Consider the following 288,358-nt stretch of genomic DNA (forward strand, 5'->3'; position numbering starts at 1 on the left):
AAACCAATCACAAGCCACATCTAACTTCAAGGAGGTAAAAAGGTTTGCTGACTAACCTCATGTGCTCAGGAGAACCACAACTATTGATAAATTGCACTATTATCTTCAACAGCTTTGAAGTCAGAGACACTTGTTTCAAGGCCAGCTCTGCCTAAGCTTCTATAGTCACAAAGTGAGAAGATTGATCTTCTGAGATTTGAGGATATGATGCCAAAGACTGTATAAAACTCCTAGTCAGTTGCTCTATCAATGGTACAGTTGGTAGGCATAACTTGCTTGAATATTTAAATGCACGCTATGTGTTAAAATGAACTTTGAGTGTTGAGCTTGTCCCCACACACCAAACACAAGTCTTTGAAAATTTGTTCTTTCCATTTTTAGTTTATATTATTGCAAAATGTGATTGGAAATAAATATAAATGAACACATGATCAATTCCACTTTGTGTATCTATAAAGGTTTCCCTGGGCATCACAGCTTATTTTGTTTTTGAAGACCTTGTGAATCTTGCTTGTAATTTGATGTCCTTCAAATTCTTCTTTAAAAGAAGGTCTCCTTTTTGATTGCTTGTTAGAGTTTGTTGGTGTTTCAATGGGTGGTTGCTTATTTTTGGATCCAACAGATTTAGATCTTCTGATTACTGATCTGGATCTAAATATATGATACATGCAAGTTTAATGATTTATTGCATGGCCACATCTGCATATCTTAAACCTGAATGCTATTAACCCATAATTCACTTAGGCTGGGTAATGTCCACAAGGCTCCTCCCCGCAACACTTCATCTCAGAGCTTCCTCAGGGCCTTTGTCCTCCAACATCACTAGCACTCTGCCAGGCTTCCAAATGTCATTTTGACTGTAGACAGATGCCAATTTCAATTATGCAATGTTTTTTAAACTAAGATACAGATTGGAAATGCTCAGTGAATTCAAGTAATTACACATTATTACCTTGAGTGAGGTAATGCATTACAAGCTGTAATGTAATTAATGTTAACTTAGTGGCTTCTATAAGCATGCCTGATATACACCAACAAGCTTAATTACTTCAAGCAGCTAAATCTGGCTCGATATTAGGACATCTGATTTCATTTAGAATAATTTAATTTAGTAAAAAATCATCTTTTATGTTCTTATTTCAAAAGATATAAAATTAATTTAAATTTTAAATGTATTATAAATAAATTGTTCATTGATAATATACCTTTGAGTGAATTTTTAACTAACATAAAATTAATTTGGGATATTCATCTTTATGAAGGTACAAATGTTAACATATGCATTTAAATTAAAAAAAAAGAAAAGATAGAGATCAGTACCTAAATTTAAGCAGCAGTCCGTGCTAGTCAGGAGAACATTCTCACTGTGGAGGCAGCAACTGAGAAACTCACAGCAGCTTTGACACCCAAATGATGTTATATGCTAACTTCTAGTTATTGTACATGAACAGTCTCTTAAAGTTAATAATAAAAGTAGAATTTCTGAAGTTAAAAATGTGGAGGAAACCCCCCTCTATAACCCTATAACTCTAAAGACTGTGATATATTATCATTCAAATATTTGTATATTGAGCATTTACAGTGGAAGAGAAGTGATTGGGTCCTGCAGAGGGGGCATCTGGGTTATTACTGGGGTGCCAATTAATGCATCTTAGTTGAGGTAGTAAGTACATAAATTTTTAAAGTTAAAGTGCTATGAAAACGTAGTCCAAATTTGTGTGTGGTGTGCATAAAAATAATAGAGGTATTCCCTATTTATCTGCAAACATTTAAGTCATGCTGCTGGTAAACACCATAAACAAGAGTTTTTATTATCTTTCTCTACTTCACACCAGAATTAAAGGCCCTCTTAATCCTCATGCTTAGAGTTGACTCTACCACTTAATTCAATGGTTCTTTTTTTTTTTCAAATTAATGTAGAAAACACCCCAAAAAAATAAAGAATAAATAATAGCAGCAATTTTACTAGTAGTTATTATACAAGTTCTTCCAAAGGGGAAAAAAAGCAACAAATTCAAAGAAATGTGTCAACAAAAATCAGCTTTAGACAATAGAATCTGACCTATGGATAAAATTTTAAATGAAGTTAAAGTATATTTTGAATAAAACAAAAAATACCAAAGAGTGTGAGTTTCAAATGTATCAACAATTTCCATAACAAGGATGAGCTGAGAAAATGTCATGTTTTACAGCAAAAATCATCAGCAGAAGTCCAGATGTGAGACATTTCTTGGGAGTTGGGTGTGGAGAGGCAGCATCTGCAGTCCTAGGGACTGACTGCAGCAGGCGCTCCCACTGCCCCAGGCTGGGGCAGACACCTCAGGGACTACCCCAGCTGAAGGGGTTCCTGCCCAAGGCCACACCCCTTCCCGGGGTGCTGCACATCCAGCACTGTCTGATGAAGGAGTACCGAGGTGCAGCCATTGCCACTCAAAGCTGGACCACGCCGATAGGGCGCTTTTAGCTCCAGACATCCCTGGGTCAGCAGAGGGTCTGCTCACTGGGTGATGCTCCAGTTCTAACTCTCTCCAGAGAGACAGTGTTCTTCCTCCCCTCCTCTCTTCCACACACTCAGCTCTGTTTCAAAATCTCATTCTCAGAGCAGCTGATGTATCACATTTTATAAATGCAGTTTAACTGAAAAGAAATCATGGCATATGAAATCTGACTTCCTAAGAATGATCTTTTCTTTTTCCACTAGACCTAAGATTGCTATACATATTCATATATGATTTTCTGTTAAAACAAAACAAAACAAAAAAAACCTATGGATCACAGACATAGAGGAATTGGAATGAAAACTGTAAAATCTGTGGTATCTGGGCTGCCTTTGAAGAAGCTAAGCCAGGATTCTGATGGCAGGAATCACACCAGCCAGAAAGAACAAAAGCCGGGTTTGTTTTCAGACTGTGTAAGAATGGCAGAATTAGACATGAACTGTGAAAATAAAATAAATGTAAAATGTAGACACATATTCTGTTTTTTGCACTTTTCTCAAAAGATGGCAGAGTCCTTAGCATCTTCTAATTTCTTCAATAAACTATTTTGAAATCTGCCTAAGATCACAGAATTTTGTGATGTGCTAAAATGCTTATGATATTCAGCTTTTAAGATTTCAATTAGCAAGTGCAAATTAGCATCTAAAATGAGGGAAAGGTCCCAGAGAGGTTGTAGGAAAAGCAAGGAAGATACAAAGTTGAGGGGTCTAAGATAGAAAGAGAGTGACTTCAAAGCAGCAAAGAGGCGAGTGGAGGGGCAGGAGGTGGGAGCGCAGTGGGCCAGGGGAGGAAATGATCTCTTCTCAACAGAGGAAGCAAAGTGATGTGCAAAACTGCTCCTTCAGAGGGCTTGTTTTTCTTGCCCTTGCTTTCAAACAAGATTCTGAAAATGTTTGCTGCTTAAATGATTTAATTAAGTTTTATTTATTTTCACCTTACAATCAAATCTGAAGAGTGAAATTCAGATAAGCTACTAGTAGCTTTCTGTTTTCAACTGTTAATAATTCTGGACAACAACGTACATTGACTTTCTTCTCAGTTTCCTTCCTGTCCTGCATTAAATTGTATATATCACAACACAAAAGTTTAGAGTTTGAGAAAGTTGTTTACAACTCAGTGCATTTTTATGATGATAAAAATTTCAGAAAGATCCCCTAAGAAATTGTTATCCTTTATGAATGAATAACTCAAAGATTTTAATTAAAAAATCCTTCACAGATCCCATATGCACCCAATAAGGCTAAAGTCATATAATTGGCTACCTAAGCTGTAGGCAGCTGGAGACAGTTCTCCAATTCCTTACAGGAAGGGAGCCAGAACAGACAGCAGGAAGAAAATATGTCATTGAGAACATCGCTGGAGCATCACCTTTAGTGAAAGGAAGCAATGGAATTCTCAAAGGGCAAAGGCGGGCAGATGGTCCTGAGAATCTCTTGGACAAGGTTATTTTTATTAGGCATAGCTTATGATGGGAAGCAAATGCACTAGGAACAAATTACCTGGTGCAGACGGATGTGGGTGTTAGTTTCCTAAGGTGAGAATCAAATTCACAAACCTAACATTTAATCAGAACTGTTGTTTCTAACTTGCAAGTCAAGCTCTATTGCTTCAAGGGAATACACTGTATGATTTCCAATCAAAAGCTAATGAGGAATAGAAAGGACAGAATGGCAGGAACAGCACTGAGACAAACCTGCTTTTCTCCAGATATCCTGGGGGGGAAAAATCCTCACCCCCAGGATATTTAAGAAAAGAAGAGAAGTGCAGATCTTCCACCCTGCTTACATGATGTAATCATAGTTCCATCACTGATAACACAGCTTAAAAATTGTACACAGATTCACAAAATGTGATGGACATTGAGGTGGTTTCCATACTAACATTGAAGGGAATCATATGCTGTGGACTCAGCTTTACTGCAGGAAATAATTTGGCTGTGAAACATAGGATGAGTTGGTTTTCACCATTTTCATCAGGGCTTAAGTTGTTGCCGGTTTTCATAACGCAGTGACTAAAAACATTGTATCTGCAATTGCCACATTGTTAAGAACATTTACAATTATTTCAAGAATTAAAATTATACTTTTCAAAACTGTATCTAGGAGGGCTTTATAAAGCAGTGTGTCTGTGTGAGTACGTGTTGGTGTATGTAGATATGTGTGGTGGATAAAATAGCCTGTCATGTTTGCCTTGAGTTAATAAAACAAAGATGTGCCCTGATGCAGTTTCACGGCACATGAGCTGTCATAGCCTGAAACCAGCACATTCCGTAACTAAATTCTCAATGAAACTTAATACAACTTTTCTCACGTTAAGGATGATTTCTGTTTCTCCCTTACAATGTAAATGACTTATCACATAAATGAATTCTGCTTTCAATTATTATAAAGCACGGTACAATCATGTAGTATGATGTCAGCGTATGATGTCTTACGTGGTCATATTAGTCATCAATCCTCATTTTCTGTTGAATGTTGCCCAAGTTCCTTAGCAGCCTATAATGGCCCTCAATGTCACAGGGGATGTGTGTGTGTGTGAGACTACAACTCTCATCAGATGCTTCTGGAAAAGTATGGGCAGTGCTGGAGAGGAGGTGCGTTTGACCTGTTGCAAGGACTAGGACTTGCTACTGAGATTTAATCGATGAGGACCAGTGATGTCAAACATCCTCCTCCAAAACTGTCATGAACAGCAGAGAGCTGCCCAGTATGCCGGTAGCACCTCTGCTGAGGGGCCCGTCATCACAGTCTGACTCGCTGTGTCTCTGTGAGCTTCGATCTGCCATGCCCGCTCACAGGCTCCACACCCTGGGCACACTGGATGTGCCGTTTGCTTTAATATGGGCCTTGGTGTGCTGTCTCCCCTTCCCGAAGGGCCCTTCTCTTCTTCCCTTCCCTGTCATCAGGAAGCCGGACTACTGACTCAGTTTTCCAACTTCAACTCACTTGCTGTTTCCTTAGCAAAATGTTCCATAACTTTCTCATGTTTCATGAAGTCATATCTTGTTTTATTGTGCTTTGTTTATTACAATGCACAGATATTCTTTTCTGTCTTTCTTTATACAAATTGAATTTTTGTGGCAACCCTGCATTAAGCAAGCCTATAGGTACCATTTTTCCAAAAGCATTTTCTCACTTTGTGTCTCTGCGTTCCATTTTGGTAAGTTTCACCATATTTAAAACTTTTCCATCATTATTATATTTTTATGGTGATTTGTGATCAGTGATCTTTGACATTACTACTGTGCTTGTTTGGGGCCACCGTAAACCACATCCATGTAAGATGATGAACTTAATAAATGCCGTGTGTGCTCTGAGCGCTGCCCCCCCCCTGCTGTCCCCCCACCTCTGTCCCTCTCCTCGGGCCTCCCTATTCCCTGAGACACAAAGATATTGAAATTAGACTGATTAATAACCCTATTACTGATTTGAATTGTGATGAAATACTTACTTTTGAGTAATCATAAAAAAATTTAATATTTCTGAATTTCAGTTTACAAAATCTATACAATTTATAAAATATTTCAAGAATGAAGCAAACACATATCTAGTGAGTGTGCTATGAAGATCAAAAGGGGTTACATAATGCCTTAGACAATTTCAGGATAATGGGGGTCTCAATGACTAGATCATATGACAGCTGCACCCATCACTCTTAGCATGCCTTTATTCTGTCTGGACTTTTCTCCTAAAGTTTAAATTTCTCAAACCTTTAAATCTTGCAAGAACTTAAAGTTCTTAAATTTTGCTGTATTCAAAAATATATACAACTTGTTTACTATGTTTCATATGTTATGTTTTGATTTTTGCCATATGATAGATCAGTTTTTTATTCTATTTCATTAACAAGTTTTGATTTAGACCATGTGAACACTATGTTCAAATGTCTTTTGACAATTTAGCATGAATAGAAGGTATAAATCAAAATTCAATCAAAAGCAGCATCTTGCTTTTTCATTGCCTTTTGTTGGTGTGACTTATAGTTTCCTCTGGCTTTTTTGGCTTTCTCCCAAGTTAATAGTTCTTCAACTCTTAGATACTTGATATCTTGTGTTGCCATTAATTACCTCAAAGTTAACAGCTAACACATCTCTCAGTAATTATCTTGAGTTTAACTCTGTCTACACAGCAATGAATCAAAGTCATGAAAACAGGGGATGGTACTTTTTAAATCAAAGCATTTAAATATATATACATACAGCTAAAAGTTTCAGACTTAGGAAATTCTTTTCATTCTGACAATTTTCTCTTTGAAGTTAATGTCTTTTAAACGCACTATCTGGTGAAATGTTACTTGATGAAAAGTATTAACTAAGTATGACTCTTTAAGGTTATTTTGCAAAAGAAAAATTCCTATCTTGACTAAAAGTTTATTTGATTTTTATTGTTTTTCTGAAATGCCGCTATGTGTTTATCTCTCAGTATCGATACGCTGTGTCTTGTATTAACACATTTTTAATAAAAGAGGAACTATAAATTTGGTATTTGAGTGATACATCAGGTGATTAACTGGATCAGTTAACTTCTTGGCTCTACAAGAAAAATTGCTTAATGACTGACTCAAAACCATTGGGGGTTAAAACTATGTTGTTGACACTACATGAAAATGTTAAGTTCTATAGCTTTGAGCCCAAACTTTTATTTCCACAAAATCATGGGTATAGGAATCATAAATCTTATTGATGTTGGAAGTTAATTGGGAGATTTTGATGAGAAAATTTTTGTCTAAATATATCATAAAATTATACTAACAAATAGTTTGGGCCTTTAAACAATCAAAAGATAGGTTAACTTGTTAAAAATTGTCTTTTAAAAATACATTTCACAGAATATGGGTAGAATAAGGAGATGAATTTAAAGATTCCAGAGATGGACAAATATAAAAGAGTGACATGGTATTTCTATTTGAAGGTAAAGATTTGAAAATGATAGTTTTTCAGTTTATTGCTTTCCTTAAAATTATATCTTAACATATCACTCATATTATCAACTCATAATTTTATAATTTTAATCTGTTGAAAGCATGACTTTGCTGTTGGATAAACTTTTTTTTATTAAAACTAACTTTAAGTGAATCTTGAACCCCTGACCAGAAGGAAACCATTAAAAGTAAAAAGCATTAAAATCTTAGCAAGTTAAAAAATAAACTTAACAGACAAGTTGAATTTTATAGTATGATAAAAATGAATGATTCAATTACATTTATGATATTTTCTCTCTCCTCTTTATGCACTTATGAGGAACTTCAGTTTTGATAGATGGCTATTATTGCACATCCATAATAAATTTAAACTATTGGCTAGTGGAAAGAAGCCTTAGATATTTTTCATGTGGTTAATATGTAGGATTAGTAAAAGTGATTATTTTCATCTAGTCCAAAGGGTTATGAGGATATTCAACACAGTGGACAGGGGGAAACAGACCCTTGGGTTCTTAGATTAGGAGAAGCCAAATAAGCTTGAACACAAATAATTATCAAAACATTGACAATGAAAATCTACCCCACTTTTAAATTACTCAGTTGTCAGGTACTAGTTTCATTTTCAATTGCTAAAGCAGAATCTATGCTTGAGGTCCTTGGTCAGCTTAATAGAGAGATAAGTGACATGCACAACCTATTTGCATGTTAAAAGTAAGAGCAAGATAAAGCTTAGGTGTAGACAGGCAACAAGCCAGGGAAAATAGGGAAGGGAGAGACAGTGGAATCCATTATTGAGAAAAAGGAGGAGATACAGATAGATAGATAGATAGGTAGGTAGATAGATAGATAGATAGATAGATAGATAGATAGATAGATAGATAGATGTATATATTTCACACAGGATACATATATCAGGCCTGCTTCTGGCATCTCAGCATACATGTAATCAAATAGTTTATATACTTTAATATCTTATAGTTTGTTACTTTGCTATGAATTAAGGAGATTGGGAAACACAATCGAATAGGCTCTACAGCTGAACATTTTAGAATTGCAAATAATAATAATTATGCTACAATATTGATCTTGGCTAAAGGAGAAACTCCTAACATAAGAGACCTAAGATCGACTGCCTATCACAATATTTTCCCCAGTAGGCAGAAAAGCATAGAGGATATGTTCCTTATAGCATGAAAATATTTTCTTTATTGCATGTAAAGTGTTAATACTGGAAGCAGTCAGATATTATATGTTTCTTAAATTACGTCCTTCAAATCTTACTATGATGCTACTAAGTAAATGAGAGTATTTTCCTTTTTATAGACAACAAGAAAAAGAAAAGAATTAGAAATACTCAGTAAATTGCTCAAAGTCAGGTAGATTTTTGCATTTGACAGGGGTTACATTCCAGCCCCTCTCCAAACTGCCCATTCTACCAAGCTGACAGCCTTCTGTTCTCTTCTTGAGAGTAGTTGTGGCAAAATAAATCCCAGCTGTGTATGTTCTTTTTATACAATCTCTCTTCTTTTGGAGGAGGAAAAATAAAATATATCAATTAAATCAACTTTAAACTAAATGACTTGCTTCCGAGACCCATCAAAATCAAAAGGAGTGGTGGAACTATGACTCAGTACAGAGCACATGTCTAGGATGTGCGAGGTCCTGGGTTCAAGCCCCAGTACCTCCATTAAAAGAATAGAATAAAATCAAAAGTAGATATTGCATTTCAAATGTATAAAGCCAAAATTTGCTGTAGAAAGAGTTATTCAGGATAAACTTTAAAAGTAGGATCTGAAATTAATTAAAAGGCTATATGAAGAATGTATTGAAGAACAGTGCCTCTGGTGTACAATGGGAATGTGTGTCTAAAGAAAAGGGCTCGAATACCAATTTTCACTGATATGCATAGAATTAGTGGCTGTCAAATAAAGTTGCATTCATTAAATTTCAGATCCAGACATAGGAACTTTAACAATTGAACCATCCTTTGATGAGTATTTTTAAAGTCTATGATTACTACTGTTATTGTTATTTATTCCCTGTAGCTTACATTAATTACTAAAAATGACTTCTGGTCCTATGGATAAGAGGAAAAAGTTTTAGAAACTGATTTCAGGATTAACTTCAGATTTCATCATTAAACTTAGACTTATATTTAATATTCTTAATAGTAAGGAACATAAGTATTCTTGTATGAATATTTAGAAATAATTCCAAACAGGAATTCATATCAGCATGAAGTCATAAATAACTTTATTATAGGCAAATTAAAAAAAAAATGTTCTTAAACTTGAGAATTTTTTCAGAATTGAGAATTCTGAAAGCTTACAGAATTCAAATCTGGTAATCTAAATAAACAGGCCTGAGTTGGGACTGAGGAATCTGACCATCATTAGTAAGGTATGGATACTTAGATACATAGTAGGCCCCCAGTGTTTCATAACACACTCTGAGGAACAACTGAGATGGCAGGTCCAATTGTTACAAAGTCCCAAATTGTTCTGCTCACCACAAAACAGTCCAGTAAATTGGGAGACTAGGTGTCGGGGCAAGGAATAATAACTATTTGGAAAGTGGGCAGACTGAGAAGATGGCAGACTAAAAATGTCCTGGAGAACCATCTTCCCCAAGGCAGAATTCAGGCTCCTTTTATACTAAAAAAGGGCTGGGGGTGTGGTTGGTTGTTGCAAACTTCTTGGTGTCAGAATTCTTTGTTCTGCAGCCTTCCATGTGGGTCAGGTCATGTTGTCCCTGTAAACTTCCAACAACATGTTATTTTCTATTCTGCAACTTTTTAATCTTTATATGAAGGGGAAAATGTTACACTCTTAAATAGTGCAGCCTTGGCAATGGGCTGTCCTGTCTATTTCAGGCTCTAGGCAACATTCTTTTACAAAAGGGGCAGAACCAGGATGAGTCAGCTCTGGACACAGAGCACAGGGCTAGAGCTAAAGGCACAGGTCTAAAATGGATTCAGCTTTGTTCTCCCCTATTTCATCATAAACGGGGAATTCTAACAAGTGGGCAAGTTATACATTTAAGAAGACAACACATGTTTTCATTTTAAGAAAATAAAAAGATGAATACCTGCTTCAATTATACTTTAATTATAATCATTAAGAAAAATCAAAGTATCACTGTGTATATAGACACTCCCGGTCATCCAGCCATTCATTCAATTAATATTCACTAAGTTCAGTTCCTGTCATGTGTGTCCCAGGCTCTGGTAACAGGGATACATGGGGAACAAGAGATTTAGGGTCCCTGTGTCAGCAGAGCTGTCAGTCCTATGAGAAAGATTGCCATCTGATTGCCAAAAAGCAAGCAAAAATAAAATAATTAACAATTCTTATTGGGTTTCTAATGAAAAGAATGTAGATTTTCTATTACAAAAGAGAAGTATTTGAGGGTGAATTGTGTCACATAACAGAAAAAATCTCAGTGAGGCATTTCTGAGGAAATTATGGTGAGTTCTCCAAGCAAGCAAATTTAACAGCTTCCTCTGTGATGTCTGTGTTGGTCTTGCCAGGCTGTTCCTGGCTGTAACTGAGCAGGAGTCAGGAACTCATATTCCTGGATGTCTTTGCAAAGTTCAAGTCATTTCTTTGGGTCTCAGGGCACATCTCTTGACAAACAAGAGAATTTTAACTTATAGCTCATTTTATACATAATAGTTTGTACCTCTTTCTTTCTTTTGTTATTAAAATATAGTTGATTCACAATGTTGTGTTAGTGTCAGGTGTACAGCAAAGTGATTCAGTTACACATATATATATTATTTTTTAGATTACTTTCCATTATCAATACTGAATATAGTTCCCTCTGCTATACAGTATGACCTTGCTGTTTATCAATTTTATATATGGTAGTGTGTATACGTTAATCCCAAACTCCTAATTTATCCTCCCCATGCCTTTCCCCTTTGGTAACCATAAGTTTGTTTTCTATGTCTATGACACTATTTCTGGTTTGTAAATAAATTCACTTGTATCATTTTCTTAGATTTCACATATAAGCAATATCATGATATTTGCATTTGTCTGTCTGAATTACTTCTTTTAATATAATAATCTTGAGGTCCATCCATGTTGCTGGAAATGGCATTATTTTATTATTTTTTCTGGCAGGGTAGTACTCCATGTATATATACAATGCATCTTCTTTATCCAATCATCTGTTAATAGACATTGAAGCTGCTTCTGTATTTTGATGTTCTGTTATTGAGTCATATACACTGTATATATATTCTGGAAATTAAGCCTTTGTCAGTTGCATCATTTGCAAATATTTTCTCCCATTCCATAGGTTGTCCTTTTGTTTTGCTTATGGTTTCCTTTGCTGTGCAAAAGTTTATAAGTTTAGTTAGGTCTCATTTGTTTATTTTGGCTTTTATTTCTATTGCCTGGGTAGACTGCCCTAGAAGAACATTGCTAAGATTTATGTCAGAGAATGGTTTACCTATGTTTTCTTCTAGGAGATGTATAGTGTCTTTTCTTATGTTTAAGTCTTTAAGCCATTTTAAGTTTACTTTTGTGTATGGTGTGAAGACGTGTTCTAACTTCATTGATATACATGCTGCTGTCCTGTTTTCCCAACACCACTAGCTGAAGAGACTGTCTTTACTCCATTCTATATTCTTACCTCGTTTGTCAAAAATTAATTGACTGTAAGTCTGTGGGTTTATTTCTGGGCTCTCTTTCTGTTCCATTGATCCATATGTCTTTAACCATCTAACCACAGAATACCTTACTGTCTTAATTACTATAGGTTTATAATGTATATAACTCTCAATATCTGATAAACTCTCCCTTCTTATTTGATACAACATTGTCTTGGCTATTCTTGTCTCTGCCTTTGAGTACCAAATTTATCAGTTTTTAGTAGAAATTGATTACATTTGCAGATTGATTGTGGGGAGAAATGATTTTTATAAGATACTATTATATCCATCTCTATTTCTACATTTATGTAAATCCTGGATTTGCTGTGTAAAGATGATTTTATTATTATCACTACAGATGTTCTGCAAATTTCTTTACATATTGTTTAAAATGCATTGAAATGTATCTGTTTTTATGTTGACATTTTATTCAGCAAACTTGATGAAGGCTTTCTTCTAAAAGACTGTCCTTTTCTATGTGGATTTACTGTATGGTACAGGGCTCCCCACTATTTGCAGTGGAACTCTGCTGTGTCACAAATAGGTTACAATTGTGGCAAGATCTTGATCTGAATCTTTGAGCAATTTCTGTGTATCTCCTTAGATGAAAAATGCTGGCAAGGACTGCATTGACAATCATAACTTCATTTGTTCTTTTCTTTTATTTTATTTTCTTGTTTTTTCCCTCATCACACTGTTATGGTGGAGCCCCTCAGCACAACATTGAATAGATGCTGTCATTGCATCTTCCTTCTCTTGCTATGGGTTTTTAAAGAAAATGTTTATAATGTGTTCATTAAAAATGATGTGTGCTGTTGGTTGTTAGTAAATAACCACTACCAGATTTAGAAATCTCCCTTTCATTCCTAATGTTCTGGCATTTTATACTCAGAGTTTGTGGAATTATATTAAATATCTTTTTCCTGCATTGACTAGTTGATCCTGTGATTTTGTTTCATGACTTTGCTAATGTGACCGATTACATCAATAATTTTCTTTGCTGCTAGATTCTTCTTGTATTCTTACCCATAATGGATTTTTAAATAAAATGCTATATTCAGTGTGAAATATTTTAATCTTTTTAATTATAGATAATTGTAGATTCATATGCAAGTGTAAGAAATACTAGATAGTGATCTCATGTACCATTTATTCAATTTTCCAGTTGTCATGAATTTAATCCATCCTTCCCTTTGTACTTTTCAGCCATTCTGTCAGTCACTATAAACATGTTTACATAATGATTTACTTAAAGTTTTCCTGATTTTTAGCCTATAATAAGGGATGTCTCCTTTTAAATAATATATGTCATATAAAGCAAAACTCAATCAGGGAAGCAGTAATTTTCCTGAAAATAGAACTGAAATGTGAAGCATTACAATCCTTGACTTATGAAAATAACTTTCAGTCTCATTAAACCTTTACTCTCATAAATAAATAAGGTTATATAGATATTTTCATTTACTGTTGCATAAATGTAACATGGTATTGTACAGGCAACATTAAAAATTTTGATACTTTTTTTAAATTACTCTAAAAGCTAACCAGTTAATGAAATACATTCATATAAGAATTTCTCTTTGAATTTTTCCCTTAAATCAGTGAGAAAATCTCAGCTATTTAAGCATATTTAAACATAAATTTAACAAATTAAACATAAAATTTAGGGATGTTACGTTCAGATACAACGTTAATTTTTTCACTTATTCATTACTCAAACTGACCCAGCAACAATGCGAAGTATAAACCTTGCAGAATATTAGCCTTTTAGCCCCCAAGGCCAAATGCATAATAAATATTAAACATGCTGCAGAGGATAGAGGTAATTGAATAATAAAATTACAGAAAACAAAGAGAAGATTTTGATTGGAATAAGATCAGTAGGTCTTCACAGAGGAGGAAGAATATAAATAAAGCCTTAAAATATTGATACGATTTTCACATTAAGGGCACATTTCAGATGCTGTCAGGAGTAACACATGTCAATGGTTTTTGTAGTACGTTTAGAGGAGGGAGGAAGACAGGGAGAGATTCAGGGCTTCATCATGTAGCCTCTCAAAAGTGATACAATTTAAAGACAGCTTGCTTCTTTATGTAAAATTTATGCACATTTTAGAAAACACCCATTATAAATTTTTTTGTTTTATTGTGTTTTGTTTTTAAATATTGGCCTTTCCATCTGTAACATATTATGCTTCCCACCATCTGTGCATAAATGGTTCATGTCCTTAACAAAGTCCACGATGTTTAGGAAAGCTTGGCTCCCAAGCACCCTTACCACTTAATCCTCCACGTTACTCCCCAGCCAGTTGGCCCTGTTTTATTTTCAGTGAAGTGCTGTTCGCTCAAAAGGGCAGATTTATGATGAGATCAGCTGGCTTTACCTTGAAAGCCTGATTTTCAAGAGGATGTGTGAGTAAAACAGTGGGAGGCGGAGGTCTGTGATATCGCTGGCTAAATGACTGAAATGATTTGAAGAGGAGGCGTGACTCAGATTTCAGGTCTCATTGTTGATTGAAAACAAAACATGTCATTTCAAATCATTAATTATTCCCCCTGGGCCAAAACAAGGATTAAACGTGAAGGAAACAGCGCCCACCTGCGCCAGGCAGTCCCTCTGGCTGTCCAACCGAGAGGCGCCGTGGAGCCCCGGGCCTGGGGGGCTTGCTCCCCGGCGGGGGGACCCCCAGCGGCCGGGCGGGCGGCACGGAGCCCCCGAGGCAGGGGCGGCAGCGGCTCATAAAGCAGCCGCCGCCGGGTGACGCGGTGACCACTGCGGCAGGCTCAGGCGCCAGGGGGTCCCCGGCCTCAGTCAGTCCCCCCGGATCCGCTCTCCGGAACTCCCCATCTTCTCTGGCGGATCTGAGATCACTGAGGCGACCTCGTGCCCTCTCGTCTGTTCCCGTCCCTCCCCTGCCCCCATCCTCGCCCGGGGCCGCGGCCACCCGCCTCCCACGATGGCTCTTAAGAGAATCCAATTTGAATTGAATGACCTGGCACGGGAGCCCCCAGGACAGTGTTCAGCAGGTCCCGTTGGAGGTGATACGGTCCATTGGCAAGCTACAACAATGGGGCCAAACGACTGTCCTGATCAGGGTGGAGTATTTTTCTTGACAACTCATTTCCCAACAGGTTACCCCTTCAAACTACCTAAGGGTGCATTTACAACAAGAATTTATCATCCAAATATTAACAGAAACGGCAATATTTGTCCTGATATTCTACAGTGATAGTGGTCTCCAGCACTATTCCAAAAGTACTCTTGTCCATCTGTTCTCTGCTGTGTGACCCCAGTCCAGATGATCCTTTAGTGCCTGAGACTGCTCAGACGATCTACAAAACAGAGAGAAAAATACAGCAGAATAGCTCGGGAATGGACTCAGAAGTATGTGATGTAATTAAAGAAATTATTGGATAACCTCTACAAATAAAAATAGGGGAACTCTGAAAGAGAAAGTCCTTTTGATTTCCATCTGACAGCGTTCTCTGTGCCACACCTCACCTTCCCCCGTGCACGTGTTTACCTGATACAGCAGTGCTGCATGTTGCACATACTTGGAACAACAAACTAGAACTCCTGTACTTCTGTACCAACATTGCCTCCCAGCAGAGAAGTGTGTGTGTGACAAGCCGGTTCTCCAGGCATAACCTCGGTGTGAGATTAAAAGCTTTCCTTATTGACTTCAATTTGGATAACAGCAAGGTGAGGGGTGGTGGGTATGGTGTGTGCTTGAAAGGGGAAGAAAAGCTCCACTGACCTGTAGGAGGTGGTTTTTTAAGTGGAATCCTATTAAACTCAAAACAGTTTTGAAAACCAGGGAGAACACAAAGCTGTTTCTGTATTTATTTTATTCTAAGGACTTATGTCTTAGATGAAAGTTATGACCAACCAGATTAAGCTCTACCCACATCCTGTGTTTTAAGGTCTAAGTTTAACTGGTCAACATTTAAATGGATTGGAGCTATGAGTATATGAAGTGTGATGGGCTTTGATCCCAGCTCTTTTACATCTCCCCACCCTCCATCCTTCAGCCCCTTTTTATCTCTTCCATAGTCTTTGGTTTGTATGTGGTTTCTCAGTTAATACATAGCTAAAAGCTCTTATTTTTCTTATGTTTTTAACTGCTTAGGTCTATCTGGATGTAAGGGTGAAAATTCACTTGATGGAAATACTTGCATATATTTAAAGACCCATTTGCTCCTCTGGAGCTTTTACGTTCAAGAATGATTAATCTGTGTAATAAACTGATTACTACAGTCATTACATATATAAAAAAAAGTAAATGAAACATGTTGAAGAGACAAATCCAGATCTATTTAAAGTAGAAAGTAAATGTATATTCAAATTTTAAAAGTCATTATGAAGTTCCCTCTGGTACTAGTTTTTATTAGAAAATATCATTATAAAGTCATCATCTCATTAACAACTCCTGAAATATTTCTATTTTCTTGCCTTTGGGAAATGTAATAAATACATCCCTAAGGGCTTGTAGGCTGATCCAAAGTTTTAGATGTTTCATAGTCTCTGATTCTAACTGGATATTATTAATTTTATCTCTAACATAATGTTTGGACATGTTTTAATTATTTCTGGGATTTTTCCAACCTCAAACATTCTCTAAGTCACATTTTCACAGCTCTAAAAAGAGTGCAAATGAAGAAAATGCCCAAATATTAATCTCCAGACATATTTTCTCTAAACTTTCATATCTCATGTCCAACTTGATGTGTTTCCCAGAATTCCCATCAGCATTTCAATTCAACATGTCCCAAATCAAACACCTATATTCCTTACCACCCATCTCCCCTCCCCTTATTCTGTCTATTCTTCTCCTTGGTCAAGGCAAAAAAACTTGCATTTATCCTTGACTTCTCTCTTCTCTTGCATCTAAACTGAATCCCTCAGAAAATCCTGTTGCCCCTACCAACAAAACAGAATTAAAATCTGCTGCTCACTACTTCCATCACTACCATCTCAGTGTCATTTCATCATCTTTAGCATCTTTAGCTAGTTTACTGGACATGGTCTCCAAATTAATCACTCCACCTTTGCCTTTTCCTCCAATAGCAGCAAGAGTGATTCTGTTTAAATGCGAATCAGATCATGTCACTCTGCTAAAACCTTCCACTTAGTGGCTGCCTAGATCACCACAATAGGAGCCCTTAAAATGCCTGATGAGGACCTGCATGGTCTTGTCTCCTTCCATCTCCGACCTCATCTCCTGTCTCACTATTCCCTCTCTTACTCTTTCGCAGCCTTACTGCCACCTTGCTGAACTGTGCAATTAGACACTTCCCGACCACATTATTTAATAATAAACCCTATGTCCCCACTCAAGCACTCTCCATCCTCTTTTTTGCTTTTTTCCCCTCACTGTCACCAATTAACTTGCTATATATCATAATAATTAATAATAATAATAATAATAATAAATAATAATAATAATAATAATAATAATAAATGTGTATGTACTTGTTATGTTCTTCCAGCAGAATGAAAACCCATGGAAGGGACAATTTTGATCTGCTTTGTTAATTATTCTAGCTCCAGTACCTAGAAGAGCCCCTGGCACATAATAACGTCCTGTTTACCATACCAGTAATCAACTTTGGGGAAAAAAGCTATTTATGGAATTGCTATTTCAATACTGTTTTATGAAAAGCTTAATATCTACTCTGGAAATACCACAATATTCCTTTAATGTTCCTTATAAACCTGAGTAATGTTTAGCCTATCTGCTTAGTTTCATAAAGCTGAAGATTTTAATTAAGTGGATTTGAAGCTTGCTGTTATTGTTGGGTGTTTTCTTGTTTCCCAGAAGGAATCTGGTGAGGGATTTTTCTTTATTATATTCCATATTTTTAAAAATACAATAAAAACAATTTACCAGAGACATTGGCTTGATACTGTTAAGTGTAAATCTTGTGAGAGATTTATATTTGAACTTTGAAAATTTAGACAAGTTTATAAAATGATGAAGAAGTTAATTTCATTTTGTACTTGTTTCTTCATGCATTTAATTGGAAATTTTTAAAGTTAGGCATTATTACTAAAATTACTAGTTCAAATTTTCAAAGCTAACTCTGACTTCATACTTCATTTCCTTTATACCTTTAATGGTCATTTGGATATAATCTTAACTCTACATTACCTAATAACATTTATTTCTCAATTAGCAAGTGATCAGGAACAAAATTGGATCAAAATTTCTTTCAACATATAAAGATACTTCCACCAATAATACATTACTTTCATATTTAATGAACAAATAGATAAGATAAATACAATATTTTCAAAATAGATGACAACAAAATATGCTCAGAAGAGAAACACTGTAACCACCATTACATTAATATATTCTTAATTTTGTCCCAATTATTATATGCATCTTAGGTGACTTCCTAGGATACAGCAGTATCACCCAAGTAGAAAACTTGAATAGAAGAGAAGTGCTTTTAGCACGCGGTCCGGAGGAATGCCAGCAATGAAAGTGCACACGAAGTAAGAGGCACTGAGACACCAATCTGAAGGCACTGATGGGAGCAATAGAAGAGGTAAGACAGTGACGTTAGGAAGTCAAGATGAAGGAGCGTTCAAAAACTATCCTATGGGGAGTGACCTCAGAGAGCTGGCAGAGTGGGAATTCCCAACTCTTTTCCCCCAATAGCAATGCTGATTTAGAAAGAGCACATGGGTGAAAATAGCTTTATGAGACCTCCACATCCAAGTCAGTAAGTTGTAGCATGGCAATGAGCACAGAGCTAGTGGCAGCCAGGTGAAACAGGCAAGAACGCAACTTCACTTCACCCCCAGAAGTCCCTCCCCCAAGCAGGTACAGTTCAGCACCAAGAGGGCTCAGCTTGACCCATGGTTTCTCCCTCAGGAGAAAGAGAGTGGAGCCTGCACCCAACACCCTTGGCCTTTCAGCCCACTGGCCACAGGGAAAGTGGTGGCAGCTTACTACGGCCAGTGCAGCTGTGCACAAATGGAAGAAGGCACACAGCCCAGGACGGAGAGAGAGAAGGGGGATGTGCACATCCATGAAAAAGACTGAGACTCTCTAGCTGGCTGCTGGTGAGGCCCTTTCCCTGTGAAAGCCAGTGTGTAAAGGCTAGGGGAGGCATCTGTTTCTACAAGTATGCAGACACAAATGGAAAACTGCGAGAAACATGGAGAATAAAGAAATATGACCCAACCAGAAAACAAATCTCTAGCGACCAAGACTAAAGAAATGGAGATTTATGAATTTCCCAAAAAAGAGTTCAAAATAATCATCTTCAAGAAGCCACATCTTAAAGATTATTTTATGAGTTACAAAATAACACATATACACAACAAAACAAAATCAGGAAAATGGTAATTAAAATGTGAATATCAAGAAAGAGAAAGAAGGTATTAAAAAAGAAAAAAGAAGGAAGGAAAAAGAAAGAGAGTGAGAGAAAGAACAGAAGTAAATACATATTGGAGCTGAAGAATACAACTAAAAATTCAATAGAGAGCTTCAGAATCAGATTTGATCAAAGCAAAGAAGGAATTGGTGAACTTCAACACAAGTAATTTGAAATAATTCATTCAGAGAAGCAAAAAGAAAAAAAAAGGAATGAAAGAGTAAAGGAAGCTGAAGATGAGACACCTCAAAGGAACAACACACAGAGTGTGGGAGTCCCATAAGAGGCAAAAAGAGAAAGTTGCAGAAAGTTTAAAAAAGTAGTGCCTCAACACTTCCCAGATCTTGGGAAGGAGGTAGATACCAGACTCATGAAGTTCAAAGTAGCCCATAAATGAAACAGAAGGTGTCTATGCTGAGACATGGTAACCAAATTGTCAAAAGTTAAAGACAGAGTGAATTTTGAAATCACCCAGAGAAAAATCACCCACCATGTAGGAGGAAGTCCTCTTAGGGTGATCAGTGCATTTCTTAGCAGAAAGCTTGCAGGCCAGGAGAGAGAGAAATAGTATATTCAAAGTACTGGGGGAAAAATTATGAAACAAAAATGCTATACCTGGCAAAGCTGTACACCAAAAATAAAAGAGAATAAAATACCTTTTTTAGATGAATAAAAGCGGAGGGAGTTCATTACCACTAGAACTGCTTTAAAGAAATACTAAAGGGAGTGCTTAAAGTTGATAAACAGCAAAAAGAAAGCATAGTATGATATCATAAAATTCACTGATAAAGGTAAATATACAGACAAGTACAGAATATTGTAACATTAGTGTGTAGACTCCTTTTAATTTTAGTATAAAAGTTAAAAGATAAAGGGTATATAGATTGTTATAATTATAAGATCCTTATGTAAGCCTCATGGTAATCACAAAGAAAAAAACGTAAAAAAGCATATAAACTGAACTCCTTAATCAAATTAATAAAGAGGCTGGATGGAAAATAATATAACAAATAACAAAAGAGAGCAGGACTGGCATTACTTACATCAGGCAAAATAGAATGTATGTCAGAATCTATCAGAAGAGACAGAGAAGGACATTGTAAAATGAAAGAAGATTCAGTCCAGGACAATTGACATTAGAGTACCTAGAAACACAAGGCAAACATCGATAGAGCTGAAGGGAGAAATTAACACCAATATAATAATAGTAAAAGACATCAATAACCCGCTCTCAATAATGAACAGAACATCTAGATAGAAAATTAATAATGAAACAGTGCACTCAAATAATGCTATGTATACCAAATGGACCTATCAGACATATATAGCGCATCCCACCCCAAAACAATAGAATACATATTCTTCTCAAAAACAAACAGAACTTTCTCCAGGAAAGATCACATGTTAGGTCACAAACATTTTAAAAGATTGAAATCTTGCTATTGTAAATATATTTTCTGACCACAGAGAAATGAAACTAGAAATCTACAACAGGAGGAAAACTGGGAAATTCACAAATATGTGGACATTAAGCATCATGATCCTTACCAAACAATGGAGCCAAGAAAAGTTCAAAAGGGAAATCAGAAAATGTCAGCATAAATGAAAATGAAAATGCAACATACCAAAACTTATGGGATTCATCAGAGGCATTACTCAGAGGGAAGATTATATTGATAAACACCTACATCAAAAATGAAGCAAGACCTCAAATAAACCACCTAAGTTTACACCTTATTGAATTAGAAGAATAACCTAAGCCAAAAATTAAGAAAGGAAATAATAAAACTTAGAGCAAAACTAAACAAAGCATAGAAAGGTATTTCAAAAAATCAAAATAAGAGGTGGTTTTCTGAAAAATAAACAAAATTGACAGATGTAAGTTAGACTAAGGAAAAATAGAGAAGACTCAAATAAATAAAAGCAGACTACAACTGATATCACAGAAATAAAAAGGGATCAAAAGAGAATAAACAAGTATATGCCAAGAACTTACATAGCCTTAAAGTAATGGATTAATTCCTAGAAATATACAACCTACAAAGACTGAATACTGAAGAAATATAAATTTTAAACAGACTAATTACTGATACAGAGATTTAATCAGTAATCAAAAGCCTCCAAAAACAGAAAGTCCCAGGACCACATGTCTTCACTGGTTAATTCTAGCAAGCATTTAAAAACAGAATTACTGCCACTCCTTCTCAAACTCCTGCAGTAAACTGAAGGAGAAAGAATAATTCCAGACTATTTTACCAGGTCAGGGTTACCCACATACCAAAGCCAGGCAAAGGTATTGCAAGAGAAGAATGTTATAGGTCAATATCCCTGATGAACATACATGCAAAACTTCTCAACAAAATACTAGCCATCAAAGTCAACAGGCTCATACACCATAATCAAGTGGACTTTGTCTCCCCGAATGTAGGCATGGTTCAGCAAGCCCAGTCAGTAATGTGTGACACACCACATTAACAGAATAAGAGATAAAACCATCATGATTTTCTCAATAGATGCAGAGAAAAGCATTTGCCAAAATTCAACTCTCTTTTATGATAAGAACACTTAACAAACTAGGGATACAAGGCATGTGCCTCAATGTGGTAAAGGAAATAGAAGACAAGCCCGAAGCTAACATCAGACTCAATGAAGAAAAATTAAAGACTGTCTCATGATCAAAAACAAGTTACAGATGCTCCCTCTCACCACTTCTGTGCAACAATGTGCTGGAAATTCTAGCCAAAGCAATTAGAAAAAGAAGAAATAGAATTCCAAATTGGAAAAGGAGTAAATATATACCTGTTTGCAGACAAAATGGTCTTGTATGAAGAAAACCATAAGGCCCCATAAAAAAGTGTTAGAACTAATAAACAAATTCAATAAAATTGTAAGATTTGAAATCAATATGCAAAAATTGTTTGCTATACACGCAGTGAACTATCTGAGAAGGAAATTAAAGAAATAATCCTGTTTACACTAACATCAAAGTCAATAAAATACTTGGGATTAGACTTACCCAAGGAGGTGAGAGATTTGTACCATGAAAACTGCAACATGTCGAAGAAAGAAACAAAAGAAGACAGAAATAAATAGAAATATATATTCATATATTGGAAGACTCAGTGTGTTAAAATGTTCATAATACCCAAAGCAATCTGCAGATTCAGTGCTATTCCCATCAAATTCATAATGATATTTTTTACATGAAGACAGTCAAAAATGCTTACAGAACTAGAAAAAATCCTTAACAGCTGAAGAAATATTAAGAAAGAACAAAGTTGGAGACATCATATTTCCTGATTTCTAAATATATTACAAAACTACAGTAATCAAAACTATATTACTGGTTTAAAGATAGCCATATGAATCAATGGAACAAAACAGACTGACAATAAACCTACGTTTATATAATCAACTGATCTTCAACAAGGGAGAAAGAACACACAAGGGGGGGAGCATAGTCCCTTCAACAAAGGGTGGTGGGAAAACTGAATATCCACATTCAGAGAATGAAACTGAGCCCTTATCTTACACTGTAAGTAAAAATCATCTTAAAATAGATTTAAGACTTAAATGCAAGACCTGAAATTATAAACCTCCTAGAACAAAACATAGAGGAGAAATTTTTGACACTGGCCTTGGCAAATATTCCCAGCATATGACACCAAAAGCACAGGAAACACACCCCCAAATACACAAGTGAAACTGTATCAAACTAAAAGCTTCTGCACAAAGAATCAATAAAATGAAAAGACAACCTAAGAGAATGGGAGAATCTACTTGCCAAACTTACATTCGATAAGGTGTTTATATCCAAAATATATAAGAAACTCCTACAACTCAATAGCAAAAACCAAACAACCCAGTTAAAAATGAGCAAAATCTTGAATAGGCATTTTTCCAAAGAGGACATACACATGGCCAACGGGTGTAAGAAAATGCGCTCAGCATCACCAACCATCAGGGAAATGCAGATGAAGACAGTGAGACAGCCCTTCATACTCGTTAGGGTGGCTGTTATCAAAAGAACAGAAGAAAAGTGTTGGAGAGGCTGTGGAGAAACTGGAAACCTTGTACACTGTTGATGAGAATGTAGAATGGCCCGGCTGTTATGGAAAACACTATGATCCTCAAAATATTAAAAACAGAATTACTATATGACCCAGCAATCGCACTTCTCGGTATATAGCCTAAATAATTGGAGCCAGGAGCCCCAAAAGGATATTTTCATTCCCATGTTCGTTGCATAATTATTTGCAATAGCCAAGATATGAAAGCAACCTAAATGCCCATTCACAGATGAATGGATACAGAAAATGTGGTATATACTTTCATCGGAATATTGCTCAGCCTTTGAAAAGAAGGGAACCCTGCCATGTACAGCAACCAGGATGAACCTGGAGGACATTACACTGAGTAAAATGAGCCAGTTATGGAATCACAGGTAATGTATGATTCCACACATATTAGACACCTAATGTAGTCAAATTTGTAGAAGCAGAGTGTAAAATGGTGGTGTCCAAAGGCTGGAGGGAGATGAAAATGGGTTTTGTTTTTTTTTTTTAAGACCATAAAATTTCAATTATGCAAGGGGATGAAGTTCTAGGGATCTGTTGTAAAACATAGTGCTTGTATTTAATAATATTGTAGTGTATATGTAAAATTTTGTTCAGACAGGACAGCTCATGTTTTAAGTGTTCACAATTGAAAAAAAAAAAAAGTAGAGAACAATCCACACTTTAATTGCTGCTCTGCTGGCAGGTCCATTAACAAAAACAAACAAACAAAAAGTCTTCACTGGATGCTGCAGTATGATGACTGTTAGTGATCTTGTCCGTCGTTGGGATGGTGGAAAGGAAGTCCAGATCTGAGGTAGTGGAGTTAGAAAATTCATGAAGTTTGACCCTGAACAGTGAAAGTCAAGGCAGTAAGTTGAGAAGGTGCAAGAGAAAAGTAGTACGAGCAGGACATGCAGATGGGTCCCTGGGTCTGACACACACTGTTTACCATTCAGAGCCGTGCAAAGTTAAACAAAGGACTCCACTTCCTCGCTTCATTTTCCTAATTGATACCGGGGGTGACACTGCTGCCTGATGCACTGAAGGGTCAGTGCGGCTGTCCACGTAAGTCTGGTAGACCCCTGCCTGGCATGGCAAACACAAAATGCTACTATACAATACTAGCTTACATTGTCACATAGTCATTAAAAAATGACCTTTCTATGCTTATCAAGTGTTATTTTCTTCATGTATTTTTCAGGATATTTTCATCAACTGCAAATTGGTTTTACTTATTTTCTGGAAACTCATTCTATGTAAGAAAGAATTCTTTACTCCCTCAGTATTTCTCACAAAGACACAAATGCTCTCTTGGATTTGGCTTCCCTTATTGTCTATTCAAGTGCCCACATTGTCTTTCTAGGTTGTGAACTGGGAGGTTGTTTATACCAAAGTAGATTAACTAGTGGAGGACTGAGTCTGTGGCCAGAGAAGTGAGCATCCTAGAAAGTACATTTTATTACCTGATACTTTTTTTTTACAGATACTGGACCCACTATGGTGGAGGTCAGATTTCAGTATTTAGCTTTCTCTCTGACTATGCACAGCTTCATCCCCCAGGCAGCTGAAAAAAATCCATGTAACCCTGCCTCACTGATATTTTGCTTTTAACTTTGTAAATCCAGTGTTAGAATCCCAAAGGCCATCTGGCCGGGCAGTCTGCTTTCCAATGTGTTAAGTTCCAGTGGCTGTTCAACTGGAATCTCAAACAGTGTGCTCTGCTCATGCACCTTGCACTGGCCCCAGGGAATTTCTCTTCCAATTAACAGTTGCCAGAAGTCTGTGCAGAACATCCTTTATTTATAGCCCATAATTCCATCTTGCTGCCTCCAGAGGGGAATTTATTAGCAATGCGTTCAGGTGTCTCTGATGCATTTGACAGGTTTGGATATCTTGAGAGCAATTTGATCCAACTCACATTATATTTAAGAGAATTCTTCGGTGATCCTGGGTTCTCAAGAATGAAGCAGGGTTTTCTGTATTTTCTAGAGCTGTCTTCGTGTTATTGAAGACCTGGGGGCATGGGTGAAGTTTAAGGCAAAGGAGAATTTGGTGTCCGTGGGGTAGCCAGTTCACGAGTTCGTCTCCTAACAGTTAAAGAGGGAAGACACTGAGGAAGGGGCATGGATTTGCATACAGTCCAGGTCCACCTGCGACCTTGGGTACCAACCTAACCTCACTGTTTCTGAAGTGCGCCTAACGACAGTTACTACTTCACACAACAGATGTGAGATTTAAATGAGTATAAGTTTCTATGTACAAGTTTCTAGCTGTGGCTGACACATAATAAACACTATAGGAGTGATTGATTTAATTAAAATATAATAGCTACTATCTATTAAGTCAATATGTTTATTTAACCACTCTAGTTGTATGTTCATTTAAAATGTATACACATATATGATTTTTCACATGTTGATATGTAATTGTCCCAACCAAATTTTTTTTGAAAAGACTGTCCTTTGTGCATTTAATTGACTTTTCCACTATTGTGGAAAATCAGTTGACTATAAATAATAATATATAAATATTATATGTATAAATAATAATATACAAATAATGCTATAATATAAATACAAAACTTTGTCTATATCACTGATTATTTCCATAGTTGAATTTAGAATAAATTTTTAGACATGAAATTATTGGATCACATGTATCAATATTTTTAAGATTCTTGACATATGTACACTAAGAAATTTCCTTTAAGACTTGGCAAGCAAATTTATAATCTTACTATTGATATATGAAAGAGGTCATTATAAACCACCCTTACCTATAGAGGTTAATATCATTACAAACATTATGATAAATTTGCTAACCTGGGTATAATTTCTTCACTTCCTTGGACTTTCCACTCGCCTCTCCTCTGGAGAATTTGTCCCTGGCTCCTCACTCCTTTCTCTGGCTTCACTCTCCTTTCTTTCTCCTATGCATCATCCTCCTTTACCCGGGGAGTGGGGAGGGGTGGGTGGGTGGGAACCTTGTCTCAGCTGACCACTGTGATTACCTTCGCTATTGCCTTGGCTCACGCTGACATCTATTCAACCAGAAGAAACTTCCTACAAGTAGCTCATTAAGCAGGATATTTTCCCATGGAAAATTTTGTTTCTAAGTAGAATCTGCAGGAAGCTATAAATACAAAATAAAATTTTGACTCCTGTGAGACAGTCAGGTATGAACTTAGTAAGTAAGGAGACGTAGACTCAGAGTTTTTACCAATTCCAGTAGCTGCTGCTGCTAACTCTACTTTAGTGCTCCTGCCAGCATTTTAATCACTTTGCTCTATTACACAGTGTTTGGGTTTCTCACACGAACTATTGTTAATCTACATGTGCTCCATCTGTTGACTTATGTAGATATTTAACCTGAAGTCCAGGAGACTTCATTCATTTTTTTCTTATATTTCATCCTGTTGGTTTTAGTTTAATAATCTGAACAGTATGTCAAGTTTCTTAATCCTGGGATTAATTTATTGTCAATCACTTTGTCCCTTTGTGTTCAAAAATAATTTCAGATTATTAAGTCTCTCTATCTTCTGGGAATTGGAATTGCTAGTAAAGAAAAACAGGACTCATTCAATGCATTGCTTTTATGGAGATATCTGAATTTAGACATGTCCCTCAGCAATCATTTGTCTTGCTGCTAGGCCAATATATACATCTGTATTAGGAAAATCTTATTTACCTTTACCCTTTCTTCTGGGAGGCCTATAGTAAACTTCTATAATTAAACTGATTTTGCTTGTCTGTTTACTACATTTTTGAGATGTAATTGACTATAAAATTATATTAGTTTCATGTGCACAACATAAAGATTTGATATATGTATATATTGTAAGTTAATCATCACAAAAAGTTTGGTAAAACTACTTTCTATTTCTTTATAGTAATACTCACTAAAAAAAAAAACAAAAACCCTGAAAATTGGATTTCAATTCTCAGTTTAATGGACTTCTATATAATTTGAAAATAGTGAATACCCTAGACTTTGGGGGGTAGGTAAGGAGACCTAACCATACATTTAGCAGAAAAATATAATATTCGGTGTACAGAGAGAGAGGGAAATGGAAAAACTATAATTGCCTTCCATGGAAATCACCCCTTTACCAGGTAAATGGTAAGAAAACCTAGATTCTCCATGGAGAGTAAATGAAAAAAAAATGTTCAGCATCACTAATCATTGGGAAAATGTAAATCAAAACCACAGCTAGACATCACCTCACACGTGTCAGGATGGCTATCAGTTAGGGGAAAAAAGGTGAAAAGTGGAGGTGACAGCAGGCCAGTCCCCTCAGCTAACTGTGCCTTCACTAGTGTGGCGTAGAAGAATTGATCTGCTCTGTCTAACAGGCACTGTATCACATTATCTGTGACCCAGAGTAGGACAGTCTCATTTTTGCCTTGTTATTTTGACAGTTAAAGATAAGAATGTAATTTATTTAACTACTGATTTACTTCCATATAGAATAACCACTAAATACAAAGTCACTGCTGCATTTTACCTAGGAATTAGACAAGGAAATAAAATTTTGTTTTAGTGCAAGGAGGGAAAAGCTAAATGAGTAACAATGATAATAACAATAAAGTGAAATAGAATTTCTGCTTAATTTATTAAGAAATTTCTGTACTACAATCTCTAGTTTGTATGCACTTGAGTCTGATGAGTGAATTCAGCCATAAAAATATCTTACTTATACCTCTGCCATTAGTATCCTAGAAGGAAAAATGTATTGTCATAAAGCCTCAAGTTCTCCAATTCCTACTGAGATGACCATCCATACCCATAAACAGACTTTGGTGAAGACTGAAAGAGAATTAAAATCATAGTCCTTAGCCATGAACTTGCCCATCACACCCAGCATTTTATGAAAAGTAAAAAGCCAGCATTTTATCAAAGAGGCTCCTGACCTCACTTCATTGTTCAAATTTCTAATGGAAGAAGGAAAGATAGAAGAAAAAGCAAACCAGATTTGATTTAAACCCATTAGTCATTGTTTTTGCCTCTAAAACACAGACTGGTAGCAAAGTTACTAGTTATAAAGCAGAAATATTTTCTATGACAACTGTAGAAAAACAAAAAGACTTAAATTACCTACTCAGTCTCTTTGTTCTCATGGTTCTGCTGATTTTTGGCATTCCTTAACATACAAGCAAATCACTGCCATTGTTTTAATGTGCTCCCAAAAGACAAAGAAAACAAATATTTATCTATAAAGGACACAGTTTTGAACCAGAAACCATGTATCAAAAATGTACTTGTTTTACTTAGGTATGTTTACTAAGTATATTTAAAATTAACCATATAACTTGTCCTCAGTGATTACAGAGAATACACATAGGGCAAAATTAGTTTGAAATTCAAGGTTTTTGAAATGTCACTTTTCCAGTCATTATTTATTATTCATATACAAAATAATGTTTTCCTACCCTTTTTAATTGAAGTATAGCCAGTTTACAATGCTGTGCCAATTTCTGGTGTACAGCATAATGTTTCAGTCATACATAAACATATGTATATTCCTTTCCATATTCTTTTTTATTATAGGCTACTGCAAGATATTGAATCTAGTTCCATGTGCTATACAGTAGAAACTTGTTTATCAGTTGTGTGAGGATTTCCTTGTATTTCTGGTTGTAAGAAATATTCTACCAAAGTTCAGTAGGAATTTTGGGAGATTTGTTCAACAGGTAGATGTCATTTTACTGTATTTGTGGGAGAAGATGAGGTCCTCATCCTTCTACCCCACCATCTTGGCAATCTGCTGCCCTTATGAAGGAATATGTAACCACAGTAGTCAACATTAACTTTGTAATCAAATATATATTTATATAACCAAAGGCTTTGCAGCTGATCAAGACAATTGGTCAAAAATAACCTTTGTAACTGACATGCACATTTAGTTACATTAGTCATTCAATTGCCATTGGTTATAAATGTTTAGAATAAGACTCTTAGCATATACAGACACCAAAGAAGAAAAACAGTCTATGACTTTCTGGTTTACCTTCCTGACTTGAATTACACTTAAGCAGAAAATGTAGGGGAATAGTTTCTATGCATTGAAAGTTGAAAAGTCAGAGAAAGTATCCTTGCCCCTTATTGATAATTGCTTCTAGGTCTGAGGGTATTTGAAGGCATAATATTTCTGCAATATTCACAGATGTTACCTGTTACCTATACACATCTAAATTAATATATAACACATCACCTGAATACCAGAGTAATTGAATATTTCTGTAGTAGAAACAAAATTCCAAAGCATTTATAAAATTAAGCTATATTCTCTAATGCTTCTCCTCTAAAGAATGTAATTGTGTACTGATTCATAAAAGAATGGATTTGATGAAATATAAAACAGAGACTTTTCATTAAACATAGAAAACATATTTTTTGAACACAAGAGGATGGATGTATTTATTTAATATTGTATATTAAAAGCAGGTTTTGGTGACCCAGAAAGAAGGTGGAAAAGGATGTGGTAAGGGAAGTGCTGGTTCTGAAAGCACAAGGTGAAGAAAACAGGAAATGTATTTATTTTCTAGGAAAGTGTTTTTGTGGAAAGTAAAGCTGGAATAAAGAAAAAAATGAGATAATTAACAGACTGTGAGAAAAGTCTTCAGAGCAAGATTAGATGAGAAAATGGGAAAGGGAAAATAGAAATTAAGTCAGTCGCTGGGGGGCATAATGAGAGGAGAGCAATTGACTGTCAATTTCCTGGCAATTTATGAGAGGAATGGTGCCCCCCAGCCAGGAAAGAGGTGAACAGGATTTCATATATAGGAGGGGGAAAAAACACCCCCCAAAAACCTCTGCAGTCTCTGTCTGAGTTAGTAGGGCAGGAGGCTGTCTGGACACAAGTTTCATCAATTCATTACACTTTAGGGATATAGGAGGAAGGGAGCCCTGAGGAATCTGGGCTGAAATTTGACAAAGGGAGAACTGAAGACAAGAAGTACAGGAACGCAAAAGAAAATATTCAAACCACACAGGAAATTGAGAACACAGTGAGATTTGTTTATTTATTCAACAAGCAAAATCAAAGTAATTCTAAGGATTAAAATAAGCCCTAAAGAATGCCAGTATAAAGTGGAGAAATTTTAAAAACCGAGACAAAGAGATTAAAAAGCACGCATAAGTTTCTAAGGAAGTACTGTGGAAGCGCGGAAGCGCGCCCTCTAATGGTAGGGGTTGTGGTTGGGGGCAGGAAAACCTATTACATGGTTTAGCTGGGGCTGGATGAGTTAGGTGACTACAAGGAGGGAAGTCTCTTTCAAAGAGAATAGCAGAAGTTGGTGCTATATAATGTGTGGTCCAGCATCTGCAGCATCAGCATCACCTGGGAACTAACTGGAAATGAAAACTCTCAATTTGAGGTGATGAATGCAGCCCCACTGACACCCAAACTTGGGAGATGAGGTCCAGCAATCTGTTTTAACAAGTCCTCCGGTAAGCCTGAGATTGGCTCGCATTAGATTACCAATGACACAAGCGAAAATTTAGAAACAAGGAGGAGCATCTTCCTATCACATATAATAGAAGTTATTTTTTAAACCAGTTTTTTTTTTTAATTTTAATTTTGGGAGTGCTTGAATTTCACGTATTTTTAAATTTCACTTAGTGTTATGAATACAGACTTCTCATAACATAAGACTCCACAAAACTGGAACATAGATCAAGAAATAAAGTATCACCAGCATCCCAGAAGCTCTTTCCATACCCCTTCCGGGAATTTTCCCCGATCCTCTACTCCCAAAGATGAAGACTCTCCAGTATTTTATAATTTAGCTTTCTTTTTCTTCATTTGATCTTCATATGAATGGAATTTTCCAGTATGCTTTCTACTCTGCCTAGCCTTCTTTATTCATGTTTTGCTTGTGAGAGTTCAGCTTTAGCTAAATGCGTCACTGTGTGCTTTTCAGTTGTATAAACATATCAAAACTATATAGCTAATGTAATGATGTTGGACATCATCTAGACAATTTCTAGTTTGTGACTTTCATGAATAATTCTACTATAAGCTTTCTTGCACCTGTATCTTGTTTCTCCTTTGTAAATGTATATATATGTATATATGCATATATATATATCAATTACATATATATATATCAGTGGAGTTTGTGGTCATGGTTTATGTATTTGTTAAATATTAGTAATTAATAACACATTGTTTGCAAAAGGGTTGTGCTAACTTACGCTCCTGTGAGCATGTATGAAACTTCCCTTTTCTGTACAAATTAGCATCACTCAGCACATCACCCATTTTTATTACAGCCACTCTGGCAACTACATAGTAGAATTCTATTTTGGTTTAATTTTTATTTCTATATTTATTAATAATAGTGAATGCTTTGAATCTTTATTGGGCATTTGATATCTTTTTTGTGAAGAATCTAACTTTTTTGTTCATTGTTTATTGCGTTGTTTTATGTATATATATAAAACGCTTTAAAGAGTTTTTATAATATGTATAGCACAATATATAAATATGCATACATATAATTTAAATATTTTATTCATCTGTAGGAGTTCCTAAAATACTCTATTCATTAATTATCAGTGTTAAAATTATTTTGTCCCATTCTCTCTCTTAGTTTCCAGTCTCTCAGTGGCATATTTGAATAAATACATGTTCTTATTCTTCACGAGAATTTAATGATTTGTGTAATATCTACGAAATCTTACTTCCTAAAATTTTTATTGTTTTACCCATCACATGTAAATATCCAATCTGATTGTACTGATAATTTTTGTAAGATATGAGTTACGGGGATAGTGTCTGAACAATTTCATTTCATTGTCCCTCAGATTTATACACTTTTATTTCTATTAGTGTGACATTATATTCATATGTTTTCTAAAATTTTCAACCTCAGGATAGACCTAACTTGGTTGTGTTTTAGTACTACTTTTCAATGTCAGTGAGATTTAATTTCTCATATTTCACTTAAGCTTCCTCCATCCTTAGGCATAGGACTGAAGTTAAAAGTTATGCTCAGTAAGGTGTTTGCCATCAAGTTCCAAATAGCTTTGTGAGATGAAATTGGAAGATTTACATTTTTCCTCTGTCTAGAAATGTGCTGTCCAGGACAGAACCACTAGCCATTTATGGCTATAAGTGCAAAGAACACACTTTCCCACATCAGTTTTCAAAGGCCCAGTATAAAAAAATATAAAATATGGCATTAATAATATCATATATTAATGATTATTGAAGTAATTGTGTTTGGGAATGATTGGAGGTAGGTTAAGTGTATTATTAAAATTAACTTCATTTGCCTAATTTTTTTAAATGTAACTACTAGAAAATTTCAAATTTTATTTGATATTTTATTTCTTTGAACAAGGCTGTTGTGGAACATAATGAATCCAATTTTACACTTTTGACAAAATTTAATGATTCAGAAAAATTAGGCTCAGTGTCCGAGTAGTTCTCCAATTTTCTTTACAGATTATGTTTTATGTCATTGGTATAGTCAGCCATTCTGTGTTCCTCTGTATTAATTTTGGGCATGCTTTTTCCATTTTCAGTTTTTCCTGGTATTGAACTATTAATTATTATGTTATACTTCATTCTCCTTTTAATACATGTAATCAAATATATGTATATAAATGACCATTTTAATATTCTGAATGTCAAGTAGATCTATTCTTTCACTATTTGATAAGAATTACGGAAAGATTGACTTTAATATTTCTTTTCAAAAAAACATCTTGTTTTACTCTATCAGTCCCTGAATTGCAGATTTCTATTTATTCTCCTCCTACGTGTCTCTGCTCCAGAGAATGATGTTTCCTCTACTTTTCAACCCTTCCTTTGAAATTCTGGCCCTTTTCACATGTATGATCTCATTTCTTTGTCTTCTCACTTTCACTGAGAAGTGACCAAGCTTGTCTGGTATTTGGGTGTTGACGTGCTTTCAGCCAGAGACTGAGCAGATTCCTGTTCAAATCTGTAAGGATTTGATTAAACATGAAAACAAAATTAGATTTATAGAGGCTTTGCTTTCTACCTAATTGGAGATACACTGAATGTGACCTTGAGGTAGAAACTTCTAATATTAGTGGCAGATCTTCTGTCCTTGTCTTTTTGTTGACACCAATTTGTTGTTGCTAAAAAGTAGTTTTCTAATTGGAAATGTAGTTTTTCTACCAGAAAAACTTGCATTTATTCAATGAAAACTTACCTGATGGGTGTACTTAGTCTCAGGCAGCCTAAGCTAAAGTCGCACCCTGGAATATGTGATCGACATCCTTCTTTTCAATATGCTCCCAAAGTCTGATTTGGATTCCCCTGCACCCACCTTGTACCCTAACTGAGTGCTCCAGACACCATCTTGATTTCCGCTTCCTGCTGCTCTGAATTGAGAACTGTGAGTGGTTTTACTTTAGGGACCGTATCCACTTGCTTTGAGGTAACATTTTTTTTCTTTCATGACTCACACATCTTTAGGTACATCTTGAATGCAGCCTTATGTTTTGTGCTTCTAGCAGACAGTCCTCAGAGCATCTGGGGAATGATATGGGAATGGGTGTATTTCTTGAACTATCCTCCCTGTGCCTCATTTTCCCCCCTGTAATGGACATCTCAGTCAATTCAGGCTGCTGTAACAGAACTAGCATAGCCCAGGCGGCTGGTAAACAACAGGAGCTTACTCCTCACGGTTTGGCACACTGGGAGTGTAAGATCAGGGTGGGCACACGGTCAGGTGTGGGTGAAGGCTTGCAGGTTGCAGGCTGCCAGCTTCCCATGAAGCCCTCACAAGGCAGACAGCAGAGAGGAGGGCTCTCAGGACTTTCTAAGGCATGAATCCCACTCATGAGGGCTCCATTCCCATGAGCTCCTCTAATCCTAATTACCTTCCACAGGCCCTGCCTCCTACTGTCATCACATTAGGGTAGGGTTTCAACATATGAATTTGAGACACAAACATTCAGTCTATAATAATGGGTATAATCATTAGAGCAGGCAGATAGCTAGATCTGAGCAGAGAAAAGGGGCACAGGCCAAATGGCAGGAATTGGGCAAAAAGGAGGGGCACTGGGGCCAAAAGCAGGAAACCACACATCGTATAAACAACAGGGGTCTCTGCGCAGAGAAAGAAAAGCAGGAACCTCTGGGCTGATAAGCAGCCACACATTTTGGGATGACAAGTGGCCTGGAGGCCAACAAGGAAAGGTGGGAAAAGTAGGAATCTCCAGTGTCCGAGTGTAACCTTTTGCTAATTATACCCTCATTACAATAAAATTAGCCTTGCAGATTAGATGTACCCACCATGAACCAATACCATGACACTTCTGATCCAGACTAAATAAGGACAAAAATCCCCCCTCCCTTCAGGAAGGTGGAGTTGGGGTGAAAATCAGAGAATAGGACCCCAAACCCTTACATCCCCAATGAACACCCTACCCATTCATTTCTACAGCCTGTGTAACCAACTTGCCAAAGAAATGCAGGGCAGCTGCTCACCTGCCCCTGCCTGCTCCCCCCTTACAGTGAACCATCCACCCCTCAATAAAGCCCCACTTTACTTTCTTAGTGAGAGTCACATGTTAGGAAGTTAACAAAGCTGATATGTTTAACTGCTAAAATGTCATGCCATGCATAGATGAAACTGAATTAATAACATAAGAATAAGGGTACTTAAATGGTATTTGCTAAGGTATGCATAAAATGAGTAGCTTAGTATTTAATTTATCTTAAATACCTAAATATCAATATTTCACATGACGACTTTTAACATAGGTGAATACTAAATATTTGCATCAAATACCCTTTCTTATTTTGAAGCAATTCTTCATCTTGACAAATTCTTCAAACATGAGTCAACAAGTTGGCTGTCTTTCTTTAATTTTCTCATGTTTTTTGCTTATTACACTTTTCTACTCCTTGAGCAGAGCTCCTAGCAACCTTTTCTTACTTTCTTTTCCCACAGGAGTAAAAGGCAAATTGGTCTCCTATGTGATGATGTCTCTGTGTGCTCTATCCTTAGAGTATAATAGCTTTATTCTCACATGAAAGTAGACTGAAATGAATTTTTATGGATAAAATATTCAACTAACCGCTATGCATTATTTTACACCAAATTGCTTTAGACAATTTTGACACTTCATTAGAGCACTGACCTAAAGAACTTACTAAAATCATAATGAAATATTGCATTCTAAAATGATCTTCTCTTTACTGTCACTTTTTAGTGGATATATGCACCTTCTTAGGAGAGCAGAGATAGTTTCCTTTGTAGAAGCCCCATTAAGATTGCCATTAAAGTAAAATTTACTTAGGTGATTGAATAGAATTTCTGCTTAATAGTTTAAATTATTTGGACCATGTGTCTTATGTACGCATGGCTGTATGCATATTTTAATGTTTAGAAGATGAAAAGATGCATCACTACTTTTGCATTTACCCTCTAATTCTTTTTATGCTGAATAGATTTTTAATGCCCTATATTTTGACATAAAGGGGTTTATTTTCACATGGTAAATCATTCAAACATTTTAATATATTGAAGAGGTAGAAAGAGAGCCTACATATTCTGGGCCGTACCAGTCCATGCCCGCAAATGATCACACTTTGTTTTTATTCTTAATATTTCTCCCTGATATTTCCAATTTTTCCAATCTTTTATTTGTTTGCAGATAGACCATAGTCTATTTTATTTACTATCTTGCCAAAAGCAGTAAATAGCAGCTGAAACATTCTACTACATTTGTGCTCTTTTGCTATAGGTGTTGAGAAAGCTTGCATTTCAGTTTCTCTCCAGTTACATCAGGTGATACTTTATAACGTGAATCGGCAGCTTTTCACCCTTTCACATTTCCTTGGTGCCCACCACTCAGGAAGCCAATACCACATGTTTTAACTTCTCATTATGGCAGAACCTCAACTTTGGCAGAGTTTTCAGTAGTTGCCATTGTAGGCTAGATTTACATTCACCTGACACTTCACATTTTAACTCAATGTTTTCCTTACACAGAAGTCATTGGAAGCTTGGTGCCTCTGTAGGGCAGATCTTTCCCAAGTAGTGACTCAGAGAGCTAGACTGCTGGAATACGGGAGGGGCGCCAACTACAACGTGTGGCTTCCAAGTGGCCAGTGAACTAAAGATGAGGAGAGATGGAAGGATGTGTATCCACACACAAAGGCTTTGACTTGGGCTGAACACACAGAATTTCTCCTAGGATCTCATTGGCAAGAACATGCCCAGCTTATAAAGATGGCTTAGAAGTTCATGTCACTTTTGGAATAACAGATGAGCTTTACTGTCTCCACCACACTGTTCCAAAAATTCTGGCTGTCATTAGTGAGGTGTCAGCTGGGGATCTGACCGATTGCTGACTCCTTCCTCGCTGTTCAGTGGATCGTTACTGTGACTTTGGCTCTGTGCCACGTCCCCTGCTACTCTGCACCAAGTCTGTACAAAAGTTTCTTTTAAACTTCCTACAGCAAAGCTAAGTCCATAAGAACTCAGAGTCTCTCAAGGGCATTATAAGTGGGAAAAAAAGTCAATTTCAGAAAGCCACACGTTACTTGTATAACATTACAGAAATGACAAAACTGTAGAGATGGAGAACAAATTAATGGTTGCCAGTGGCTACAAAGTTGTAAGAGAACTAGGGATGAGTGAGACTGTAAAGGGGTAACATAAAGGAAATCTTTGTGGTGATGGAATATTTCTCTACCGTGTCAGAGGTAGTGTTACCTGAATCTACACATGTGACAGAATGACACAGAGCTTTATCCACACATTGTGCTGATGCTGGTTTCCTAGTTTGACAGTGTATCATGGTTCTATGGGATGTATCCACACCCAGGACTTCTCAGTACTATCTTTGCAACTGTATGTGAATTACTTCAAAATAAATACTTGTAAAATGAGCATTTCATTGCTCACTAATTTTCCCTGTTGATTATTTTGGAAGCTGCCATGATAGATATGCACAGAGGTATATTTATACATTGAGAAATTTGTTTATTTGTTTGTACAAGATGCCAAAGTAATTATTTATTTATTTATTTACTTATTTATTTATGTGTTTGGTTTTTTTTTTAAACACATGACGTTGTATCCTGGAGTGGGAGTATTGGACTTGTTACCCCAAAAGGGGAAGATCTCTGTTCTTGTCTCACCTGAAAGAGAAGAATTCAGACAGTAGAAAAAAAGTGTTGTGTAGTTAAATATTTTAAAGATTTTATTAGCATAGGGAAAGTGCACCTCCAAGAATGGGAGGCAGGCTGATCAAAGGGCAGAAAGCAATGGCCTCTGTTTGAATCTTCTGTCTTATACCCTCACTTACAGATGGTCTCTTGATTGATTGATGGCTTTGCCCATGGAGTGCTTAGTCATATTTGCACCCCTTTTTAAAAACTATATTTTTATTGAAGTATACAATGTTGTGTCAATTTCTGGTGTACAGCACAATACTTTACTCATATAGGAACATACATATATTTTCATATTCTTTTTCTACTGTAAGCTACTACAAGATATTGAATATAGTTCCTTGTACTATACAGTAGAAACTTGTTTTTTAATCTATTTTACATATAGTAGTTAGTATCTGCAAATCTCAAACTCCCAAATTATCCCTTCCCACCCCTCCTTTCCTGGTAACTATAAGTTTGTTTTCTATGTCTGTGAGTTTGTTTTATAAATAAATTTGTTTGTCTTTATTTTTTCTTTTTTAGATTCCACATATGAGTGATATTGTATGGTATTTTTCTTTCTCTTTCTGGCTTAGTTCACTTAGAATGACGATCTCCATGTCCATCTATGTTGCTGCAAGTGATCATCTTTTATTACTTTTTATGGCTGAGTAGTATTCCATTGTATAAATATATAACAGCTTCTTTATCCAGCCATCTGTTGATGGACATTTAAGTTGTTTCCATGTCTTGGCTATTGTAAATAGTGCTGCTATGAACATTGGGGTGCATGTATCTTTTTGAATTAAGTTTCCCTCTGGATATATGCCCAGGAGTAAGATTGCTGGATCATATGGTAAGTCTATTTTTAGTCTTTTGAGGAATTTCCATACTGTTTTCCATAATGGCTGCATCAAACTACATTCCCACTAGCAGTGTAGGAGGGTCCCCTTTTCACCATGCCTCCCCAGCATTTATTGTTGGTGGACGTTTGGATGATGACCATTCTGACTGGGTCTGAGATGGTATCTCATAGTTTTGATTTGCATTTCTCTGATAATTAGCAATATTAAGCATTTTTTCATGTGCCTATTGGCCATTTGTACGTCTTCATTGGAGAATTGCTTGTTTCGGTCTTAGGGGGTTGTTAAAGTCTCCTACTGTGATTATATTCCCATTAAGTTCTCTCTCTATGTCTGTTAGTATTTGTTTTATGTATCATGGTGCTACTTTGTTGGGTGCATATAAGTTAATGAGTGTAATATCCTCATCTTGTATTGCTCCTTTCATCATTATACAATACCCTTCTTTATCTCTCTTTATGGCTTTTGTTTTAAAGTCTATTTTGTCTGATATGAGTACTGCTACTCTCCATTTGAATGAAAGATCTTTCCCTCCTCTCACTTTCAATCTATGTGTGTGCTTCACTCTAAAGTGGGTCTCTTGTAGGCAGCATATTGTAGGCTCTTGTTGGGTTATTCAAGCTGCCACTCTGTGTCTTTGTATTGGAGCATTTAGTCCATTGACATTTATGGTGATGCTAGATGTGTGTTTACTGCCATTTTGAACTTTGTTTTGCAGTTACTTGGTATTTCTTCTTTATTTCTTTCTTTTCCTTTTTATTTTCCTTTTTGTGATTTGATAACTTTCTTTTGTATTAGCTTGGTTTATTTTGGCATTTGTGACTGTTGTATGCTTTTGATTTGTGGCTACACTTACTATAGTTTGCTTTAGACTGATATCATGTAGGCTCAAGCACATCATAAAAAAAGAAGAAAAATAAAGGAGAAAAAGAGAGAGAAAAATCTATATTTTATTGCTCTCTTCTCCCACCATTTTATGATTTTTTATATTCTTTATTTTCTCATCTTCATGTTTATTCTCTTGCAACTCATTGTAGTTATCACATTTCCAATTATGGTTTTCTCATTTCTGTAGCTTCCTATTTCTTTTCTACTTAAAGCAGATCTTTCAATATTGCTTTTAATATATGGGTTTAGTATTGCTGAATTATTTTAGCTTTTGCTTGTCTGTGAAATTCTTTATCTCTCATCTACTCTAAAGGATAGTCTTGCCAGATAGAATATCCTAAGTTGCAGCTTTTTCTCATTAAGGACTTTGAATATATCTTGTCACTCCCTTCTAGCCAGCAGTGTTTGTGTAGAGAAATCGGCTGAAAGCCTTATGGAGGTTGCCTTGTAACTCACTCTTTGTTTTTCTCTTACTGCCTTTAGAATCCTTTCTTTCTACTTAATTATAATATGTCTTGGTGTATGTCTGTTTGGGTTCTTCTTGTTTGGGAATCTCTGTGCCTCCTGTACTTGGATATCTGTTTCCTTCTATACGTTTGGAAAGTTTTCAGTCATGATTTCTTAAAATATGTTTTCAATCTACTTTTCTCTTTCTTCTTCTTCTGGGACCCCTGTTGTGCATAGATTGGCATGCTTTATATTACCCCATAGGTCCCTTATGTTGCTTTCACTGGTTCTTATTTGCTTTTCTGTCTGCTGTTCTGATTGATTGACTTCTGCTGTCCTGTCTTCTAAGTCACATATTCATTCCTCTGCCTTGTCTAGTCTGCTTTTGACAGCTTTTATCTTGGCTCTTATCTCAGACATTGGGTTTTCTGTTTTTAATTGGTCCTTCTTTATAGTTTCAATTTCCTTTTTAAAGTATTCTCTGTCTCTATTGATAGTCTCTTAGTTCCTTCAGTGCATTGATCATTCCCTTTTTGAAGTCATGTTCTAGTAGACTATTGAGGTCTATTTCATTAATTGTTTTTTCATGGGATTTCTCTTGTTCTTTTAATTGGGAGTGGTTCCTCTGCTTCTTCATTTTAGTTATAGTTCCCTGGCTCTATGGATTTAGGAACACCTATTATCTACTGTGGTCTTGAAGGGCTATTTTATTTTTGCTTGTTTATTTTTATTTAAAGTGGGAGTGCTCCTGTGTAGACTCTGTGCATCTAATAGTTTGTTTGCCATGGCTGTGCTTAGTGTGGACAGTTGCCATGCCTTTCTTCCATGAGTGTTGGCTGTTCTCCTTTTGATTGGAGCTGTGGTTAGGGGTGTGGTGTTCAGTGCCTGCCTTGGTTGTTGTTGAGCTGGACCTCCTTTTTTGTTCTGTAGTTGTCACAGCCTTGTCAGGCCCAAGTCTGCTCCCTAGAATATCAGCTTCTATACCCATTTGTGAGCTGTGCTGTGTGGTGGGCAGGGTGGGAGCACTGCAGCTGGGAAGAGGAGTAGGCAGGAGATGCCCACTTGGCAGTTATCTGTCACTTGGTATGAGGGCTGACAAAATGCTCTTTATTGACACTTACTTTGTCTCCACCTTAGCTGCAGGAATGTCAACCACTAGCTCTGCTGTCCCCCAGGTTCGGAGCCCCAGTAACCACAAGTCCAGATCTGCCAATATGAGGAGCTAGGAACCACTGTAGCTAGAATGCAGTCGCATGCCTGGGTCTGCGGCGTGCCAGGGTTTCAGTGCCGACTCCAGCCCCACCCTCCCACACAGTAGGGCCCACCAGCCTGTTGTGAATGCGTGTACCTGCCCATGCCATGGGTCAGGGCTCCGTTCACTGCATGCTCACCCCAGCGGCGTGGGTCCACAAAAGGTCCAGAGAGAGCAAACCTGCCCTCTCTGCCTGGGACTGTAAACAAACCTCCATCCTGCCTGTGCCACTGGTTGCGGGGCCACTGGGTATGGATTCAGCTTCAGCCCTGCCTCCCCACAGCAGTGATGGCTATGACCAAGCCCGACTTCTCTTCTCATGAGGATGCAGTAACAATGGAGCGAAGCAGGGAAAGCTGCCGTGGCATGGCTGCATCGTGTCCCTCCCCTCATTCACACCAGAGGTGGTGCTTTTTTATGAGGGTCCCAGGCTGTTCTGATCCACACACACCCCCAGCCAGAAGTCACCACCCTCCAGTCCCCCGAGGCTGCCTCTGTGCACTGGGTCCCAGCCCTCTGCCTGGGCTGCTCGCCGATCTCCTGAAGCCAGTACTGGCTTGTCCCTGCTAGCTTGCATCTAGGGCTGGGGGTCACAGGGACCCTCTGCATTAGTTCCCCATTGTTCTCTCTGCCACTCAGTTGCCACTTTCTCCTCTGAACCTCGGAAGCCCCGCTTCTGTCCCCACTGACCACCTGGCTATAGAGAGGGCATCCCAGGGTGAGGGCACCTTTCTTCCTGTGCCAGTCAGTCCCTGCAAGACTGGTCCTGCACCGAGTTTTTTCTTTTATTTCTTACCAGATTTTCTGAGAATCCTCTTGTATTTTGAAATGAGAGACACTCTGCCAGAGTTCATTAGTTGTTCTGTGTGATTCAGTGAGCTTGTAGATGTAATTCTTGGTGTATTTGTGGGGGATGGCAAGCTGGGGGGTCTCTCTACTCTGCCATCTTGGCTCCTCCCCCTGTTCATCCCCTTTTGCACATATCCCTACCCATGATGCACACAGAAAGGCCTGGGGTGCGGGTGGTGCCTAAGCCACAATGCTAATTATATTACGGTCAGCACTGGGTCACATCAGGTTATGTCCTTGTCACTATCATGCAGTTGTGGCTGTCAGGTTCTAAGCGGTTTCCTGCTGACACTCATTTAGAGGAAGCAAATCCCCTTTATGCTGAAGGCAGGCACATCACCATTTTCTGGACCCTCCTCCCTCTCCTCCACCTTATCTGCCTGGTGAACCTGCTTATCTAATCACCTAATACATCCAAGTCACTAAATAAGCAAGCAAATAAATAAACAACAAGGACAAAAATCCATGGGTTGGGAGGAGTGTGGCTCATTGTTTAGAGTTGCTATGATATATTATCTAAAATATCTGGAGAGGAGAGACCATCCTCTCTCCTCCACCTCATCTACCTGGTGCCCCTCTTTATCTAACTGTCTAAAAGACTAATGCTAGCAATCAAGTGATTTTTGAGTCTTAATCTCTTTTTTAAAGAACAAATCTAGTGGGTGTATGTTGTGGTGAATTATAATAGGATTAAGTGGAATGCACACTTTTTTATTATTAACCTGCCATTAATCAACCAACTGTCTGGCATGTTGCAAGTTGCTTTACCGCTAGCAAAATGAGTTTTTCATTTAAAAAAATTCAAACATAAAACTAGATAATAATGATGTTTTATACATCTCAGGTTTATCTTAAGGATTTTATCAGATATTATGAATGTAAGTGCCATGGAAACTGCAAGCATTACATTCATATGAAGTCGTATCATTCAAATAATTCTTCCCATGATGCTAACTAACCTTTATGTCTTAAATATAATTAAATTTTATTTCCTATAATTATTTAATATAATATGTTAGTATATCACAACATTGAGAAATACATATTCATTGTTCTTTGTGTGATCAGAATAATTATCCAGGTACTAATACACTGAAGTTAGGTGCTGAGTCATTTTAATATAACAATGTCAATACTGTGATCATTCAACATTTTATGTTGCCTTTATATTTTAGAATCTGGCACACAATTCAAACTTCAAATCCATTAATAGCATATATTCTAAGTTTTTCTTTTCTTTTCTTTTCTTTGGCTTATATATTCTTGCTAAGTAACAATAGTTGGAGTTTTGTATAAAGCTTTTTTTTCCAATAAACATGTTGTATACGTGTTGGCCTTAGGTTATAGAGTGATTGGTTGACAAGGTATATGAACTTGAAATATACATATATATGTTTTTAATTTCTGTAGATAATTTCTGGAGGCCAGGTATGCCATTTTTAGCAGGAAGTCGAACATGTCCCTGTTCAGCTGTCCCCAGCATGTGTGAATTGTCTAATCAGGCCAACAAGGAGTAAAGGAGTATGTTCCATTTTGAAGCCCGGGACTTAACAGGTAAGGCGAGGATTTTCAGGCCAGTCCTGCAGGTACCTTTCATTGCCACTAGGGGGTGCCCAAAGCAACATGCTGACCCATAGGTGACAAATGCCTCTCAACTTTGCAATGAAACACAGATTGATCCTGCTCTTATGAAAGCTGCAGTGGGGCTACCAGACTTAGGCCTTAAGGTCACTACTTTATTTGTTCTAGTCACACAATCTTAGGGTGGGGATTAGTGGAAGGGACGTGACTTTCCTGGAGTACAAGGTATCCACTCTCACATTGCAATCAGTGCCAAGAATGCATACGTTCAACTCTGCTGTTGTTAGACAATCTGTCAACAAGAGAACTTGGCCACAAAGCTAGTCTCAACAAGTCTGAAAGAATTAGAGTCATATGATACATTCTCTCCAACCCTAATAGAATTAAATTAGAAATTCATGACAGAAAAATTTTAAGAAATCTCCAAATATTTGGAGATTAAACAAATTTCTAAGATAACCTGAGTCAAAGAAGAATCACAGTGGAATACACATACCCATAGCATATTAAAACTTATGAAATTTAGCTAAAACAGTGCTTCCAGGGAAGTTTATGGTTTTAAATTTCCACATTAAGAAATAAAAATGTCCTAAAGCAATAGCCTAAGCTTCTACCTTGAATGACTAGAAAAAGAAGAGCAAACTGAACCCAAAAACACAAAAGAAAGGATTAATGGCAAAATCATTGAAACTGGCAAGAGAAATTGATAAAAACAAACACTGGCTTTTGATAAAAACAAAACTGACATAGTTTTAGTTGGACTGACCAAGAAGTAAAGGGAAGACATGAATTGACAAAAGAAGAATTTGAAAAAATTGTAACCATGTTATGATATAACACAATGTTATATGTCAATTATATCTCAGTAAAAAAGTTGAAAAGTGAAATCAACCCAAATGTTTACCAACTTGTGAATGAATAAATAAAATATTGTATAGTTTTGAATTGATTCTTTGGCAGTAAAGAGTAACAAGGTAGTGATACAATATGAAAAATCCTCAAAAACCTTATTCTAAGGAAAAGAAGCCAATCACAAAATATAGGACGTTGTTATCATTCTATTTGTATGAATTGCCCAGAAACAGCGATCTCTAGAGACAGAAAGATGAATGGTCGCATGGGGGTGGAGCCAGGGACAAGAAGGGACAAAATAAGAGCTCTTCTTTGGTAATGGAGATGTGCTAACACCGGTGCTGAGGGTCCAATAGCTCCATTTGCAAAAATTATTGGATTCTAGATTAGCAATGGGTGAGTTCTATGATATGTAAATTACACCAGGATAAATGTGTTAGAAAAGATTTCATGAACTCTAGAGCATTTTTCTGTACTAAGTTGGCTACACGCCTATGATCATATTTATTTTCTCTGTGTGTGTCATCTTTTAAGGCCCAATCTGTGAGAAGTCAATGGAACTCTGTGTTTCTCAGTCTTGTTGGGAAGAGGGAATTAGTCAAAATGAGAGCTTACACTGAGGAATGCCCAGAAGGCTTTCTTGATCAAAATCGTGAAACTGATGTCAATGAGTGTTCACTGATGCCATGTTAGAATGATACTGACTGCACTCCTATTCCAAAGGTAAGTGTGAATCTATCATACAAGGGAGCTATTTGAAATTATTTTTTACCATTACCAACCTGTCTGAAAAATACAAGTAATTAAAATTCTAATTAACATATTATAATTTCTTAATTCAGAAAAATCAGAAAAGCTACTTAACTTGTTTATTTTCATTTTTTTGTATTTTAAATAGAAACCATAAATTCAAAAACACTCTTCAATTTCATTTTTTTGTTCTTCTGCCAGAATTCTCCCATGTGAACAATGTAATCGTCTAAATTTTCATTTTTAGTTATTTAAAATAATTTTTCTTTATTATTTCATTATTTACTGTTACATTTTAACTTTTAAATTTAATAGTCAAAGAAGTAAGACTAGGATATCATTTAATAATTCCTACAAATGAATATCTTTCCTTTTAATAAGATTGATACTTGAATTTATAAGAATTCATATTCATATTTTAATGACTTCCTTACATGTCTGGTGCTTGATGCTGGCAGTCAACCAGGTCCAACTCTTGGCCGGAACCCTAAGTATAACTTCTCCATGTGGCTTGGTCTTCCTCACAGCATGGTGGCTGGGTTCCAATAGCAAACCTCCCAAGACAATCAGAGGTCTTTTAAACTTAGCCTTGAAAGTCACAGAACATCCTTTCCCCAGAGTCACAGCTTGCTTCCACACAAGGAGGGAAGTGCGGTCCTCAACTCTCACTTAGGGGAGTGTTGAAATACTATAGTAGAAATAGGTTGTGACATGGGAAATGATGTTGGGATATTTTGGAAAATAGAACCTTCCACATTGTTACACTGAGAAATTCTAGTGCCTGCTCATGTAAATAGTTTTCTCCCCTCCCCATGAAAGAATCCATTCATTATATTAGAAATACCTGATCATTTTTGTTAAAAAATTACCTTTTAATCTTTTCTAGGATATCATATGCATGTGTTCACCAATATTGACAGGCAAGCTTTGTAAGCGACTTCAAACACCACATGAGTCATTTCCTTGCAAGACTGATGCCCACAAGTATAAAATATGACAAAGAGGATCATTGCAGGTAGGATTACTTAATTTCCTATTTCTAAACAAAAATATATGAATTTTAAAGCCATGTGGGCTGAAATAAAACAATGTTCTATTTCAAGCTTAAATTTTATTTAATGGCTTACAATATGTTATTTCCAGTTAAAGTAGAAAAACGTGAATGTGTTTTTATGGGATATTTAAACATTGTGGTATTGGTTTTAAATAAATACTTGAGAAATTCTCAGACAGAATTTGAACATACAGTTATAAAACATATATTTTGCTTTATAATGGATTTTTGTAGGATAACTGAATAATATTTGAAGGTTTAGAAAGAAGAGGTGATGTAAGTATCCACTGTATTATTTCTACTGCACACATACAACATTAATATTATATTTTGAAAGTGTAGAGTAATTATCTCTTTCTGCAATTCACAGATCTCAGCTGGTAGTTTTCATTTAGGAACTTTAGGCAAAGTTTTAGGAAGCATTGCCTTATTTAAATAAAAACTTGCTAAAAATTACCCACTTTTTTTAACATTTTTTTATTGATTTATAATCATTTTACAATGTTGTGTCAAATTCCACTGTTCAGCACAATTTTTCAGTTATTCATGGACATATACACACTCATTGTCACATGTTTTTCTCTGTGAGTTATCATAACATTTTGTGTATATTTCCCTGTGCTATACAATGTAGTCTATTCTACAATTTTGAAATCCCAGTCTATCCCTTCCCACCCTCCACCCCCCTGGTAACCACAAGTCTGTATTCTCTGTCTGTGAGTCTATTTCTGTCCTTTATTTATGCTTTGTTTTTGTTTGTTTGTTTTTGTTTTTGTTTTTTAGATTCCACACATGAGTGATCTCATATGGTATTTTTCTTTCTCTTTCTGGCTTACTTCACTTAGAATGACATTCTCCAGGAGCATCCATGTTGCTGCAAATGGCATTATGTTGTTGGTTTTTATGGCTGAGTAGTATTCCATTGTATAAATATACCACATCTTCCTTATCCAGTCACCTGTTGATGGACATTTAGGCTGTTTCCATGTTTCGGCTATTGTAAATAGTGCTGCTATGAACATTGGGGTGAAAATTACCCACTTTTAAATGACAGAAGTGACATAGTTACCTGGGCCTGTAATTTTAGACCATTTTAAATAGCTTTGTAGATACTGTCTCACACTGTTAAGAAGTACAATTTGTACTCTTACTCTTGCTTGACTTTTATCCAGCTGCTTAAAGTAAGTTCTGTTGGGCATTAATGAAAGGCAGTAAACAGCCTCAAAATTTTAGAATATTCATAAAAAAAGAAAATTAAAAGCTCTGGTACAGGAAAGCCTTAAAATACACTGAAATGAAGCTTTCATCTACATCACAGATGTACAGTGGACAGTACTTTCAACAATTTCAAAGGAATCTAAGCACACATTTACAAAAAAAAAATAAAATCAGTTTTTAAAATTTGACATTTTCAAAAGAGAAGGAAGAGAAACCTCATCATTTCAATACCTTAGAAATTAGTGAATGCATGCAAGCTTATATTCACTTACCAATAAATCCATCCTTTTAAAGATATTGACTTTTTAATTATAATTTCTGGTCCTAAGCCTTATAGTGCTAAAATATTTGTGAATCTACTTACAAAAGTAATGTACTTTTAAAAATATAGATAGCATTATATAAATGAGGTAAATGTACCTTTATATATAAAATTCATTCTTTGTCAAATATGATAATTTTATTGGCCCTTATTAGCATGATTCTGGTTCTCTAGAAGGCTTTGTTTTAAATTTTATCATCAAAGGGAAAATGAGATAGCTAGAGTATTACTGTCATGCCTCAGTTTATTTTTCTATCATTAATAAACTTAAAATTATGGAATTTGATCTTGAATGCTTTATAAAGCATGTTTTTGATAGGATGAATGTTATAAGGATACAAGTTAGGTTTCTCTAGGATAAATACATCAAATAAGTAACAAGTTGTAACAACTTTGAAATTAATGAACAACTCATGAAATTAATATGAGCCAGTACATATGTGTTCTAATTGTTGAAATTGCCCATGTTCTTTAAGAATTTACATTAAGCACAACATACATTTTGCTCATTTGAATCTATATAATTAAAAACATTGTCTCATCCTTTGGCTAAATTAGACTACTTGTTAATAGAGCTTGACAGGAGATATTAGGAAATATTAGGGAAGTGACAGGAGAGTAAAAACTAAACTGCTTTAATGAGTCAGAAATAACACAGTCCAATTCAAATGAAGGGAGAAAATCCAAGCTCAGAAATCAGTAAGAATGTGGTGAAATTTGAAGCACAAAAACAATATTCCAGCACCCAGATTCTCATCCCTCCCACAACTCACCACGGATAGTTAAAAAATTTGCTAACTTTGACTCAGATGAAGTGACGACTATGTCGTCAATATAAACTAATAAAGCATGAAGTTAAAACAGTGACAAAATGCAGTCTGAAAGGCTATTTTTCTTTTCTCAAAGGAAATTAAGAGAATCACTGAAAATAAGAAAAATAAAAGCCCTTTGATTTAAATGCATTTAGCAAAAAAATATCTGTGCATTGTTATCTTAAAATGCATATTTTTCTAAAAGTGATTCTCACACTAACTGCACCAGAGTTTAGCTATGTTACACTCTCCTGAGGAGCTGTTTAAAACAAATATAGTTGTCCCTTGCCCCTAGAGTTCCTAATTCAATATGACCCAGTGAGGACTGCAAATGTGTATTTCTACCAAATTCTTGAGATGCTGCACTGAACTCAAACAGCACCAATGAGGAAGATCCTCCTTTATCTTCTCCCCTGCTATATCCACACACCTCAACCCAAGCATTTACTCTTCTATTCTGAATCTGGGGTGGGGGGGAGTGTGGAGTTGGGGAAGAAGTAAAGATGAAGAGAGGAAAATAGAAAGGTAATGATGGTATCAGTTTCTGTACTTGCACAGATGGACTGGATTTGCATTCCTATGATTAGATGAGAGAGGAAATAAAAGTGCTTGCTTGAGAAAGACACCAAGACATTAGCAATAAGAATTCAACTGGCATCTCCTGACCACAGGGAACACAGTGTTAGACAGGAGTTCATTTTCACCTGTGCCTACAAACTGGGAGCAGGGAGGGCACACGTGCAACCTGATGGGAAAGGAAAAGGGATAATTGATATCTTGGAGTCATCAGGCAATTGGAATAGAAAGTCAGTGATTCTCTGAAATTACTGAAGGATGTGTTAGTTGGGAGTGCTAATAATTTGAAAATAAAATGGAGTTTATGAGCTATAGTAATTGCAGAAAATGAAAGAAATAACATAAGAATACTTGAAGAGTCTCGTAGCAGTGAAACCCTCTTCTACAGCAGTAGAGAAAAGCCAAGTGTAACAGGTGGAATGCCCAGCCCTCAAGAGACTTACATTCTAGTCAGCAGGTGCTGCTTTGAGGAACCATTCCATCCTTTCCCTAGACTGTATATTGTTGTATGACCCCAAGGGAAGACACAAGGACACCAGTGAGGAAGGTGCTATGACATACATCCTAGAGGTGGTGGTGACTGAAACTGCCCCCAGGAAGACACATGATGGTGATAACTAAGGGCCAGATTTGGAATATATTTCTAAAGGGAAGAGTCAATATTTTGCTAAAGGACTGGATGTGAATCAAGAGATAAAAAGAAGTCGAGGATAATGCTAAGCTTTCTTTTTTGCTCCATTGAAATGTTGAAATATATTTCTCTAAAATGAGAAAATGTGTGTAGAAAGCAGCATGCCTGGGAAAGGTGGAAATCAAGAAATCAGTGTGGGCATGTTTGCTGCAATAGCTAATAGAGCTAAGTGGGAGCCCTGAGAGAGACGTTCAGATGCGTAAGTTTCCATTCTAGAGCAAAGGTCTCAGCTTCATATACGTGTTTGAATTCCAGCAACAAAGACATGGCATTTAAAGCAGGAAACTGGATGGGTTACCTTGAAGGGGGCTTGGACAGGGAAGTGGGAGGTCTGCAGATGAGACCCTGGGCACTCTTCTATTTGAGGAAATTAAAGGACAGGAAAATAAAACTAAGAAATGTCAGTCAGTGAGTCAAGGCTAGAAAAATCATCACAGGAAATAGGAAATATTTTAAGACTATTAAGACAGTGCTATATTCTCTCAAACAATGTGGCTAGATATAATTAGAGGAAATGAGAACTGATCTTTGCAATTGGAAATTGGAAATAAGGACTCCCTTGAAAAGAGCAGTCAGACAGAATGGTGGGGAAAATATTGGGTAGACCCATTTCACAGGTGAATGGAGGGAAAGAAATGGACTTTTCCTATAAAGGGTAGTAGGAATATGGAGCAATGGAATGACAGCTGAAGGACGTTCAAAATTGGTCATCTTTAAACAAGAGGAGAGATGGGCTGAGGTGCGGCACACAAACAGAGGAGCAGGCTTAGGCAGGACAGCGGACACTACATCAATTACAATGGAGACAAAGCAGGATTTTGTACTGATTTAGGTGTTTTGAATATGTGGGGTTGAATCATTTGGAAAATGTCTTCTGATTGTTCTATTTCTCAAGCAAAATAAGAAGTCATGTGAAATGAAAAGGTGTGAAGTCATTATCCACATGAGTAGGAGGAAAATGGAGCATTACTGATACGCAGCAATAATGGACTCCTTGAAGTTAGTGCTCATGGATTAAGAATGAGTTCAGTCTACAGAACAGTGCAGTGTCCTCAGATATGGGAAGTTATTCACGTGTTCACATGAAACAGCTTGGGTGTTTAATTCAACTAAAATTGGGTCTTGATCGGGCTACAGTAATGGAGAGAAGAGGGCAGGGGATTTTCAGGCATATGCAAGAAGTGAGTATAGAATTGGGCCACATAATCTAATTCAATACATAAGGGTACAGGGAGAGACTACAAGACATTTGAGAGTTGGTAGGAGCAATGGATTATGGGGTTGAAGAGTTGTTTTCAGAGCACGAGAAGGAGTGAGCTAAAAAGGAGAATAAGGCCCTTGATGGAGCATGAGATCCTTGACATTAAGATGATGGCAGGAATATCACATGCGATGGTTTGGGAGCATGGAGAAACCTGCAGTGGGAGTAGGCTGGAGGTAGGATGAAGACTGAGATCTTTGATCTGAGATGGTCTCCTCCTCTGAGAAGCTAGGGATCTAACTGGGTCAACTCTGCAGATATTGAAATAACTGAGACTGGGATTGTATCAGAGGAAAGTGTGATCAGCCAGTAGTCAAATACTGAAGAATTAGAATGAGAAGAATGCCCAGGAGGGTTAGCTGTTAAGGACAGCACAGGAGGAGACAGGGAAGGTACCATCTTCAAATAACTGCGATGTTTAAGGAGGAGGATGGAACAAGATTGGGAGGTTTCTGTGGTGAATGGTGATCAGGGGTTCAGGCTGGTGGCCTCGAAGATAGATCAGAGTGGGGCAGTTGCGAGAATCGGCATTAAGTCAGGGGTGTGTGGGCTGCTCAGGTGCTCAGGGAGCTCAACAGACAGCCCGGAAGCTCCTCCAGAGGTAGTGCTGAGGCTCTGGCTCAGCCCTCTGAGGAGCGCTGGGCAGTGGCCAGAGGGGCATCATGAACTGGCAGGCAGATTCTGAGCTCTTGGCTGCACACCAGAGAGGGAAGGGCCTGGACCACTAGACCACATGAGGGCTTGGAGACACTGCTGGTACTGCCATCACACACAAACACATACACACACACACAGAGCACAGAGACACACACCTGCCTATTTTAATATTTACTGAATGTAATGCCTCTAATATTTTCTATATGTAAAGATGATCACATTCTGAATATTTGGAATGAAATGAGGAAACATAAATCAGGAAATCGATGTTAATGAAACTACTCAGTGTCTTTCTCTTACATCAGTTTGTTTTTTTCTTCCAGCCTGAAACTCAATCATTTAAACAAATATTTACTGAGAGTTACCTTTGTAAAATATGCCAGAAACTCGATATTGGAAAAATAAGCACTATGCTTTAAAAAAAAAAAAAAAAGAAAAGCAGAATTTTTGTTCTATATACAGATTTTTGCTTTCTGAACATTTTATTTTCACCCCTCAAATTCAAAGACATTTCCTGGAATAATGATGTTCTATTTTATTCTCTTCATTTATTGTTTTGTTTTGTTTTGTTGGGGTTTTTTTTCCTGTTTCCTACTCACAGAGTCGCAATTATAGCTTGCCCAACTTATGTGTCAATTCAATGTATTAACATATTTTTTTCCTCAAGTCAGTTTCAGCATTTCATTAGTCTGAGTGATGTCTCACCATGTCAGCCCTGGAGAGAGTTAGCATTTTCAGTTTCTGTCACATAATCAAGCATGCATCGTGACTTTGTAATAGAATGTTGGACCACAGAAATGTATAGGTAGACAGATTTCCTTTCAACATATAATAAAGTTACATTTTTACATTAATTTTGGGGGAAAAAAACAATCATTCTTTTGGATGAGGAGTTTGCTAATAATGGAATGTTTCCACTTGGTTGCTCACTAGTTCTTAACCAACAGGAAAACTCAATCTCTTGGGGTTAATTATCTCAAAAGCTTAGTGGCTACATTTTTCTTTCCTTGAAATCAGTAGCTGTATGTGTAAGTCCAACTTTCCCTTTCAAATAAATCATTCTGCAATTTAACTGAGAAAAAAAGTTTGTTAAAGTTTAAGCACAATATTAATATTTCAGATTATGGTTTGAAACTCTGTTACAATTGAAAGTATCTGGGACACCAGTGACATTTTACCATCACGAGTAGCTTCTGCCACCATGAATATAATTTTATATTTCCCGGGGACTGGTATAGAGGTCACCCTGACACCTGGCCCCCTAGTGGTTCATTTTGAAAATACATGTATAATTCTTTCTTCCATTAGTCCTGGACCTACTCATTTCTCTGTAAATAATAAATAATAAAACACCACGACAGAAGTTAGTACAGAGCTATGTATGTAAGGCTTGAATTAGCACCATGCAACCTCTACATCTTCCAGGGGACACCTGATCAAATGAACCTTAGTGCCAGTCTGCTCTGCACAGCCTCCAACACTACAATATCCAATATCCTAACCACTGTTCCCTCAGGACCTCATTTTGTCAGCAGCAAATTTTCCAATGCCACATTCTTTTTGCATTTTTTCCTTTCTTTTTCTGACTGAAACCTGAGGACCTGTAGTCCTCCTGGGTGGCTCTATTCATTTGTTGCTGTATCTACACCATTTGTCCTCTTCCCCCTCAAAAGCCTGTCCATGTTCATCAATGGCTATACCGTGGACCATTCGCCCTCATACTCTTTCTTTCTCCCAAGGCTCCTTTCAAGCATCTCCTCTCCTCTTAGTTCCTGCCCATCCCCAGGCTTGTGTCCCTTTCTCTAACACTGTTGTCAGCATTCTTCATGATATCAGTACCTATCTTGCAAATCCACCCATCTTGTTTGCTAAAATCCTTTGACAATTATTTTATGATATTTTCCCCTCTTCCTCCTGGTCTTGGTCCATTTCCCCTGGTCATGTCTTTTAATCCATCATGACCTGTAATTACATGCCCTGTAACACCTTGATTTAAATGTTTCCACTCTCTGATCATCACTTCATGTACTTCAAGCTCACTCAATCACATACCCTAATATTGAAATTATGTCATGTTTTCCTACCACCAACAGGTACCTCTAGTTACCTGGTTGAAATTCCTCTTCTCTGCTCATCACCCTCAGCATACCTGTATATTCAGTTTCAAATACTGTATCTCCCTTGTTTCATGTTCTGTTGACCTGAAAACACCAAACCAGTTTAATTCTCCTTCCAAACAGGTAAACTGGTGTCCATTTCCATACAAACCTGATGTGGCATCTCAGACTTCATATATTATGAAGAAAAGGTTGATTTTTGCTTTTTTTTTTTTTTTTGGTAGGGGAGGTAATTAGATTTATTTATTTATTTTTTATTTTTAGAGGAGGTACTCAGGATTGAACCCAGGACCTTGTGTATGTTAAGCGTTCAGTCTTCCACTTGAATAATACCCTCCCCTGTGGTTGACTTTTAATCCCAGGATTAAACTTGCTTTTCTGCCAGTGTTCTTTATTTGATCCATCATTTCTTTCATTTGTCTTTCAGCCTGCTTCTGGTATATCAGTAAATCTTTTAAGTTCCCCATAAATATATATCATGTGTATGAGCACTTTTATTCATTTATTTACTTTTTCTATTTACTATTTACATTTATTCACTTATTTATACAAAAATGACCCTCTTGTTAAAACTACCAAAATTTCTCATCTGGAAATCTCGTTAGCCTCCCACGTTCCCTCCCTGCTTTGACTCCCCATTCAACTGTATGTAGGATGGTGAGTGAATGTCTCATTGAGAAAGCGAGTGTCTGGGCGGTGGTTTGAGTGAGGCAAAGGGACACGCCGCTATCTCGAGCGCTCACAGCAGAGGGAGCGCCCAATGCCAAGTCCCTGTCTATTCAGATCCTACTCGTGAGGCTGGTGTGGCAGGTCAGGGGAAGACAAGGGGAAGCAGTGCGGACGGGCAGGAAACTGGAGCGGCGGGCAGATGCTGACCGCGAATGCCACTTTAAGGTCCTTGATTTTACCCTACGGTGAATAGGAAGCACAGTAGGGCTGCTGGCAAACGGGTGACTTATTTTGCTTATACTTTAAAGTGGTGCTTTTGCTGCCATGCTGGAGAACAACTGTAGAGAAGGACAGATAAGTGGGAAGAGCTCAGTTAAGAGCTAATGCATTGATCTGGGCAGGAGAGGATAGCGATTAGAAGCAGGATGGGAGAGGGGACGTGTAAGAAGTGGCTAGATTATGGATAGACTTTTTAGATGGACTTGATAGGATATTCCCTTATACTGGTTTGAGTTTAAAAGAGTATAAAACTCTATAGTTTTTAGCTGAGCAATTAAAAGGCAGAATTGCCATCATTTGAATGGTGAGAGCTACAGATAAAGCAGAATTGAAATGTTTTTTTTTTCCTTATCATCTCTTTTGTACACAAGAGAATGTTTTTGTTTTAAAATCATGTTACTCTCTTGCCACTCTCCCTCAGTGGGTTCCCATAACATTTAAATAAAATCTAAAGTACTTTAAATGCATATCATGCTGGCTGTATTTTGTCTCTGCCTTTCCCTCCACCATTACCTTCTTCTACAGTGCCTCTGAGTACTCGGTTTCTGCCACTTTGATCCACAAGAAGTTTCTTGAATACCTTAAGTATCTGCTTCAAATCCCTGTATTTGTTGATTTTCTATCTATGACACATTTTAATCAGAAATTATGGTGCTCAATGTTCATTTCATTTAGGATTTTACTCAAATACCATCTCCTCAAAGACGTCTTTCTTGTTAAGTTTAATAAACATTCCTAAAACAGCTCTTCTCCACTACTCTCTCTGCTTTAACCTGTACTGATTTTTTTAATTTTATAGCCCTTATCACAGTCTATCATTATATTTTATGCATTTATGATTTTCTGTGCCACAGTCTAAGCACACAGTAAGCCAGAGAAATGGCTGTTTTATTATTTCTAATACTGACTTTCTGTCTCCTAGGATTGAAGTGTATCATGCTCATTTGAATGGCCAAAATCCAGAGACTTGGTCTGATAACTTAATTTTAAGGTTTGAAGAACCTATGAAATATGATGCATCATGTCTTGAGATCTGGATAGTGACTCAGTTGTCCAGTTTATGCCAAAAAGATAAACTGATGAAATGAGTGATCTGTTGTTATACACTTGTCTGTGCCCATAAGAGTCTCAGACTGAGAATCCAGCAATATTACAAATCTTCTATTTTAAGAATGGTTTTACTTACTTCAAAGGCTTTTTCTAAGAAATGGAACATGACAGTGTTGAAATTGATACAAGTAACTCTGCATTAGAATCTTCATTTATACATGATGAATCCAAATATGACAAAAGTAAACACAATGCTCTATTTGAGACAGAAATTACAGCTTACTTATAATAGAATGGTTCAGCCCCCCTGCCCCAAAATATACCAAGAACCTCCTCCAAGTCCTCAAACAAGTGATAAGAGTATTTCAACATTACAGAATCAGAGAAAACAATTTTGAGTTAATTTACAACTATCTACTTTCAATTTCCAGGAATAGTATTGGGTTTCAAAGAGCTATTTCAGCAGCTGGAAACTTTTAAGCAAATATATACTAAGTATCTATAAGGGACACTGTTCTTGATGCATACTGTCTTTTAAGCTAGCTTGTTAAAAAAATAATATTTAATTTTCAAGTTCCTTTGTTTAGTTCTATGTTTTATTGTTACTTCATTATTTAATGCACTGCTTCAATAATTTTCTACCATTCACTTACAATGGCATTATACACTGTTTTATTTTATAAAATTTATGATTTCCTAGATATATTGAAAAAATGTCTATTCTAACAACTTGTATTTGAAATATATTAAATATTTACATTCACTGATTTTTTATTTTATTTTATGAGTTCTCTACACTTAAAAAATAAACAGCTGCAGTTAATGCCAGCATCTCTGTATTACTGAAGGATTTACCACAATGCCAGTGATGCCATTTTGCTCTGGGATTGCTGACATTATTCTGCTCCGCTGGATGCTGTGTCCCCTCATAGCCTGACACTTCTCTTTAAAATGAGTAGCAGGTATTCCATTGGTAATTGAAGAAAGTTTGGGGAACTCTGTCCAAGAAAGAGAGTAAAGCCAATTTTCCAATAAGTATTGGCCTAACTGACAAAATGCAGCCCAATAATGGAGATGTTTTTAAGGCAGTTATAGGAAATCATCTTGAGAAACAAACACAGGGGGAGAGGATAAAGTTGTTTTCTTTCTTTTCTCCTAGCTTTTCCACTGAGATATTTTATTTCCATTATCTTTCTTTTCTTTCTTTATGTGTATCTTTGCAATTCCTCTCTGCTTTTCCATATATTATCTCCCTTTTTACCACTGAAAATGATACCTTTAACCTTTTCATCATAATCATTTATATCCCACTTACCCTCCAGTCTCCTGAAAATATTTTCTGTTTCCTAATACTTTTGAAGGGTAAAAACCCACAAAGGGACCAGCAAGACCTCCAAGGCAGGGCCATTGCCTTCCCGCTTTTGTGCTTCTGTAAATCTGCTTGCTTCTAGGAAAATGAAACTTACCCCTAAAATTCCATTGGTTCTCAAAAGTTTGCTCCTGATTGGTCCATTTCTAACACTTAATTTGCATATGGTGCAAACTTAATCAAAACCTAAAACCCTATAAAAGCCTGTGTAAACCTACAAACGGGGTCCAGAGCTTGGAGTGTTAACTCCTTTGGGTCTGCAGGTGAAATAAACCCGAGTACTCCAACCATCAGAGTGTCACTTGTCTCTCAACAGGATTCAGGTTTCTGCAACATTTTCATGTTGATTATAAAATAATAGTTTGTATAAAATATAACTATCCATTGGATAGTCTAGGAAAATAATGATCTGAAATGGGTTTCTCACTTCTCTCCTCATATTTAAAGCAACTGCCTTCTTTGACCAAAATGGTCGGTGGAAACCTTGTGTGACTAAAATGAGTTAGGTCTTAGCCTCTCTCAACAAAGCAATTCTGCAGACTTTTCTGACTTCGTCAGCTAGGTAAGCATTTGTAAGTTAGTATAAGGAACACTGGGACAATAGACAGAAGAGAGTGGCTACTTTATCAGCACACTTTGACTACTGAAGGTGGGTCAGAATCAGTCTACTTAGGTATTCTCCATCTCCTTTACCAAAAAGAATCAACTCAGTTTTGAATTTAAGGATGGAAGGGATAAAAATGCTTTAGAATAAAATGGATACAATTTGAAGGGATTAGAGTCTCTGGAGAAAAGAGAGAACAACCTAGATAACTATAGTTAAAATATGGAAAGAGGTTCAAAAGGAGAACAAAGACATTTTGTGTACACAGCAAGACTGCAGCTACAAACTATACTTTTCAATTAAACAGCTAATTTTAAAAATTCAAAAGGAAATAGTGACTCAAGTTACAGCAATCTAGAATGTTTCAGTGGAAGAACTATTTTAAAGTGGAGTTAAAAATAAAGAGACGGGGATGCTGTATATGTGACTCTTACTATAAATTTCTGCTAGACTGGTGGTAATTTGCCCATGAAGTTGTCCTTGGCAAACTTTAGGGGGAAAGCAACTACCAGAGCATCCTGTCCACTTTCATTTGCTTTATGTTTCTCTTTAAATATACCTGATTTTTATTTTCTGTCATCTCCCACTAAGAGATAAACCACATGAGGGAAAGGAATTTGTTCATCAAAATATGCACCTACCTGGAAGAATAACTACCTACAGTAGGAGCTCAAGAGTTATTTGTTGAAGAATTTAGTGGATAAATTAGGCAATGACATGATGAATAAAGCTGAGTATCAGGAAGAATAGATCGAGCTGGTCTAACACGTGAATGATAGTGGCTCTAGAAAGAGTAAAAAGAACACATGAAGGAGAAGCAATAATTAATCAAATTATAGACAATTTCTCTGAGCTGGAGAAAAGTATAGTTTGTAGCTAGGTGGCAGGCAGTAATAAAGCAACACAGAGTCCCAGCTTAGAAAGATGAAGGGAAATTGAAGTTACCTCACAGCTTCTATTGTTTCTCAATAGCTTTTGTACAGGAAATGTATAGGTGTCTTAACAGTTGTTCCAAGACAAAAATAAAAACACTCAGGAAGTGGTGCTTATGTCACTGTCACTTGTCCATGCAGGTGTAAACTGATTGTTCTGTGATGAGTAGTACTTTGTGAGTCCACACTTTTCCTACTGATTAATTATTAATCAGTTAGTCCTAGTCTTGTCATAGGGAGAAATTTAAGAGGGATGTAAGTCATGAATATATTCAAAAACTTCTCTCACACTTAAAATTTGACTTGATTTTATATCATACCATTATAAGAGCAAGAATGGAAGAAGTTATAAGCATATATTTTATTATTTCTCTTGCTTTTTTTCAGTAGAATTTTTATACCAAGTGACAAAGTGAATTAAAACAGCTCTATAAGAAGTGACAGCTTAATTTCTCTAAATTAGTGTGATTTCTGTGAATGGTTGAAATGCTTATATTTGTAAGAAACAAATATAAACACTTGAAATGCCTCAGAGAAAGTAAAAGTGCCAATATGTCTTCATTAATAATGACACAGAAAAATGAATAGGAAAAAAATCACCCTTGGAGAAATTGTTACAATTTACATATTTCCTCTTAAAAATTTAAAAGAAATCACTGGTGAAACTATTTTTAAAAGTGTGGTGATTGACATGAATCTCATTTGTGTTGTACTTTAGATCAAGACAGTGGCTTTCTCTCCAGATGTTCATGAACAGGAGTTAAGGCCATAATATCTGTGATCAGGAGCATCAGAAGTAGATACCACATAAACTGAAGGCATCACTTTCCTGAGCAGTTTCTGGGAATCCAGTGTATGGTTGGTTGAATAATGGCACCCTGAAATATGTGCATGTCCCAATCCCAAGAACCTATGAATGTTATCTTTTATGAAAAAGAAACTTTGTAGATACAGCTAAGACAAGGTTCTTGATAGGAGGGGAGTATCCTAGATTATCCAGATGGGCTTGATTTAATCACATGAATCCTTATATGGGGGCCCCAGAAGGAGACAGGGACACAGAAAGTGATGTGGTGGCAGGCGGAGATTGGATTGATGTTCTCTGAAGATGCAGGGAGAGTCCACTGGCCAAGGGATGTGGGTACCCACAAGATACCAGAAAGGCACTAAAACAAGTCTCCCCTCAGAGCCCTCCTAAAATCTTGACTTGATCCCAGCAGGATGGACTTCAGATGTCTCATCTCCAGAAATATAAAACAATAAATATTTTACACTACTAAGGTTATAGTAATTTATTACAGCAGCAACGGGAAATAAATATACAGAAATTTCAAGGTTTATTTTTAGCACAAAAATAAATTTACTAGCTGAAAATGATTAGAAAAGCTCTAATGAACAACAGACACTCAAAGTTTAGATTCACTGATACTGTCTCCCTGTCACCAGGAGGGACTGTTTCCTTAGACTGAGAGTCAAAGGGAGAGAGAAGAGAGAGCTGTAGCTATCTGAGCATATTTGTATATGTTTCAAATATATTAAGTATATTTCCCACCTCCTGTCCCCAGCTCTTCATAATTTCTTCTGGCCTAAATCAGGGATTGAGCAGAAAAGGGAATCAAAATTGCTGGCAGATGGGTGGCTGCTATAAGAATATTGTACGTATTCAAAGAATAAGTGTGACAGTTTTTTGCTGGCTGCTGCCATTATAATTTTAATAGGTTTACTATGAACATGTCCGGGTCAGTTTCTAATTATTCTTGCATCTGTTACGAGAAGAGAGAAAGGAATTTTCTTCACTAATTCTTTGTCAATAACCAAACTTCCTCAGCCTGGTTGTCACCTGAGAGCTAACTCTGTTTAATCTTTCTAGCTGTCATTCACAAAGTTAGGATGTCTTTTTGCAAGCAATATTTCTCAACTCACAAAAATTCCTTCCTACAATATGTTGATGACTGGAACTCTTAAAATGAGGTGCAAAGTTAAATGACATAATTTTACCCAAACGGTGTGATATCACCTCATTAAATTTTCATACAAAGAAAAGTAAAATTACTCATTCCATTTGATCAGTGAATATAGAAATCAGGAAACATAAATTTCAGTTTAAAAAATTATGTGCTTGTCTTATGTCACAACATTCTAATAAGTCAATTACTTACTTTTAATACACATTTTCTGTAATTTCAGTAATGGTGACAGAAACTCAGTGGTGTCATTCTGGGTGAATGAACTAAATTTTAAATGACCACAACTGACCCAGAACAACTCATTGTCCTTGAGTTTCCTCATTAAGACTACTGATGTAAAAGGTAGATATAATGAAAATCCTGAGTGAAAAATAAAGTTACCTAAAATCACTCCCAAAGAGAAGGATGCCTTGGTGAAATTTATTATTTTTAATTTGGTTCAATTTAGTCTCTTTTATGAGGGCCAAGTGTTAAAATATGTATTAAACTCATGTTCATCAATGAAGTGGGCTATTATCAACTCATGCCAAATTATCTTATTTTTAGAGCTTTATTTATTTTGCAGTTCAGTGCTATTAATCTAGCATAGCTAAACTTGTTTTCTACTTAATGACTAATCAAATGCATCGATTGATTTCTTTAAATATTTCTTATGTAATAAAATATTCTGATCAATGTTCTAAACTTTAAAAAAAATGATTTGTAAATAATATCATTTAACCTAATTTCTAAGGCTAGAAAATTTGCTTTGGAAAGACTGCTTCAATATGTCTAACTTGACTTGAAATAAAATAAGTAAAAAACATTTAGTTGATTATTATATTTTGAGCCAAATTCTGAGGAAAATCATATTCTACTACAATGGTTATTTATTAGAAAGAATACTCAACAGTTTCAGCAGTTTATATAGGGAAAACCAGTGTTCATAGGATATTATAAGAAATTATTTAAAAACTAGACTTATGAAGTATGTTTAAGAAAAAATATTCAATAGTTGATTTGGGGAAACAGGTGGAACATTTAAGTTTCTGGATGTAAAGGCTGAACCAGTGTGGAAAAGATTGATTATACAAAAATATTGCTGTTTTTTTAGGGAAACTATTCAGTTGGATATACACTTTGCAGATAGAAAATATATTTAACAAATACTACATTTAAATATTTAGATAATAGCAAAATGCAACCACAGATGACTTTAAATAATATAACAAAATGCTAAAAGATAATACTTGATTTGTATTAAAACAGATGAATGATTAAACATTAAGTTTTTAACTACTTAAAAATCAAAAGGGATACAAAATGGATATTTGAGTCCCTCTTAGCTTGCTAATGATGTACGTTTCCTGGGATGGCAACCTTACCAGAAATGTCTGGTTGTGCTGTGAAAAACAGTGCCAGTGAGAAAATTGAAAAGCCTGTGGAAACAAATGATATATTGCTAAAGGAGTTGAGGTATTGTTCCTTCTTCAGAAAAGGTGGAATTTAACCATAGCAAAAAAAAAAAAAAAAAAGTATACAGTATGTTACCTTGAAAAGTAAAACTGAAGTTGTTTAATTAATCAATTAATTAATTGTTTTATTTAATGTTATACCACTGTCATAAGAAGTTTACACTGGAACTTTTAATAAGGAAAAAAAGGAAAGAGTTTCAAGGTTACTGTAAATGGTAAAAGTAATCATTTCTCCTTAAGACTGTCAAATATATTTCTGAAATTGAATGATATTTGGCATTCAGGACATAAAATATATGAGACAATCACTGGGCTTTAGTATCATGGCAAAGGCACTTTTAAGCTGCCAGCTGAAAGCTGATTTAGAAGGAAAGACAGTCAAACTTATTTCATAGTTTTTTGAGACTGTTTGAAATTGATTGATTGATTCACTTTTGAAAATAGAAGAATGACTTCACTCTGAAGATTTTCCATGCCTTTTCTAATTTTCTTCATTTAATTTAAAACAATGATAAGAGTTTAATAACAGACACTATATTTAAGAGATTTAGAAACAAATGTTCTTCAGAGGGAATAAATTGCCTTGGGCAATATTGTACTTTATTCATACTCATTTATAATACTGACATGGAGTACTTTTAACATGATTTATATACTTCAAAGCAGGAAGGATTGCATTGAATCTGTAGGTTTCCTTGGGTAGCAGGGTCATTTTAACAGTATTGACTCTTCCAATCCCAGAACATGGAATATCTCCCTGTCTGATTGTGTTGTCTTCAATTTCTCTGTCAATGCCTTACAGCTTTCCAAGTACAGGTCTTTCGCCTGCTTCAGTCGGTTTATTCCTAGGTATTTTATTCTTTTCTGTGTGATGGTAAATGAGATTGTTTCTTTAATTTCTTTTTCTGCTATTTTGTTGTCAGTTGAGTTTATGTCCTGCAACTTAATTGAGTTGGATTATTATTTCTAAGGTTTTTTATGGTGACATTTTTAGGATTTTCCACAGAAAAGATCATGTCATCTACAAACAGTTTTACCTCTTTTCCAATTTGGATGGCTCTAATTTTTTGCGTGTGTGCCTAATTGCTCTGGCTAGAACTTCCAGTAGTACACTGAATAAGGGTTCTGAGAGTGGGCACCCTTGTCTTGCTTCTGATCTTAGAGAAAAGCTTTCAACCTTCCACCACTGTATAGTCATCATATATGGCCCTTATTATGCTGAGATACATTTTTTCTATACCCAATTTTACAAATATCTTTTTGATGGACTGATTCTTTCATTATCATGTAATGCTTCTTTGTCTCTTAACTATCTTTTGCTTAAAGTCTGTTTTGTTTGATATAAGTGTAGCTACCCTTGCTTTCTTTACATTAACATTTGCTTGAAACATTTATTTCCATTCCTGCACTCAGTCTGTGTGCGTCCTAAATCTAAGTGGAGTCACTCGTAGGCAGCCTATCATTGGATGTTTTCTAATATTTTTCTGTGTGAATTCATCAGTGCTTTTTTTAAAAATCGCTAAATTTCTTTAAACTAAGTAGTATAAGATATCTTACAAATAAATAAAATGCCCATGATTCTTTTGTAGTAACTCAAGAATGAATGAAAATGAAATGGTAATGCAAGAGGGAGTGTGACAAAAACAGTAAAATTTCAGATTTGTAAAATGTTATGCTTTAAATTTTTAGTGATAATATATCTTTGTGTCAGTTAATTAACACTTGAACCAATAATGCTTCAATTGCAGAATAAATAAGCAACAAAAAATAAATAAAACAATTTGTTACCTGAGTATATAGGTTTATATCTTGGCCTTGTGAGACCTGAGGTGTATGCACTTTTTTAAAAATGTCATAATTGTTGTTTTCTTATCTGAAAGGGCTTACACTATCAAGGCTGTTGAAAATTCACAAGAAATAAATGAGATAATGCTTTTGAACTCATTTGAACATTGGTAAATTTTATTTATATGGCAAAATTTTCTCTTTCTCTCTCTCTCTCACACACACACAAATTTAAAGAGAGAGAGAGAGAGATGTGCTATCCTTGTTCTTAGTGTGTTCATTATGTAAAGAAAAAAACATTTCTATATATTTAACACTGTTTCTAAACCCTATTATAAATATTTAAAATGAACATAAATAGAATCTTCATGGAGTACAGATGTAGAAATGACAGATATAAGCCCTGATATGGGGATACAATTTCTTTGAAAGAACTAAGTTTGACACCTAATACAGCAAAGAAAGCAGAATATCTAAAAGAAATCATTATCTTGCCTAAGTATAGCTGTTGAAATAAATCAACATCTACAGCTTTTATATCCTCTTCATACTATCAATCAAGGTTGCTTCAGTTTATAAAAATGAAAAGCCTTAAGAAAGCATCATCAAACACTTCTGGCACATGATATGTTAAATCAGCTGGTTAGGGCTGTAAGATTGCTATGAATATGTATTTTGTGTCAATCACATAAAAGTCACAAGGCTTCAGTATTGCAAAATGTGTCTTTACTGCTGTAACCTGGACTGACATGATACAGGAAATAGATTGATTTTCTTTTTATGGACAATTTTCTTGATTCTCTTGTTTCTTTTTACTGTCAGTGTGAAACAACTTTATCATTGTCTGAATTTCACTGTTTGCTCACCAAAATGATGCTCTCACAAGCTTACTGAGGTTCAAAGTCAGTTCTTAAAGAAAAATGAACATACATACAGAACAGAAACAGACTCATAGACATAGAATACAAACTTGTGGTTGCCAAGGGGGAGGGGGGTGGGAAGGGACATACTGGGAGTTCAAAATTTTATTTTTAACATACACCAGTTAATTAGTTCATTGTTGACAGTAAGATAGATGTTTACGTTCGATTAAAAAACAAAACATGTACAGTATGTCTATCTAGCTCACCTAATTTTAAATTTCACAACTACACAGGTACTCTTTCCCTCCCACGCCACCAAGAAGCAAACAATACAAAAGTATAGCTAATAGGAAGTGTAATTTTAAAATAGTTTTAAAACATAGTCCAAAACTGCTTCTGCACTCCTCCTTCCCCCGTTGGAGAATACTGTCAATGATGTAAAGTACAGAAAGGGAACACATGGGATATGAAATTGACCAGTGCAATTTTTAGCAAGTTTCAAAACAAATTTCAGTGGTTTAAGAAAACATCAATAACTGCCTAAAATATATTATTTTTAACTGTGCTAAGGTATAAAATTTCATAAATCTAAAATCAGTGTAAATGTAACAATTAGCTGAAATATAAACTAGAAAACGCAGGCTTCCAATGTACAATAAATATATTAATAATCAGTAACTTTTTATAGTTTATATTCAACTTCCAAAACTGACTAAATGTGGTTAAAGTATCTGCCATTAACATAATCTAATCTCAAAATATATCCATACTCTCTCTTATGTACCATATTAGAGGGAAAAAAGCATGTTTAAATAAAAAATGAAATCCACAAAATGAAAACTATCAAATTAAAACACACCACTTCATTACTACAGTTTCAAGAGCCTATAGGTAGGTACTAAGCACAACTCTAAAAGATATGGCCCCCTTCACAAGCACATTCGATTTCAAATAGCAAGGACAGTAATTAAAATTTTAATACTAAAATGTCACTCTTTAAATAATCCATGCTTTACTAGTTAGTTCTGACCTCAAATATACCAACATACTTCCCCAACACTAAAAGCATTAAAGCTCTTACCCTGACATCTGTACATAATAAAAAAGGAATTAAAAGACACAATTTTTCATTAAAATGAATGTAAATGGTATTACCTTGAAAGTATCAAACACAATATACCCTGAAGCCTTTCATTTTAGCGCCTACAGAATTGAAACTTCGTTTTATTATGCGAGGATTGCATGAAATATAAGACACTATTCTACAATCTCGTTTCAACAATGATTAGGAAAATGAAAGATCATAGGTACTCAGACTTTTAAGTAACAAAACTTAGCCTTTTAAACTTCACAAACTTTTAATGGTCAAATTCCTAAAACCTCAGTGTTAATACTTAATATCTGTACTCATAGGAAACCAAAATTGTATCCAGTATGAGGCAGCAGTTGAACAGCTAATCTAAGATGGGACTTTTTCTTCAATCAGCTTCCACCTTGTTCTGCGCTTTTATTTTGCACCACAGTTTTTCACTCAAATAGAGAAAGACAAGACTCACTCAGGTAGGAGGGGTCCGGTCCTCCTCCACCCGCTTCAAGGCGAGTCGGGGGATGGGATCTGCTGCATCCAGGACCCCACGCGAGCCATCGGGCACCCAGGGGAACGCGGCCTCCACCGGGGCTCCTCTCCTGGCCCCCGCGGGACCCCGCACCGCCCGCCGCCCCCGCCCAGCCAGGCCCCCGAGCGCGCGCGGCCGACGAGCGGGCACGGCCACCGCCCCGCCGGCCGCCGGGACCCTGCCTGCTCCCTGCTCCCCGCTGCGCTCCGCGGAGGAGCCCGGCGGCCGACAGGCGGCGCTGCGGCCCCTCCCACACAGCCGCCCGGCCGCCGGCCGCAGACGGAGGCGCAGCGCAGGTCAGGGCGGGAGAGCAGGCGGCCGGGCCGGGGGCCGGCTGTGGAGACGGCCACCTGCTCCCGAAGCTCGACGCCCCGCCCGCCTTCAGCAGTTCTTAAAGTGAAAGCCTGATGGCAATAAATTCTGTCAGCTTTTTTTTTTTTTACTTTTTAAAACGCATTTAATATTCTTGTAAGTGGCTAGTCCTTAAAGTTTTGGCAACACCTGACCCCCTCCCAGCCCCTGCCTCCATGTTTTTCCTTTTTTAAAAAAATTACTATGCTGTACAGCATAGTACAGCATAGTAATTCATCATTTTTACAGACTGTACTCTATTCAAAGCTATAATAAATAAATGGCTATACTTTCCTCTGCTGTGCAATGTCACCTTGTTAGATGTCTGTTTTATACATTGTAGTGAGTGTCTTTTAATGGTGTACCCCTAATTTGCCTCCCACCCTTCCCTCTCCCCACTGGTAACCACTAGTTTGTTTTCTACATCTGTGAGTCTGTTTCTGTTTTGCATATACACTCATTTGTATTATTTTTCACATCCCACAGATAAATGATATCACACAGTACTTGTCTTTCTCGGTCTGACTTATTTCTCTAAGCATGCTATTCTCTAGGCCCACCCACATTGCTGCAAATGGCAGAGTTTCATTCTTTTATAGGACTAAGTAATATTACTTTATGTATATATTTACATGTACATACACCACGTCTTCTCTATCAATTCAGGTGTTGATACGGAGTTGTGTTGCTTCCATGTCTTGGCTATTATAAATAGTGTTGCTATAAACATTGGGGTGCACGTGTCTTTTCAAATTGGAGTTTTTGATTTTTCAGATACAAACACAGGAATCAAATTGCTGGATCGTATGATAGCTGTAGTTTTAGTTTTGTGAGAAACCCCTATACTGTTTTTCATAGTGGCTACGCCAATTTACATTCCCACCAAAAGGATAGAAGGGTTCAAAAGCTATACTTCGAAAGTCTTTATTTTGCATTCACTTTAAAACATTACTATGTAGATAATTCTGGTTGACATTTTTCCTTCAGCTCTGCAGAGATGTTATTGTACTTTCTCCTAGTTTTTATAATTTCTAGCAATGTTTGCTTCCAATCCTAATTTTTGTTGCTCTATATGTAGTGTTTCATTTTTTCACTAATTGCCTACAAGTTTTTCTCTTTATACTTGGTTTTTATTGCTTGTCTGTGAGGTACATGGCCATATTTCTCTTCTGTTTGTTCTGCTTGGGGTTCAGTGAGCTTTTGATCTGACATTTGTTTGCCTTTCATTACTTTTAGAAAATTCCTGGCCATTTTCCCTTCAAATATGTTTTCCCCTTTCTTCTTTACTTCTTCTATTTTGATTTTTCCACTTACCTACAATAAACCTTTAGACACTGTCCTGTGGGATGTTCTCAGCTATTGAATGCTCAGTTGTCATTTTTTTCTGTTTGTCTTTGATTTCCATGTGGTTAACTGGTATTGCTCTATCTCAGGTTCTCTGATTCTTTCCACCAATTTGCCCACGTCTTTTTTAGTTCATTCCATTAAAATAATTCTTAACCACTGATACTGTGCTTTACTTTTATAGGATTTTCATTTAGCTCTAAAAGTAGTTGCCATTTCATTTCTTATATGTTCATGTGTGTTCTTCACCTTCCCACTAGATCCTTCAACATAGTAATAATAGCGATTTTAAATCCCTGCCCTGTCTGATTGTTCCAACATTTGGTCTATCTCTGATTTTGGTTCTGTTCCTCATCTTATCTCATTATGATTCATAGTTTTAACATGTTCTGTTTCTGTTTTTCTGCTTGACTCCATTTTTATTGTATGCTTGGCATTGTAAAAAAGTAGATACTGAGATAATAATTTATGTTTGAAAATTTTCAGTTAGAATGTGGGGGGCATTGATCCAATGCAGCTGTACCCCACCTGGCTGGGCTCTGTTGTTGCTGCAGCTACATCAAGCAGACAGAAAGCTTCCCATTCCTCCATTGGAACTCCGCCATGGCATTGCTCTGAGTGGCAGGTCTGAGGATTTCCTGAGTATTCCTGTTCCACCCTCAACTGTTAGCAGACCTGCTGACCTGTCTTACAGACAGTCTCTCTCTGTGCCCTTGACCTATTTCAATGGTAGACTGCTGCTTTTGTTACTTAATGCAAAGCTTTGTTGAGTGCCTATGGGGTCCTAGGTTCTCCAGGTCTTCCTGCTGCCCCTCAAACCTTGGGAAGTCTGGTCAGCCTGTCCAGCCAAGGATGTCACACCTCTCCTTCCTGACATCATTTGACTTATGAGCACTTGATGGGGGCCAGTGGGACATTTTCTATGAGTATGTGTGGATTCCTCTTATGTCAAGGTTTCTCAAGATTCTAGCCATCACTCAGTCTTCAAGAAATTCATTAACATTTTATTTAATTTATTCTAAAAATTCTAATAATTTACTAATTGTCAACAAGTTTATATTGCTTCTCAAAGGCGATTTGGACCCTTTGGAATTCAGTTTATATTCCTACCTTGTGACATAACCCGTGGTGGATTTTTAAAAGCATGATTTTATACATTATTTGGTCCTTGTTTTTCAGATAGTGACAATATTTTCTTGAGGCATTTTGGATTCTTAGCAATTTGGAACACAGATCTCATTTCTTTTGACTAGTCAGTCTAGCTTTACCAGTTTCACAAAGTACTAGCATTTTGGATGCTTTGATCCCATTACTGTATATTGGTTTTCTGTTTCATTAAGTATGCTTTCATTTTTATTTTGGTTTATTCTACTTTGTCTGTATTTGTATCACGTGTAGAGATTGATATTTAGCTTATTTTTAACTTTAATTCTTTACTAGCATGTGGCTCTGGGGACATGAATTTCATTGAAATTAGTGATTTGGCTGCATCCTGAAAGTTTGATGTATGGTATTATCAGTATTGTTCATTTTAAAATATTTTATAATTTTCAGAATAAAATTTTCTTTGACCTATAGGTTATATATATAATATATATATATATATTATATATATATATATACAAATTTCTAGTTATATTTTTATCATCATTTTTAAACATTGTATTATGATGAATCCATACACTTGGCTTGACTTTAATTCTTGAAGTTGAAAAAATGTTTTCTACAGTGTTTGATCAGTTATCAGATGAAACCCCAGTCTTGGCCAACATCCTGCTCACAGCATTGTGAGTGACATTGAAGCTAAAGGCCTGGCTCAACAATGTTCCAATTCTTGACCCATAGAAATTCTGAGATAATGAATGTTTGTTGCTTTAGCTGCAAGTTTTGTGATAGCTTCTTATCTAGCAATATATAACTAATTAAGTGGGCTTTTAAAAAACATAGCTTCTCAAGTTCCAGTCCTATGTGATTCTTTAAGTTTGGGATGTTAACCAGAATATGTGGAGGTTTTTTTTAACTCTCTGTGTAACTCTTTTATTACAATCTATCTGGATTGTGAATCACTGCTGTAGGTTGTACCCCTCCCTTCCCCCAAAACTTTTACATTGTTAGCAGAATATTCTTACTAAAACTCACAAATGACTATGCTTTTTGTGTTTTAATCTTCTCAATGACTACACATCACTAATAAAATAAACTTCTGACTAACCAGCAGAGAGCACAACACCCTTAACTCTCTGGCTGCTATGTATGCCCCATATACTCTACTAGTCACCCCACAAAAGGTGTCGTAAACAATATGCAGCTGGTCCTCCTTGTAGACTCTTTCCTGTCTCCACGCATTTGCAACACTTGTTTCAACTTAGAATTTTCATTCTCTAGCCCAGCTCCCATCAAACTGCAAACTGCCCATCTACAAAATATAAATAAAAATGTGCCTCCTCTATGAATCACATAACTATTTTGAGACCTATCACCTTGTGACATAATTAATTTTTATAATTTGTCTCTTGAGCAGTAGATTGTGGACCTTTGCATGGCATAGACCCAATTTCATCAATCTTTGTTTACAGCAGTATTGTTAAAAATTAGACATCTGTCATACACAAAGAGCAAACTCATGCCACAAGATTGTTATTCAATGAAATGTAGAATAAATTTTTAAAAAATGTGTTCAGCCCTAGTAGTTCATAAAGTGCTATACACACCATCATGTTATTGCCCTTTTTCTTAATATATATATTTTCCTAGTTCAATATTTTATATATGAAATAATATGGTTGATTTTCATTATTGCTTTCAAGTTTTATATTGTATCATTGTTTTCAAATGCCCACCAGTGAGTAACCAGCAATCTAGTAAAGGTTCTTAGGAGATCTGCGAGACCCCAAGAGGGGCATAACTCTTAGGATTAAAGTTAGTGCCTAGTACAATTTTGAAAGTTGTAGCATAGACAAACAAGATTATACTGTATAGCACAGGGAAATATACACAAAACGTTATGGTAGCTCACAGAGAAAAAAATGTGACAATGAGCGTGCATATGTCCATGTATGACTGAAAAATTGTGCTGAACACTGGAATTTGACACAACATTGTAAAATGATTATAACTCAATAAAGAATGTTTAAAAAAAAAAGTTAGTGCAAAATAAGGCATTGTCAACCCCTACCCCCAGGTCCTGCCCCCAGCGCCCGCCCTGTGGCCGGTTCCGGATCCGCTTTGCTGATCATTACGGGCGCGACGGTCCGAACCGAGCCAGCTCCGCGGCAGGGCAGCCAGCGGAGCGGTGACAGCCGGGTCCTGCGTGTCCAGCCGGGCAGCCGCTGCTCCTCACAGCGCCCCGCCTCTGCCTGGGGTTTGCCGAGACAGAGCAAGAGGCTGTGTTTATGGTCAGTAAAAACATTCTGCTGCCCAGGGGAAAGGGTTGGTGGGGAGGAAGATACGCCGGTTCTAAATGTTGTTTGCTCTGTAGGCTGCGTTATTTTGAGTCTTTTAGAGGGATGGTCCCTGGGTGACCCAACTTGAAGAGTTTTCTTAAACTCGCAGGTGGAGGGGACATTTAGTGCAGTTAGTGGATTGTGAGAACAGTGGCAGCCCTGCACCCCCCAGCTGACGTTAAAGTTTGCTAAAAGCATGTAATTTCTTGATTACTCGGGTTGTGAAGATGCCTTTTATTTCCCGTGTATTCCAGGACCAGCTGCATCATTTGTAAAGTGCTTTATTTTAGGTTAGCTTTTTGACTTCCCCGTAGTGTACTTAAAGACCTCAAAGTGTGTTTAAAAGCTTTGGATTGAAATTTTCTCCTGAATGCTTTGGATGCTTATAGACTAATTTGATAATTTAGAAAGTATCCGCATATTCCATGTCATGATTGTTGCCTTTCTTTTCTTTGTCCCTTTGACGTCTGACTGCAGAGCCACGCTTAGCTTTGTCCTGTCTTCTGTTTGGTCTGGATGATGCTTTGTAGGTAGACTTCTGCTTTACACTCGTGGTGTTCATTTCCCAGAGAAACGTTTCAAGTTAGGAGCTTCTAGTAGGCGTTTAGTTTAAACTATTGTAGCTGCAGACCCTCTATAGGGCCTTTTCTTTAACGTTTGTATGTATGTTCTACATATGGCTTCTAACAAATCACTTCTCTGTCCGTTTTCACTTTTTGTTAGACACCGATTTCTATGAGGTGGTAAAATAAGAAAAGCCACTTGAGACAGTTTAAACTACTGATAAGTAGTGGTATGTATGACAGCCTTTGTTTTTCAAACGTGAAACAGTAAGAATAGAAACTGGTGTAGCTTGATGATTGAAGAAAAAAGTTAAGTTTACTTTTTATATTCGTGGGCTAAGACCCTTGTTAAACAAAAATTTTCTAAATTCAGAACTCTAGAGTCATCTTAAAAGTATCATTTTGCATTAAACATTGGTTAAAAGGCTACTTAGTTTCTGATGTTTGTTTTAAGCAGAACTTTTTCAAAAAGATTAAGAACTCTTCCATTTTAAAATTAGTGGTTAAGACTGTAGCTTTTGGGTACATGGAGATACTTGTAATTTTATTTAACATATAATATTTTTATCTACAAGTCAGAGCTATTTATGGTCCAGTTGGTAAGGAGTTTATATGAGGGTGATGTGCACAATAGAACACATTCAGGTTCTCATACGAGAGGATGGATATGTTTGTGTCCATAAGGAGACACTGTAGTGGATTTTTAGGTACTGAATCCTTTTTCAATCATTCCCCCAACCAAATTGTCAGTCTCTATATTGCATTAGTTTTTCTTGCACTTAATGTGAGGAGGGGGAAGCTGGAAAGGAGAATTAATGTGTTTAGAGTCATAAAACTTAAACTTCCCTAGTGCCTCCATTTCTAGCACGTGCCCCAGCCTGTGCTGTGTTTGTAGGAAGACATCATGAACTTTCTAGAGTTCAGTAAGTGTCTATATAGGCATGTGTTCATGTATATATAAGTGCTTTTCTTTGTTATCTGTAACCACATTAGAAATGTATTGGAGCTGTCATGATTGCATGTAGCCCAATGAACTTTTATGTATGAGTATTACTTTTTAAAAAATATGTTGACAAGTTATTGTCTTTTCTTTTTCTTCTTAAAAAAAATTAATTGGTGTGTATGAGGGGTCAAAAGGTATTTTAACTGTAGCAGTAAATTTAGTCCCATAATGTTTTGGTTTAATGAAACCATACTTTAAATGAACTTTAGATTATTGCATGATTTTTGCATTGAAAAATCTGGTATAAATGCTTTGCTCCACACATTATATAGAAATACATTTTCTGGAATTTTGGCCAAAAGTTATAAAAGTTTCCAAGCTTAAGCTGTTTCACTTCTACCAGCAAGTAAGGGTCTGTGACATTAATAAGAGAAAGAATTTTTTTGTCTTTAGCTTTAAGGGGCTCGGACTCTTCAGCTTTTTAATTTGAGATTGATAATCCAGTTAGCGGTCTCATTTTAAGAAGGCCCATTTCATCCCCTACATTAACAGTACCTTCCCTATGTGCAGGGCCTCTCTGAGTAGCAGGGTTTGAGGGAAGTGGGCGTGAAATCACCTCTCAGTTTTCTGATCTCCTTTTTATAACTTGTTTAAAGTCTTCCAGGGTGTTTATTATGTGGTATCTTTTAAATTATCCTGCAGACTTGCAGGCTGGGGCAGTCAGGGTGAGGGACACTTCTGTGATGTCTGCTGTGTATCTGGTACTGTGTTCAAAGTGTCACTTTTCAACAATTATGAGAGAGTTCCATTTGAAGAAGCAGGCTTGAAGAAATAATTTTTTTATCATCATGCACCTGCTAAGTGGTGAACTACACATTCAGACCCAAACTGGTTTGATCTCAAAGACTGAGCTTTTTATTCATTGACCCTCATATCTCTTTGAAAGCAGTTTTCATGTTTTAGCCTAAAGGTGGCCTCTGGACTGACCACCTTAGAGATGTGTTTTGTTGATTTGCAGTGTCTTTGAATTTCAACTAGTGATCAGCATTGAAAAATGGAAATTTCTCAATGAGGCTTATGGATTTCTGGATTTTTAGGGATGACTTGAAAATCCAGTCACTGCTAGGCTGTGTTCCCACCTTCTGGGGCAGAGTGGTGGGGCAGTATCTGCTGTTTGTAGATCGGGGTGTGTGTGCAGTCAGCGTGGCCCCCTCACCCTGGCTGGTGACGTGCGTGGCCTGTGGCACTGATGTTCTGTTACCTGCCTCAGTCCTCATAGGTGTGTCATTCACATCTCTGCCCCAGCTTCCCCTTGCATGGATGACTCCAACCTTCAAAAACAAAATGTTTTTTGGACTGTGACCACTTATCCAACTTCTAATATATTAGAATTAATTTTTTCTAATTAATTAATTTTTTCAGAAGTCCTAAAAATTTGTTAATAAAACCTGTGGTATACATAATAGTTTTTATCCAGTGTTAGCTTATTAGGTATTTTTTAAATCTTTGTTTTTATAATAGTAACAATTTGAAAGTTCTAAAGAATGATGGTTATAATTTTTCCACATCTCTTCATCTCAGTGAGCAAATAAATAAACCACTACTTTTTTACTGGGATGAGACTCACAAAAAAGAAATTGATTGAAGATCATATAAATAACTTTTTTCTTTTAAGAATGGGTTATAGAGATATTGCCTCCCACTAGTCAGAATGAGCACCATTAAAAGTCCATGAATGATAAACACTGGGGAGGGTGTGGAGAACAGGAAGCCTCCTGCACTGCTGGTGGGAATGTAGTTTGGTGCAGCCACTATGGAAAAACAGTATGGAGATTCCTTAAAAAACTAAAAATAGGCTTATCATGTGATCCAGGAGTCCCACTCCTGGACATGTATCCAGAGAGAACTCTTAACTCGAAAGATACATGTGCCCCAGTGTTCATAGCAGCACAATTTACAATAGTCAAGACATGGAAACAACCTAAATGTCCATGGACAGACGACTGGATGACGAAGTTGTGGTACACACACACACACACACACACACACACACACATACACACACAATGGAATACTAGTCAGCCATAAAAAAGAATAAAATAATACCATTTGCAGCACCATGAATGGACCTGGAGATCATCCATTCCAAGTGAAGTAAGCCAGAAAGAGAGAAAAATACCATATGATATCATTTATTTGTTGAATCTAAAAAAGAAAAAGACAGAAGTGAACTTATTTCCAAAACAGAGACAGACTCACAGACATAGAAAACAAACTTATGGTTACCAGGTGGGAAGGGACAAACTGGAGTTTGAGATTTGCAGATACTAAGTCCTTTATATAGAACAGATAAACAACAGTTCTCTACTGTATAGTGCAGGGAACTAGATTCAGTATCTTGTGTGGCCTATAATGGAAAAGAATATAAAAAGGTATGTGTGATCCAGATTTATTTAAAATAAATTAATACTAAAAAAAAAAAGTAATGTATGTGTATATATGTATGACTGAGGTATAACTTGGTACACTAGAAATTGACACAACATTGTAAACTGACTGAATGTCAATTTAAAAAGAATGGGTTATAAATATAAACTCTGCTTTCAAAATGAAGACAATGAAATGGAATAATAAATTCAACAATAAGCACTTTTCTAACATTGTTGGTAGATGACGCATTTGGCAAAGAGAAGATTGCTGTGTAAAAATCTCTGGGACCAGACTTAAATTTTTCGCTGTTTTTGATGGAAGTTTTTCTGAAATGTATTACATATTTATTGTGTCCCTAAAGTGGACTGAGTTTAATCTTTTCTTAAATGGTTGAAGTTTAGTATAAGAACAACTTATTGTTTTGAGCTCTCTTGTAGTTTCTGTTTTTTATTTTTGCAGAAACAACTGAATGGGCATTCTAAATTTACACTAGACGATGGTGTTTCTTATTCTTGTATCTAGTTTTAATACTATTTCCAACTTTTTATTTAAATTTCCTGGTTTTCTTGCAAACCTTGAGGATGTCACCTTCTGACTGTTTCTAATATATTTTCTGTGGGGAAAGTAATCATCCTTGACATTTGCCTGTAAAGTGGAAAAAATAAGTTCTGAATCTTCTGTGCAGCAAGATACATGAGCTTTAGTCATTTTTTTTTTAATACATGTTTTGGCTGTGTAGAGTTTAGTGTTGAGATTGCCTGTTACTTTGTAAACAACTGGGATGATGTATTAGTTAAAGTGAGGCAAAGTAGGATGGAAAGAAGAAACTGATGAATAACCAGAAAGACACAGCAAATAAAATGCACATTCCTTAGGCTTCGGGTAGGTCATTTCTGAGATTTGAATCATGAGTACTCTGGCTCTAAATTAATACACTAGGTTATTGATATTAAACATAGCCTAAAGTGTCTGATTGTAATATGCTCTCCAGAAATGTAAATTATCAGTGAAGAAAAAGTACTTTCTGTATTTAAAGGAAAGATTAAGCAGGAGGTAGATGACAGGGGCTCTGGATGCTGTGTTTTGCTGTTAGTTTGTAGTAAGTCGCTGCTGTGTATTACATTGCAGGTTTGGTGACTATGATTCACATGAAGTGAAGTTTCTTGTTCATCTTTGAATTTTACTACATTCTAATGGTCGGGAAAATTTTGCCAAAGTTAGAGATATATTTTTAGGGTGGCCTAGCTTCAGATGCAGTCTATATGGGGTATCAAAAAATGGAGTTTGTTTACATGGAAAGATTTGGGGGCAGGGCAAGGGCAGTCACTGGCTATAACTGCTAACACAAAGTTTAATGAGAGGCCTATGTTGCCACTAGTTGCAGGAAACAAATTGTAGGTATGAAAGGCTGCGAACAGAGAAACACATGGTGTCTTCAAGTCCGAGCCCCAAGTCGCAGGGCGCTCACTCCGGGCTGCAGGACTTGATTTGTGATTTGTGTTTTCACATGAGCAATTCTGTGACATGCTTGGGCAAACAGCCCCCGGGTTTTTTTAAAGAAGGATGTGATTTATTGAGTGATTGTTACTAATTCTTCTAGCAACTCTGAAGTCTGCTTGTTCTGAATGAAACCCCAGCAGGGCTAGCCCTCACGTAGTTGAGCTGCCCGGCTGCACAGCAGCGGGAGGAAGCCGTGCTCAGGGCAGATGGGAAGAGCGGGGCGGCCCCGCGAGTCAGATCCCCGGGAGGCGGTGACCCTGCCGCCCGGCAGCGCGCAGGCCTCGGCTCGGTGCTCGGTGCTCGTGGGGCCAGTCCTGTCCTGGCCGGGCTGCGGCAACAGCAGCGCTGAGACCAGTTCTCAGGGAATGCGGGTTCCTTTTGCTGTTGGGTGAATTCATCCCGAAGCTACTGCAGTTCCAACTCAACAGAGTGCGAACATGCACAGGGAGAGCTCTGCTGTTCAGTCCCCAGACTTTCTGGTGTGTCTGTGACTCTAGGAGTCATGATGCCACAGCCTGGAGGGGGAAGAGAAGTGAAAAACATAGTTTGTCGGAGTAGACAGAAATATCAAGACCTAAAACTGAGCTCCAATTATGTGTTTAGTTGCAGTTGAAATGAGAATTTATTCAGCAGGAAGGACATCAGCCAGCTGGGGAGAGCGTTCTGAGGCAGCAGGGAACGGCATGCAGTCTAGTGAGGGGCGTGCAGGTTTACCTGCCTGGAATGCGGAATCCAAGGCAGGAAATAAGGGGAGATGCTAACAGGACCATGGTAACTGCGACTCTGATTATTCACGTAACAGGCCACGATAACTGTGAGGCAGAGTATTTGGAATTTTGGTTGGTTGAGCAGTTGGGATATAATACAGTAGGAAATAAATTAGCTGCTTGATGAACTGGATGATTGAGTCCTGGATTAGGGTAGTGATTGTTGAAATAAGAGTAGAACAAGACATTACATGGAAGAAAAATTGGTAAAACTTGGCAAATGTTTGATGTGAAAGTATCAAAATTTCTTGAGGGCTCACTCTCTGGGTTGAATTTGGACCACAGATGCTGTTGTATTGGAAAGAGTCTGATTTTATAAAACTTTAAGGAACTCAGGCTTTGAAGTTGAAAATGTCTAAAATTCTGAATTCAGATAGGAGGTTATAGGTTGGGGTTTGTGTCAAAGTCTGATTTTATCCTACTTGCAAGCTAATACTTTTGTTGGGGGTTGGTTAAAAGTTTGCATGGCCCTTTAGTAACCTGTGCCTAGTCTTTTGGGAAGCTTTGGTCCAGATAGTTGGGAGGTAGAAGTTTGGTGAATTTGGAGAGGAGGGGAGAAATTAGATGTAAAGATACATTATCAATTATATTTCTGCTTTACAGGTATATATTTACTCTCCTTAAGCTGGAATTAGACTCTTCAGATCAAGAATATGCTTGATACCATTGATTATATGTGAATTGTAAAATTCCTGTTTCAGAGACAAGGTGGAGGAAAGTGTGATCTCTGCATTGGAGGCAAATGTATATGTATGATTTGTGGAGCAGAATTACCTTTTCATTTATCTTTTCTTGCATTGATGATGGCAAAGGATACACACATACACATCTTTGAACTTTGAAGTTTGGATTTAGTTTTCAAAAGAACACAGATAGAATCTTATACTTAGGAATTGAGTGGGATAGTTATACACTGCTTCTTTTCCTAAGAATTAAGTAGGTTAAGTTTGTAAAAATGGTGAAGGAACTGTAAAGTGCTTTGCAAATATTGTTAAAATTATGTTGTTTCCAGACCTAGTTTCTTTTGGAATCCATCTGTTAGAAAATATGGATAAATAAATGTATTTTTAGAAGTTGAAATACTGGAACATCGTTACCAAACATCATCTAATAGAATTGAAAAATTCCGAATTCCTTCTCAAATACAATTTTATCACTTTTTAATATTCATCTTTCACTCTTTTAAAATGTCTGTTGTTATGAGTTTACATCATAGTATTTATGCAGTTTTGTATCCTTCAAGAAATCAACCTGTATTAAAAAAATGTACACGCAGAGCAGAGCCCACAGCACTTGTAGGTGGCAGAGAGGTGGTTCAGTTGTCGCAGCTGGAGGGGTGCTCCCAGCACCCAGTGCCTAGAGGCCAGCGATGCTGGTAAACAGCTTACATACTTAGGACAGCCCCTGGCAACAATGAATTATCTGCCCCAAAGGTTTGCAGGGCTGAGATTGAGAAACCCCGCCCTAGCAGAGATTTGTCATTGTTGTCACTGTCTTCTTTGTCTTTTTTGCATTGTTGTTATTTCCCACAGCTTGCTGTCTTCATTGACTACTCAAGTTGCATAAACTTCCTGTATTCTTACCCTGTGAAGCCTCCCTTTTCCAGCACTCAGGCACTGCCGTCAGAACAAGTGGCGTCTGCTTTCCAGGGTTGCCTGTGCTTCTCTTCATCTCTGAGCTTGTGTTTGGGAAGAATATCTGATTCTGTTAATTTATAGCAGTGATGGAATGATGGCCCATGGGGATTACCTCAAAACCAGACCAAACCAGTTGCTTGTTAACCCAGAAGAGCCCTGGATTAGAAGGGTTTTAGTTTCTGTGGGGGAAGATTTTTAAGGCACTTAAGCAGCAACTTATTCTGCAAATCTATCCTCACAATTAGTTCTACTCAGCTTGAACTTTTCACAATTTATTTTCTTCAAAATTTTAACTCAGAAGTCCTAAAAAATCTTCATATCTTTCTCATAACTCCATCCCTCTCTCCCCTTATTTTCATCTGTAACATTTTTGGCAGAATTGTTTTATTTACACATCTAGATTTCCTGGAAAGAGACAGAGGCAGATGGTTTGAGGTGCAATATGGGAGAAAGGTGAGGTCATGAGGGTAGGTTTAGGATATACTTTAGGATGTGGGATAGACAGATATCAACATTGGGGGAGCGACTAGAGCCATTGTGTGTGTGTGTGTGTGTTTGTGTGTGTGTGTGTGTGTGTATGTGAGGGTGTGTATGTAAGATGGTTGAAAGTTACAGTCCTTTATGTGGGTCACTAATTTAATACATTCAGTATTAAATCGATGTTTTATGTCCTTTGTGATTGATTTAGTTTATAATTTATAGTTTATTATTTCACTGTGAGCCAGCTAGCTGTATTACTTTTAATTCTTAGAGACTAGCTTGTCTGAAAAAGTGGGTGGGTTGGAATATGCGTATAACTGTAGACACACTCTCCTATCTTGAACTTTCACTTCTAGCTCTTAGGTGTAGATATTTGTAGAAAATAATTTGACTAGTTTCTAATGAAGAAATAGATAATGTAGCTAGGTTTGAAGTCACATTGTACAAGTTGCTACTCCAAGACTGCAGCAGTAAAGGCACTTAAGTATGTTGCTGAAACAAGACAAGACTGTTCCTCAAAATCTGCCTTTGTCCTACAAGAGAACAGCTTTGTCAATGGAATTTAGTTCTTTAAGATCAGAGTGAATATATAAATGTTAGAAGCCTTGGTCAGCACAGTGTGATGCCTAAGGCATGGTTGATGACTCAAGTTCCTTAGGAAGAAAATATAATTTTATTTTGGGGAAAATGCTCTTGTTATCTGGTTTTTAAATTACACAAGTGAAAAGGCTGGTACAGAACACCTCGATTACAAGTGATTTTCCTGAGGAACGGGAATGTGCCAGGCCTAGATTATTCATACACATCGTCTCATATATTGCAATTGAGTTTTTCTGTAAACACGAAGATCTGTGATGTCAAAAGATTTTTGCAGATTTTCTTCCTCTATTCATAAGATTGTCTGATCAACGTTCTTTCATATAAAAGGAAAAGGATTCACTTTGTTTCTTATGTAATATTGCTCTCCCACACAAAGATGGCACTGAGCCACCGTCAGTGAGCTGTGCGGATGGTCTCTTCTCCTCTGATGTCAATGACATGTTCATTCTATGTTTTTTGCCCTGTTACATTTAATTTAGATCAGAACAGAAGATCGTAGGCTTTAGATTTAGGAGTTAGGAAGGAAGCTTTTGTTTGCAGGCATTCCTGGGAAGCAAGATGCTGTCTCCTGATGGAACATGAGAAATAACCCTAAGGGCTGGCACTTAGGGCATACTTACTGTATACCAGGTTTCTGGATGGATTTGATACACCAAATGCCCAGGTTAGGGTGTATCAACTCACATTCCACAACATCTCTATAAGGCTCTGTTATTCTCATTTTACAAATGAGGGAACAGGATCAGGGAGGGTAAGCTATCCAAGTCAGAAAAGGCCTTTAGCTATTAATTGGGGAAGCCAGGATTTGAATGTCTTCAGTCTGGCTCCAGAATTCATGCTCTTAAAAACTTAACTGCCTCTAAGAAACATATGCTTTAAAAAGTATAATGAGTTTGTTAGATTCTGCCTCTGTATGAAGCTTGGATCATTTTACAATCAGAGCATAATTGAGGCTCTTTGTGCTTAGAGTATTTGAGCCATTTGGCTTTTGGTCGGTCAAGTTCTTTGCAAGGTTTTTGGTTGTTTTTGTTTTTGATGTTAGGAAGTATCTGCAATTAAGCGAGGGTAAGCAGCTTACAGAAACATTTTATGCACAATACCATTTCAGTTTTGTCAGAGATAAATTTATATATGTATTCATTTTTTAAAGGCTGAGGACAGGTAATAAATCTCTGGATGGTGAGATATAGGTTCTATCTTTTACAAAATTATCTATTAGAAAAGTAATCACTTATGTAATTTTGTGATCAAGTACTCACAAAAGACATCAAGGGGAAAAAAAAAACATTTTTTAATGGCAGAGTACCTTTAGTAAATACCAGTATCCTGGTGTCTTTCAAAAAAGTTACAGGAAATAAAATGCTTTTCTCAAATTATAAAAAAGAATAGACCTGCTAAGCTCTCCAGTGGCAAGGAGACCAAGTTCTATTTTTTCTGCTTAGAGTCTGCTTGCCATTTTCCTCTTATTCCTGTGTGTGTGTAGGTAAGTGAGTTTTTTGGTATAGCTTTACTTCCCCCCTCCAATTTTTCTTTTAACTGTGAAAATTAGTTATCTGTTTTCTCCATATCACAGGTACAATCTAATTATTCTTCTACCAGTTTTACACATAGGCATTTGCTTGATATACTATGTTTGTTTTTCTCCTAACATTTTATCTTAAAAAGTTTTATATTTTCTAAAAGGTTGGTAGTATATATAGTCCAATGAACATCTGTATACTTTTTACCTAAGTTTACTAATGGTTATCTTTTGCCATGTTTGTTTTCTCTCTCTTAATATATATTTTTTTTTGTTCTGAACTCCTAATTTCATACCCTTAAATACCTCAGTTTGCATCTTACAAGTTTAAGGGCATTGTCCTTACATAACCAAGAAGGTTGTTTTCTCTTTTTAAGTATGGGGATGTTCAAACTTCCCATGGAGCTTGTAGGTACTAGGCACCGTGTGAATTTATTTTATGCAGATTTCTGGTGATTACAACTAAGGCCTGGAAAGTAAAATGCTTTTTATGTATAGATAATGTCATAGTAGAGAAAAGAGACATTGCCAAATAACTACCCTACAGGATGGAGCGTTTTATATGAGAACGATGGCACAATAAGGCAATAGCCTAGAGTTTGTCACAGCACTATGACCTCTTAGGACAAAGATATTAGTAAGGATGAGCCTGGCTCAAGAAGATGCTAAAGTAGAGGACAGACAAACAAACAAAACCCAGTACTAGTCCAAGTGGAAAGGTATCTGGCACATAGATAAACTTCAGTTATCTAGAAAGTTTCCTCAGTGGAACCTGTCATTTTCCTTTGATGTCAGATCACTACCGTCTTACTGTACTCTCGGTTAAATGTATTTTGTCTTCATCATTGTCAGGAAACAGATTTGTTTTCTCCATTGTTAAGGACTTTACACAATTAGAGCATCCTCAGTGAGTGTTACATGCTTAAGCAGAAGGGAGAAAAGGAGTTAAAGGTCGGCATCCTTTGAGTCCTTCCTGGTCTGTTCCCTGTGGTTCCTGTTGCCCGGCTTGGGTAATATATCCGAGTGATAAAAGCAGCTCCAGGTCTGTATTCAGGGACTACAATAGAATATTCATTTTTTTCATTGTTCATTGTTTTATTATTTTTATTCCTAGATTTGTAGGTTTGTTTCCCCATTGAGTATTTTTTTATTCCCTATTAATTAAAAAAAATTACTTAGGCTGAGTGGGTTAGAATTTTCTCTATAAAAACTTAATTGCTTTTTCTCAACTACTATGTCTTCCTATGGAAAAAAATATTTTTTTAAACACTTAGCAGTTGTCATTCCCTGCAAAATTAGACTAAAGGGAAATGTAGAATGTATTCATGGTTATCTGATTCTATCCAATAAAAGTTGTAAAATTGACTATGTTATTAACATGAAACCTTATTAAAAAAAAACCCTTTTCATTTTGGGGCAACTTTAGAATCACAGAATGTTAGTGCTAGAAGGAAGTTTTGTACTCTTGGTTGGGTTACTTAACCTCTCTGTGCCTCATCTTAAGATTAATTGTACTTGTCTTATATGGTTGGTTTGAGGTTTAAATGAGTTAGTATATTCATTGATTAATTAAGCTGTAATTTACTGAATTCTTACCTGCTAGGAACTGTATGCTATTTTAAGCACATTAATTCATTTAATCCATGTAACAATACTATTAGGTACAGATACTGCCATTTCACTTATTTTACAGACAGGGAAAGTGAGGCACAAAGAGGGAGGTAACTTGTCCAAGATCACTCAGCTAGTAAGTGGCAGAGCTAGGATTCTAACCCATGCAGTTTAGTTCTACTTATAAATAAAAGTTAGTGCTTGCTAAACTGTTGAAATATGAAGTAAGACATTGACCATGTACTTCCATGGTTATGGCAAAACTTAGTTGCAACAGCAGTATGACAGTTACAATGCTGTCCAGAAAGTCATGCAAAACGGTGCTGCAAGTTGCATGGGTGATTGCAGAGACCGATATCTGAAATGTGCTCATAGCATCAGTGGAAGATTTTTTAAAACCTTATCTAGTGAATAGATCTATAATAATTTTATTTTTAACAAATTGCACTTTGCAAATGCTAGACCTATTAGACATTCTGATACTTCTTGGATGAGTATCATAGGATCACATTTCCTGATAATAGATGCATGGCTCTCTTATCAGCAAGGTATAGGCTGCTTTTTTTAAATAAATATAAATGAAAACAGATATTTCCATGGACCAGTAAGTGGATTCCTTAATTCTTATGGCAGACATTTACTGAGCCCCTATTTTCTTTCTTACTCTGTCCTAGGTAATGAGGGTACATCACAGAACAAATCTAAGTCCATGTTCTTATGGAACTTACATTCAAGTGGTGGAGGGATGTGTCAATAAATGATAGTGTGAAGGAAGGCAAAGCAGGGCTAGAAGGAGTGTGATTGGGACATAGGCTTTCAGACAGGATGATCAGAGACAGCTTGTGAAGAAATTGAGTAGATGTCTGAATGAAGTGTGGCAGCCAGCGCTGCTCTGGGGGAGGACAGTCCAGGCAGAGGGACAGGTGTTGAGGCTCATGTGGCTGCAGAGTAAGGGGAGAGTGGCAGAAGGTTAAGGTGAGACAGATACGGGAGTGGAGTGGGGGAAATGCAGCCTCCTGTAAGGATCGTGTCAGCCTTGTATGCCATGGCTAGGACTTTGAGCAGCTGGGAAACCTTTGGAAGGTTTTGAGCAGAAGACTGACACGATATGCCTTCACTTCAACATTGTTCCTCTGGAGGCTGTGTGAAAAGGAGACTGCAGTGGGGCGAGAGCGGAGGCCAGTTATTTGTCATGAGCTTTGACTGTCTAGAACCTTTTAAATCTTGCTTTCTTTGGTACATTTTCAGCCTTAAGAATTTCATCTCCCTAATTTGGACGCCTCAGCCTTTCATTTGCAACTAGGACACAGACATGTACACTAGTCTTCTTAAGTAGCTGCTCAAATCAGGAGCATCGCTGGAGACCTGGCTTCTGACTGAGCAGGTGCGTATGCTTGCTGAAGTCTTACCAACACTGTGCATCTTTCGGACAGTTGTGACAGATTTCCCCCTAGTCATTTAAAGCTTGTGTTTGTGATACAAAAGGGGCATTGGAGAGGCAGGGCTCTCCACTAGGGTTGATGTTTTTCACAAGATATTTTGGGGGTAATTATGGTACACACTCCTGCTTCTGGGAATACCTGGATAGTCTTGAGGAAGATAAAGGTGGGGAGGGTGCCAGTACTGTTGTCAAGTAATACAGTAATACTTCAAGTAAAAGAATATTGTTTGGGAAGTATGGGAATTGAATGAGATCATAATGGAGAATGCTTTATCGTTTATGGAAAAGTCTATAGATTCTGGGCCAGGTTTCCTTTGTAGGATTTGCACGCTGATTTGCAAGAAACACAAAATCTTGTATTCATATTTGTGTCTGGTGTTCCTTTGCTTGGCTCATGATTTCTCTTGGTTCGTGCTTGTTCTTATAGAAGCAATGATGTTGTCAGCGTTTATTAGGGCATATATTTTCATAGGTTGATGGAACCTGGGAGAGTCTAGCAAGTAACAGGGATCAGGAATAGGGTACCTGATTAGGAACTGGAGTAGACAAGTAGGCAACTTGGAACTAGGGCATCATATCTGTATCAAAGGGGAGATAAGATACAAATATGAGTAGATCAGAGGCCAAGGTCTGTTCAGACATGGTTGAGGAGAGGAGTGAATATTTAAGTGCATCAGTGAGATTTGGTGTTAGAGCTGCATCTGTCCCTACTTTTTGAGCTTTTGACTGGTTGCTAAGGTATAGGAACAAATCTCAGTTAAGTAGGTGCAGACTCCACATGTGGGAGCAGGCAATTCTGTGGCATCTGATGGAGCCAAGTAGTGCAGAAGTTGGAGACTGGCATGGACCCCTGTAGGGGAAACTGTGCCAATTTCAATCACTAGCTGTGGAAATCAAATATATACATTTGGTGTATAAGTAGTACATTCTTCTGTATTATTTTGTTACATGTTTTTCCACATCTTTGAGGTAGATGTCAATTTAGATTTTAAACTGGTTTAAAGGTCCCTATTATATGCTATATTTAGATAATTTTTTTCTTTTTTTTTTTTTTTAGTCGTAGCAAAAATGTGAACCAGTAACTTACCTTGTAATAAAATTATTCTATAAAGTTATGGAGATTGAAAGCAACGTTGTCTCCTTGGCACTGTCTCCTAATTGCTATGTGACCTTGGACTTCTTATAGATCTCAATTTAATTGTCTTTATTTTATTTATTTATTTATTTATTTATTTATTTATTTATTTATTTATTTATTACATGGAGGTACCAGGGATTGAACCCAGGACCTCATGCATGCTGAGCACACACTCTACCACTGAGATATACCCCAACTCAGTTTTCTTTAAAGCAGGCTAGTAGTTCTTACTTTATAGGTCAGTTGAGTGGATTACATGAAAACTGTAGCAAGTGCTCAATAAGTTTCAGCCATCATTACATCCAGTAATTGTTTCTAAACAAGAAGTTTATCTAGTCAGCCTATTTTTTGCACCTAGCGAGCTGTCTGTACATTTAAAGAATTGAATACATTTTTGAAATAAAGGAGACATATATAGTTTTGGCTTTTTAATTTTTCCATTTATAGATGTGAAATGTGAAGCTTAAAAAAAAACATTTGTTTTAAACACATCATTTTAGCCAGATTTTCATGTGAATTTTAAAATACTAGATTTCTAAAGTAGGAATGGGAGTAAACCTTAGTGTAATATTATGAATATATTACATGATGAAAAATAAAGATATTTGTATTAAAGTCAAGAGCAAAGTACAAATGCTGTCATTCACTGTTACTCTGCATGGCTTGATAGTCCTAGTTAGTGTAGTAAATTTATTTAAAAAGATAAAATTACAAATAAATGAATAAAAGATTTAAGTATGGAAACCAGAATCAAATATATATATACACATTCTTAGAAATTTTTATTGTAAAAATCAAGGGGCTTATGAATCCCCTCTAGAGGCACACGGATCTCAGGTTAGAACTCCTGTTATAGTGGGGGGAAAAGGTGGTTATAACCAGTCAGCACTAATGAAATTGAGTGCTTGAGTAAACTTTCTGTAGGTTTGGCATCTATTTTGCAAGCTCTGCTTTTTCAGCCCTGCCATTGTCATATGAAAAGAGTGATAGAAAATACATACATGAATGAATGTACAGCTCTGTTGAAAAAACAGATGGCCAACCTCGAGTTGGCCTTTGGGCGGTAGCTTGCCTACCCCTGTTTTATTTTATTTGGGAACTTTTTCTAATCAGTGTATTACTTGTGACATCAGGTAAGGCATATCTTGCTTAAATGGTAGCACCGGTGGTCACTAGCCTGATGAACATACTTAACGTTAGATGTGTAGATTAAAGCAAGCACGTAGAAAAAGAAGGCTCTCTCTGCTGGTGGAAGTCAGGGAACCTCCGTATACAGAGCAGTTGCAGAGCTTCTCAAACTTGAATATGTATGCAAATCACGGTGGGGATCAGGTGCATCGGGGTAAAGCCTCAGTCATTCTAGGGTCAGTAGGTGTGGGGTGAGCCCGAGATGCTGTATTGGAACAGTTCTCCTGGAGATACCCGTGCAGCTAGTCCCTGAAATACAGTTTGAACAGCAAGATACCGTGTGTGAGGAAAATGCAAAATGTTGTACACACAAAAAATTTGGTTGGTTAAGGACTGAAACATCTACAAACACATATTTCCAGTCTTGGGGGCAATGGTTAACAAAGGAACTTGTTTTTGGAACACGCAGTGAATAGCAGGCTCCCAGGTTTACTTTTAGCTTTTCATCCTAAATGTTGAGTCAGACCTACAGTATCGCTCAGAAGTTCTTCAACATGGTCTAGTAGCTCCTTTCTCAGCTGACATTGTGCCTTGATGTTTGGTCCCCCAGCTCTTCTGGTGCTTGTGACCACTGGCTGCCATTTAATCTTTTATTTCCCCAATGTCTTACTACTTACATCTGTCCTTTTAGCAAAATATTGTTATTTATGAATAATGAGTCATTATAGGATGCTTAATAGTTTCTCGGAGGTGAATACAATGCTGATTTTATTTATTTTCCTGAAGGAGGGCAAGTTGAAATGTTTTGAATTGTTTTTGGTTTTGATTCTGGACTTTATTTTTGGACAAAATTTATAATTTAGGGAAAAGGAAGAGAAAGGCCAAATACCCGTATGCCTACCATTTTGTTTCAACATTTTTCTTTAAAATTTTTAAACAATAGTTTTATTGGGGTATAATTTCTATACAATAAAATTCAACAATTTTTAGAGGTGTATGTAGTTGTATAACCACTACCATAGTAAAAATAATGTGGAACATTCACATCAGCCTTGTGCTCTTTGCAGCGAATTCAGAATACTTTCTGATTTCCATTTTGATTTCTTTTTTCACCCATGTGCTCATTAGAAGTGTGTTAAGTTCTTAATATTTGGGGATTTTTCCAAGTTTCTGCTGCTGATTTCGTTGCACTGTAGGAAGAAAACATGCTCTGTTATTTCAGCCTTTCACATTTTATGGTGACATGCTTTAAGACCTAGAATTGAGGTCTGTCTTGGTGCACACTCCATGTGCCTGTGAAAAGAATGTGTATTTTGTTGGGTGGAATGTTGTGTAAATGTTCATTGGGTCAAGTTGTTTGATAGTGTTCAATCCTTGTTTTTTGTCTACTTGTTCAGTGAGGACTGTTATGATTTCCAACTATAATTACAGATTTGTCTACTTGCATTTCTGTCAGCTTCTTCTTCATGTACTTTGAAGCTCTGTTATGTGATACACACTTAGGACTGTTACAGACTTTGGATGCGTTATCAAATGTCTGCTTTATCTCTCAGATTGTTTGGGGGGGGGTTGGTTGCTTTGAAATTCACTGTGATAACATGGCGGTCCCTCCGGGCTAATTTTGGGTTAGGGTTTGGATGGTGTAACTTTGCCAACCCTTTTACTGTGACTCATCTTTTTATGTGTGTTTAAAGTGTCTTTTAGACAGCATGTATTTACATTTTCTTTTTTGAAAAATAAAATTACTTTCTGTCATTTAATTAATATGTTTATATCATTTACTTTTAATGTAATTATTTATATGATTGAGTTTAAAATTACCATCCTATTTTTCTGTTAGTTCCTCTGTTCATAGTCTTTTTTTACTCCTCATTTCTTACATTCTTTGAGATTAATTTGCTTTAAAAATGATTGAATTTTATCTCTGCTCTTGGTTTATGTAATATACCTGTTTACTATATATTTTTAGAAGCTGTGCCTGGGTAAACAGAGTACATTTGTAAGTTACCAGTGTATACCTTCAAGTAAAATGCCCCTTGATGTGTGGTATGCTTCTGTTTCTCCTCCCCTCCATCACGCTGTGTTGTCATACATTTTAATTGTATGTGCATCATAAATGCCACATTATGTAGTGTTTTTTTAAGTACAGTCACTTAACTCTGAAAGAGATTTTAAAAATGAGAAAAGAAATTTTTAAATTTTCTCATATATTCATTATTTCTGGCACTATTCTTTGTGTCAGCACAGATTTCCAGCTGGATTATTCCTGCTGCCTGAAAAACTTTTAACATTTCCCCAGTGCAGGGCTACTGGTGATGAATTGTCAGCTTTGATGTCTGAAAAAGGGTTCATTTTACTTTTTTTTCTTTCATCTTCATTTGTGAAAGTTATTTTCACTGGGTATAGAATCTTAGGTTGAGATTTTTTTTCTCGTACTTTAAACATGTCGCTGAATACCTTGTGACTTGTATAGAGTCATGCTGTCATTGACACCTTTGTTCCTCTGTGTGTAATGTCTTTTTCTTTAGCTCCTTTGGTCCTAACCCACCCACAGCTGATTTTAAGGGTTTTTGTCCCTAGATTTCAGCCATTTGCCCATGACTTCCCTCTGAGTGGTTTTCTTTTATATTTATCCTGCTTAGGATTTGTTGAGTTTCTTGGATCTATAGACAGAATTTTATCTTTCACTTTTCCCCCATCATGTTTGTTTTCCTGTATGTTTTTATAATGTTCTTATAACATGTTTATAATAACTTTTAACTTGTTTGTATACTGATTCCATCATCTCTATAACTTGTTTCTAATGTCTGTTTTTTTTCCTCTAGTAATTGGAGAAAAAATAATTTCCTGATTCTTCACATGCATAGTAATTTCTGATTGGATGCAGATCATTATTGATTTTACTGTTTTTCTGTGTTTGACTTTGTCTCTCCTTTAAACACTGTCAGATTTTTTGAAGGGGTGTGAAATTAAACTACTTGGAATGAGTCAAATCCTTTGGAAGGTGGCCTTTAGACTGTGTTAGGGTAGGTCCAGAACAATCTTTAGTTTGTGGCTAATTTTACCCCATGAATAAGGTGATGGTTTTCTGAAGACTTTACCCAATGCTCCATGTATTACACGTCTGTCTTCTCTGGCTGGTGGGAATATGAACACTTCTGAGCTCTGTATAAGCTTTGACGAATCATCTGCTTACTTTCTTTGTGGTTTATTTTTCTGACCTGGGATAGTTGATTTGCTCACATGATCAGATTTGTGCTCAGCCAGACACGTAATGGAATCCCTCTTCAGGTCTCTGAGCTTTCTTTCTGTGTGGCTTCCTCTTGTTTCATACCCTGACCCACAAATCCTAAATGCCCACCCTCTCTGAACTCAGGTATCTGCCTCCTCAATTCAGTGGGAGCAGCAGCCTCTGTTTGGGTTCTTTCACCCTCACATGGACCTAGAAATTGCTCTTAGGTAGTATGTCGGGCCAGTTGTGGCTGTTAACCTCATTTGTTTTTCCTCCCATATATTTTTTCTAGTTTTCTAATTATTTATGGTGGTAGGTTAAAGTGAGTCCCTTTTCCTCCATTATAGCCAGAAGTGGAAAGTGATAGTAATTTGTGTCCTTTTTCATTTTTATCCTGTCATGAATCACTTCCATGAAAATTATGCATGGCACTTTACTGCTAAATTCTTCAAAATACATATCCAAACATTCAGATCCTTTTCCTACTGTATAACCACAAGTTTTCTGTATTGAAGAAAATTAACAGTTTGTCCAGGATTGTTTCCTTCTCAACTGGGTTGTCTTGTCTTTTTGTTTGTTTGTTTGTTTGTTTGTTTTGTTTTTTGCTCTCATGTGTTTGGACAATGTCATGTTCATGGTTATGTGGCTCTTCTCTGTCCTGTTGTTTTTTTCTGTGATATAATGTGGGTAGCTTCTTTTTTCCTTGTCTCTGAGTCCAATGTATTTTTTCCCTCAAGTCACAGCTTGAGGGGCTGATTATTTTGTGCTTTACCTACTTTTCTTGAGTTATGGGATCATGATTATATACAGCCAAAAATGGGCAGAAGGCCAAAACAAGCAATTCTTCAATGAACACATACAAATGACCAATAGGCACATGAAAAAATGCTCAATATCACTAATTATCAGAGAAATGCAAATCAAAACTACAATGAGGTATCACATCACACCAGCCAGAATGACCATCACTCAAAAGCCCACCAACAATAAATGCTGGAGAGGCTGTGGAGAAAAGGGAATCCTCCTACACTGCTGGTGGGAATGCAGGTTGGTGCAGCCACTGTGGAAAAGAGTATGGAGATTCCTCAAAAGACTAAAAATAGACTTACCATATGACCCAGCAGTCACACTCCTAGGCATATATCCAGAGGTAACCCTAATTCAAAAAGACACCTGCACCCCAGTGTTCATAGCAGCTTTATTTACATTCACCAAGACATGGAAACAGCCTAAATGTCCATCAACAGATGACTGGATATAGAAGTTGTGAAATATTTCTACAATGGAATACTACTCATCCATTAAAAATGATAAAATAATTTGCAGCAACATGGGTGGACCTGGAGAATGTCATTCTAGTGAAGTTAGCCAGAAAGAGAAAGAAAAATACCATATGATATCACTCATATGTAGATCTTAAAAAAAAACACACACACACAAATGAACTTATATATAAAATAGAAACAGACTCACAGACATGGAATACAGACTTGTGGTAGCCAGTGGAGAGGGAGGTGGGAGGGGAGAAACTGGGAGTTTGAGATTTGCAGATGGTGTATATAAAACAGATAAACAAGTTTATACTGTATGGCACAGGGAAATATATTCAATATCTGTTAGTAGCTTATGGTGAAAGAGAATATGAAAATGAACATATGTGTATGTTCATGTATGACTGAGGAATTGTGCTGTGCACCAGAAATTGACACAACATTGTAAATTGACTATACCAAAAGAAAGAAAGAAAGAAAGCAAGAAAGCAAGAAAGCAAGAAAGCAAGAAAGCAAGAAAGCAAGAAAGCAAGAAAGCAAGAAAGAAAGAAAGAAAGAAAGAAAGAAAGAAAGAAAAAGAAAAGAGAGACAGACAAAAAGGATTGAGAGAAAATCATGTAGAAGGTGGTCAGTGAAGATGCAACACACATAGACATCCCTGAGAATGAAAATCAAAGGAACAAGATGGAACAAATATTAAAAATAGTATCTCAAGAATTAACTTTGATGAAATGAAAAATGGAGTGTGTATATATATATATAAAAAGCCTACATCACATGCCTGGGAGAACTGACCCAAGGTGGCCAACACCAAGGAATATTGTAGTGAAAGTGTTGGATTTTAAAGGAGAAGGAAAGTCCCCTGGGTGTCTGAGCAGTGTGATCAAGGACAGAAAATCTGATCGCCAGCAGGGAAGGAAGTGCAAATTAAGGATTCTGTGCCATTTCAATCTTCCAAGAGTAAAGGCTGCAGGCAAGGACTCCAGGAAGATTGTTCCTGAGAAGCAGCTTCTGGGGTGGGGGTGTCCCCTTGGGGCACCCTCTGAGCAGAGGGCGTCTCTGTGGGGTCGGGGTGAGGGAGCCCTCCAGTGCTTCCTCAGGATCCTGCGGCTGTCCGGGATCGGAGGCCCCCAGGGGCCCCTCCTGCAGCCTGGCTTGGTCTGGGCCACAGTATCTTCCCTGGCCTTGGTCTTACATGATTCAGATGAAAACCACTGGTTGAGGCTTTGACCAAGGCCCATGCCGCCCAGTACAAGTAGAATATGGCTGTGGAGATTGTTTTAAACATCACATTAGAAAAGGAAAAAGAATTAGGGGACATTAATTTTAATCTGTTTTACTCAACCTACTATGCCCCCAAATTAACAGCTCAACATGCAATCATTATAAAAGCATATTGATGTGGGTATCTTAAATTCTTTGTTTTTACATTCGGTTTCTGAAATCTTGTGTGTCTCACGCACAGTGCACCTCAGTTCAGACCAGCCATGTTCCCGTTGCTGTATGTGACCGGTGGCTGCGTGGTGGCTAGTGCAGATCTGGGCGGGTTTGTGGACAGTCAGTGTGACAGCCTGGGAGGCTGGCTCTGAACGTGCTGGCCTCTCTGTGGTGAGGCTGTTCTTTGAAACACCCTCAGGTGCCTTAGGGACGCCGACTCAGGCCAACACCTGAGGACACACAGCCTGCCAGCAGAGGGCTGTGGACACATCCCAGTGCTCTCTGCCCCATGAGGGGGTTGGAGGCCAGCAGTGGACAGTGGGGAGGTGACCGCAGTGGAGAAAGGACAGTGGCCCTGGGGGTACAACTGTGGAAAGGAGGGCATTGAAGGAGCAGTGGAGAGGACGGGCTGACTCGGGGTGTGGGCAGCAAGCGTGTCCCCCGCCAGGCCCCCGTGTGCTCCTGGCCTGGCCCGCGGGCCCCGCGGCGCAGCCCCCCACCGCCCACCCCAAGCCCTGCCCACCGCGCCCCCCACCGCCGCCCGTGTGGGGGATGGCGGTCGCGGTGCCAGGCCCGGCTCTGCCCTCACACCCCTCCTCTGGTCCCGTGGGAGCTGGATGGCCTCCTGAAAATCAGCCGCGTGACCCACACGCTGCTGAGCAGGGGCCTGACCGGACACTCACCCTCCGCGTCCTCCGGGAGCCCGGCCCCGGCTTCCCTCCCGCCGGCCGCGCAGCGGCCCCGCCAGCCCGTGAGCGCGCAGCCGCCGCCGGGGGGGGGGGGGGGTGCTGGGCGCCCCGCCAGCGGGCATCTAGCCGGGTGGTCTCAGGGCCTCCACCCTGCCCCCCGACCCCCATCATTTCTCTCGTCCAGGGTGCTGAGGCCCTCCTGGTCTCCCGTGTTGGCAGGTGCAGCCGTGGGCCAGCCCGAGGGAGTGCGGCGCAGTTGCGGCTCTGGCGGACCTCGCAGCGGGGCCGGGGCTCCCGTCCGGAGCAGCCCCTGCGGCCCGGGGTGCGACCCGTACTGCCCGTGGACGGCGGCTGCCGGGTCGGCACTGCCAGCACACTTTGAAGTCTGCAGAGGTTGGAACGTGCTGGGAGCCTCTCTTTTCATTTCTTCTACTCTGTGATGTTGGGGAACATGAGGATCAGCTGGTCAGCCACCCTCCCACCCACCTACCATTTCACCCCTATATTAAGCAGCACAAAGCGACCCACTGAGTGGGTGGCATGGCTGCTGGCCGCAGGGTCGTGCAGTCCCACCTCGTGAAGCAGCCCACGTCCTGGGGTGGCCCTGGGGCGGCCCCTGCACTCTGGGTGTCCACCTGCCTGAGGCTCGTCCTCTCTGCGACCTGTTCTGTGTCAGCACATGCAGGAGTGTGCGTGTATGTAAGAGTGTGTGAGTAATAGTGAGAGCAGTGGGGGAATATGAGTGATGGTGGGTGTGTAAGAGAGTGTGTGCGTGTATGTGAGCATCTCTGTGAGTGTTATTACCATTGCTTAAAAATAAGTGTCTTTGGCTTTTACTTTGCTTCATTATTGCATCTGAACATCCCACCACGTGCTGGCTTAATCAGGGCTGATGTCTAGGCCTAGATTTTTTTGATCTAGAGGGGCTGAGCTTTGACCCTGAGGGCCGAAGGGAGGCCCTCATGCAGCCTGATCATACCTGTTGTTGCCCTTGTCTGTCTGGGACCCAGCGTTTCTTTCTTTGTGGGGAGGCAGACCTGTTCCTGGTGTGTGGAGCTGTGCCTCAGAGCCATTGGCCCAGGCCCAGGCAGCAGAGGGGACATGTGGCTGTGGCCACAGGAGCCACAGGTGGAGGAGCCTCCTTGGGTCGGGGGTCCCCACGCTTGGCTGGGCATAAGCCACCAAAAGCAAACTTGAGAGACCACTCATTCCTGTCAGCTCCCTTCTGAGTGCCCACTTTATTGAAACAGGTGTTTTTAAAGTTGTTATAGAGTTAGAATTAACTGAAAAAATATTTTTTTATACAAGTAATTCCTCATAATTGTAGAAAAGCTAGAATACATATATACATGGAAATAATTAAATTCCTAATGATTTCCATTGTAAAAATGTCTTCTAGATTTTATGCCATATGGCCAAAGACAATGTACTTTTTTATTTTGCAGAAATAGTTGTTAATAGGCATACTGTTAAATACACATTTTTCCCCATGTGATCTCAAAGGAGAGCACGCCCTGTTAGCAAGGGTATATACGTGCTTGTTATGCTTCTGAAAATCAGTTTAAGTCATGGCCAATGTTTGCAGGATGTTAGTTGCTTAGGTTAGTCCATTTGGAACATTTGGAATGAATTTCTGTTATGTCCCTTAAATGATTTTTGCCCATTGCTTAGAATTGGCTCCTCCAAAGGGGAAACGCAACAGAACCCCAGTGTCGGCAAGTCCAGAAAATATATTACAGTGGGGGTGGGGAATGGGGAGCAGTCAGGTGACACAGGAGCTGTGATTTTTGGGTATTACTCTGGGTTGCATTTTTGATTGTCTAGTGTTTTGTCCCCCTTTTAAGGGATTCCCAGAGATCTTGCAAAAGGAACAGTTGAAATGTTCCCTGGGCCCCCTTTGTGGACACTGCACTGCGTGCACACATCGCCCACCTGTCCTGGTCATCTTGGTGACATAATTAAGGTGGGCCGAGGCCTCAGAAACACCAGGAACCATGGAAGGGACTGCGGGGGGAGGGGGGAGGGGCAGGTGAAAGTGACGTGAGGAGGAACGTTCAGCACGCGCTGTAAACCCTTCTGCTGAATCACTGTGTTTTCTGAAGGATGCTTTGGGCATCTGGATGGAAGCTGGGTGAGGAGTGTGGAGTTAGGGAAAGAGATTCTGAGGCTCCGCCCTCTGAGCTGCACCCATATGGGTGCCCTCACCCCAACTGCGGCTGATGCTAGGGAACAGCCCCACTGTCCAGGGCTGCCTGTCCTGCTGGTGGCAGGAGCCCCGATGTCAGAACCGAAGTGGCCAGAACTCAGGTCAGGACCTCCGCCCTCAGTTCCCTGAGCTCAGTTCCCTGAGCCTGCCCTCCAAGATGTCTCCATCATGTCAGTGAGCAGAAGGCTGCCTTCGCCTGGTGCTGCGCTGGGAGCACGTGGGCGGATCTGCAGAGCCAGCCCAAAGCCCAGGTGCCTGGAGGCCAGGCGATCACTTGGAAACGCAGTGTAATGTGTGTCAGAGCTGCAACCTTGGCACGTGTGCTGGCTGGGACCAGTGTGACGTGACCTTGGCCTCCTTGGGCCCAGAAACCTGGGGTGCAGTTCAGGCAGGCACACTCCAGAGCAGCTCTGGGGGCCTCTCCCTTCCGTCAGTGCCGGCAAGAGCCATTCTGTATTTTTAGGTCTTCTGGCGGAACCCTTAATGCTTCATTAGCTGGAAAAGGCGTTTTGTGTGTCCAGAGTGAGAACGGCAGTGTGCGCCTGGTGTTTTAATTCCTGCCTCAGGGTTTCTCGAGAGCTGCTTGCAGGAGACCAGGACTGCCTTTGTTGTCTGGCGTGTCTGCTTGTTTTGCTGCTTATTTCTGATGCATGAGTTGTGCCTGGTGACTCTGGGAGGGCACTTAGGTGGCCTGTGACTTCAGTGTAACCTGTACAGCTGCTCACTGTGACAGTGCTGTAGCCTTGGCAGTAAGCCAGCAGTTGGGCTCAGAGTCGGTCCTCTGGCTGAAACAGCACCGAAGGCGGGTGTGCTCTGAGTGGGGTGTGGTGCTCCACGAGGCTGTCCCACCACTGGCCGTGCTCAGGGTGGTGGCTGCCAAGTTTCTCTGCTGGCGTGGTACCATTTTTCTGTTTGAAGTTGGTAAGTAATTTATAAGGAGATAATTTGAGACTTTAAATAAGCTGCTCCTTGTTAAAACTTGACCCACTGATTTCAGCACCTGTTGGTGATTCTCACCCAAAGCCATTCTCACTGTGGTGGCTGAACTGCGGCGGCTGAACGGTGGTGATGTGGGAGCCTTTTCCTTCCATCTACAGGCAGTAGTTGGCATTCTGCTGTGTGTGCTTGTTAGTGCTTATTTGTTTATTTATTGTGAGTGAGGACTCAGGGAGCCTAACGCGGGTTTATGATCTGTTACTGGCAGGACTTGATTCTGTGGCTCAAGTTGGCCGTGTTTTGGCCGGTGGGATCCCCTGCCACCTCGTCTCTGTGTCTTCTGGGCTGTCCCCAGGTCTCTGCAGCCCTGCCCTGCTTTCTGCACCACAGGGGCTTCCAGGTTCATCTTGGAATTCTCCTACCTTATCCTTGAAATCTGTGATTCACCAGGACTCCTTTTAATGGAGAATATTTTAAAATTAAGCCAAACCTGGGTGTTATGTGTGTCCTTGCCTCTGGCCCCTCTGGGACTCTGGGAAAGGACTTCTCTGGACTTCCCACTTGTGATGTGGCCACTGGTCCCCAGCCTGCAACCACATCACTCCAGCCTGTCTCTGTCTCTGTCTCTGTCGGTACATGGTGATTTCCTTCTGTGTCTCTGTCCTATTCCTGTGAGGTCGTCAGCCCTGTTATATTGGATTAAGGGCTCACTCTACTCCAGAATGACTTCATCTTGACTAATTACATCTGCAACAACCCTGTGTCTGAATGAGCGCATTCTGAGAGACTGGTGATTAGGGCTACAAGTTCTGTTTTGGGGGGACACAGCTAAACCCCTAATGTTTACGTGGGCCTCCATCCGTCCTGCTGTCTATTAAAGCCATGTATTCACACAGTGGTCATCAGTTTCCATTCAGCACTGCAGGCTTCAGTTCCATTTCTGTAACTTCCTTCTACACTGAGGATTCTTGTTTCATCATTCTTAGTGTATTACCTCATTTGCTGAGTTCTAGACTCTGCAGAAAGTAGCTTCAGAATTATTGACCTTACCCCCTGCAAAACGCAAACTACTGGCTGGAATTCAGTATTTGTTTCCATTATTTTGGTCTTTAGATTGAGAAATACATATGGTCAAAATATGGTGTTTAACAGTTGTTTGGGGGGAGGGTACAGCTCTGTGGTAGAGTGTGTGCTTAGCATGCCCTAGGTCCTGGGTTCAGTCCCAGGACCTCCATTAAATAAATAAATAAATAAACAAACAAACAAACAAAGAAACCTAATTACCGCCCCCCAATTTTTAAAAATAAACATCGTTTAGGATATTCAAGTAACAGTTTGGATTTACTCTTTAGCCTCAAACAAGTGGGACTGTGGACACAATTTATGAAGCAACTGTTTTCACTGGATGTTCCCCTGAGGGAAAGGAAATGAGGGGTGTGAACTCTGACTTCCCTGGCTTTCTGCCTGGAAGCACTTTGGACATCTTGCTCAGAGGAGGAGACAGACTGGAAATTGAGGAAGCCAAAACAGCTGGAATTTGCAAGGCAGAGTATGAGAGAGGAGAGAGGTATGCAGAGAAACAGCTCCTGAGACCAACATAGGGGCCCTTTTTAGTCTTTGCTTGAATATTAAATTCCATGACTAGGAGAGGAGGAGCTGCTATAAATGGAATAGTTTCCAGAGCTCACTGGTCCTTGCCCGCGAGAACGGAGAAAGCTCACTGAGCACTGGGCACTCAAGAGAGTTGCCAGAAGGGCCTGTCTCAGTACCAGCCCGAGGGGAGTGACTGCCACACACCCTGACAGGTCACGAAAGGATCCAGCTGACTTGCAAGCAACTTGGCCATCTGCCCACGAACACTCAACGCTCTTGAAAGGACGAGGACAAAATCCAGCCACTCAACAACATGCCGCTTCTGTGCAAATGCGCTCAGTGCTGCGGGCCGCTGCCCACCTCTCAGATGCGCATGTTCATTTCATGCGCTGGTGTTGCTTTGACAGTTACATCCTTGGTTAATTTCTTAAGGTGCAATATGTGTTAATCAAAGGTCTGAGAATTTAGTAATGAGCAAATCTATATTTTTGTAATCAATGTATAATTATTTTGCAATGTGCTAGTTTTAGGTGTACAGCATAATGACTCAGTCATATGTGCATATTTATCTGTTATTTTTCAGATTCTTTTCTACTAAAGGTTATTCTAAGATATTGAATATAGTTCCCTGTATTATAAAGTAGGGCCTTTTTGTTATCTATTTTACATACAGTAGTTAGTATCTGCTAATCCCAAACTCCCAGTTTAGCCTTCTCTCCACTTCCCCTTGGGTAACCATGCTTTGTTTTCTGTCTGTGAGTTTATTTCTGTTTTGTATATAAGTTCATTTGTAACTTTTTTTTAAGATTCCACATATAATTGATATCATTTGATATTTGTCTTTGTCTGACTTCACTTAGAATGATGATCTCTATGTCCATCCATGTTGCTGCAAATGGCATTATTTTCCTTTTCATGGCTGACTAGTATTCCATTTTATAAATTTATCTCATCTTCTTTATCTAGTCATCTATCAATGGACATTTAAGTTGCTTCCATGTCTTGTCTATAGTAAATAGTGCTGCTATGAACACTGGGGTGCATGTATCTTTTCAAGTTAGAGTTTTCTCCAGATATATGTCCAGGAGTGGGATTGCTGGATCATGTAGTAACTTTATTTTTAGGTTTTTAAGGAATCTCCATAACATTTTCCATAGTGGCTGCACCAAACTACATTCCCACCAACAGTGTAGGAGGGTTCCTTTCATATTTTTTTAAATCATGCTTCCTTGCAAAAGTTTTATATGTTTAAACAAACCCTTCTGATTTGAAAAGAAAGCAGGAGTTGGGGAGGGTGTAGCTTAGTGGTAGAGTGTGTGCTTAGCATACATGAGGCCCTGGGTTCAATCCCTAGTACCTCCATTAAATAAAGAAACAAATAAATAAATCTAATTACCTCCCCACTAATAAAGAAAGAAAGAAAGGATGGAAGGAAGGCAGGAAGCAGGAGTAACTGTGTAAATGTAAGATAAAGTAGATTTTAGAGCAAAGATTATTACCAGGGATGGGGGGACATTGCATAATGATAAAAAGTTCAAGCAAGAAAATACAGCAATCCTAAATGTTGATGCACCAAACAGCAGAGTTTCAAAACACTTGAAGCAAAAACTGATGTAAGTGGAAGGAGAAATGAACAACTGCACAATTGTAACTGGAGAAGTCAGCCTTCCTCTCACTTAGTAATTGAAAGAGTGAGTGCACAGAAAGTCAGCCGAACACCTTCAACCAACAGGACATTATTGACATGTACGGAACACTTCACCCCACAACAGCAGCACACAGATTCTTTTTAAGTGCCCATGAGCATTCTCCAAGATAAACCATATTCTAAAACAGACCTCAAAACAATTAAAAGAATTGAAATATTAGAGTGTGTTATCTGACCACAGAGAACTCAAACTAGAAATCGGTAACAAAAAGATGACAAGAAAATCTCCAAACACTCGCAGATGAACACATTTCTAAATGAACCTTGGGTAAGAGGAAAATTCAAGGGAAATTTTTAAAAAAGGCATTGAAGTAAATGAAATGCAAATATATCGAAATGTGCGGGGTGCAGCTAAAGAAGTGTGTGAGGGAAATGCATAGCACTGAATGCTTGCATTAGGAATCTCCATGCTGAGTGTGTTCCCATGTCCTTAGTCAAGCTTGGAGGTCCCCTCTTATAGGAATCCACCCTGATTACCTTTCCTACCAGCCCACCCTGCATCCCTGAGAATGCAGCTCCCCTACCCCATCAGAGTCTATCCTGGATGTCTCCCCTAGGAGACTGGGAGCAGTTCCATGGGGGCAGAAAAGAGGCTGTAAGGTAATTTCATTTCTCCTTGCAGGACCTCAAAATGCTTTTGTAGGACCAGCAGTTTAATAAATGTTGAAAACCAAGTGGTTTTGTTTTCCTTCTGTTTTAGCAAGTTTGTTTTCATGTCTTCAGGTTGAACTCATAGATACCAGTAAGGGGAGTCTAACAGGTTCTCCGGATCCCTCCACCCGAGGGCCCTGTGTACTCATGCACTTTGCCAAGCAGTTCCTCCTCTTCACGAGTGCGTAGGGGCTGCGTTGAAATCCCCAAGACTCCGTCAAGCACTGACGCTCTCTGTCCCCAGCCTTGGAACCTGGCCTGCTCGGGCATTTACGGCGGCTGCCGCAGCTTCGTGGGTCCCTGCTCTTCCAGGTCGTCTGCTGGCTGCGGACTACCAGGGCATCGTGGTGGTCAGGGAGGAGCTGCTGAAGGTGGCCAGGAGCCTGGTGTGTGCCCCTCGGGTGTGCGGCCTTCCTTGGGGAGAGATTCTGCACCCACTTCCTGGGGTGGGGGTAGGGGGGCTTTCCTTTCCAGCCAGTGATTCTCAGTCCTGGGTCATCACAGGGCATTTTATGAACAGACTCCTTTTCCCAAACCCCTGTCACACCTCGGTCCATGGGGCAGTAGGGGCTGGTGGCTGACACGGCCCTTCTCCCTCAGCTGCGAGGCACGATCCTGCAGTATGAGGAGACGCTGATGGAGGTGATGCCCGAGGTCTGCCGACTGCCTCGGCACAACTATGGCTCCCCCTGTGAGCACGGTGCCTCCCTGGGGTGCATGGGGGGCGGGGTCAGTGTCAGCCCGGCCACAGGGAGGGAGACCAAGTGGGCAGTCACTGGCAAGGTTGCCATCTGCTTTCCCCGCTGGGAGGAGGCGGGGGCCAACCAGAACCTGACTGCAGCCTTTCAGCCAGGAGCAGGCTGCAGGAGGGTGTGTGGGAGTTGTGGGGCGGGGGTGACAGGGCTCTGAACCCTGTGCACCTCAGCTCTCCTGCAACACCCAGATCTTGAACACCACTGACCAGGGAGGGGAGGGGAGCTCGACTGCCAGGTCCAGCTGCCCACCGGGCTCGACCGGCCCAGGCCTGGGGGCAGCTCCACACAGGATGCAGCCCGTCTGACACATTGGCTGGCCAGCTATAGGGCCCTGGGGCAGGGGTGCCCTGCGGCGTGCCAGACCTGCACGGCCTGAACAGCACTGGTTTGGGGATCCCCACACAAACAGCCTTCGTGATCTCAGAAAGCATCATCCACGATAAAACTGGACTGCAGGAACCCTTGTCTCGAACAAAACTGCCTTTTGTCTTGTATCCATTAATACTCCCCTGAGAGCTAGACAACTGCCTTGCTAAGTGACTTGGGCCCACATGTGGACCACCCATGGGAGACTGCTCTGACGGGCAGTTGGCTGGTGAGGCTGAGCCCCCAGGGCTGTTGCTTGTGTCTCAGGAGATGGCGAGGTGACCCATTCGGCCGCTGGGGAGGGAAAGGACCGTCAGTGAGCCCAGCTTGGGAGCCTGAGTCCGTTGTCAGAAACAGATGGTAACACTGAGGTCATAAAACTGGTGCTCAGATCCTGGCCAGAGGGGGACATTTTTAATGTCAGAGATGAAGCCATTTAGGCCAAATCCAGAGCTGGTCTTGGGCAGAGCTGTGGACTTCAGGGCCGCTCCCTACATGTCCTCACCCCACTGTGTGGCCAGGCCAGTGGCACCTTGTACGCCTCGTGTAGATGACACTGTGTTGCTGCTGGGGGAACACTGCTATTTAGTGCCTGTTGGGGGGCTACTTGTGTGGAGGAACATCCCCCTGGGAGGGTCTGAGCTCACGCTGGGTGATTCTGAGGCCTGGAGGGTGGATGGGGTGGGCGGTGGACCATGAGAGGAAGTGATGGCCTCTTGGGCGGGCAGGGCCATGGGTCCTTGTGGGTCAGCACTCTGGGCCGACCTGTTGGGATGAGGGGTTTGAAACCTCTTAAGTCTCTGACTTTGTCCCTCTCGGGGTTGTTTTGGCTTTTCCACGTCTTCTGTGTGACTACCCATTCCGGAGTCAGCTTGGGGAGTTCTGACTGGGTCAGCACTGACTGTAGGATTGAGTCAGGGGACATTGACTTTCTGTCCAGGCTTCATGCTTTGTGTCTTTTCCTGCCATATCACAACATCCAGGGCCTCCAGGAGAGCAGTGGAGATGCACTGTCTTGCTCAGGAGCCCTGGAGGAAGCTGTGCGGGTGTCACCACCCAGTAGGAGTTTAGCTGCAGGGCTTTGGTTTAGTGCTTTATCGGATTAAGTACACGCCCCTCTGTGCCTGTGAACTGAGTTTTATCAATTGCCTTTCCAATATCTACTGGCCATGATGCCTTCTCAGAAGATACAGGCAAACCTGGGAGACATGGCGGGTTAGGCTCCAGACCACCGCAAAGAAGCGAGCCCCCTGACTTGTTTGGTTTCCCAGGGCATGCAAAGTTATGTTTACACTAGACTGTAGTCTGTTAAATACATAATAGCATTATGTCTTAAAGAATGTACACACCGTAATTAAAAAACAGTTCATTGCTGAAACATGCCAACCAACATCTAAGCCTTCAGCAAGTTGTGACCTTTTGGCATAGTAACATCCAAGACCACTGATCACAGATCACCCTAACAAATATAATAATGAACTTTAAAATGGGGGCAGGGTACAGCTCAGTGGTAGAGCGTGTGCTTAGCATGCACGAGGTCCTGGGTTCAATCCCCAGTACCTCCATCTAATAAAAACTAAGTAAATAATTACCTCTCCCCTTGGCTAAATAAATACATAAATTTTTAATTAAAAAATAGAAAAGGGTTTAAAAATTAAGGGAGGAGGGTATAGCTCAAGTGGTAAAGTGCGTGCTTAGCATGCACGAGGTCCTGGGTTCAATCCCCAGTACTGCTATTAAAAATAAATAGATAGATAAACAAATAAGTAGGTAAGAAAATCCAAGCCCCCAAAGCAAAAACAAAAATAATATAAGGGGAAAAAAATCTAAAAAATGTTTTTAAGTTTAAACTATTGTAAGGATGACCACGATGTGACACAGAGGCAGGAAGTGAGAAGATGCTGTTGGGAAAATGACGCTTGTAGACTTGCTCGATGCGGGGTCACCACAAACTTCAATGTGCAAAACACACAGTGTCTGCAAAGCACAGTAACACGAGCTCTGTCTGCACAGGGCTGACAGAGACAGAGGCTCTGGAGCTGAGGCCCAGGGCCCAGGTGGTGCTGGGCTCAGGAGACGGGTGGCCATGCCCTTGTGGGGACAGTGGCCGTGTCAGAGAATGCTCCCGGCCAGGGACCCCAGGCTGCACCCTGGGGCATCTCCTGCCCCTCCAGCCTCCCACAACCCCAGACTCACCCCCCCACCACCACAGGCATCCTGGAGATCTTCCAGCTCCAGATGAAGGATGTCGTTGAGTACGCGGAGCAGACGACAGCGTGCTTCCAGAACCTGCGGGAGGTGGGCGACGCCGTCCTCTCCTGCCTGCCCCGCCAGCAGCGCCTGGTGGGCGCCCAGCCCAGCCCGGGTCCCGGCGGGCCCCGCCCCGGGGTGGTGGGAGAGGGAAGATTTAGAAGCTTGATTTATTGGGATCATTAATAAGGGAAGGGGAGCAAGGGTTTTCTTCATGACTGTTTAGAATTTAATTTGAATTTGTTTCCTAAAATTGAAAAACAAAAAAATTTCAAATTAAAAGTAAACTTTTTTTCCTATTTGGAAATAAGATTTTTACGCTTTAACAAATCATGGCATCATTTTTTTTTGATTCCTATGCTATTTTTTCTCTGCGTATGATGTTATATTTCTCTATATATAAATTTCTAAAACCTACTATTGAATTTTTTCTATTCTGTTCAAAACCCATTCTATTAAATAAAATTGGAAATTTTGAAAAATCATTTTAAAAAAAGAAAACCAGATATGCAATGGAGTTCATCGTTAAAGAATGGTTTACTCTGTGAGCATCGTCAGAATGTTTTATTATACAGTATTTGCTGCATCTAAATGAACGTATGAGACACACACGTAAGGTGAGGAGCACCGTTGCCTGGGAGCGCTGTCTGTGATGGAGAGCTCGGAGCTGAGGCTGTTGAGCCCTCGAAGTATGGCTCCATGTGACGGAAGAAATGATTTTTAATTTTATTGAATTTTAATTATTTTACATTTAAATAGCTGCATGTGACCCATCCCTGCTGTGTGGAGAGCCTGATAAAGCAGACACTAGGAGCCCTTCATCACTAAGAAATCACATGTGGGACACCCGCTTTCTCCACTGATTGCCTCTGGTGTCATTTAGCCTATCCCTCTGTCCCCTGTAGGTCATGTCCACTGACAGCTCTGAACTGAGGGCCTAGTGAGTGTGACACGGGCTCTCACGGGCCTCGCTCTGCGTCTCCCTCAGGACTGAGGAGCGAGGCGTCTTCCCTGCTATTAAATGCTCCCTTGGTGTCATGTGTCCATTTTACTATAATCTGTGTATCTTCTGGGTTACATTTGATGCACACACCTCTCCCTGTCTGTGGCTTGAGTTTTCACTCTGGTAGTGGTGGTATTTGATAAACTGATACTCTTTGAATATAGTCACTTGTTTTTCATGGTTAACACATTGTGTCACTTAAAAGAAGTGCTTTGCTACCTAGGAGCCGTGGAGATATTCCTGCATATTTCCGTCTACACGTTGCAGGTTTTGCTTTCTACGTTTCAGTTCTAATCCTTCTGGGGTTGGTTTTGGTGTCCAATATGAGACTTGGAGGAAGTTTCTTTGTCCCGCCCTGGGGGGGTGACCAGTTGTCCCTCCTCGAGCAGCTGAAGGACAATGCCTCTCCTTGCTGGTCCCCGGGATCACTCTGTCCCCCTGCAGCTCCAAGTGGACATGCTGCTCTGTCTCCTGGCTTTCTTCCATGTCCCACCGGTCTGTGCATCTGTCCCTGGCTTCCAGCTCATAGCCTTATGCATTGTAGCTCTAACTTCATTCCTGATGCCTGACAGGACGTGGTCCTGACCTCATGTCTTCAAGCACCTTCTGCCTCTTTGTGGATCCTGGTTCTGCTTTGGAAGGATTAGAATCAGCTTCTCAAATAGATTAAAAAACCATATTGGGATATCAGTGGGAATTGCGTTGCCTTTCTAGACCCATATAGGGAGGTCTTTGCTCTGTTGCTGCTTTGGTGCTTATTTGGCTGGAGGTGATTAGGTTTATTTATATATTTTTAGAGGCGGTACTGGGGATTGAACCCAGGACCCTGTGCATGCTGAGCACACACTCTACAACTTGAGCTGTCCCCTCTTCTCCTGCTCTATTGCTTCTTAAAGCAGTCTCTTGTCTCCAGGGCCCTGGCAGCTTGGCAGGGGCAGGGTTGCATTTTGCAATGATGGAGACCAGGGTGCCCTGTACTCTGTGCTGGACATGACAGTCATACTGCCAGGCCTGTAGGGGATGGCTGTGCCACGGGACTGGCCACCTCACACCTATGTCTGCAAAAATCAAAGTGTGCTGGGTACAACCTCTGGTCAGGATCCACATCTTCCAGCTTTCCTTCTGCTGCTCTGCTCCAAGGAGACCCTTTCCAGAGAGAGGAGAACCCTAGGCCCTCATTGCCCTCCCCCCTGTGACTCGCATGGCCACCCTGAACTGCAGCACCGGTGGCGGGGAGGTGGTGTGTGGCTCCCTGAGGAGCTGGTGTCCAGGGCAGCCTTGCCCCAGGGACAGCTGAGGGAGAGCTGTATCTTCACCCTAAATATATGTGAATGTTTTACAACCAAATAAGTTAGGGAATATTCCTTTAAATAGTAATCACTTATCATGAAATTGAAATGTTAAATACAGGAAAGCTCCCCTCACGTGTGGTTTTTCCTGAACACACACATAAAGCACAGCCTTGCCCATGTGTGTCCAGGCCTGAAGGTGCCCCTTGGTCACTGGCCCCAGGGCAAGGCGGGGGCCACCCTGTGGGATTGATCGGGCTGGTGGCGGGGACCCCTTAGAGGCTGCTGTCTCTTCTGGTCCAGCTGCCCTTTTAGGAAATAAGATTAACTGTTGAAAGCTTTTCCTTTACAAAATAGAAAATGTCAAGGATGCCTTGTATGAACAAAAAATAATTACAAAACAAACTCCTAAATTAGGAGTTTGGGACTAACAGATGCACACGGCTACATCTAAAATACATAACCAACAAGGGCCTACCATACAGCACAGGGGACTCTATTCAGTCTCTTGTAATAACCGACAATGGAAAAGAATCTGAAAAAGAACAGAGACATACATGTATAACTGAGTCACTCTTCTAGACACATGAAACTAACGCAACTTGTAAATCACTACACTTTAATTTTTTAAAAATTCTAGTTTTCAGATGATTGATTTTCTTGAGCAAATGTTTCCTTGCTGACTTTTCATTGTTCTGTCTAAAATAACTGAAGATGGGTTGGGTTCACCGGTGATTAACCTACAAATGGGTAAATTTGATGATAAAATAATCTTAGTACGTCTCATTACAGACAATAATATAATACAATAAAATAATTATATTCTGTTCCACATGAGAAAAATATAATCATGGAACCACAGGAGTTTGAAGCTGGAGGAGCAGAGCTCATTTCTCATCAGCTGAAAGGAATTGTCAGGGCAACACTTGGACATTTGTTGGCTTCTGGAAGGAGTGTGACCCTGTGTTAGACACTTCAGAAAAGAGGAGGAGGGTATAGCACAGTGGTAGAGTGGGTGCTTAGCACGCACGAGGTCCTGGGTTCAGTCCCCAGCACCTCCAGTAAAATAAATAAATAAACCTAATTACCTCCCCACAATCAATCAATCAATCAATCAAAACAGTAATGAAAAATACTTAAAAAAATTAAAACTTTGGAAAAGAAAAATCTGGAACCAATGAGATCCTTACCTGCTTAGACCCTTAAATTCTCGTTGTCTATCCCTGGACACAAGCACAGCCTTTCCGAGGTGTCTGGGGCTCTCAAAGGCCCCCCAGCCCTGGGAGACCAGCCCCCACAGTGGACGGACCTTCCAGCTCTCAGGAGGTGGGTGAGGGCTGGGCCCCGCTGCCCCACGGACACACATCCTTGGTGTCTCCTTCCTTGTGACACCTGGGCCTGAGTCTCAAGTCTGCACTGTGTAATGACTCCCCTGAGTGAGGAACGTAGCACTGGGCATCTAGAAAAGATGTTATGAATAGCTGTCAGTTGATCTTAAAGCTTTGACTTATGAGTGGATGGCTGCTTCCAAAACATAGATAAAAAGATGGCCTGCAGCTAAGCCGACTGCAGCCTTCTCAGCTCCAGCCTGGAATTCTGCACTGTTGCTTTGGTCCTTTTAGAAATAGGGGTAATGTCTTCCAGTCGGTCCACCGGGTGGACTTTGGAAGGTGGAAGGTGCCTGGCTCCTCGCACTCCATCCCATCACATCCAGACTCCAGACACTGACCTCTCCTTGGTGGTTATGTTCGTGTCTCCAAGAAAAGTGGTTGCAAAGTACATTTGGCATCCAGGTGGGCTCCCACTAATATAGATGGAGATGTTAAGGGTGGATGTGGCCTTCAAACTGCCACAAATTAGACAAATGGGTTCGCCATCCCCCAGCTGCAGGGGACACCGTGCCTGTGGTGAGGCCCCAGGGTGGTGGTGGCCCTGGCTGGCACCGGGAAGTTGTTCAGTAACAAAAGGTGTTGAACTGGCTCTAATTCTCTGCTTTCTGGAGAAGGGTTGTTTCATTTTGTTTTTCAAATTCTGCCATCTAAACCCAACCTGAAATTTTTGGTAATGTGGTTTATTCTTTTTAACTTGTATGTGTGTATACTTGTTAAACTTTTTGTTTGACAATAGTTTTACACTGCTTTGTTTTGTTTTGTTTTTAATTGATGTATAGTTACTTACAGTGTGTCAAAGTCTGGTGTACAGCAGTGTCCCAGTCATGCATTACATACATATATTCATTTTATAATCTTTTTATTAAAGGTTATTAGAAGATATTAAGTATAATTACCTGTGCTGTACAGAAATTAGTTTTAAGTATTTTTATATATAGTTAATATTTGCAAATTTCAAACTTCTTAATTTATCCCTTCTCAGCCCCTATTTCCCCACCACCAGTAATAGAAGATTGTTTACTAACGCTGTGAGTCTGTTTCTGTTTTGTAGATGAGTTCATTAGTGTCTTAGATTCCACATATGAATGATATATGGTGTTTTTCTTTCTCTTCCTGGCTTATTTCACTTAAAATGACGCTCTCCAAACCCACCCACATTGCTGCCTGCTTGTTTCTAATGCTGACTTTTATAGCCGCTCACTGTCTTTCTGTGGTTTGGTTTGGGGGCAAAAATTTGAGCTCATTGGCTGTGGCAGCAGGAAGCAGCATAGATGGCTGGATGGCCCGTCTGGAGGGGCACCGCTGGTAGGCAGGCACTTTACCACCAGTAGAGACCCCTGTCTGTGTGGCACTGTCCCCGTGATGCCACCCATTGGCCGGGCCACTTTTTTGCACTCAGTCGCCTTCCAAATGTCCTCCTGCCCTGCTGGCGCAGGCTGGCCGATCACACGTCTCCACTTTGCATTTTTCACTTGCCAGTAAATATGTCCTGGAGACCACAGCACATGAGTGGTGACATTCCTCTACCTTTCTGTAGATGCATAGGCTTCCACAGACACCACTCTCGTTCCTGTTTGCAAGCTGTGCCTCACCATCCGGTGCTCTCCTTCCTTGAGCATGTCCCCCCCAACCCCGCCACACATACACACTTCTAGAGGAGGCCCAGGAAAAGCTCGTGTGGGTGCTCTGAGTGCACCTGTCACATGTATTCTGTGCACAGGATTCAGGCACAGATGTCCAGGAGCTTGGGGGGTCAGCCTCCCTCTGAGGGGTTCTGGTGGAGCCGGGGATGGCTGCTGACTGCTGAATTAGGTGTCAGGTGACAACAGGACTCTCACCTGTTGGGGACAGAAAGCCTTCTCTCCCTCCTCTTGGTCTTAGCTTTGCTGTCACCTTGGGGGAGCTCCTCAAGGGAAACTCTTGGCAGTCATATGCTTTGACTTTCTGATTTCTGTTTAATAACCTGCTTTATGGTTTCAGGTTAGGTGGAGAGTAGGAGGTGCAGGAACTCATGCTCATCTTCTGCCCTGAGGTGAAGGCACCAGTCGGGGGAGCCCTCCCCTGTTTGTGGGCCCCAGACTCGGGAAGGGCGCCCTGTGCTTGATCATCTGTGGATGCACGGTGGGGCTTTGGGAGTTCTGTCATCCCTGTGATGCTGGAAGTAAATTTTTCTCCACATTGGGTTCTCCTGGAGAGTGGATGGGCCATGTGTGGTGTAGGGTGTCATCACCTCTCTAAAGCAGCTGGTGACCCAGCAGCACGTTCAGGGCCACTGCTCAGAAGTTTGGGGCTCTGGGGACACTGGTGCCATCCCTTCCTCCTGCCTTCTGCCCTGTTTGCACAGGAAATGCCTTGTTTCTACCTGTGCAGGGACGGCTGTCAGGCCATCAGTGCTGGAAAGCAAAGGCCACGTTCAAGGCTGGGTTTGCACGTGTCCACATTGAAATTAGTCAAAAGTAAGTAAACTGAAAATTCAGTTCCTCAGCCACATTCCAAGGACTTGATCACCACAGGTGGCTGGCAGCTACCTCAGTGGACAGCAGAGAACATTTCCACCAGCCCCGAGACTCCATTTATTTTACACTAAGTGACAAAGATGTGCCTTGTTTTCGGCACTGATTTCTTTGTCCATCTTTGCTGTGAGATAAACTACCTAATGTGACCTTCTTTCTTTGTTCTGGTCTTTAGAAGTCTGTGACCTGATGCACGCAGCCCCTTTCCAGAACAGCTTAACAAGAGTCCACATGAAAGGTGAACCAGTGTCCTCTGACCAGGGTGGGGAGGCACATCTGTGTGGCCGGAGGGCTCAAGGTGTTTTGTTTTGAGTTTAGTGCCTGTTCATTGGGATAATGGGTAATTTAATACAGTTAAATTGAATCACTGAAGTGTTTAGGGCTGAAATGATGTCCTGGATGTGTGTCAGAAAAGCTTGGGGAGGGGGAGATGATACAGCTCAGTGGTAGAGCGCATGCCTCGCCTACACAAGGTCCTGGCTTCAGTCCCCATAATCTCCATTAAAATAAATAAGCCTCATTTCTCCCCCCCCCCGCCAAAAAAAAAAAGCCCCCCAGAATCGCATAGGAGCAGGGATGTTGAGTATCTGTTCAACAAGAGTGGCAGGAGTTCGTGACCCTTGCAGCAGATGGGCACAGAGGGTTCACTGTCCTGTGCTCTGCTTTTGATTACTTTGGATTTTTCAATACATTGTTGGCTGGATTTGCATTTCTCTAATTATTAGCGAAGTTAAGCATTTTTCATGCGCAGTTTGAAAAATAATGCCAATAACAAATACTGGTGATGTAATAGAAAAGAACAAATCTGACTCCATGTTAGATCTGTTCCTTTTCCTTTAACCCTGTGCCCTGTTTTCCAGGCTTAGCCTTGCCGTCTCTGCACCTTTTGGGAAACAATGTTGCCTGTAGCCTGAAATAGGAGAGCCTGTTCTCGGGGCGCTGGCCTTTAAGGCTGTCAGCGCTTCTGCACTCCTGGAACAACAGGCTGCAGACTAGAAAGTAACATTTGTTTTGTTGGAGGTTTTGCAGGATCACCATGACCTGGTGCACGTGGATATCTGCAGGAACAAAGAACTCCTACAGCAAGAAGTTTACAAGAACTAACACGCACCCCACCCTTTTTTTTTTTTTTTTTTTTTGGGTATAGAATGAGCCTGTATTCTGACTGGGGGAGGATGGTTCTCCAAGGCATTAGTCGGCCATCCACTCAGTCGGCTGGCTTTCCAAATAAAGTTGCCATTCTTTGCCCCAACACCTCATCTTTTGATTTATTGGCCTGTTGTGCAGTGAGCAGTTTGGACTCGGTAACAGTTTCACACATACAGCAAAGCGATTCAGTTATGCATATAAATACTTATATATTTCTTGTCTTCAGATTTTTCTCCATTATATGTCCTTAAAAGAAATTGAATATCATTCTTTGTGCTCTACAGTAGGACCTTGTTGTTTATTTTCTATAGAGTCATGTGTATCTGTTAACCCCAAACTCTTAATTTATCCCTCCCCCGCCCTGTGCCCTTTGGGAACCATAGTTTGTTTTCTGTGTGCAAGAAGCATTTTTAGAAGCAGATTCCGGTGAGTTATAGGCAATGTACATTTAAAATTCTTGTAGATATTGCCAAATGGCTTTTCAAAACAGACCGTACAACTTCACACACCCACCAACAACATTTGGGAGTGCCTTGCCAACTCTGTACATTATCAACCATTTTTCTTTTTTGACAATCTGAGAGGATAGATTCTCACTGTTGCTTTAATTTGCTTTCCTTTTGTTAGGATTGAGTCTGGGTATCTCTCTGCCTCCCCCTCCCAGAACACACAGACATCCTTGTTCATTGGAAAATACACATACAGAAAAAGCAAATTTCTACTGTATAGCACAGGGAACTATATTCAATATCTGGTAGTAACCTGTAATGAAAAAGAATATGAAAAGGAATATATGTATGTACATGTATGACTGAAACATTAGGCTGTGCAACAGAAATTGACACATTATAACTGACTATACTTCAATTAAAATTTTTGTAATTAAAAAAAGAAAATACACATACAGAAACGTGCACAAAGCTTTATTTTATGTGTGTGTGTGTGTGTGTGCGCGCGCATGCATACACACACATTAATGAATAGATACCAAGCAAACACTTGGGCAACCATCACTCAGGTCAAGAAACAGAACACGGAATGTGACAAGCACCCCAAAGCATACCCTGCCCCCAAGTTCCTCTCTGATCATAAGCCCCTCCCTCCCACAGAGGTAACCACTATCTTGTGGTCATACCCAAATAATACAGTCTATTTTAGCCTATATTTGAATTCTCTGTGGATGGAACCATATCACACACATCCTTTGCCCCGTGTTGTGTTTGTGAGATTCATGCCCTGTTGCATGGTGATCAGGTGTCATTTCACACGATTAAAAATCATTTCAAATTCTCTCTATACTGGGGGCTGGGTGTCTTCTCTCTCCCTTCATTGTCTCACTGGTGTTGTAAAATCTCCCCACATTTCTAGGGAGAAAGATTAAGAAGGTGGGAAGGGGGCTGGGAATTGGGAAGAAGCTGAGGCTCAGAGAAGCCACACAGCCAGCAGGTGCCAACCCAGATTCACACCCACGACTGTCTGACACCAGAGTCCAGGCTCACTGCCCCATCCCGAGGAGATGAAGCAGCTCCACACAGACCAGGGGAGTCCAGGGTGACCCGGGCTCCATACAGGGCACATCCCAGACAGTGAGGACTGTAGGGATGCAGAAGAGAGTGAGTTCAGGGAAGGCTTCCTGGAGGGGGCAGCAGTTGACCTTTGCTCTGACCCTTCTTCCTCCCCAAGGCCCCTGCGCCCCTAGCCCAGGGTGGGGGGCTCCAGATGCTCTCACCTCTGGGCAGTGTCTACTTCGAAATGACTTGTCTGCCTGGCCCCAGATGGGACCTGAGACAGGTTAGAAAGTGGAGGTCATGGGCCTGTGCTGGGCTCCTGGGAACCCTGTTGTGACTTACCTTCTGCACTCGCCTTGCAGACACAGCCCTGGACTGCGACCTGAGCTGTAAAGTCAGGCAGGATAGGGGCTTTGTGGACAAGGTAGGGGATCTGTGGCTGGGCCCAGAAAGGGGGATGGAGTTTGGAGCTGCTCTATGCTGGGTTAAGAGGGATGAATTCCCCCAGGTGTCCCCCTGCCTCCCAGCTGATGCCGAGGTCGGGGGGGCCAAAGAGTAACCAGGCATGGCTGGGGGGTCTTCCACTGGGAGAAAAACCATCACCAAGAACTTTCAAGTGCACAGGTGCCCAAACCTTCCTTTGAAGGGAAAAGTCCTTCTGGATTTTCAGACTAGACTGGGGGTCAGCAAACATTTTCTGCAATAGAAAGCTAGTAAATATTTGAGGCTTTGGAGCCATACTGTCTCCGCTGCACTTACTTGGTTCTGCCACTTTGGGATGACAGAGCCGCAGGCAACATGGAAACAAAGGGCTGTGACAGTGTCCCAGTAAAACTCCACTCAGAAAAACAGGCAGTGGCTGAGCCAAATGTGGCCCTTGGGCAGGGCCACATTTAAGCCAGTATGTTAAGCCCCTGATGTAGGTGAAAAGGGAAACTTACCAAGGATGAAACTACGAGCTTTGGGCTGGACTGTGGTGGCACTTAATGCACTGGGAGCTCAGAGAAGAAGGTCAGGATGGGTTTTGTGAGCAAGGACTCACTTGAAGTCCACTTGATGCCAGAAGGATGACATTCCAGGTGTGGGGACAGCAAGGAACAAGGCCTGGAGGGAGGAATGTGTCTTACAGTCAGGAAGTTGCCTAGGGAAAGAGGATGCTGGCTGGAGACATAACACGGACATCCATGAAAGACAGCCGTGTAGTTAGACTTGACGGTGTGGGCACTAGGGAGCCATTTCCATTTCTTAAGCAGGAGCGGACCTATCCTCAGAGGGTGGAGTGAAGATGAACAGATGGGGTTCAGAGGATGGCCAGGGGGACACTGGGGAGGGGTGCTGGTTGGTCTGGGACCCCACCACCAGATCTGCTTTGCCATTGGCAGTAGAAGTGGGTCTGGGGGCTTGGTGGGTGTGGAGCCATCCTGCTGGTGAGCTGTGACAGGGACAATCTGAACTGTGATGACCAGGATAACTGAGCAGCATGTGCACTGCCTGCAAGATGAAGGGGGCAGCGGGGCAGCTTTTGTTCCTGGATTTTCAGCATCACTGTTCAGCTACCCTGCAGGGATTCTGACCCACATGAGTGGATCTGAAGGCAGAGCTCAGGGCCAGAGTTTCAGCTCCTGATACACCGTGATGTTCCTTCAAACCTCCCTCAGATTGGCAGCTGGTCCTCCCCAACATCCCCAGTGCCACCGGGCACACACACCAGGGCAGAGCTCTGGACATGAGCTGACTCCCCTTTCTCCCCCTCTAGGGGAGTGGAGAATGCCGACATGACTGAAGCGCCTACTGTGAGCCGGGCCCTTTCCCAGAACTCCCTGACCATTCAAGCCAGAGGGCAGCATCTCCTCATTTCAGAGGTGAGGCTGCTGAGGCCCCTGGAGGCACTCCACCAGTCTGCAGCAGATCCAAGATTTCCTATTCCAGCACCAAATCCGGCCTCCTCCCCGAGTGCTCTATGTTCCTTGGCCCTAAGGATCACAGGGACTGAGGAGGGTGGTCAGAGGGGTCCTCAGTTCCTCCCCCCACATTTGGCCAAGATCCAAGCAATTGCCTGCAGTGAACATCATTGCTGGGGCTTGGCACATGGGGTCTAATAACCACAGGATTTAGGGGCTCCCAGGACTGAGGGGCGTGTGGCCCCTACAAGATCCTGAACCTTCTGGCTGAGAGGAGGACATCAGAGCCAGAGAGCTGAGGGAGCCACAGCAGGAGGGAATGTCCATGTGGAGAGCCGGGGGACAAAGGGGCTTTGCTGCATCTGCCTGGAATTGCTTTCTCATCACCCGCATCTTCAACCTCACCTCCGGCAAGTACTGGGTGCCTGCTGTGGGCTAGGCACCATGACAGGCATGTCACATGGTTCTTTCATCCTCATAGCCTGAAATCAACCCTTTGGAAACGTTATCATCCCCACTCTATAGCTGAGGAAACAGGCCCAGCGAGAACAGCAGCTTTTTCAGGGATGTCCTCACCTGGTGGGTTCTGAATCCCAGCCCAGGCTGCCTGACTCCTGAGCTCTGCACTAATTCCCTCTACTAACAGGAACTGGAGTCCTTGGGCAGCTCCTGTGGGATCAGTCTTCTATATGGATTGTTTCAGAGCTGCACGCCCATCCTCTGAGGTGGGGACCTGTGTGGTCCCCATTTTGCAGGTGAGGAAACTGAGGCAGCTCAGAAAGGTGAAGGGCCTTGGCCAAGGTCACAGAACCCACATTTCCTGGGCTCAAGTTGAGGCTTATCTGAATCCCACCATGAAGAGAGAATCCCTAAAGCCTGCCCAATCCAAACCCCTCATCTTAAGGCTGGTGAAATGGAGCCCCAAAGGGGAACGGAGGCTCGCCCAGGCCCCACAGTGGTCGTCGGCAGCAACGGGACGCAGGTCTCCATGGAGTCCCTCACATGTAGTTTCCATTTTACAGATGGGGCAATTGAGGCGTGGAAAAATAAATGGCACAGAGAAGGCTAAAGGAAAAGTCAGGGTGGTAAACCCAACTTTGGTGCACAGAGCTTCCCAAGACCCCCTCCCCTCCCTGCCAGATCCCCCAAGATCTGTTCGGGGGCAGGGCTCCTGGCTTCAGCCAGCTTGACCCTGGGCCCGTCTCTACAAGTTCAGATTTTCTGCCATCCCAGCCCTGAGCCCCTGCCCCTGGCCTGTGCGGTGCTCTGCCTCACCTGTGTTGGTAAGCTGGGGGTCTCAGCCAAGGGTGGTGTGAAATTGGTGCTGTATGCCTTCAACTTATAATACAGTGCTGCATGTCAAGTCTCTCTCAGTAAAACTGGAAGTAATAAATTGTGACTTGGGAAACACAGATTTGGGTAAATCGGAGTGTTTCAAGGACGGGAGTCAGGGGCTTATAAAGACAAAAAGCCAAGAGGCTGTCAAAAGTTGCCTGATGAGAATTGTGGCTGACACTGACGTGAGCCAGTCAGGAAACATGTCGTTAAGGAATCACAGCTTATTTCAGGGTGGGGGCTTAGTAAGTAGCTGAAGTTTCTGGCAGGTGTTCCGGATGACTTCATTAGGGCAATAAATGCTCACAGGGCCGGATTCTGTGTGGGCTGAGATATGCGTAAGTCACACCTCCTTAGTGATCCCTCTCGAGCAATGCAGACTCCATTTTTGTTTTTCTTTCACAAAGGCAGTCTTCTGCTGCCGTAAGCAGTGACCCCAGCTCAGCCTGGAGGATATTCAGGTGAGCTTCAGTTCTCTAGCTAGTGTTGGAGGAAGAGCATTTGCCATCGATCTCTTCCCTGCAGGCACAGCAGCGCCCACGCCAGCTGAGAATGAGCACAGCTACCTGTGCTCAGGCTTGTGCTGGGGTGGGGGCGGGGAGCGGTCCTCCACCCTTCTAGGCTCATCTGGCTGGTCTAAGAATTAACCTGACATGAGGCAGTCTAACAGGAGAAAAATAAAAATTGAACACGTGTACTTCCTGTGTATACCCATCGGAGACAGCCAGGGTAAACTGAGTGAACTCACCAAGAAGGCTGCAGCCCTCACCTTCAACATCCTCTTCAGCTAAAGACTAAAAAGGATGCTGTAGACAGCGGTCAGTTACAGAGGTCAGTTACATGGAATGCCCGGAGGAATGAAAAGTTCAGTTAGACAAGGGCTGGAAAGGTGTCACTTTGGTTTAGACATGGGAGTCATCAGTGACTGGCTGCGTGGGAATGGAGGAAGGGGAGATACACCAGAGTGGGTGGGGACACACTGCTGGTGGGGAAGCAGGCAAATCCTTCAGGAAGTTTGTCGTCAGAAGTAAGACTGTCTGGTTCACGTGAGAGGGAAGAAACAGAGGGAGATCTTTACAGAGAGGGAAATTTGAAATCATCACTGAGAAGGAAGAAGGTACAAATTAAAGTAGCAGGATCACTGGGCAGTGCGTGACTTTCTTCAGCAGCACTTAAGATGCCTGGGGGAATGTAAGGGGGAAAAGTGATAATCAGTCTGTTGTGCAGTTGGGAGTTTTGCCAAATAAGCACACTGAAATGACAGAAAAGGGAATAAAGGATGTAAGTAGGAGTTATTACGAATTTAGCTCCTGGAAATTGTTGAGAGTATTTCGAGAGTATTTCCTTTACCGTCTTACATTCAGTGATTGGGAACCTGCAAATTAAATTGACTAAAGCAGATTACTGTGAGAAAAAAATTACATATGAATACATGCAAGAGTTCACAAAGCAATGGGATTTGAAGGGGTGGCTAGAAGTGGGGGCTTATATACAATTTAGTAAGTGACAGGAAAAGGAGAAAGGCATTTCCTGAAAAACAAATGACTTCTTGGTGAGAGGGGAGAGAAAGGGCACTTATGGTAGAACAAGTGACATTTAGGAAAGATAGAGAATGCCTTAGGAGAATGTATGGGAGAGATGGCAGGTTTGTGACAATGTCCATTTGAGTCTGGTGCTAGGGACTTGTCTCTAATTTTAAGACTGTTTCCAAAAAGTAAGTAGAGAAAATGAAAAGCCTGAGGCAGATTTCGTTTCTCCATGATGAAACATCTGTGAATCAGTGTTTAAGATAACATATAGAAAGCTTGATGGCACTGTAACGATTGTTGTGATCCAACAGAACACTGAAACAGCCACAGCAGATCCAAACGCTGTCCGTCTAGTCTAAATCTTTAGGTCTACAGACAGTGATTAACGCTGGAAAATTCAAAAAAGCTATCAACCAACACGGCTCAATATCAATGACAAGTTTGGTGGGTGGCTGGGTGCTGTTTAAACAGCTGGCATCCGGGCTCAGTTTGAGTATATAATACTCCAAAGTGCTGGGTTTTATTCCCAAAATCTGCTTAGAAGTCAATGAGACACAGAGAAAAGTGATTTAAAATACATCAATTTTAATCATGCCCATATAGAATGCAAGAGTATTTTCCTTTAATAAACAGTGTCAGTATCTTACATAATGGGAAGTAACTAAAATGTTAGGCAAACAGCCCAGCAGGTAAATGTTTACTATTTATCTTGCAGATCATATACATATTCTGCAAAATCTCCACATATTCTTCACATGCTTTCAAAACCAGATCTGGACTTAGACTTGACTCGTCCATCAAGGCTATGAGAGAGTCTGTAGGACTTAGATTCAAGTTCAGTAGTAGCTAGAAAGAAAATGAAAGAATTAGATTCTTTACTTAAAATACTTCATAGGTAACTAAATGTCAGTTTATTTTTTAAGAAAAGCTGAGACTCTTCTAAGTTTTAAGAATGAAAAATACCTACATACAATTACAAAACAAAATACAAGATTACTACTCTAGGCTTTGCCCAGGGCTGCACGTTGAATTAACTGCTCCTGTGGCAAAGGACCAGAGCCCCTGGTTTTCTCATTTTTCATTCATTTACTCAGCAACCATGTACTAAGGCACTGTGACAAGCACTGGAACCACAAGATGAAGATGACAGAGTCCACCCTGAAAAATCATGTACCATAAACTGGAAAAATAGATGAACAGGCAATTTCGGTACAAAGACATAAATGCCATGACAGGTATAAAAGAGGGCACAGTTGGAACACTCAGAAGGGACATCCAGCTTTGTGTCAATACTGTTCCCTCTTTGGTGGCCATGATGTGTAAGCAGATACCTGAAGGAGGAGAAAGTGTGGGAGGGAGAGGCAAGAAGCAAACACAAAGAGCAGAGGCAGGAAGGGCACCCGCGGAGCTGGACGCAGTCTGACCAGCCGCTGGAGCACAGGGGCAGAGCAGGGGAGGAAAGAGATACGGCTGAAGCCTTTGGCAAGAGCCAAATCGATGTGGGTGTTTTTCTCCCAAGCTAAGGAATTTGGAATTTTTCCTGAGGGCAAAAGGTTAACCCCTGACAAAGTGAATCACAGGAAATTGTCATCCACCAGGGGACAGTTACATGAACTGTGATTGCTTGAGTCTGGGCTTTTGGCCTCAGTCACTACCAAACTCGAGAAGCTGATGACCTCCATGCTGAGAACAGGTCCGTGTGCATATGACAGGGCCACGGGGACAGCAGAAGAGGAAGGGCACAGCCAGAAATAGAGAACACAGACTTCTTGAGATTTTTTTTTAAAGCTATGGATCATGATGAATAAATGAAGAATAACTACATTTATCATATGAATGAAATTATGCTTTCACATTTTTCATTAGATATGTGTAAGAAAAAAATTTAACATAGTATCTGTTATTCAAACACTAGAAAGAGGTACCATTTACTGTTTACAGTGTATTTTGGAAGCCAATGTCTAAATTTAATTCAGAAATGTTGGCAACATACCTTCTTTTAATTCTCTATATTATTCTCCAACTTCTGCATCTGAAATAAGTCAAATATTATTTTTAATGTTTAAGTTAAACAAGAAACACTATCATAGAAATGACAGCTAGCTTATGAAATGTGGCCTTTAAATAAATACTTTTAGAGACTTGACCTAACTTGGGGATTGTTTGAATAGAAAAAAAACACAGGAATAAAATAAAATAAATTCCTACTTACTTTGATTTTAGATAATAGAGAACATATATATGTAAGGCTATTTAGATTCCCCTGATGGAAAGCACAGTAAACACTGTCCTGTCGGATACACCTAATATCAGAGGGCGATGCCCGATCTTGTTAGCACAAAGTTTAAACAATTCATGTTCTACACTGAATGCATTACTCTGCAGTTCTCAGAAAAACTGCCCTTTATAAAAGCTTAGTTTTTTTAACGTTAATGGATTTTTCCTTAAAATGAGCTTTCCATTCCTGCACTTTTAGAAAACTAAAATTTTAAGGTCTGTTCTTGCTAATGTTTTTAGCACAGCATACTAGATGCATAAAATGAAGAAAAGTGTTCTGTTATAATGTCAAGTGAAAATTCTACTGGCAAACAGGTTAAGCAAATGTATTTTGCTCTCTGTATATGACTAAAAAATTTATATCAGAAAATCTGCTTGAAGAAAAGGAAAGGAGAGGCTAGCGCCAGTTTCAAAAGTTGGTTTCTGATTCACAACTTCCTAGAGTTAGAAATAAGGAAAACAATATAATTCTTTAAATGTAACTTTGCTTCCGTTCTAGAAATTAGGGCCAACTTTTTGAAACTTGACTTAATTAGTTACATATTTAATTATGAAATGTGTGGGGACATTTCAAACTACAAGCGTCCCCACCTAGAGTGTTCTTTTAAAAATCTTTCTTATAGAAGTCACCCGCTCACTAAACAGGGTCTAAACTAGTACACCAGACATAATAAACACTGTGGTGATAACAGCAACACGAGAACCGAGGCCTTTGTAAATGTTAGATGCAAAGACAAAATTTGGGGCTACCATTTTCCAGTATTTTCAGAGACTGTTTTCTGTAACACTGACAAGAGCATTCTACAGAGGCCTTCTGCCATCAACAACGTGACAACAGTGCCAAGTGGGTCCTGTGAAGTGAAAAACGCCTAACAGATGAAGGGAGAAGACTTAACTGAAATAAATTCATGTAACCGTTAATAAACGCTATGCAAAATGTAGATCACACTTTTACATGAGCTGAATCTAAGATTACTATCTTTTCCTCTGCAAAGCTTTTTTCCTAAATAGGTACTTCTGGGACCTTTATGTTTATTTCTAGGTGAGGACCCCCATGTCCAGATGGTGGAAGTGGTGTGAAGTCCAACATTAATAAGGAAAAGGCACCTACAGTTTTACTTAAGCTTTTCCATTTAACAAAAACACAGAAAGGTGAGAAAATTATACACAGGAAGACAATGTATCATCAAGTTTTAATTCTAATGATTTTTAATTAGGAGGATTCTCTCGTAACTGGCAGTTTGCAGACTATGTCCCATAGAAATGGAAGGTCCCACCGGGTACACTGCAGGATTGAGGTCAAAACTGAGGTCACAGGCTGGAAGATAATGCTGCCCTCTCTTTCCGAGATCAATTTGATAAAAACACACTTGCCACACATGTATACACACACGTTCATTTCCAAAGTGAGTATGTTTTCAGATTATTGATAGTTTTCAGTTAAAACTTGGTACCATTCTTATTTTAAATGTTATAAAAATAAGTACAATTCCAGAAATGTAATAAAATCAAGTCATTTAACTGCTTTGATTCATTGTCCTGTTGTAAATAGGTTAATGTATGAAGGAAATGGCACTTGTCAGTTTGTAACTATTAAATGCATGTATTTTTCTGCAGAGAAAACAAATGAGAAAATTTGTTGATCAAGGAGCTAAAAAATTAAGTACAGAGAAAAAAGTGAATGAAAGAAAAAGAACTGGAAGAAGCTGAGTGGTTGTCTTTCAAAAGATAACACGCTTCCTCATTTGTCCATTCAGACAAAATGAAATGAGGGCAGGAGGGAGTCCACAGGGCAGAGAGCTGATACCAGAAACAAGGTTACTGAACTCTGCCTCTGCTTTATGAGAAGTGAGCTTAACTACTGTGATAGTTTGATTAGAATTAAAATTCAAAGTGGATGTGACCTGCCTTGGAAGCCTACTTTTAAAAGAAACGTGACCAGATCCTGCTGAGATGCAGTGCTGTGTCATGTAAAAAGTTATAAGTCTTAGGAATGTTAATCGTTTTAGCTCTGGTATAATCCCATTTAGAAAAAGGGCTGCTAAACCAGACATTTGAGAAATTTAAAAGTTACTTAAATAAATCATCAGAAAATGTTTGAAAGTGTCAGTAATACACCAAAAGTCCAAAATCAATGAGTGTAAAATTTAGTCTTCCTATTTAAAATAGATTTGAAGGACATTTATTAACTATTGTGGCCATGCTTCATGTTAGGCACACCAATACTTAAAAACTCTTGAACATAAAAAAATCTTTAAAACAGAGAAATTTTGTCTGTTATAATATTGTCTGGAATCCATTTTAAAGTTCTCAGTTCTCAGAAAAAAATTCTACGTGCAAGAAAATGTAACAGTGATGTATCTGCTCAGGCTAATTTTAACTTTTTGTATTTTATAATAATATAATTAAATAACACAATTGAGTAAAACTGTAAAATTGCTTCTGACATATAGGACAAAACATCCCAGAAATAAACTAGAATGTGAAATCTGAGGGTAAAAATTAACAAAACAGATACGAGGTCCATCTGTTACCGCTACAACGATGTCACGTGACAAGGCTATACTTCATGCAGCAGTAAGAGAGGCAATAAACCCAAGTGTTATGAGCTGGAAAAACCTTGCTTCAACAACCAGCACGACTGAAATCACAGACTTAGAGCAATACTTCTGTCAAGTTAGAAAAAAATGCTGAGTAAGCTGGAACTTCACAGTAGGAACAGTCCAAAATGTTAAAATTTGCACATAAAGGAGAACGTTAAATTCAATCCCAATGTCATTTTTAACATTCTGCTTTCTAGAGCCATAGCTGAAAAGCTGTGGAAGTCTGTTTTGTTAAGCCCCATGCAAAAACCCATACCTTCCTGTCATTTTAAACAGTATGTCCACGCCTCTCATAGCATTACTTTATGTTTTCCCAGCAGAAATAATTACATCCCTAGCAATTCCACAAGGCACCTTCTTTCTCTAAGTCTAAGAAATCTGTAAGCAGTAACTGTACAGTAACTCCTGTGAGGCGCCCGGCAGTGCTGAGGGAGACGTGTCTCTGCACCTGGACAGAGTGGGGCTTGTTAACCTCCCTGCTAAACCTAGCATGATTCAGCCCCATGGCCCCACAGAACTACATGTACCTTGTAACTACAACACTGAGTTTAAAATAAGTCATTTTCCAGTGTATCTAGAAGTACTAAAACATAGACACCTCTTTCCCCAAAAAACATTAAAGGAGAAAACTGTCCTCAGGAGCTTTCTCTTGCATTGCTTTTGCACTCACACTCTTCCAACATCATCCCGCAAAGTGACACACTGTCGATTTTTTGGTGACAACTAATGAAAACATTTCGAGTTTGCATCATGCTTAGCCACTGACGGAAGTGTTAGCCATGCATTTTTTTTTTTTAACACCACGCAGTCCAGTTTCATGACTCTGAAGCACTTAGACTCAATTTACCCACAACACTATGAAACCTGAGCTTTTTTCTTCTTCCATTTTATTATGACATGAAGCCAAGTGAGAAGAAACAGGTTGAGATCTCACTTAACAAGGGCCCGTGCTGCCCTCCTCTGCATCAAGAAGATCATGAAAACACCATCAAACCATAAACCAACGTGCACCGCTTTAAATGGCTATTTTAACAACGATACACAATGAAAACTGGTTGTAATTTAAAGACTCCCTATCGTTGCCACCTCAGTATTCCTGCAGGTGAGGGCAAGACAGAGACATAAGTGAACTTCATTTTAAAAATTTAAGTATTTGCTTTACTTGACTACATATTTAGAAATGTCCTACAACTGCTCAGGAAGACAACAATTAAAATAACAATGCTATAAGTAAAACAGCAATTAAGGATGTACTCTTACAGAAGAAAATGATAAAAATTTTAAACTTAAAAATGGAACTTAATGTTTTTAGTGTTACAAGTTTATTGAATTCATAAAAAGAACTTATCTTGGATTCCTTTAAATAAAAAACATCCGCGTGTGGTTAAGTAGCTCAATGCCAATCATTTACTTATGCTTAGGGGTAGAAAAACTGGGGTGCAGCAAAACTTGAAAATTACTATCAACCAATGCCAAACTGAAATCAATCAGAAACTAAGCCAAACATTGGAAAGTGGATCTCTAGTTATTTGGTACTAATACTTAATTTCTAAAATAGAATTTAAAATGGAGCTTTTTAAGAAATTTAAAATTTGTCAGTTTAGTTGCATTTATTGAATAAAGTTAATGACAGGTATCTCTTGATAATTACAAGTCCAGAGACTTTAAAAAATTATAAAATTTGTCTCCTTTCTTTATTAGCACAATTATGGCTTTTACTTAGTGTGCATAAGTCAAATAAACAACTCAGAATTTCATCAAATTAAAAACAAGAATTATATCAGAAATCTGAAACCCAAGGAAAAAAGATAATATGACTAACCCAGAACAAGTGATCGCTCCAGCTAGTTTAAGGGTCAGAAAAAGTCTTGAAGTTCCTTCTTCGAGTAAGACTCCTTTTGGCCTCCATGCTAGTACTAGCAGCAGAAGGCAGTCCGTCAACAGGCCTTGCAGGAACAAAGCCAGGGAAAGAGCTCTTGTGCTGCTTCTCCAGCTGAAGCTTAGTGCTCACCTTGGCCAGCCTCTCATTAACCCTGCGAGGATCGCAAAACACAGATTTCATTCATTTTCTTCCTAAGTGATGTGTATTTTTAAAGTTGCTATAATAGTAAACAAATTGTCCCATTAAACTGCGTTTTAACACCAAAAATACGTCAGCGAAGACCTACTGTAAACAATTACAGTTTAAAACTGTCCTAAAGAAGGATGTATGTGCCTGGGGGGGCCCTTAACTAACAAGTACTTCAAAGTGGGGAGAGTCAGAGATGGAGACGCCCCCACAGAAGACCCCCACTGCCTTCTGCACAGGCTGCATCTAGACATACTCACCCTCAGTAAACCAGTTTAGAAATAAAAAATAAACCACCCCTTAAAGCCATTTTCAAGCATTTGCTTTCACCCCCCTTATATACACATCTCACTCATTACCCGGGAGAAATTAAGCATGTGGCACTAAGCAACAGTTTAGAGCCACCACCTCTGGGGGGCACCAGGCGGCAGAGTGGATGGTGGGAAAAAACTACGACAGTGCCAGGGGCAATTTCAAGTGTCCCCCAATTTCCCAAAGCTCACTTTGTTACTTTGCTTTTACCAGAGGCCTACATCAGCACTTGTTTTCCATAACCAAACAAAATCTCAAGCGGATTTTCACTTTTATGGAAAAAAAGCAAAAAGCCAGAATAGCGCTGGGTGTTTGTTTTAGCCCGAGCCATCAGAGGGGCAACGAGCACCCCGAGCAGCGAGAGGGGCTCCACTGAGCTCCTTCCCCAGAACCACACTCAGTATCCTGGCATCACGCCGCCACGGCTTTGGACTGTGTGTGTGAGCGCCTGTGCTTTATGCACAATTATTTTATGCACCCACCAGCAAGATGTGTCCTAAGGTAACTGCCTCTTTGTTTACACCGACAACTTTCATAGGAATGCTCTACTTTTGGATAGCGGGGAGACCTGTAGCTTATAACACTGCTACTCAGGCACCGGAGGTGGGACCCGCCCTTTCTGTCTTCCACACACCCCCTCGGGCAGGCCACCATATTCTTCTTAGCCACTTTGTGAACCACAATACTGCCCTTCACCCCTATGTGAATTTCCCCCTATTCCCCAAGCATGCCCTTATGTAGCAGAGACAAACTTAAAAGGGTACAGTACTTCGTCTCACGGTGCCCACTAGCGGTGACACCAAATATCACAATGAAGAAAATAAATTCACCAGACACCAGCATGGGGCCCCTTGGGTTTACGTTGTGCTCTTCCAAAACACAGTTAATTTTAAACTCATTAACATTTCTATTTATGGGAGTTCCAGCTAGAAATTTTGTGATAATATGGCTGTCTAAATTACAAAGTTTGCAAAACCCCTAGCTTAAAGACTAGATCAGGTTAAATATATGCAAATATAAAAAATAAAGTCATGTAAAAGCAACAAAAGGCAGGGAGATGCAAACTGCCCTGGACTGATATTTTAAAGAAGAGTTCATTTGCTAACATCATTTCCCAAAATTACACTATCTAGTTAGCTTTCACTTGCTACTCACCTCATGAACATGGCTCAATAAGAATTATGCCTTAGAGGCAAATTAATGACATAAATTATTTTCTATAATTCTATGTTCTGACTTACGAGGTTAGCTGACTTGCCAAAGACTTTCTATTTTCTAGCTCTTCCAGGTACAGTTGTTTGTATTTTTCCAATTTGTTTTCATTAGAATCATTTTTCAGTTCAGGTTCCAGGTCTTTAACTCTGTGTTCCATTTGACTTACTGAAGCACATTTATACTCTCTTAACACATTTTCTTGAAATGCTGCTTGTGCCTAAAGCAAATTAAAAGGATACAATTTTATAAATAATTATAACCTGAGTAATTACAGTCTATTTGTTCCCTTTAGTTTTGAGTCAGTGACTCAGAGAGCAATTTTAAGTGTGAGAAAAAAGCTGACTGTTAAACTACTTATCATCGTCAAGTGAATTAAATCTGAATTACAAAATTAAAGTTGAACCACTCTTATATTAGTACTCATGTAACGTGATAGTTCAAAGAATAATAGGATCAATTTAAAATTTTAAAAATTGAACAATACAACCTAACAGTAATCCCAGAGTGTGGCACAGTATTTACATCACAATATATTCTTTTCCTCCTAGTAGTCTTGATTTACACCAAATGATCTTAAAAATAATTCTCTAGTGAGAATTGTTCTCAAAGATCAATTTAGTGATAGTGATGATGGAAACTAAATTATTTAAAGGGAGTAACAAATGCGGCCTTCCTTCCAGAAATCTACAAAACAAACTGCTATATGGGAAGTAGAGGAAACACATAAAATGTACACATCCAAACTAATTCTTAGCGAAGTGAGTTAGAGCACGTTACAGATCAATGTTTCACCTGTAAAAACTGGCTGATTTCTTTCAATTTTTCTACTACATCATGTGTTGCTTGCTCTTCAGTTTCCCGTCTGTACTGCACAGCTCGCCTGAGTTCTTTCAGTTTTTCTACTACATCCCATCTTGCTTGCTCTTCAGTCTCCCGTTTGTACTGCTTCACTTGACTGCGTTCCACTATGTTCATTTAGAGGTGACCTCTGAGGTTTAGTACTTCTTCCTCCAACTTCTTCTTCTCCTTCTCTAGTGTTTCACACTTCTTTTGCATCTCTTTCATAGATACTAGTTCTTTTAGAAGAAGCTGAGTTTCTGCACTCAGATGGAGAAGTACTGAAGATGTAGATTCCTCTTTTGCTGGAAGATCAGCATTCTGCATGAAGAAGATAAAATTGTTTGGTAATGAGGTTAGCAGACTGAGAACAGCCTAACTCTAACCCAGCATCAAAGGTTGAAATAAACTCAGTTACAATAAAATGGTATCTGCCTTGTAGAAGGGAGAAACTCAAATTACTCAGAAAATCAAGAAAAAAAGTTCAAACCACCAAGAGTCACAAAAATATAGTTTACTGTCATCATCTTTGTTATACATTTGTACTTGATTTTACACTCTTATTTTTTCTATAATTGTTTCATGTCTTTCCTACATAAAATGACTATAAGGCACCTCTTAGTAGAAAGTCTCTTACCCCTTCCTTCCCCAAGTCTTAACTCTTCATGATTTTTAAAGTTTTAGGGCGATCACATTGAGTTACTTAGGGCTGAGTTAATAAATGCCTCCCAAAACAAGACTTTGAAAAAAAGACTGCAATTAATACATCTTACAAATATGGATTCTAATGCCATAAGCCTTTCTCTGAACTACAAATATTTTATGCTAGTTTGAATTGCATTCCAAGGAGCAATGAATGATTCACAGAGTTAAGGAGAAATCCATCTCCTGGTGTAGTGGTTTAGTAAGATGACCCATACATTTTTCTAAACAAACAAAAAAGCCTTAATTCTTGTAATCCTTTGTGGCTCTCCACAAAACAAGAGAACATACTCAACAAAAACAAAAAAAATTGCTGGAATTTCAGTGACACTGACTTGGGAAGAACTGCTTTCCTTCAGATAGACGCATTATTTGGTGAGACAAGGTAGGTGGAGGTAGTGGTTGTAAAACATCTACAAATTCCTTGACACTTCCCCTGCGAAATTCCCTCCCCTGAAGTATGTACTGGCCTCAGTCAACTGCTTTCTAGGGGACAGAATGTGGGGGCACTGCTGTGTGATTTCTAAGGCTAAATGGCCTCTGACTTTCACTCCATAGGGATGCTCACCCTTAGAACCCAGCCACCACGTTGTGAAGCCCAGGCCACCTACTGAGTGTACACGCAGCTGTCCCAGCTGATGACCCCAGGGAATGTCCTTAACCCAAGCCAGCTCCAACTTCCAGACATGTGCATGAACAAGCCTTTAGATTATTGTAGTGCCTGCTTGATGCCAAGTGGAGAAGAAATGAGCTGGTTCCACTGAGCCATGTCTAAACACAGATTTTGGAACCAAGCAAATGCTGTTTTGAGTCACCAGGTTTTGAGGCAGTTTATTATATAAATTATTAGCAATACATAACTGGCACAGATATTGATGTTAAAAATGGGGCACAGCCATTAAAAAAGAACCCAAAATGTGGGGATGCCTTTGCACCTGGAGGTAGGTGAAACCTGAACAGATGTAGAGAAGAGTAGGAGTGAAAGCCCAAAGTGTCCCCGAGACTGTGAGTGGAAGCCTGAGGGCCCTTGAAGGGCTGAGTGACGGCTTCTAGGCCAGGGAAGAAAAGGACACCGGAGGAAACGGGACTCTTGCTACCAAACAGCTGAAAGTAAAATTGACAAGAGAGATAAGCTAAAACAAAAAGATTATTAAATATAAAGAAACTAGGACTCACTGGGTTCAAGTATCTGTATCCCATTTAAAGCATCTCCACATGCCCAATTGTCACACAATGTGTAAGCAGAGAAATGGCTTCTGGGCTAAGATCAAATCTAGGGTGCTACCAGGAAAACAGTCTAAAGATGAAGCCAAGACTTTGTTAGGACCTTGGAAAGATTTAACATACTGCCTCAAATTCCTTTAAAGATCTTAAAAGCGTAAGAATTTCAAAGGCATGGTCCCACAACAGCTTCACAGGAAGCCCAAGGTGAAGAGTTTATCTCAAAGAGACATGAGAATAGCTTTTCCAATGGCAGGAACCCCAATAAAATTCACAGGAAACTCAGTTTTAAAGAGAACTGTGGTAGCAAAACTACTGCTTGCTAGCTTGGACTGAAAGAGACAAAGTGCAAAACGAGAAGAGGCCTTTGGGTTTTTCTTAGAAGGTCTACAAGGAGGAAGCTGGCTTGAGAGAACTACTCAGCTGCAAACACTGGTCATTGCTCATGAAAGGGACAGAACAAAGAGCTCAGAGAAGGCAGCGAAGGAGAACCCCTCCCAGGATTAGGACTAAATCCTAGTCAAAAAGCTGGCAGCATCAGGCTGCATTTCAGAACTGCTACGGGCCACTGTGCCTCCCATCTTCCATCTGTGAGTGAGGGAGTCCTTAGGATTTAGCAGAATGTTGGGTGTGTGGCGGCAAATAACCCGTGTCTCCTTATCCTCAAGCCTCAGCACTGAGAGGAGTGTACCCAAGGGCTGTACTCCAGAAACCACGCCCAGGAACCTCAGCCCCACCTGGACCTGGTGAAGATGGGAAGGCCCTGGACTGGAGCCTGAGCCTAACACCACAGCGACCCAGACCTGCTTGGGGATTGAGTGGGGATAAGTGGATTTCTTGTATGGAAGCAGTAAGAAAACGTGGCTAGTGAGTAGATTATGCTGGTTTTTGAGTGTCTCCATAAATTTTCAAAATTAATTCCATAAAAAAGGTAGAATATGGACCAACCTTAAGTGCCCTCCTCGTAAAGAACAGAAAACAGTGAAAGTGGCACCGAGTGAACTGCAGGGCAGGTTTGAAAAGGCACTTCACCTTCTGCCTCTTAACCCTGGAACCCAGTCTCAGGTGGGCACGCTCAGGCCACAAAGACAGCTTACGTGTTCCAGGGGAGGTGGTCCACCTGCCTGCCCCACCTAAGCCACAGCCCACTGCCAACATCAACCATCAGACATCAATGGATGAACCTTCAAGTGATTCCAGCCCCCTGCCTTCGAGCTGCCCCACCTGAAGCTGAGAGGACTAGAGGCCAGCTGTCTTGGCCACACTTTTCCTAAGTGTAGGTTGTGAACAAAATAAGTGCTTATTTAAGCCACTGAACTTTGGGGAGTTTGTTAGGCAAAAACATATAAACAGAAGAGTGGGTGAAAAAAGACAGTAAAAAATGTAACTTGAATATAGTAGAAATTGGTCTCCTATAAACTGGAATGTTAACAAATGTTGAGATTAACTTATTAATGACAAAGTGCTGATGAGAAGAAGCAGATAAAGAAAGGCCTAAGAACTAGTGAGAAGAAAGGTACTTCAGAGTTCCCTCCAATTACAGTTTCTTACAAACCAGCATGTATTTCACAGTTTCCCCTCAACTTTGAGGATAAGGAAGACTGGTAAGCAAGGAGACACAGGATTTGAAGTCTAATAACTGAAAAACTAGAAATAGTCAGTTTACCAAAATCAACCTTTTTACCTCATTCCAATTAACTGAAATTCTAAGAGACAGGCAGCTTTGAGAACTTATTAATCTAGCACTCACTCTTCATTTTTCTTTCCTCAGAGAGAAAATAAAATATTATGGAACCATAAATGTAGTGTCCTTTGGCAGTATTTAAGTTAAATACCATTTTTCCTTTACTTTACTTAAAAGCTTCTTGGTAAGGGAAGATAAGACTGTCTCAGCTTTATGTTGTAGCACAATGCTTCTCCATATCACAGATCAGCTTTGAACTTTTGAAATTCAAATTACTAATCTGTTATCTGTTTCTGATAAAAAACAGTTTAACAGCTGTACTCTTGGAAAATTTTCCTTGGATGGGATGAAATATTTATTTCATTAATTATGCATTCAGCTATAGAATACAGCTAGGCACCTCTCCTTTTAAGTAAAAGGAAGTAGACACAGGGAGCTGAGAATGCAGGATCTACACCAAGAACAAGATCGGCACCAGTGTTACACACAAGAACCAAGCCAAAAGAGGACTTCATCGTGAACTGCAAGATGATGGATTAGAGAGGCTTCCAAAGAGGAAGGTTGAATTAATCTTCCAGGCATAATCTTTTGCCTCGATAGTGAAATCTATGGATGAGTCTATGAATTATAATGAGTGCAACATAATGAAGTATATTGCAGACTAAGTCAGCAGATCCCGTGACCATGATTTGATGGAAACTGGAGTGAAGTGGGAGGCACTGGGTGAGAAACTAAAGGCCTGAATGGGGGGGAAGGAATGGACTTTATCTTTGCAAGCCTACTTTCTGTCATGTCACAGAGTCAGCAAGGCGTAAGCTGGCCACAGGCTCCTTCAGGAAGCAGCACATCTCCACAGAAGTAGAGTTACAGATATTCCACGACACTGACTTTTTATTATGTAAAACAACTGCTAATAGGCAAGAAGACTCAGAAAGAGTTCTCATAACATCTGAATTGCTACTGGCATAGAACAGACATAGATCAATGCATCACCACTGAGAATCTTAAAGAAACCCTCACAATTATGGTCAATTGATTTTCAATACGAGTGTCAAATAACTGAATGAGACAATAATAGTCTTTTTAACAAATGGTACTGGGACAACTGGATATCCACATGCAAAAGAACAAAATTCGACCTCTACCTCATACAATATATATGAAAGTAACTCAAAATGAAAAAGCTAAAACTACAAAATTCTTAGAAGAAAACACAGGGGTGTGTCTTCATGACTGGATCTGGCACTTGTTTCTTAGGGCAGTAAAAGACAGAAATGTATTAACTGAACTTCATCAATATTAAAAACTTCTACTCTTCAAAATACACCATCAAGAAGGTAAGAAGGCAAGCTCCTGAACAGGAGGAAATACTTGAAAATCCCACATCTGATCAAAGACTTGCACCCAGGATACAAAAAGAACTCTTACAATTCAATCATAAAAAGACAAACCAATTTTAAAATGGACAAAAACCTAAACAGACAGGTCTTCAAAGATACACAAATGGATAAGCACATGAAAAGATCCATAACATTCTTAGTCATCAGAAAAACGCAAATCAAAGCCACAATGAGATGCCAATTCACACCTACCAGGAGGGCTAATGACCAGTGTTGACAGGAATGCATAGAAATTGGGAGAATTACACACTTTGGATAAAAATGTTAAATGGTGCAGCCACTCTGGAAAACAGTATGGCAGGTCCTCAAAAGGTTAAAGAGTTACCATATGACCCATACGACAGCATTTCCATTCTTAAGTCTGTTCCCCAAAGAAATGGAAACATGTTTACACCAAAACTTGGACAGAAATGTTCACAGCAGCATTATTAGCAATAGCCAAAAAGCAGAGGCAACCCAAAGGTCCATCAACTGACGGATGGATAAACAGTTTAGCCCAACCGAGTAATGTCTGACAATAAACAGAAATGGAAATACTGACAAGCGCCGTAACATGGATGAACCTTGAAGATGTTTTGTCAAATGAAAAAAAGCTAATCATGAAGGACCACACAGCATGTGATTCCATTCCTGGGAAACACCCAGAACAGGCACATCTATAGAGACAGAAATCAGACTGGTGGTTGCCGGGGGATGGGGGGCTGCGGTGCTGGGGGTGATGGCCAAGGGATGCAGGCTTTCTTTTCGGGGTGATGGGAATGTTCTAAAATTGACTGTGGTGACGGCTGCACATCTCTGAATATACTAGGAGATACTAACTATGCATCCTAAATGGGCGAATTATATGATACGTGAATTTTTTTCTTTTTTGGTGGAAGGAAGTAATTAGGTTTTACTTATTTATTTTTAGAGGAGGTACAGGGGATCGAACCCAGGACCTTGTGTATGCTAAGCATGTACTCTACCACTTGAGTTATGCAATCCCCCTATAATATGTGAATTATATCTCAAAGTTAAAAAACAAAATCCAAAGGCAGGATCTAGACAATTTTCTTCTCTATTTTGGGTGTACAGACGTGATCTGAACTTCTCCAAGCTTTGACAACATGTCTAAAATGAAGAGAAAGTGAAGGCAATGCCTAACTTCAACTGGTCTGTATAATGACCTTTCTGCACAAGGTATTCTGAAATCCATGAAATAAATACACACAGATTCTATATCCATTCACAAAAGTGAAGATGAGACATGACAATTTTCTGGAACATTCCACGAAACATTATCATACCTCTGATTTTATCTAGCTTGCCTCATTGTGGTGAGAGATCACTAAAAAATACTGTTTAATAGGAAACAAAAGTTAACTTCTGTGAGGAAAGAGGTATAATTCTCAACTTCTCTAAGGGTAAATATTATAAGAAAAAAATAAAGAAATGGCAGAATGAAAGTCAAAGTTTAAGAAACAAGTGCATTATAAAGATAATAAAAGTGTAATTATAATGAAGATGCAAAAGAAAGCTGTCCCTGAAAAGCTTGTGTCCTGCAACACTCTGCGCTGCACATTCACGGCCGATGTGCTGAATTTCATACATACTGGGTTCGCAGTTTGATGTGACTTCCTCTCTCCATCCCGTCTCTTATTTTCTGAGTTAGTGTGATGATGTGCTGTCACCTCCAGGGATGCTTCCAACATAGACACTTTCTTCCGGGTGTCATTCAGTTCTTGTTGAAGCTGTCTCATATGGGCCTAAAAAGATAACTCTGTTACTGAATTTCAAGTCACCTTATCACTAAGTTACATTAATAATATGTAACTCAAACAAATGGACTTTGAGAACTATCCCCACAGACATCAATTCACCTTCTTTTCCTCATAGGCACACATTCCTGTTGACTGAATTTCGTGAAAGACACAGAAGGCGTGACCCTCCTGCCTTATTGACAGTAAGTTAACTTAGACAATGGATGCAGCCCCACCAGCCATTCCCTGCCCCTCCCAGGAAGTGGCCAAGCTTTACCCCCACTGAAGTCTCAAACAGAAAGGGGTGTGTGGGTGGGATGAGTTGTGGTAAATTCCACACTGTGGAACATTCTCCCTCTTTCTCATTAGAGGCTTAAGTTCAGAGTTCTTCACATATTCAATCTGGTGTTTAAATCCTTCCAATAGACTCCCATCTCACAATAAAAGTGAGGTTATTCCAATGGCCTTTGGGGACCTGAGACAACCTGGCCTCCCCTGCCTCCTGGACTGCAGCTCCTACAGCTCCCCCCACCCCTCCCACTCACTGCCACTCAGGACTCTGGCTGCTCCTCCTCAGTGTGAAAATGGGACCCCAGTGCCAAACTCGAACATCACAGAGCACTCCAGTTCCTCTGTACTGCTGCTTTACAGTGTATATATTTATAGCCTGCACATTTTTTATATTCAACTAGTTTCAACGTTCAGCTTCCATCAGATACCACTTTGAACTTTCTTTGAGGAAGTCTGAAAACTAGTTCCCTTTCTGGGTACTTACTTCCATTTCTGCTCTGTCCATTTCACACTGATACAGTCTGTCCTTTAAACATCTGCATTCATTGATTAACTCCTTGTTTTCTTCCTCCAGCATCAGAACTCGTCTGCTCATGGCTTCAAGTTTTCCCATGTGATCCAGAAACAGCTCTGGGATATTAAGTATTGTCTTTTCACTTCTGGCTTCATTTTGAGCAACTTCCAGTTGCTGTCGAAGCAACATGTTTTCACTTTGTAGTTTACATACTTTCTCCTTCAAGAATGCCTGCTTTCCAATATATTTGTTGACTTCCCCTTGTTTGCTTTGAGAGAAGGCTTCAGTTTCCTTGTTTGAACACTGGGCTTGGCCTCGGTCTCTATGCACACATTCTAATACCAAAGTCGTTGGTCTAAGAGCATCTCTCCTGGGATGGAGCTCAATTTCTGGGCCACGGAATTGACTTTCAGCTTCAGGAAGTTGCTGAGGAAGCACCTCGCTGCTATCTTTTGGGTCAGACAGCTCAAAATCCATTGTGTCCTGTAAGTGAAACCCCTCATCTCTTACTCTTTGAACTGTACGCAATAAACTGACATAATTTCCTTTGAAGTGAAAGACTAATCTCTAAGTTTATACAACAAAAAGTTTGCAGTTTCTGGGTATCCAACTGGAAAAACTTAAGGTGGATACAAATCTCAAACTTTGAACAAGCAGAAATCCAAAAAAGTTCAAACATTTAATTAAAGACAGCGAATCCATGAAAGTAAAAAAGAAACCACAAAAGGATGTTTAAGAAGCTCAGAATCACAAAGGCCTTTCTCTGAAATACAACAAACCCAAAAGGCTTAAAATAGAAAATGAATAAATCTGACTACACTTAAAAATTATATCTGACATCTAACCTTTACAGTTACCCCCAAAGTAAGAGCTTTAGCTCTGTATATATTTGGACAGGTTAAATTTCCTAAAAAATTTTTTCCTGAGAATATTCCATAAATATTCTCCCTTCCTAACACTTCTAGAGTGAGTTATAATTACATCTACGGATGAATGATAAACCTAAGCACTGTACTAAGCATGTCTACAAACATCAGTTAACTCATTTAGCTGTGACAATTCTGGAATAAAGGGTTAAAAACACAAGCAAGCTGCAGGGTTTTCCCCAGGGCTTCTGACTCTCTGACTCTTACACCAAACCAAAGCTACTTTTCTAGGATAAATACATAAACACAAGAGAAGCCTTCTATTTCAGTAGTGGTGAATACACTAAAGGTAAAGAAGGTCAAATTTACAGAGCTCTTCTTAGAAAATCAGGAGACTATTTGCTTCTGCAATATTTTTATTTCTTCTTCATGGTGTTTATAACAGTAATGGATGTGAAACAGCAGGGAAATACAGTGAACTATTTTATTAAAAATAAAATACTGATTAATAAATTATCACTAAGTATAGATTACGGCATATGTATCACTATATTCGAAAGCTCCTTGTACTGAAATTGGAAACCACATGGAGCAGAGCATTACTTTTTATCACACGTAGAATGACACCCAAACTGCGGTTTCTGAACTGGCTATACTTTTTCCTCCTTACCATCACTGGAAATGATAAAGTAACCTCTCCATTCGTCTATCAAAGGAGTGAGATAACTGCCAGAAACTAGAATGCCTCCCGTTAGTAGCAACAGTTTTGAGATAATGAAAAGTTCATCAATTCCTATGGACAATATTAATAGCGTCTCCTTGGATGAGGCCATTGTGAATGTCACTACGTCACTGTTGCAGGCAAGTGGATTTGAATTCAAAATATTGCTTTATCCAATAGACCAGGAATGAAAACTCCAGAAAATATATTTACATACATAGGCTTTTAAAACCCTCTATACTTTCTGTACCTACAGTACTGGTTTTTAAACTATGTAAGTATACAAATCCATACACACATGTTTGAAGACGACTAAAGAAAATACCTCAGCATTCATTTTCTTATTAGCCTTTTCTGCCTCCTTTTGTTGGGAAAGACGATGGGCCAGGATTTCATCTTGTATTACTCTGGCATTCTGCTCTTGAGAAAGTTGTCTCTGAGCCTCATTTTGCTCTTCTAAAACCTGGAGACATATTTCATTAGGTTTTGGGTTTTATACCATGAAAAAAAGTCAAAAAAAGCTTAGGAGGGGAATCTTTAAAAAAAATTTTTTAAATCTGTTAAAAAGAAGTAGCCTTTTTAAGCACAGGGACCTTTAATGCACATAAATAACTCAAATTCTAATATAAATGACAGCTAAATTTATCACAGAGCAAAAACACAAGGGATGTAGTATCATGAAAGAAAAACTTCTTTAACACTTTAAATTGAGTTATAGTCATTTTACAATGTTGTGTCAAATTCCAGTGTAGAGCACAATTTTTCAGTTGTACATGAACATATATATATTCATTATGACTTTTTTTTGTTGTGAGCTACCACAAGATCTTGTACATATTTCCATGTGCTATACAGTATAATCTTGTTTATCTATTCTGCATATGCCTGTCAGTATCTACAAATTTTGAAATCCCAGTGAAAGAAAATTTCTTTAAGGCATTTAACCAGTTCCATCATAGTCTCAAGGCAATTTAGCCTGGATTTTAACTTCAAAAAGCCAAAATTAACACATGGATTTGAATTAGACTTGGTTACTTTGTTGAATGGACCAAAACTGTCAATCCTTATGTTAATGATTAAGCTCAATTTAACTTCCATTCCTTCATTCAGAAAAGACACAGAGCATCTATTAGATGCCAAGAACACCAAGAAATTAGTAAATTAAGCTCTAAATGTCATAGTTCATTTTTAGGATGAGATAACTTTTGTTTTAAATGAAAATATAGATTAATTCTAAAGAATATTATAAATAATATTGATGAAGCAGTGTTAGAGATTTGAAAGTTTCACGTTAAGACTAATTTACCTGATTTGGTTTATTCCTTATGCTCTTCAGTTTGCATTCTAGTGCTCGGGCAGTGATTTCAAGTTGTTGTTTCAGGTAAACCTGCTCATTGTATTGTTTCTCTTTTCTTTTTAAATCATCCTTAGATTTTTCATATAATGTATAAGCATTTTCCTTCTTCTTTGTTTCTTGTTCTAATGTGAATCTGCAGTGAAATATGCTTACCTTAAAATTTATTTTGTTAGAAAATAAAAAGTGCATTTTATGATCTGGTTCTTCACATGCTGATTTATTACCCTAGTGGAATTTCTATGTTCTCAATTTTCTTTTCATTTCTAACTCTCATTTTAAATTCCTCACTTCAATCTCTTCATAAAGATATACATATATATATATATATATATATACACATACACACACACACATTTGAAAAATAGCAATGAAAAGACATAATGCTGAGTTTCAGTCAAGAGTAACTCTGGTCAATAGTGTAGGAAAGAAATTTTGCAATTATTCAGTAAGGTTTGAATTGAAAATTACCCTTTTTTCCCCACATAGTCATAAATTACTCCTTCATTGGGACAGAGAATTTAGTTACTAGTTAAAAGAGAAGCTGCTATTTAGAAATAAGTTCATGAGAGATAAAATTTCAACTTCGTGAAGTATTACAGGGACTCTCCTACATGATCTCCAGCGGAAGGTAACATCCGCAGGCGTCTTTTCCAGAACAGAGATCCGCTAATTAGCATAATCCAAGGAGAGGCTGGGGAGTCTACTCTCTGATGCCCTACACTTTTGTTTCTTCTTTTGCAACACTTTGAACTTAACTTGTTGAACATTATTTATCTAGTAAATTATTTTTAAATCCCTTCTGGTACAAGGCAGGATCCATAGTAAGTAATTAAAAAATAAAGAGTAATCCATGCTTTCAGCATAGACCTTTGAACTAATCTTATCTCTGTATGAGAGAGATGCTGAATAAACTAACCAGTAATCACTTTCCACTTTACTTTTTAGGCCATCCATTCATATGTTAAGAATCAAACTGCATAAATTTTTTTTAAAGTTTCTGCCTTGAGAAAAATGGTCATTTCATAATTCTGCAAGTGGGAATGTAAAGTAATATAAACTTTCTGGAGGACAATTGAGAGATAAGGATCAAAGATTTTTTTTTAAAGAAATATAGAATGAGGATATCTATCTATCTATATCTATATCTATATATATACATATATTGCTGTTATTTCCAAGAGTCTCATATTCCACAATATTAATGAAATTTTCTCCCCTGTAAAATCCCAAAAGGTAAGTTAGCAATTATAAGACTTCTCCTACATACCTACAGTATTAAATATAAAGAGTTCAAATATTTCTTTAAAACCAAGAAATTCAGTACCTCATGTGGCAGAGCTCTTGTTCCCACTCCACATTTTTAAGTTTTAACTGTGATTTTGCTTCTCTTGTTTTCAGCAGCTCTGTGTGTAGCCAGTTCACCTTATTTTCCATTTCTTTAATTTTTCCTCTAAGTAGTGCACAGTCAGATTCTTTAAGTTCTGTTGGTCTGAATGAATCAACTGGATCCTGAATTTTCAATAACCTATCAGAATCTGCATTAGGAAGAAAACAAAAATAGAAACAAAATATGTGAATAATTTTTGTGTATAAAGGACTGTGCATTTTCACATTCATTCATCCATACATTGAACAAATGGATATTGAGCATCTGTAACGTGGAAGACATTCTTCTAAGCTCTGCAGATATTAAAAGAATGACAAAGTAATATTATGAACATTATGCAAATAAATTTGACAATTCAGATGAAGTGGGTAAAACGCCTTGAAAGAGAGAAATTACAAAAGCTCAATTAAGAAAGAACAAATAAGCTAAAAAGCCTTCTATCTTAAAAACCAAAACAAAAGTTCTATTTAAAGACCTTAGGACAAAGAAAATTCCAGTCCCAATGGTTACACTGGTGAATTCTACCAAATATTTTAGGAAAATTTAATACTAATTCTACACAAATTCTCCTCAAAAAACGAAGAGGAAGAAATATGTCCTCATTCTATAAAACTGACATTACCTTGAATCCAAAACCAGACAAAGATATTACAAGAAAGAAAACTAATGTCATGAAAATGGAGGTAAAAATTCTAAACAAAACATTAGCGAATTAAATCCAACAATAAAGGATAATTCATCGTGACCAAGTAGGGTGTATCCCAAGAATGCAGAGCTATTTTAACACGTAAAAATCAATGTTATTCATCATATTAACAAACTAAAAAAGAGACCATATGATCATGTCAGTGGATAAAAAGAAGGCACTTGCCAAACCTCAACATCTATTCCTGATAAAAACTTCCAGCAAACTAGGAACCAAGGGAACGTCTTCACTATGACAAAGATCTGTCCTAAGCCTACAATTGACACCATATGCAACGGTGAAAAACAGAATGCTTTTCCCAGAAGGTGAGGAACTGGACAGGAGTGGCTTCTCTTACTCCTTCTATTCAGCACTGTACTGGAGCCAGTGCATCAGGCAAAATGAAGAACCAAAAGGCATCTAGATGGGAAATGAAGAGGTAAAACTGTCCACTAATCAGCGGGGAATATGATTACATGATGCAAGTCAGCTAACGCCAATCTGTGGGCCGGGTTGCTTGCTTTGGTAAATAAAGTTTTACTGAAATACAGCCACGTCCATTAACTTGTGTACTGTCTATGGCTACTCTTGTTGCAATGGTGACAGAGCTGATTAGCTGTGACAGAGAATGTGTTTATTGGCTGCAAGTCTTAAATGTGAACTATCTTTAATAAGACAGTAGTTTAAAGAAGAAAAAGCTTGACCACCTTTGGTTATGTAGAAAATCTGAGAGAATCCATAAAAAGGCTACTAGAACTAATAAATGGGTTCAGCCAGGTTGGAGGGCACAGAGTCAGTATACAGAAATAAACTGTATTTCTATCATCAGAAACTAAAATTTAAAATATATTATTTTAAAACAAATAAATAAAAATACACTACTTATAACCTCACTGAAAAATAATACAGGTAAACTCATAAAAGACGGAAAGACCCAGACACTAAAAACTAAAATATTACTGAGAAAATCAAGGAAGACCTATATAAATGGAGAAATAAACTTTGTTCGGGGTTAAAAATTCCATATTGTTAAGAAGTCAATTCTTCCCAAATTAATCTACAGCTTCAACATAATCTACATCTATTTTCCAGGACACTAGCGGACTTTTTTTTTTACACCGACAAGCTGATTCTAAAACTCGTGGAAAGAAGGGTAATAAAAGGAAACAAGATAAAGCTAGAGGACTGTGGCCTTTAACCATGGAACTGTGAGAAGCAGTAGCTGGATTTTAAGGGGGTAACAAAGACCTGAATTTTAGAAACTATCTAGAAATCATGGATGTGGTGTAGACCAAGGTTCCAGGAGGCGGACAGCACAGAAAAAAAGTCCTGAGGTGATTTCAGTGTTCTTGGAGGGAAGTAGTGATAACCTGACCTTGGGTGAAGGCATAGGAGCAGCAGAGTCAACAGAAAGCACATGGAGTGGGAACGGTCACAGACCCTGGCTGGCAGCGCACAACACGTCTGATTCTGCTTTAACACAAAGCAGGTTTCTGAGACGCAGCAGACTGTAACGTATCCGTGCTCCCTGGACAGTACTAGGTGTGCACACGTTACCACGAGATACTTAAAAAGGCTGTGTAGTCATACGGGGGTCCTACCTTTACTCTCCGGGCCAAGTTGTTCGATTAGCCTCAGGGTGTTCTTATAATCAGGGGAAAGCGACTCGCAATCCTCGGAAGCTGTCTCCGGTGCCAGAGTTAAGTCATCGAGGCCATCCACAGAATTCATCTGCTCTTTGACCTACAAATAATGCTATTTCACAGTGTCTCCAACATAGTTACAAAATATGCTCAGTGTACAGAGGTGATAGATATCCATCTTTTTATGAGAGCAAAAACACACTTCTCAAAAGAACTGATTTTTGTCAAAAGGCTAACTTTATAGGGTTTCTAAGTGATTTTTAAGTAAATGTCTCTACAACAAAGGAGGATTTTCTGTTTTTCCACTCTATCTTTTATAAATTTTTTTTACTACAGAAAAGTACTTTTATAATTAATATTTTACTATACCTGGTCCTTTTCAGTAGACGTTTTCTTTGAAAACCTGAAAAAAGAAAAAAGCAATTCATTTAAGCCAAATACTAAATATTGAAAATGCAATAAATATGTACATCTATTATTTTTTATATAAAATCTTTGCATTGATAATTTTCAATAAAAGGGATTAAACGAAACAGTAACATTAAAGGAAAAAGAAAGTATATTATATTATTAGCAAAGTACTAAATTTAGATCAAGCAGACAAGCAAAGGAAAAGGAAGAACATAACATTACTTGTATTATTTGATAGGAAAAAAATATACCAGGATTTTCTTGTTGTCTTTTTCAATAAAAACTGGCTTTTATGGCAATAAGACCTATTTGGAAAGTATTACTTAACTCCTTATATGAAAGAAACCCTTTTCTAATAACCATGATACTAGCTTTTTTGAGGACTTAGTATGCAACTGCTATGCATTATTATCAGAACTTTACATGTCTTAAAGACATTTTAATCCTCACAACAATCCTGGGAGGTAGGTAATACATTAGGTACTTTACCCAGGAAGAAAATGAGGCACAGAAAGGCTAAGTCACTAGTCAAAGCCCCTATGTCTGCCCAGAATTCCAACCCAGGCAATCTGGCTTCAATACGTGCATTTCACAATATGCTAAGAAAGTAATATTTACTTTTAAGTATTTTTAACTAATGTAGTAAATGAATCTCTATTATTATTCTATGTCTAGGTATAATTATAAATAGTAATTTCTGGGACATATGTCCAGAAGGAACCCTACTTCAAAATGACACCTGCACCCCAATGTTCATAGCAGCACTATTTACAATAGCCAAGACATGGAGACAGCCTAAATGTTCATCAACAGAGGACTGGATAAAGAAGATGTGGTATATTTATGCAATAGAATACTATTCAGCCATTAAAACCGACAACATAACGCCATTTGTAGCAAATGGATGCTCCTAGAGAATGTCATTCTAAGTGAAGTAAGCCAGAAAGAGAAAGAAAAAAACCATATGAGATCACTCATATGTGGAATCTAAAAACAAAAGCAAAACAAATACAAAACAGAAACAGACTTATAGACATAGAATACAAACTTGTGGTTGCCAAAGGGGCAGAGGATGGGAAGGGACAGACTGGGATTTCAAAATGTAGAATAGATAAACAAGATTATACTGTATAGCACAGAGAAATATAAGATCTTATGTTAGCTCACAGCAAAAAAAAATAAGTGACAATGAATATATGTATGTTCATGTGTAATTGAAAAATTGTGCTCTACACTGGAATTTGACACATTGCAAAATGACTATGGCTCAGTAAAAAATGTTAAAATAACAATAATTTCTGAATCTTAACACCCATTTTTTAAAAATAAAAAGACTTTAGACCTAGGCAATACTGGAAATCTACTTTTAATAAAGATCTGCTTTTGCTAAAGATTAATCAGCGGGCATTCATTATCCATTCAGCTGTTTGTTCATGCATTTGACATGTCCTTATGGAGCATGATGGCTTTTTTAATTTAGAACTTAGTAATCCAAAAGTAATCATCTGTGATAGACTGTTAATAGTTTATTATTCTATTGTATATAAACAAAATTTTCTCCTTCTTCCTAGAATCTAAACAAATATTAAGTTACTATAATCTGATATTTTACAATAGCATACAAAACCACAGCCACTCATGATGATACTGTCAAGGACACTATAAAATCTAGATTCATCAACGAATGATTAAACCCTATTCAGTATGGCCTAAGTGTTTGTATAGTTATTATGAGTATACAATTTTTAAAAATCTATTGACAATGGTGTAACTTTAAAGTCATTATCTGCATATTCAATTGTGTAAGAATATTACGCTTCATAACTAATAAGCCCTTACGATAAAACTATACATGAATAGTTTACTACAATGTCTTAAAGATAACACAGTACAATCAATACACTTTCTAATATCAGAAATGCAAACAAGATGAAATTGAAAAACACGTCTATGGAATCACATCCAACACCACAGACATGCTCTACAAACTACCATGTCATCATTAAAAAAAGAAAGGGAACCCCCACGAGCCCCACGTTCCCCTTCAGTTATCGCCCAGTCCTCTCCTGCCTTCCCAGGGAATGTCCTCTGAGGGGCTGTTCACACTGACTCACTGCAGCCCGGCTTCCATGGGGACATATTATTGAAACTACTTCTGGTCAAAGGCACTTGTCCTCATCTTAGCCTTTCGGCAGTGTTCCTCCGACACTGTTGAGAATTCTCTTGCCTTGGCCTTTGCACCATATGCTGCTGTTCTATTTCCAGAGAAGGTAGTCACTGCTAATACGTCTTCACCTAGAAATAAAGAATTTGTAGATTTTACCTGCCACAACCTTGATCTCCTTCACTTAAACTGCTGTTGTCATTCATGTGTAGGACACCACCAGCCAGTGAGGCAGTCTTCGCAAATACACATGAAGTCACAGATGCTTTTAATGTCCGTTTTCCACTTTCATTCTTCTTTACTTCCGTCATATACGAGCCAGAACAGCTACTGTAAAACAATCCATAAAAAAGCTAATTTTTAAAAAATAATTCTACTGATAAATTAAAAAACAATTTTTTGTAAAATTTCAACTCTTACCCATCTTCAATCATTTATTAATTCACAAAATGGTTATCAAGTGCCAACCATATGCAAGGAAACAAATTCTTGCTTCAAAGACAGATACACAATTATGATACAATGTGATACACAAGAGCTGACATGTGGAAAGTAAAGTGAGCAGAAGGAAGGCTTTACAGAAGAGGGGAAATAAACAGGAGGTCATGAGCAAAAGAGACAGGAGGAAATTATTCTACTTAAGAGATTAGAATGTGAGCACAAAGATCAGGCACATGGCATTTAGGTGTGTCCTGGGAACCTGGAAGGAAGAGTACAAAATACATGGAAACAAGTAGAGAGATGAGTCTGGGAAGAAATTCTGAACAATATCCAGGAAAATAATACTCACCTACTGTTGAACACTGATCTAGGCTTACCTATCAGAATTTCCCTTCTTCCTCTGCTGAGTTAATCCTTTGTAATAACTGCCATCACACATGGTTTCTGATCCTTTCAGTTCACTACTTTTGTTCCTGTTCTCTTCTACTTCAACCTTTAGTGAAATTAGTGAAAGTTTGATACAAAGGGTAATTATCACTTTATTCATTATAAAGGATTTTTTTCATTCATTTTATCATTTGACTCAGAGTTTGCCCTGATTTCAATTGATTAAAATATTTTTGTGCTTATTTTAATTTTATCATTTCAAGTCACTGAAATGTTTGTAAATTCTGCTTCTTTCTCTTTGAGGAAAAGAAACAATTTCCAAAATTTCAAAAAGGACTTTCTGTGTGTTGTGCTCTTACATCCACTCTTCCCCATGTGAATGGCAGAGACAAAGAAATAAAAAGACAAAGGCATAAAATTTGTCCTCTTCTGTCTTTACCACCTAGATTTTGCTTTAAACAGCCAGATTTAGAAGATGTCACACCTTGGTGCTTCAGTAAGAGAAAGGAAACATTCTTCTTTCTGTGCTAAAGCTATCCTTTCCCCACTACTTTTTATAATTCTTGTTTCATTTGGGTCCTGGGGTATCAAAAAAGTGGTGTTTAATAAAATATATAAACCCAAGTTTACTGAAAGGAGCAGAGTGAAACTGATGAATTGCCAGTAAGTGTGGAATTCTGCAAAAGGAATAATGCTTCCCAATTTCACATTCAATAACTATGATCATTTTATAGCTCGATGGCATAGGAGTAACAAATGATCTACTTTAGCCCCACTGTTTACTGATAATGGGAACACAACCAAGAAAGTTTAAGTGATTTGTCCAAATTCCCTAAAGCAGTATTCCCCAGCATTTTACGGTGTCAAAAGAGATCATATGGTTCTGTAACACTGAACCTAATAAGCTACCAAATAAATTAATCAAACTGATCAGATAAGTTAAAAGTGTGACTTTGGCAAAGTTGGGGGCAGAGTCATCTCCTTTTTCTATTAAAGGAGAATACCTTCAGATTTCTATCTTTAACACTCTTTGCACTTCACACAAAAGAACACACACATTTTAAAAATCTATTACTAGAAGTAAAAAGAAAGATCATTCAGTGCATCTCAAAACTGAAGTTTTCTCCTTTGGAGATAAATACTGAATTTTTTTTGCTGAGAGTTCGTACTACCTATATGACAAAATCATACACGTCAAAACTTACTACATTTTATTAAATAATACAATGTAAGTGTCTGACTCAACAGAAACACCCAAAAGTGGTGATTCAAGAATATGTGGGAGCACATGTATTTGTTCTTAAGAATATCTCAAAGTGGCCATGATGGAATTCTGAGTTTCAGTGATCAGTAAGACAGATAAGCCCGCACTCACTAAAGCACAATACACGGATCACTTTAGTGGGAGTGTGTGCTTATATCTCTTCTCTCAGTCACTGCTTTCTTCCCATTCTATGAAGTGCAACTTAAATTTAAGCCAATAGATTAAAACAAAAAAACAAAACCCTTGAGATTATATTTCCTAAGCCATTTCACTTGCGTTTATTCTGGCTCAGGTCACGTGGCACACAGCCGAATTACTTTCCCACTTCATACGAAAGACTGGCACAGAGACTTAGGTTGACTAAAGAACAAAACCCAGGAAAATACTTCCCTGAATTCCTGTTATTTAGATGGCAGAAATAGTCTGTTTCTACACGATTACATATTTAGATGACACCGTTTTATACATAGGCTATTTTCATAAGTGGAAAATCAGATCAAATATGGATCAGAATGGAAGAGATTATTGATAAAGAGATAAGACAGAGTAGCAGCAAAGGAACCTCTACCTCTTTCTGAAGCTGAATTTTCTTTTTCCAAAGCCAGGAATTCTACTTGTAACATGCCTACCTCATTCTTAAACCTTTGCATATCTTGGCCTAAATCTTTTAGATATACTTTGGATGTTCTGTTACCATTTGATGGAGAAGAACTCACATTTCCTAATTCAGGGTCCATGATTTTAGAGTTATTAGAACCGCAGTTATCTGCAAGCAATGGCTTCTGCAGCTGGTCTTGAATTGGTTTGGTTTTCTTATAAGTATTTGAAACAGCAAACATATTGTGATTTTTTATTTGAATTATGTGTTTCATCTCACTGGAGCGGGCAAGCCACAAACCAAAAAGGCTTTCAGTATCACTTACCTGAGGTGCATGTCCAATGTCTGATTTCCAGTGAGTATTTTGGTTCCTTGTCTGTATTCTTTTTGTAGCAAATTCTTGGTCTTCTTTCACTTTAAATGGAACTCGGTTCCTTACTTCATTTTCTCTATCATTATAAAAACTCCCCTCATTTTTGTTAAAAACATGTTCAGTGTCTGGTTTATCACTTCCATCTAACTTATTTTCATTTAAATAAAGTTTTGAAGATGACTGGCAACCATACTCTGTTGACTCAGACTTAGAATAAGATGGAAGAACATTTTCAAGACTGGGCTCTTTGTGTTCAGAGAATGCCTGGAATCCTACAGAGACAGAGGCTCCAGGTGCATCTTTTTCCTCACAATCAAATATATTATCTGTCACAGTGGAAAGTAGTTCCTTTAAATCACCATCTAGTTCAGAGTCGTCACATAGTGACTCTACCTTACGATGAAAAGTGATTTTACATTTTTCATCGATTTTACTGATTTTCTGATTTGACTTCTTTGTGATAAATTCTGAATTATTTTTCCAGTCCAATCTGCCTTGTTTGACCCACATGTCCTCATGTTTCTCCATACAAGAATGTTTTGAAGATACAGGTACGTCCTTTCTGTCATGTTCCATATTCATTTCTGGTTCTCTAGGCATTTTTTGCAGATGCACAAGTGAAAGATTAATCTGCTTGATTTGATCTTCAGATTTCTTTTCTTTCACAGTACACGCTTGTAAAACACATTTATCCTTAAGTAGTCAAGTATGGATAAAGAAAAAATAGAAAATAAATAAAATTTAACAAACCAATCTATGTTTGGCTACTCACAAACTAAGAAGTGAAACATAACTTGCCTTAGCCTTGAAATAGGAGAAAAACAAGAACACAGAAACCTAACTTTGTCACTGTTTGTTTGAACTAAACAATTCACACATGTTAAATCTAGCAAGAATTAGAGATTAGATTTTTAACATTTCAAAGATTTCCTCACTAAAAAATATCTCACCTCTCATACCTTAAATAGTGAGCCCCTCCAGTGCACGTAAAGATTTTTTTTTAAAGGACTAATAACTGGAGAATAAGCAAACTGCAAATTATTAGGAGCCAAAATCAATTAACATCAATCAGAAAGAGGAACAAATTCCTGAATTTTAATGCAAACGATATGATAGTGATCTATCTCAATATGTATTCTCTGCATCCACCGAGCTATATTGTACTCTAACATTCACTAGTGAGAGTGAATAAAAGAATTTTTAATAATACTTGCCGATTTCCTACCCTGAAATGAAATAAGTTAGAAAGTTTTTGTTTGTTCCCTAACAGCAAAGGTCCAATCCTGGAAGGTCTGATTCTCTTACTAGGCAGTTGGGTTGACTCTATGACCCCTATTCTCTCCCTGACTGTAGATTCTGAAATCGATTACATAGAGATCACAAGACAGAAGAACTCTTTCATCTTGGCATTAATGACTTGCAATTTGAAACTGCGAATTTTGGACCACTAAGAATGACTGTTCCTTACATGAAACTAACTCGGTGGCCATCACTGCTATATTATTTACAATTTCAACTGCTTAATCACATGATTTAATATTTGATATCACCTTCTTTATCATGTGACGATGTTATAAAAATGGAAGATGTAAACAATACTCAGGAAGGTTTTTTGCCTCAATTTCAAGGATAAAGTTTAACTATAAATTATTATAGATCCTAACAATACTTTAAGTTTTGTAATTAGATAAAATGCTATTAAAAACTAAATATTAAGTAATTATTTATTGACTCTAAAAGTCTAGTTTGAAAGGCAATTTCTTTTGAACTGTGTTATTAAAGCACAGAAAACAGTATTAAACATAAAATTTAAATTTATGTTTTTACATACCTGTGAGTGGTTATTTTCACTTCCATCAAGTCTTTCTTGCTCTTCCTCAGAAGTCCTTTCTAAGTCTAGGTCTGCTGAAAAATGAATATGCTTAGTTAAAATTCACTACTTAGAACAGCTACATAAAAGGCATCATCTTTATAAAAACATAAAACACATTTCATCAATTGACAGTTTAAATTAAGCTTAATCTTTAGCTGGATATTTACTTCTTTAAGAAATATTTCTAATTATTTAAAACTTCAACAAATATTTGGGAAATACTAGATGTTACCAGATTAAAGGCAAACATCTCAAAGTTTCACTCACAAACTGATTCACCAGACATGAACAAAACAAAGAAAAATAAAACAAAATTTAAAAATACAGTAGAAATATACAAAGTCACGATAGACTCTATTCTCTACCTCCTAACAGTACCTTTTTAACAACATACCAAGCTTCAAGAGCAATGTTATTCATGGTTTCCAAGATTACTGTTACTTTTTATGCTTTTATCTTTCCTTAATCTGAAACGTTTCCCTCTATTGTTCTGACAAGTTCCTTTTCCTCTTTGAAGACTCAGCTGCTCTGTGAAGTCCTCCTTGATTACAGCTGTCTTTCTGCAGAGACACAGGGATCTCTTTCCTTGGAGTTACCTTGGTACTTCACAGGTTTTTCTAGTGTGTCTTCACCAGCTGAACTGTTAATTATTTCTTTACATGTCTATCCTCTTTGCTCCTCTGCTGCAGAGGACAAACTCTTAAAAGTATCTTTGTATAGACAGTATTTATTAGAAAAACTTTTGCTTGTCGTCACTACTATAGGAGGTAACTGAGAATCTTTTGTAAATATGACATTAATTCTAAAGAAAGAAAAGATAAAACTATAGGAGCAAAAAAGTATTGTATGACTTATTACTACAGCTCTGATTATATCACTAATTAAGGCACTAAATTAATTGGTATGTAAAGTAGAACACATATTAGATGTGGTTAATCAACAGACTGGGTATCCTAGAAGAATTAGAATTGACATTCCATATATTATTTTTAAGTGACAAAGCACTCCTTAAAAACCAGTATCCTTTTCGACCTATAAATCCATTAAAAATAATAAAACAAGCTGATATACCATGTGGACACAGTTAAGAAGGAGGTCCTGTGTAGCAAATTCCCAATGTCTGCCACTACTGCTGGGAAAGCCACTTCTAAAATACAGAAAGGCAGAGAATATACTAGAAATATTTTGGTAATTTAGTTGCAGAGGTGCTTTTTCAGTTACACTGAATGTAAGCTATAACAAACATTTATAAATTCAGAGCTAGATAAAAACAAAGCTAAGAAACCGTATTTTCAGAAGGGAATCATTGGATGTCCACCTAGGTTTCCCAACTAGTCACAAAGCTCTAGCCATCACCCTCCTACCCGCTCTCAGGACTGTGCTAAATACTAGTCTGAACGAACTTACTTTCTCCTAATTCTCTTTGCTATTTAATATGCTGCTTTGGTCAGATGGTGAATGTAAATGTCATGCCAAAAGGTACTGTCTGGTTGTAGGTTGCATAAAAGGAGTAAACACAAAGGAGATCCTGCCACAAAATGATTTCTGCAAAGACAGAGTGTGGTGAAGCCACGCACAGGTAGACTATGGCTAGCTCTCTATGCTGCTTTATTACCTTCTTTGCTGCTGCTTTTCTCTGGCAGCTGTGATTCACACAGGCCACGGAGCGCTGCATTTTCTGACAGACACACAGCTCCAATACTCATCCCGTCTTTATCTACTAGGGCCATCTGCCTCAGTTCTGTGGGTGCTGACTGGTTTGTGGTCACTGATTGCGATACCAACGGACATTTATCAACTTTCAAATGCTCGGCTCTTTGACCAGCCTCATTATTGAGGCTAAAACTAGTAGAATCCCCGTCTGAAGGATCTGAAAACAAAGTTTCCACTTATTAAAATGTGAGTAACAATACAAACTTGACTAACTTGTATGAATTCTCTTCCCAGAGCAGCAGCCCCACGTCCTCCTCTCCCCCCAAATGCACTGCTCCTTCCCAGCTGGTTGTACTTTACATATCATTGCTGTTCACATAGGGAACCACTGTCTCTCTTTTTTCTACTTTTAGTTTCCTAGTATTACTTATTTGGATTCACTCATCACTCTCTATAAAACAGTCTATATTCCATAAGAGCTTTATGAATAATTATGATTCTTCAACATATGAATTTTTTCATTAACAAAATGTATGTCTAAACCAGCCATTTACCAGACGTTTAAATATGCATGACAGTATTTTGTCCTAGAGACATGGGCTGGCTTTAAGAAAACTTTTACTGAATGGTACTACTTACTTTACAATGAGAGTCTTTCCTCAATGTACCAATATCTTCAGAATTCCTATCTTAAGCCTTGGATAAACATCATAAATTTATATAAGAAAGGATAGCCTTGAGTGACTAATTTTTTCCATATAAAAATAGGGTAAGTCTAGGTTCAAACTAGATCCAAAGAGTACAGAGTGCCACGAGACAGGAAATATATAACAAAAGTGTTTTCCTTTTTTTTAAAAGAATTAAGTTGTCAGATTTAAACTTTTAGAGACAAGTTAAAGAAAAAAAAGGCAAGAAATGTAGAAGTGAACTTTAAAGCCCACTTCATCACAAGGGCCCCTTTATCATTTCACATCCATGAACCCTGTTTAAAACAGCAGTTCTCAAGTGCCATCTGAGAAGCCCTGAAGCCCCAAGTTCCCTCCATCTAGGGAGTCCAGGAGGTCAAAACTAATTTCACAATAATAATGCTATTTTCATTCTCATTCTCTGTTAAGTGTGCAGTGGTTTCCAGATACATGACATGTGATAGCATCATAGCTCTAATGGCTAATGGAATGTTTGTGTGTGCTTGTTTTTTAAATCTTTCAGTTTTATTTTCTAATATACTAAACATCAATAGATACAACCCACTTAAAAGTTCTTCAGAATTCTCAATAATTTTTAATAGTATAAAAAATATCCTAAACCCCAAGACTTTTAGGATTATTGTTTTAAAAGATCATGTCTACCAAATACTAAGGTAGGACTAATAACTTCCATCATTTTTAATAATCAAAGACACCACACACACACACACACACTCTCTTTCTCTTAATCAAAACATCCAGTTGGCTTAAGATCTTTGAGCTAGGGAAATAGCTCAGTGGTAGAGCACATGCTTAGCATGCACAAGGTTCTGGGTTCAATCCCTAGGACCTCCATTAATAAATAAATATAGAAATAAATATCATCAATGTGATAGCACTAGATGAAATAATTAAAAGTGAAATATGACTGACATGTTAGCAAGTGAAGCTTTACCCTACGTAAAGGTCAGAATTCAATTAAGCATTTTAAAACTGGAAAAATCTTAGAACCTAATAGTCAATCTCTCAGAATCCCCGAGAAGTATAGGGACTCCAAACTGAGCACTTTAGTGTCTCCCAACATCAATAGAAACATCCAAGTCAAAGCTGACATTTTTAAACTCTTTCTTATGCTTATATATATTTTTCAAACATGGATACCAATAATAACATCTGCCTTAATTATGTCATCTTTCAATTAAATTTGAAAAAATAAAAGGAATTAGGAATAAGAAGACTGTACTTCATTTCAGAGTTAAATTTGTATTACAAAATTTACCTGATTTGAATCTGTGTAAATTCTTCATTTCTCCTGTTTTTTTAGGAACAGAATCTTTCACTCCAACTGCAGGCTGAATGGTTTTTGAAACAAACCAATTAGTAGTGTACATTTGATACAATCTGTAGTAATAATTCAAGGAGGGGAGGGTCTAGCTCAGTGGTAGAGTGACTGCTTAGCAGTGCATGAGGTCCTAAGCTAAATTCCCAGTACCCTCATTAAAAAAAAAAAAATTCAAGATAAAAGTATAAAAGTTTTTACCTTCAGGTGAGGATATTTTTCAGTAGAATCTAAAAGCCAAAAGGGACACATAATCAATTATATGTAAATATGAAAGCCAACTATCCAGTCATGCAGTTAGTACTGAGTGCAATCCTCATGCTTGCTTTGGAAATTAGGTTCACATTAGGTTATTAGGTTTCGGTGTTTTGTTTTTCAGGGGCAGTTAGGACAGCAACAAGACAGAAATATGAATCCATTATAGATACTGAATAAAGAGCAGGAATATAGGTTTAACAAAACATGCAGTTAAGATTTCAAAAATACAATTATGTTTCAAATGACTTTATAAAATAGAAACGTGCACATATACAAATGTGAACATGCTGCCTGAGGAGGAGAAAAGCGATCTTTAATCAGAAGAACAAGTCACAGCTCCAAGAAGACAAATGTGAAAGCTGATGGTAAAATGCAAAAGCACATCTTTCATGCAACTGACACCATTAGACTACAAGTATTTATCATGCTCTTCAATTTGTCCTGTAATTTAGGAAGTCCAGTTGTGATGGCAGTTCATTTGAATGTGCAATTCACTTCTCGTCAGAGAAAGTGTTATGAATTGATCAGCTTGGATACACACTTGTAGAATAATCGTTCATAAAAATATTCATTTTTTCCCATACCCATGTGGGCTATTGGTATGCCTACATTTCTTGGATCCTCTATCCATCAAAGTTTCTTGATCCACTCATGCAAGAAAGAATGTATACTGAGTTTTCAATATTGAAATCTGGTGATCAAAAAAAAATTTCATTGCCACAGAATTATTAGACGTTAAGTCTTTTTTATTTCAAAACCTGTGTAGTATTCGCTAAAAATAACAACTTTAGCATTTATGGAATGAATCCTATTAACTTCTTTTATTTCCAAAATTGGTTTGGTAAATCAGGCTAATGTTTAAAAGGATTTTTGTGATACAAATATCTTATCAAAAAATTAGGTATCATTAAAATAAAAAACAACAGAGCCAATGCTTCATATTCAAAATTAACCTCACTTGAATAACCAATACCAATACAACATGTATCTTTGAAGCCTGATAGGAGGAGTGGCTGTGGTTTACCCCAATTCTAGGCCCCCTCCTGATTCCAGTATTCTCTGGAGTGGCAGCGATCTAACCTGGCTTCAGTGCAAATATACTGACGCCATCGAAAAGGAGTTCTCTCAAGTTTCCCCCTCAATTCCAAAATCACCTACCTGCGGCCTTTTTCCCCTCCTTCCTTCCTTTCACTTTCCTCTTCAAAGGTACCTCTAGATCTGTGGTCTTAATTCTCCCCCTTCTCTATTCTTTGGACGGATGATGCCCACCACTTCTTTTCCCTCTCTGCTCAGCAGCAATATCTTACATCTCTAATTTCTACTTCAACTCTTTGCCTCGCTCTGGCTACGAACGTGCTCAGAAAGAAAAACAAAATCATGCTTTTCCTTGATGCTGTTGTGTCTAATTCCCCAGTGGCTCTTCTTCCAGATTCCCCTAAACACAAGTCTACCTTCTGAGCGTGATCTGAAGACCAGTAACAAGGGCTTCACCTGAGAGCTTGTTAGAAATGCAGACCCACTGCTCAGAATGTGCACTTTTCACTGGGTCCCCAGGTGACTGAGTAAAATGTGAGAAAGTCTGGTCTATACCGAGTCTGCTTCTACAGCACTCGGACTTAACTGATCCTTCTGAAATCCAGCCGCACGCGTCTCACTGTAACACTTCCCCAAAAGCTGCATCAGGAATTGTAGACTTTTTAGTGGACTCTTTACCAGGCTCCAGCTCCCCTGCCCTCTTCCTCTTTCCCACTCTCTTCTGTTGGCCTATGAGACACCATCCTATAAGGCAGCAACACGCTGCATGATACGAAGATCCAGACATTGGCAGCTGACCACACACGCCTGTGCTCACCCACGGCAGGCACACGAAGCTCTGCGTGATCAGGTACCGCAGTCCTCACTGCCTTCCTAACGGTCAGGGGACAGGGGAGTGGAACATTCTGCTGTTTCCCGGACAAGCTTTGGTGCTGGAAGCAGCTTACTTCATACCCATCTCATTTCAAACAATCCTCTTCCTTCTTCTAAAGAACTATTCTACATTCATTACCACCTCCTGCCAGGGACCCCCCCTTTTCCTTCATTTACTCCCCTCCTCTCTACCTCTCTCATTCTTCGCTCCCTCCTTCCCTCCTCCTGATTTCCTCACTGTCCTCAGGTCACAGCATCTTGAAAGAAAGCTAACAACTGAGCTCCTTAAACAGCATTCTAGTTTAATCTGTTGCTGACACCTGGTAAGATACACAACTTACTTCCTTTCTTCCTTTTTCTCTCACTATACGTTCAACAGGTGATTTTCTTTGGCTGAGAGAATAGAGCCAAATCCATGTTTTAAATCAACATTCTGTCAAATGACTTTTTTTATAAAATACAGTGCTTACTTTCTATTTGTCCATTTAATGTATTTTTTTCTCCTAGACCTGCAGCTCCAGATAAATGATCAACATGGTTCGGTAGTTGAATCTCAGACGTACTCTGTTAAAATTAATATTAATAATGAGTTGCATAAAGATTTCCTGATCCCTTTCTAAGAAAATATGTTTCCTATCATTATTTTTTAATTTCCTACTTTAAAAGCAATTAGAACTTTAAAAGCAATTAGATTTAAAAACAAAATAAGCATATCCTGGAAACCCAAACATTTAAATAGAAAATTTCATATACACTCTCTAGATCAAGTCTATCTTTTATCTCCAGTTGGCTTTTGACTCTGTAAACTGAGCATGGAAAGCCAGAGCAAATATTTTCATAGACAAAATACTGACCTACGTGCAGATTTCAACAAAGAATTAACTTCAAAACACCTAATTCCATTTTGCATTCATCGACAAAAGAAGAGGACATTTTAAAAAATGCATATTTTTATATGTATAACTAAATTGCCTTGCAGTACACTTGAAACTAACATTATAAACTGACTACACTTCAATAAAAAGTAAAATTGAAAATATACATATTTAAATATATTCTTTAATAAGTATACGTGCTATAAATTTAAAATGTTTCTTAGGACAGATACTGTTTTTAATACTAAAATAACATTCTTGGCATGAAAAGAAGCCTTGGAGTCTGTCATGTTGAGTATCAACAGAACACTGTGGAAACTGCTACATTTCAGTAAACAAAGGCTTAGCAGAATCTAACTATTATTTGATAAAACTTTTATTGATAGGAAAAATACTTGAATAAAGTACCAAAGTAGAAAGAAAAACATTTATGTTTAAATTTACAGCAGAGAAATTTTAAATGTAGCTATGCAGCTCTTCAAAAAAGTACCATAAGCTTTACCTTACTTAGGGAAGAATAAGAACACTGTTTAGTGACCACCCGCATGTGCCAGGCCCTTATGATGCACATTCTCTTCTCTACACACAATAATAAAAGTGATTCTAAGGACGGTTACACACTTGCTGCTTCCTGGCCACTCCAAGATGCTGGAGCACCGTGATGAGCAGATGGGACCCGCTGTTCTCTCTGTCTGGAACAACCCTCCCCTGGACCTTCGTGTGACTGGCTCCTTCCTGTCGGTCACCTGGCAGCTTCGGTCACACTCAGCTCTTTTCTACCTAAATTCCACCCTTACTCCACCCCTGTCCTAACTACAAACTCCCCCACTGTTGTCTAACCTAATGTTCTCCACGTTCCTTATGTGAAGGACTTACTGTCCCTGATAAAGGGTTGCTGCTTACTTGTTCTTCTGTTCCTGCCACTACAGCCTAACCCCTCAACTACTACATTCGGTGTCTAACTGCCTTGGTGCTAGTTGGTGTTCAGCAACAGGAATTTATTTAAGGTCAAAACATCTAAAGTCCCCAGAAGGCGTCAAGTACCAAAGCACTACATACCTATCAGAGATGTCCAGTAATAGTTTACTGGCACTTAACATACCCCAAATGAGAACTCCCCATGCCCGCTCTTTCCCATTTTATTGTCCTTCAGATTTTAAAAAAGTGTCCTCAACACTTCAGTAGGCCACTAGTGGCCTCTGTGATCATTCTGTCTTACATTTCTATAGCACCCTTTACAGTTGACAATGTGCTTCACATTTGTTGCCACAGTTTTCTTTATGACACATGACCTGAGAGCTAGGTATCAGTACCATGTTTTTGAACAAGGTCACTGACATTCAAACAAATCAGACAAGTGTTTCCAAGATCCCACAGTGGGTCAGAACCAGGATGCTATGTCTGCTGACTTCAAGTACAGTGCTGTGCCACCAGGCAGGAGCTGCCGGGATCCAAGGGCTCAGGCTCTTCTTACCTCTTTCCACGGCTATCACCTTGGAATAGGTCATCACTACCCTGTATTTAGCTTCCTTCAAGTTTGGTCGCCATAAAGGTACTCAGTGCACGCTATTTTCCCTACCCAAAATGGGCTGTCCTCATTAAAACATCACTAAACCAAACTGCTGGTATTTTAAACCCACATACTTATTACTATTCCCCATGCTTTTGCTTCTCCTGAAATGTTCTTTGCAGATCTAATTGACAATCCAAATATAATAATACTTTCAAATCACAAGCACTGTCTTTTCAAGGTAAAAGTGGTTTTTGTGTGTGTGGGTTTTTTCTTTTTTTAGTACAACCTGTTTCTCTCTGAATCTCACTAAGAGTTTTACATATTCATTTATAACAAAGAAACATCTGGTCACAGGCTGACCAAGAATTATTTTGTTTTTAGAAAATGTAACTTCAGAACCCAAACCGATTCCCTATGACTTCTAAGCCTTGGTTTTTGCACTACATACACCAGTTTCATTAGGTGAGCCTGAAAAATTAACAGAAGTGCACTCTGCAGTGGTATGACATGTAGCACGGAATGACTTTACTAAGTGTGGGTTAAAATGAGGAAAAAATTTTGCTGGGCAAATGTAAAAGTGAGAAAGTGAAGTCAAAACATCCCTCCATTTATGTTTTAACATGACTAGTCAAGTACAAACTTAAGGCAAGAAAAAAAGGAAAATGTAAGTATAACAAGGCATGTGGAGAAATATATATATTTCAGCATTTATATATAATAGATCGGTGATGTATCAGTATTGTCAGGGATATACTATGAATGAAAGCCTCTGTTTTACCTTTTTATTATATATATAAAAATATATAAATTATATATGCAAGCATATACATTATTCTTCAGCAAGTTTTATAAAAACATCAAAATATATGATACATAAAACAAAGGCCTTTGTTCATTGTATATCCCAATACTGACCTGTATTACTCTACAACCATTTGTTTGTAAATACCACTATAAGTAAGAGTTACATTTTGTCACTAGAAGTCACTCAATTGAACATGGTCGTCTCACTACCTGAACGTTGTAAATTATTACTAGAGAGAGAGAAAAATAAATTTTAGAAAGTTCCTAACACATCAACTTTCCAGCTAGAGAAAGAACAGGGAATCAGGATTCTAAGGATAATATATAGCTTGAAAAGATATATTGAATGGAACATGAGAGGGGGCTAAAAAGAAGGTTAAAAAGTTTTCATCTCAAATTCTAAGCTCACAATTGGTAGATACTGAAAAACAAACTAACTTATTCCTATTCATCATATACTTCTTATCTATTTCCTTGGCATTTATGATATATTCCCTCTCATAACAACTGAACTTTTACAGCCTAAACAAAGGGAATAGAAATTTAAGTCATATTTTTAGAATTCAAATAGATTTCATTATGACATAGTATGCATATTATATTACCTGTACCATCAAATGGATTTCATTATGATAGAGTGTGCATGTTATATAACCTGCAGCATGGTGCAGAATTCCATGTCTCCTCATGCATTCACATTCAAAAAATACTAAAATGCTTCTTACATTTAAGACCTTATTCTAGGTGCTCCAGGAAATGCACAATTATGTTCCCTAATCTCTAGCGGTGTATACTGATGCAGGGGTAATAAAATGAGTATGTAAATAACTATACTACAAAGTATCTGAAACTTGAAATTTTAAAATGGGACACAAGGACTAGACATACTTTTTTAAACTATAATACAAAAGAATTCTGAAGTAGGTTTTATCATATGGTTGTTATTAAGAGTCTACTTTGAGAGCTGGTTGTTATTTCAGGGAAAACATGTATTCTTCAATTAGATGAAGAGTTTTGAATATACTCTTAATGGGATAATTTAGAAAACACAGAGGAATCTATAATACGGATTTTGAGAAACAGTTTTAATTTCTAAATTTCTATAATTTCAACTATTATTTTAGTCTGAAGGCAGAACCAGATAGAAATAAAGTAAAACAAACAAAAAAACCAAAAACCTCTTTCCTCACAACTCTCTGATACCAAAATAAAAAGCGTCCAAGGGAAAAAAAAAAGACACATGCTACGCAGTTTTGGAACTGAAGGGCCCCAGGAAGAGTCCATGATTATCACAGTAAGTAACTGTGTGCACTGAAGATGTCACTGAGGCACGAGTATTATACAAGTGCCGTCAGTGTGGTTTAAAAGTCAAAGAACACTTATCCTTGGCCAAGTTTCACACTTCCTCTGTTGTGGGAAATCTTTTCACAGTACAATTTTCCTGTCACTATATATCTTCTAGTCCATTTTGCTTCAGCCTCATCCTCAGTATTTACCAAAGTAAAAAAACAAAACAAAACAAACAAAACAACCTGTCATATTTTTATAAAGTGGTTTACTCTAACTTTCTAACACAAACATAAAACAATGATAGGCAGACCACTGCTAAATTTTAAGAGTAAATACTACACAAAACTAAATTCAGAGCAGAAAAATTAATTTCACAAGAGAACACTTTACCTTGGGAGCAAGATCTAAGTCCTCATCTGATGGAGGCCTTGAATCATCAATATCATGTTTGGGTGAAACTCTTTGGAGCAAAAACACACATCAAAAATGAGTGAGTTCATTTCTTTAAACAAACAGGTCACAAAAGTCTATGCTGAGGGATAAGAAAGCAGATTTGGGAGCCAGGCTGCCTGATGGTCAAGTCACAGGTCAACTACTTGCTAACCATGGAATCATGGGTCAACTAGTCAACCTCCTTAAGCTACAGTTGCCTAATTAACTAAGAGTAAGCTATAACAGCACAGCTACTCTGCAAAGCTGTTGTGGTGACTGTACGAGGTAACTAATGTCAAGTACATAACACGGTGTCTAACCCAGAGTAGGACACTCAACAAGCCTTGTTTCTTTTCTCTGTGTTCCCTTAGTCAACATGTAATTTTTAAAAATCCATAAAATCCTACCTGATGACAGAGATATCTTCATTACTCGGTGAAACCTCAACCACTAAATCCACTATTAAAGAAAAAAAGTAAAATAGACTTCATATCAGCAATAGAAAAATACAGAATATTGAAAGTATAAGGCCAATGTTCTGTTAACAAGCATTCCCTTGGGACCACAGCTGGAGACTACACACTTGAGTGAATACTGAGTATACTCCTGGTAGATAATTAATGCATAAAAACCACTTCCCCTCCTTTATATCAAAAAAAAAAGGGTGTTTATCCAAATTTGGTATCTTGAAGTGAACTGCTGTTTACAAGGGCCAAAATCCCAACCAAATTTTACAAGACTCACGAAAGAATGATATTCATTAGTAGAATCAGTACCATAAACTGAAAATGTCAAGCTCACACAGCATGGTGTTTCTGGACGATACCCATGGGACTAACCCACCCTGCCATTTGGCTTTGTCAGCCTCATGTTATCGGGGCATGGTCATCCCTATTCGCTCACATATGGTCTAGGGCTGCCTTCACACTGCAATGGCAGACATGAGTAGATGTGACAGACACCACATGGCCTAAAATATTGACTCTCTGGCCCTTTATACAAAAAGCTTGTGCATCTCTGTTTTATGTCATAACCAGGAAACTCTAAGACTCAAATCGAATCTTCTTACTCTTCTGCTCAACATTCTTCAGTGAATCCATGCAGCTGCCATTGCTGGTTCCCAACTCAACCATTTCTTCGTCGTCCTTGCCAGACAACTGCAACTTTTCTTGGATGTTTTCTGCCCCAGTATGCGAAGAAGGTAAACTCTCCTTAGCTGCAAAAAGAGAAATGATTATTCTGCAGTCATCACAGTAACTACATCTCCTTCCCCCATGGCTGCTTTAGGAATGAGCATGCAATGTAGCCCAGCCAATAAGATGCTAGGGGAAGTCTACCGGAAGCGTCTCTGTTTTCTTCCTCATTAACAGGAAACATGCAGAGAGAAGCAGCCCTCCTCACCTGCGGATACTGTCACGTGAGAATATGATGCTTGGAGCTGCTGCCAATCAGCAGACCAGGAAAGGCGACATCAAACACCAGCAGCCTCACAGCTGAAGGAGGGACAGCATCTGGGATCCTGATGACATCACCGAACTGTCTAACCAATCCTGACTCTGTTTCTGTAGCCACTGTTACTTAGAGGTCCTATTATTATTTGCAGCTAAAAGCATTCTGACAGATTTCCCAAGGTCTATAGCAGACCTCCTCCTTTCTATAGTACTAGAAAGGCTTTCAGAAGCGTGCCTGAGCTAGGTAGTCACCTCATTCCCAACCATTCCTACAGCATCCTTCCTGCACCAAAACGAAACTCATAGATCTTGCAAAGTTCACTGGCACATCTTAGCCTCTGCACCGCTGTCCTTTCTGCCAAATGTAATCTTCAAAGATGTTCCGCTCACCAAACACTGCCCTTCTGCCTCCTTCCCTGGCAAATTTCTACTCGCTCTGCATGGCTTACCTGACATCCTACCCACTTTGAAAAAACTTTTTTCCTCACCATGGACTTAAAGTATTTGGCACATATTAAATACCAATAAAAATATATATAAAGACAGTTACAAAGTCCTCGAGGGCTCTGGGACACAGTAAGCACAGAATAAACTAAAGCAAATCATAAAAATGGTGATGACAGTAACAAGCTCCTGGAGGCCAGGAACTGTGCTTTTGACCTGTTTGCATTCTGTAACGTCAGAGTGCTGCTTAGTACCTAAATGACACTTGAGAGTCATCTGTTAAGTGGATGAATTAACAGGTAAGAATGTTTTCTTTGAAAATCCTGTTTAAAAAAGATACAGACATTAACCAGGGACAACTCTGTTGTGTTATGAGCACCTTGAAGACCAAAACTCTGTCTATTCCATCTTAGTATTTCCTACAACAGAAGTTCTTTCTTGATACAGGTCTACCAAGTTAAAGGTGCCCTCATACAGTTCAGACTGAACAGCACGCTAGGGGTCACGTCTAGGCAACACAGTCTTTTTCTTTTTTATGTGAAGTACTTCTGTGCTTTTACTACAATTTGTTGAGTCCTGAGTTGTGCTATTTGAGTATTTATTATGACAATCCTTTAACTAACAGCAAAAGAAAATCTTGTTCCAACAAAATACAGTTTCACGACAAGTATCCCCAAAAAAAGAAGAAAACATCTGACTCTCATGAAGGCAACATATCTCATTCTTTTTGCACTTCTGAGGCATGCAATCAGTAAGAGAGAGACCTTGTTGGTGTAATGATGTGAAAAGTAACCAGTGCTTCTCAACAAGGCACTGCTTTCCTGACTTCTGCACTATCACTAGGTATCTTTAAAAAACAATCTCTTATTAGTATGCTACACACTGGTTCAGCTGTGCAGTTCTAATTGTTGGCCATTTGTTTACAGCACCAGGAAGGTATTGCTGAGCTCCCAGTTTTAAAGACAATAACCTTTTAGTGAGACTACTCATTATGCAATAACTAGCATTCATTTACCCGATGTAATCCATTTGCTGTAAAAATTAAAAGACCCAGTTCTGTAACAAGGCCAACTTGTTATAATGTTAGAGAAAATGTACAACAAAGTTAAAACCCTGTTTTTCTTATTTACACAAATATATAATATCGGATTTCAGGGGCCATGATTAAATAAATGAATTTCTTTCCAGACAATATTGTCTCAGATTTTAAATTACCTACAATTAACTTCTTAAGTAATTCTGAATACTAGACCATTAAGAAAAAATTAATGAAAAAAATAAAAACACACATGAAATTTATACACTGGCATTTTTCACTGCTCTTTCATTATCAAAATTTCCTCAATCTTACTTCCTTATCTATGGTGGGCCCAACAAGAGTAACTTATTACCAGAACTCTGTCCTAGGTCGCTATTTTGAGGGGGAGTATTTGGTATCTTTTCTTCTCTGTAGTCGACAATCTGCTGGTAAAGGCTATGTATAAAAAATGGGATAAATATTACTACTTGAATACTAATATGAAAAACAATTACCAAGTATATTAAATTCTTAGATTATTTCAGACAATATCAGAGATAATATCAAAACTTCAACTGTCCCATATACTTCAAATTTGTACAATCTACACTTTTAAATTTAGGATGTATGATTAAAAAAGAAAAAAAAGGTGAAGTAGTCATGAACTGAGGGCAATACAGCTCAGTAAGTTAACTAGAGCGAGCCTGACATATGGAAATTATCTCAAACTCAGAAGTCCCAGCTCTATAACAGCTATTTGTTCCTGGACAAGGTGCTTCTCTTCAGCTCAAAGTCTTCCTTTATAAAACTGGGATCTTACTGTCTTGTTAGGCAGTTAGTTATTAATACTCATAAGAGTATTACAAAGATTTAATGAGATAATGTATCCCCCAGATGCTCAGAGAAATAGTGGAAGAATGGAATAATCTGTTCTTGAACTTTAATGCTGGAACTATTTGAGAATCCCAAATAAAACCCAATGTGTGTTTTTTTCATAAGTGTAACACTTAAATGTGGCAGTTTTCAGAAAATGTTACAAATTATGGTGATTAGCTGTTCTTTGAGGTTTATAATTCAGGGTACCTCAGCTACTATATAACTTGTAGCTAAACTCATTTATAAATATATGACCTCATACAAGCATATGTATGAGAACTAAACAAGCTGTCACGCTGAAGTTTACGTGTCGATCACCACGAAGACCGCGCAAACTGGATCAGCACAGGCATCCCGGGAGCAGAGGTCAATCATGACCCGACTGCAGGACCAGTTTCTTTTTCTTCTTTTAAAACTTTATTAAAGGTCTTTAGAGAGCAACATCCAGACCCCAGACTCAGCTGCCAAGGAGATCCTGTTAAAACTAGTTTTAGTACCAATGCTGCAGCAACAGAATCAAGGGAAACAAGAGAACGATTAGAATGCCCTCACCCTGCCCCAATGCCTTGTGGGAGAGGATTGTCACTGTGGCCTTAGGGAATCCCTTAGGTTCTTGAAAAATTCAAGAGGAAGATTATAGAAGAAAGCCCCCAAAGGAAAATACAGGATTTTCTGCTCTACTAAACATTTCAAGACCCAAATAACTAGTTAGAAAAATCAAATCTGTGACATTATTTGGACCCCATGCATAGGGGTTACACTGGAATGAAATGGAGACCAGTAAGACCCTAAGGATAAAGGTCTTACAAACTCTGAGATAAAGAACCCTGTGCCCACTGCTCCATCTCACTAGTCTGGCCTTTTGCTGGTTTCCAGCTGATGATGTGGAGTGTCTCACTGCCATCCCCAAAGTGCCTGCTCCCAACTAGGAACTCTCACCTGTCATGTAACAAGTAACAGGTCATTTTCAACCTCAGTTTAGAGACAACTGGCATTTTAATGTAAACACTTACTGTTTAAAACCATTACGACAAGCATATCTTTCAGCAGACCATCCTTGAAAATCTAGAGAACAGGCATTAACATGCTTCTGAAGAAGCAGCTTGACTATGTCTGGTGAGTCATGAAATACAGCAAGCATGAGCGCTGATCTAAAATAAAAGAGACAACTTCACCCTTAGGAACTTAGTGTAACTTAAACAGTTAATTTGGTCTAGTTTACCAAGTTAATATCCTGCCCACCGCTGGAGAACTGACCACTTACATGCTCGAGGGCTCATCTTGGCAAATTACCTCCAAGGCCAAAATGGAGGGACAAAAAAGAAGCCTCCTGTCCTACTTGGGTAGCACATAGTAGAAGTTGCTAATTTAAAGTCCTCTGATGGACAAGAAAGGATACTGAGGTCACTTATCTGAAGTAGGTAAAGATTTAAATAAAGGATTCCCCATTTCTTCCCTAGTCTGAAATATAATACTTTAAAATCAGCTAGAGATCAGGTAAGGAGAAGCTGTTTGCAGGCTGAAAACAGTAATATGAATAAAAATGGCAACAAAAATAGTCACGGCTGTAGTTAATCACGCTAAGAAGCATGTGCCCGGCACTAACCTGAATAGTCTACATATGGTCTTTCTTAGGCACAACCCCCCTTGAAGGATGTACTACGACCCTCCTTTACATGTCAGGAAACATATTTGTTGATAGTAAGTCATGTCCCCCAGGTAACACACCTGACCAGCAGGAGAGCTGGGAATTCAACCTCATCTGACTCTAAAGCCCAGCTCTTTCCTGTTTATCATCCACCAAGGACTTGTCTTCTTTAAAGAGAATGTTTATTCAATAATTAAAGCTATTTTTCTTCCTTCTACCATTATCAATTGAAAATAAAAACATCAAACTGTACTAGAAATGAAAAAGGATAAAAACTGATGAGCCCACAGTATCTGGTCATAGTTACTCTCTTAGTGATACTCACTTAGTGATAACCTAATAACATCAATATCCTTCAAAGAAAGTAATTTAAAGCAGAGTCATCCAAAAGGCAAAAAAACTCCTCTGTTTAATATGCATCTTTTAAGAAAAAAATTTACACCAAGTAGAGGTTAAAAAAATTATAAAAGAATGAAGAAATTCAACACTGTCTCATAAGGTAAATTAAAATTAGAGTCCATACTAATAAAACTAAAATGAAATCCCTGAACTATTGTAAGATCATATGACCAAAAAAATCAGGTTGCAAATGACAGCAGTCACTATCATAAAGGAAGATGAATCCTGCTGCATACCGTTCTTCGTGACACCAGGCAGAATAATTGCTTTTCTACCTAACTGATGATGTGTTGATTCTAAGTTAATCCTCTTCTTATTAAGTTAATCTTTCTGACTGGCTGTTACTACTCTAGAACAACATTAAGATTAAACAAAAAAAGAGAGGGAGAGAGAACAAACTATTGTACCTTTGCAGCATGTCGACTGCATGTACATTTGCCCCATTCTCTATCAAAAATTTGACCATCTCTTCTTTGTTCTCCCTGACAGCGACTAAAAATGGTGTGAAGTTATACTGTAAAATAGTAAAAACAGTTGATAATGTACAAAATTACATATACATTTCAAAACTGAATTTAAAAACTTAAGTCTCTGGACTTAAAACATATACTATAAAACAGTAAATAAAAAGTAGCCCCTTCCTCCTCGCCCCTCTGTGCTCCTTCTCTTGAAAAGGTTCCTCCTTGACCTCTTCTAGTTTCCCTGTGAAGTCATTCTCTGAAACCCATTTCAGACATTTGCTGGTTCCAAGAACCTTCGCTTCTATCGCAGCATGTGTCAGGCATTCTCTAGTTACCTTACTGCTCAACTACTACTCCTGACACTCTAAACACTGCTCCAGAGAGAACCATTTAGCTACTGAATCAACTACATTTTTAAGGAGCCACGCTGAGGAGAAAGATACCATACTGTCTGCAACATGCATAACCTATCCAGTTACAACTATGACTAATCTCATAAAGCTTGCAGACATTCCAATGGGACTATGACTATTTGCATGTAAAGAAAGTTTTTCTTAAACAACTTATAAATTCTAATTTGAAAAATTCCATCCCACTCTTAAGGAATTATTATAAAATATGAAGTAGACTATAAATTAATATAGACTGTCTTTAAAATATTGAAATATTATTCAAAGTACACAACAGGAATTGTAAATTCAAATGCTTACAGAGGCAACATATGTGGCCCAAGTAAGTGAAGGTCCCAGGTGAGGACAGCAAACCAGAGAACACATGCCCCACCGAGAAGGGGCCACCTCTGCAGGGCAGACCGCATAGGAGCCTGGGCTCAAGGGGGACCAGATTTGATTCTTTAGGAGAAGTTCTGAAGTGCAGATTTCTGCACAAGTCTCCTAAATTTTAAATGTTGATTCAATGTATGGAGACAAACTAAACATACCCAGGGCCATGTTTAGTCTATAGCCCACTTGTGTTTTTATGTTTGCTGTGTTTCCAAACAGTTGGGTATAAATCAAGTATTTGTATGTAAAACCTTGCCTTTCTGTAGAATCATATGTCTTACATACAAAAACACTGGGCCCCAACATGTAATAAAAATTGTGATTAAGACTCATAATACCCACTTCAAGAATTTTTCCAAAGCCTGCTAAAACTACAGTCTACCTGTATCTAATTCCCCCTGATTGTTAATCAAATGGATAATCAGTTCATAAGACAGCTGAAACTAAGTTATTAAAACAATTCCAATTTGTTACTAATATCATGGGTCTTGATGTTTAAAACTGCCATCTTGCATGGTATACTTATATATAATGGAATACGACTCAGCCATAAAAAAGAATGAAATAATGCCATTTGCAGCAACATGGAAGGACCTAGAGAGTCTCATACTGAGTGAGGTAAGTCAGAAAGTGAAAGACAAACCCCATAGGATACCACTTAATATGTGGACTCTAAAATATGATACAAATGAACTTATTTACAAAGCAGAAACAGACTCACAGACATAGAAAACAAACATGGTTACCAAAGGGGAAAGGGGGTGGGAGAAGAATAAATTAACAGTTTTGGACTAGCAGATAGAAACTACTATATATAAAATAGATGAACAAGGTCCTGCTGTATATACTACAGGGAACTATACTCAATATCCTGTAATAAACCATAACGGAAAAGAATATGAATATATATATGTATATACATATAACTGAGTAAGAATATATATAACTGAATAAGAATATATGTAACTGAACAAGAACATATATATAACTGAATAAGAATATATATATAACAATAAGAATATATATAACTGAATAAGAATCTTATATATAACTGAATAAGAATATATATAAGCTGAATAAGAATATACATACATATAACTGAATAATATATATATATATATATATATATATATATATATATATATATATATATATAATAGAATCACTTTGCCGTACACCAGAAACTATCACAACACTGTAAGTCAACTAGACTTTAATTTTAAAAAGCTGTCATCTTGATTATGCTAGGGCTCAGTGAATCTAATAGATATATGGCAAGAGTCTGTCACACAGCTTTAACCAAAAGAAGGCTCATGATTTCCTATTATTGCAATCAGAAAAACCCTGTTGACCTAATGACCTGGATGGGAACAAAAGGTGCAAAATCTTTAAAGGGTCTGACTCTACTTACTGAATCACTCACCACAACCAAGTTTATAGGATTGTCTGAGTGCCACTGAATGATCAGTGGTTAGAAGGGAAAAGGAGCTATTCTTCAAGGCAATAGATATTGCCAGTAATATTGCCAGGAAGGGACAGATAAAAGTCAGGCTAACACGGCTGGAAACGAGAGCACTGAAAGAGGCAGCATCTATCAAACCCCCGCTCTTTCAGAGACGTCTTATTTTTGAGATCTGTGAATTTACATGTATTACACGTATCCATTCAATAGTCCTTAATCAAGGGTTGTATCAGAATCTCAGAGAAGTATTTCTAAATACCTGTATCCAGACCTGAGTAGATTTATTCAGTCAAAATCTTCAGGGGAGAGCCAGGAGGAAAAGCAGGAGAACCAGCTTTGCCATCACTTGCTCCCCACCTACGGCCACAGCCCCACAGGGGAGCTACACCAGGCTGAGCATGGAAGACCCCAAGGTGTACATGGAGAGCCATGTGGCCACCAGCACAAGTGAATGCCCCTGCTGGCTGTCAAACATGACCTGACCTCACTTGCCCAGATTCTAGAACTTGGGATCCTGGGGTGCTCAGGGCCTGTGGTTTGCTGCCTCCCCTGCCCAGGTGCAGTCACCCAGCTCCCCCTGCTGGGTACTGGGTTCCTTCCTCCTCCCACCCATCCCCAGGCAGGCACCCAGCCCTTGCTATCACTTTACTCCCCGCAAGCCTTCATCTTCTGTAGGCTCTGAGCCTACCACCCACTCCCAGGCACTTCCTAATGGGAAGTTGTTCCTTCTGGGGTACAAGTGCGGCTGGGAGACAGAGCTCTGCCCTTTCTGTGGGCACAAGCCCCTGGCCTTGGCTTTGGAGTTGTTTCCATGATAACAGGGCTTGATGTATTCAGTATACATTCTACTATAAATAAAACACCTGTAGCTAGAAAAATCCCTGTATTTCAAATATCTTGTAAATAGTCAGTTGAGCTATACCTGGTTTATCGCCTCGATGTTTGCCTTATAGTGGAGCAGCTCTGCTGCAATTGATGTATTTTCAGCCAAGACGGCGTAATGCAGAGCAGTGTTTTGAAAGTTGTCCTCAAGATTTGGGTCAGCACCCTGTTTCAGCAGGATAGTGACACACTCTTCCTTCCGGCATTGTACAGCCTGTTGGTATCATGCCAAGAAACAGACTGTAAGTGCTAGGCATTCCAAGTTAACATTCCTCGGTTCCAGAAGTTCATTATATTTAAAACAGATAAATTCATTTTTATTCTAAGTAATTAAATCGAATCCATCTCACGTGGACACGGTTGGCTGCTACACACACCTTGATGAGAGCTGTCCTGCTTTCCTCGTCACGAGCATCCAGGTCACACTTCCACTGGGTAAGGAGAGCCACCACTGATGACTGGCCGCTGGCGCAGGCTAAGTGTAGTGCAGTCCTGCGAACATGAGAGGACTTTTTAGGAAATTAGAGCGTACTAGTACAAAGGTACAGTTACTCGTGTAATTGTAAACATTCAACAGCATGCTATTCCTATCCCTTTAAAACTAACATTTAGTCTTCTTATCTTAGTTCTTTCTATGGGGAAAGAACAGTATTTATTAGCTCTTATTACTCACCACATTAATGGAAGAACCACCCGTTTGAATAGAAAGGGTATGCCGTTGAGATTCAGCTCACCTTGGGTCTGACTTCTACTTAAACACTGTCCCTTATTAGCTCTCACTTAGCCTGTCTGTGCCTCAATTTCCTCATCAACAAAATGGGCATGAAGTAGTAGTGATCTTACAGGACACCGCTGTGATGCTTAAATGAAAAGCTATGCAAAGTGGCAGTTGAACAGCTCAATAATTGTTAGATAGTATTATAATTGTTACCGTTACTATTTTACAAAGACAACATTTCAATTAAGTAAAATGATAGTATATCTACTTTGCTGCTGCAAGGATCAGAGAGAATACTGTACTTCAGTGATTCGAACATGCTCATTTTCTCACTCTTCAACATCTCTGACATGGGAAGGCAATTTAAAATCCATGTCTTACAACCATAGTTGGCAGCTCCTCCCATGCCCGCCCCGCCCCGCCGCTGTTACCTGTTCTTCCTGTCTCTGCTGTCTACATTTTTCTTACGTGACAGCAACTCCTGCACTGTATGTGTGTCACCTAAATATGCGGCTTTGTGGAACTCCTTTAGCTCACTCCTATAGACATGATACCCAGGCACGGGCTTCTTATGATTCCCGCGCTCTCTCTGATGGATGCTGAAGTCCACCCAGCTCGCGAACTTAGCAAGTCTCTTCTTCATCTGGCTTATCGCCTTCCGACACCGCTCACTTCCCTCCTGGCCTCTTGCCACCTCCCGATCTCAGCGCTGGCGCTACAGAAGAGCCACAGAGGTCTCGCTGCCACACCTTGGCTGCAAAGCTCAACGGCTCGGAATGTTTGGTCCGGAACAGTCGTAGCCTAGCAACAGCACTGACCCTCAACTGTCCCTCCAGAGCCAGTGTCCCTGTGAGTGCGCACAGAGGCCTGGAGGCCCAGTGTGCCTGGTGCACATGTGGGAGCCTAAGGCATTTCAAATCTCTGCAATTGCTTGTGGGCCATTTTGGATTCTTTTCAAATGTTGGTGCTAGGTGGCTAAACGTTTCGGGACATTTCCAGAAGTTAGGCTTGTCCCTGAGAAAGCCATGTTTGTATGCAACTGTGGTTAGAGTAGGGTGGAACCACAGGATGCTGAAGGCCTAATCCCCCAGAGAGCTCCCCACCAAAAATCTCTACATCTCCTTATCCCTCAGTGTATTCCTTTCCCGATCCCTCTGGGCCCCAGCCAGTCTCCAGGGAATTTAGCAGACGCAAACAGCAGAAAGTTGTTTTCATGGTTTCAGAGACTGTGGCAATATGCATCATTAAGTGGAAACTTGAGAAACCAACACACGCTCTCCAGATGAAATGAAAATGTGTTTCCGCATGTCTGCTGACCCTGCTCTGTGGCTCAGCCTTATGTTTACACGCTTCCTTCACTTTATTTTTTTTTTTTTTTTGCTTTTATTTCTACCAATTAAATCTTGAATCCATCTGAGATTTATTTGGGAGCATGGTATAACATTTGAGAACTTTTTAACCTCGTGACTATGAAAACACTACGTCAGTTACTCAGTGAGGCCATGCTGCTGGCTGACCACCTGCAGGAGGGGGGGAAGGCAGGGCAGGCCTCTTCTTCCTGCCTAATTCCATTCTTCCTCAGCTGACTAATTATGGCTTCTGGCCCTGCCAGGATCAAAACTGCAGGGGGCGGTAGAGTTCCTAAGTGGCTGACACTCCTGAGAGCTGGTCTTGAGTGGACTGGACCTGGCAAGTGTTTTGAAGCTGACTCTCTCAGGGGCATTTCTGTGCCCCCGCCTGCCCTCACCTGCAACTCCCCTGACCTAAGGGAATGTGGTGTTACTAATTTCTCCTGTTAATCTATCTTTTCTATTAGCATATACTGTTATTTCCCTCACCTTAAAAAACAAAGAGATGGCCCCATTTCTCTGCTTTCCTGTACAAACGTCTCCTGACCCTGCAAAGGAGCTGTTCCCATTTGCTTCCTCTGATTCCTCTCATTTTCCATCCAAGTAAGTGTGTCCACTCACTGCAACTGCTCAGGACAGGGTCACCCACCACCCACCAGGTGCTGACTCCATGAGGAGCTCTCAGTCCTCTCCTCGCACGGCCCAGCAGCCACACTTCCCACCGCTGCTCTCCCCGACTTCCTGAAGCCCTTTCTTCAAGGGGCTTCCCGGGTCTCAGGCTGCTCTGGTTTCCTCCCACGGCCCTGGCCGGTCTTCTCAGTCCCAGCCCCTGAGTGCTGGCACACAGCACCCCTGAGGCTCAGTCTTCAGGCCTCTACTACTGTCTGCTGCCGCCCACAACAGCCTTAGGGCTTTATGTATTATCTACAAGTTGGTAACTTCCAAACTGCTATTTCCAATCCAAACCTCCCTCCTGTATTCCAGACTCAAATACCCATTGCCTTTCAATGTTATCTCTTGGAAGTTTAATAGGACTTCTCCTGGGCTGGTCCTTTCCTGATCGTACCCTCTCCTGGACCTGTCCTCTCTTGTCCAGCCCTCTCCTAGGCCTGCCATGACCTGGGTCTGACCTTACCTGGACAAGCTCTCACCTAGGCCTGCCCTCTCCTTGGCCTGCCCTCACCTGGGCCTAGCATCTCCTGGGCCTACCTTCTCCTAGTTACTGCCCTCTCCTGGGCCTGCCCTCACCTGGTCCCGCCCTCTCCTGGACCTACCCTCACTTGGACCAGCCTTCTCCTGGGCCTGCCCTCACCTGTGCTTAGCTAGCCTCTCCTGTTCCTGCCCTAAGCTGGGCCTGCCCTCTCCTAGGCCTGTACTTTCCTGCGCCTGCCCTCTCCCGGGGCTGCACTCTCCTAGGCGTACCCTCACCAGGGCCTCCCTGTCCTTTGCCTTCCCTATCCTGGGCCTGCCCTGTCCTTTCCCTACCCTCCCCTGGGCCTGCTCTCTCCTGGTCCTGCCCGCTACTGGGCCTGCCTTCTTCTGGGCCTGCCCTCGCTAGGGTCTGCCCTCATCTGGTCCTGCACTCTCCAGGGCCTGCCCTCTCATGGGCCTGCTTTCTCTGAGTCCTGCCCTAACCTGGGCCTGCCCTAACCTTGTCCTGCACTCTCCTGGGCCTGCCCTCTCCTTCTCCTGCCCTCTCCTGGGCCTGCACGGTCCTGGGCCTGCCCTTGCCTGGACCTGCCCACTATCTCCTGAGCCTGCCCTCTCATGGGCCTGCCCTCTCTTCAGCCTGCTCTTTCCTGGGCCTGCCCTCCTGGGCCTGCACTCACATGGGTCTGCCCTCACCTGGTCCTGCCCACTATCTCCTTGGCCTCCTCACCTGGCCTGCCCTCTCCTGGACCTACCCTCACCTGGGCCTGACCTCTACTGGACCTGCCTTCTCCTGGCCTGCCCACACCTGGGCCTGCACTCTCTTGGGCCTGCCCTCTCCTGGTCCCTCACCTGGGCCAGCCCTCTCCTGGGCCTGCACTCACCTGGGCCTGCCTTCTCCTGGTCTTGCACTCTCTCTCCTGGGGAAGTAAGCCAGAAAGAGAAAGAAAAACACCATATGAGATCACTCATATGTGGAATCTAAAAAAAATATATATATAAATACAAAACAGTAACAGACTCATAGACATAGAATACAAACTTGTGGTTGCCAAGGGAGTGGGGCGTGGGAAAAGACAGACTGGGAGTTCGAAATTCGTAGATACTGACAGGCATATGTAGAATAGATAAATAAGATTATACTGTATAGCACAGGGAAATACATACAAGGTCTTATGGTAGCTCACAAGGAAAAAGAATGTGACAATGAATATATGTGTGTTCACATAAAAGTGAAAAACTGTGCTCTACACTGGTAATTGACACAACACTGTAAACTGACTATAAGTCAATTTAAAAAAATGTTAAAAAAAAAAAGTGCTCCATTCAGAGCTATGGTTACATGCTGACCTTTTAGGGAAAGAGACTAGGTTGGAACCTAAATGTACAGACTGGGAGAGAAAGGGATTTCAACTATTCTGACCAATTCCTGTTGAATGAAACAGAGAGGCCAAGCCCTCCCATTTCAAAAGTGCCCAGTTGGTGAGAAGACCCACTGCAGGGCAGGAGAAAGGAAGGAACATCCTTAACAAAGGTCCCAGATGAGAAAATGGCCCAGTGACACTCAACTCAGCCCAGAGGGCCTTCAGCCTGAATGTGAACGTGGGGAACCTGGGCAGAAGTAGGCGTGAGCCCTTCCCTCACCTGCGCAAGGTGGAGGCAGCTTTCAGCACCATCCTCACCACACACCTGTCCAGCCTTCCTCACTGAGTCACAAGGGAACTGGGTGGAAAGGATTTCAGCCTCATGTGTTTGGCCCTGGGCGGGGCTGGGATTCCCCTTCCATCTGAGTGGAGGGCAATGATGTCTCAGAATAGGGTGTGTCTGGAATCAGCTGCTCCAAGTGCCCCGTGTGGCTGTTTCCTGGCACCACAATCTAGAGGGGAGGACCTGACAAATTCTGACGACAATCTAAATGCTTACCAAGTCTTTTATTAGACAGCATTATAACATTTATAGTAAAGGGCTGAGCCCAGACACAGCAGAAGTCAACCTCTGCGCTACCTCGTGAGATCTGCCCAGGCCACAGCACTGGATGTAATTTACTCTCATAAATTCCCTCTCCATTAAATGTGAGCTGACACTTGACCCTTAGCAGCTTCACCAACCTCCCATTTAGGTTCCTGGGGAAAGTTCTCACATACAACATCCAGGGCTTATGATAGTGACCCCAAAGCATCCCAAATGTTAGAGATATGTACACCTAAGATACACTTCTTGGGGAGAAATTTCTCTATTAAAACAGCTACTCCAGGCAGTGGATAAGAGCAGTGTTGTCTGAACATGTCCTGCCACACACAGGATGCAAGTCAACATTCGGACAGGCTCAAGTTTTGTTTATCTTTGTTCATGGTCCCTGCTTCTTTTTGTAAAGTCTTGTAAGTTTACTTGCACTCCGTTGTTCTGATACTCTTCCTACTCAAATTAGTAATTTCTGCTCTCTGTATTATTAATCTTCTTAGAAAATGGAATAGTACTAAGATAGATTGGCAATCTGTTAAGAGCCAATGAAGGCAAACTTTCAGGTAGGTTCCTGACAAAGATGTGTCTGTTACAATGAAAGCCCATATTGACAAGGTCTATGAATGATTTGCATTTACTACTGGGGTTTTTTAAACTCATATATAGCTAATTTGCATTTTCCCCAAATTCATTTTTGCTTACTAACCCTACAGTTGATACCCTTACGATTTAATTCATCAAAAGCAATCACTTAAGCATTGTACGTGGGCATGTTTGTGGCCTGTGTTCTCACAGGCTGCCAAGCACAACACAAACATGAGACTAATTAAGTTCATCAGGAAATGAGTGTGCACGTGACCCAGGGCCACAGCAACTCATCTACTGCCCTGCGCCAGCAACCACAGCAGGAGGCGCCATAAAATCTACGAAATTCTTCTGCCAGCTCTGAGCTGACAACAGTACTTACAGGTTCCAGGGGCCTCGTGCCAGCCAGGGCAGCGCACACACTTGGCGCTGCTGCACCAGCCAGGGGCAGGGTCCAGCCAACGTTCCCGCTGTTCAGTGGGCTGTACACTTGGACATTTCTGGCCAGTCCTCTCACCACTGAGAAAAGAAAAGGCAACACATATTTCTTACGCCTGTTTACACATGGCAAGCTATCACTTACCCTGAACTTCTGCTCTGTAGTAGGAGAAATACTGACTTCCTTAAACTTTGAATTATCTACAAACAAAAGCACATGAAAACTCTCCAACTCCACATTTAGCCAAACTCAGCCAACTAGGGCCTTGGTCTCTATGGAAGCTAAGTTGTTGTCAATAAAAACAAGGGAGTAAAAGTAGTAATACTGGGTTGGCCACAAAAGGACAAGGGACAAGGCAAGAGCGAGAAACTGGAAAAGCAGCTTCAGTTTTCCATCACAGGTCATGGAAAGAGAGACAAGAGGATTCTATCATCTCTGCCTCTAAATGAGAACTGACAACATGGAGGACACCCATCTAATCCGGGCAGCTAGATTAGCTGGTTTCAATTATTCATTTCTTCTCATTCAACAGACACTAAATATCTTCTGTGATTCAAAAAAAAGGCAAACATAGGGAGAAATCAAAGAAACACTCAGTTCTCAATTAACTGCCCCAATAGGGACTTAGAAAAACATGCAAATTAAATACAGGTATTATCTCCAAACTCCACTTTAGGAATAACATCATTTTTCTAGACCACTAATCTTTTGCCAAAAGAAGTCATCCACACTTGCTTTCTTTGAGCCATCAGCACGTATATTTTTAAGCCAAAAAAAAAAAAAAAATTCAGAGGTATGCACCAAAGCCTTTAAACAATACTACAAAGAATTGTAAAACCACTATAAACTGGTTTCTCAACATGTTAATAGCAAATGAAAGCACAGATTTTCAATGTCAAAAAGCACTTCATCAGCAGAAAAATGTGCTATAAAGTAACACGACCAGCAGATTTCAACTGACACTGAAAGCCAGTGACAAGACACTGCTTCGTACAAATTTATTGAGCACAAAGTAAAGCTCATGAACTTTTGTCACTGACAGAGAATACTGATAACTGTAAACACATTCAGAAATCCTGAAGTTACCACTTCAGAAGAATGTCACTTTTATTTCATACACTAAAATATTAACAATTGGTGGGGGTTGGAAGGTAAACTATGTGTAATTGTTACATTTTTATTCCATCATTATGTATTTCCCAAGTTTTCTTTCCACTTTAAGTTTATGCTATACTAAAAAGCAAAATGTATCATGAAAACGCTCAATTTGTCTGCCTTCTTACTTCCATGTCCTTCCAGTGTCTGGTGTATGCCCTCCATCGCCCTCAGGATAAAGGGGAACCACTGTAACGGTGTCTGGGGCATCTGGCTGCAGATTCCTAAGAATGGCATCATTGGTATTCCCAGGGATTGGCACCTAAAGATTTTAATAAAATGTAAAGTACTTGATTTGAAAATCTTGTATAAGAAATAATACTTTGAACAACCAAACACTCAAAATACTAACTGAAGACCAAATCAAGAAGCAGGTTTTGTACTATTGGGACCTAAGGATGTGCCCCCATACAAACTGTTCTAAGAGTTGATGAAGGCCTCTCTGCACACGCCCAGCTCCTTCTTGAAAAGCCCCTGGAATGATTTGATCCCCCAGCCCCAGTCCCCCCAAAGCCCCAATCACCCAGGCACTGAGGCCCCAACCGACTACCCTCCGTCAAGTTCTACAGAAGGAACATGAACTCCTTCAGTGATACGGTACACTAGTTAACTCTTGATCTCCACTTTGCAATCTACAGCTGAAACTAACACACTTTTCCCTACGGGAAATAGTGACCAGTTCCTCCAGACCACCTGCTGTGGGTACATGCTTGTATTGATGAGGATTTTGCTCTGTGTGCTCCCAGCGAACATTCAAAGTGCTGGTGGAAGGCTCATACACCGAGGTTCCTCACAATATTCAAAGGTTCTGAAATGCACAGAAAGCACACCACACGTGACCCTAACAACCGAGCACACATGAAGCCCAGGTTTACTGATGGGTCCCGGGAACTCTAGAACACAGTATCCCTTTAGTAGGCACCCCACAAATACCTGTTCAAGTAGTGAATAAACGAAAAAATGTGATCATCAGGTACATGTCTCATCCCTCCACAAGGTATCTTGGCCTCAGAGCATAGTTTGTTCATTTGTCTGTGTCATCCTAGAAGGTAATGAACACCTTTCTCCAAGACCAGAGACAGACCACTCCAGTAAGGATATTAAAAGCAATTTAGATCTTTGGGGGGAGGGTATAGCTCAGGGCTACAGTGTATGCTTAGTGTGCGCACGAGGTCCTGGGTTCAATCCCCAGTACCTCCACTAAAAAATAAATAAAACCTAATTACCCCCCACCCCCAACAGAAAAAAAAAAAAAAAAAGAAAAAGAGCATTAACATTCATTTTAAAAGTTTACCAAACCTCTGTGTCACCCCAGTGTTTCCAGTGAAAGATGTGATTCCATCCCCATGATGGTTACCAAAAAGCCACAGGAGTCCAGGTTCACTATGGAAAACAGTATGGAGTTTCCTTAAAAAAATTAAAGATACAATTACTAGATGATGCAGCAATCCCACTTGCGGATATAGATTTGAGGAAAATGAAATCAAGATCTTAAAAAGATATCACCATTCCTAGGAATATATATCACTGAGAAGCTCTTGCACATGTGAACCATTACAATATGAACAGGACTGTAAAAGCAAGCAGAGTCATCCCAAATTAGAAAGTATTTAACAGGTAAAACGGAAAAATATGCTGCGGTAGAATCAAACAACAGAAATACTCGACAGTAATGCAGACAAACAAGCTAGAGCTACGGGCAACACTGATGACTCTTACAGAAGGTTGAACAGAAGAAGTAAGGTATAACAAAGTGAATCTACGATTCCATAGGTCCTATTAATATGCAATTCAAAAATAAGCAAAACTAAATTGTATTGTTCAGAGGTGTAAACATGGGAGATATGACCATAAGGCAAAGCAAATAAATGATTACCATGAAATTCAAGAGTATGATTGCATACAAACTGGAGTAAGATGTTTTGAACTTGAAAGAACATGCATATTCTTTCTGGGGACCTGCAATTTTCTATTTCATACCATTGCATTCGTGTTTGCGTTATAATACTTTGCTAAATTGTATATCTATGTTTCACTTACTTCTTTGCACATACACTGTAAGTTTAAAAATTGTGTATTACTTATCTGTTGTATAGAAACTGATCACAAAATTTAACAGTTTAAATGAGCAAATACTTATTATCTCACACATTTCTGAAGGCAAGGCTTTAGGGAGTGTCTTAGGTGGGTGGCTTTGCTTTGGTGTCAAGTCATCGGCCAGGGCTGTGGTCATAGAAGGCTTGACTAGGTCTGAAAGATCCACTTCTATGAAAATTTACACACGTCTGTTGGCTGGAGGCCTCAGCTCCTCTCCATGTAAGCCTCTTCATAGGGCTGTCACTTTATCACATACTATTCATTAAAAGGAAGTCATTAAAGCCCAGTCCATGCTGAAAGAAAGAGGAATTTACCTCCATCTCTTCAAAGGAATGGAATGAAAGTATCTGTGTACTTAAAATCACCATAAGTTTTATGGAAAGTCTACTGTAAACAAATTCAGTGTAGAGCAGCTATATTAGGGAAAGTACCTGCAACATCTATGAAAGCAAAATGACTGAGTCTATTATAAATGAGGAAATGAAACACAATGAAAAAGATAAGACATTCTCATGAGACTGTAAGAGGAAAAATACAAACATTGCTAGTGAAAATGAAAATCTGAGTTTCCCGTTTTGGGGGGAAGAAATATCACAATGTATTTTAGCATGAAGACTTCAGCCCCTTAACATATGAATGATTTATCCTTAAAGGGGACCACCATGAATCAAATATGTATGGAGATCTTTACTTCACAATATTTGTAGAAGTAAAAAGCTGAAACCAATTGAACGACTAATAAATACAGAAAAGTTTGAATAAATTATGACACATCTGTGCAGTGGAAACATTTTTAAACATTCTACTGAAAAATACTGTACATACAGAAAAATGCAATATTGCATGTCTAAAGCACACCAAAATATCACAATCTGGTCAGACTCATGAAGTCAGCATTCTAATCAAGAAAGAGAACAATACTGGGACCCCCAAAGCCCTCTGAACTTCCCTCTAGCCTGAACCTCTCAGGGTAGCCACCGTCCTGACATCTGAGAGCACAGATTAGTGTTGCTTTGTTTTGTACTTTACACCCATGAAATCAGATAGTGTGTTATGTGGTATACTACACACAGCTGACCCTAGAATGCACTGGCTTGGACTGTGGGTCCACTAATATGTGGATATATTTCAACAGTAAACAGTACAGGACTACGTAGTCTGTGGCTGGTTGAATCTACACAAGCAGAGTAACCATGGATACAGAGGGCCGACTGTAAGTTACACACAGGTTAACCCCTGTGTTGTTTAAGGATCAACTGTAGTTTTATTTTCCTTCATGTTGCCTTTGTCAGATTCATCTATATCACATGCAGTTATAGGTATCTGATTCTCATTACTGCATAGTAGTTTAGTGTGTCTCAATTTGTTTACCCACACCACTGTTGACAGATATTTACAGTTTCCAGCTTGGGACTATTATAATTAATGCTATGAATATTCTAGTACATGTCTTTCAATAAACATATGTGCATATTGGTGATAGATATAGACCTAGGAGTAGAATTGCTGGGTCATAGGTTATGCATGGGTTTGGCTTAAGTACACTCCGCCAAACAACGTTCCAAAGTGGTTGGACCAACTTATGCTCCCTCCCATCAAGAGTGTGTGAGATTTGCTATTGCTCCACATTCATGCCAACACTTGCTTTTTCCATCTTTTAGATTTCAACTATCAGGTGTGTATCATGAAGTGGTTCTCATGTTTTAGCCTAGAAGTCAAATTGTTTTTTCTTCACATTTAGGTATGCAATCCATATGGAGTCGGTTTTCACGTATGGTATAAGTTAAGGGTCAAGTCACATTATTTCTTTCATATAGATATTCAACTGACCCAGCACCGTTGAAAAGGTTAGCCTTTACCATACTGTTTTGATGAGTGTAGCTTTGTACCATAGCTTTAAGTCAGGGAGCATGATACCTCCAGCTTTGTTCTTCTTTATCAAGACTGTTTGGCTATTTAGGTCTTTTGTGTGGGAAAGTATACTGTGTTCATATATTGGAAGAATTAATATTGTTGAAATGACCGTACAATCAAAGGAAATCTGCAGACTCAATGCAACACCTATCAAAATACCAATGGCACTTTTCACAAAATTGCAACAAATCATTCTGAAATTTGTATGAAAACACAGAATATACTGAAGGGAAACCTAATTCATTCTACAAGGTCAGCATTACCAAAACCAGATAGTCTTTACAAGAAAACTACGGACCACTATCTCTCATGAACACAAATGTAACAATCATCAACAAAATACTAGCAAAACCAACAATATATGAAAAGAATTATACACCAAGACTATGAGATTAATCCCAGTTATGCAAGCTTGGTTAACATTTGGATATCCATTAATGCAATCCATTACATCAGCAGCTAAAGAAGAAAAAACCACATGATTATATCAATGCATACAGAAAAAAATCTTTGACAAAGTTCAACATTCATTCTTGATAAAAAAAACTCTCAGCAAGTTAGGAATAGAGGGGAACTCCCTCAACTTGATAAAGAATAGCTACAGTGAACTGATCTTGATGAATCACAAACGTATGAAAATGGAGAAAAGATAATCTCTTCAAAAATTGGCAGTGGAAGAACCAGACATCCACATATTAAAAAACCTAAGAGTCTAGAGACAGACCTTATACCTTTTAAAAAAAAAAGTAACTTAAAATGGATGATAGACCTTAATGTAAAATGCAAAATTATAAAATTCCTAGGAGGTTAACATAGAAAAAATTCTAGATGGTGCTCGGTATGGTGATGACTTTTTAGATATAACACCAAAGGCATGGTCCATTAAAGAATTGATAAGGTGCACTCATAACAACAACAACAACAACAAAGTTCTTCTCTGTGAAAGACACTGGCAAGAGAATGAGAAAGCAAGCCACAAACTGGGAGAAAATATTTGCAAAAGATTTATTCAATAAAGGACTGTTATTCACAACATACAAAGAACTCTTAAAATTAAATAACAACCTGATTTAAAAATGGGCAAAAGACCTGAACAGATACCTCACTGAAGAGAATAAACATGAGAAATTAGCATATGAAAAAATGCTTAACATTATATACCGTTAGAAAGTTGTAAACTAAAACAACAGTAAGATACCACTACATACCTATCAGAATGGCCAGACATCTGTAACACTGAGAACACCAAATGCTGACAAGGATGTGGAGCAACAAGAGCTTTCATCTTTTGCTGGTGGGAATGCAAACATGGAACAGTCACTTTGGGAGACAGCTGGACAGTTTCTTACAAAACTAAACATACTCCTACCACACGATTCAGCAATTGTACCCCTCAGTATTTACCCAAAGGAATTAAAAGCCTGTGTACCTGCACATGGATACAAAAACCTGCACATGGAAGTTTATAACAGCTTTATTCACAATTTCAAAAACTTGGAAGCAACCAACTTGTCCTTCATTTGGTGAATTAATAAGTAAACCATGGTACATTCAGGCAATGTAACATTATTCAGCACTAAAAGGAAATGAGCTCTCAAGCCATGGAAAGACATAGAAGAAACTTAAATGCCTGTTACTAAATGGAAGAAGACAATCTGAAATGGCTGCATACTGTATGATTCCAATATATGAAATTCTAGATCAGGTACAGTTATGCAGACAGTAAAAAGATCAGTGATTTCCAGGGGTTCAGAAAGAGGGAGGAAGAAATAACTCTGTGGAGCACAGAGGATTTTTAGGGCCGTGTAACTATTCCATATGGTAGTATAATAGTGATACATGTCACTATACATTTGTCAAAACCCACAGAGTGAACCCTAATGGACTTTTGGTGTAGTGTATCAATGATGTATCAATTTAGATTGATTATCCAGTAGATTGAATATCCAATACAAATGTACTCTGGTACAAGCGCTGGTAGTGGGGGAGGTTGTGTATGTCTGGAAGCAAGGGGTAACTTCTGTATTTTCTGCTCAATTTTGCTATGAACATAAACATAAAATAAACACAGCCTCTTAAGAAAATATTTTTAAATAAAAAATAGAAAAAAGGGACAAACCCCTACTCATTTTTGAGGCTAGTATTAGCCTTAAAAGACCTTGTAAGAAAATTATAAATCAATAACTTATGACAATAGACATACAATTTTCTAGTAAAATTATAGCAAATTAAATCCAGAAATTTATAAAAGGAATATTACACTACATCACAAACAAGTGGTGGGGGGGCGGTTTCTCGTGATGCAAACCTAGTTAGAGACATCACTGATGTAACCCATTATATTAACTGACTAAAGGATGATGCAGCAATTTTTTTCAGTAAAGGACCAAACAGCAAGTATTTTAAGCTTTGTGGGTGACATACACTTTTAACAGAATATTATTCTTCTTTTTACAATCCATTAAAAAGTGTAAAAAATGTGTTTTAGCTTGCTGCCTCTACACAAACAGCCAGTGGGCAGGATTCGGTCTGTGGGTCACGGTATGTTGATCCCTGGACTAAGAAAAAATCAAAACCATATGATTATATCAGCAGATGCAGAAAAGAAACCTGAAATTTTCAAAATATATCAATCATTAAAAACTCTAGCCAATTAGGAATACAAGGGGACTTCCTTAATCTGATGAAGGGCATCTACAGAAAAAATCTACAGCTAACATCATACATAGTAGTAAAAGATTTAATGTTTTATCTCAGAATCAAGAACAAAGCAAGGATATAAAACTTTTACCACTCCTATTCAACATCTTACATTGACTAGTCAGTACAATAAAGCAAGGGGGAAAAAAGCATAGAAATTGGAAAGGATGACATGATCATGAAAGTAGAAACCTCCAGAATCTATAAAAAGTTGGAATTAGTAAGTGAATTTAGCAAAGTTGCACAATAAAATGTCAACGTACAAAAATTAAATTGTATAGATTAATGAAAAATAAGCCATCTCTTTTTTTAAATACGATTTAAATAGCTTCTTTTTTTAAAAAAGGAAATACTTTGATATAAATCTAAGAAATATATGCAGGCGCTGTATACTTAAAAATAAAAAAAAGCTAATGAAAGGAAACAAAGGATGTCTGAAAGTCTAAATAAACAGAAAAATAGATCATGCTCATGGATTGAAAGACTCAACAGAGTTAAAATGTCAATTCTTTAAAACAAAAAAATCTATAGATTTAACCCAATTTCAATAAAAACCCCAGTATTACCTATTGTGTATATTGACACATTAATTTTAAACTCTATACAGAAAGTGATAATAACTAGAATAGCAAAAATATTTTTGAAAAGAAGAAAATTCTATTTTAAGACTTACTATAAAGTGAGTTATGACACTCAAGATAATATGGTACTGATGAAAGGAAAGACATAAAGATCAATGGAACCAGACAGTTCATGAATCCACACAAATACAGGCTTTTCTATTGAGGTAAAATTATGTAACATAAAATTCAACATTTTAACTATTTTTAAGAGTACAATTCTGTGCTATCTTTGGAACTAAGGTCTGTAGTAATTTCCTTACTTTCATTTCTGATTTTAGTAATTTAAGGCTTTTTTTTTTTTTTCTGATCACTCTAGCTAAGGTTTTGTCAATTTTGTCGCCCTTTTAAATGATTTTGGTCCATTTATTTTCTCTCTTGTTTTTCTATTCTCTATCTCCACTATAACCTTGACTATTTCCTTCCTTCTACACATTTTGTGTTTAGTTTATTCTTCTTGATTAATTGATTTGAGATATTTATTTTTAATATGGGCATTTAAAACTATACATTTCTCTGAGCATATACTTCATTGCATCACATAAGTTTGGGTACAGCATGTTTATGTTTTTTGTTTTCATTTGTTTTAAGGTATTTTCCAATTTCTCTTGATTTTTTTTTCAGTCCATTGGTTGGCTGTGTTGTTACTGTCGACGTATATGTGAATTTTCCAGTTTTTCTTCTGTTATGTCAGGGACACTTTCATGGGAATTTCTCTATTTCCTTGGGCAGAGGAAGGAATTCATGAGTAGACCAGAAAAAAGCAGAACAAAGTGGAATGGATTCTGGCTGCCTATTCACAGAGCTACTTGTCTTCAACATTTAATAAAATAATTTATATTTTATTTAAATGACTCTCTCCAGCAATGACACTGACAACTACAGAGAAACTTAAGTATTTATCCTACGATAGGGGAGAGAGGTAATAATGTAGCAGAGAGAGGGGTGGGGTAACAGAAGAGAATAAAAGATAAGTAACAAAATTACAATCGTGTGGAAATTTGTATGACCAAGGTGACATTGAAGATAATTTGGCAAAAGAATTGTTATGCTAGGGGTTTTAAACACTGGCTGTGCATTTCACTCAACTTGGGGAATTGGTCAAATAATTTCCAGGCCTTCACTACAAACGACAGACCATGAAAAAAGGAAAAGACTGAAGACTTGGGTTTGTAACAAAATTTTAATGCAGTTATTCATCCAAAGATATCATTTTCAAAAGTGAACACGGAAGCCATGAGTTCAACTTCTAGGAATTGGTGAAGCAGGTAATTTTAAACAATAAACACACTGAGAACTACTATAAAAATGATGCAAAAACTTTCAGTCTGTTGTAAAGCATCAGAGAACTAATAAAGAAGGACATTTTTAGCTATAATCCAGGAGCCTAACATTTGCTGCCTTTTTTTCCCTAGAAAAAAAGAATTTACCAATTCTATGAATGGCAGCAGAAATCCTGAGAAGATAAGCGAGGAACTGATACACCCAGTGGTCTCCGGGAAGTTCTCGAAGTGCTGGCTGTCCTCAGGGATGAAGGGCCGCAGACTGAGCAGCAGGAACTGGTGGCCGTCCCCGTGGAGCTGCTGCAGGTTGACGGAGAACTCGTGCACCGAGGCCCTGGTGTGGTGCTCGTGCAGCAGGGAGGCAAACTGCTGGGTCTCCTGCGATGACAGCTTGGCACGCAGCATGAGCGTGTAGTCCTGAAGCAGCTCAGTGGCCGTGGTGCTCAGCTCCCTCCCGCCGACCATCCTGGCATGCAGTGCCATCTGTATGCAGAAGGACAAGGGCGAGACGCCCTCCATGTGCACACCCTTGGAAGGAGAAAGTGCTGGCTTCTGTGTCATAGGGCTCCATGTCCACCTTTGTGGGAGAGTCATCACTGTGAAGAGACAGGTGGTGGGTGGGGGTCGAGGCCCCATCAAATACGGTTCTGTCCAGGGAGTTGATGGTGGACTCTGGGTACACAGTCTGGAAGACTTGTAAAGCAGGGAGCACAGTTCTTCCGTGGCGACCTTGCTCTCTGCGGCCAGGACACCAGGCAGCACGCCTCCATGGGCCCCACTCTGCTCTCCGACAGGGAGTCTGTGGCAAGGCCTCTGGAACTTTCTGCACACACACTCTGGCTGGGGGAGATGCCGGGGTCCTGGGCTGTCTTCAGGATCACCAGGTGTGAGACATCCTGCACACAGGACATGGCAGTGATGTCATGGATGGGGACCCTGAGGATGGTGTCCTCCCCATCCCTCCAGGCCAGCCTGACATTGTAGGCAGACAGGCTGATCACAGCATCATGCTCCTGGGTCAAGTGTCTGGAGCTAGTGGGCTCTCTGCACTGTCTATGAAACGCAGGATTTCGGTCCTACCGGAGGGATTCAGCTATCGTGCTACAGACATTAACTGCCCTAAGTACTTCACCTCCTCAGTACAGTCGCTCAGCAGTCTGCTGGGCTCCACGCGCTCAGGCAGGGACAGCACCACAGTGTGCAGAGGGCACTTCTCTGTCATCTTCTCATGGGCTTTCTCGTCTCTACTCTTTTCACCTTTTAGGAATACTCATTTAAATGGTGACTCAATCCCCAGCCCGTTGGAAAGTCTGAGGAGGTATTCCTTGGGGGAATTCTGGTTCCTCCCCTTCTGCCAACAGTTACTGTGCATTCCCTTCTGTTCACTTCCGATCTTGTTGAAAAATAGATGTTAGCCCTCCCTCTTCTTGCCCTTCTAGCCCTCCTCTTCCATGTCACTGTGAGAGGCCCCTGAGGCCCGGCCCGCCCTGGGAGCCACGCCCTGCCATGGCTGCTACATGCTCACCAGGTTCCCGTGGCCGCCATGGCTCCTGCTCCGCCCGCCTGGCTGCACTCTCCTGATTAATTTCTCTTAGACTTTTCTAGTAGCAAGAAATAAATGGTTCTTTCTAGCAGGTACATCAGAGCGGACAGAGACTCACAGACGTCTTTTTTTTCCAGCTCACTTTGGAGTAAAGAAAGAATTGACAACACCCCTAAGAAGTATCACCTTTATCATCATTTGAATATTATGGGATCAAAGCTGTCCTGAAAGGATGCTTGAAAACATTAGCAAAATACAAAACAGGTGGAATGGCTCAATAAGAGGTGGACATTCCTGGAAACAGCTGGAAAACATTACCTAGCACTACTATCAAACGGTGTGCCACTGGTCTGAAACATAACATCAGGTATTTTTATAGGCCTATATGGTCCTACTGTAAAAATTAACACTCGGGAAAGCAGTATATTGATCCTTTAAAAAGAAAAAAAGCATCTTCTTCGACCATGGAACAGAGGAAAGATGATGCAATGAGGGACATACAAGCTTCAGGATGGCTTCAGCACTGACAGACTGAAAAGGGAAGGAAATTTCAAACAAGCCCCAAACTCAACACTCTCCCATATCTACTGAAACAGTAACAGCAGCCCCCTGACCTCAGTCACTGACTCAGGATAAATCCTTGTGACCCAGGTGAATCCTGCAGGTTTTATTCTCTATTTTGCAAGCCTGACCTGTGATCAGTGGCAATTTAGATATTAACTGGAAAAATATATTTTTATTTTCTTTAGCTGTTCAGTTAACACTACTTGTTCTATAAATAAGACTGCACTAAGCTTTGTTTTCTTCCAGAATTACTTTTCATCAGTTCTATTTAAGAACTTCCCTCTCTCTGAAACACCACATTCTCTCACTATACATTTGTTCCCAATGACAACACGGCAGCAGGAGCATTCATTCCAGCCACTGGCTTAAAATCTCTTCAGTCAAATACGTGTAAATTATCTAATCCGTCGAGGTAAACTAGTCCTCTGCTACAGCAGTATTAGGAAGTCCCACCTTTATCTGTACAGCATAGAAAATAGTCATTTTTCTCAAGGGTTTAATTTTGGGCTTTTAACATGAATCAGCTTGCCAGTTATTAATAGTTCCCTCATTGGTTGCATCTCTGTAGTCAAATTAGAGATGAGGATTTTTAAACGGGTGAAAGACATGAGTGGACATGTCACCAAACCAGATACACAACTGGTCAGTAAGCACATAAAGAGACACTACTGTCATAGTCATGAGGGAGAGGCGGAGCGAGACCACATGCAGTACCACTCACACCCTCTCCAGATGGGACAGAATCAAAAGGAGGTGTTGGGAAGGTGAAGAACTGAAACACCTGATACTTGCTGACAGAAGGTAAAATGGTACTCTGGAAAATGGTTTGGTGGTTTCTTTAAAAATTAAAAACATATCAATCTGACAAAGTATCAAGGCACTAAAGCCAAAGGAAGTGTGAGGAACTGCTCTGGCCTGAAGGGGACCAAGGAGACAGGGGCTACGTGCAACATGCGCCCGCCAAGCAGAGGCCAAAGGGCAGGAAGCAGTCCCGGCTGGCGCTCCCTGCCCGACGCGCACGGCTGTGTTACGGTCCCACAGGAGTGCCGTGTGTGGTGTGCTGGGGAGACGGAGCACTGTACCAGGAACTCACTCTCATGACACAGAGAGAAACCTTTATACTCTCTTTACACTATTTCTATACATTTAAGATTGCTGAAAAAAATTGTTAAATACACAGCATTTAAAACATCTTAATTTATTACAGGAAAAAAACCCATGGCCTCCCCTTTCCACTCTCTACTCTTTTAATCACGTTCTGGTTTTCTTCACAGCACCTAGCAGTGGCTGAAGCTTCATGTGTGCAGGATAGTCCGCCTCCCCCTCTGAGAGTAAATCCTGCAAGCGCTGGGACCAGGTCTGGTCTCCACCCAGCTCCAGTGCCCGCACACTGGCCAGTGCACACGGTATTCATGTTTGTTTGGTAAGTTAACCTGCAGTCTTCTTATGCTTTAAAATAAAATCATTTACCATCCCTTCCCCCCAAAACACACACACATCACTTGCTCACAGCAACTCTAACCCTGTGTACCCAAAAGAAGTGAAAATGTATGTCCACATAAGAACTTAGAGATGAATGTTCATTGCAATTATTCACAACAAAAACTGGACACATTCCAAATGTTCATAATCTACTGAAGCCATCCAGTTAATTACTGTTTGATGACAAAAAGCTACAGAACCACTTGTCCTGGCAATAACATGGATGAATCTCAAAATATTATAGGTGAAGAAAACACCAGATAAAAAGCTTTTTGGAATGATGAAAATGTTCTAAAATGGCTTTGGTGAGGATTGCACAACTGTAAATATGCAGTGAACTGAACATTCAAATTTTATGAATTGTATACTATGTTGATACAGCTGTTTTAAAATAAAAAGCAGAGAACAAGGGACAGCCTCCTTCTGCTTGCTGTTTGGTCAATTTAAAAGAAGACCAGTATGGTATAAAGACAGGGATAAGCATCTGAAGGGAGCTCGTTAACCTGAAGTAATAAAGTCCAAACTGCAGATGTGGGACCTGGACAGTCAGCAGCAGTGGCAGTCTCACACTCTCCCCCTGTGCCCAGTGACTCCAGACCACCTCAAAGGGAACTCTCAGAGTCTGCACTGGATGCCACCACCAGCGCCCCCCCCAGCACCCAGGCAGGAGGCTCTGGGAGTGCCTGGGCTTGGAAACCACAAATCCATCAGTGCCAGCCCAAAATGCAAACTACAGCGACAAAGTTTGAATATGTGTAGAAGACTCTGACTGGCCAAAAAAGAAACTTCACTTTCTGGGTTAGGATGTGCCACCCATTTTTCATTTCTCAACCATAGTTTTATGTCTTACAACAGATTATATAATTCTTAAGTAGGGGGGACAATCATGTTATGGCTTCAAAGTCTCTAAAATTATTCTAGGAGGCATATATAAGACAAAAGAAAAGTATCTGCTAACTGCAGGAACTGCTCAGAGGTGGTTTACCTTCATTTAATTATGATAAGAAGAATAACCCACTTTAAAAACAGGTTTGTGCATAAGCCACCTTTTTCAGTTTTCCAGATGCACAAAAATGGGGAGGGTCACTTAAAATTGAATGATTTATCAGTAAACTCTGGGGGAAAAAAAAGAGTATCTTAGACCTGTCTGTGGTAAGTGCAATAAAAAACAGAAATGAAAGGAAACTCTTTAGAAGGAACCTAAAGCCAAGGCCTGAACAAGCCTTTTTAATCCTCTCTCCAAGCCAGCCATCCACTGACCAAGAGCTGCCTGGGGACCTGGTGCTTTGTTCACTGAAGTAGCTGAAACAGCTAGTCTGTGTGCCAGTGCAGACACACACCACTTGCTGAATTAATTAGTAACTGGGAAGCCCAGGTGGAGTCAGCGGCTCTGTCCAGAATGATCTTATATCAGTGTTTTCACAGAGTGACACAGTAACCTATTTCCTTATCAGTCTGTCTCCAACAGGACCTGCAGCATCCCTCAGGGAGGCCAGGAACAGGACCAGAGCATGGCAGAGAAGATGCTTTAACTGACAAATCTCACCAGGAGAGGGGGCTGCCCTAGCCCACACCACTGTGGGACCCCAACCTGACAGTCACACTTCCGCAGACTCTGCACTCCAGGACGATGTCCAAGAGACTGAGGTGACAGACCCTAGCCCCGCCAGGCCCACTCACTTCCAGGGAGTGATGACCAGAGCACTAACCCGAGGCCTAGGGCTCAGCGCTCACCTATGTGTTTCATCCAATCCTCCCAGCCCTGAGGTGGGTATCACTACCCCCTCTCCACAGGACAGAAAAACAAGCTCAGGTCACAGACAGGTGTCCAGAGCCCAGACTCTCACCCGCTCTATTGTACAGCTGCCCAGCCACGGATCAGAACATGGGCCCCAGGTAACCCGTTCTGAAGTCAGTCAGTGGGTGGTGGGTTCCTGGGTGTTTACTGTTAGGCTGCAGGACTCACATGTTATACATGTATCCAGTATTACAGAGATTGTAAAGAATGCTGCCCAGCTTGGCTGCCACCTCCACACCGCCAGAGACAGGAAGGCAGAAGAGCCCTAAAAGCCACCCAAAGCCCCTGTCCTGCTGAAACGACCAGCGGTGGACACTGGCCCAAGCTGGATCAGATCCTCTCCCTCAGGAGTCAGAGTGCTCTGAAGACACACACCTCTGGGCAGCTAGGGTCAGCTCTCTTCTGCCAAGTGCATGGGGATATGGCAAAAGTGAACACAGAAAAAAAAAAAAAAACAGCTGTGCAGAGATGCGGGCTGCAACAAGATTACGTAAATGTAAAGAGGAAGGGGAGTAGCTGCCTTGGTCTAGTTTTTAGTTCCTGGTTACATCTATACCTGAAACTAACTGCTCTTCCTGTCCCTGCAACATCATCAGAAATAGCCCTGGATCTGAATCACAAACTCCCCAATTTCTACAGCCCATTTTCTACAAGCTGTGCCTCAAACGCTTTAGCACCCTTCCCCACCTTTCCCTCAGCTAGCTCCACGTCATTCTCCAGGTCCCAGCTTAAACAGCACTTCCTCCAGGAAACCCTCCCGGACTACTCCACAAAAACTTTGCTCCACTTTTTATGGGTAGAAAAGGGAGCACTCTGCACCTCACCATGTTCAGTAAGTGGGATTACTTTCCTGTTACGCTGTAAACACCAAAGTGTAAAAACTACTTCAATCCTATTGCTTAGCACACAAGCCAGGTACACACTCAATAACGTTACTAAATGAATGAAAATCAAGAAACTGATGGAGAACGTAGGAGCAGTGAGAAAGATAAACACAGGTAAACACTCTTCTGAGAAAAGTGAAGCTGCTTTGACCCTACCTCCCTCACCCCTTCCAAGTTTCTGGTTCCTCCCTCTTGCATCTCCACAACAGGCCCAAGCTAGTCATGACAATCTTTTTATACCTTGGTGCCAACAAACTCATGAACCCAGGCTGCAGGAAGCACGTTTCCAGGTAACTCGCTGTAACACAGGAAAGTCTATAGTAAAAGGAAAGGAATCACCCCTGCAGTGTGATATTTTCTACTATTGAAAGCATGTATTTTTTCAACTCTGATCTTTGGTTAAGTATCACTAAGGAACCAGACAGAGATGCTCTACCACTTCCTAGTTGGGTATTTGTAGGCAAATTAAGTAACCTTGCTGGGTCTCAAATTTCCAATTTCCTTTCAAATTTCAGCCAGCACACGAGGCTGGGGAGCCTTGTTCCCATTCTGGGGGGTCCCTGGGTGCCAGGCTCCCGGCCTCCACCCCACCCCCCGCGCCCCCTCCCCGTGCCCAGCCAGCGCCGCCAGGGAAGCGCCGGGAGCAGCGCCGCAGTCCGAGCGGCCCGGCCCCTCCCCCCGACACCCGCGGCGCACGGACAGCGGGGCAGCCCAGCTGGGATGGGGCGGGCTCGGGGTTGGGGTCTCGGGGCCGGCCCGACGGCGCAGCTGGGCCCACGGTGCAGCTGCGTCCGCCGAGGCCAGGCGGGGGCGGACACTCACCACTGCACGCCGTGGGAGCCCTCGCCCAGATCGCAGGTTGCTGGAGCGCGGCCCATGTCGAGCACCAGCCCGCGGACCGCCTGGGGGCCCACGCCCGCCACCGCCATGCCAGACACGAAGCTCCGGGGCCGCCACTCGGCCCACGCCACGCCTTGCAGAGGGACCGCGCCGCCGCCGCTGCTGCCGCCGCCACCACCGCTGCAGCCGCCACCGCTGGCGGGTGGGAGCAGGGCAGGCGCCCCGGGGGAGACCCGCAGAGCCGCCACCCGCTCGACCAACTGCTGCCTGCCCACCTGACAAAGTGACCATTGGGTGGGTGGAGGGAGGGGCGCGGCAGAGGAGGGCGCCGGGGCGGGGCCGGGCAGCGCGCAAGGATTGGCTCTCGTGGCCTGTGGGCGGGGCTGCGCGCTCAGGGCGGGGACACATGTATAAACTGCTGTCTACCCAGATTTCAGAGTAATAGTGGGTCTATACTAGAGATCAGTAACCAAGATCATTCAGACGTCAGGTGGCAGTTGGGTATGAGTCTCCATTGCGGGGGGCAGGTCAGGTCTGAAGATAAACATCTGGGAGTCACCAACATGTAGAAGGACTCTGTGAAAAGGATGAGCTCACTTCAGTGTATACAATAAACAGAGACTAAAAAGGGTCCAGCACTGAACTCCAGAGGTCTTTCAAATGTCTGTGTAGGTCAGGGAGAACTGAAGCGGGAAGTGAGTACCTCCACGTCCTCATTGCCTTTCATCTATTTCCATGTCCTGTTCTTTCTGCTAAATCCTCTTCCTCTTCTTTACCTGCCTAACTCCTACTCGTCTAGATCCAGCTCAAAAGCCATGTCCTCTAGAGATTTCCTCATACTCTCTGATGGACAGTTGACCATGCTCCCCTATATAATTTGTTACAACGGTCCTGGGACCGCTGTAACAAGTTACCACCAATTGAGTAGCTTAAAACAACAGAAATGTCCTCCCTCTTAGTCCTGGAGACCAGAAGCCTGAAGTTCAGGTGTCAGCAGGACTGGGCTCCTTCTAAAACCCGGAGGGGAGAAGGTTTCCCAGTAGCCTGACGCATCCCTTCTAGAGGCCCCGAGCACCCCTTGGCTTGCAGCAGCGTCCCTCCAGTCTCTGCCTCCATCTTTCCAGGGCCTTTCTCCCTTGTGTCTGTGTCTCTCCTCCCTGTGTCTGTTATTAGGACAGTTGTCTTTGGATTTAGGGCCAACACTGACCACCCAGGATGATCTTATCCCTGGAGTCTTAGTTTAATTTTACTAGCAAATGTAATTTGGTTAAAGAATTGGTGTTTGGTAAAAAAGACAACCTTTGGTAATAAGGTAACAGTCAATGGTTCTGGGATGAGAATGGAGGCATATCCTTCTGGGGACACTATTCAACCCACTGCCCCTCTGAGTTTATTCATCTCTTTGTAGTTACCATCAATACAGCACATGATGGAGACACGTAACAGTTTCTACTCCAATGAAACATACACACTCTACAGGGAAGATCTCTCTCCTAGGGAGAGAAAACTGGTTGGGAAAGCAGAAATGATTACTCTTTTTATGGCTAAAGTATAGATATACACTAAGTACGTAAACTAATATACTGCATGTCTTTGATACTGAAATTTAGTAATAGGGGGAAATTAGGAAAAAAATGTCGAAGAGGCCTCAGGGGGTGGGAGGTGGGGGTTTATGGTGAAAAAAGAAGTTTGAGAAACACTGACCTGGAATATTCTTGCCCAAATGTAGTTCCCATGCCCCTGTAATTCCCATACATAGCCCACACGCGTACTCACACACTAACCATTCCAACAGCACCAGCAAAGGGGGCCAAAAATACAAAATATGGCTCGGATGAGTAAGCAACAAACACACTTGCCATTCACAAGTTCCTAGATGCGCATTTAGATTTAACTGGAGCCGCCAGCACAGCCTCCAGCGAGAGCCCAGGCTAAGCCCTCCTCACCCCCCAGTGAATCTGCCCTCCGTCTGCCTCTGCCCCACGCCCACACGATGAAAGCATTTTGAATTATAAACAGGCACCTATTTAACCACTTAAAGTCTCAAAATCTAACGATTTGAAATACCATAACTGCAGCCATTGCTCCCTTGAGAACTCTATCATATTTAAACAGAATTTCAGTTACCAGAAAAAACTCTTTATAGACAGGAGAAGGGAGGGGTAGTGATGGGGTGGGAAATGCACTGATTTAATGTTTTATCAAGAGGAAAAGTGAGTGGAGAGAAAGGCTTGCAGAACATCAGTCCCCAGTGCGGTGAATTTAGTAAGGCAGAGAGCAGTGCAAACTGGAAGGCTTAAAAGTCTGAAGTTTAAACATTGCTTTTGTTTTCCCAAGCTCTAGATATTAATAACACCTTTGTGCAAATTATAAGCCTTCCCTTTTGGGAAGACAAAGGGGAAATTACACATTTGCATAAATCGATTGCAATTCTGATGGCATTTCCAGCTTCCTTTCCTCTGTGCCATGTTCCTGGACCAACAAAAGACATGACCTCATTACACGGGACGTCCCTTCCACTGCACAGTGTTTGAAACTCTCACTTTCCTTCCCACAGCATCTACGTCTCTTGTTCCTCCTTACAGTAGCTGCAGGTGCTCTGGTCCATGTCTCCATCACCGTGTTCCTGAAATGCAACTACTCACTCACTAGCCTCTCTGGTTTTAGTCTCTATTCTCCAAGCCATCCAGAATGCTTTCTCTCTACTGTCTACCAGACTCTTTTCCATCATGACAATTCTCTGCTCAGGAATCATCTTGGGGTCCCCTGCTTCCTATAAAATGAAGCCTAAGTCCCCAGCTGGGTTCTAAGGGCTCTCCACATGTGCTGGGACATCCCCCATGTCCTCTTCTCCTGGGCACTTGCCCTTCTCTGTGGCCACTTCAGAATCTTCCCTATGCCCCATCACAAAGTCATCTCTTTATCTCCAGGGATCCATCATTTCCCCAAAGTGCCTTCTCCTTTCCTGCTGTTCACCCTACTCTCTCCTCTCCCTCAAAGTCTGGCTCAGACCCCACCTTTGTCACAAGCTTTGGACATTCCCGCCCAGTCTTGAGAAGGAGGTTTAACACTGAACCCTGTTCTGCCCCAGAACTTCACACCTAGCATCCAGCAAGGAGCTTCCTGTCTGGTGAAGGAATGAGATGTCACATTACATGGTATCCCTCACAGGCCTGTACCAGATAGTAAGAAATAGTGTTGGGGTTGCTTTGTTCATATAATATTTCCACCAGTAGAACATCATTGACCACCATTTATTAAGTATCTACCACTTGCCAGCTTACATAGGAATTTATATCCTTTAATCCTCACAGACAACACTGCGCACTCGTGATATTTTTCAGCCTGGAAATATGAGAAAGGGGAGGATATCGGGAAGGAAGTGCGTGTTTTTCTAATTCCACCTGTGCCCTTGACTCTCTGTAGAGTTCAATCATTGTCACTGCACTTGCTGTCTTTCTAGGTGATCATCAGTCACCAGGTATTTCAACCCCATGTTTCAGATAAAGAAATTAAAGCTCAGTGGCGTTAATAACTCATTCAAAAGCAATCACTAATGGGTGCAGACCTGAAAATTGATTTTCTGTCTTTCCACTCCTGTGCCACTGCAGACAAGCAGTCATCACTGAGGTCTGCACAACTTCTCTTCTTCATCTGTATAATGGGAAGAGTAACTTGGATATTTTCCAACTTGGCTCTAAAATGGTGACAGTGCTTGAAAAATCTCTCAAGCATCGTTAGCTTTGTCTTAAATACCATTGCTGGAGACTGGAAAGCCAGCCTTCATTCATCCAAGCTGCATGAAGCCAGGAAGAAATCCTCACCTACTGAGACCTGTGAATGTCACTTTCCAGGAGGAAACAGCTTGCTGCAATATTATTTACTTCTGATGTGCATCATGCATGAACCAAGACATGCATGAACCAAGACAACTGTTCCTGCCCCTGTGTGGTCCTCTCAGTGCATCCGTGGTCCTATCACATAAAAGCACATTTAGGCTGCTTTTGATCTGAAGTTGTGTGGGTGCATGTGTGTGAGTGTGTGGGTGTGTGTTAAAATAAACTAGGCACATCTTCCTCTTCTCTTGATTAGTGTCACTGGTAAAATACAGAGTCATAAGGTTTAGGGCAGCAACAATAGGAAAAATCAAATTCTCTCCTTCAATACACAGAGAACAAATTGTCATGCATTCAGGTATTCGACAGTGAAGTAACTGACCCTTTGACTTCCTCCTCCTTCACGTGTGGAGTCTGCGCTGTTATGCACAGACTCGGCCATTATCACCTCTCCCTCACTGCTTTTCCACAGTGGGAAACTTTCAGTCACACATATCAGAAAAGAAGTATGGTCTAGGGCAATGGTTTTCTCTACTTTCCTTTTACAGCAGAAAATTTCCTTTCTTTCCAACTAAAATTTAATGTGGAATCCTACCACGTAAAACAGATTATGGTATCTATGGAGTTAAATTTTTATTTTTCACGTCATAAATTCAACCCAATGTGAACGTTTTGAAAAACACAAAAATTTTAAATCAGGATTATGGATGACAGGTGCGGTCACATGCACATCAGGATTCAATTTCTACATTTTGTGTCAGCTGTGAATTATCAGGGAAATCCTAGTCCAAATGGATAAATAGTAGCATACTTGCTCAAACAATTTCACTTGAACAAATATATGAAGCTCTGTACTAAAGTAAAATAAAATTAAAAGAAATAAAATACAAAACAAGAAATGGCATTGAGCTGTCGCTGTACTAATCACTGATCTAGCAATAAGAATTTAGGATACTTCCCAAAGCCTGTGGGATAAGATTTAATCTGAGACCTGCTTAAGAACGTGTTAGTCTAGCAGCCCACCTTGACATTGCTGGCGGGACCTTGACTATTATCACTCGGCACAGAAAACATCTGAATCATGTGTATGTGCGTGCTTGTGTGTGTGTATGTGTGTTTATTGTAAGTTGATCAGAAAAAAATATTTTTAAATGGCAAGAGATGAGAATCAAATTGATGTGGAACTCTTGAATTAATGGTCTCCAATGAACTTTAAATTCTGGACAGCACAATGTGACAACATTTTTTCTTAAGTATAGGGAAGCAGCTAGAGTGGATCTGGGCCCAGAATCACCAAATGTGGGCTGTAGACAAATTTAAAGCTCAGTGGGCCATACACAGGGCAGCGAGACTCATCACCAGCTCTTGAGTGGTCAGCAGGTGTGGAGAGCTCAGTCTACACCTCAGCAAGAGAGGGTCGTCCCAGTGCATCTTTATAGAACTTGACTATGCCACTACTTTCAAAACCATCAGTGGGACCCCCAAAGTATGCATCAGCTATTTCAACTTATCTTTCTGAGTAAGAGTCTTCACAACCTAGCCGGGCATTAACTCATGCCAAAAGCCCCAGTGCGATTTCCTTCCCTTGCCCTCTGAATTGACCTTCTTATTTATCTTCACAGCCATTATTTTGGGAGCAAATTAAATATCAATACCTCTCAATAAGTTTTCTGGAACCAACCTTATTATATTCTCCAGGCAGGAATGTCATTGGCATAGCTGTGTTCATTTGTTATTGCCATCAACAGAATTGGTTAAGCCACCACTGACTAAGCACCTACAACAAGCCAGCTTGGGCATGCATTTATGACCTTTAACCCTCCCAAGCAACCCTGAGTTGCAGTGATATTTAATCCACATTATGAGCTTGGAGTAGCTATACAACCTCCCCAGACGTCGCACATCTGCAATGGCAAAGTAAAACGCAAACCCACGTTTGCTGGCTCTAAGACCTGCCCTATTTCCATCTTCTCTGCTATTTTCTTTCCCTAAACTCTCCTCTCCTATCATCTTTGTAGATATATTGGGAAATGCATTTATCAAAACTTATGGCAAATAAGGGTTCCCATGTGTTTTGTCTCCTGCTTGGAATTCTGAGAACTTCCTGAAGATGCAAATGGTATCTAAACCAGACAGTTGGGTCTGCAACATAGTTGTAGCTCAGAAACTCATTGACTGAATTTAATCTAAATGGAAAGAACCACTTAACTGTTGTCTAAAAGTAGTAATACTATCTCATCTATTCATCTGTCTCCAGGCAAGAACAGCAAACAATCCATTTTGGATAGAAAATGTTCCTGCTTTTAATGATAATTACTGCGTTGTAGTCCTAAGACTGTTCCTGCGGTCTGGATCGAGGTTTCTCAAGGAGAGGTGTTACTCTAGGGGATGAATAGGGCTCCATGCCCCAGATGTTTAGCAAACTCTGCACATTAAACTCACCCTATTGGAAGCATTAGCGTCAGCATATTAAATACTCTCAGAAGTAAAGAAAATGAATTCATCTTGTTCAGCTTTCTATTTCTCAAATTTGTATGCATATCACAGTTTTTTTGAAAGGTTAAAGTAAAAGAAAAAGACCCAACATGGAATCAGATTTGTTCTTCCCTATTACACTTCCATGGCTCCTGCATGACTCAGAGTAACAGCCAAGCTCTCACACTGGCCCATAGTCCTACAAGAGCGGCTCTCCTCACCTTGCTGAGCTTATCTCTGACTACCTGCCAGGTTCACTCTGCTCCCACCTCTGGCATTCTTGCTGGTCTCTGAGCATGCTAGACATGTTCCACCCCAGGGCCTTTGCATCTACTGTTGTCTCAGCTTGAAATGCTGTTTCCCTTCTAGTTATGCGTGCCTTGCTTTCTCACTTCCTTTGAGCCTTTGTTCAGATGTTACCCTGACCATCACCTGCAGCCTTGCCCCACCACTCCTCACCCCCTTCCTCTGCTGTTTCTTTCAGAAGCACTTATCAACTTCTAAGATACCTTATGGGTCACCTACTATTTTGGGGTTTTTTGTCTGTCTCCCCTTTCACTAGAATGGAAGCATCCTGAGGCCAGGGATGCTGGAGGTGGTGTGCTTTCCTAAATCCCCAGGATAAACGCATCTGAGATTCCTAGAGCTGGATGAAAACCCGGAGTGGGCACTTGGGTGATTCCCCTTTATACAGACCTTTGGGGTTGGGCACAGGCAGTGACAGGACTTGGTGAGTTATTGTCAATATTGCAAAAAGCCCAACACCCCCACCCCCACCCACCATGAAGCTTCATGACAAACTAAACGTCACACTCCTCTGCTTCCAGCTGAAATGATCTCAGCTCAGTGTGTTAACTTTGATTATGTAAGTCTGGTCAGAATCTCTGGCTACCAGTTACAAATGTCTTTGATTTTTAGACTTGGGGAAATGAATTAATTATCAGGGAATAAATGTAGATTAGTAGATGTTTTCAAAAATCTGGACTCTGTGGTGGGGGAGGGGCAGCCAAAGGGGGCAAGCCCTTCATGTCCCTCGTACAAGATGAAGACTTTGAGGCTCTGGAAGATTGAGTCACTCTCTCAAGGTCGCACTGTGAGTCCCTGGCAGAACAGTGACTAGAACCCAAATCTTTGATTCCCAGCCCTGTGTTGCTGTAATCAAAGACACGGTTTGCTACAGAGGAGACTTACCCATGCTCTCTATAGTATTTGCATAACACGTTACAGTAAGAACTGAGCCCCAACCAAGATTCTCAGCAGGGAAATAACACTTATTTAATCAGGGTTCTATGTATACTTTCATTCTGAAGGTTAGGTTAAGTCTCACTGCCTTGATTGTGGGTGCTGCCGGCCTACACATAGAAAGTGTTTACTGAGCTGGGTTCCCTGGGGTGAAATTTAAACAAAGCACATCCAAAGCACATTTCATGTCCTGAAAAGGCATGAACATCTTTACTGAGAGCCAGGTCTTTTCCTTGAAACAAATAAATGGTTATCCTTAAGGATAAACAGTCAGTTAAGACACAAAGAGTCCTTCTTCTGTGCCCTTAGAGGAATTTATTCATTTTAGTTTTTAAACCTAATGAATATAAATATACCTAGAAATACAAAATGAAGAGCTTCTGTGTACTCCAGAGCATCATCGTGTGCGTTACACGATTTGATCCTTAGCAGAATCCTGCAGAGCTGGAAAGGCAGATATGCATATCTCTGTTTTACACAAAAGGAAGCTGAAAGCACCCAGGGGTTCAAAGACCCACCCAAGGTCTAACTTATTAGTGAAGGAAAACACTAGAATGGAGGAGAGAGGGCATTTTCCTCATCCCTCAAGCTCAGCGCATGCACCTCAGTGCCACCTACTGAATCAAGCACTTCATTACCAGGGAGAAGGGGGCAGGGAGCAGGGGCTCCCCCAATGTTCTCTGTACTCCCTCTCAGATAGCACCGATGGTCTGAGATTCAAGCCAAAAACAGGAAATGGTTTCAGATTTTACAGATCACGAAGGGAATGGAAAGAATCTGTCCAGCTCCCCCGTTAATGTGGAAAGAGGGCTGAGCTCTCTCTTCTGACCCTGCTGCCTGGAATCTGCAATGGGGCATCCCACCCAGAGGCTGTGCTCTCCTGGGAGCTGGGTGGCAACTCCACCTCTTACTGGGTCTGTGGCCTTGGGCAAGTCACTCTACACTCCAGGGTGAAGAGTCTGCATCTAAGAGAGAGATGGGGGAGAGAAAGGGGGCAGAGGGAGAGAATCTTGTATGGGACTGGTGCAGCGTAACTGGAGAATGCTGGAATAGAAGGAACAAAGGTGACTGACTTTAGAAACTCCTGGAAGGAAGAAAGAAGGCGGCAGGAAGGGAGTGGGAAAAGCGGTTGACTTTGAGTGAGAAGGGCAGGAAGGAGGGGAGGATTCTGGGCAGTTGCTGTGAGGATGCTGTGGCTGGGGGAGGAGTCCAGATAACTGTTTTTGAATTCATCAGTGACAATAGAACAACTCCTGGAATCAACGTGAATGACAGTGGCAGTCATTTACACAAACCCACAAGGACAGTACGAGGCCAAGTGCTCATCTACCACGGGTCTGCGCACATGCCTGTCCACAATTCTCGAAGTCCCTGAAGAACAAAAATGGCCATGATCACCTTTGACCCTTCCTCTCTTCTATCTTTATTCCTCACATACTGTTTCACTTTTCTTCCTCCTCTATTCTCTATGTTTATATTCATTTAATAAAAATGAGTTAGATAACCGCTTTATCTGCTTATGGCCCATATTAACCCCTTGGTGGAGGCGCATCAGGGCAGTCTGCATCTCAACTAAAGTCACTTCTGCACCTGCAGCCAACGGGCAGCGCAGCTGGAGCCGACTCACGTGTCTGTTGCTTGGTGCTGGCTCTAGGCAGATCCCCACCTCTTCAGCAAGCAAGCCCGGCTGCCTTCATATGGTGGAGGAAGAGCTCCCAACAGCAAGATGCTTGTCATGAGTCCATGTCGGGGAGGGCTGCACGAATGACCACAAAGACAATGAGTTACTCATCTCTTACTGAGGGCTGTGACCGTCATCGACCACACACGATACTCAAGACTCAAGACAGCATTCCTACCATGCACCTACTCTTCTTCATGAGTTGTTAACCCTCCCTTCTTTAAACCAGCATTTTCCACAGGGTATTAAGAAATCTGGTAGGGAGTATTTGTAAAATAATCATTGATTTTTCTCCCCACATATTTCTTGCCTCTATCTTACTCCATCTTAACCTGTCTTAAGAGACAGATCATTCCTCAGAGAACAGAAGTTACACAAGAATATGAGGAATAACAGAGCCGTTCGTTGCCTATGAGTTTTAACATTCAGTTTCGTAAGAAACAAAAACAATTCATGCATGAAGATTTAGGTGGGAATCTCATGGGGAAAGCCCAGAACAATGAGGTGTACAGGACATGTGCACCACTTCCTGCATAGAAAACAAGAGGAATCAGGAAGCCCTCACAGAACAGCGAACTCGCATCTCTAAGACAGAGCCTGGTAGAGTCACACAGAACTTCCTGCACCTCAACACGGAACAGATCAGGGAAAACCGTTCCCATCAGTCTCACAATGGAAGGGAAGGAGTAACATCACTGGATGTGATGAGACAGCTCTCAGCAACACTTGTGCAGGCCAGCTCCCCAGGACCAGGCAGCAACTAGGACAGCTCAGCAGGCACCCAGGGTACTCAGACAACACAGAGGGCCAGGGAAGCGTCATTCCACATCCCACCACCTCCTAACTTCTTGGCAGTAGAAGACTCCAAAACACACATACACTTATGGAGAAAATGGAGAGGTCTTGCATTGTTACCAATTTGGGAACAAAGAATTAAGCTGTAAATCAAGTGAGTGATTTAAAATTATACATCAGTCCCCATCTTACATAAATCAGTTTGTAGACACACTGGCAGTAGTATATGGGATACGTGGTCCCCACATTGTTTTCCTAGACAGTGTTCCGTGGTCAAATGTGTTTGGGAAATGCTGTCTTTTCCTTTAGGACATCAAAGTGCCCATTAACATGTTAATGTCTTAGAGAAAACCCAGAGTAAAGACACCCGGTATTTCCCCATTGATTTGACCTGGGAGAGTCTTTTGGAGAAACTGTTCATCAACGATCCTGGGAAGACTATTAGTAAGCATTGCTCTCAATTTATCTTAAGTCATAATTTTACTCTTTCACTCACCTACTCAAAAAACCTTCACTGAGTTTCAATGGATCTTTAGATTTGGTTTTCAGAAACATTTCTTTTTTAAGAGCCTCTGCAATGCAACCTGCCCTAGTCATCAGTTGTCACTGTTTCCCTGTGTAGCTCCTTTCCTTCAGCTACGTCACACTCTTCACTCTCCTGAACAAGATACATTCGTATTGCTAAGTATAATTCTCAACTCCCCGTGGTCTCTACATGCCCACAAACTAGGTGGCTATTTGGGTTCTACTCTCCCAGAAATGTCACAGAGCTGACCCTGACCATTCCAGCTCAAACTAGCTGTTCTTTGATAACGCATGAGCATGTCACCCTGTTACAAGTCGGCTTCTGTGGTGCTTTGCCCCGGCAGCAATGATGCCAGTATGTTTACACATCATTCAACAAATCCAAACTCCTGTGGTAAATGATTGTATTTTGCATTAGTTTTATATTACTTTCAGTGGTTGGCTAAATGCCTACCCCTAAAACTGAATGAACATGTGCACTTTTCTGGGAGTAGAAATTTTACATACATTGGGAATGACTGCAAATTTTAAAACTAAAGATGCAGAACACAGCACACATGGGACTTCAGTGGGTGGCAGTAAGACATCAGTTGGACTAAGTTTGTTAGAGAGCACATCACAGTGTTCACTGTTCACAAGTCCTAGGACGTACTATGTCTATTCATCATGTAAAAACTGTGGTATTGGTGCAATGTATTTGGGAAGAATTGCATGCGTCTGTGAAATTCCTTTTAAATAGCAATAATTCCATAATTAAAGGGACAAAAAAAACATGGCTGGACAATACACTTGTTGAGCCAAGAAAGATATGCAAAAGTCCCTCAAATATGAAAAGGAGACAGAAATCACAGTAGGTAAAGAAAAGCTGAAATTCAACTAATTTGTCCAATGCAACTCCTACAGGATATTCTTGCCATGGGAAAATAGTTAATAAATCTTTGTTTCACCTTCAGGATACTCAAGCACAATATATCCTTGAAAAAGTCAATTTACTAACTTTATGAAAGATGCTACAAACTGACAAACTGTAAAACGACCAAACTGTCTAATCTAGAATGAAGATAAGGCAATTAGGTTTTCTGATAGTGGTCTTTATCACTGCTTTTAAGATCTGTGTAATCATCTGTCAACCTGTACTTAGTGGTGTAGTTAAGATTAAACATTTTCAAAATTGTATTCCAGAAAGAAAGCTATTGATAGGCTATTTTTATTTGATAAAACTGATTTTCTCGGTCATTAATTACTGTGATATGCTGAACGGCATATATAAATATGTATATATATATTCCATTGAATATATTTATATGTTATAAAATATATATTATACATAAATTTATATATGTTTACACACTCTACTTTTTATTCCATAAAAGCAACATGTAAGATTTTGGGGGATAGAGTATGTAGTTGTACAAAAAGCCGTCTTTTTCCAGAAAACATTAGGCGATTTCTTTCCTATTTGTCTGTAACTCCTATTCTGGCCAAATGAGCCACTACAGAATCTAAAGATCTGTAATGAATGGTGACTCTATTTTTCACTTTTAAGCTTTTCATGCCCGCAGCATAATTGGTGGTAGGAAGAAACTGATTTCTCTTCGGCCCTAGACCTAAATGTCAGTATTCATTCGGTTGGCTTAGCCTTTCCAAAGAACAAAACCATTCCTTTGTCATGTGAAAGAAACACTAGTAAACAAAATTATCAAAAGAGAGATATAATTCCCTAAAATGGAAAAAGAAACTACTTTGTGAGAATGGGAGCTTTTCCAAAACGTAAAGGAATAAGACTAGTTCGGGGGCGGTGGGAGGCATCAGCACCAGCCCAATCCGGCCCGGCCACGAGGTCAGCCCCTGGGGGGGGATCAGCAACCAGGGTCCTCACCACCCACCCCGGCGCACAGCCCCCTCCACACCTGCTGTTCCGTCGCCTGCTCATTCCTTCAATCAAAGCCACTGAGCTCAGCGGGGGGGGGCAGCGTTGACTGCAGGTGGACCTGCCCCTGGGCAGGGGGAGGGCCTGTGGGGAGGTGGGGGGTGGCTGGGGTCAGTCTGCGGAACAAAGGAGTCTAACTCAGGGTTCAGTGAGAGGGCAGAGCCCAGGGACTTAGGAACAGACAGACATTTGAGGAGTGACACACCATCCTTGAAGCCATCAGGACAAGGCTTAACACTGCAATGGGGACAGGGAAGGCATGGATCTCAAGGCCAGGTCCCCTCAACGCTGGCTGTGTTGAAAGCACAGACACTGGCAGCAGACGCTGAGGGCTTCGAGGTTTCCTCTGCTGGAAGGGCACCTGCGAGGGCTTCATAGGAGCTGAGGCCTCACCTGCCTGCACACCTTGGGTAGAGTGGAGAAAGGCAAAGGGGCCAGGTTCTGGGGAGATTTGGGAGGGGCAGCCCCAGGCTTGCTGATGGACAGACAGTCCTGCTAACTAAACACTGGCACTCGCCATCTCCCTCTACAAGGACTGGATAACGTTGCCACCTACCATCTAACTCGGCTTGGATTCAACTGTGAGCCACTGCAGCCTCTGACCTCCAACACACCTGGAAGGCGTTCAGGATGGAGATCAGGAATGAGGCGCTCTCTGCTCTGGGAAAACTGGTAGAGCAGGCCTTCAGATAGGTATTTTAAGGAGATTATAAAATCTTGTGTCTCCTCCAAACTGGAAAAACACTAAATTTGTCAACGGTGACAACCGCTCCCCCTGACGAGCAGCTAGCCTCTGCCTAAGTGTGTGCTTGACTGCGCACACAACCCCCTCTTCACTGAAACCACATGTAACACTGAGCTCTCACCTGCCTCCTCAGAACAGCTTCTCATAGCTCTCTGGGACGCTGTCTCCTAGGCTATAATCCTCATTTTGCCCCCAATAAGACTTAGCCCACAACTCTCACATTGTGTGGTTTTATTTTAGTCGACAGTCCCTAAACAGACTCAGCAGTGGGGCCCTGGGGCTCCACAGGCTTATGGCGCCCAGCCCAGGGGAAGGTGAGGCAAGGGACTGTGTGCCCCCGGGAAGGTGCCCCCTCATCAAGTAGGACTGGACCCTGTAGAGGTGAAGGGTCAGCAATGTGGACAGGGGGCGAGTTCAGTGGAAATGGGAGCAGAGGACGTGCAGACTCCTTCGAGGTCTGCTGCCCTCGCTCTCTGAGGCCCCTCGCTCCCCACCGAACCCCTGCCCTACCCACTTGATACCACAGTCCCGACTCCCAGCCCGGTTACCTCTCACACAAGCACAGCACCCTGACCCCCCTGTCTGCCCCTCCACCTGCCGCTAGCCCACCCACCCAACAAATGGTGCCTGGGATCCTTCACGGAGGCCACTGGGACAAGGACAACTGAGTAACACACATTTCCAAACCATGTAAGAGCTGGGGCTGATGGACACTGGGCAGAGGGCTGGAGAGCAGGTCCTTGCAGAGGGGTGACCTGCAGGTGGTAGGACAGGCCCCGAGAGTGCGATGGCAAAGGTTATGTGTCAGGAGAGGCTGAGCTGCAGGACGCACAGAGCCGGCACCTCCTCTCCTGGGAACACACCTCCTGGCCACACTGCTGTCACATTTGACCTAGTGCCCTGCTATCAGGCTACAGTCCACCCTATGCTTAGGGGACATTCAGCTCCAAGTCCTTAGGGAGCCAAGTGCGTGCACGTGGCTGACATCATCCCAGGCATTAGCAGCTGTGAAGGGTGCAGGTGTGGGCAGCAGTGATGCCTTCTCACAGGTGCCCCTTCCCCACTCGCACTAAGGCACGTCCCAGACACGAACACTGGTCCCCGCCCAGCAGTGGAGAAGGCGCCGTCCTACCCCAACCTCTCTCACTCACTTAGATGTTTGAATGGCCGACCCCAGCAAGGACCGCTCCTAGCACAGGCCCACGGCAGCACAGAAGTGACTTTGCACTTGCACCTGCTGACCACTTCCCAGGCTCAGGGTGGATGCCCTGGGTACACATCCTGCCTGCACCTAACTGCAGGACACCACCATTCCCCCTATGGGCTGTGGCTCCCACAAATGGGGATCCCCAGGGGCTCTGGTCCCCTAGGGTTTGTGGCCTCCTTGCCTTCCGAGGGGCTAGGTCTGCACCGCTGTCTCCCGTGGTCCCGCAGCCTGCAACCCTGGCCCCTCCAGAGAACCAGCTACTCAGGCTGGCAGCCCAGGAGGTGGGCACCTGCTGGGCTCACTCAAAACTTGGAGGATTGCAACGCGGGCTCTTTGGCCTCGGCCTCTCCCCCATCAAGTGTCCCCTGGCTCTGCAGTCCCTGGTGGAGATGATCAGGGAAGCATGCACGGGCTCCTGACCTCCAGCACAGGGACAGGAAGCTTCTCCTTGCCCCCTCCCCCATCTCAATATTAACAGCTTCCTGTCCATTTTCTCATTTAATCTTGGAAATAATTCACAGCTCAGCTCTGTGAAGAAACTGAGGCTCAAAGAGGTGGGAGGATTGCCGGATGCCACACAGCAAAACAGGAGGGCCAGGATTCCAGTTTCTGTTTGTCTCACCACCTCACATCCCCTCCACCTCGCAAAAGCCTACAACACCTGAGCTGTGCAATCAGGACTGGGAATCACAGACCTGAAAGGGACCCTCAAGGATGGTCTAACACCCAGACCAGGTGGAGGGGGGCCTCCCTAAGGCCCATTCAACACCAGGGCAGAGCCCCATCAACAGAGGTTTCCCAGGCCATTTGCAGAGCTTTCCAGGCTGCCCTGCACATCAGCCAAGGACTGGCCCCAAGCAGGACATGTGGGTTGTGGTCTCTGACCGGAGGACCCTCTCTTGCATCTTAGGCACACCCTGACCTGGCAAACGTCAGGGGATCCTTAGCCCTCCTTCTTTCAGTTACACCTCTAGGATACATCCTCATATACCCACAACATCTGGAAGTTCTTCCCCATGTCTGACTGAAATCCTTCCTGCTGCAGGGGACACCTGTTACCATCTCTGCAACACAAGCAGGTCCTCCCTTCCTTGAACACAGTGACCACTCCCACATGTGGGAGACCACTTGCTGCCTCTTGTCTGAACTTCAGAATCTTGGAATACCTGGGTCACGGATCCAGGCCCCCACTCTTGGGCTCAAACCTGAGGAATCTAGGTCAGTGACATCTGCTCCTCCCCAATCCCCAGGTCCAGGGTGACAGAAAGAGCTGGGGCAGGGGCCTCTCACAGCACCAGGAGCGGGGAGCTCCTCCCCGCCTGAGTTGAGGGGAGGTTGTAGGGGGGCCCGGACCCCTCAAATCAGAGCTCCCAGAGAAGAGGCTGTGCCTCCCCCATCAGACCAGGGTTTCCAAGGAGGCCCAGCCACTGCCCACTCCTCTGCAGGTCACCAGTTCCTCACCACAGGCTCCTCCCACCCCACTCTGGCCAAAGCCCCCATGTCACCAAACCCCAGGGACAACCACCTGTCCCTTTCGCTCCACTTCTGAGCTCCTCTTCTGCCCTCAGTCAGCACCCCAGGGCCTGACCCTGAGCTGGGACCTGAGTTTCCTCTGCCGCTCCCCAGCCCTTGGATCCCTTGGTCAATCAAGAATACAGCCAGCAACCTCCTTCCACCCTCATGACACCCCCATCCACCCACCTTGCTCCCTGGACAGCTGGCCTCCCGATCCCACATCCCCCCAATGCCAAGTTGTCCTTCACAGTGTGTTAGGCCAGTTACTGCCATGGTAAGCTGCCCCTCCGGTGGCTGTTTGAGGCCTGCACACCCACCAGCTGCATACCACCCGTGGGTCCTCCCCCCTCTGCCCAGTTCTCCCACCACATGATGGCCTTATGTTCCTGCTGGCATCCTCCTCTGGGAGGGCGGGACCAGGATCTGGCTTGCTCACCCCGCTGCCTGCACCTCAGTAGGGGCAGACTGCCCAGCCAACACTTGCTATGTGGGGACAAGTGAAGCCCTGTGGCTGGGCAGCATGGCCCCTCTGTGCCCCTCCAAGCTGGCAGCAACCTCCAGGAACCCTCCCGCCTCCCTCCCTCTCATGCCCACACACCCATCAGCAACCAGCCTTCATGTCAAAATGCACCGAGACTCTCACTGCTGTTTTCCATTCCATGGCCACCACCCTGGTGGGACCCACTGCCGGCCTCCACCCTGCCTGCCTCTGCCTGTCCCCAACACAGTGGCATCATTGGGAATATGCCAGGACACATGCTCTGCTCAAAACTTTCCTGCTGCTCCCTCCTCACTCAGAGAAAAGGCCATGCTGCCCTCAGGGACCCCACAGGCCCCAGGGACTGGCCCACCTTCTCTGACCCTCCCCACTTCCCCCCTTGAGTTCCCCCATCCAGCCACACTCAGACAGGGAACCCCAGCTCCCTGCGACCCCGCCCTCTGAGAGCTGCCTCATTCCGACTTCAGACCCTGTGTGGGGCCACAGCCTTATCCTGTGTCCCAGGTGGTCACTAAGAGAAGGCAGCCTGGTTCCTGTCACAAGCTGTCAAAGGGGAGTAGCCTGGCCCCCACCCAACCCACAATGGGGCCCCAGTGTGTCAGAGCCTGGGAGGAGGCTTAGCCTGCAGCTCCCCTGCTGTCCTGCTCCCTGCAGAGCTCCCTGCTGGTCCAGCCCAGCCCCATGAGGGCGAACTGGACAGCCGAGGCCACTGCTGGCCACTTAGGGCCGAAGTGCCTCCCCTGTGAAGCAGGCACACACCTTCACCCCACATGCTGTTCAGAGAGACAACAGGGATACAGGCCTCATGGGAGATCAAGGGACGGTAACAAAGACTGTGCATGAAGAGCACAGCCTACGTGTCCTCCCACTGAGCCTGGGCCTTCTGGGCATTCTGGATGCCTCACGCAGGCCTGCAGAGCAGGTGTTATTATAGGACTGTGGGCATCAGGGTCCCCTGGGGTTTCATGGGCTAATTCACACAGCAGTGAGAAGGCCTCATATCTGTCCTCCCACACAGCACAAAGAAGCCAGGGTCAGTGCACCTAGCCCCAGTGAAGGAACAGGGAGTGGGCAAGGTGTCTCTGTAGGCAAAGGCTTCTAGAAGCCCCTCAAAACTCCTCAGCTGGGCCTTTGGGCTCCCGAAAGCACCAATGCCAGGTACAAGTGCTGCTAAATCATGTTTCACACGTCCAGAGTGCCAGCCTCCCACCTCTATTGCCTTCTGACCCACAGACCAAGGTTTGTGCTGGGTTGCCTCCTCCAGGGAACCCACCTGGATAAACTGGAAGCTCCTGAGCACTGCACCTGGCTCTTCCTACAGGTCCTACCCGGCTGCTGGGCTGGGGCTCCCTGCCCGGGTCCCATCTCCCCCAGCAGCTGGAGCTCATCAGAGCTCACAGGTCCCCCCGCAGCCCCAGCGGGCAGCCCCGCCCACACACACCAGCTGGGATGGAGCCGCTGGGGACTCACAACACAGCGCCCTCTCCTGCCTCCAGGCCTTCACCTTGGCCGCCGTTCCCTCTGACCACATCCCCTCCTGTCCCCTGGCTGACTCAGCTTCTTCCTTCAGGGCTCTCCCGAGGCACTGCCATCTCCTGGAAGCCTCCTCAACCTCCCACTCTGTGCCCAGCTCCCCTCTGACCACTAGCCCGTGAGAACCCCCCTCCCCAGACAGGCCCACGCCTGCTTCCCCAGATCAGTGCCATGTCCTCTCTGTTGAGGGGTAGGGGCAATGCTTGTGACCTGAGGGGACCCTGGGGGACAGAGATCGGCCTGACTTCGATCTTGCTGAGTGAGCTGCTGAGTGAGAACCATGCACCCTCAGGCCTTTGTCCCTACCCATGGGGGGCGGGCTCTCCAGGCACTGACGATGTCTAAGGCTCACTTAGCACCCATGGGTCTGTGATCAGGGCCTCAAAGGCTTCTCACATAGCCCAGGATGCCAAACTCCTGGCTCCTACCTGGTGCCGGCCATGCTGAGTCAGAGCTTCCAGCCGCAGGCCTGCCCCAAGGCTGGAAACCTGGCCATCCTCGGGGTCTGGTGGCTCTTCACCTGACCCACCCCACCCACTTGGACAGGGTCACAGAGGCCCTGCAGAAGGGGGGCCCCTCAGCTCCCCAGCCCTGCAAGGAAGTGTGCCACACTGGGGGAGCCAGGGTCTCGACAACCCCAGGGCATCTGCTGACTCCGCCCAGCTCAGAGGTCTGCACCCCTGCCTGAGCCCTTTCCCCTCACTCAGACCTTCACCTGGTGCATGTCTGGCCCACCTCTGTCAGGCCTGCCACCTACTCATGCCAGCCGTGGGGCTTCAACACCCACACCCCATCACGCTCCAACCACTGGCGCAGCTCAACCTCAAGCCGATAGGTCACTCACTCAGCAAGTGCATCCCTGGCCGACCTGGTCAGGCTGCGTGCTGGGTTCTGGGCACCTGCACGGGCGCCAGTAGATCCCAAACCTCCCTACCCCTGCCAGTTCATCTCTGTCCCCTCCAAGACACCTTTCCAGACTGTGTGGCCCCATGAGCTCTCACCTCTGCCCTCCCACCCAGCCCCCTCACCTACTCAGCCTCATTAACTGCCCAGGGTGTGTCCTGGTTCCCATGAGGACGGGGGCTTCAAATTGTAACAGACAAGAACAAATCTGCCTCCACATTGGATCTGCTCCTTTAGTTTTGACCACTGTGCCCTGTTTTCCAGTCTCAGCCTTGCCAGCTCTGCACCTTTTGGGAAACAATGTTGCCTTTAGCCTGAAATAGAGAGAAGAGCCTACTCTGGGGCTCTGACCTTTAAGGATGTCAGCACTTCTGCACTTAGGCAGAGATGGCAAGTTGCAAAACAGAGAATAACCTTTGCTTTGTTGGAGGTTTGCAGGGACACCATGGCCTGACCCACATGGATGGCTGCAAGAACAAAGCATTCCTACAGCAAGAAGTTTGCAACAACAAACCCCACCCACTCTCTCTTTTTTTTTTTTTTTTTTGTATAGAAGGAGCCTGTATTCTGACTGGAGCAGGATGGGTCTCTTAAGAAATTGATCTGCCGTCCTCTCAGTCTGCTGGATTTCCAAATAAAGTCGCTATTCCTTACCCCAACAACTCGTCTCCCAATTTATTGGCCTGTCGTGAGGCAAGCAGAACGAGTCTGGACTCAGTAACAATTTCCCACGAACAGCTCAGACCATCCCCTACACCATCTTAACTGTCACAACAGCCTCCACCCTCACGGTTCCCACTGAAACCACCACCAGTGCCATCACCACCAACATTACCACTGCCACCACCAACATTACCACCTCATCACCATCAACACCACCACAACCATTACCACTGCCAGTGCCCTGCAGCTGCCCTGAGCACCCTGCACCAGGGCAGGCATCCTCCCAGAACTGCCCTGCACCATTCCCCAGCCTGTCCAGCAGATCCCGTGAACTCAGAGCTGTCCACACTCGCTGCTTACCCTGTCAGGCCTCACCCCTGACACTCGTCACTTGTGAACACCCCACTCATAGGACTGCACGCTCCCACCGACACACACTGGGCCTGCAGGGGTCGGAAAACAAAGGGACCAGACACAGCCAGACGCAGCCCCGCAGGAGAATCCTGTGCCCTGAACTCCACCCAGGAAAGCTCCCCACACCCAGATGCCCCCGACCCTGCCACACCAGTGTATCCCGACCCTCAAGCACATGTCTGTGATGGTCCCACCACACAGGACCCCGCCCCATTCCCCTAGACACCAGGGCCACCACTGGCCCAGCAGCAGCAAACAATGCCCTTCAGCTAGCATGGGAGAAGTCGGGCTGGGAACTGGCTGACTCTGACAGTGAGCTGGACACCCTTCCTCTTGTCCCCCTTGGCCTGCCCCTTCACTGCCCTCTCTAAGGAAACCAGGGACAGGGATGGGGCAAGGGTGTTAAAGGGCCCAGGACATGCACTTGGGTGAGGCCCCCAGGGAGGGAGATGGGCCTGGGTCCTGAGCGTCCCCCAGGACAGCTGCATCCAGCAGGGCTGGGGTCTGCCCAGGCAGGGAGAGAGCACAGACTGGCATGACCCATGGGGCCACCCTGGGCCTGGCAATGGCACTCCGTGCCCCAGTCTCCTCAGCCAGCCGGCTCTAAAGGTGCCTGGAGTGGGATCAGGTTTTGAGAAAGGACCCACCAGACCATGCGGGAAGGTCACACCTTCCACCACCCAGTCCTAGTGTCTGCTCTGCCAGCTCAGTGAGGGTGCCAAGTGCCCACTAATTAGGGAAACCCCAACCCAACGGAACAGGAGCCGCTTACAGGACTTCTGAGAGCCTTTATGGTTGCCAGGCACGTGGACCCAGGAGAAGATGACACAGTGGGTATGGAACTCTGCCCTTCCTGGAGCCCACGTGGGATCAGTGTCAGGCAGAACACCTCCTGAAACGCTGGCATAGCATGATGAGCACCGTGGAAGGTGTCTGGCCCAGGCCTGGCCTGTACTGACGTCCCTATGCTGGGCCTCACCTCCACTGTTTTCAAGTGATGGTACAGCAGGTGATTTCGAAGGATCTTGCCAGCTCTCACTTTTGTGCTCAATGTAACTCTGGGTATTCTTTTTTAAAATAGGAACTGCAAAACCCATGCAGCCGCCACGAGTGAAAGACCCAGCGAGCTGTCCGAGCAGAACCACAGGACTGAACTCCCTGGATGTGCTCCTGGCCCCCCTTAACCCTGGCACCAGTCCATCCTCCTGGGCCTGTCCTCCACCCACCCACCCAAACATCTGGGAATTCTGCAAAGATCCCCTTTCCCTCCCTAATGGCCCCGCTCCCAAGGCCCTCACTGCCATCGGCCAGGCTGGTGTAGGAGTGTTGTGGGGATGGGGCCGTGAGTCCTGTTGGGAGAAGTCACCTCATGTGTACTCGTTGAGCACGTGTGTGCAAATGTGTGTACAACTAGGGTGACAGGTTCTGTCTCACTTTTGTGAGACACTTTTGTGCTGTGGGTGGAAACCTCTGACTCAGACTTTCCAAGACAAGCATGTCACATGGCTGACAGTTGCACGTGGCTGGAACAGGGGGCTGCCTTCCAAGCACATGACACGTGCATAATTACATATGAACGCGCACAAATGACTCCAGATGAGACATGGGATCATGGCTCAATGTGTGACCAGGGTCAAGACGCAGAGTGTGACCAGTGACCAGGACCAGGGCTCAATCTGAGTCTGGAATCTAGGCTACATCAGTGACCAGGGACAGAGTCATGGATCACGGTCATGGATCAAAACATCAAGTACTACTCAGATGACAGTCACATCACTGATGGCACTCAGCCCCCAGTGGCCCCCCCACACACACAAAACTCTGGACACACGTGAGAACCCTTCTCATCCAAACACACAAACACAGGCCCAGACAGCACAGACCCAATCTCTGAACTCACTGGTGGAAGCAGACCTGGGGTCCTGTCCCTGGTCCCCACTTCATGAAACGCTTGATTCCTCTGAGCCTGTTTATGTGAGGAGTGGCCCCACTTGGGAATGGACAGGGTTTCTGTCCAGCAAAGAGCAGGGCAAAGGAGAAAGAATGGGGGAGGGGAAGCGACAGCCCCCTCCCTCCCCTGCCCAGCCCTGGCCTTTGGCCCCATGCTGTCCAGTTCTGGATCAGATACCGCAGTCCTCATCCTGAGCTGGACCACGGTCCTTTCTAAGCCTCAGCTTCCCCAAACGTAACAGGCATAGTTAACCAGTCTCCTAAGGCCGTGCCCAGGACTGAATAGGGAGCTTGTGGGCAAAATGTGTTCTGGGGCACCTTCCAGCTGGCCTCAGAGCCCTGGGCCCAGGCACAGAGACCCTAACAGTGTCATCCACTCAGAGATGACCAGGGGTGGGCAGTGGGTGGGCCCCCCACACCTGAGGTGGAGGCCATGGCCAGTGGTAAGCACCTCATGGACCTGGCTGCAGCCTACTCCCCATCACCTCTCTGCCCCCACCCACAAGCAGGCTGACTCTGGTCCCGAGGATGGGAAGCTGAGGCTCCCAGAGGGTGGAATCTGCCCCAGGTCCCACAGTCTTGGGGACTGCGAACGTCACACTCACTGGGCTGGCCAGACTGCGCACAGCCTGCTGCCCTAGGGGCCAAGGGGCTGGGTCCACATCTCTGGAAAGCAATTTACCACCAAGATCTTCAAACTGTCCAGGGGACTCAAGGCCTAAGGAACAATCCGAAATGTGAGCAGAGCTGTCTTAGCGAGGGTGCTGGGCCACTGGGTGAACGGGCATCCCCAGTGCACTGCAGGCAGCCTTTGAACAGCCACTGGGGAGGGTTTCTGGGCTGTGGGGAGGGGCTTGTAATGACATCAAGGGGCCACATTAAACGGACCTGCAGCCACAGTGTAACCTCCCACTATGGCTAGCCTGGGCCCTGAGAGCACTTGGGCCCTCTTTCTTCCTTTTTCTTTTTTCAACCTTTTTTGATACTCCACTTTGAACAAAGAGCTTGCACCATGTGCAAAACCCAGAGAAAAGCAGTTGACAGCAACCAAAGCCAGAGAGCCAGTTTCCCAAGGCTATGGGGTCTGCCCCTGCTCTCCCCAAGCCCAGGCCCCTGCCCCAGCCCATCCTCACAATCCCAGACCCAGAGTTGGAAAGGGCAGTGGAGTCTGCCATATGGCCCTAGATACTTCCACCACAGGGCCTTTGCACTGCCTGTTCCTTCTGCCAAAATGCTTGTCCCCAGACACCCGGTACACAGTACTGTCAGGCCTCTGCTCAAGCACCACCTGAGAGAGGCTTCTGTGAACCTGCTCTGAAAGGCACCTCACCCCACCTGCCACTCAGTACACTGGCTCCACTTTTTGGCCTGTGCCATGACCTGACAGTTTCAAAGGGAACTATACGTTCCCACTTTCCTGTCTCTCCTCGCTGGGGATCAGAGGAGGCTGAGGTCTTGAGTGATTACTGACCACTGACAAGGCAGTCTTCCTAAAGCAGTGCCTTGTCAGTGATCAGTAATCACTGAAGACTGGATGGGTGGGTGGATGGGAGGATATGTGGATATATCGATGGGTGGATGGATGGGTGGGTGGATGGACGAATGGATTGAGGGACTGGATTGGTGGATGAGTGAGTAAATGGGTGGATAGGTAGGTGGCTGGATAGCCAAGGGAGTAGATGGATAGAAGGTGGGTGGGTGGATACCTGAGCAGGTGGACAGGTGGATGGAGGATGGATGGATGATAGTCATCCCTCCCTGACAAATTCCATAGTTGCTGACACACAGCACTACAAACTGGCCCCACGCCCCTTGCAGCCTCCCCCCCGCACCCATCCATCCTCCTCTCCAGTCACATACTCATCCTGGCCTCACGTTCCTCCTGTACCCTCTAACTTCCACACCTTTGCTCAAAGTGTGTTTCTGCCTAAAGAGCTTCCTCCTGTTCTCTGACAGAAAAACACAGACTCCTCTAGGGTCAGCCACTGCGGGAGCCTCCCTGACCTCACTTACACACCTCCGTCACCGCACCACACCCAGCAGTACGGACTTGCCACACGTAGCCCCCTGGCCCACAGGCTGGCCTGGGGACTGGTGGAACCAGGGATGAGAGAGGTGGCTGGTGACAATGACATGCAGCTCATACAGACCCACCCCAATGGACACCAAACCTCTAGGGAGGAGGCCCAGCCACCACCAGGGTGATCTGGCCCATTGGGACCTGGTCACTAAGTTCTCTCCCACCATCACCACAAATTCTGACCCTCCTCACTTCTGGATGCTGCCCCCATTACAGGGCTTTTGCACAAAAACTCTTCCCTGTTACTACATAGCTCTCCACCTGTCTCTTTGCTTCCTTGTATCTGGGTGGACACCTGGCTCTGGGCACCCACGCAGGGCCCTGTAACTCTAAATCACTGCCTGGTCAGTCCAGCCCAGTGCCCTGTCCCCCTGGTTCCCGCTGCTGCAGCACCTGGCCTGGGCTGGTGCTACTGCCTGACAAGGAACTAGCCCAGAGCCCCAGGAGCACCCCCATCTGCTTCCCATCTGATCCCTCGGGGCCTCACCCTGCTGCACCAGTTCTTGGCGGTGCTCTTGCAAAGCTATACCACCTGCATGTAACCTGGCCGGTGTTGGGGGGACCGCCACACCCCTCTGGATCCCCAACTGTGGACTTCCCTGGGAAGGGTGGAAGCCAGCTGGGTGGGATCCTGCTGCCTTAGACCCTCACCTGGGCAGGGAGACCATGCAGGACAGACAGAGTGGGGGAGTCAGTGGCCCCCAAACCTGAAGTCTGCGCACCTCCCCTGCTAGGTCGGCCTCCCCCCGAGGCCCGAGGCCCCAAAGACAAAAAGCGCAGATGAACTTACAGGTCAGTTTTGGGCCACGGACTACAAGTCTGGTTGGTGGTGTCCTGGGAGGGAGGGGGAGCTTTCAGGCCACCTGCCGGCCCCACGGGCCCCACCCAACCATCACTGCAGGGCCCACCCTGTGCCCGGCACTCTGCCTACCCTCTTCCCACAGAGTAAGAGTTTGAGGGGGAGGAACTGAGACCCAGAATGGGGAAGGGACTGGCTCAGGCATCTAAGCCTTGCTTTGTGGCCTTGGACAGCTCCTATCCCCTCTCTGAGCCCAGATGGAGAGCAGGAGCTAAAGTCCAGTTTTATATGCCCTGGTGGCCACTCCAGTGTCTGGATGACCTCAAAGACCGCCTCCCCGGGCAGTCCACACCAAGCCTTTGCCAGTTGCTTCTGGGCCTGGAAGATAGAAGGGGTGGGTGCCATCTCTTACAGGTACCAAGGACTTCCCACATCAAGAAAGTCCTCTGCAGTCCCCAGTCATGGCCATGGCTGACTTACATCCACATAGTGTGCCACTGGGGACACAGGACTGTCAGAGTACAGAGGGCAGAGGAGGACCCTGGAGAGATAGGCTGGGCTGGGTAGGAGACCCCTGTCCCAGCCTGACCATTATCTGGTTGTTTGGGTAGTCGATAGAAACACAGCGGATGTAGGTGGGGGCTCCCAGTAGGCGATTCCCTCCTCGTCCAGCTCACAGCGTAACAGGATGAGGCATGGGGAGACGGCGGGTCAGCTCTGTCTCCTGATTCGCAGGTGGGTGCCCACCTCAAGCACAGGAGTCCCACCCATGGCTCCCAGGAACAAGCCCCTCCAGTTGGAACCCTTAGCACCAGAAGCAGACACTTGCCCGTGGCCACAATACAAACGACCCAGCACAAGGGACAGGCCTCCCTAGATGTCTTTCATTTAAAACAGTTCTGAACAAATGCTTCATGTCGGGCACTGCACCAGGTCCTGGGACATGGCAAGAGCCACACCTTCAGGGACCCCACCTGCGTGGGGGCAGAGACCTTTCCTATCCAGAGCTCTGGGGAAAACCAACAGCCGGGCAGACCCTGCTCAGCTCCACCCATGGGGGCAGGGGACCCGATGGCCTGGGTGTGCCGCAGCAGGTGCCAGGCAGCCTTGGGGCCAACTGACGTCAGGTGTCCACTGCCTTAAACACAGGTACAGGCTGTGACCCAGAACTTACTCCCAGGGAATCAGGCACACTTGCGCACACACACGGCGGCGATGACCCTAGGAGACTGCCACAACCCTGTCACCCAACAGAAGCCACAGGGCAGGACAGGACCCTGCTCTACTGCATGGTACACAATCAAAACGAGGGAAAATGTGGTTGTACACGCAGACAAAAGGCCAGACAAGTCACACCATCCCACGACCTGGGTTTTCTTCATTTTACTTCTGTGGATTTGCAACACGCTACCCAGACGCACACTGTTCTATAAACAAAACACGGTGGGGGGGTTGCAACCACAGCTGGGAACACACAGCCCCCCTAGGGGGAGGGTCCCTGGGAGGACAAGGAACCCACAATACACTTGTTTTACAGAAAGTAAACACAGGCTCAGGGAGGGTCACTTCCTGAATGTTGCACAGCAAAGACAACTCCAAACCTGCTTGCACTCTTCAAATATGAGGGGCAAAGGACATCAACGCACTGATGTGCCAAGCCCCTTCTGGGAGCCCGCTCTGCCTTTTCCACACCTCCCATCACTCCACAGGGCTGCACGGGGATTAAGACACCACATTCACAGCTGACTTCCCACTTAGTGGTCCTGCAAGCCCATGGCTACTGTGTTAACGTCTCTGTGCCTCAGTTTCCCACATGTCAATGGGTGGCTCCATGGGACACTGCACTAAAGGACTTAAGGCGCTGGTTCCTGGTGAACTCTCAGGACACGGTGGTCCTGAGCCTCCGCCCCACCCCACCTGTACAGCCCCGGCTTCAGGGCCCAGGCTTCCTGGGCATGGTATGGCCGTGTGACCTGTGCTGACAGCCCCTTGGGCTAGCATCTCAAGGATAGGAGTCCCCCACGACACCGACCCCTCAGTCCTCACCTGTGGTATTGTGAGGACACCAGACTGCGGCCACCTCTCTGGCCAGGATCTCCTTCCAGAGCACAGCACCGAAGCTGTCCTCGTCACAGATCTCACAGGGCTCTGCCCAGGGGCCGGGACGTGAGTGGGGGTGGGGACAGGAAGAGGGGTGGAGAGCTGGCAGCAGGGCCAGGAAGGCCAAGATCCCTCCAGGAAATCCATCATCACAAGCGGGAGTCATTTCCCAGGAGAGCTGAGCCCCAAGCCCACCCAGTCTCTCAGGAAGCCCCTCCCCAGAGGCCAGCGATGGGGTGGGGGGACACTCACTGGGACACCATCGGGTGCTGCATTGCTGGTGCTCATCTTGGGGGCTCTGGCCGGCTGCTACCCCTAAGAAGGGCCCTAATCAGGCATGCTCCCCCTGCTGTATGCCACCACCACGTGACACTGCATCTGCTCCCCGATGCCCAGGGTGCCACTTCCATCCACTGAGGGCTGCCGCCATGCATAGAGGACAAGGAGGATGCAGATACTGGAGCCACAGGGCAGCTGACACAGGGACAAAGGAGCAGGAAGCCATGAGAAGAAACTGAGACCCTGAGAGTGGAAGCAAAGCTCAGCTTGATACAGGAAAAAACAAATGCTTCACATGCACTTGATCCCTCATCATCACCCCCCTGCCCCAGCATCCCCAGGGGCACTGCAAGGTCCCACAATGAGATGCCACGTGGTCTCGCCCCTCCCTCGTGGTTCATGCCCAATAGGTCCCCCACCCACATGTCCCTCGGCAAGGCCCTGCCGTGGGCACTGCTGCAGGAAGCAGTCTCAAGTTTCCACCCCGTGGCCCTTGCACTTGGTGCCCTGTACGAAGGCCCACTGTACTCCCGTGTGCCCTGCTGCCACCCGCGGAGCAGCTGGTGGAGCACGGGCTCCAACTTGTCTTTCAGGGGAGGACCCCTCCCAAGCACGGATCTGGGACAGAGCAGCCCGGCGGTCAGGAGGCGAGTGTGGGCCTAGATGGGATTAGCAGTGGGGTGTGACGCAGAGGCCGGCTGGGCAGGGAGGGGCAGAGGTGCCGGGGAAGTTGGGGTCCGGTGCCCACCCCACTTCCCCCTGGAGGCTCGGTGCCCTCCAGCACTGTCTACAGGCAGCTGGGCCAGGGTCTCCACTGGCTTTGTGTCCAGGTCCCCAGTGTGGGGGCTGGAAAAAGAGCTGGAGCCCCAGCTAGGTCTAAAGAGTGAATGAATGAATGAAGGAAAGACACCCCACCCATCCCAGTGTTGCCTTACACAACAGGGTGATGGGGAGATGGGGTTGAGGATGGTGCTCAGGCTCTGTTTCCTGGGCACAGGTCCTCGCACCCTGCTGCCCTCTCCCTGTGGTCCTCGGTCCAGTTTCCTCTGAGCATCGTCTCCTCATCCCGCTCCTGCCCCAGCCATGACCTGTGCGCTCGTTCTCCCACGCCCCCCAGGGACAGCACGAGTGATCAAGCTCTCACAGCTGCTGGCTGAGCACCAGGCTGAGCCTCCCCGACACCCAGCAGACTGGCTGCTGAGGGCCTCCAGGCCCCTCCGGCCACCCTCCTTCAAGCCCTCTCCTGGGTCTTCTCCATCCTGGCCCTCTCCCCTCAGCAGTCATGACTTCATTCCCCCAAAGACCTGAGCCCCTTAGTAGCCCCAGTGCCATGGAGGATACGATGAGGGACAGCCTCTAAACACTGAGGAGCCATTGAGGAGTTAGGAATGGAGAAGCCTCACATCTGGGGCAAGCACTCCAGGCCATGCTGATGGGCTCGGGAAGAGGCTGCTTCACCCAGGCTTTCTCTCCGAAGGCCACACTTAACCCAGATCACTCCCTCTTCAAGGGACCCTGGTGCCATCATCCTCTTTATTCTCAGGATCGCCCTGAGGCCTCCACCCTCCCAGCAAAGCAGGGTTAGGGTGAACTCAAGGGCACGCAGCCTCACCAAGCACCTACTGTGGGCCAGGTTCAGGCCGGGCCAGGCACCCTGCATGTGCTGACATGGCACCAAACGTCGTACCAGGAACGAAGGAGACGGCACTGCCAAGGCCCAGCTCCAGAACCTAAGCTACACCTCGGCCACTGCCCCATGCCACCTACTCCACTGGGACTGGAGCAAGGAAGCTGGGCTGCCTGAGGGCAGGTCACACCTGGCCTGGCAAGAGGGTCCCCAATGCCACTTGGAGCCTGGCTTCTCCGTGGCCCTGGGAAGCAGACCCACCTCCTGGGGTGAGAATGAGGATGGCACAGATCCCAGAGGGTGGGCTCTGAAGCCAAAGGGCCAGGTTCACATGGTGGCCCCACACCCACCATCATGGGCCCGTCAAGTACATCCCATCCCAGCCTCACACCCATCATCTGAGGACGGATTGATGCCTGAAATGGGAGATGACAGATGTGGACACGTTACTGGGATCAGAGTTGATCCCAGGGAACCCACTTTGATGGCCAGCAGGTGCAGTGTCCAGGTGCTCTCCTCTGGAGAGGTCTGCTGGACAGGTGCAGAGTCCCCTCCCAGCGGTCCCCGTGCCTGTTCTGGGAACCAACCATCAAGGGGGTCTGATGAATGAACTGGTCACTAGGAAGGGACACCACTAACTCCCCCAATTTGGAAGGCAGGGCTCCTTCTCCCTGCTGAGTTATGTGGCAACCGAGAACTCCACACCCCCCACGCCCTTGCAGAAACTTCTCTCCTCTCAGAGCCAACCCTCCCACAGGTCCCACTTTCCCCTGAACCCAGAGGCAGAGTCCCTCTGCCAGACAAGGGACGGATAGAAGGGGTGGCTCCAACCTTACTGGGGTGGGTGTGCACCGTGCTTGACCCCTGAGCTTCTAGCTGTGCAGTAGAGGCCCAGGGAGGACTTGCCAGGGAGGGCCGCGGGCGGGGGCAGGGCTGAGCTCTGCATGGACCCTGACTCTGGGGGGGCCAAGGGCCTGGTTCTGAGCCCCATCCTGGGTCTGGACACAATGCCTTGTGATCCCACAAGGGAGGCCTCTCTGCTCTCATTGTTCAGATGGGAAGATGTGAGCCTGTCCACGTGAAGCAATGCCCTGCCTCCCCTATTGAGGAGGGGGCCGAGTGGGATGGGGCTCCACACTCTTCAAAGAAGGTTGCTCCCACCAAGGTTGGCTCTCTGGGGAGCAACCTGGGCAAGGGAGTCCTGCCTCCCCCCTGCCCCTGCTCCATGCTGGTCACCTCAGTACACAGAAGCCTTGGGTCTCAGACCATCCAGGAACCAAATGTTCACTCCACGTACAGCAGAGACAACTGAGACTCAAAGAAACATGGTCCAGACAGCCAGGAGGGTCTGCCCTGGAGACAGCGTGGAGGCCCAAGTCTCAGAAGACAGGTGAAGCCAGGGTCTCAAGGATACTGCACAAATAGGACTTCACTCTGAACTGGGAATGTTGTGGAAGGACCCTGGGGGCCAGGGGCAGGAGAAGGGGAACAGACCAGGGCCTGGAGGAAGGCAGGGATCCCCAGGACTGCCTCCATGCCCTTGGGAAAGGGTAGGGGAGAGGCTCTGAAGGTATGAGAGCTGAGGCTACCCAGACATCGGGCCTTCAACACTGCCACTTCGCTCAGGTGACCTCAACAGCCCATGACCATCCCTATTTGGGAGATGCAGACAGAGGCACCAAGTTATCCACCAGGCTGACAAGGAGAGGAGCTGGGATCAAACCCAGGATCAGATTCCAAGTGCTCTGCTCACTGGCCCCCAGACTAAGGCTGCCTGCCAAAACTGACCACAGGGTCCTCCGCCTGGCACTCTACACCTCAGTGGTCTCCCTGCTGAGCCATCCCACCCCATCACACTGAGATAAAGGGAAAGAAGCCTGGGATCCAGGAGACAGGACTGGAAGCAGGGCCAGGGTGGGCACATCCTGCCCATCCCCCTTTTGCTGCCCCAGCCCAGGTCCCAACTGGAAGCCTGAGTGACGAGGAAACTGGCAGTGGGTGGGAGAGAGAGGATGCCCCTTGTTTCCAAGGCAACTGCTGCAGCGCTCAGTCTTTCAGGATAGACTCAGGTTAGGCCTCAGCTGCTAAAACACCGATTATTTCAGGGCTGGTTACCTTGGTAACTCAGGTGGTGAGGATGTGGTGGGAGGAGGGGGCGGAGAGGAGGGATCAGATCAGGATAGGCCACGCAGGGGGCCAGTGGCTCACAGGACTGCCCGCCCCCCAAGCCTAGACATGACCCTGGTCACACACTGAGTCTTGATCTTCACCACAGACTGACTTCTGATCCTGGACACAGGGTGCTTGGCCCCAGTAATACACAAGCCCTGATTCTGGTCACAGACCACCCCCCGACCTTGGCTGCACCTTCACCACAGAGCGACACTCAACTACCGGTGGATGCTCTGCATCACGTATGGAGCCCTGATCCCAGAAGCTGACTGCCCCCTGACCTTGGCCACGCTCCCATCATGGAGGGACACTCAGCAAGTGGTGACTGCTAGTTTTGTTGTCATTGTTGTATCTTTAACGTGTGTCCCACTCATAGCTGACACTTGACAAATGTTATTCAGACTACTGCATCCACAATGGGGGACTGTCCACAAGGACTCCTGGGGCCCGCAGTGCTGGGCAGAGGCTCTCAAGACCCCCTTTGCTGGGTGGCCACAGGGCTCCTGGGCTGGGTGGGCTATTAGGGGGCAGCAGAGCAGTGGGCAAGGCTGGGGGTTGGGCTGCCCCTCTCAGGCCCAGACAGAAGCAGCCATTCTTCCCTGGCTCAATGCCCCCTCTGTCTGTAAGCCTCATTTCTGTCTCATTACTGCATTAACAGAGCCAATTAATGGTGGCCAGGTAGCCTTGGCCACCTAGGAGAGAGGGCACATGGTGAGGGGGCTCCCAGCCTCCTTCCCACCCTGATGGCCCAGCCTGGAGGCTGTGGCCTCCCTGGCCCCTGTGGCCCCAGTCGGCCAGGATGAGGGCCCTGCGAGAGGCCTGCATCCTGCTAGACCTTCCTGCTTCCTGGACAGAGCTCTCCTCAGCCCAGCAGGTGGGGCAGCAGAGGCAATGGGTCAGCCCCTGTCCATTCCTGCCCTGCTCTCGCCTACCAGGCTGGTTCCCTAGGCATCCAGGGCGTGGTCCAGAGCCTCTGAAGTTAGGGCCTGTCCTGGGGCAACGGGACTCCTCCTCAGCCCCCTGCATGGATGTGCAAATGAGGACCACAGGGGACAGGACCTCTCTCTGAATTCCCCCACACAGTCCCCAGTACCCCCTACCCCAGCACCCATGGGTCCTGACTTGGCCCATATGACCAGGGGTAGGAAAATGCACAAAAGACTACCATGAGAGAGAGAGGGACATGGAGCTGAGAGGCCAGGGGAGCGGGAGAGTAGCTGCAGAGATGCTGCCAGGCAGAGACAAGAGGTAGAGGACAGAGGACAATTGCTCTGGCCCAAGAAACACTTCCCAGCCAGATGCATGATGTAGCTATGTCACATTTGGACAGGCCAGGCGGGGGCAGGCCTGAGAAAGGGCCATGTGTTGGCCTGGGCCTCCTGCTGGCTCCCAGCTGGGCTACAGATGGAGGGACACGTGACCCAGCCTCCCCTAACCAGGGTGAGGGGCGAAGCTCCCTAGCACAGGCTCAGCCAGCAAGAACTGGGGCCGGGCACCTGCCTAGCTCAGCTACGTGTCTTCTGAATGACTGCTGGACCTCTTTAGTCTGCGTGCCACCCCACCCTGACATACATGTGCACACACACACACTCCTCCTACCAGTAAAGTGCAGTGCAGGAGACACCACGGGCGGGACAACCAGGTGACAAGAGCTGGTTCTGCCCTCTGTCTCCCCCTTACAAGCTGTGTAACCCTGGATGCTGCCTTAACATCTCTGTGCCTCATTCCACTACATAAGCATTAATCCAGGGCCTCCTGTGTGCCGGGTTTCATCAGCCAGCAGGCAAACTCCTCTGCCTTGTTGGGGGCTACATCGTGGCAGGACAGAGAATAAGGGCACAGGAATTACCCGGTGTTCACAGGCGATGCCATGTGGGAGGAGAAAGAGACAGGGTGCAGTGAGAGCATGGCTGGGGCTGCTGCCACTTGAAGCAGCACGGTCAGGGGGTCAGGATGGCCAGGGCACAACAAGCTGAGGGAAGGGGCCCTGTGGGTGTGCGGTTAAGAGTGTCCCAGCCCAGGGAACAGCCTGTGCAAAGGCCCTGCGCAGGGGGCCGCCTCACTGAGGAGACATCCCCGGGCTGCTGGGAGGAGTAAACTGGTTGACAGGCGGTGCTTCCTGCACAAAGGAGACACTCAGATGTGGCTGCTGTCACCACCACCAAGATCTTTACTTCAAGGTCTCAGAGCATCAAGGCATTCGGAGTCCCAGGCACGCACATGGGGTCTGAGCTGCCTCTGGGCCGAATGATCGTGTCCTGTCCTGCAGCCGAGCTCCCCACTTTATATCGTGGCAGCCTCAGCCCTCAGGACCTGCCAGCCATCTTCCCCCAAGGCCCCCAGCCCTGCCACACAGCCTTGACATGCGCTTTGTCACAACTGCTGAAAACAGCCTACACACACACAGTCACACGATGGATTCGAGTACCTCCCACGCTCACAAACACAAAAGAACGCAATGCACACACGTACATACTGACATGCTGGAAGGGGGCAGGCGTGATCGTGTGCACACACGTGCCCCATGCACTCAACACATGCACACACACCCCTTGTACACACTCCACCCTGAAGGAAGGAGGAAAGCTGCCCCAGCCAAGGTGGCAGTGACCTCCATCTTGCCCAGCTCGAAGATCTGCCCTCAGGCCTCCAACCCCAGTGCTGGGGACCCTGATACACGGATGCAAGATTGAGATTTTCTGATGTTTCCTGGATGCCACACTTGCACCCTCTTCCCGGGGTTTTGGCCACCTCTTTCCTCATTTTCTGATCCTCTCCGGCACCACGCTGGTTCATGTTTCTCACCCAGGGTACTCGGACAGGGGCCGTGAATAGAAACAGGTCCAGGATAAACAACCTCCTTTGTAACTTCACTTAGCTTATTCTGTGCCTCTACAGATGCTATTCTGTGGGATCCATGAGTGCCACTGGCTCAGGAGAGGCCAACGGCCGTGGACAACATTACCTGGTCCCGTGATGACCTGCTGGCAGGAAAGCCCAGCCCAGACTGGCCCCTGCTGCCCTCCCAGCCCTGGCTAAGGCCCCAGCCTCCCGCAACATCCTGCACTTCCTTCAAAGGGGGGCTCCCCTCCCAAGTGTCTGCAGGGTTCCCTACCTGCCCTGCTGCCATGGACGCCCGCCCGGGGTCCCAGTTCACAGATCATGCCCTCCTGAACAGGTGCCCCACTCACCAAGGACACCAAACAGCTAAGAAGGTGGACTGTGCCCCCAACCCCACCTTGCTGGGACCCGCCCAGCACACTGGTACACCCACCTTTCCCTCTGACAGCCACAAGGCTTGCCCACACCTCTTTCAGAATCTTAAACACAGGCACCTGAGCAAGTCAGCCCGGCTCCAGATAACATGCAGCCCCGACACCAGGGAACCCCCTCACCCCGCACCTGACACCTGCTTCTTGTGTTTGGGTGTTACCGCCTCCTCCCTCCCCCGACCTGGAAGGCAGCACCAGGACACAAAGGACTTTCCTTGTACCTCTTCACTGTTCTTAGTCCCTGGAGCAGAACACCTCCCAGGATCTGGGGAACTAGCTGTAGGATAAGGATTTCTGCGGCCACAACACAGGCAGCCCCCAAACGGCATCTCCTGACCACACAACCCGAAGGCCAACTCTCATTCTGCCCCCATGTCCCAGGAAACCCCTGCAGGCCACAGCAGCCTATTGGCCCATTAAAACCGTCCTACCTGCAGAAGAGGAGGGGCCTTCCACCAGCCAGAAATGAAAAACTCCCTCATCTTGGGAGAAACCAGACGCATCCTTCCCTGCACACTCAGCAAGCACCTCCCAGTGTGCCGGCACCACGCCCGGCCCTGGGGGCCTCAGGCAGGCACCCCAGGTCCCTATTCTCTCAGTGAGCCTGCAGAGAACTTCTCAGTGCAACTGGCTTCTCCAAGGGAGTGCTCAGGGACGGGTGGCCAGGGCAGGCCTGAAGAGGAGATCTTCTCCCCCGTGCCCTCTGCCCAGAATGCTGCTCTCTGCACCTCTCCCCAGTGGTCACTCACCTGGAGCGCATCCCCACCCCATCCTGGGTCAGGCTGGTGAGGCAGTTCTCAGGAACACCAGCCAAGTCACGGGGGTTGTGGTTGCCCATGACCAGGTGTTCCACAGAGAAGCTGTCGCTGGGGTGGGAAGGCCCCGCCCTGGGGCCCGGTGTCATCTGCTGTCTCTTGATCTGCAGGAACTGCTTACTGGCTTGCAGGAAGGCCAGGGGCCCCGAGGAATTGCAGAGCCTCAGCACCTCGTCACAGTTCTCCAGGCCCAGGTAGCTGGGTGTGGACTCCAGGAAGGATTCTAACTGGTAGATGCGGACGCAGGCGGGGCTGCTGCAGGTGGGCACCTTGGCCACCTTCATGCAGAGCTTGTAGCGGTGCAGGTTCGGCTTGCACAGGGTCCAGGAGCAGCACGAGGCATTGGCAGAGAACTCAGTGGCCGCCAAGAAGTACCCAAAGAACTTGCCCTGCACCAGCATGGGGCACAGCCCACCCCAGGACGCACATTCATCTCTGAGGCCACACTTGGCTGGCGCCCAAGCAGCAGCAGCAGCAGCAGCGGATGGAAAACCCACAGGGCGCCTGGGGCAGCGGCCTGGCTCCTCATCCTAGCTGGAGGGACTGCCAAGGTTCCACAGGCTGAGCAGGCAGGCATGGGCCAGGCTTTGACATGCCAGGGTCTGGCGGCGAATAGGGCCAGGCCGGGCTTGGGCCAGGTTGCAGAGCTCTGAGCGGAGGCAGGAAGAAGAGAGGGCTTCAGGCGACCAAGGGGCAGCAGTGGCTCCTAACATCCGGGGACTGGACGCCAGTCTGGGGCTGCCAGCGGCGGCTGGAAGAGAAAGCAGAAGAGAGCACTATCAGCCCCGTGGGGAGGCTGGGACTCGAGCATGCTGGGGGCAGTGACAACCCCGAGCTTGGGGCCCTCACACAGGACCCGGGCCTGCTCTCAAACACCTGCTCTATGCACCTGTCTGTCACCTGCCAGTATGTTCACCTGCAGGGGCTGGAGGGGCAGGAAGCCAGGGGCCCAGGCACAACCTCTCCCACATAGGCCTGGGTAGGAGTAGTGGGCAGCCCCAGACAGGGCTGCAGGCCACATACGCCTTGGCTGTGCCCATCTGGACAGACTGGCATGGCCCCTCTGCTCTGGGCCTGCCTGCAAGCCCCGTGGTGACCATGGGGGTCATTCCCATTCTGGGCCTCTGTGGCCTCTCTGACCTCACCCCTCCCCAACCCCATCTTTCAGGGAAGGATCTGTAAACTCAGCCAGAGGAGAAAGATCATTCCAGCCATCCCACAGCCTCCCTGCAGCTCCACTCTCTGAACTTCAGCCCATGTGGGTGCAAACTCCCCTCCCATCTCTGCCTCCTCGCATAAAAAAATGACCTATTCATTGGAGGATGAAGGCAGGGTCAGACCCAGGTCTCTGGCCGTGACTTTGACATCCAACTGCCTCCTCTCAGCACCCTCCCACCCTGCCCCCTGTCACAGGGCCACACAGGTGCCCACATCAGCCTCCCATCTGCAATCCTGCCAGAAAGCTCCCTCCTTTATCCCCCACCCAGATCCTCCTGCAGCCACTGAGTCCAGGCTTCTGCCTGGACGGATCCCTGCATCCTGCCTTGGCAAAGTCAGCAAGGTTGCACTCCCGCATTTCATGGTGAGGAAACCGAGGCTCAGGCAAAGTCACAGTAAGGAGGCTTGAGTACCCACACCTGAACCCCACAGACTGACCCCCATCTCGTGACCCTGGGGTCACCTGCCCTGCTCGAGGAGAGGGTGCCGGCTACGTGCCAGCCACTCACACCCAGGGGAGGGTGGCAGCTCTCGGCCCAAGTGAGCGGGGGATGCAGTAGAGCTGTCCTGGCCTCAGGAAGCCAGCACCGCCCTTCCTCGATTCGCCCCCACGTGAACCCTGGGAAGTTCCTTCTGCCTACGAGCCTCAGTTTTCCTACCCTTCCCAAAGCCCCTGGCCGGCCACCACCCCACACAGCAGCAAGGCCAGAGGGCAGAGGAAGGAGACTGAAGTCTGTGCCCCAGAGCTGGCCCAGCCTTGTGGTGTTGGCACCTCTGCTCTGCATACCATGCACACACTGGCCGCCTGCCCACAGGGACTCCTTGCTTCTTGCTGCCTGGGCCTAGCTGGCCAGCGACATAAGGTCGGTCACTGTTCTGCAGTCCCCTCCTAGCGTCTGTCCTGACAGGTCTGTAGGCATGGCAAGAGCTGGATGTGGGCGGCCTCCGGCTCTGGGCCAACGGGGCCAGGACGGCTGGACTTGAGCTGCCCCTCTTATGGCTGTGTGGACTCGGGCCTGTCCCTCACCTCCCAGCCTCGGTGTCCCCATATGTAAGGTGGGAGTGAGGCTTCATGCAGTCAGATAAGCATTAAGAGCTTGACCTGCTGGTTTACCCAGAGATAGAGCAGGAGGGGACCTCAGGGGGAGAAAGGCTGGTTGGGGATGCTGGCTCACCAGGGGCAGCCCTGTGGGGGGTCTTCAGTGGCAAATGTTCATGTCTTCTGAGGAGGCAACTTGCCAACTCCTCATGCTGCCCCTCCAAGCAGTACTGGGCACACTTGCACTTGGCCCCTATCACTGGGAAGCCTGTTCTCCTGCCCTGCCTCTGGACCATTCTGAGGACACTCTTGGTGGTAGGCAGAGCCATCTGCCCTGGCCTCCTAATCAACATTTGGGGACAGAGACCAGGGCCAAGGTCCCACGGCCAATCCCATACCTGGGAAGGTGCCCACCTGGCCTGATGGCAGGGTGGCAGTGGGACCTGAAACCTCTCCTGAGCCTCAGCCCCAGCTGCAGCACGCCCTCCCCTGCACCCAACTTGGGACCTAATGCAGCCACCAGCCCCCAACCCAGGGCCCCAGCCCCAGAACGGACCCTCTCTGATGTCCTGGAGAACCCCAGCAGAAAGTCTGACCACAGTCCAGTGCCTCCCCCAACACCACCTTGCGTGACAGCCGCTTCACTCTGTCCTGTCCCCACTGACTAGGTGTCAAGGCTATTTCAAAACCCAGCACCTTCCCCCTCGAGGGGCCTGTACAGACTAAGATGGTCCAGGCTGGGCCCATACCCTCCCCTCCTCATTCCAGCCCCCTGGCAGCCCACACCACAGCCCTCCTGTCTGGAAAGTAGGTACAGCCCGGAGTAGATGCTCAGATTGTGTGCTGGGGGTGACAAGGTGGTGGAGGCAGGTGAGGGCAGGGCTGCCTCCACCACGCTGTGCACTCGCAGGCCTGGAGGGAAGAGCAGGGCTCACGGAGGGAGGGGACCACCACTGGGCTCCATCCTGTGCCGGGTGCTGGGTCTCTGCAGCAGCAGTCCTAAAGGTACCTGCTGCAGCTCCACTTTGCAGACGGGCACTTGGGGGCCACAGCAGAGCAACCCTGGGGGGAACTCCCAGGTCCTGGGCGCCCAAGACTGGATCGAAGCCCAGGTCTGTTGGATGAATCCCTGCTCTCTGCATGGCCTGGCACTGCCCCAGGACAGGCAGAACCGATCTGAATTCTGCCCCTGTCCCAGGGTCCATGGGAGCCGGACCAAGTCGAGGCCCTCCCAGCATCCCTGTGGGCCGGCCTCGTCTGCACCAGCTCACTCCTCTCTCCAGCGCATGTCGGGTGAGCCAGGCCCACACCCTGTCCTGCACAGAGGGCAAGAGGGGGCAGTGAGCATTAGAAGCAGGACAGCACCCCAATCAGAAATGCCCCAGAGAGCCCACCCTGGCTGCACAGGGGGGCAGACCTTCGGGGAGGAAGGAAGCAAAGGAAAGATGCTCGGGACACAGGAGAGAGAACCTCAGCCCCAGCTGGGCTGTGGGGCCTGGGGGGGGGGTTCTGGCCTGGACCCTGAGGAGGAGGGAGGTACCAATGGGGAGGGAGTTTAGGGGCAGGTCAGGGCAAAGCCCTGTCAGGCAGCCACAGCCCTAGGACTGAGGCTCTGGAGTGAGACTTCAGCTACTCTTGGGACCAGAAGACAGCCCAGAAGAGCCCACCCATGAAGTTCTCAAACAGGGTTCCTTGGAGCCCTGCGACTCCACAGCAGGGACCGTCCTCTAGAACTTGAACCGCTCCACGCCCTGGGCTTTGGGGCAGGCTCTGCTGGTCAGAAGGCAGTCCTGCTATGTGTCTGAGCACCACGGAACTGGCCTGCTCTGCCTCTTCTGGCTGGATCTCGGGGCAGAGCTGGGCAGGGGCCCAGGCTGCCAGCATGGACAGCTCCTGCACCCTCCCACCTCCCAGACCCGCCAATGCCCTGTATCTCTACTCCTCAGAAAAGCCCTCCATACGCTGCTCCACTCACCTCCTCCCCAGCTGCCAAGGACCAGTACTACCAGCATGCTGCCCGGGGAGGTGGGGGGAGCTGACCTCCACCTTGCCCAGACCGAAGATCTGCCTTCCCAGTCTCCCACCCCAGCACTGGGGGCCCCGAAAAATGTGTTTTTTTTTTTTGTTGGTTTTGTGGACTCCACACCTGCCCCCTCTTCCCACGGCTCTGGCCACCTCTTAGCTCCTCTCCTGATCCTCAGCTTTGAGGCTATGAACAAAATCAGGTCCAGGAAAACCGGCTTCCTTTGTAACCCCACGTAGCTTGCTTGGTGCCTCTCCAGAGGCTATTTTGTGGAATCCAGGAGCCCCAATAGCTCAGGAGGGGCCAAAATCCCTGGACCTCGTCACCTGGCCCCACGATGACCTGCTGGCATGAAAGCCCAGCCCAGCCTGGCCCCTGCTGCCCTCCCTGCCCTGGCTGCGGCCCTAGCTTCCCGTGACTCCCTGGGCTTCCTGCAAGGAGGGCTCCCCTCCAAGGATCTGCAAGGCCCCTCGCCTGCCCTGATGCCATGGAGTCCTGTCCAGTGTCCCAGCACACTGATAGTGCCCTCCTGTGCAGGTGGCCCGCTCACCAAGGAAACCAAACTGGTAAGAAGGTGAAGTGCCCCAACCCCTCCCACCAGGTTCCCACTCAGCACCCATGCATCCCCCACCTTTGTCGCTGAAGCTCACAAGGCTTGCCCGCACATCTCCCGGAATCTTGAACACGACCCCCTGACCAAATGAGCCTTAACTCCGGGTGACACACAGGCCCGACAGCAGGGACCCAACCTCCCCATACCCACCGCATTTTATGTTTGGCTATTACTGCCTTCTCCCTCCCATGACCTGAAAGGCAGCTCAGGACACAAAGGACTTTCCTTGTGCCTCTTCACTGCTCCTCGTCCCTGGCACCAGAACACCTCCCAGGAGCTGGGTAACTAACAAGCTGCAGGGTAAGGATTTGTGCGGCCACAAGTGCAACCCCCAAGCTGCACCTCCTCACCACACTTCCCGACAGCCCACTCTCATTTTTCCTCCCGTGTCCCAGGAGGCCCCTGCAGACCCTGCCACAGGCCACGGCAGCCTGCTGGCCCATTAAAACTGTCCTACCTGCAGAAGAGGAGGGGCCTTCCACCAGCCAGAAATGAAAAACTCCCTCATCTTGGGAGAAACCAGACGCATCCTTCCCTGCACACTCAGCAAGCACCTCCCAGTGTGCCGGCACCACGCCCGGCCCTGGGGGCCTCAGGCAGGCACCCCAGGTCCCTATTCTCTCAGTGAGCCTGCAGAGGACATTTCTCAGTGCAACTGGCTTCCCCGAGGGAGCCCTCAAGGACGGTGGCCAGGTCAGCCCAGCAGAAGAGACCCTCTCCCCATTCCCTCTGTCCAGAATGCTGCTCTCTGGGCCTCTCCCCAGTAGTCACTCACCTGGAAAGCATCCCCGCCCCATCCTGGGTCAGGCTGGTGAGGCAGTTCTCAGGGCCACCAGTCATGTCACGGGGGTTGTGGTTGCCCATGACCAGGTGTTCCACGGAGAAGCTGTCGCTGGGGTGGGAGGGCCCCGCCCTGGAGCCCAGGATCATCCTTCTGCGGCAGCAGCTGTCCCTTCATCTGCAGGAACTGCTTGCTGGCCTACAGTAAAGACAGGGGCCCTGAGGTGTTGCAGAGCCTTAGCACCTTGTCACAGCTCTCCAGGCCCAGGCAGCTGGGTGTGGACTCCAGGAAGGATTCCAACTGGTAGATTCCAACACAGGTGGGGCTGCTGCAGGTGGGCACCTTGGCCACCTTCATGCAGAGCTTGTAGCAGTGCAGGTTCGGGTTGCACAGGGTCCAGGAGAAGTGCAAAGCATTGGCAGAGAACTCAGTGGCCGCCAAGAAGTACTTGAAGAACTTGTTCTGCACCAACATGGGGCATGGCCCACCCAAGGATGCACATCCATCTCTGAGGCCACACTTGGCTGGTGCCCAAGCAGCAGCAGCAGCAGCAGCAGATGGAAAACCCATAGGGTGATCGGGACATCGGCCTGGCCTGTCATCTTTGGTGGGGCCACCAGGGTTCCACGGGCTGAACAGGCATGCGCGGGCCAGGCCCTGACATGCCAGGGTCCAGTGGTGAGCGGGGCCAGGCCGGGCTGGGGCCAGGGTGCAGGGGCTCTGAGCGGAGGCAGGAGGAGGAGACGGCTTCAGGAGAGTGAAGGGGCAGCAGTGGCTTCTAACATCCAGGGCCCTGACCCCGGCCTGGGGCTGCCAGCAGCAGCTGGAAGAGAAAGCAGGAAAGGGGACTATGGTGGGGAGTCTCGGACTCCGGCTGCTGGGGGCAGTGACAACCCCAGGCTTTGGGCCCTGAAACAGGCCTCGGCCTTGCTCACAGGCAACTGCTCTCTGTACCTGTCTGCCACCTGCCAGTGTGTCCAGGGGAGCAGGGAGCCAGGGATCTGGGCACATTCTTCCCAATCTATGCATGGGTGGGAGCAGTGGGCAGCTCCGTTCAGGACTGTACACCACATGGGTCTCGGTTGTGCACAGCTCGACAGACTGACATGGGCCCCAGGGCTCTGGGCCTGCCTGCATGCCCCATGGTGGCCATAGAGATCATTCCCACTCTGGGCCTCTCTGACCTCACCCCTCCCCCAACCCCATCTTTCAGGGAAGGATCTGTAAACCCAGCCAAAGGGGATGCAGAACAGGGAAGCAGAGGAGAAAGGTCATTCCAGCCATCCCCCAGCCTCCCTGCAGCCCCACCCTCTGAACCTCAGCCCATGTGGGTGTGGAGACCCCTCCCATCTCTACCTCCTCACAGCAGGAGTGACTGGTTTTTTGGGGGATGAGGGTGGGGTCAGACCTCAGTCTCTGGCTGTGACTTTGACATCCAACTGCCTCCTCTCTGCCCCCACCCACCCTGCTGCCACAGGGCCCCTCAAGTGCTCCCTTCAGCTGCCCACCTGAGCTCCTGCCAGGAAGCTTCCCTCCCTTCTACCTGCTTCCACATTCATTTGCACACACATTCACTTTCATTTGGAAGCAGGAGAAAAGGAGGAAAGAGGATCCAGGCAATGCCTGTGCTAACCTCCTGAGCTGCCATTCAGCCTGTAAGTCCCAGCACAACAGGACTAACATTAGTGCCTACAAGTAACAGCTTGTTTTCTCCTTTAATATTTCTATGCTATTCCTTCTTCTACATTTATCAAGTTGACTTGAATAGCTGTGAACCTTGATTAATAACAATGATGGACATGTGCTGCTTCTGATTTTACTGGAATAAATGGAGATGAAATTTATCACAGCAATGGAGCTCATGCACCACGGAGTATCTGGGTTTAATCTCAGCTGCTAGCACTTACCAGGTACGAACGCAGGCAGGTAATTTAATATGAGTCTCCCTTTGCTCACTTATACAACAGTGGATGATTAAGGAAAGCAGACTCTTGCCTCCTCTACACCATTGGTCTTATCAGAATGCTTTCTTCCAGGAGGCAGCACCCCAGGCTTGGCAGCATCTCTACAACCTGGCTGGTGCTGAATGGACACAGCAGCTCAGAGAACGGCTCTGTGACATGGGGAGACATTTGCAGCAACTGTCGATTTACATGGAGATCTTCTCTGAAAACAAAAAAGGCAAGAGAGCAGCATTATGTAATCACATCTATAATTAAGGCTACAGGTAAAAAGTATGTTACTTTGAAATCAAGATCACTTATTGGCCAAATAACAGTGCTAATTACATCACAGACCTTCTAAATCATGGTATTTCTCACTTTAAATGGAAAAACAATCTTCAGTAACAATATTCAGTGGTGTTGCTTCTAAGTCATACTCACACTACACGGTTAATTTTCTATAAAATGAATCTAATGGTATAGTTCCCTTGCCTAAAAACCTTTAGTCATTCTCCAGTACACAGAAAACTCAGTATATTACTTCTTAGCTTTACATATTAAGTTGTTCACTGTAAGCCCCAAAACCCTATTTTCCAGTCTCTATACTTCTAACCCTTCCCCCTGACACACCATTTATAGCTTAACCTTCTGCTATCGTCCCCACAACGTCACCCTCTGAATATGCATGCTGCTTTGTCCCTTTAACTCTCTACACACCCAGGACCCTTTATCTACAACTCCCTCTTAATTCTGTCTAGAAAACTGACACCAATTATTTAAGCCCAGTTCACGCGTACGTGGGAACTCCTGTCTGACTGTCTCACACAGTCTATCCCTCTCTCCTCTTGTTCCTGCAACACTTTTGCCCATGTCTCGTGTAGAGCTTTTAACACTATACTATGTTTATACAAGTACTTCTCTGCTTCATATGAAAAAATTAAGGAAAACATTGTACACTTACCTGTGCCCCCAGAGCCTACCATACTGCGGTGCATGGGGGGGGCCACAGTTTTGCGAAATGAAATACGTGAATGAATGAACTCCATATCTCTGTCTCTTATGCCAGCTGCCTCCCACTCACGCTCTGGTTTCCATCCTGTGTATGTGTCTCCTACAACTATTATTGCTACTTGGAGACCCTGGGTTGTGCTATGTCACTGTCACTGTCCTGTTCCCTATCTCTGTCACTCGTGGCCATAATGGTAGTGAGCAAAGCACCCACCCAGCAGTGCCGTGGTGGTGGCGAGGGGAACGCTAGCTCCATGACACAGTACTTTCAACTAGGCATCTCACTACTCAACATTAATACAGCTGTATTCTAGGGAAGATTTCCCAAGAAAAATTCTACTCATCATTAACCCTTTCTGAGGATGACAGAAGTCTGAACAAATAACATGAAACCCAAAGAGAATACCGTTGCAGCTACTACAGCAAAGGGGGGGGGGCTCTGTGGTGACGATGTCCAGGGTGAGTGCAGGTTACAGCTCCAGTAATGTCTCTGTGATGTTAGTGTCTCTTATGCACAAAGATGAACACCCTCATGTCCAGACTCAGAGATCCACAACTGCTCCCAAATACACACAAACACACAATGTGTAGAAACTGCTATTAAAAGGAACTATCAACTGAAGAAATAATCACAATCAAAAGTTCTTAAGTGCAGGTTCAATAACTGTCTCTCCATTAGATGTTTCTTCCCAATATATTCTGCAAAATTTACCTAAAGTTTTTTTCCTGACTGTTTCAATCTGTTCAGAAAAGTGAGTGGAACCAGCTCTGCAGCTTTACCAGGCTTCAGGGACACAAGTTCCTGGAATGAAAGACAAAGATAAAATGATCTTTACTGCTAAATTTAAATACAATTTCCACAGATGTGAAGCATGAGCACCTACTTCAAAATTTTCATGAGCTTCTACACTGCATTTCAGGAGACTTCAACACAGGGCCTCAATTTTAACTAACGGCATATTGCAAATAAGCAAAATTTTAAAAGTACCATTCAAAACATCAGATTTTGATATAAAACCTATTTCAGAATTCTTAGAAAATGAAAGCACTAAACATTCAGGATTTAGGCGATGACACCTACAGGATGAAAAGGAAAACACACCTCCCCGAACTCCCCTCAGTGAATTTCACACTTGACATCAAAGTAGTAACTTCAAAGAAATGAAAACAAGAATAGAGTTATGATTTTTCTGACTAAGAATTCTGAAATTTTATTTCTGATGCCTGGTGGACTTTGAAATCAGAAGTGTCTTAAGAAACTAACTTAGGGTTGTAACTCGAAGAGGTTGACCACTTTTCGTAAGACCTATTTCTGTAAAATCGAAGACTTTCAATGTGCCCTCCCCTTGAACTTCCCTACATACCACTGGCTCTCCTTTTCTTCTTGAGACTCTCTGCATACTTGGTTTCTGTGACCCTATTCCACCTTTCCAATTGCATGTTCTATTGCTAAAATGCAAAGACTGTCTACAGGACAACATACTATATTGTCAAATAAAAATAAGACAAGTTATTGTGGCTGAAAAATTTACAATATAAATAGTAATTTGTCATAGTATTTGCAGATCAGTAATAGCTGACAGAAATAACTGTAGTTTATACCACTTTTATGCAATACACCTCAAAACAGAGAACGTAATTATCACAAATGAAAAGGAAATGTTACTACTGATCTTCAGACATTGAAAAGAAACCATTATGATTTAATTAGTGTTGAGAATTTGAAAATTTCAACAAAATGGGTAAATTCCTAGAAAAATATAATTTATTCAACTGATACAAGAAATGGAAAACCTGCATTGATTTTTAACCACTAAAGAAAATGAATAGTCAAAAATCTTCCCATATGGAACAATCTAGGCCCAAACAGCTTCACTGGTAAGTCCTAGCAATCATAAGGAAGGAGTATTTCCAACATTAAATCTCTTACAAAAAATTGAAATGGGGATCTCGCGCAGTGTGCGGGCACACAGCCCCTGTGTCCTCTGTCTAAGGCCCCCGGGAGCAGCACGGCGGCGGGTGCGGGTGGGTAGAGGCAGTTCCAATCCGCAGCAGGGCGCCCTGCCTACCCAGGGCCTTACCTGAGCCAGCAGCTCAGGGTGGTCCTGGGCTGCACACTGCTCACCAGTGGGCCTTGGGTGGTTGGATGGCCCGGACGGTGGAGCGGACCCCAAAGGCGGGAGGCCCTGTGCACACCGGACTGCGAGCGGGAGGGTACGGCGATTCTGGGGATGGACAGCAGGCAGAGGCAGCGGTGGGGGCTAGGGGCCGCCCGGCTAGAGACAATCAGGTTGCTCCCATCACCCCCACGGCCTGGCCTGGGGGAGGCCTCTTCTGCTCCAGCTTCATGGACCGCACTGCTCCCTGTCCGCCTCCCCCTGGCAGGCGGGCACGGAGTGGCCAGTGGGGTTTGCAGTGGCGATGGTGGGATTGGGGCTGACCCTTGAGAGCGCGGGGATTTGATCCCGTTCCACGCTCTCACTGCCACCGCCCCGGCACACTGACTGCACCGCACCATGCCTGCCTCCCGGCAGCAGACAGACCTGTAACCCGTGACCTGAGGACGAGGGGGGGTGGGGCGGCAGAGGACGCCCCCAGGACAGGACGCGGCGGAGATGGGAGCAAATCGACAGGCTCCCAGGGGCAGACCCCTCTCCCCGCTGCCGTCGCTGCCGCCGCCCCCGCACCCTGACAGCACCACTCCGCCTCCCAGGAGCAGGCTGGCCGCGAGACGTGCACCCCGCGAACGTAAGGGGAGCACGGGCCACCCCAGCACAGGCCGCGCGGGCATAAGGATCAAACCCAGGGGCGCACACGCGGAAGCACCCCTCCCACCGCGGCGGCCCCGTGAACGCACCGAACCGCACCCGCCTGCCGGGGGCAGGCCATGACCCAAGGGCCGGTCGGAGGTACCCCGGGGCCGGCCAGCGCCCTCCCACCTCCCGGGGCTGCAGCCGCTTTCCCAAACGTGGTGGGGAAGCGGCGACGAAGACGTGGGGTTCAACAACTACTAACGGGGCGGGTTGGGGTGGCTGGGGCACCACGAGCCAGGGCGGCGGCCCGGGCCTCCCCTCCGCAGCCCTCCCCGGGCGCCTCCCCAAGGGTACAGACCAGGCCTCACGCGCCGGCCCCCCGACCTGCGCGCCCGCACCAGCGCCCCCTTACATGCTCGGCGAAGGCAGCGGAGGCGACGGCTCGCGGCGGCCCGGACCCCAGGCCGCGCTCCTCCTCCAGGGGCTGGTCCAGGAGCAACCGGCTTCGGCGGACGTCCGACAGGCTCTGGGCGGTTCACGCGTCTGCGCAGCTGTGCGTCGGCGCGCGCGCGCGCGCACGCGCCCCCTCCTCCCGCCTGCGCGGCCTTCCTCCCCCACGCCCCGCCCCTACCCCTCCCGCCGTTAGCAGTGATGCCCGGGCCGGGGCTCACGCACTATGGGACACTGCGAGTGGGGCCGGGTGGGGCCGACAGGGGCCTAGCCCGGCCATGCCAGGCCGGGCCGAGGGGTGGTGGGGCTGGCCCACCCGCGGCCCAGGACGGGCCAGCTGGGCTCCCAACCCCAATGCCCCCACCCAGACGACGACAGGGCCCCGGCCCACAACCACAAGCAACACAGGCCCCGGGCCAGGCCGCACACCACACTCCCAGATCCTCCGCTGGCCGCCACACAAACCCCACACCCCCCCTTCACGGCCCCCGGGGAACACCACCTCGGCCACACATGATTCTTCACCGGACCCCCGAGACAGGGCTCCTTCTCCTCATACGGAGGTCCCCACCCCCAACACTCTGCCCCATTATAACTCCTACGCCACAATCCCTGCAAACCAAGCTGAACCCTCATGCTTCAGCCCAGGTCCCTCCACCACCCAGGGATGATCCCCTCCTCCCGGGATTACCCCCTACCCCTCAGGCGGATCCCCCCAACTCTACGCGCCCCTCCCCCGGGGACGGCCACCTCACCCCTCAGCTGGGTCACTTCCACTCCCAGCGGCCTCTCACCCCTCAGCCTGTCCCCCCCACCCCGTCACCGCCGGATTCCCCCTTGGCTCCCACTGCACCCCCTACCCGGGGATGACCCCCCTCACCCTGCCAGGGGCAGGATGGCCTGGGCCTGGTCACCATGCCGGCAGCCGCCAGATGGGGATCTCGCGCAGTGTGCGGGCACACAGCCCCTGTGTCCTCTGTCTAAGGCCCCCGGGAGCAGCACGGCGGCGGGTGCGGGTGGGTAGAGGCAGTTCCAATCCGCAGCAGGGCGCCCTGCCTACCCAGGGCCTTACCTGAGCCAGCAGCTCAGGGTGGTCCTGGGCTGCACACTGCTCACCAGTGGGCCTTGGGTGGTTGGATGGCCCGGACGGTGGAGCGGACCCCAAAGGCGGGAGGCCCTGTGCACACCGGACTGCGAGCGGGAGGGTACGGCGATTCTGGGGATGGACAGCAGGCAGAGGCAGCGGTGGGGGCTAGGGGCCGCCCGGCTAGAGACAATCAGGTTGCTCCCATCACCCCCACGGCCTGGCCTGGGGGAGGCCTCTTCTGCTCCAGCTTCATGGACCGCACTGCTCCCTGTCCGCCTCCCCCTGGCAGGCGGGCACGGAGTGGCCAGTGGGGTTTGCAGTGGCGATGGTGGGATTGGGGCTGACCCTTGAGAGCGCGGGGATTTGATCCCGTTCCACGCTCTCACTGCCACCGCCCCGGCACACTGACTGCACCGCACCATGCCTGCCTCCCGGCAGCAGACAGACCTGTAACCCGTGACCTGAGGACGAGGGGGGGTGGGGCGGCAGAGGACGCCCCCAGGACAGGACGCGGCGGAGATGGGAGCAAATCGACAGGCTCCCAGGGGCAGACCCCTCTCCCCGCTGCCGTCGCTGCCGCCGCCCCCGCACCCTGACAGCACCACTCCGCCTCCCAGGAGCAGGCTGGCCGCGAGACGTGCACCCCGCGAACGTAAGGGGAGCACGGGCCACCCCAGCACAGGCCGCGCGGGCATAAGGATCAAACCCAGGGGCGCACACGCGGAAGCACCCCTCCCACCGCGGCGGCCCCGTGAACGCACCGAACCGCACCCGCCTGCCGGGGGCAGGCCATGACCCAAGGGCCGGTCGGAGGTACCCCGGGGCCGGCCAGCGCCCTCCCACCTCCCGGGGCTGCAGCCGCTTTCCCAAACGTGGTGGGGAAGCGGCGACGAAGACGTGGGGTTCAACAACTACTAACGGGGCGGGTTGGGGTGGCTGGGGCACCACGAGCCAGGGCGGCGGCCCGGGCCTCCCCTCCGCAGCCCTCCCCGGGCGCCTCCCCAAGGGTACAGACCAGGCCTCACGCGCCGGCCCCCCGACCTGCGCGCCCGCACCAGCGCCCCCTTACATGCTCGGCGAAGGCAGCGGAGGCGACGGCTCGCGGCGGCCCGGACCCCAGGCCGCGCTCCTCCTCCAGGGGCTGGTCCAGGAGCAACCGGCTTCGGCGGACGTCCGACAGGCTCTGGGCGGTTCACGCGTCTGCGCAGCTGTGCGTCCGCGCGCGGGCCCCCTCCTCCCGCCTGCGCGGCCTTCCTCCCGCCTGCAGCGCCCCTCCTCCCGCCCGCAGCAGGGACTCTTGGCCTTGGATTCCGCTATAAGGGAAGTGTGGACTATAGTAACTGCATTACATTTCATTTTTGTTATTTGAAATGGAGTAGAATAATTACAAGTAAAATAACATTTGTTACATAAATGAATGTGATCAAGATACTGATTGTATTTGGAAAACACTACTCTCAGAGAATTTTTTTTCGTATTTCAATATGATGTAGCATTTTACTAAATTTTGAAAAGAATTTTCTTAAAACGAGAATTGACTATCATATCATTTAAATACTGTTTTTCAATGTGAAATTGAATGAATTTTTGTAAAATGGTTTGTGATATTGTATGAAAACTTACATTCCTAGTAGCTTTAAAAGAGTAGAAAGGAGTATTTATACTTCTTTGGTGAGCTGAGTACATAGAAATTTTGAATCGCCAATTTCATTTAAACATTTTTTAGTGTAATTTTAGGATTTTCATGTAGTTTTAATGTGTACTTAACATGTACATGGCGTTTTGTTCTTCATTGGCTCTTTTGACTGGAGAAAAAAATTAAATATTTATTCATTCATTGATTGATCCTAATTTGTTATGTTATTGTATCACAGATGTTTTCTAGACATAGTGATAGAGCCTAAAATCTGTATTACAGTATTTTTATAAAAATAATGTAAAGTGACAGACTGATTTCACACAATAGAAACAAACTTTAATATCACACAGTTTTAAAGTGTCTTTTTAAGTCTACACTAAAATTGTATTTTATTTCTTTATAGTCAAACAAAAGATGTCTGAATGAAGATTCAGAGATTTCTTGGTTTTTGTCTAAATTTAAATTGCCCTCTACTGTCAAAAACATGTAATGCTGACAAAGAAAAAATTTGACAAGTATGAAATCAAAATCTAGACAGTGAGAGGTGGAAGAGAACCAGGAGAGGTAATGGCGCTCTGCCCTGGGGCAATTCAGTTTGTAATGTTCTATCAGTAAATAGATGCACTCTCATTCCAAGTTAAACGTTACTTAAAATTATTTGTAAATTTATAAACTGTTGCTTCATTGCTTCTTTTCTTTTTCCTTAGCTTTGGTTTTAAAACTGACATTTCACTTTGGTGTCATTTACATTTTACTATAATGATCTGAACGGTGTGTTTTATGACTGTCAGGATAAAAGTTAAAACTACCCATACCCTGATATTTTTATTTCACTCTTGAAGAATATTGTTTAGACGGCTTTTCCCCCATCTTTTTCAAAATCAGAACATTTTAATTTTAACTAGGAATTATATGTACTTAAAATGAAAAGTATTCATCATTACTCTGAAAGAATAAAGCTAAGTAATCAGTTGATACAGTGTGGGGGGAAAATCAACGAGACTTTTAAAAATATCATGCAAACAAGTAAGTGGTTGCCTATTTAGTTCACTCTTAAAGAAGGTATTTAAGCATTAAGAAGACATTTGTAAGCGTGCTCTGTGTGTTTAAGTGTAAGCTTGGTACAATCTTTCAATTAAAGTCAGTGACCCCCCCCCCAATTTTTGCCATAAGAAATTCAGGCTAGTCAATAATGATAAGTTGTATGTTATAATGTCCTACAAAGCTGTGAAAGTTGAGGTTAGTGACAGACATAAGTGAAAAATTTTCGAAATGGTTACTGACATGTTTTATTAAATCACTGGATGGTATATTTTAAAAAGATAATATTTTGATTGTATTTTAACTTTTTGTAATAAAATCAATAATTCAAAGTGAAATTAAAGAGGCACTGATGTAACTAAGGGATAGGAAAGCTCACAAGTTGTCAAGTGTCCAGCACGTGTAACAGGTCTTGGCTAACTAGCTCCATGAAATACTTGGTCTATATTTCAAACAAGAACAAACTAGAAATATAAATAATAAGTATAAAAATGAATAGAAATAAATAATTGGGGGAAGAGTTTACATAAAAATCAAGGTTTTTATAGCTTTTATGTCAGATACATGTAGAGAGGGTTTTTGAGTTTAATAAGCCACTCAGGACTTTAGGTGTCACTGTCGGGTGGAGAAGCCCAGAGAGCTAGTTTCCAGGAGCGCGGCCCTCAGGCAGCCTCCCTGTTCCCAGTGCTTTTGTTCTCTTTGCCTCTTAAGCTCCTCTGGTTGATTTCTAACTTTTTCACATCCAAATGTCCAAGTTGCCTTCTGTGAGGAAGAAGGTCATTCAGACAGCACTTAGTGTTGATGCTTTCCTGATATGAAGGGTTATAGCTGTCAGGGGGATATGAGCGCTTCCAGACAAACAAATGGACACATGAATGAGAGAGGCCAAACTTACCCCAGGTTGGTAGTTCTCCAGCGGTGGTAGAATTTAGAGGTGATTTGGAGAAGGAGAAGCTTGTTGGATAAAATAACGTTACATGCCATCAAAGTTAAAGGCTGCCTCTGTTCGAAGCAAACAGCACACCAGTCTTCTCAACTGTCTGACAAAGCCCGTGGATCTAGTATATCTAAATACTTCCTCTGGGTGTTTTGAGTACTTAAGGGCAAATCTACTAACCCAAGTATATACTTGAACCTAATTTCTGTGGAATCACCATTTCTCTTTATCTGTGCTCAGTTATGTTCCACTATTTGGAAACAAATTGCATAGGTAATATTAATCCTAAATCCCATAAAGATGTGCCCACATTAAAAAAAAAAAAAAGATCTAATGCTATGGTATCCTAAATGACCAACTAAACAATGCTTCTCTTTCTGTTGCTTTTTAGAATCAACTCTTCTCTTCTGAATTCACTTTAAGATAGTCTAATTTCTAATTAATCTAATCTAATTTATAATAGATCCTTGTTTTCCGGTGTAAGTACCGTTCATCATTATAAGTCAGTTTAAGAAAAGTTTAAATCAAGGGGTTTGATACCCTCTGGCCAATGATGAGCTCAGGTAGGCCCATGGAATTCTTTCTTCTAACAAAAGGAATTTTGAATTAAATGTTCCAAGATAGAAAAAAAAATTGGCTCCCTGAAGAGATTACTTTTTATTTCCTATTACATGGAACCTGGGAGCCACTCTTATTACTGTCCTTTTTGGGGGGCTGGTTGTCCAACTGTCTCCTAGTTTCTGTGGGCTGCCCAATATGCTGATAAATTCTGTTTCTCTGTAAGCTAGCCAGTCATTTGCTTTTGTTGGCAGCCAAATAAATCTAATTGACACAATGCATGCCTTTCTCAATGAGCAGCTCATAGACTCATAGGTGATATTTACAGGAAGCTCACAGACTTCAGTTCATGACAGGGAAGCTTGGCTGAGTAAGGGCCGTGGCTGAAACCACAGGATGCGTGTGCTCATGCAGGAGAGTGGAACTCAGCCCTAGCCTCCTGACGGCCACGGCGTTGTGCAGAAACGCTGGCTAATCACCTGCATTCCCATGACCTGCTAGGTTTTATATATAGTTTTGTTGACGTAAATTCTTGTCTTTCTCTTCCTTACAACTAATACTGAGTGCACTGTTTGGATACAAAAATAAAAACGATGTGTGTAATGGAGATAAAGCCATTTTAGGAAATGAAGTGTTACAACAAATTGATTTATTTGTAGTATATGTGGGACTCTAGTGTTCTACAGATTAGTGCAAGAAATGCCTTTCCTAAAGGGAGTGAAATTGAGTGTGTTTAAATAGGGGAGAGAGCATGCCTAGATTCTGCATGTTTATGTATCTGCAAAAATAAACTATCTTTTTACACCTTGATAAGATGTACAAAGAAACACTTCTCTTTTTCTTATGAGAATTGTTACATATAGAAGAAAGTATGAATTGTGGAAAGTTGCCTTTCTTTAATACATCCATAGTAACAAAATATGTCACAATCATTTAATAAAGGGATTATTGTAAACTTTCTACATTCCTGGGAATCAGCAGAAAAATCTCAAGGGACAGATCATTAAATCTTCTTCCTCAGTGTTAACCTGGACCACAGCTCAGGAAACATCTCTGAGGGTGCAAGACTCTTATTAGAAGCATGTTTAGGAATCTCTGTTTCTCAAAAACCACTTCTGCAGAAAACAACCGGGTAGTTACCAGGCATTTCTGGAAACCATATGTAACTGAGGAGATTCAACTCATTAGAAATATGATAACTTATAAATGGTAAAGGCTGAAAGGGGTAAGTTGTGGGGAAAATATAAATTAAATATGGGAAGTGTAATGCAACCATTAGAGATTACTCAGTATATATTACTTTATTTTATTTTATATTATGCTTTTTGAGATAAGGCAATTTACCACTATTATTTTATGCCTCACTTTATGGGGGAAATGCAAAAGAAACAACTGGGAACAAAAATATACAAACTGTGGTTTTTTCTTACTGCTATTGATACTTTTTATATTATTATTTAAATATTCTGATATTCATTATATAAAATGTATTTATGGCTTCTTCATCTGCTGTCATTAATCCCCATTACTTTTTTCTTCCTGAAAATGATTATTATGAAAATCGTGATTTTTTCTTCAAAATCTTTATCTTTCCTTGATGCAGCACTTTACTTATTTGCCAATGGATTCCAAGTAATAAATACAATGTCTTTCAATTGTGTAGTGATCCAGACTTAGCAAGTATTTTCATAGTCAAAATTCCATGTGCTTCTCCCAAGGATTCTCTTTCCTAGTTGACTGGTATTTTATTGATTGATAATGTATTCGTTTGACTTTGTGAAAAATGAGGTTTGGTAATTGGCTAAAAGACAACCCATATATTAGGAGATTAAAATAGGTTTAAAGCTCAGATTTGGGGACTCATAGCCTGGCACTCATTTATTCACTCATTTATTAAATCACTCATGTAGGTATTATTTTTTTAAACAAGCATTTGTTTAACCAACTTATATCAGATGCTCTTTCAAGTACCGGTCATTACTGCTTGTTGCCTGGAAAAACCTTTCCTTGCCTAGGGGTAAAACAGGCAAGTTTATTAGGGCCAGTTGCAAGCCAGGGCTCAGGAGACAAACATTTTATGACAAGTTACTTTTAACTAATTTCCGTTCTTTTTTATTCTTTCCTTTTTGTTTTTGAAAAATACTGTCCTGGACTCTCCGCTTTGGAATTGATGCCTATTATGATTCCATAACATCTAGGCCCAAATTTGCTTCAGCCACTTTAGACATCCATGCCCAGCGCTCAGAAACCTGGACGTGTGGACACTTCTCCACTGCTGATGTCACTACCACACCAACTACACACAGCTTATCTGGGAGGGGAGTTCTTTGTCTAGAGCCAGACCAATGTAAACCTGCACTCCTGAACTCCCGGGAATGACAGCTTCCTATGTATTTACTTTTTTTTTTTTTCTTTTCACCTTCTCTGTGCTTTCCAGTAGACTTTCACCCAGTTGCCCTTTCATTTTCTTTTCTATAATCTCTCCTTCTGCTCACCTCCACCATTGATTATATCATTCATATGTGACACTGGGCAAGTTCACTTAACCTCAGTGGGTCTGGTTTTGTTATCTGGATAAATAGAAATAATTTTACTTACAGAGCTGTGGTGATCACCAAATAATGCTTTTAGGAGTGCTGGACTCAATCCTTTTTTTCTGGTAGTTATGTCCCTGTCTCTAAACAAGATACTCAATCTGCTATATCTTGCTTTACAAATTTAAGACCTTATATGTTGACTTCCTGCTATAGAAGTTAAGCATTGAGCTTTCTTACACCATCTTCAACATCTTAATTACATATCAAATATTGAGTTAATCAACAATCAGTGTTTGCATCATTATGACTTATATAAATGTTATTTATTACTAAGCCAAGTAATATACTGGGATGTCATATCTTTTCTTATAGAACTATTGCTTCTCCTGAAGATATTAATTGATTTCTTTTTTATGTGTTCAGTTTTTTTAACATTTTTTATTGATTTATAATCATTTTACAATGTTGTGTCAATATGTTCAGTTTTTAATGTACTTATTGCTACTTTTTTCCCGACTACCCCAAAAGTCTTTCAAAATCTATCAATAATTTTCACAAACACTCCACCACAATTTCAAACATTTATTTCTGCCTCCCATTCTCCCCTCTGCCACCCACCTATTTGTATCCTTTTCCCTTTTGCCCTCCAGTCCTCTGTTCCCATCTGGACCTATTGGTCTCCAGGCCTGTTACAAGGTTTTCATGGGCATTCTTTTCTCTACCCTCTTCAACCCCAGGCATGAAATGCCCTGGTTTCTTAAACCCACGTCTTCCTCTTTCTTGAGTGACTCCTCATTTTATAAAGCATATCCTTTGGTAGCTTCCTAAGAATAGGTGTGTAGTGGGTAAAATGTTTGAGCCTTCATGACATAAAATCTTTACATAATACTTTATACCCTCAATGGATAATTTGGCTGTGTCTTGAGTCCTAGGTTGACTATAATTATCTCTTTAAATTTTAAAAATATTGCCCTTCTGTTCTGTTATCCAGCATCGCTATGGTTAAGTCTGAAATCATTTTGAATTCTGAGCTTGTCTCTGTCTCCCTGTCTCTGTCTCTGTCTCCCTGTCTCTTTCTCTGTCTCTGTCTCTTTCTCTGTCTCCTTCTCACTTGTCTTTATTCCAAGTGTACTAAAAGTTCACAATAATGTGCTTTGGTGTAGGGTCTTCTTTCATACAGCATGCTGAGCCTTCAGGAGCCTGTCAGTGCAGAAGTTCACAAACTTCAGTTAGGGGAGACATTGCTACATGAGCCCTTTGATAATTAATCCTTTCCATTTTTTCTATCTTTTCTTTCTGAATCTCCTAATTTAAAGCTATGGGAGCCCCTGGATTGACCTTTTTATTTTCCTAGTTTTTCTTCCTTCTTGCCCATCATTTTTTCCTTTTTGTTGGACAGCAAAGTTACTTTTCAACATTTTATAGAACTTTTTAGGTTTTTTGGAGGGGAGTGAAATAAAAACATCATCTTTTCCCCCCAAGAGCTCTTTATTGTTCTGTTTCCTTTTCCCAAGTATCCTATTGATATTTTATTGGTGTAACAAATTTTCTTATCTTTATGAAGATAATAGTTACAGGTTCTTGACGTTTTCCCCTGCTGCCAGCATTGTCTGTTTCACTGAGTTCCTTTTCATTGTCATTTTCTGTTGGTTTGTTTATTTCATTGGTTGGTTTTTTGGCTTGGTTTTTTTGTTTGTTTGTTTGCTTGTTTGTTGTGCATTTTCATCACTTTCATGTGGAAGGCCTTCCGCAAATACCTAGTTATCCTGGATTGCCCATTTGTCCCTTTTAAGAGTAAAGCACCAAATGTTGATCTGAAGCACTGTGGACATGGGCAGAGACTCAATTGCTGGGTTTTACTTGGGGTAATGAAAGGACATGCCATCCTTGTGGATGGAGAGCTCCATTTGTCTGTCTCTGGAGAGCTTTTCTTGGGAGCTACTTCATTTCTCCACAAAAGGATCCACTAATCTGCCACTGGAGGGCCTCAGGAAAGGGATACATGCTTGGATGCTGGTCTCCTAAGGTAACAGGGAAAGGTGCTGAGGGTCTCACAGTGTGTTATACAGATTGTTCCTAATCTGCTTTTGGTTCCATTTCATACCACCTTACTCTCCCCAGATCTGGGCGTCCACCACCACTGCTCTTGTCCAAGCCGCCATCTTTGCTCATCAGAATGCCCACAATCAACTCCCAACTGTTTGTTCTGTTTACCTACTGGCCTATGCAAACTTGTTTTTTTTACATTTACATAAATTTAATGACATATAAATAGTGCATACATAAAAGATAGTGTTTTTAATTTAAAAATCCACCAAACAATAAAAATACACGTGTACTTAAAACATCAAAATTCAACAAAGGCCTAGAAGAACATACACAAAATCTATGATATATTTAACTTGCTAGAAAGAAAATAAGATAGGAAAAAAAGGACAAAATGGACTTCACTTCCTCTTTTATTAAAAAATATAAGAACTTGAAGTGAACATGTAAGTATGTTAAAATGTAAGTTCTCAATTGGACATTTGGATATTGTTTTCTGTAAATTCCTTTTTCCATTTTTTTCAAAATAAAAAGAAAATAAACACAGAGAAGGACTTGACACAACATTGTAAAATGATTATAAATCAATAAAAAATGTTAAAAAAAAAAAAAAAAAACACAGAGAAGGGCAGATAAAGAGCAATAAAATAAAAGGGAAAGTACCCCTGAGCCAAAAATTGCTCTAAAAATTTAAATATATTCCAGGCATAAATAGCTGGTAAAATATTTTAATTTCATTTAAAAAGTCTTGCTCTATTTCTGATTTTATTTGGAACATTTCTATGTGCCTCCACACTGTACAAAATCTTGAAAATGTAAATCATATCATGACAACCTGTTTAAATTCCTCCAATGGCTTCCCAACATGTTTAGAGTAAAATTCAAATTTGTTTACCATGACACACAAAGCGCTACCTGACCTGGCCTCTAACCACCTCTCCTACCTCCTCTGCTGGCATCCTAATCACCCAGGTCCCTGTGCTGTGCTTCCATCTGTCTGTCAATCACAAGTTCTTTCTCACAGGAAGCCCTTTGCCTTGGTCCCTCCTTTGCCTGGACAGCTTTTTCCCAAGAAGTGAACTTGGCTGGAACCATCTTGTCATGCAAGCCTTTCCAAATATGTCTACCTCAGAGAGATTTCCCTTGACCAACTGATCTGAAGGGTCCCCCCCTCAAACACTTTCCATATCACCCCATTGTAATTCTCTTCACAGCACTGACCACAATCTGATCTTCACTATGTGTTTCTGTACTGCTTTTTCTTTGTTGCATCTCCCTTATCCCCTATCGTCCCCCCAGAATATAAACTCTACAAGTGAAGAAGCCACATTACATCCCCAACTCCAGGTACTGTGTCTGGCACATAGAGGGTGTATTAGCTTTTTATTGTTGGGTAACAAGTATCATCATTTTAGCAGCTTAAACCCACACCTATTTATTAGCTCACAGCCCTGCAAGTCAGGCATCCAGGCTCAGAGCGGATCGATTCTACAACCTAGTCAGGCCATTAGAAGCCGAAACCAAGGTATCAGCCAGGCTGAGTTCTTGAATGGAGGCAGTGGAGAAGAATCTGCTTCCAAGCTCGTCCAGATTGTTGGCAAACTCCAGCTCCATGAGATTATAAGATTGTGGCCTCCATTTCCCTGCTGTCAGCCAGGGGCTCCTCTTAGCAACTAGAGGCCACCCACATTTCCTCCCATGTGTCCCCCTCCATCTTTCAAGCCAGCAACAGCATGCCCAATCCTTCTTGTACTTTGAATATCTGACTTCCTCTTCTATAACAAGTTGGAAAACCCTGTTTTCAAAGGATGTCATGTGATTCAGTCAGGCCCACCTGGATAATCTCCATATCTCAAGGTCAATTGACAAGTAATATGACCTACTCACAGGAATAAAATCTGTCATATTTCCAGTCCTAGGGATTATGTAGGGATTACACATACACCAGAGGGTAGGGAATCTCAGGGCCCAGTTTAGAAGTCAGCCTACCACCGAGGGCACTCTACAAACATGTGTGGAATGACAACAAAAATGATTAACAAATGTGCTCATCTAAAAATCATACATAATCTCATAAATGTTAGCGTTAAAGGAAATTATGATTCATCAAGGGGGCCCTGTGACATCATGAAAAAGTTAAAGTGGTATGATTTGCCGTGGTTAAAAAACAGACCATCAAATCAAGACTATTTTTTCTTTAAGTTTTGGGGCTCAGAAAGATAAACTCTAGTTAGCTGACAAAGGGAGTTTTAAAAAAGACAAAAACAAAAACAAATAAACAAAAACCGTAAGGCTAACTGGTAAGACTTGGTTTTCAATTGACTCAGCAACTTACTACCTCTTGACTTTGGGCCATTTATTTTAACATGCCCAGTTCAGGTATCTTCTTGCTAAAATGAGCAGTGATTTCACAGGTGGTTGTGACGTTTAAACTATCAGGTTCACGTACATTAGCTGTTTAGAATGACAATTCACAGATCTGTTTCATGCAGATAAGGCTTTTCAGTGGTGTTGCAGGGTAATAGAGAGGGGTAGGGGGATGTTCTAATGTCAGGGAATTTGTCTGTCTATCTATCTATCTATCTGAATCACTTTGCTGTACACCTGAAACTAACAATATTATAAATTTTATAAATCAATTATACTTCAATTAAAAATACTTCATTTAGATATTAACATCTCAGCACAGCAAAGGACCCCTATCATGAGGGACAACATCATGCAGTGGAAGTAAATTCCAGCCCTGATGCTTAAAAGCTCTGTGACCCTGGGCAGGTTTACATAATCTCTCTGTGCCTCAGTGTTCTCATATGCAAAATGGAAATAATAATTCACCAGAGGGCTGACAAAAGGAGTCACCCACCCGCCCACCAGGTAAGAGCTCAGGTCCTGACCCAGTGTTAGGAGGGGGTGTGCGATCTGATAGCCAACAGCCACTGGGAGCAGCATAGACGAGGGCACCAACAGAGGGCCTCTGGAAACAGCAAGCTGAATTCACAAAGCAGGGTGAAGACACAAAGGCCTCTTGATAAAATCATTAAGAGCACACCATCTCCAGGAGAACTAGATAACTGATACTCCTTAAGCCACAGTGCCAGAGAGAGATGAGCAATATGAAGAAGCAGAGGAACCACTCCCAATTAAAAGATTCAAGAGAAATCCCCTGAAAACACGATCAAGGAAATAGGCATTGATGGCCTACTAGATCAAGATTTCATAAAAGGACTGATTAAAGTACTGAAGGAACTAAAAGAAATAGTGTTTAGAGATATAAAATATGTCAAAAATGAAATAGAAGCTATAAAGAAGAACCAAGTAGAATTAGTACTCATTTGCTGAGATGAGAGCTGACCTAAAGGCTGTACAAAGCACGCTAGATAATGCAGAGGAACGAAGAAGTGCCCTAGAAGACAGGACAACAGAAAGCACCCAATCAGAACAGCCGAGAGAAAAACAAATCAAAAACAATGAAAACAATATAAGGGACCTATGGGATAATATAAAGCGTGCCAATCTATGCATAATAGGGGTTCCAGAAGGGGAAGAAAGAACAAAGGGGATTGAAAAGGTACTGGAAAAAATCATGACTGAAAACTCTCCAAACCTAAAGAAGGAATCAGATATCCAAGTATAGGAGGCTCAGAGGGTCCCAAACACAAAGAACCCAAACAGACCCACACCAAGACATATCATAATCAAGATGGCCAGAGTCAAGGATAAAGAAATAATTCTGAAGGCAGGAAGAGAAAAACAAAGAGTGAGTTACAAGGGAGCCCCCATAAGGCTCTCAGCTGATTTCTCTACACAAACAGTACAGGCCAGAAGGGAGCAGCAAGATATATTCAAAGTCCTGAATGAAAAAAAGATGCAGCCTAGGATACTCTATCCAGCAAGGCTATCCTTTAGAATTGAAGGAGAGATAAAGAACTTCACAGATAAGCAAAAACTGAAAGAGTTTAGCAACACTAAACCCATGCTAAAAGAAATATTTACAGGTCTAGTCTAAATAGAAAAGAAGCAGGATGCTACAAAAATGAGAAACTCATAACTGGAAAGGAGATAACTGCCATGAATTACAAATAGAATAAACACAAAATTGTAAAAGAAGACATCTAAATCATTTATAATGGGAGAGGGAAGCAAGGAAAGCCACTGTGGAAAACAGTATGGAGATTCCTCAAAAGACTAGGAACAGACTTACCATATGACCCAGGAATCCCACTCCTGGGCATGTATCCAGAAGGAACCCTACTTCAGAATGACACCTGCACCCCAATGTTGATAGCAGCACTATTTACAATAGCCAAGACATGGAAACAGCCTAAATGTCCATCAACAGATGACTGGATAAAGAAGATGTGGTATATATATACGATGGAATACTATTCAGCCACAAAAACTGACAACATAACGCCATTTGCAGCAACATGGATGTTCCTGGAAAATGTCACTCTAAGTGAAGTAAGCCAGAAAGAGAGAGAAAAATACCATATGAAATCACTCTTATGTGGAATCTAAAAAAACAAAAACAAAAACAAAACATAAATACAAAACAGAAACAGACTCATAGACATAGAATACAAACTTGTGGTTGTCAAGGGGGCAGGGAGTGGGAAGGGTCAGACTGGGATTTAAAAAATGCAGAATAGATGAACAAGATTATACTGTATAGCACAGGGGAAAATATACAAGATCTTGTGGTAGCTCATAGCAAAAAAAATAAAAGTGACAATGAATATATACATCTTCATGTATAACTGAAAAATTGTGGTCTACACTAGAATTTGACACAACATTGTAAAATAACTATTACTCATTAAAAATGCAAAAAAAAAGAAAACAACAGATGTGAGCAACACTTCAGACAAAATTAGCAGAAGGAAGGAAATAAAAAAGGTTAAAGCAGAAATAAATGAAATCAGGAACAGAAAGAATAGAAAAAAATATAAAACTAAGAGTTGGTTCTTTTAAAAGATAAACCAAATTGACAGACATTTAGCTAGACTAATTTTAAAAAGACACAAATCAATTAAATTTTACTTTTAAAAAGAATTTTTTTTTTTTAAATGGAGGCCCTGGGGATGGAAACCAGGACCCCGTGCGTGCTAAGCATGCACTCTGCCACTGAGCTATTACCTGCCCTCCAGATCAATAAAGTTTTAAATGAAAGAGGAGACACTACAATTGATACCACAGGAATATAAATAATCACAAGAGACTATTATGAAAAACTATACGGCAACAAACTGAACAACCGAGATAAAATGGGTCAATTTCTAGAAACATACAATGTATAAAGAGTGAATCCCAGAGAAATAGAAAATTTGAACAATTACGAGTTAGGAGATTGAATCAGTAATTAGTAACCACCCAACATGGATAATCTCAGCATGAGATGGCTTCACTGGTGAATTCTACTAATCCTTATTAAACTCTTTCAAAAACTCAGAGGGGAGTCAACACCCCTAAACTCATTTCACAAGGCCTCATTAGTGTAATACCATGGCCAGATGTGGACACTACAAAAAAGGAAAACGACAAGCCAATATCCTTGATGAATGTAGACGTAAAAATTCTTAAATGCTAGCAGACCAATTTCAGCAGCAAATTAAAAGAAACTTACACCATCATTAAATAGAATTTATCCGTGGGATGCAAGAATGTTTCAATATATGCAAATTAATAAATGATAAATCACATCAACAGAATAAAACTACAATTCATATGATCATCTCAACAGATGCAGAAGTATTTGACAAAACTGAGTATCTATGATAATAATGCTCAACAAATTAGGTATAGAAGGAAAGTATCTGGGTGTAGTGGGGGGGAAATCCTCACTTATAATTCAAAATAATAAGTTTGTACCCACACAAATTTGGGGGCAGAGTGTGTACCATGTGAGTGGGTGAAAAATTCCAAGACAAAAATGTAAGTTAAAGTGGTCCAAGTCAGTACAGCCCTCCTGGAAACCTGGCCAAACTAAATGTAAACTCTCTCTGGGGAAAGTAGCTTAATCCTAGGAATCTAATCATTCCTAGAGCTAAACCTCCAAGCACCATGAGGGTACGAAGTCACTAAACATACAAATAAACAAGCTGCCATAAAGTATCCAAACCTGCAAAGATGACTGATAATGGAATGTTGTTACAGTATATAAAATGAGTATATTTCATTTATTTTTAAAAACAGAAAAGGGGATTTAAAGTATAGAGAAGGAACAAGAGAGCAGATTCACCACAAAGTAACTACTAGATTAGTATCTGATTTCTCAACAGCAACAATGAAAGCCAGAGACAAAAAATACTATCTTCAACAGAATAAGACAATAACTGTCAACTTTAGCCAGAGAAATAATTCTTAAAAAATGAGGGTGAAATAAAGACATTTTCAAACAAATAAAACTGAAGCAGCTTGATATTACTAGATCCTGTATTTTTGACCTGTTTCTGGATAAGAAATGGCTACAAACTCAGTGGCTTAAAAGAAAACATGTGTTGTCTCACGGTTTCTATGGGTCAGGAGTCTGGGTACAGGTTAGCTGGGTCCTCTGCTCAGGATCTCACCAGGCTGAAATCCAGGTGTCGTTCAGGGCTGCAGTCTCACCTGGGCTCCTAGTCCCCTTCCAAGCTCACCAGTTACTGACATAATTCTGCTCCTTGCAACCGCAGAACTGAAGCCTCAACTGCTAGAGGCCCCATGGCTGCTCAACAACGGGGCAGTGTGCTTCTTCAAGGTGAACAGGAGACTCTCTGACTTCTGAGAAAGCCTGAACGCTTTTAAAGGGCTCACCTGATTAGGTCCGGTCCACCCGAAATACCCTTCCCTTTCATTAACTCAAAGCCAATTGATTTCTTGAGTCTTTACCTGGCCAACCTATTTAAAATTTCAACCCCAGCCCCTCATCACGGCACTCCCTCTTTCCTTTCTTGCTTCTTTTGTGTCCACAGCACTCATGCCTATGGAATCTTACAACATATTTGTGTTTATTATGCCTCTCACTCCACTAGAATATACACCCCTTGACTTCATGGATACTTGTCTATTTTATCCATCACTGTAGGACAGTAACATATAGAACAATGTCTTGTCTATCAGCTGACAAACCACAAACACATACACACATTTATTTATTTATTTATTTATTTAAAGAATTGTTGGATATTTTATTGTGGGTCAAGAGCACAGATTCATCTTTTTGTTACAACAGCTGCTTTTTTTAAAGTTACAGAAGTATAGTCAATTACAATGTGTCAATTTCTGGTGTACAGCATAATGTCCCAATCATGTATATATATTTATTTTCATGTTCTTTTCCATTAAAGGTTATTACAAGATATTGAATATAGTTCCCTGTGCTATACAGAAGAAATCTGTTTCTTTTATATATAGTGGTTATCATTTGCAAATCTCAAACTCCCAAACTTATCCCTTCCCACCCTCTTCTCCCCACGTCCGTAACCCTAAGATTGTTTACTATGTCTTCAAGTCTGTTTCTGTTATGTAGATGAGTTCATTAGTGTCCCCTTTTTTCTTTTTTTTAGATTCCACATGTGAGTGATATCATATGGTATTCTTTCTCTTTGTGGCATACTTCACTTAGAATGATGATCTCCAGGTTCATCCATGTTGCTGCAAATGGCTTATTGATTTAATGAATAAATTAACTAGAAAGGTTACTGGCTACTGGCGTGGAGGTGCAGCTGGCTCTGAGTATCTGAGCGTTCGTGACAAGTGAGGAAGGCCTAGTCTGTTGCAGTCTAGCTGGCTGCCAGCAATCACATTCAGACTTCAGGCCTACCCTGCCCCCCTGTGGCCACAAGCAGTGATACCCTTCACCGAGCTCTTTTTAAGCTTTTCTGGAAGGGCCACAATAATGGAAAAGACTAAGAAAGCCAAATGATTGAAAATAAGGTCATGCCTAAAGCAGCCCGTCTCAGAGGTCAACCCTAAAACATGGCTACAAAATTGAAGTGTACTTAATATGGGAGAATTTGACTCTTTCACACACACATATACAATGGCTGTATTTCTCTCTTGACATATATTGTCTAAAGGAGAGGCCCAGGAAGATGGTGCTCCTGGCCGGTCCTGCACATCCTCCCCAGTTCCACAGTCTTCACCTATAGTCCAGACCTATTTCTTTCCAAATGACCATCATGTCACCTGTCTTTGGGTGTCATGGATGGGCTTCAGGGGTTCTGGGAACCCCTGAAATTGTATATAATTTCATCTGTGTGTGTATAGGCATATTTTGGTGTGTGTGGGGGGGAGGGGATAGGCCCTTAGTTTTTATCAGATTCTCAAAATGTCAAGAACCACTATGGAAACTATGAAATCGTATCTTAGCCTCCCTGGGCCAGTCTACAATCAGTACTATTAGGCCTGTGAATACAGGACGTTAACAACTAGCCCAAATAGTCAGAGCAGACAAAGCTTGCTCAGAAACAACTGTGCAAGACCCAAGAACAGTAGATGAGGGGGACAGAAGAGGAAAGAAAAATTGAGATTTAATAAGAAGAACTTTTAAGTCATAATCTCCTAAAGACACAGAGGGAAATGATGAAGAACTTGAGCCTATTGACCTGAACAGAAGACGGAAGAGGAGGCAAAAAGAAAGCAGTAAACTGATCAAGAGTAAATAAGGGCCTTCCAATCTGGTTAGGTCCCACTGCCTAACAGACTGATCTTCCTGTAAATCATAGCTAGAAACTCAGGATAGTAGTAAAAAACAAAACAAAACAACTACCCAAGGGCTCTGGAGACTGAACAAAGATTTGCGAGAAAAGCTAAAATTTGAAGTTAGTCACCAGCAAGGAATAAGTTCCCCATTTTTTGCACCTTGGCTTTGAGGGTGGCCTCCATCACAGGAGTGCAGGGACAGCTACAATTTCAACAGTCAGGCCTCTGTCTTTCACTGGCATTACCAGGGGAAGAAGCCTAGGGCAACCAGAGCCCCTGGAAAAAGCCAAAGCCAGAGAGCCTTAAATTATGTGTTTAAACAGTCCAGGCACCTAGCTGACCCTGGGTGGGACAAACTGAAAGCAGCTCATAGTTTAGGCTTCAAGAATGGAACTGAGATTTGAGTGAGGGGCCTACACAATGTTGCAGGTTGAGTCTAACAAAGTTAATTGTCTGCTAAAACAAAACACTTTACAGAGCAATATAATAGAATCCAGGGTCTATACAACATAATATTCACAAAATACAATGCAAAAGCTTTTGGCATACAAAGAGTCAGAAAATATGACTCAGTTTCAAACGAAAATATGATCAATAGATGCAAAGACCCTAAGATAACAAAGATAGATGTTAGAGTCACCAGACAAGGACTTCAAAGCAGCATAATTAAAATTATGCTCAATAAGGAATGGAAAATATGTTCACAATAAATGAAAAGATAAGAAATATCAACAGAGAAATAGAAAATATAAAAAAGTACCAAATGGAAATTTTAGAACTGAAAAATACAACATCTGAACAAAAAATTCACCACATGAGCTTAAAAGCATAATGGAGATGAGAGGTGAGAGTCAGTGAATTTAAAGGTAGATCAACAGAGATCATCTAATCTGAAGAATAAAAAGAAAAAAGTTTGGACAAAACCAAACAAACAAGCAGAAAACCACAGAGCCTTGGGGAACTCTGGAACTATTTTAAAAAGTTTAACATGTAGGTATTTGGAGTCCCAGAGAGTGAAAAGACAGAAAAAAATATTTGACGATATAATGGCAGCAAATTTCCCAAACTGGGTTATGGATATAAATGTACAGATTAAAGAAGCTCAGTGAAGCCCAAACAAGAAATCTGTGCTTAGTCACATTATTGTAAAACTGCTGAAAAACAAACATAAAGAGAAAATTCTTGAAAGCATCCAGAAAAATGATCCTTTACATAAAGGGGAAAGTGATTTAAGGACTGTGACTTTTATTGAGCAACCATGGAAGGCTGGAAGACAGTGGAGCAACACATTTCATGTGCTGAAAGAAGAAAGAATCCTGTCAACCCATACATCTACATACAAGAAAAACATCCTTCAAGAGTGAAAGTGAAATATACATTTTCAGATAAATAATGGCTAAGAGCATTTGTCATTACAAGAACCATGCTACAAGAAGTACTAAATTCTCTGAGCTGAAGGAAATGATACCCAAAGGAAAGTTGGCTGGATCTTTAGGAATGAACGAAGAACACTGGAAATAATAAATATAAAAGTCTATTTTTCTCTTAGTTTTTAAAACATACACATGATTGTTTAAAGCAAAAATTTATAACACTGTCTTGTTAAGATGTAATACACATGACAACTACAAAAAAAAAGACAATGTTGTGTGTGGTGGGGTGGGGGATAAATGGACCTAGTGCAAAGTTTCTGTATTTTACATGACATGGTTCTATACTAATTCTAAGTAGGCTGCAACAAAGTTTAAAAATATATTTTAATCCCTTCAAGATTTCTATATTTTATGTAAAGAACTGTAGTCCTGAGGTTTCTACATTTTATGTGAAGTGTACTATATTGACTCTAAATGTAAGTTAAGACTGGTTAATGTAATCCCTAGAGAAGCCACTAAAAAACAATGCAAAGAAATGTAGCTAAATGACAATTGATAAATTGAAATAGAATTCAGAAAATGTTTAATAATCTAAAAGAAATCAGGCAAGCAGGGAAAAGATGAGCACAAACAAAAAACAGAATGACCTAAATCCAACCACAGCAATACTTCTGATAAATGTTAATGCTCCATAAGGGGCAGAGATGAACCGAATGGATAAAAAGCAAGACCCAATTACATGCTGTCTGTAAGAGATACACTTTAAGTATAAAGACACAAATAGGTTGAAAGTAAATGGATGGGAAAGGATTAACGATAAACACAGTAAGACCCATGAGAAATAAAAACATATGTCCATACAAAGATTTGTGTACAGATGTTTGTACAGCTTTAGTCACAACAGTCAAACACTGGGAACAACTGAAATGTCCATTAACAGGAGAATGGTCAAATAATATATGGCATAAAAAGAAACTAACAATTATTTACTGATATAAACAACATGGATGAATCTTAAATTTGAATGAAGAAAGTCAGATACAAAAGAAGTACATACAATTTATACGATCCCTTTTATATAAAATGCTAACTAATCTACGGGCAAAGCAGATAGGTGGCATATACCAAGGACGGAGGGAGGCGTGGGGTGTGAAGGGGCTAGAGGAATCTTTTAGGGTTGGTGGAAGGGTTGTGTATCTCGACTATGGTGATGATTTGTGGGCATACACAACTGTCAAAACTCATTGAATCGTACACTTTGGATGCAACTTACAATAGGCAAATTATTCCTTAAAAGAGTTGGTGAGGAAAAAAATTTTTAAATCTGATTTTCAAATTGATTTTCTACTATAGTCTAAAAAAATTCTTTAGTTCAATTTTTAAAAAGGGAAGAGTTGTCATTTTTCTGAGACCATGGCTTCTGTTAATGAACTAAACAAATGTCTCTCTGTGTTAAAAGTCTTTAGGTAGTAAATACAGTAGGGGTTCTAATTTAGTCTTAATGCCACAGGGGTAGGACTTTAATGCAGTTTTCAAAGACAAACTCAATGAACAGCTGCATTTCCTGGTCACTTTCGAAGACACTGAAAGGGGAAAAATCAATATGTGGAGTCTGACAAGCAGGAATCATAGAAAAGGTTGTTTTGTTTTTTGTTTTTTTTTTCTTTTTTCTTCTTTTCCTGGAATCCTTTGGGAGACAATGAATCTTTATCTTCTGTGTTTGAGTTGTTAACATTTGGTGTTTCCTGAGAACACATATGGATAAAATACCTTTCCAAAAGAGCTTGACATCGATCCTTGACAAAGACTAGGAGGAAATATTAAACAGATGGTTTGTGAGCACTTAGAAAGGGAACCTGATATCCCTGTGTACAAGGCTGAGAAATGGAGCCTGGTTGACAGCATCATTAGGATGATTTGTAACTGGTTGAAAGACTTACATACCCAGTGAGTGCAGCCTGCTGTCAACCTGGACATATGTCCTCTGGAAGCCAAAGTGCATTGATCACAGTGGCCGTTTTAGTTTTGGCATATTTATTACTTAGCCATTCTTTGGAATGCTATTATAAAATTTTTATTATATGCAAATAAATTACATGCAACATATGTAAGCCATGAAGCTTAAGAGCAGAATGAACTCTCATGAATCCTTTACTCAACTTAAGAAACAGATCATCAATGCTACTAAGATATGTGTATGCTCTGCCCTGACCTTCTCTAAGGGAAATCTTGCCACACTAAATTTTTAGAAATCATTCCTTTTAAAAGCAGTTTTATTATTTTAAACAAACACTTTACTATTTTAGTTTTGCTTGAGCTTTATAAAGAGGTATCTTGTGAATATCCTTGTTATCTGCTTTTTTCTTATTACTGAAGATTCATCTACATTGTATATATAGCTCTGGTTCATTCATTTTTATAACTATGATATTCCACTTTGTGAATATAACTTATAATATTTATTCATATGTCATTCAATGGATATTTGAGCTCTCCATCTAATTTTTGGCTTTTTGAATCATGTCAATATTCAAATTCTTGTATGTCTCCAGGTGCACATTTGAAAAATTTTTCTGGCGACATTCTCCTAGGAATGGAATTGCTGAATTGTACTGTATTGTGAATGTTACTTTACAACAAAATGATAAGTTGTGAACCAATTTACATTCTTTCTGACACTGTATAAGAATTTCCATGCTCTGCTACTGCCAACACTATAGTGAGACTTCTTAATTTTTTGCAAACTAGTGGGCATAAAAATGGGCTATCACTGTTTTAATTTGTATTTCCCTGATTATTAATAAGAATGAGAATTTTTCTTCTGTTTATTTGCCATAAGAGTTCCTCTTCTGTGAAATGCCTGTTCAGATCTTTCATTGATTTCAAAATTAGGTCGTCTTTTTAAAAAAAACTGAGTTTCAGGCATTCCTATATTCCTTATTCTGGACACCAACTCATTCTTTTTATTGGTCATACAAGTTGTAAATACAGTTATGATTTGTCTTATCACTTTCTTTATGGTGTCTTTTGATGAACAGAAATTCTTTTTTTAAAACATTTTTTATTGAGTTATAGTCAATTTACACTGTTGTGTCAAATTCTAGTGTAGAGCACAATTTTTCAGTTATACATGAACATACATATATCCATTGTCCCATTTTTTTTCGCTGTGATCTACCACAAGATCTTGTATATATTTCCCTGTGCTATACAGTATAATCTTGTTTATCTATTCTACATATGCCTGTCAGTATCGACAAATTTTGAACTCTATCCCTTCCCACTCCCCTCCCCCTTGACAACCACAAGTTTGTATTCTATGTCTATGAGTCTGTTTGTTTTGTATTTATGTTTTGTTTTGTTTTTCAGATTCCTCATATGAGCAATCTCATATGGTATTTTTCTTTCTCTTTCTGGCTTACTTCACTTAGAATGACATTCTCCAGGGACATCCAAGTTGCTGCAAATGGGGTTATGTTGTCTTTTTTATGGCTGAATAGTATTCCATTGTATAAATATACCAAAACTTCTTTATCCAGTCATCTGTTGATGGACATTTAGGCTGTTTCCATGTCTTGGCTATTGTAAATAGTGCTGCTATGAACATTGGGGTGCAGGTATCTTTTTGAAGTAGTATTCCTTCTGGGTCATATAGTAAGTCTATTCATAGTCTTTTGAGGAATCTCCATACTGTTTTCCACAGTGGCTGCACCAAACTGCATTCCCACCAGCAGTGAAGGAGGGTTCCCTTTTCTCCACAGCCTCTCCAGAATTTGTCATTTGTGGACTTTTGAATGGTGGCCATTCTGACTGGTGTGAGGTGATACCTCATTGTAGTTTTGATTTGCATTTCTCTGATAATTAGTGATATTGAGCATTTTTTTCATGTGCCTATCGATCATTTGTATTTTTTCCTTGGAGAATTGCTTGTTTAGGTCTTCTGCCTATTTTGGGATTGGGTTGTTTGTTTTCTTCTTATTAAGTTGTATGAGCTGCTTATATATTCTGGAGATCAAGCCTTTGTCAGTTTCATTTGCAAAAATTTTTTCCCATTCCGTAGGTTGTTGTTTTGTTTTACTTATGGTTTCCTTTGCTGTGAGGAAGCTTGTAAGTTTAATTAGGTCCCATTTGTTTATTCTTGCTTTTATTTCTATTGCTTGGGTAGACTGCCCCAGAAATTCTTAATTTTAAAGTATTCATACTTATCAATCTTTTGTTTTATGCTTAGCAAACTTTATTCCTTCTCCTCTCTACCTTTGGTGATAAAAATTTTCTCCTATATTTTCTTGTAAAAGTTTTAAAGTTTTAGCTTTTATATTTAAGTCCTTAAACCATTTAAAATGTATTTTTGTAAATGGCATGCAGCAGGGATCAAATATCATTTTTCTCACGTGGAATACTGGTAGTTCCAGTATGAGTTACTGACTAGATCCATCCTTTCCCACTGCTCTGCCATGTTGGCTCAGCCGCACATCAAGTTTTCATGTAACATGTCTGTTTGTCCCTGGTCTCTCTCAGCTGTCCTAGACTGGACAATCTACCTCTGTGTCAATATAATACTATCTTAATTAGAATAGCCTTATAATCACCTTAATATCTGATAGGGCAAACCTTAGCCTTAATATATATCTTAGCCTCTATTATATACATTAGGATCAGCTTGTCAAGTTCATCAAAAAAACTCTGATAGCATTTTGATTGAAATTGCATTTGATAGATCATTTTGGGAAGAATGGACTCTTTGTGATTTTGAATGTTTCTCTCCATTAACATGCTCCATTTAATTATATCTTCTTTAAAGTACATCAGTAAAATTTTAAACTTTTCCCAATAACTATTCTATGCATCTTTTGTTAAGATTTATTTCTAAATGCTCTACTTTTTATTATAAAAGGTATTTCTTTGGTTTTTTGGGGGGTGGTAATTAGGCTTATTTATTTAAATGGAGGTACTGGGGAATTGAACCCAGGACCTCGTGCATGTTAAGCACACACCCTATAGCTGAGCTATACCCTCCCTCCCTAAATGTTTTTCTTTTTCTTTTTTTGGAGGAGGGTATGTAAAAGGTATTTCTTTAAAAATTGAATTTTCTAAGAGTTTCTTTCTAATTATAGAAATGCTATTGACTTTTGTATCTTGATCTTATATCCAGCCACCTTGTTAAATTCTTACTAATTGTAATAATTTTTCCATAGACTCTTTTGGTTATTAATGTAGCCAATCAAATATGTTTCAAATAAAGACAGTCTTGCTTCTTTCTTTCCAATCTTCATACCCTTAAGTATTTTTCTTAACTATTAGACTAGAACAACTATGTTGAACCAAAGTGGTGATGGGATATACGTGTCTTATTCCTGACTTTTGAAGGCAATCTTTCTAACATTCCACCAGTAAAAATCGTATTGTAGGTTTTTGGTTGAAACATTTTGCCAAGTTATGGAAGTTATTTTCTATTCCTAGCTTACTAAGATTTTTCTTTTAAATATGAATGGATGTTCATTTTATCGTATGTTTTTCTGTATTTATTAAGGTAATATGATTTTTATCTTTTGATCTGTTGATGTGGTAAGTTATACATCTCTTTTTTTATTATAGTTGATTTATGATGTTACATTAGTTTCAGGTGCACAATATAGTGATTCAGTATTTTTATAGATTATATGCCATTTAACTTTATTATAAAATATTGGTTATATTCCCTGTGCTTATCTTATTTATTTTATACATAGTAGTTTGTAACTTTTACAAACTTTCCTTTCCCCTATCTTGCCCCTCCCCCAAGCCCTCTACCCACTGATAACCACTAGTTTGTTCTTTGCATCTGTGAGTCTATTTCTGTTTTATTATATTCATTCATTTTATTTTTTAGATTCTCCTCATAAATGATAACATACAGGATTTGTCTTTGTCTGACTTACTCCACTAAGCATAATACCCTTCAGGTCCATGCCTTATCTGCAAATGGCAAAATTTAATTCTTTTTTATGGCTGAGTAATATTCCATTGTATTTTCATACACTACATCACCTTTATCTACTCATCTATTGATGGACACTTAAGTTGCTTCCGTATCTTGGCTGTTGTAAATAATGCTGTTACTAACATTGGGGTGCACTATCTTTTCAAATTATAGTGTCTTTGTTTTCTTCAGATATATACTCAGGAGTGGAACTACTGGATCATATGGTAGGTCTATTTTCAATTTTTTTAGGAACTTCCATCCTGTTTCCATAATGGCTGAACCAATTTATATTCCCACCAACAGTGTACTAGAGTTTCCTTTTCTCCACATCCTCACCGACATTTATTACTTGTTGTCTTTTTGATGATAGCCATTCTGACAGGTGTGAGGTGCAATCTCACTGTGGTTTTGATTTGCATTTCCCTGATGATTAGTGATGTTAAACATCTTTTTATGTGCCTGTTGGCCATCTGTATGTCTTCTTTGGGAAAATGTCTACTCAGGTCGTCTGTCCACTTTTTTAATAGAATTATTTGTTTTTTTGATATTGAGTTGTGTGAGCCCTTTATATATTTTGGATAATGATCCCTTATTAGACATATCATTTGCAAATATCTTCTCCCATTCAGTAGGTTGTCTTTTTGTTTTGCTGATGATTTCTTTCACTGTGCAATAGCTTTTAAGTTTAATTAAGTCTTGTTTGTTTATTTTTGCTTTTGTTTTCATTGCCTTAGGAGACAGATCTAAAAAAAATGTTGCTATGATTTATGTCAAAAGGTGTTCTGTCTCTATTTTCTTCTAGGAGTTTTATGGCTTTTGGTCTTACAATTAAGTTGTTAATCCATTTTGAGTTTATTTTTGTATACAGTGTGAGAAAAATGTTTTAATTTCATTCTTTTATACATGGCTGTGCTGTTTTCCCAACACCACTATTGAAGAGACTGTCTTTTCTCCATTGTGTATTTTTGTTTCCTTTATCATAGATTAATTGACTTTAAGTGCATAGGTTTATTTCTGGGTTCTCTATTCTGTTCCACTGATTTATGTATCTGTTTTTGTGCCAGTACCATACTTTTTTTTTTTAAATTACTGTACCTTCATAATATAGTCCGAAGTTAGGGAGCAAGATACCTGAAGCTTTTTTCTTTTTTCTCAAGATTGCCTTGGCCATTTAGGGTCTTTGTAGTTCCATACAAATTTTAAAATTATTTGTTCTAGTTCTGTGAAAAATGTCATGGGTACTTTTAGGGGTTGCATTAAATCTGTAGATTGCTTTGGATAGTAGGGACATTTTAACAATATTAATTCTTCCAATCCATGAACACAGGGTATCTTTCCATTTATTTGTATCATCCTTAATTTCCCTCATATTTTCTCATAGTTTTCAGAGTATGGGCTTTTTTTTCACCTCCATGGTTAAGTTTATATATTTCTAATGCAAAAATCACCTTGCATTCCTGAGGTAAATCCAATTTGGTCAATTCTGTATTCTCTTTTTATATATGACTAGATTATTTTAGATTGTTTTATCTATTTTCATGAGTGGACAGGCCTGCCATTTTCTTTCCTTACATTGTTTTTGCCTGGTTTTCTACCATGACTTGAGGGGGTTGTTTTCTTTTTTCTTTTTCTCTTTTTTTTCTTTTTTAACGTCTAGAAGAGTTTGTATAAGACTGGCATGATCTGTTCCTTGAAAGTTTGACAGAATTTGACTGTAAAACCATCTAGGATTGATCGGATAAAGAAGTTGCGGTATATTTACACAATGGAGTACTACTCAGAAATAAAAAAGAATAAAATAATGCCATTTGCAGCAACATGGATGGACCTGGAGATCATCATTCTATGTGAAGTAAGCCAGAAAGAGAAAGAAAAATATCATATGATATTCATGTGTGGAATCTGAAAAAAAAGAAAAAGAAAAAAAGAGGACACTAATGAACTCATCTACAGAACAGAAACAGACTTGGCAGACTTAGTAAACAACCTTTTTGCTACTGGGGGAAAGAGGGTGGGAAGGGATAAACTTGGGAGTTTGAGATTTGCAAATGTTAGCCACTATATATAAAAATAGATAAAAAACAAATTTCTTCTGTAGAGCACAGGGAACTATATTCAATATCTTGTAATAACCTTTAATGAAAAAAGAATATGAAAACAAATGTATGTATATATGTGTATGACTGGGATGTTACGCTGTACACTAGAAATTGACACACTGTAACTGACTATACTTCAATTAAAAAATTGAAAAACAAAGTTAATCCTTTCATTTTAGACCTTGTTCAAGAACTTTCTAAAAGATAAGTCTACCTTCTTAATTTTTAAGTTCACTTTTTCTTCAGCAATTCTGGATCTTGCAGTCTCCGAGTCATCTTTATAACTAGTTCTCACTGTGCAGGGCTGAACGAAAGAAGGCAGAATTTAGACCAGCTGGACATATTCTCATAATTCCTTTTTAAACTGATCTGTAATATCAACATTTCCTTGTAATCTGTTTCTTTCTTTGAAAAGTGGCATGTAGACAATTTTTATTTAATTGATGATCATCTCACCATAGTTAAAAAGTTAAAAATAGATTCAAGAAGTGTTTGAATCAATTCATGATATCCATGGGCTACGAAGGGAAGCTATAGGTGTTTGAGATATGTCCCTAACTATCTGAGTTGATGTTAGAGAGAGTGACCACCATCTCTCACAAATCATTTGATTTTTTCCAATCATTCATTTATTTACTCTTTCAAGAATCTACTATGTGCCAAGCAGAATGATATATCCTGGTGACACAAAGATGTAAAAGTCTTATCCTCAGGTGACTCACAGTCCACTTGGGGCCTGGCCATTAATGACAAATCTCAGAAATATTAAGCCATCCATACACAAAAATTAAAAAAAAATCAATACTAAGGATAGCTAACTTTCACTAAGCATTTATTATACACTAAGTAATTAACATACATGATCTCATTTAATCCCCACAACTACTGCATGGGGCAGGAATTAATCACTAAGGCTTAGATGGCTTAGACAGGCTAAGTACCTTCTCTGAAATGACACAGGTAGGAAGTAATAGAAATGGGATTTAGGCTCAGGCAACCAACTTCCAGAGCCCTCAACCTTCTGAGAATGAGAAAAGTTGCTCTTGCTAATCTCTTGATAAGGACACCAGATAAAGTAAAACATTAATGGAATAAAGGAATTAACCATGAGGAAAGCAGAGGCAAATTGGGAAGATTTCAAACTATGAACCATACACACACTTTACCCACAAAGAGGAACTACAAGCAACTTATGGGATAATGTATTATTTATAAGCAAACAGGAAGTTCCTGGAAGAATCATTAGCAGGGACACAAGATAGAAAGCTGGTTTCCTGCATTGTAAAGCTCTTCTAAACAGTGCTAGCCTCAGAGGGGAAGGGTATAGCTCTAGTGGTAGAGCACATGCATACACGAGGTCCTGGGTTCAATCCCCAGTACCTCCTCTAAAAATAAATAAATCTAATTACAACCCCCCACCAAGATAAAAATAAATAATACAATAATAAACAGTGCTAGCCTCTGAGTATTTTAAATAAAGACAGCAGGTACCCTCAAAGTACTCTGAGCTCTGTGCCATTAAAGATACAGTACTTTCTGGGTACAGTCACTGAAGGGAGAAAAGGACATAGTCCAGCCAGATTTATCCATGGCCAAAGAGAAATAAAAAGAGCCTCTCTCTCACAGATTCAGTTTGAGAACCCACTGGGAAGGACTCTGATTGGTGGCCTGGAGAGCTATGACTGCTTCACCTGGGTTATGGACCATGCTGGGACCAGGAAAGTAGAGGTGTTACTAGAGAAAGGGGATGCTGGACAGATCAGGAACAGACTCTACAGGTATCACTGTCATCAATTCATTCAACAGATATCTATTGAAAATCTAGGATACAGTGGGACACAGAAGTGAGTAAGACAAATTCGTAATCCCAGGGCTTAATGCCTAATGTTCAATGCAGATAGAAAAGATATCAAGTAGCTTACAGTTTAGGTGAGAAGACAAAATGATTACACAGTAAAGCAATGGTGAACAATTCTATATGGTATATAATTAAGCACTAAATTGTGCAGTGCAGATCACAAGCGATGTGGTTGTTCTAAGGAGAGGAAAATCAATACAGTAGTCACAAACCTGAATTAGGGCTTAAAGGATGGGGAGGGTTTGGCTGGAAGAGGATAGCGGAAGGAATTCAAAGGAAAGAAGAGGGAATTCAGGGGAAAAGAGTACAAGTGGAGGAACAGAGACAAAAGGATAGTCAGTGAGGAGACTGATTTGAGGAAAGCAGTGTGTATGTAGTAGGTGACAGAGCTCATACACCAAACAGCAAGGCTGGTGACCCTCCCCCCCATCAGAAAAATGTCAGTGGTCCATGATGCTGGAACAATCCACATGTCAGAATCTGATGGGAAATACATTGTTGGTTACCAACCCCTGACATCATTAGGGGGTGAAGGGAAGAGTGAGGTTTTCAATAGTATAAGAATAGTGGGCACCTCCACGTGTACAGAACCTTGGAGAAGGCCAATGTGGCCAGAAGGAACTGCTGGAGAGTGATCTGTAACTTGAATGTTGGACAAATTAAAACCTTTATTTTATTGATTACATTTTTAAGGAGTTTATTTAAAAAGTTTAAAAAAATTGAAGTATAGTTGATTCACATTTCAGGTGTGCAGCAAAGTGATTCAGTTATGCATATGTATTCTTTTTCAGATTCTTTTCCATTATAGGTTATTACAAGACATTGAATATAGTTCCCTGTGCTATACAGTTTGTCTATTTTATATATAGTAGTGTGTATCTGTTAATCCCAAATTCCAAATTTACCCCTCTCCCTTTTCTCCGTTGGTGACTGTAAGTTTGTTTTCTATGTCTGAGTCTATTTCTGTTTTGTAAATAAGTTCATTTGTATCATTTCTTTTAGATGTCACATCTAAGTGATAAGAAACCTTTAAAACTCCATAATTTGGGAATGTCTACTTGACTTCGTGATGAAAATCTTTTCATAAATTCCCATTGCTTTAGAATGCAACCCAAATGTCTTAGAACTAGGGCATAGATGGCCTTTCTTGATCTAACCCTTGCCTGCCTTTATAGCCTCACTTTTGCTGCTAGACTCCTGTCATAGGGAACCATGGGCATGTCTCTGAAAGTTGATTTATCTGGCTTTCTCATGCCTCTGGGTCTCCTTTTTGAGTGCCCTTTTCCTCTTCTTCCAGTTGGTTAGTTCCTATTTGTTCTTCAAGACTCAGTTTGAGTATTTTCTCTTCTAGAAGGTATAGGATTATTGATGACTTACGTAGGATTTATTGGAAGGGACATGGGTGCCAGTGATCACTGGGTGGGGGTAGGCAGGCTTGGGACCTCAGGGCCGGGAAGCTGGTGATTGAGAACCTATTCTGAGGAAGTGGGGAAGATACAGGAGGTGGGGCATATGTAAACCAAATCTATAATCCTCTGGCACATGCTCCATTGTTCCATCAAACTTCACTTACAAAACACAAATTCAAAGATAAAATTATTAAGAACTCCGAGAAAGTAACCAAAGAGCATTCAATCCTAAGTATAGGGCCTTTCTGAATACAAGGCCCTGTGTGACTGCACTGGTCATAAGCCCGTGAAGACAGCCCTACAGAGAAGTCTGTTCATACAGCATTGGTTTTACTAGAAAATGTAATAAACCAAACTGTTCATCAATAAGCAATTAAATAAAGAAACTGGTCCAACCACACAGTAAAAAAGATCATGCAGCCAGCAGAAAATGAGACAGGTCTATAGATACTAACACAGACAGCTGTCCAACATACAAAGAGGATTATAGAATATTATGTATGTCATGATCTTGTTAAAATACTTCTATCTCTTTATCGCTCTCTCAATCTGTCTCTCTGTCTAATGGGACATTAAGAGGGATACCCCAATATCTTAAAAGCGATTAAAAAAACACAGATGAACTTATATATAAAACACAAACAGACTCACAGAGATAGAAAACAAAATTATGGTTACCAGGGGAGAAGGGAGTGGGAGGGGATAAATTGGGAGTTCGAGATTTGCAGACACTGACTGGTATACATAAAATAGATAAACAAGTTTATACTCTATAGCACAGGGAACTATATTCAATATCTTGTAGTAGCTTAAGGTAAAAAAGAATATGAAAATGAATACATGTGTATTCATGTATGACTGAAGCATTGTGCTGTCCACCAGAAATTGACACAACATTGTCAACTGACTATATTTAAATAAAAAAAAGTGATTAGAGGAGGAAGGAATTTTTACTTTTTTATATCTATAATATTACATGAACATACATTGTTTCTGAAATTAAAAATATGATTAAAAAATTCAACACTTCACACCTAGAAACACCTGTCTGAACCACAGTGAAGTATGTTGGCTTCATTTCATTTCATGACATAAAAATGCCATGGAAAATAATCTTCCTAACCTGTAAAAGACTGCTCATTAAAACCTCTGCCATTCTTTTTACCTTTTCCTTTAATTCTTACCATCGCTGCTGGGCTCTTCAACAGGGGATGCTGAGTCCATACAGCCAAGGACTCCCTTTGTGATCTCAACCACCTGAAGCCTCCTGACCCTGACTAGGTCTGTATCTTTCAGTCCTTCCTCCAATTGTTTGACCACCTCTTTTCCAGGCTGTGAAGTCAGAACAGTAATCTGGAAATAAATCAAAGAATCACATGGCTACTTTTCCTGATGTACAGAGTGAAGGACAGAAACCCTGCAGAAATCTGTGGTAGTGGCTATTGTCTTTACGGCAAAGAAGAGGATTTAATCGTAACTTGCAAATCAAATTTCATTTGACAGATTCTGGTGGGAGAGGTCTGGTGGGCAGATCATCACAGGACCCTTCCAAACAGGCTGAGCCTACCCCAGAAAGTTACCAGTGAGAGGCCATCAGTGTATTTTAGTATTTTTAGGGTTGAATGAATCACTTGCAGTATTTCTCCTGCTTAAAGTGCTTTGATTTCACTAGGAAACAAAGGAAATAGAGTCCTTAAATTCCACTCACTAAGTATCAGAGATCCTATATGCTGTTTTCTCACGGTGGTGCCTCCATGTAGATTTCTCTCCTTGCTCAACCAGGATCCAGGTTGAACTCGAAACTCCGGAAGGCAAGTATTAAATATAAGCAATTCTCTTTTGTACTTAGACACTTCTAATTGATGAAGAAGGATGCAAATGAAAGCATAATTCTTTAAACTCATTTGTTTGATGCCTGATGTTATCAGAACTCAGAGTCAGTCATGCACCCAATGGAGTATCTGTCATGACCTTCAATGTGTATCAAACAGAGAACAGGATAAGGATGACTAACAATGAAGGATCCAGATGGACTGATGGGAAGACGGCTTAGAGTCCTGAGGGCAGCATCTCTTACCTCCAGGGAAGTGTAGGTCAGAGCTGCACCCGTGGTCACGTGTCTGCTGTACTGTTTGAGCTGCTGGAGCCCATCCTCTACTGCCAGCTGCAGAGAAATGCCTTGTGGTCTGAAACAACCTTCTCTTTGCAATAAGCGGAGTTCTGAGATGCAGGCCTGCAGCCTCGCAAAGTTCCCTTTCACTTGCTGCAGAGAAAATACCAACCAAAGATGCAAATCTTTAGTGACCTAGGTTTCAGATTAACTGTCTAACTTCATGATCAATTACTCCTCAGGAGTACTTTTGCCTCCCTGAAAATCTGTTTATTTGACCAAGATCTACAGAATGCCTATTATGTTTTAGGCACTAGACCAGAGGAAGGAAAATTTGCAGTCAAAGGCTTTGATTATGTGGAGTTACTAGAAAAAGGAAAGAACGTGTTTTACATATTTACTCACCCAAAAGAACGTTCAGTTGTGACTGTTAGTTTTTGTTTTTTCAAATTGGATAACTCATTTTTAATTTAAAGACACAGGTTAAAAGTGGAAGAATAGGGAAATATATCCTGTGCAAATACAAACAAAAAGCAAGCTGGAGTCACTATATTAATATCAGACAATGTAAACTTAAGAACAAGGAATATTACAGAAGTTAGAGAGGGACATTTTTGAACACAATTAAAATTTTTTTTTGTATTTTTTGGGGGGGTAATTAGGTCTTATTTATTTATCTTTGATAGAGGTACTGGGGATTGAACCCAGGGCCTTACGTATGTTAGGCATGCACTCTACCACTGAGCTATACCCTCCCCCACTCCATTTAGTTGTGACTGCTTAATTTTACTTTGGGGTAGTTTAGGCAAATTGGAGCCCTAGCAGCATTGCTCTTAAACATTATCTTCATTTCTTAGTCAGTCTAGGCACTGGGAGCTTCTCTATTCAAGAGTGATGTTTTGCCAGAAATGGTTAATCATTTTAGAACTGATAAGGTCCAACCTAATCTACTCCTCAGGATCAGTCACTCCAGTAAAGAAGAGATGCTTGGCTTAGTCTGCAGTCAGGTCAAGGAAACAACATGTAAACCTCCTGGTTCTCCTCACCCTCCTCCACAAAAACTTGCTTTCAGTAAGTAATCTGATTTAATTAGACTCTAGATCAATGTTACATTTCCTAAGCATATATGTATTTTGAATAAGTGTCGAGTTAAAATTTCTGACATTATTTGAATAACATATGTATATTACATATATATATCTTTAAGATGTTTAAAGAAATAAAAGAGGGTATCAAAACCATGAACAAAGAATTAAAAAGCTATCAAAAAAGGACCAGAAAGATTTGAAAATGATCAAAGAGAATTTCTAGAAATTAAAATATAGCAATTAAAAAAACTTCAATGGGTTAACTGATAGATTAAACACCACTAAAAAGACAACTACTGAACTGGGGAATAAAACTAAAAAAGTACCATAGAACACAGCCCAGAGAGCCAAAGATACAGAAAATACAAATAAACATGTTAAGAGAAACGGAGGAAAAAGTGAGATCTAATATTTGTTTAATTAGTTCCCCTTTTTAGAAAGCTCTGGTTGACCTAAATCAGTACCCAGACTTCAGCCAACTTACAGACCCAGAAAACCTTGAATGAAGGGGATGTGGGGCTCCCTTGGGGAAGGACCCCAGTACATTACCAAAAATTTACGCTGTTAGTCTTTCTCCCAGCCTTTCCCAAAGGGACCTACAGCCTTTTACCAGGGTAACTATATATCGAGGAAAAGGGAATGATCAGACCTTGCAGGGTCTATGGGACACTGGCTCTGAACTGACACTAATTCCAGGAGATCCCAAACATTATTGCCCACTAGTCAGGGTAGGGGGCTAATGGAGGTCAGATTTAGACCCCTGATCTAATCAACGAAGGTTTAGATCAGGTCCAGTTGTTCCCCAAATGCACCCTGTGGCCATTTCCTCAGTTTTAGAATGCAAAATTGGAATAGACATACCTAACAGCTAGCAGAATCCCCACACTGGTTTCCTGACCCGTGGAGTGAGGGCAATTACGGTGGGAAAGGCCAAGTGGAAGCTCCTAGAACTGCCTCCACTTGGGAAAATAATAAAAGTAAGAGTGCCTTCCTGGAGGAATTGCAGAAATCAGTACCACCATCAAGGACTTGAGAGATGCAGGTGTGGTGATTTCTACCACACCCCCCTTTAACTCACCTATCTGGCCTGTGCAGAAGACAGAAGGATCTTGGAGACTGACAGTGGATTATTACACTAGGTGGTGACTCCAACTGCAGTTGCTGTACCAGATGTGGCTTCATTGCTTGAGCAAATTAACACATCTCCCAGTACCTGGTATGCAGTTGTGGATCTGGAAAATGCTTCTCCATTCCTGTCTATAACACCCCACAGAAGCAGTTTGCTTTCAGCTTCAAGGCCAGCAATACACCCTCACTGTCCTACCTCAGGGGCATATCAGTTCTCCATAATTCAGTTCACAGGGAGTTTGATTGCCGCTCCCTTCCATACGCTATCACACTGGTCTATTACATTAATGACATGGTGATTGGACCTAGTGAGCAAACTACTTTAGCAACTACTTTAGACTTACTGGCAAGACATTTGCATGCCAGAGGGTAGGAAACCAACTGGACTAAAATTCAGGAGCCTTCTACTTCAGTGAAATTTCTAGGGGTCCATTGGTATGGGGCATATTCAGATATTCCATCTAAGGTGATGAATAAGTCTGTTGCTTTTGGAGTAGAAAAGAGAGATCTAGAGGTCAAGTTTCTTTTTAAACAGAAGTTCAACATCATTCTACTTTTAGCTCGTCCTTCATTCTTACCTCTACAAGTTGATTTTGCCAATCCTAAGCCTTTTGAGAACCAGGTGGTTTAAATTGCATTCTTCCTTGGGTTTCCCCAGTATTGACTTGAGATTTAGCATTCTTGGGACTGTTAAATCAATGATTACTTTTCACCTGTATTATAGCTTCCAAAATTTCATTTTTTTAAAAAAAATTTATTTTTATTTATTTTTTTGGTGGGGGGAGGTAATTCAGTTTATTTACTTATTTTTAGAGGGGGTACTGGGGATTGAACCCAAGACCCTGTGCATGCTAAGCATGTGCTCTACCACTTGAGCTATACCCTCCCTGCTCAAACTTTCATTCTGATTTTTTCTCCTCTTATTCAGCAAGCATTCAGAATTCAAAATTCAGAGGTTACATGTTATGTAGAAAAAGTCACCTTTCTATTCTAATTCTTCAGCTAACTGGTAGGTTCCTAGAGGCAATCGATATTACTAGTTTCTTAGGTATCTTTCCAGAGGTATTTCTTTATGTGAAAGAAAATATAAATAGTAAACTTTATCTTTCTTCTTACCAAAATAGAAGAGATTATGATACTCTCTTCTTGATTTTTTGCATAGTATATTGGGCAATTATTTCACTCAATAGATAAAAAGCATTGGTTTTTATGGCTACATAGTATTCCATGAAGAGATGGAACGTAAGTTTATTTAACCAATTCCCTTTTGATTGATAGCAGGTTACTTCCAATCTTTTGCTACTGCAAACAATGCTGAAACAAATAACCTTAAATCATTTTTGCACATATGAAAACATATCTGTAGGATAAATTTCTAAAAGCAGACTTGCTAGGTTAAAGGGTGTGTAAATTTTGATACTGTCACCAAGTTGCCCACTATAGAAGGTGTCAGTTTCATTGTGCAGTTGATTCTATCCATGGAAGATTTTTGTTTTTAATTTTTCAGTTCTAAAATTTCTATTTTGTTTTTCTTTACACTTCTATTTCTTTGATGAGACCTTATATTTTTCCATTTGTTCTAAGCATGTTTATAACTGTTTGCTGGAGCATTTTTATGATGGCTGCTTCAAAATCCTTTTCAGGTAATTCTAACATCTGTGTCTGTGTTGTCTTTTCATTCAAGTTGAGATTTTCCTGGTTCTTAATAATCATAAGTGTTTTTTTTTAAATTGTATTCTAGACATTTTGGGTATTATGCTATAAGACTCTGGATCTTGTTTAAATCTTACGCTTTAGCAGGCCTAGTTTAACACTGTGCCAGAGGGGGAAGTAAGGTTTCCACATAATTATGCCCAGGTCGGGGTGTGCCTCTATTTGACTTCTGATTATATCCCAGGAGGGAGGGTACGCTGTTACTTCTGGGTGGGGATGGAAGTTCAAGTTTTTCATATGGGGCCCATTGACACCCTGGGAGTAGGGAAGCTTTATTACCACCAGGATTTCCAGTAGGAAAAAAGTCCTAACAGTCCTAGCTTTTCACTAGAACTTCACTGACATCACCCTGCCTTGGAGGTAAAAAGGTGCCTACCTCACTGCCACTCCCCACATGGCCTCCACTCTGCCTCCTCCGACATTACCTTAAAAAGGAGGTGGGGGTGAGAGATACCTTGTTATGTTGGATGGGGTGCGGGGAGTCCAGGCCTCCGCACAGCTTCCATGGACACTATGAGGGAGGAGGTCACGTGCACACTAGGTAGGAATCAAAGGTCTGGCTCTCTGTAAGTCCTTTCTGACTATCCCAGCAGCAAGGCTGCTTCAGGAAGAGGATGTACCAGGACCTCTGAAGTCTTTCCCATCTCTGTGACTCTGAACGTGGTAAAGGGGGAGAGTGATGATTTACATTAGTTTGAGGAAGAAAAGCAACAGCTGTCTACATGTGAGGGAGCTTTGCAAAAGCATTGGGCCCCGGCCCAGCCTTTGCTTTCTGAAACCCTACGAGGAGTTTCACTTGAGTCCTGCGTGCAACTGTAGAAAAAATATTTTAATGTTGCTGCACAGTTAGGGCTTTCTGAGAGAAAAAAAAATCTCAAACTGGGTTAAAGGACAAGTCTTGGAAATTAAAGGGTGATTGAATAGCCAGAGACCTCTGAAGAAATTTAAGAGATTTATTTCCCTGTGTTTGCATTTCAAAGGGGGACGGAAGAGGTCAGTTCCTTACATTCCAAAAGACTGTAAATGCCAAGGTTTCTTCCACTCTCTCAGGAGTGGAGGGGATAATATGTGGCCGATTCAAACTCCCGTATTAGTAATTTTGGGGTTCCTCTTCTGCAGTAATCCCCCCCCAATATATAGGATGACATCAGGCTCTCATTGTGGTGCCTGTGGGGTATTGGAGATGGGGAACGGGCACAGTTATTGCTGTAAGAAATCTCTCAAGAAACTGCTGCTCCAGAAACCTCACGTCTGCTTTCAGGAGAATATGAACAAATACAGATATACTCAACACAAAGGGGAGGATGCACTCATGCTGATTTTGTACCATGTATAAGCTGAAGAGGGACATGCGGCTGGGGCCTACCAAGTTGCAGGCCAGTGAGAAGAAGTTCTGCAGAGCCTCACAGAGGTTGGAACAGATGTCAGCCCAGGATGGGAGAGTGATGTGCACGATGAGAAGCCTTGGAGGTTGCTGGTAAATCTGCATGCAATGAGAGGGCCCTTTGCCAGTAGTTTGCCCATGATACATGGCAGCCCACCAGATGTGGAATTGTAGCCACACCTGGATATTCTCTACACCTACAGGGTAGAAAAGAGAAATCGCTGGCTTTCATAAACCTGAATTACATTATATACTCTGTTGAAACAATGAACACAGGTCTAGGTGACTAAGTCTAGAAAGCTTCTCTAGGTACTAATGCAAGCTTCTCTAGGCTATTCCATCCCCCCCCCCACTTTTCTTTCTTTTTTTTTTATTGAGTTATAGTCAGTTTACAATGTTGTGTCAATTTCTGGTGGACAGCACAATTTTTGTCATACATGAATATACATATATTCATTTTCATATTCTTTTTCACCGTGAGCTACAAGATCTTTAATATATTTCCCTATGCTATACAGCATAAACTTGTTTATCTATTCTATATATACCTTTCAGTATCTACAAATCTCAAACTCCCAGTCTATTCCTTCCCACCCGCCTCCCCACTGGCAACCACAAGTCTGTATGTCTCTATATCTATGAGTCTGTTTCTGTTTTATATTTAAGTTCATTTGTCTTCTTTTGTTTTTTCAGGTTGCACATATAAGCGATCTCATATGGTATTTTTCTTTCTATATTTGGCTTACTTCACTTAGAATGACATTCTCCAGGGACATCCATATTGCTGCAAATGGCATTATGTTGTCATTTTTAATGGCTGAATAGTATTCCATTGTATAAATATACCACAACTTCTTTATCCGGTCATCTGCTGATAGGCATTTAGGCTGTTTCCATGTCTTGGCTATTGTACATAGTGCTGCTATGAATACTGAGGTGCAGGTGTCATTTTGAAGTAGGGTTCCTTCCAGATATATGCCCAGGAGCGGGATTACTGGGTCACATGGTAAGTCTATTTTTAGTCTAGGCTATCCCATCTCAACAGCTCCCATGGGACCTAGATGTTTGCCTATAATGTAAGGCTGAGAATGCTTAGAGATGTTGAATGGAACTAATCAAAAACTCAAACTTCAGTCTCAAAGAAAGCTATCTGCCTTTATAGAATCTGATCTTTATTAGCATTTATTGTACTGTATTGTAATTTGTTTCTAAGACTGCCTCTGCCACTGTACTGTGAGCTTCCCAAGGATGGAGGACCTGTCTTGTCAACTGTATTTATCAGAGCTTAGCACAGTGTTTATTTGGGACATAGTAATTCTTTTTTTTTTTTTTTTATTAATAGACTTTATTTTTTAGAGCAGTTTCAGGTTCACAGCAGAACTGAGCAGAAAATACAGAGTTCCCATGTATCACTCCCCACCCACACATATATACTCCCTTAGCCTCAACATCCCTCATCAGTGTGGCATATTTGGTACAATCGATGAACCAACATGGGCACATTATTATCAACCGAAGTCCATAATTTACATTAGGGTTCACTCTTGATGTTGTACATTCTATGGATTTTGACAAATGCATAATGACATATAGCCACCACTATAGTATCATGCAGAATAATTTCATTGCCCTAAAAATCCCTTGTGCTACATTTATTTATTCCTCCCTCCCTCCCTCCCTCTCCCCACATCCCTGGAAACCATGATCTTTTTATTGTTTCTGTAGCTGTCCCCTTCCCAGAATGTCATTTGGTTGAAACCATACAGTTTGTCGCCTTTTCAGACTGGCTTCTTTCATTTACTAATATGTCTTTTAAGTTTCTTCCACGTCTTTCATGGCTTGATAGCTCATTTCTTTTTTTATAACTGCACACGTTTTTAAATTTACATATATATGGTGCATAGTAATTCTTAAAAATGAAAATATAACCACATTTTCCCCTTTCAGGACCCATTCAAGACCCATTCCTCACTTCAAGCTTTTCAGTGAAACAAAACCAAATATACCATTCATTTCAGTGCATTTGCTCATGCTGTCTTCTCTACCTCTGACACCCTTGCCTTCTTTGTTTACTGCCTACTTACACTTATCCCCAGGGCTCAGATTTTGGAAAGGAGAACAAATGGGAACACAGAACAAGCATCAGCAGTGAGACGGGAACACCGTTACAGACGCCCAAACATGGAAAGGGTTACAAGAGGACATAATGAACAGCTTTATACCAGTAAGTTTAATAAAATGGACAAATTGCTAGAAAAAAGATATTTAACCAATACTAAATCAAAAAGAAGATTAAAATACCTAAATAGTCTCTAACCACTGAAAACATTTAATTGGTAGTCAAATATGTTCCCCAAAAGTATCTGTAGGGCTACTTGATTCCACTGATGAGTTTCATGCTACTCTCAAAGATCAAGAATTTCAATCTTCAACAAATTCTTTCAGAAAATAGGAGAGGGCACAAGACTCATTTAATTTTTACTAGTTTAGCATAACCTTTGATACCAAAATCAGATAAAAGTATTACAATAAAAAATTATAGGACAGCCTCATTTATGAACTGAGATGTAAAAATCCTAAAGAAAATATAAGCAAATTGAAAAACAGCAATATTATAAAAAGAATAACACATCATGACCAACTTGGGTTTATCTCAAGAACATAAGGTTGACATGGCTTTAGAGACCGTCACTGTAATTCATCACGTTAAAAAATCATATGATCAAAAATGGAGAAAAACTCAACATTTATGCCTGATAAAGAAACAATCTTAATATATTAGGAAGAGATGGTAGATATAATCTGATCAAATATGTTTACAAAAGTCTAGAGCAAATATCATTTTTAATGGTGATGCTGAAAGTTTTCCATCCAAGACAAGAGCCCACTATCGTCAATTCTAATCTACACAGTAGTGCAGTTAGCGATAAGGCAAGAAATAAAAAGAAAACAAAAGGGGTTACAATAGAAGAAATGAAACTGTCGTGCAGATGATATGATATTTATATAGAAAATCTAAAAGAACATATAGTTTTATAATTTTCCCCAAGGCTCTCCTTATCTTTCACTAAATTTTATTTTTAGAGATCTGCTATTTTTTAAATGCTTAATGGCATCTTTTTACATTTCATTTTTTGTTTTGTTGCTAAAGCATAGAAATAAAATTGATTTTTATATAATGATTTTGTATTTAACAACATTGCTACACTGTCTTACTAGTTATAATAACTTATCTATAGATTCTTTTGGACTTTTTGTTCACAATCATTAATCTGTGAATAATGACATGTATTAGGATGCATGAACAAAGTCAGATCATAGCAGCAAAAAGACTATTTATTAATAGTCTTGTTCACAATTACCCTAGACTGCAAACAATGCAAATTTCAATCAACATTAGAATGGATAAATTCTGTATTCACACAGCGAGGAAAATGAATGACTAGTTACATGCAATGTGGATGGCTCTAAGAAATAGAATATTGAATAAAAGCAGCAAGACACAAAGAAATATATAGTATGATTCTATCTACATAGATTTTAAAGATAAGCAACTATATTGTTTAGGGATGTGTACATAATGCTAAAACTATTTTTCAAGAGCAAGGGGATGATTATGACAAAAATTAGTGTAGTGATTTTCTCTGAAAAGCAAGGAGGGCATGATTAGAAAGGACAAAAGGGGAGGTTGTGGGATGTCAGCAATGTTCTATTTCTTGATCTTTATTGTGGTTACAATGGGTACTCACTTTATAATTATTAAACTACGTGTTCATAGTTTATGAAATTTTCTCTAATATGTTATATTTAACAATAAAAATATTTCAAAAAGAACACTGGACAATCATACAAGAATATATTTTTTAAATTAAAAAAAAAACACAACCCCACCTCTGGGAACTGAAATGATTCTGCACAATTGTTTTTTAGCTAAAGAATTCAGGGAAAATAAAAGCTTCTTTGATCTCCCCTAGGTCCGAAAGAAAGATATTCAAGATAATTTTCAGAAACACTTCGGAACTTGGGATTTTTAAAAATGATCTAAGAGTACATAGATAGATGTGTTTCTCAAAATGAATCTGTGAAGTTATTTCCTTTCAAACTTTCCGTTTTTGGATAGTGGAATTCAGCATTTGTTCATTCAACAGTTTTTTACTGAGCTCCAATTGTGTGCTGTGTACAGCTGAGCAAAGAAGTAAATGAATATGCTAACCTATTGGAAGTAATCTTGAACCAGAAATCCAAATCAATGAGTAATATATATTTACCAAGAAAGCACATATCATAAATACCTTTTAACTGTACTTTTAAACTAAGTGCGTGAGATCATTGTAATGCTGAGTTTGAGGCTGACACACAGAGTCACATAGACAAACAGGTAGCCAGACAGAGACCTTATTTGATGTAGAATGGGATTCTGTTCTCCCTGTCCATCTTCCCTCACATCTGAAACTTCTGTCATTTTAGAGTACAGGCAGTTCTAATTTTACATGCTTCCAAGATATACAAATTTCAGTTATGATAGTTCAGTTAATTAACATCACTCCCCCATCAACACAGTTCTAATTTCAGTTACCAAGGAATATTACTCATAATTACATAAAAGTGCAAGCCACAGTCAGCTCTTCAGCCCACCAGTCGCTCCATAAATAACACATGCACATCATGATCAGTGATCAATCATGTCACCTCTTTCAAAGTTTGCTGGTGACTGGTCACTGCAGAGCTCTTACTCAGTCTCTGTACAGACGGCAGAGCATATTTGTTTTAATTACCTCCTAGTGATCACTAGTTTCCTAGTGATAAAACCACACCGACGTCTTACAAAAATAGATAACTGAAAGAGGGAATTGGCCAGCAAAGATGAACGTGGAGCAAAGAAACAGTAAGTGGTAACACTGAAAGTGAGAGTTGACTTTAGATGGAATCACAGAAGAAAGAGCTGACTGTGAGAACACTGACAGCAACGCTGTTTAACAGACTTTTGATGAGCAAAAGAGGAATTTAGTAAAGGTGAACTTAGCAACACAAGTGAGCAAAGTGGTTGTGACACAAAGTATAAAGCTGCCCCAGAAGAAGCGCCACTGGCAAAAACACTTCATGTTAAGGGAACTCTGGGAGATATTTTACAAAATTGAAAGTGCAAAGGATAAAATGCTGGAAGTTGATCCAGACTTTTAGAAAGGAATAGAACAATTTGGTAAAAGGCGTAAGAAAGACACTTGCTCTACAAGTTACACCATGAGACGAAAGCAAGCACAAGGGCTGCTCAAACTATTCTTGATTAATTTTTTTTTACAAAGAAAACACTTTCTCAAGTTTCTAATATTTTCAATGACAGTGCACTAAACAGATACTAGTTCTACCATTTTTCATTTCCCTGTACACTTATAACTGACAGTAAGAGAGTTTTTTTTTAACATTTTGACAATTTTGAGAGATTCCAAAACAGATGTAATTGTTCCCATTGACTATTAAGATGACTTTGAATGGTTTCAGCTTGCATGGTCATTTTTAGATCCCACACTTACATGCAATTCCAAGACTGTTCTTTCAATGAGATAAGAAGCAACCCTCTTCCTTATCCCCTCAAACATGATCAGTTAATGCATCTGATGCATAGTACTAAGCAGCATCTGACTATTTCTGATCCTAGATTCTCCACTTATGCCAAGAATGCTCATTTATTGGTGTCCTCCTGTAAATTGGTTAAATCTGGGCCTTGAACCCCCAAAAGGTATAGTTACTCCCTTACCCAAAACCCTTCAATGGCTTCTAAATACACTTGGAACAAAACCTGAAGTCCTTGGCTCCAAAATTCTGCACGTGTCTCCTTCCCAAACGTCCAGCCTCATGCCATGCCCTACCTGGCCAATTCCCTTCCCTACACCACCCCATCTGCCCCTGGCTTGCCTTTCAGCTCAGCAAAGGCTGTCAGCCTTTTGCTGTGGATCCTGACCCCGGATAGTCTTTGCAGAGTATTCCCTTCCTTAACCTTACTCATGCTTTAGGTATCAGACTTTAGGTCTGAAGAGGGTAGGGTCCCTTTACATGCCCCTATAACAGAGCCTATACAATGCTTTTTATCGCCCTTAGGACATTTTGCATATGATAAATGATTCAATGGTTCACCCTCTCACAGGGCCACGTTAAAAATTTCATGGATCCTAGGGGGGAGGGGACAGCTCAAGTGATAGAGCGCATGGTTAGCATGAAAGAGGGTCAGATTTCAATCCCCAGTACCTCCTATAAAAATAAAAGTAAACGAGTAAACCTGGGGTAGAGGTTATAGCTCAGGGGTAGAGCACATGCTTAGCATGGATGAGGTCTTGGGTTCAATCCCCAGTACCTCCATTAAAAAAATAAAATAAATAAGTAAATAAACCTAATTACCCCCTCAAACAACCTTAAAAAAATACTAAATGAATAAACCTAATTACCTCCCCCAATAAAAAAAAAATCATGGATCCTAAGCACTTTTGCTTTCATGGGCCCCTTCCTCACTTAAAAGAAAAACAATTAAAAGATCTTCTTGGAGGGTGGGGCATAGCTCAGTGGTAGAGACCATGCTTAGCTAGCATGCGCCAGGTCCTGGGTTCAATCCCCAGTTCCTCCATCAAAATAAATAAATAAATAAAATAAAATAACACCCCTCTTCCAAACACCTAAACCTTTTCTTCGACCCTAAGGATTCACTGGTTTCTTCTGACTTCACAGAAAGTTAATACATTCTCATGGGCCCCTCCTCCTCAAGTGTCCTGGCCCTCGGCAGGGCGCCCGCCCGCAGGCCCACGAGAGGCGGCGGAGGAGACACGCCTGCCCACCCTGCCCTCAGAGACCTGGCGCAGGGCGGACCGGACCGCGCTGGACTCGGGCCTCTGGGCGTCAGTCCCGCCCCGGCAGCTGCCCCCGGGCCGCCCACACCTGCCTGAAGGCAGGCCCGACCTCTGCCCCAGCCCATCCCGCCAGGCGCTGCCCACAGCCGCCCGCCGCCCTCAGCCATTCCCCTACCTCGAGGCGTGAGAAGCGCACAGATCCCCTTTCTTCTCACAGTCAAGAGACCGGCCCCCCAGAGTGTCCAATTCTTGGCCAGCGCCCGCGCCTGTGCCAACGAAGGCGCCCCCCTCAGGCCGGGCGGCTCACTGCAGGCGCCACCTCAGGTGGCGGCTTCAAGCCAGGGGCGCCAGGGGCGCCAGGGAAGCAGCCCTTCTTTGGATATTATATTAAAAAAATTTTTTTTCAGAGGGGTAAAGAGGTAATTAGGTTTGTTTGTTTGTTTGTTTGTTTATTTACTTAATGGAGGTGCTGGGGATTGAACCTAGGACCTCGTGCATGCAAGCACTCTATCACTGAACTATACCCTCCTCCTTCTTAGGTAGAGGGTTTTTAAAAAAAAAGTATATATTTTATAATGTCATGTTTTTAAAATTGAAGTATAGTTGATGTATGATATGTTATAGGGATATAATATAGTGATTCACGATTTTTAAAAATTATACATCATTTATAGTGATTATAAAATATGGGCTCTATTCCCCATGTTGTACAACAAATCCTTGTAGCTTATTTTATACCTGACAGTTTGTACCTCTTAATCCTCCACCTCCATCCTGCCCCTCCCCCTCCCCTCTCCCCACTGGTAACCACTAACTAGTTCCTTCTCTACATCTGTGAGTGTTTCTTTTCTGTTATAGTCACTAGTTGTATTTTTTCAGATTCCACATGTAAGTGAAGTAGTATTTATCTTTGTCTGACTTATTTCACTAAGCATAATGCCCTCCAAGTCCATCCGTGCTGCACACCGGAAGCTAACACAATACTTTGAATCAACTGTACTTCAATTAAAAAACAAACAAACAAAAACCAACCCATTTAAAATATGGGCAGAAGAACTGAATAGACATTTTTCCAAAAGCGGAAATGCAGGCGGCCCATAGGAACATGTAAAGTTGCTCAACATCACTAATGTCAGGGAAATGCAAATTGAAATCACAATGCGGTATCATCTCACCCTGTCAGAATGGCTATTATCAAAAAGATCACAAATAACAAATGTTGGCAAGGATGTGGAGAAAAGGGAACCCTTGTACACTGTTGGTGGGAATGTAAATTGGTGCAGCCACTATGGAGAACAATATGGAAGTTTCTCAAAAATCTAAAAATAAAACCACCATATGGCTCATATATCCACTCCTGGGTATATATGTGAGAAAAACAAAAACATTACTTCAAAAAGATACATACACTCTGCTATTAATGGCAGCATTATTTATAATTGACAAGATATGGAAGCATCCTAAGTGCCCATCAATAGATGAATGGATAAAGAAGATGCAGTATATATATATGCAATGGAACACAACTCACCCACAAAAAAGGATATTTTGCCATTTGTGGCTCTTCGTTCATTTTTTTCCTCACTTCAAAAATCAGAATTTTGTCATTGGCATAAACATTTCCATTGCATCAAAAACAACAAAATACTTAAAAATAAACTCAACCACGAAGGTTACCTATACTCTGATAATTATAAAACACTGATGAAGGAAACAGAAGATGATACAAAGAAATGGAAAGAGATCTTGTGCTCATGGATTGAAAGAACCAACACTATTAAAATGACCATATCACCAAAGCAATCTTCATAGTCCATGCAACCCCTATCAAAATATGACATTTTCCATAGAACTAGAACAAATAATTCTAAAATTTATATGGGACCATGAAAGACCCCAAATTGCTAAAGCAATCTGTTGTAGTTCTTTTTTCCCTCTTTCTTCTTTTTGTTCTTTTTTCTTATGGTTTGATGACTAGCGAAGTTCTTTAAAAGCTTTAACATATGTAAAACTGGTTTGGTGGTGCTGAATTCTTTTTGCTTTTGTTTATCTATGAGGCTTTTGATTTCTCCATCAAATCTGAACAAGAGCCTTGCTGGATAGACTATTCTCAGTTGTAAGTTTTCCCCTTTCATCACTTTATATCATGCCACTCCCTTATGGCCTGTAGAGTTTCTGCTGAAAATTCAGCTGGTAACTTTATAGGAGTTCCCTTGGATATTATTTGCTGCTTTTCTCTTGATAATTTTAGTATTTTCTCTTTATCTTTAATTTTTGTCAATTTGATTACTATGTGCCTTGGTGTGTTCCTCTTTGGGTTGATCCTGTGTGGAATTCTCTGAGCTTCCTTGATTTGAGTGACTGTTTCCTTTCTGAAGTTAGGGAAGTTTTCGGTTATTATCTCTTCAAAAATTTTCTCCAGTCATTTCTCTCTCTCTTCTCTTTCTGGGACCCCTATAATGCAAATATTAGGGTGCTTCATGCTGTCCCAGAGTTCTCTTAAACTATTCTCATTTCTTTTCATTCTTTTTTCTTTTTTCTGTTCTGCAGTAGTGATTTCCACTAATCTGTCTTCTAGCCCGCTGATCCATTCTTTTGCCTCATTTAGTCTATTCTTGGTTCCTTCTAGAGTGTTATTCATTTCAGTGATTTTATTCTTCAACTCTGTTTGGGTGTTCTTTATATTTTCCAACTCTGCTAAGAACTTCCCTCTGTACATCTGTACTCTTGAGTTCTCTGAGCATCTTGGCCATCATTACTTTAAACTCTTTCTCACATAAATTGCCTGTCTCCTCATCAGTTACTTCTTCTGGGATTTTATCCTGTGCCTTTGCCTGGGAGATATTCCTCTGCCGCCTCATATTGTCTGTCTTTCTATTTGTATTTTTAGGTAGGTTAGTTACATTTCTTGACCTTGGAGAACTGGCCCTCTGGGAGAGGTCCTATGTGTCCCAGCAGCACACTCCTCTCTTGTCACCCAAGGGCCAGGGTCCAGCCCGTCCCAGTGTAGAGTCTGGCCTGTGTTTGTGCATTCCTTCCACAGGCTTTGGGGTTGTTATTTTCTTACTTTTGATATTTGCCCCCTGGTGGATGAGGCTGGACTAGAGGCTTATGCAGGGTTCCTGGCGGGAGGAGCTGGGGCCTGCCCACTGCTGGGTGAAGCTTGGTCCTGGACCTCTGGTGGGTAGGGCGCTGTCTAGAGGTGTTTGTGGAACGGGAGGTCTGCTGATGGGTGGGGCTGTGTTCCCACCCAGTAAGTTGTTTGGCCTGAGGCTTCCCAGCCCTTAAGCCTACAGGCTGTTGGGTGGGGCTAAGTCTTGGTGCCAATGACACAATCAAGATGTCAGCCTCCAGGAGAGCTCATGTGGATGAACACTCCGGGAATGTCCATCACCAGCTTTTATGTCCTCAGCATAAGCCACAGCCACCCCCTACATCCTCAGGAGGACTTCTAAAACAAGCAAACAGTTCTGACCCAGGTTCCTATGAAATTGTTGGGCGAGAATAGGTTCTTGCCTCGTGCAGGACAGAATTCAAGAGCAAAGCATGGCAAAGTGAAGGCAGGTTTATTTAGAGACACACACACTCCATAGGCAGGGTGTGGACACTCTGACTCAGAAGGGAAAACAGC

General features: G+C 41.7%; 2 protein-coding genes and 2 pseudogenes across 23 annotated transcripts; 1 reads left to right on the forward strand and 3 right to left on the reverse strand.

The window, feature by feature from the left end:
- Window positions 1–15,035: 15,035 nt before the first annotated feature.
- Window positions 15,036–15,495, forward strand: LOC116151602 (ubiquitin-conjugating enzyme E2 D2-like; annotated as a pseudogene).
- A 103,129-nt stretch (window positions 15,496–118,624) lies between these two features.
- On the reverse strand, window positions 118,625–239,344 carry LOC116151746 (coiled-coil domain-containing protein 144A-like). 22 transcript variants are annotated; one of them, XM_064494326.1, is made up of 41 exons: window positions 239,203–239,343; window positions 236,750–236,839; window positions 234,994–235,252; window positions 233,081–233,284; window positions 227,347–228,163; window positions 201,536–201,664; window positions 181,850–181,932; window positions 177,925–178,037; window positions 177,564–177,672; window positions 177,324–177,438; window positions 176,759–176,892; window positions 175,419–175,555; window positions 173,374–173,409; window positions 169,651–169,765; window positions 169,314–169,487; window positions 166,094–166,200; window positions 164,653–164,790; window positions 163,137–163,219; window positions 160,920–161,066; window positions 160,258–160,309; window positions 159,809–159,878; window positions 155,407–155,500; window positions 152,972–153,000; window positions 152,711–152,783; window positions 150,708–150,962; window positions 149,051–149,124; window positions 147,172–147,912; window positions 144,975–145,090; window positions 144,316–144,486; window positions 141,951–141,984; window positions 141,540–141,681; window positions 139,191–139,401; window positions 137,816–137,999; window positions 136,835–136,972; window positions 134,893–135,405; window positions 133,971–134,123; window positions 127,327–127,692; window positions 126,561–126,751; window positions 124,762–124,972; window positions 120,053–120,091; window positions 118,625–118,905 (listed from the first exon to the last, which is right to left on the reverse strand). In XM_064494326.1, exons 16-37 carry the CDS (start codon window positions 166,150–166,152, stop codon window positions 127,510–127,512), a joined length of 3,660 nt encoding a protein of 1,219 aa, XP_064350396.1. In that variant the 5' UTR covers window positions 166,153–166,200; window positions 169,314–169,487; window positions 169,651–169,765; window positions 173,374–173,409; window positions 175,419–175,555; window positions 176,759–176,892; window positions 177,324–177,438; window positions 177,564–177,672; window positions 177,925–178,037; window positions 181,850–181,932; window positions 201,536–201,664; window positions 227,347–228,163; window positions 233,081–233,284; window positions 234,994–235,252; window positions 236,750–236,839; window positions 239,203–239,343; the 3' UTR covers window positions 118,625–118,905; window positions 120,053–120,091; window positions 124,762–124,972; window positions 126,561–126,751; window positions 127,327–127,509. The 22 variants fall into 22 exon arrangements, with proteins under 22 accessions (XP_064350396.1, XP_064350393.1, XP_064350394.1 ...); XM_064494323.1 differs by having other exon boundaries at window positions 177,930–178,037; window positions 233,081–233,909; XM_064494324.1 differs by having other exon boundaries at window positions 177,341–177,438; window positions 233,081–233,909.
- LOC135323037 (cerebral cavernous malformations protein 2 homolog) lies at window positions 185,126–201,492 on the reverse strand (annotated as a pseudogene).
- A 32,223-nt stretch (window positions 239,345–271,567) lies between the features above and the next one.
- Window positions 271,568–284,958, reverse strand: LOC135322967 (meiosis 1 arrest protein-like). The gene is made up of 4 exons (XM_064494224.1): window positions 284,903–284,958; window positions 277,795–278,088; window positions 272,546–272,727; window positions 271,568–271,821 (listed from the first exon to the last, which is right to left on the reverse strand). The coding sequence occupies exons 2-4, from the start codon at window positions 278,036–278,038 to the stop codon at window positions 271,642–271,644; spliced, it is 606 nt and encodes a 201-aa protein (XP_064350294.1). The 5' UTR covers window positions 278,039–278,088; window positions 284,903–284,958; the 3' UTR covers window positions 271,568–271,641.
- Window positions 284,959–288,358: the final 3,400 nt, after the last annotated feature.

This window comes from Camelus dromedarius, chromosome 15 (genome assembly GCF_036321535.1).
Source record: "Camelus dromedarius isolate mCamDro1 chromosome 15, mCamDro1.pat, whole genome shotgun sequence".
Taxonomy (NCBI): domain Eukaryota; kingdom Metazoa; phylum Chordata; class Mammalia; order Artiodactyla; family Camelidae; genus Camelus; species Camelus dromedarius.

Excerpts from the sequence above, each read along its gene's own strand:
- LOC116151746 (XM_064494326.1), bottom strand. The coding sequence starts at position 166,152 with ATGGTCAAATTTTTGATAGAGAATGGGGCAAATGTACATGCAGTCGAC. Across the intron at positions 161,067-163,136 it reads CGACCTAGGACAGAGTTCTG|CTAAGGAGAGTTTACCTTCT; the intron begins GTAATAAGTTAC and ends CTCTTTTTGCAG. Across the intron at positions 160,310-160,919 it reads GAAGAATGTTGAGCAGAAGA|TGGATTTAGTGGTTGAGGTT; the intron begins GTAAGAAGATTC and ends TTTCTTTAATAG.
- LOC135322967 (XM_064494224.1), bottom strand. The coding sequence starts at position 278,038 with ATGTATCATGGGCAAACTACTGGCAAAGGGCCCTCTCATTGCATGCAG. Across the intron at positions 272,728-277,794 it reads CATCCTCCCCTTTGTGTTGA|TGAAAGGGAACTTTGCGAGG; the intron begins GTATATCTGTAT and ends CTCTGCAGCAAG. Across the intron at positions 271,822-272,545 it reads TGACCTACACTTCCCTGGAG|ATTACTGTTCTGACTTCACA; the intron begins GTAAGAGATGCT and ends ATTTATTTCCAG.